A 288,358-nucleotide genomic window follows, 5' to 3' on the forward strand; every position below is an offset into this window, starting at 1 on the left:
AAGGAGCTATTTATACCAAAGTGGAACGTAATAAAATTGAATGGTGACCACAGCTGTCAAAACGGGGGAAAAATTCCTTGAATTTCAGCCTATTTGTCATAAAAGATATGGCTTTATTTTACATAGAAAGAATATGGTGCATATGTTGTATATGCTTTGTCTGTGTGTCTATCAGAACTCTCTTCAGGTTTTAATAACACAATCTGGTCTCTGTCCCGTCATATTAATTTGTGTCATTTGTCAATGTGGCATGAGCAGACGGCAGTTTGTCTGTTGAACACATGTGAGTATGATAAAAGGGCACTGCACAACTGTTATATATGCTATAGGACAACACATTTTTCAAGACCAATCCATTGACAACTTATTTCTTTTCCTCACTGAGCATAAAGCCATAACAGATGAAGTGTTCTTAATTGTCCCTTAATAAAAGTTAATACATTTTAATTCTCATTTTAGTTGACTTTTTACCAGTGATACCGGTGAAAGCGTGAATACAGATGGAAGGATTTGTGTTAAAACAAACCAATAACAAAGCAAATAAATCCACCTGGACATTTTAGTGTTTTGAGGGACATGTGCTTGTATGCGATTTAAAGTCTTTACAGTTTTGTGCCAATCTGTATCCCGTTAAGTGATGTTGGGGGTTAAAACGTCGCCGGATGTTTTTGGATGCTAAACGACGTGCAATTGCTATCTCACCGAAAGGACGGCAGCAGGGAGTGCTAACGCAAACATGTACGCACGCATGCCAAGCAAACTGCAAACATATTCCAGAAAAAGCAGCAGATAAAAGCATCTTGAGAGGAAGTGCGGTGAGAAGCACAGATGCACATGTTCCCTGACTAAACCATAATGAGCTACTGCGGGGCGTCGATTTCACTTACAGCACTCGAGATGTCAGGAATTAAAAATGCATGTCCTCTTAACGAGGAAACACTTCTAATTAAGTGAGTGTAATTCTGCGTTATTTCACTGAAATAGAGACATGAATACTTAATGATTGGCGTAGTGATGTTTAATACCTCATGGAAGCTGCCATGTGACTTACAGGTGGTGCCTTGTGTTCTCAGTGGAAGTCTTGTGTTAAAATACTCTATAAATAACAGCATCTGTAGTGGAGGGGAATTATACATCTTTAAGCTATACATTACTCTTGATGTATTTAGTCTGACTCTAGATAAACTGACATGTAAATACGTGACAGCCAAAGCATGTAAATAAACAAAAGTGAATATTTATTACTGTTATACAGAAGTGTTTACACATTGGCCTTTCCAGACTGAGTCATGGTCAAAGCTACTTGACGTGTAGCAAATTAACTGTCATCCATGTGAGGCCAAATATGAAAAACAATGTGATGTGCATTACAAACACAACAGTACCAATTTTCATGTGAAAGACCTTGTGTGACTTCAGAGTGGAAATATTATTTTCGGCAAACTTTTCTCATTTCCATATAAAGGAAGCTCATTATATACAGTTCTGATTCACAAACATCCGCAATTAATGTGATGCTATTACAGAAAAGCAGCTGGTAATTTAGTTTATTTAAAGAGGATTTAGTAATCACGACAGGGGTAATTAAAGCCAGGTCGATGGTGAGGTGTGAAACAGGTAACAAAGTTCTAATCCTGTGTTAAATACCTGCAGCTGCCACATGATTGACAACTACTTAGACCTTTTACAATCGGTCATAAAAGCTTAACTTAAAACCTGAGTTTTAAAGTGGAGGTTAAATAAAGCAATTAATGAATACATTTCACAATTGAAAATAAAGGTTCCTTTAAGGTTCCTTAGGCGGTATGGCTCCATACAGAACCATGAACATCCACAGAACTTTTCTGTTGCACAAAATTATCGTTGTTAGCAGACAAATGTTCAACAGGCTATAAAATGCATAAAAGGCATAAAATAAAAGGAGCTTCTAGATGCCATAAAAGAACCATTTTGTGTGGGATGGTTTCATAAATAACCATCTGAAAAACTCTATGGCATCGCTGTAAGTGAAATGGTTCTTCCAAGATGCTTTAAAGGGTTATAAATGGTTCTTCTATGGCAAGGGTGCCCAAACTCGGTCCTAAAGGGCCAGTGTCATGCAGTATTTAGTAATAGTATTGGAGCTAAACTAGGAAAATTTCAGTTGTCAGTACCGATGCCAGTAAAAATTATGGTTCTCTGTACCAAAAACATGTTAATTAAAGGACAAGTTCTGTATTTTACACTTAAAACCCTGTTTTCAGATTGTTTATGATGAAATAGAATGATTTTGAGTGAAATTTGGACATATGATGCTGGCCCGAGAATTTTTGGGTGTTTATTGTATCACCTCCCACCTCTATAATGGGTGTATAGGTGCACAGGAACAATCCTTCCTAAAATGCATTAAACTTTCGTTTACAAAGACGTGAAACTCACCAGGTCAGGGGTGTTCACTGATACGCTCACACAAAAATCGCCGCATAAGATGCACTCCAACAGGTTTTATCGTAGTTTTTGTCCAACTCCATTGACTTGTATTAGATGTGCTGTGAGGTACGGTATTACTCCACGCCGGGAACGTTGTTTCTATTCTTGCAATTGGCAAAGGCGGATTATCACCACCAATTGGGCTGGAGTGTCTATTATTCAAGCTCTCAACAGAAGAATACGGGTGTGAGGCGTTTGGAAAAATAGGTCCACAAGTTTACAATGAATGGTAAAACACATGTTGGAAAGCATCTTTTGTAGCGATGTTTGTGTGAGGGAATCAGTGAACACCCCTGACCACTCGGTGAGTTTCATATCTTAATGCTTAATGCATTCTAGGAAGGATTGTTCCTGTGCACCTATACAGCCATTATAGAGGTGGGAGGTGATACATTAAACAACCGAAAATTCTCGGGCCAGCATCATATGTCCAAATTTCAGTCAAAACCATTCCATTTCATCAGAAACAATCTTAAAACAGGGCTTTAAGTGTAAAATACCGAACTTGTCCTTTAAACACTATTTTATTAATAAAGTTAAAGGTCAATATAAAATAATAAAATAAAAGCATTACCATTCTGTATTTACTTGTCTGTGTTGTCTGTGTGTGTGTTTGCTGGGGTCCTTCATGCTGATGAACATAATTCTCTTCCTGAAGTTTTAGTGAAAACAAATACATTAAACTTCAGTAAGACAACTGGTTGAACATAGATGCATACACAGCATTAGATGACTGGCTCTAAATAATTGGTTTTAAATAGCAAAACTAAGCTATTATATAACATTTACAAAAAACTACATAGATGTAAATACCTGCATGCATATTAATAGTCGAACATTCATTACTTTCTAACACAATAATTGGTATATACAGTACTGTGCAAAAGTCTTAGGCCACCACCACCAGACTTGTTGTTTTAGAAGTTTTAATGTCCATTACAATTTTTTTTTCATTTTTTTTTAAGATACAAACAGAAAATACAGGAAATATGTCCCTTTTTTTAATAAAATTTTCGGGACTAAATGTCTTCTTTAGGCATTGTCTGTGTTTAGTGTGACCTTTCTTGGCACTAAACACATCTTGAGCGTTTTTGAGCAAAATGAAGTAAAGACTAATTTCTTTAAAATTAGAAATTAGGATTTAATTTTATTTAGGTTTAAGAGAGTTTCCTGCTATTGCTCAACTGGATGGGGAGTTTACCCTAAAAACTTGACACATCAGTTTACATTTTTATACAGTTTTTAATACTACACACACATTTCCTGTATTTTCTGGATGTGTTCATATGAAACAATTATATGTGATCATAACATTGCAAAAACAACTAATCTAATTCTGGCATGGTGGCCTAAGACTTTTGCACAGTACTGTACACGTCATCAAAAAGCCTCTGCTGTGTAAAATCTGTAAACCTTTATGTGTTTTCTCATTTTTACCCATGTTAAAGTTTTTAAAGCATTAAAGGGTTAATAAGAACACCTGACAGGATGAGTATTAACCCCGCCAATACTGCACTTACTATTACGTTTACCAACAGGGGTTATTTCAATCCAAAATTAAAATGATACAACATTCACAATGCAAATGCAATTAAAACTAAAGCTCACCTGCTTGAACTCTCAAGAATCCAGCCAAAGCTTTAATGTGTTTGTTCCTTTCATCCCGACACTTCACTCGTTACCTTGGTGATCCGCTTTAAATCTGAAGTATTTCTGTACGTAACACGACTGCACATCTTTAAATGACTTTGTAGATTCAGTGACCCTGCATTAGCACTCGTTGCAAATCATGTCTTCTTGTTGCCTAGAAAAGCAAATGGGTCACAGATTTAGTGTAAATGTGGTTATATTTTCACTTTTAACACCTTTTGATTGCATTTCTAGTGAGAAATTAGTCATTCAGTTTTCAAATATGGGATAAGTTATCACAAATGCAATCTGTGTTTATATTTCAAACAGAATTACATTACATTGCCTATGAAAGCTGTCCGAATGCGTTACCGAAGTCATTGCCTCATGAGGCAGCGAGCCAACAAGTCAGCTGCCTTTGGTTTTGGACGCAGCCTAAGCATACTAGAAACCTCCAGGTAGATGTGCCGAGGCACGTTGGAGCTAAATTCTGCAGGACATCGGCCCTCCAAGACCAACTTTGGTACCCCTGTTCTATGGCATCACTATGTAAAACTTTTAGCATCTTAATTTTTAATAGAGTTATTCTATAAATGAAACACTGTTTAACACACGCATGCAAACACACACACGCACATGTTCATGTGGCCTTCATTTATGCTTGCCTCGTTTGGATATTGCTATATAAAAATTGCAGATTGCGTCAACAGTCCAATTTCGTCTACATTTTTGCAGCATTATCACATTTGCATAATTCCTTTAGTGAATCGTATGCTAAAACAATGCACCAGCAAATAAATAACACTATCAGTCAGCTCAATTCATTATCAGTGAACCCACCCTCATACTCTAAGCATGTGCAAATCAATCTAAAAACACAGATGAGTTTACTAAAGAATGCATAGATTTATACTGCAAGAGCAAACACTGAGACTTTCTGCTTTGACAGCTATGCCACTATTTGATTTGTTTTTGCAATGATTAGGTAACTAACTACCACCCAGTGTAGGTTTATTTATAAACCAGTGCTTGGGTTGTCCATATTTTACCTAATCATGAGTTGAAACAACCCAACATTTTTAGAGCATAAGGTGAAGATGAGGTGAATGAGGGTTCAGAGACATGGTATAACATATTTGAGGTCTAAGCCACTTCTTTGCACGTAACATAAAACATGTGTTTGACTCTATTCCGAAATGATGCTAAATGAAAATAAGCTTTATCGTAAAATTAAAGGCTAGAGGCAAATATATTTAATATTACCAAGATGTGTCATATGAATGGGGAAGATGGCAACGGTCAGTATGGCTGCTCTAGTCCCGCCTTAAAGTAAAAAGAGCCAATGGTTAACCGTTAAAAAAAGATCTAAATGCATTACAAAAAAAAAGACTTTGCGAGAGGTTTGTGGGAGTTAATTAATTATATTTATAACACTTAACATCGTGCTAAAGACACATGTCAAACTTTGGCATTGTTTTTTTTATAGAAATAGATTCAGTTTTAACAAACAAAGTGACAAGTTAAAGATTAGATTAAGCGCTCATGTAGCAAATCTCATCACCATTAACTGCCAATTAGTTTCAGCAGCAAAGGGGTGGAAAGATGCACTTTGACATCGTATTCTTTGCTCTTGTTTATTACTGTCAACATTTTTTCATGTTTCTTTTATTTTTTAATTACTGGCCACTAGGAAGGTAAAAGCCATAATAATGGTAAAATAAATGTTTATTATTTGATTATTTATCAACAGTATATTTTATTATTAATATCCTTAGTTTATATTTGGCTCTTTTTATACCTTTTCACTTCAAGTGTTTTAGATGACGTATGTGGCTTCAACAACCAGATGCATTTACACTTGTCCAGTTTTGTCTGGAATGCGTCTCAGACCACCTCTTAAAGTGTTTTTAGCGATCAGACTTAAATCTGTCTCAAAAGCAGCTTAACAGATTTTAAGCATGCAAAATCACTTAAGATATACACTGCAAATCACTTTAGATAAGCACCACACCACGGCTTTGTCGTGTGCATATGAATGGAACACTAAGTCTAGTTTGATCACATATACATACATTTTTCTTCATGGACAGTAACAAACACGTCAATATCAGCCCACATATAAATCGGCTACTAAAAAGCATGCAGAAACAGAGAGAGAGAGAAATGCTGTGTAGGCCTGGCAGCAGAATTTGAAAGCATCTGTTTAGTCACTCTGACTGTGTAACTCTGGCAGTCGAGTCCATCTCAATGTGATGCATTTGAATGCAAAGAGAGCTACAGAATGGATCATCTCTGTGCTCAGTTATCATGTCTGTGTGAGACAGGTCATACACTCTCCATCATAATATGACATTCACATGGACATACTGCACGGGGAGGGTGAAAGAGCAGGGAAACAGATATATTACCACACATAGTACGGTCTGATGCTTGTCATAGACTTGTGATGTCGTGTGTTTAATATTGTATGACTACTGTTTCAGACACACATATACAGGGCTATTGATGGCACACTTTCACACAACTCCTCATTTGACTGTATAACAATAACGGCATGATCTCAGGTTCTCTGAAAACTCATAAAATGGAAACACCATGCTCTACTGAAGCCATTCATTTGTGATAAGCATATGTGACCCGATATTGAAACCAAGCTAATGTCACTGTTTTCTACATAAAATCATCTTACAAAATGCAAAGAACATTCTGTAAAAATAATCTTGATATATTTAATATAGTCTTAGTAAGGTCATGTCAAAGATTGAAATAATGTGAAATAATTTACTAAAATTAAGTTTACACTCCTCAGAACCGAAATGACTACATTATATAAGATATTACAGTTTTATAGTAATTATACGCTTTTTATTTACTTATTTATTTATTTAATAAATGTCAGTAATCTTGATGCTGGCATTCTGCACATTGAGTAAAAACAGATGCAAACAATGTGAGAAAACGGCAGTTTGGTTATAATGATGAGAGTGCGTTGGCCTTTCCTCACTCAGATGAGCACGCCGAGCTTACTGTTCCTCTCTGAAGGTCAGAAGTCAATTGCAGTAATGTGCAAGCAGCAGCCCATAAGCCTCCATTATCAGGACTAATGTGTGGCTGCATTATTCGCCCACACCCTGTATGGCTAAGGCTGTGCACCCTTCCCATAAACCTCGGTATACAGGACCCCACAGTCTCATTACAGAGAGCCACAGCTGTCAACAAAAGTGCTTATCTAAAAATATGTAACAGCATTCATTTTCTGAATTTCTTAACAGCTTTAGACCAAATGGTGTGTGCCTTATGTTTAGGGTGTTTTGTGTCAAATAAGGCATGCATAGATTAAATGGCACACTTTCGAGCTGTATGTACAAAAACAATATCACCAAAAGCTACAACACAGGCCCTGTCCCAAATGAATGCCTAACACTCCGGACTTATGGACTTCCTCAGAGTTCACACTTTGATGACATCATGTAGTGTAGGGTGCAAAGGAGGCGCTGATGAGCACACTTCATAGCGTAAAAATTAAAGATGGGAATCGCTACGGATTCGGAGACTAAGCGAGCACATGCAATTTAAAGGGACATTCCACTTTTTTTAAAATATGCTCATTTTCCAGCTCCACTAGAGTTAAACATTTCATTCTTACCATTTTGGAATCCATTCAGCCGATCTCCGGGTCTGGCACTAGCACTTTTAGCATAGCTTAGCACAATCCATTGAATATGATTAGTCCATTAGCATCATGCTAAAAATATTTTTCCTATTTAAAACTTGACTCTTTACCGTATTTTCCGGACTATAAGTCGCTCCGGAGTATAAGTCGCATCTGTCAAAAAATGCGTCTTGAAGAGGAAAAAACATATATAAGTCACACTGGACTATAAGTCGCATTTATTTAGAAAAGGATTTTTTTTTTTGGGGGGGGGGGGCATTTTGTTTGTTAAGTCTTTCTCCGTTGTCTTTAAGTTAATGTTTCAGTTAACAGTTTTTTTTTCAGGGGTAGGCTACAGGAGCAACATATACCGCCCTCTAATGGCTGTAGACGGTAATGTTCTTTTGGTACATGTTAGTCAGTATGAAATAATTTTAACATACACTCCCAACTATAAGTCGCAGGACCAGCCAAACTATGAAAAAAGTGTGACTTATAGTCCGGAAAATACGGTAGTTACATCAGGTGCTAAGACCGACGGAAAATTGAAAGTTGCGATTTTCTAGACAGATATGGTTAGGAACTATAATCTCATTCTGGCGTAATAATCAAGGACTTTGCTGCTGTAACATGACTGCAGGAGGTGCAATGATATTACGCACTGCCCGAAAAATAGTCCCCTGCCATTGAAAGTTACTAAGGGGACTATTTTCGTCTGCTGCGTAATATCATTGCGCCTCCTGCAGCCATGTTACAGCAGCCTTGGTAGCTTTTTGGTTATTTTTTATGTGCGATGCTAATGGTCTAATCAGATTCAATGGATTATGCTAAGCCAGTGCTTCTCAATTATTTTCTGTCACACCCCCCCTAGGAAGAGGTAAACATTTCGCGCCCCCCCCAACTCTCCGCCGCGACTGTAAATAGTATAATTTCTCTATAAAATTACACATCTGCAAAACATTGTATCCTTATTAACATTGAGAAAACACAAAAAGAAAACACAAAAAAAAAATATCGATCAACTTACAACAAAAAATAACTTTATTAACATTGTTTTTTAGTCTGTAACAGAAAAGACTTAAAATGCATCAATTTGCCTGAAATAAAAAAAATCACTCCTTATTTAAAGTATAATATTTTTTGACCATTTGATACTGAAAAATTTAATTAAATATAATCAATAAATAAAAATAAAAAACACAAGCGGCTTATCAGCGTGATTGGGGTGTAATGTCTTTAAGTGACGGTGCAAAAAAATCACTTCCTGAAAAAGTATTTTCCCCGGGGTCTCGCGTCCCCCCTAGGGGTCCCGCCCCACTATTTGAGAAGCACTGTGCTAAGCTATGCTAAAAGTGGTACCACCAGACCCAGAGATCAGCTGAATGGATTCCAAAATGTAAGAATCAAATGTTTAACTCTAGGGGAGCTGGAGGGTGAGCATGTTTTCAGAAAATGTGGAGTGTCCCTTTAAGGCCATGGGACCGAAAGTCAACATGAAGTGCGGCATTTGGAAGGGAACCTAAGTAATTAGTCTACATCAAAATAATGCCAAAATTCAAAGTAATAGGCATTTAACAAGAGCAAAAAGACTCTGTCTCAATGATAAACATAAAAAGACTCAAAAATCAATATAGCTGCACAGAGCAAACCTTGCTGTTCTCACAAAACTTCCAAGACTATGAAAGATTAGAGATGAATAACCCAAGCAAGTCAATAAAACTGAAAACAGGTCTTGAGTCTTGAGTCTTGCTATTCATGCTTCACCAAACAAGCGATTGCATGATTGATTTTGACAAGCCCTTGTAATGTGGTGTAAAAGAAATGGGATTTCACAAATCACTTCTAGCAAGTACTTTTAAGCGTTTAGCCGTCATTGTTGTAGAAGATCCGCTGTCTTCACTCGTAACAAATCAATTTTTTGTTCAGATAAGAAAATGACTTAGGCGGCTAATTTACTCATTTCTGGCAGGAGGTCAGCGTGAGTTTTCCCCACCCATAGTTTCAATTCACAGCATCATTATTCACACTGTTATGATTGGCACTTCTGAACAGTGAGGATAGCCTTGTGGTTCCTTTGAAACTGTTTTCCAACACCTATAGTTTTCAATTATGCTAAAGAGATCCCCACTTTCCTGAGCTGTAATTGAAACACATTTGAGATTGTGTTTTGGAACATATCTACACCACCAACAGAGTTCACATTTGAAGCCAAGAGAAGAGTTAACAAGCAATCTGGACTGATTTCCTACAGTATGTAATATTGAGATTCTGGACAAGAAATATAGAAAATATATTTTAAGTGCAATCCAAATAATGTGCTACAAGCAAACAAGTCTCACTCAAGATGAAAATTAGAAAGTTAAGTTATAAAGAATTATTTTGTCACAAAACAAAGATGCACAAGGACAAAAAAAGTCTAAATTTAGAGTGCTAAATATGTTCATGATGACACATTCAGTTTGGTTATCAACGCGAGTGACAGCTGCACCCTACAACTGAACTGATTTTCTTACATTTTCAGAACTCACACCTAAAAGTTTTTAAAAAAGTAAGTTGAGCAAACATCTGCTGTGTGAACGAAATCACCCTGGACAACTTGCTGTCTATCCCGTCACACAGTACGATAATCACTTTGCAGTGCAATTTAGTTTTAGCAATTATTTATGTGGTCTTTCAGAGACTGCATGGAATCCCAAGGTTTTAAATAAAGCTTATATAAGATTTAAAAGGTAGCCTTATTATCTGACTCATTTATAAAATAATTATAATAAGACTTTCTGGTCTTAAAGGCCACATATTATGCAAATTTTACACAATGTAATGTAAGTTGCAGGTGTGTCTAGAATGTGTCTATGAAGTTTCAGCTCAAAATCCTCCACAGATCATTTGTTATAGCATGTCCAAAATGCCCCTATTTGCATGGGAGCAAAAATGTGCTGTTTATATGTGTGTACCTTTAAATGCAAATGAGCTACAGCTCCTCACTCCCTTACCAATACAGCATCTTTAGCCACATTAGCGCTACAGTGTGCTAACACAGTGGTTCTCAAACTACATGTTAAAGGGACACTTCACCCATTTGCATTAAGCTTTATATAGTTTGAACACCAGTCATGTTTTTGAATGGTCATGCATAATTTCCTCAGTTTCCGCTGAGACAGGAGAAATACAGATTTCAGTGTTGCACTTCCTTCTTTCAATGATGTAAAAAATCATCATTTTGCATCACTGAAAGCAGGAAGCCCAATATCTTTGTAGAGGAGGTGAGACTACAAACACCCTTTTTCTCGGTCAAATATGCCCCAAATTCTAAATGCATGTTACATTTCAACTACAAATATGACGCACTTTCAATAAAGATTAATGTTTCTAAGGGTAAAATGCTCCTTTAAGTCAATGCAAAAACACGAATAGGCATCCTGCGGCGTGGTGCGCATGGCGCGTTCCACGCGAATTGAACGTTGCCGCAGGAATCGCGCGAGTTGAAAAATCTGAACTTTGGTGGTTATTCGCACCGCGTTAACCAATCAGGAGCTTGCTCTAGTAGTGACGTGATTACAGGTAGCGAGCGGAGTCGCAGAAGCCCCTCCCGTGACGTGAATTTCTGCCTGAATGTCTTGAATCGTACACGCGAATGAAGCGAGTAAACTCAAAATGCGAATAGCGCGTTTTTGTCACCTCTACCGTGGCTGGTGTGAATGCACAGTAAGGAAGTCATCATCTCGGTATATAATTTAATCACTATATTAAAAGCATTATTTGTGGTTATCATAAACATAAAATTAGGGCTGCAACAACGAATCGATCAAATCGATAAAAATCAAGTACTAAGAGATTTGGCAACGAATTTGCGCGTGACGCAGAGACGTTTATTTCACGTTATATTCAGTTAAGCGCGGAGTGGAGTGAACACACTCGCGCTGCGTCCCAAACCACCTATTTCCATACTATATAGTAGGCAAAAAGTACGAGAAGTAGTGCTTTTCGCCTACTATATAGTATGGAAGTTTAGTACGCTGCTGTTTGGGACGCAGCGTCGGTTTAGTACGCTGCTGTTTGGGACGCAGCGTCGGTCTCTCTCACGCACTGTTGCTTGCAGAGTTCGGCGCTTCATAGACAGAGCGGAGAAAAGATTAAAAAAACAGCGAAGGTAGAGGAAACCCACATGTCAGTGTTTTACTCCTCCTGGAAGTTAGCCGGCAAAGAGGTAAACAAACAAAGACAACACGCTTATGCTTTATGGAGCGACGACAGCGGGTAAAAAAGTTTCTAGAATGAATAAAAACTCAAATGACAAACTCCAATAATTTTAAACAAAGAAATAAAACCCTTGAGAGAGAGTTGTATGAACGCTTTTGCCCATCATGGACTTGTACGTAAAATCATTGCGCCATCACTCTCCTGCTGCTCTGTACTGCGCGCTCCAGCTCATGCCGAGCAAGGAGACGCATGTGCCTGGCCCAACATACAGTACAACATACAGTAAGTGCCGCCTTTCGTTGCATAAACATCGTCTTACATTTTTTAAGGCGAAGTAATGAATGGTGTATTTGCATTGTGCGCTGGAGTCAGGGGCGCCGTTAGGGGGGGTTCAGAGTATGCCAGGCATATGGGCCCATGAGTACACTAGGGGGCCCCACCTTCAGCACTTTTCCGTTTTTTTTATTGTACATGTTTAGTTATTAACACTGTAGTAAAATGTAATTAATGACTTTTAAAAAACAGCGTGCAAACATGACCTAGTAGATGCAATTACATATTTGGCGGTTCTGGTGTTTTTTAATTTGATTGTGCGGATATGGATTTGGGTGGGTAGTCAACATTTTGGTTTGGGATCAGTTTGGTGGATTTGCTATGCAAAGTTACCACAAATAGTCGACAGCCCTAAAGTTTGGCATTTCAAGGTAAGATCTCACCTGCCACTAAAAGCGTTCATGCTGATCCTTAAACTGTATGTTTTATGAAAAATGAAAAATATTTGTGTTAATACAAAAGTACAGCAAGGGCTTTATTTAAGGAAATATTAGCATAGCGACCGCTGACAACTATTGCATTTCTAAGACGGACAATAACTTAATAGGCGTAGTTAAAAATATTATTTTCTAAATAAACATGAAATAGGAGAATTGTCTAAGCCATACTTTAGTTAAATTTTAAATCACTAAGAGCTGGATTTAATGTGACAGCGCATCATTTTCAAAGTGAAAGTGATTTATTTTTATTCAGGTTTGCAACGGAGGTTTTGCCCAAAATAGTAAACTTAGTGCAGCTATTATAAACGCTATATCAGATAGTTTTTTTACATGTATCCTAATAGAGAATGTCTGTTTTATATTAATGTTTGAGTATTGTTGTGTTTAAATATTGTTGTAATGTTCTTAATTGTTTCAATTTAATTCGATTATTAAGACTGTAATTTTAAACGCCATATATTGTAATGGATTGAAGGCTAATATGACGGTACAAATGGAGTGAGTCATAAGACATAATTTTCGAGTTTAAATTAAGTTTTGTTTGCTTCAAATGTTTGCTTAAAATGAATTTCGTTTAATATAATTTGTCTCTTTATTTTAATCAATGTTTTGTTGATAAGTGTTGTTAATATTAAAGAAAAAAAAACATTTAAAAAAACACTGTGCATCTCATTACGTAACAAATATAAACAACACAGTGCAATATGCTACCAAATGCCAAAACATGCAGTATTATCTTTGTAAAGATATAGCTGTTGTTGGATGTGCAAAATCTTATTATGGAGTATATCACTTTAATCGCTTTTCAGAAAACAGCCTTCAGTGCACAGAAATTAAATTTGCATGTCCATGTCCGTCAGCAGCAAATTTGATTGCAGCATGCTTTTGACTTTTAAAAATCAACGTTATATTTAAAACTTTAGCCGATTGTGCTTTTGCAATTTCTGTGTCACTGGCGAAGGGCGTGTGTGGGAGAAGCGCACACTCTTAAAGATCAACGTAATATTATTTTTTTAATACTTTTGCCGGCCACTCTTTTTGTCATGAGCGGAGGACGGAACACATACCACACGCACAGAGAACAGCGACATAAAGATAGTGTTTTTCTGACGAATACAGTCAGTTCCTAAGAACATTTTTAAATGGACTATAAGATCATCAATATGAACCCTGAAGAATGAACTATTATAGGCTAAACCTAATTGTACACATTTCGCTTCTAAAACCGCGCAGAAAACTTGACTGCCGCGACTTTCAAAGCGCCTTCCATAGATTTCCATATTCAGAAATGCATCTCCATGCATTTTTATTCTTTTAGTGATCTATTTAAAATCAGTCACGTGAATGTTTTCTGCCTTTCCAGATTAACATGGTAGGCTATTCGTTTTTCGAATAAATGTATTTATTTATTGCTTCATGGATTTACTTTTAGTTGCAAATGCGACCTGTAAAATTAAATAAACGCACTCAACTGAGTAATTTTATATAGCTACACATTATGGTTTGAAGATCAAACAATCATCTAAGGGAAGGGGCCCAAAATTCTGTCTTGCATACCCCCCTTGAAACTGTTCATTGCGCCCCTGGCTGGAGTAATTTAGAAGACGCATTTTCCGTTTTCACAAGACGCATTTATGTGGCCAGATGTAACAGTTTTAACAAATGAGATCAGAGCTATCTGATCAGAGAAAACACATGAAGTCAAATATAAAGTTACAAAGCTGTCACTGGGGCAGTACCCTTTATAAAAGGCCCTAATATGTACCATTTAGGTACAAATATGTATCTTTGAACTGCCAATATGTACCTTTTGAAGTACTAATATGCACTCTTTGGGTACAAAGGTGTACCTTTTTGAAAAGGTACGGTCCCAGTGACAACTTTTTTACCTTTATTTCTGAGGGTGTACTCATATAGGCTACTATCTTTTTGATCCCATCCAAAAGAGGCTTCTTGATGGGAAATGCATCATAAAAAAGTCTATATATTTGGCAGATGTAAAGCATACATGTGTTTTTTTTGTGTTAGTCCATTTTTATTTTATTTTATTATTATTGTAACAGCTCAGGTATGTTCAAGGAGCAACATGTTTGTGCAATTTCTAAAGATTTTGGTTCTGTTTTGAATAAGGGGTTGGAAATTAATGCTTTTCTTGTTTTTTGTTTTTTATCCGATTCATTGATTAATTGAAAAAATAATCGATAAATTAATCGATTCTTAAGATAATCATTAGTTGCAGCCCTACATAAAATAAAGGGCTTGTCTTTAGTTATTTGTTTATACAGAGATTCAATTTACATTTGTAAAAGCCACACCTGTTAGGTGTTAGTATCCATAACACTGACTGTGTGTGAATGTAGACATGAGAAATCTGTCTTTTTCTCACCGACAAAATGCTGAAGAGGCAAAATGATTTAGTACTTGCCATTGTAAAAAAAAGCCCTAGCGAGAACTCGCTGTTAAAGGTCCGTTAATGAGCTTTTTGAGTCAGGTGGAATGCACTCTCTTTGTAAAGCAGATTTCTATAAGATGGAAAGCTCCCTTGATAATATGCACACTGTAAATTTCATACGGGTAGGACTATTATCTCATTTAGATTCCCATATAAAAGTGGTGAAGCGTGGGCCATTTACAGTAAAGCTTGGCTGGTATATATTTTAAGTTGACACTATTCGAAACACGGTTTGCTTTAAAAGATCTTCTTAAATCCTGAGTCACCACATAATGTCTATTAAAATGAATTCTGTAAATGGAGCTTAATAAAGAGTTATCGATTCATTCATGTGCAGTCTCGGGGTCTTTGTTGTGACATTAAAAAGGTGTAACATTGTCTCAACATTGTGTTTTATTCCCTATGAGGAGACACGTGAGAGTTCACTTTCACCTTAAATGGGGGGTCCATAGTATTTCATGCATTCTGACTTATTAGTTATAGAGTTGTTACCTCCTGTTTTGTTATTTCTCCCAGAAAACTCCCGTAATTTAAACGGCCATACCTCATTGCGCTGTTGATATCTGCACAGGCCTTTGCTGCTGGATTGTGGGTCAACGGCGCTGCCGTTGATGGCAACGTTTTGTTAATACGATAAAAACTGGAGGTTAATGCCTCCGTGGCTCTGTCGTTTGCAGTTTGGAGGTGTACAAACCTTCACACACCTCAAAACAAATCTTGGGGAATAACCTTTTACAATTAAGACTGAACAGTTGTTTCTGGTTGTGTTAGTTAGATCATTATAACATTGTTTTGAGCGTTGGCAACAGGAGGCAGCCTATTAATAGCTAGCAATATCGCTATTTAGCCATGAATGTTGATACTTAATGAGAATTACCAGTGTTTACATGTTTTTTTTTTATTTGTATAAAATTGTAATGCGTATTAGAGTCAGGCTATATTAAATTGTCAGTCTTACTGTAGTTCGCTGGTTTGGGTTTCCTAAAGTGAAACATTGAAGGCATTGGGAGGTTGCTGAAAATATAGAATGTTTTTTCCTGAAATCCTCAAATAATTAATCCTTATGTTTTTAATCTGTGATTTACATATGCTATATATACTTATTATAATGATATAATTATAGTTATGTTAAAACGAATGCAGACTGTCACTCTTTGCAACACTGCAAACCCCCGTTCAGAGATCTCCCAGATTTTGAAAACCAAATGTTGACAGGTAAGAGTTACAGGCATCACTTCACGTGACAGTTTTGTTTTATATCAAGACTCAACAATGGCATGAAAGTGTGTTTGGATGTAAGGAGAAGAAAGCCAACCTTATGGAAACAATGGATATAGTTTGTTTATCCGGGGTAGCAGCTGATTTTGCATGTGTGTTTGTTTAACGCAGGATTTCATTGAAAAGTCCCAACCGGGTCATGAGTTGCATGCCATAAGTAAGACTTCTGTGTTATGTTGAAAATAAACACGATAGTGCATATTATATATACGACACGAACATGTAGTGAATCATAAGTTATCCAGTCAGTGTTGTATAAAGTGTTGACCTGTGACTCTCTCCTCCCGCAGTTCGTAACTCCTCCCAAATTTTTTCTTGCTTTATCGGAAAGAATCTGTAAAGCTAATATGTCTTTTATAAATCTGATAAAACTAAAGACTCTTCGGAGATAGGAAGGATGTAATACTACTCTATAGGTACTCTAGATTAACATCAAATAGGCAGAAACAACATGTGTTAATGACGCTTTAAGGCACAATTTTAGGGACACAATTTTTGTCATAAGAGTGAAAGTACGCGCATCACTGATTTTTTTAATTTTTTTATTGTAGACGTAGGTCACGTATGCACCTACAGGAGAATGTAGTATGTAGCCCAGGAGATGCATTGTGTTTTGTCGCAATGTATGCGTCAAAACGTGGGTAGACAAACCAGTTAAATAAACTATACTTTGCAAGGCTGTGCATTCGACTCTGCGCGTACATTCGCATACACGTAAAAACAGATTATACTATGGGCTTTATAGTCATTAAAGTGGAAATCCGGTATTGTGGTTTTACCCAGAAAAATCTTTTATGTAGACATAAACAATCCCAATGATATATTACCTTTTAGTACAGCAGAGGACAAGTCACACTAACAAGTGTCAGTGATGAGATCCAGTATCACAGTATGGTTTAAAATGTGGTTAGGTTGCAGTAAACCAAGCCCAAAGCTCTATAAAGTTACAGTGTTCTTGGGTATTGTATTTCATTTGTTCTGGAACTTTGCTGCAATGGGCACTTTTTTGAGTTTGGCCTCTACTTTACATCCGATGGTGAGTATTATGTGGACTTGGTTTTTAGTGAAAACTTTGGCTGTTTTTAATAGACAACTCGTATTTCTATTTAGGCAGGTAAAGCTGTCAGACTTTGTCACTGCTCCTCAACACCTAGCAGAAATCCAAATTTGTACATTGTATTCTTTCATGAAAGGCAATTGAAAGACTACAAACAAATGGCATACATTGCATTCAAACGTATGCACCACTTGAAGGAAAACTGAATATTCACAGTTAATTACTCGAATACACAAATCTTCTTTTCAGTCACTAGTCTGGCCTTGAGAGAAAGCCCACTCACATCTTCATACTTTTTTATTATTTTGAATGTTTTAATAGTTGCTTGGCTGATTATTGCAATGCTCTGCGCCACAGGAAGAACATTCACAACTTTGCTTTATAGATTTCCTTATATAACAATGTTTTGAAATCAGCTCCAGTTGCCCACAATGAGACACATTCTCTTGCTGAAAGACGTTAGAGACTTTCAATAGTTTCTAAGCACTTTACTGTGGTTTTCAAGTGATTCTCTTTCATTGATCTTTCCAAAGTGACTGCACTTGTGGGAGGATCGGTTGCTATTCGGTTGCTCTGGGCATTTGTCGAGTTACTAGGGTTTATCGCTAACCATTTTTAAGGGGCTGCTTTGACCGACAGCGGCCATTAATGTTTATCAACTCTACGGTTTAAGAGCACAATGTAGTTTAAGCTACTTAAGACTGAATGTGCACTGATGACTACATCAGCTTCCTGCGCTATTGAAATTACATAGACTTCAGACTTCAAAGGGAGCACAATTATGTAACCTTTCTAAAGGGTAAGAATATAAGAGGAAATATTTGACTTTAAGAGTTGGAGAAATATTGCTGACCTTCAGAAAAGCCGAAGCTGAGTCTAAGGTCACCGTAAAATGACGCTTTCATTTGGAGACATTTCAGAGGCTAGAAGGGCTATGATTAAGCAGTTGAAGACAGATGGGATCTTTCTTTTGCCAATAAAACCTTCATCTCTTATCAGATGAAGAGAGAGGCATGTTATAAAGAGCTTCAAAAATCTATTTTTACAGTGACAGAGCATCATAAAAGTAAGAAGGAGAGAAAGAAAAGCAAGCTAAAATTAAATGAATATGGGGTTTGTGACAGTAAAAAGACATTGATTAAGAATATTAATTACAGTAACACATGTCTGCTTGCTCTATTTTACACTTGTTCAATGCTCACCATTCTCGCAATACCTCCTCTTCCTCCCCTATTGCTCTCTTATTACCCTTATAAGTCATTCATTCATTTTTTTTTCTTTCTACTATTCGCTTTTCTCTTCACTGACTTCAGATCACAGTTCCAACAAAGCTAAGGTCACAAGTTAGATTCTAAAGAAATGCACACACTTAAAAAAAGGTTAAGGCCTTAATGCACTTTAAGTTGCTTTGGAAAACATTTGCCAAATGAGTATGTAAATGTATTTACAGTCCAATGCCTCTTCTATATTTTGTTCCTGTTTTCACTCTTTCTCCAGGATCCTCACAGATGACGCCTTTAAAGGGACATTCCATTTTTTTTTAAATATGCTCATTTTCCATATCTCCTTGAGTTAAACATTTGATTCTTACCGTTTTGAAATCCATTCCGCTAATCTCCGGGTCTGGCGGTACCACTTTTAGCAGAGCTTAGCACAATCCATTGAATCTGATTAGACCATTAGCATCGCGCTAAAAATGACCAAAGAGTTTTGATATTTTTCCTATTTAAAACTTGACTCATTTGTAGTTACATCGTGTACTAAGACCTACAGAAAATTAAAAGCTGCAATTTTCTAGGCAGATATGGCTAGGAACTATACTCTCATTGCTGCTGTAACATGGCTGCAGCAGCCGTAGTGATATTACACACACTGCCTGAAAATAGTCCCCTTGGTTACTTTCAATGGCAGGGGACTATTTTCAGGCAGTGCGTAATATCTACGCCTGCTGCAGTCATATTACAGCTGCAAAGTCCTTGATTATTATGCCAGAATGAGAGTATAGTCCTAACCATATCTGCCTAGAAAATCGCAACTTTTAATTTTCCGTCGGTCTTAGTACACAATGTAACTACAGAAGAGTCAAGTTTTGAATAGGAAAATGATTGAAACTCTTTGGTTATTTTTTGCCCAATGCTAATGGTCTGATCAGATTAAATGAATTGTGCTAAGCTATGCTAAAAGTGGTAGCGCCGGTGTCATGAGCAATCCAGTCCCCCCGAGCAATTCGGTCTCCCCTAGGACCCCGATTGGTATCTACACTAATGCCTGCTCAAAAATGTGTCATTGCAATATCTCGTCTGCATACGCGGCTAGCAAGCTAATTATGTTGTACAAAATAGAAACATTACATTTTTTAAAAATAAAAGTTAACTAAAAAAACAATATAATAAACTAATATTCATGTTGCAGACACGTCAGTACTTTTGTGTCATCATTTGCTTTGAAAAAACAATACTTTTATTTTTTGTAAATTATTAACATACCTTACGGAATATATATTTTTAATAGTAAAAGTGTAGTAATCATGGCTTATAATTATAATTTAAATGTGTGATTCAACTATGTAGTAATCATGTTTTGTATAAGTAATTAATGAGTAAGTAATTGTATAAGTAGACAGTCAAAAGTGGAAATGGTACAGTATAATAATCTAAATAATAAAATGACACAAGAAATGTGTAGATCTCCCGCCTATAGCCTCATTTATATACTACTATATGAAACATATCATTTAAAAGACATCAATTGTAATTTTAACAACGTTCTAACTACATAAATCATAACGCGATTTTGTAGGAATTGTAATAAGGCGCTAAGAAAACTACCCATGAGGAGTTTTTTCAGCCAATGGAGTCGCGCGGGGTCCTAGGGGAGACCGAATTGCCCGGGGGGACCCAATTGCTCACGACACCGGACCCGGAGATAAGCTAAATGGATTCCAAAACAGTAAGAATCAAATGTTTAACTGTGAACACTGTCAGGAGAATGTCAAATATTTACCCCAGCTGTAACTGGGGCTAGAGCTGCACGATTCTGTATAAAATGAGAATCACAATTCTTTTGCTTAAAATAAAGATCACGATTCTAAAGAACTTTGTTAATTTTAAAGACGTACAACCCCTGAACATTAGTTTAACATTAGTTTTTACAGGTGTAAAGAATTATGCTTCTGAAAGTTTCAAATAAGTGTAGATAATTTTTAAATTCAGTTCATGTTAATTGTAGAGTGATTATGTATTCATTTTATTCAAAGAAAAAAAATTAAATATACATTTTAGGTAGCCTAAAAAAAAACGAATACGTTTTGGTGCAAATTGCTGCCACATGGATTGACATTACTTTATAGTAATGAGCTAAGACGCTATTTGGCAGCAAACAATCGAAAGGCGGAAACGTTCACTGGCAACCAAACGGAAGGCGGAAACCTCCGCTTGAGAGGATTCCAGAGAATGCATTTGAGCGTCAGAGTGTTTTTTGACGCTCTCGTTGGCGGCGTGAACGTCCATCGGGTGAATAAATCTATGTGCACGCTTAATCTTCACACCCACTAGAACACTCAGGCCAAATACAGGAAAAAGTAATGTAAGCAGGGCTCAACATAAAGGACTGCCCGGTTGCCCGGCGCAAGCGTGAGAGACGTTCGGGCCATTAAAAATTATTGTCACTTGCCCGATAGGGCCAGTGCTTCACCCTCAGTCACTAAAAAATATTTTCATCAATGTATATTATTTAAAATCTTGAAAGCAGACATTTACTTGTGTAATAGATGACATAAGAAACAATTCAATATTTTGCACAATTTGCTGTCAGTTTACAGGTAAAGCAGAAAAGTTGGGAGCCTTTTTTCGTTGAAACATGTCTGTTGTATACAATTATATTTGACTTTTGAATTATTATTTTTTTAAATTTCATTTGGGCCAGTGAAAATTTTGGCAGGGCAAGTGAAAACCTAAACCAGTGGCCCGACCGGGCCAGTATAAAAAATTATTTGCGTTGAGCCCTGGTAAGTAGTCAAGTGATCAAGTGCAAAGACAGCAAGTGTGGTTATTTGGACACAGCCAGTGTTTCCCCCTGTGCTAAAAACCCTTTTGGAAGGGATAAGATCCGGAATAAGATCCTCATTTTGGTACTAAAACAACGTCCAGGTTCTTGTAGGACGTACCTGCGCATTGCTCTGCCGCACTCATTTTCTTTAGTTTCTTTTTCTTTCTGTCTAAATGGTAAATGGACTGCATTTATATAGCACTTTCATAGACCAATGACCATCCAAAGCGCTTTACAATTTGCCTCACATTCACCCATTCACTCGCACATTCATACACCGACGGTCTAACTTCTCGACGAAGGCATCCGCTATACCAGTGGAGTGAACACAAGCACATCTGGCGTCATTGCGGCCGCTGTGATTGCATGTGGTTGAGAGAACTGACGAGACTGCGTCTTTCCTCCTTGAAAATATAATTACCTGAATCGTCGAAATGCTGGATTAAGGTCGTTTGGGGGGTTTAATCGAGATCACAGTCTTTTTAACGGTTAATTGTGCAGCTCTATCTGGGGCTGTACACTTTCAAAAAGGAATACTGGTTCCAAATCTATACAGATCTGTTCCTGTGTCAGTGTGTGTTATGTAAGGAATCACTGACGACAGGCTGTTGAATTATTCAGAAATAATGCACACCCAATGTGGTAATATGTTCAAATAATTCAAAGGACCGGAGTCAATTATTCCTCTTATACCACGGTTACCACAAGCATTGCTCTGGTGCCTATTTTAAGGACATTTAAAAGGTTAGGTGTGTGATTTACAGAAAATTCATCAACACCCATGGAACATTTCTCAGAAATTAAGCATTCAACAGGCCCGTGGTATAAGTTTCAAATAAATTACTGTATGCAAAAATAAATCATATGTTTAGAAGTGTCCTGATTGCGGTGTTGTTTTAAAAACACAGACCTTAGTTTGGAACAATACAACCCGAAGGAAAAGTGAAGAAAGTCAAAACAGTAACAAATATAAAGTACCCACTTCGCAACAGAAGCCAATCACATTGCTCAGTGTGGTGTAACATTTGGAGCTATCATTTAGAGATTGCTCCTCTCATGTTTTTGTTCAGCTCTTGCCCCCCCCCTCCAGTGTTCACTCTCATGTCATTAACACCAGCTCTGGGGCGGAGTAGGGCACATTTATTTCTTCATATGGTGTAATGTGTCATCCCTTTCCCCCCTCCTTTTTCAATTCACTGAAATTTAGATTTCCACATCAAGGGAGCTGTGGCAGTGATGGAATCAAAGGCTCGCCTGTGGCTTTGAACCCTCCTGATGAAGAGATGAAAAGGACCAGGTTGCTGGAGCTCCTAGTGCTCACCACTCCAGGTCCTGTCTGGCCAGGTTTGCCTGGATGAAAGCCACCTCTCTACCCATCGCTTTCACTATCTCTTTTTCTTTCTCTCTCTCTCTGTCTGATAATTGCCATCTCTGGGTCTCTCAAACAGAGCCTCAATAGCTACATTTCATCTCTCATGGTGTCCCCTTTGTCCTGGCTGTGGCATGTGTCTTCCTAGTGTTTGTTTTAGGCTTTTTTCTCTAGACGTGATGCTCCCTGTGCCCTCTTAACTGGATAATTTATTATCAACAAAGATAAATGAAGGAGTCCTGTTTAATGGTAAACTGCTTTATCTGCTTGAAAATGTAATCATTTTGATATTGTTAGAATCTGCCGTTTCTGCTTAGCTGCTTAAAGTCCCCATAAACAGGAAGTTGCGATAGACTTCGTATTGTGACTGATTTCAGAGTGAAACATAATATTAAAAAAGGGACATGTTTTGAACTGTGTTTTGATATAGAAAAGTAGGCGTTTCATTTAGAAATTAAACTCGCATGTGACTGATAGTTGGATGGGGGCGGGGTTAACGGATTCTCTGTCCAAGTCGTCAAGCTGACGTCATAAGAGAACAATTGCCACAAGAGGGCAGAAGTACATTTTCAATTTTTGATTAAACTTAAAAATGCTGACAAAACATCATTACACTGTAAAGAATATGCATATTTGATCTTGGGCCTGCTTAAGGGTGTGATGGATCACAAAACTCACGGTTCGGATCACATTACGGTTTTTGAGGCATGGATCGGATCATTTTTTTTTGGATGAGCAAAAAAGGGGTGGGAAAAATCTAATAACAAATAAATTATAAACATTTATAAAAAATAACAAAGTTGCACATTAAGTAACGTCTAAAATTAGCATTAGGTACAGAAATAGAATCAAATAAATAATTACACTGTCCTTATTTTATGAAATAAATATAATCATTAGTAGGGGTGCGACGAGATCTTGTGAGATTAAATGTGTCTCACGAGATTTCTTGTGGAGGTGCTGGCCGTTTAAACTGCATTTACTTGATAACTGTCTTATTAGAGATTATTAACAATTATAAAGTTTACTAATTATTTAGTAAATTGAAAATTGTTGTAATATGCTCACGACTTGCGAATGTAATGCTCAGTTAATGATCTGAAATAAACCTTGATGATGTATGCAGCCTGCTTCTGTTTGACCCTTTTACAGTGCATGCATTATATTTGTCTTTTACTGCATTTGTTTTTTTGTTTAGGTTTCCAATAATGTTCCTTTGGGAACTCGTGTGAAGTCTGAAATGCGTTGTGTTTGTCTGTTGATCAGTGTCAGATGTGAAGTCTCAGCAGATTAAACCCTCACACAGAGTTTACATGATTTAATGTCTGCATGTTCTTGCTCAAAAATGACAGGGGCTGTATCATTTCTAGTGTAAAGAAATTGACATATATTAAATATTAATATGGATTTAAACATTGTTTGACTAAAAATAAGCGTTTCTCTCCGTCTAAATTGAAAGTGAAAGTGAAGACAGCGTCCGCGAGACGAGTCCTTTATCGCCCCCTGCAGGCATTTGGTATAATACATACATAATGCTTTTTATTTATAGGCCACAAAATGTTGTTTAATGTAACTTGGTTTTAATACTTTATTTGAACCAATTATTATTGCATCTTGGTTATTATGTAATTTTAAATGCTACTGCTCACTTGGGTCTATTTTTATTACCCCAAAATAACAAATTACTTCATTATCAGTTAGAAAAATAATTGTTAGGGCCAGTCCTTGATTAGTTTAAACATTTAAAAATAATGTGATTTCAGTTTCTTATTCATTTATTTTATCATTGAGGGTTTCTTAAAAAGTGTAAAAATATCGTCTCGTCTCGTTCTCGTGAACACAATACCGTGTTTCGTCTCGTCTTGTGGATTAAGTGTCTCGTCACACCCCTATCATTATTTTTATAGCTACAGAAATTAATTTCTCTGTCTCGGGTTGTCTGATTAACATTAATGACACCGACCAAAGTAGGTTAATTGAGATTACTGTCTCTTTAAGATAAGCACAAAATGGTTTCTGACACTAATCTATACATACACTTAAGACATAAACAAATGCTTTAACTGGAAAAAAATAATGTGGAGATCTTTTTTGTATGTGCCCTGTCAAGAACAGAAAGATTTTATGTTTGCTAGCTTTTTGAAACACGTCTCTCCGTGTGTGCACTTTTGAGTGCACTTAAACACACATTCAAACACAGACTGAGGGTGAATTCCAAACAGCGCGCCATAAATGTTATTTTTCAGTGCTCAGTCTACAGGGAGTGTAGAATTATTAGGCAAGTTGTATTTTTGAGGGATTACTTTTGTTATTGTACAACTTCAGAGCTCTTGGTCAATTCAAAATGTTAACAAACCCTCAAACATGAACATTTAAGTAGTAAAAGTGAAATTTTGGCTTTCTTAAGAGAATATTTCTATGTACATCATTATTAGGCAACTATTAGTGTGCAGAATTATTAGGCAACTAAATGAAAAACAAAGATTTTACAATCTCACTTGTTTTTTTTTAGCTGTTAAAGAATAATAAACAAACTCTACATTTACAAAAAAAAATTAATGGAGCTGGAGCTGGACCGGACACATTCAACCAAATGTGCATCTGTGCATACAGAAAGCTGTTCACTTTAGTGCCTTTTTGCAGTTAAAATGTTTAAAATCACTTGAATGTTAACATTTCTAAGCCTTTAAAACACGTGCAAATTATAAACTGAACCGAAACGTGGGTCGTGATCAGTACAGATCATGGATCAACTGCGATCCGTCACAGCACTAAGCCTGCTACATGTTTCAGTTCAATGCTGGCAAGAGAAAACATGCTGTATGTGTAAATAAGATGATTACTGTAACTACTGCATTTAATGTTGCATGTTAGTAATATATGAGCAAATAAAACTACCAAAAAATAACATTCCATTTATATTTCCATAAAATGTGTTATTTCTCCATAAAACACGTCAACCATAAAAAGAACATCAATGTTGGTTGACCAACATTTGCTATTTTTGAAAAAACTGATTCTTGCTCACTCCCTCTTCTCTACATAATAAATGCTATGCACTGCAAAACACAGGGAACATTTTAGACACAACAAAACCACACACTAAAGTTAAATGATGCATGTCTGTGAATAAAATGACCTCTGATTGGCCAATAAAATGCAGCAGCCTATAAACAGAGTTGCATCATTCCTCCTTGCCATCCACAAGCTCGGAGAGTGAAGCCGTTTATTGGCAAGTGAGGCCAGCCACCTCTCTTCCACTGAAAATTGAATGGTAAGTTGCACTAACTGTGTATAAGCCTTTAGTAACTTCAACATATTGAGTGCTGGTAAAAAAATAACTTTGATGGAGAGATGGGTGCACTAGTGCCCTTAAACTAATGTGCAATTTCACTGTAAATGGTTTTTATACAAAGCACTAGCTAAATAGCAAATTTTTCTATTTAGACAGAGGAGCTCTTATTAAGATAATATGTCCTTACAGATGGTTTGCCACCTGTGTGCTCAAAGCATGCTTCACATTTGTAATCAGATTTCCTCCTGTTTTCCATTTTAGCCTTAATGATAACAGGAAACAAAACCGATTCCCAGTTAGTATTATGATTGTAATATTTCTCATAAAATTACACCCTGTCCTCAGTCAGCGCCAAGTTAACCAGCACTTTTATTAGGCTGAAAAGAAGCTTTTGGATCGTATGGTTGAATATTGATTTTTCTTACAAAGCTTTAATTTGCAATAGATTTCTGTAACACAATAGCAGGAAGAAGCTATTACAGTTATTGTACATATGAGCATAATAGCCAATCGATACAAGAAGAAAACATCAAATTAATAAATGTAATTGATGTTACTGGGAACATTATTGAATGTCTATTTAATGTCCCTAGTAATACATTTGCTTCTTTTTAACTGCAATTGTATGCCTTGTACACATGTGACCATGAGATTAGCAGCAAATCAAAGTTTCACTGATTTCATATTGATTTCAATACAGTAAATCCCCAAAAAATTATTTACACGGACTGAATCTACTCTATTTCTCTTGGTTGATTTTTTCCGTCTTTCTTTTCTCTGTGATATCCCTTGGAAGCATTCACAGTTCCCTGATGGACAGAAGTGAGGCACAAGCTGACCTACGCTCGATGCCTGGCAGCCGGGAACATTGGAAAGAATATAAAGATACTAATCCGCCGGCGCTTCAGGTGGTCAGGTCACGCTCAGAAAGTGGGCAGAGCTCAAATGCAGACACAGGATCACTTCCCAGTCTGCCATTCTAAGGTTCATGAAGTTCATGTATGTTTGCATGCCTGCGTGGGCAGGCTCTGTAACAGGTGAATGAGGTGGCGTGCTATCTGCTTAAACAATGTGTGGCGGTTCCATAACGAGAAGATCAATGCTCAGTTACAGCGCACGGGTCACTGTGAAAATCTCCAGAGAAAAGATTAATTCAATCTTGCACGAAACAAGCAAAGAAATCATGGCCTCGCAAGGTTAGGCAAAACCCATATCAAGCACAAAAGAGCTAAAAGCAAGAATCCAGTTCCACAGAGATGAAAGTCAACTAACAATCTTCGTGCTGTTTATAGCTGGTATTAAGATGTGTCGGATCACAGGTGGACAGGAGAGACACATTCGTGTTTACACCTGGTATTTTTTCCATCTCTTTTGACCGCTTCTGTCCTGATTACTTTGGGGGATGGTCTGTGGGATAGTTCCTCTGCTTTCATTTTAACAAAATTAAGGATTTAAATTGATGCGCACTAATATTAGGTCAAAATCTATGAAATCCGTTTTTATTTTTCAAATTCCATTTTATTTATTCTGTTTTCTGTTTTCATTTTTCTGAATTCTGCTTTAATTGGTTAAATGGCAAATTTTACTTTTCAGGCATCTATTAAATGTAAATATATTAGTTAGGAAAATTGTCTATACTGTATTGCATTGCAATAAATACAAATATAAAACTGCAAAGTCCTCACTGTATGAATTAAATGTACAGCTGCAAATGTTGTTCAGTTAATAGTGTGTGATATTCATTTTGTGTGTGTAATTAAAGGAATAGTCTACTCGTTTTCAATATTAAAATATGTTATTACCTTAACTAAGAATTGTTGATACATCCCTCTATCATCTGTGTGCGTGCACGTAAGCGCTGGAGCGCGCTGCGACGCTTCGATAGCATTTAGCTTAGCCCCATTCATTCAATGGTACCAATCAGAAATAAAGTTAGAAGTGATCAAACATATCAACGTTTTTCCTATTTAAGACGATTAGTTATACGAGCAAGTTTGGTGGTACAAAATAAAACGTAGCGCTTTTCTAAGCGGATTTAAAAGAGGAACTATATTGTATGGCGTAATAGCACTTTTGGGAGTACTTCGACTTTTCAGGCGAGTCGAAGTACTCCCAAAAGTGACAGAGGGATGTATCAACAATTTTTAGTTAAGGTAATAACATATTTTAATATTGAAAATGAGTAGACTATTCCTTTAACATTTCTGACACAGAAAGCAGCAGGCTACTGTTACTTTAAGACCCAAGACAGACTGTACTGTTTCAATATAGTGATAAACATCCAGCTGTTTATATTCACTTAAACAAGAAAGAAAACTTAGTTCAGTGATGTTCCTCATGTTGTCAAAGGAACATACTGTATACGAGCTATAAATGCTTTTAAATAGATGTGAAGAGCATCGCGTTCCTGGGGCCTCATTTATCAACATTGCGAAGAAAATGTTCTATATTTTGACCTACGAATTAAATGTAGTATGTGTGTAAGTACAAAAAAATCGGAATTTATCAAACGTGCGCATGTGGTTCGTACGCACATCAGTAATCCTTGATGATAATAAATCCCACTTGTTCTTAAGCACCATGCTCGTGCATGTTCATGGTCATTTGCATTCTGAAACACCTCCAATGAACCATATATGGTCACAACACCTCCCTTTATAAGTCACGTGGTTGTGCTTTTTCTCTCACCGCAATAATGGCAAAGAGAGCAAAAAAGAGGAACTTTACAGACACAGAAATTGAGTTACTGGTGGATGAGGTTGAATCCTAATAACACATCCTGTTTGGTTCACTTAGTGCGAGAGGAATGACTAACAACAGAAAAAATCTGCATGGGAACATGTTACCAGTGCGTTTAATTTCGCTAGACCACATGCGCATCTACACCACAAAAGCAATCCCCTCAAATGCGTTTTCGACTACCTCTGAGTGTGGTCAATAGTGGAAGAGCTCAAAATGTTTCACACTACGTTTGCACTTGTATTTTGCGTTGCCCACTTGTGATCCGATCGACCAATTAGTTTCAATTAGTTTCAACTTGTTTCAATATCCCTGCTCGCTACATTAGAGAAGACCCGACCCGAGACAGACCCGAGAAAATAAGACCCGAGTCCGACCCAAATCAATGCCATTTTTACCTGACTGGACCTGAATGTAAACGGCACCGATGCGTGTGCAATCTACAGCCCTGAATGCACCAATCAGACAGAACGAAACCCCAGTGGCCTCGCAACCCATTTGGCCCGTTCCTCTATTTATTTTCCTTTGTTATCTGACGACGACACCGCTAAAATAAACATTTAAAATTGATTGACAGGTGTGTCTCAATGAAAAAGAACCTACCGCCAGCAACACAATGTCAGAAGCGCTCTTAGCAATCAGAGGAAGGGTAGGAAAGAGATATTACCACACACGCAAAATAGTTTGGTACGTCTCGGGTCCAGTCGGCAAAAACACATTTATTTTAAATTACCCGATGCCACTATTATTATACTGGACCTGTGTCCGAGGCACACGTAAAACTTTAAAACCCGAACCTGCTCGGGTCGGACCTCGGGTTTTCGGATCTAAGTGGACCTGTGAAGACCTCTAGTGTGCGTTTTCGGATAAGTAGATGTATTGTTATTATATTACCTTATAACATGTCTTTTAAATGGATTGAAAATCAATACTGAAGGTGCTAGGTGGTGAATAGCTTTAACAAACAGTATAGGATGAGATAAGTGGTGCAGTGTTGGGGCAACAAGCAAACCATTAAATGGAGCCACACCCACAAGTAGTGACATCATACTAGAATCTTATGAGAAGTATAATCAATGAGTTCTTGTATATTGATGGTATAATCAATAAGTTATTCTATTTGGGTGGTATAATCAATAAGTTTTAATATACCGGTGGGATAATCAATGAGTATATCAGATATGTAATCAATACAGTAAGTTCTAATATACGAGGTAAACAATGTCCAGTGTTGTGGATTTAACATTAACAGTAAAAGAAATGTATGTTTTCAGAGAATGTATTATTTATTACCATATGTTTTCTATTTTAGACAAAGGAAATATACATGTTATAAATGTGATAAAATAGGACACACGTTTTTAGAGGACAACACACTTTGTAGCAATTCTGTGAGTTAAAATGCACAAACCAAAAGAAATAATACCTAACAAATTATTTTATTTAAAAAAAAAAAATTAATTTAAATTTTATGGTGCATATTTTGAAGAAGAAACTACGTTATTGATGGATGTTACAAATCTGAAAGCTGTCCTTCATAAAAAATGTTCGAAAATTAAAAGACCTCACATGGGTATTTAAGCCACCAAATATTGACATCTGAGATATTAGTATGGTTAAAACATTTAGTAAACCTTTTCATAGTGGTTTTTTCATAGACCGTTGACATTGCATGGAATTATCTACATAACCAGGTTAAACCTGAGCAGTGGTATTGTTTTGGGAAGTTTAGCGCTTATTTTATTATTATTTTAAATAATTTAAATCAACCTGATCTCACAAAATACGTGAAATAGTCACGCATTATTTTGCTCAGTTTTGCGTGACATTGTCACGTATTTCCACCATTACGTGCTCCTGCCACGACTTTCTTTTCCGTGACATTTTCACGTATTGGTTACTCAACTGTTTTTTCTGTTTTTAAAACAATTGTCGCTTCGGTTTGGGGTTAGATTTGCTGTTTGCGTTAGGAGGTCACTTAAAGTATTGGTTTATAAAAAAAATTGTATGCTTTTTAAACCATCGTCGCCTGACATTAGGATTAGAGTTGGGTTTGGGTAAGGATGTCATTTTATGTAACAGAAAGTTGTTCTAACCCCAAACCGAAGCGACAAATGTAAGAAAATAGGAAAAACAGTTGAGTAACCAATACGTAAAACTGTCACGGAAAAGAAAGTCATGGCAGGGGCATGTAATATGGTGGAAATATGTGACAATGTCACGCAAAACTGAGCAAAATAATGGGTGACTATTTCATGTATTTTGTGAGATCAGGCTGTTTAAATTGTTGTTAACATTACACCAACAGTCAACCAACACAGAAAATTAGACTGAGACATAAAAAAAGAGAAAGCAACTGCACAGGAAATATTCTGAAATGAAGCTCTGTCCTAAACAATGTCTCAACCCTGCTGATATACAGTCGTTCTGTCGTGACAATTAGTGTGTTTTGCTTTTTGTTGTGTGAGACACTGATAACTATGATTATTATTCTATGTAAATAACTCCAATAAAAAGTCGGTGTAAATGCACTTCCGCCTGCCCTAGGCAGATTCGTCCATAAAGTAATTGGCTAAAAACGTTGTGAAAGGCCCCCTCACAAAGTCAGTGCCCCCGCAAAACACCTCTTTCATCTTATAGTCACAACACAAAACACAAGCGTTGCATCTGAAAGTATATTTGTCTACACCGAAAAATGCAGATCACTGTCACAGGAAGTTAATAAATAAATAATTCAACAGAAGCATCAGAGAGATCTTAAAACAACCCTACATCAGTCACCTGTTCAGTCTCACATTTTATTTTAGTTTCTTCACTCACGCCTGAGTATGGAAAAGACAAACCTGTTGTTTGTCATTCTGACAGACTTCTCTTAGGTGGCGCAGGATGCAAAGAGAGATTGGACACTGCAGAATGGAAAGGCAAGGGAGTAGCCAAGCACCCAGGAGGGATCACTCACAGTGGGATTAGACATTCAGACACAGCTGGGTACCGCTGTCTGGATGGCTCTCTATTGTGAGTGTTGCACTAGTGGGAATTTGCTCTTAAGTATGAAGTGAGAAAGGTCCAAGGGACTGAGAGGACACATGCACAGAATGGTGAAGAGCCAAGGGGACTAAAAAGAGATAGTGGTTACTCGGAGGGCACTGCTTTAAAAATACATAAGCTGGGAATATGGAAGTGCCTGACAATTGATTATTAGTGCCTGAGCTGAGATCACATTTGTAAAAAAGTAAAATTAAATGTTTAACTGACTTTCAATATTTTAAACTTTATTTGCATTTTGACAATGTCACATTATTAATGAATCAGTTAAGACACAGAGTGGCCAAAATGGTATTTATCATTTAAAGCAACACTATGTAGTTTCCATGTAAAAATGAAATGACTTACAGCTCCCCCATGTGGTTGAAAAGCACAACAGTGCCTGGTATCAGACACTCTTCTGCAGGCAGGGGGAAGGGCGGGGCTGTGTGCTCTACCCTCCACCGCCACTTTCAGAGTGTGCTTGTAGCAGCTAGGAGACTGCTCAGGTTGCAGCAACAGTACAATTTGTCCAGTTAAAAGTTGTTCTATGACTGAAATAATTTTAGAGACATTATTTAAAGGCGGAGTCCATGATGTTTTAAAGCCAATGTTGATATTTGAAATCACCTAAACAAACACGCCCTTACCCCAATAGAATCTGGACCTTCTGTTGATAGACCTGCCCCACACATACGCAACCCGGCATTTGATTTGATTTGATTGGCTATAAGTGTGTTTTGGTAGTCGGCCCGTCTCCTTTTCCAACGCGTTTTTCAAACATCGTGGACTCCGCCTTTAAAGGTAAAAAACTACATAGTGTTAATTTAATTAATTAAACTTACAGAAGATACTTTGTTTTGTATAAGTTTGTGCTGTGAAAATACTTTGACGTTAGTTTTTATATTTTTACATTTAGCCCTAATCTCACTGGAAGCATCTTGAACGTGATGTCAAATGGCGCGTTTCCCTAAGGTCAGGGTTGATCAATCTGCCTCAACTCAGAACTTGGACATCTGACTTCACGTTCCAGATGTTTATTTCCAGTGGGAAATCTCTGATATCTGAGCCATATATATATTTAGACTAGATTCACCTGATCCCAATCTGATGCATTTCTACATGTGGCATGGAAATGGATGCATTCCCATGTTCAAAACAGCTTGAAAAAGTGGAGTAAAATACATTAAGTTCAAGACACATTTTTAAAAGTTAGTCTACCAGACATGCCATCTTAAACTATCTTCCTTATAATCAAAGCACTCTGAACATATTTGTCAATAATTATATAACATCTATTCATCTTTGAATCTATCCGCATGTACAGGTTTCTAAAGAAGTATTTAAACAGCCTCACTTACATAGAGAAGACGCATAACAAAATAGCAGCCTTAATCACAAGGCTGCAGAAAAGCATTTGAAAACAGCGGCACAACACGTAAGAGTTTGCCATCTCAAGATTGTGTGATTTCTCTCAGGTTTGCTATATCTCTGAGCTGTCTGTAACAATGAAGAATGGGTTTAGCAATAGATTTTTTTATCTTAGAATAAAACTATTCTAGCAAACTAGAGGAACTGTGACGTGATCAGACTGGAGGAAACTGGAGCCAATCAGACCGGGGGAACCAGTAAGCGATCAGACAGGGGGAACTGGGATGCGATTATGCTCCGGATGTTACATTTGTCTATGTTGCTGTACTATCATGCAATTAGTAATGCGGGACATGTTATCAAAACTTTGTGATTTTTCTTCCCCGATACCTCCAACTAAAGGGCTCATTATAGTTGTGCGTACGTCCTATGGCGTAGCCGCGACGGCGTAGGATATGCGTCAGTTTCATATATACTTCTGCATCGTCGTCCGCACGAACATGCAAACACACATGCAGACCGCTGGTAGGCAGTTTCCACGCGTGTTGTGTATGTATGGGAAGACCAGCAGTGATGGAAGTAAATAAACAGCGACTTTTGTTGCAGTTTTAGCTAAATCACTCCTCAACTTGGCCCATCTTTGTTCTCACCGTCACAAACAGAAATACCTATGAGACAGTTTTTTTTACCTGACAGGCGAGGGTTCTAGTAGACCAATCACAGCGCTTGCGGTCTGCGTAGAAGTGACGCGCTGTTAATATTTTGGGGAGGTGCACATCGGGCTACGCAGAGCTACGCACAGGTTATGGATAAAGGGCGATTTATAGTCGTGAGTAGGTTCTACCCTATCTGTAGCCTGTGCGTAGCCTGCCGCGCACCTAGCAAAATTTTTAACAGCGCGAGTGAACCAGGAATCAGACTGAGGGAACCAGGAAGCGAGCAGACGAGGGGGAACTGGGATGCGATCATGCTCCGGATGTTACATTTGTCTATGTTTTTGTACTATTGTGCAATTAGTAACGCAGGATATGTTAGCAAACTTTAGCGATTATTTGTGAACATTTCTTTTAATTACAGTACATGACCGTAAATATTAACACATGATTGAATGTTACATAAAACAAATTATTATTTGTAATTAAAAACTTTATTAATGTAAAAAAAAGATCTGAATCACACACTGAAAAAAAATATTCTGTGCCTTAGTAAATTTAACTTAAAAGAAATTATTAAATTATATTTTAAAAACGTAAAAAGTAAAAATAACACAAAAAATTTAAGTTAATTCTAAATTAACAAATTATTGAGTGAATTTCACTTAATTGTATCATGTAAAATACACCCAAATTTGTAAGAAGGAAATTTTGTGTTGAAACGACTTGAATTATGTAAGTAAATAACTAACTAACTAGGCAGTGGGCTTGTACTTCCCAGCATTTTTTTTTTTTTTTTAGTTTGGTGGTTATCACCATTCAGAAGAGTGGTGCTTGTGTATAGACAATAGGTGACACAATGAAAATCATGATGTTAGCAGTAACTGTGCTTATGCCAGTACTGAGACCTACTGAGTCTCTTCTTACTTGCTAAACATAATGTGGCAGTTAAATGTGGAAAGTTAAATAGAATAAGAGATTAAAAAAACGATTGGATTAAACCATTAAATTGATCTGGTTGCACATAATTCATTTTAGTGTACTGAACATAAAAAATTTAGTAAATTCTACTCAAAATAATTGTGAATATAATTAATCTGAAATTACTTATAATATATAAGTACACTCAATTGATAAATTATAAGTACACTCAACTTAAAAAATATATCTGGAGTTAAAGGCAGAGTCCATTATGTTTGAGAGCCAATGTTGATATTTGAAATCACCTAAACAAACACGCCCCTACCCCAATAGAATCTGGACCTTCTGTTGATAGACCCGCCCCACACATACGCAACCCGGCTTTTGATTTGATTGGCTATAAGTGTGTTTTGGTAGTCGGCCCGTCTCCTTTTCCAACCCGTTTTTCAAACATCGTGGACTCCGCCTTTAAATAAATTAATTGTGTGCATCTTCTTTTCATAATAAAATTAAGTAAATTCAACATAAAAAAAAATTTCAGTGTACTCACACGAGCAGCTATGTTGGAAAATTTCTTACCCGTTTGTTTGAAGTAAGTCCTGAAATTTTTTTTTTTCAGAGAATTGGGAATAGGGACATCTCTAGCCCTTCACATGAACGTGCTAAACGGAGGGGTAGGGTAAAGTGTAGGAACCAGATTTATTGTATAGTATCACACTTACTGTATCTCAACACAACTCCCAAGAAATTTTAGGACAAAGAAAATTCAATGAACTCAAAGTCTCCTGAGCAATAAAAGTTTCCTGAAAATTTTAAAACACTGCTAGATTTTCAGAGAAGAGAAACATATTGCTTGCTATGATTTTGGGGCAAAACAGCAATATTTCAGCAGAGAGTGTAGGGACTTTCATCTTCATACAAGTCACACCTATCTGACAACATCTGCGACAGAACAAAAAGTAATCTCAGTGGACTCACTGGGAAGCACGTGTATTGACAATAACAATGGAAAAGTGTAGAAACTCATTCAGACACCATCCATGTACACTGACTGCTATCCCTCTTTGAATGCTGAAACAGACTGTTGTTCTATCACTCAACTTCTACACAGGGTCATGCAGTACAAGCAAACTTACTTTCTTCTTTTGCCTTTTGATTGTTCAAAAAAATTCAGATTTTTAGCTGTTAATCCTTAAAACGTGACATAAACAAGAAACAATCAAATTTTCAAACCGCTTCTTTGGTCTAAAGGTGTTACATTCCAGAAGCGCCTAAAATTGGCTATTCACACAAAGAATCCATAAAATTGTACAAATGTCTGATAAATCTCAGATCTTGACCGGTGCTAGTCTGTGCGAGGGTGTGTGGATAAAGGTGAGACCAGCCAGCACGCATGGGATTTGCAGGCTGAGAGATCAGCCAAAGGAGAATTTGAGAGGCAGAGAGCAGTGAGCCATCGATTTCACACAGTCTCTCTCTTTCTGTTTCGCTCACCACACCACCACCAACAACCAGCATCACTGTTTCACCTCTGCTGCCATAGCAACAGCTCTGTTGACTCGCGTTGCTCATGGGAGGATAACCGGCCAGAGGACAGGGAAAAGCTTCGCACCCAAACTGATTTTTACAAAACACATCAAAGACACTCAATCGTTTACATGCTCTTTTTGTCCATACACTGTACTACAAAACACATACACTAAGCCCACATATTCCCCAAATCTCAGCTCCTCTGAATCACTGCTTGTATAAATAAATGTTGCTTGTTAACTGAATAGCAGATACTATTGGGGCATTCTCATTCAGAGAGCATCTGAATGCATCTGTGTAGTGCAGAATGAGTCATCCCAAAAAAGAAAGACTGTATAAAACTGCATTTTAATTGAATATATGTTAAAAGTACAATTGTGTCAATGTCTAGGAGCACACTAACATATAAACTGACTACACATTACATAAATCACTTAACAACACAAATATATTTGTGTATTCTCATTAATGTACATCAGCCTATGTATTATATATGAGTCACACATTATAGCTGGATATAGATATTTGCATGTAAGCACATTTCATTTCCTGTGTCCTATAGTGACCACTGCAGCATACCATGCAGTGTGGTTTGGTTTTATGTTGGAAGATGAAGTGCTTGTTTGGTTTTTATTTCAGATGAGATAACTTGGTGCAATCCATCTTTGCTGTAGGTTGGACGCAGAGTGTGTTTGGTCCCTACAGCGGAAAAGAGCGTGTATAATAACCTCTTAAAGGCCCATACACTCCCCCACATACTTTATGTGCAGAGAGTGATGGATACTAGCATTAAATCCATGCAGCGACTCTACCGTTCCCTCCCTCTCTCCCACACACGCACGCATTTCCCTTTCTCATTCATCTACATTCTGTGCACCCTCTATCTGACGCCTGCTGCTTTTGCCAATGTCATCAGTCACATTACAGTGGAACAGAATGCTGGGGTAAAAAAAAAATATATATATATATATATATATATATCTTTTTTTTACTGTAAGTACCACTGCTGCACCGGAACAAGCTCTTTGCCTAATTTAATATGGGGTTAGGGATGGGGGGTTGCTAGCAAATGAGCCATGGTTCATTACACAACACTTATTCGTCCACAAAGTATGAATGTGAATGTCTGTGCTGTTATTTAATCACATCTTTGGGACTCTTTAGAAAAGCAAATGGTAATATAAAACAAGGATGAAGCCTGCATACACTAGATGACAGCAAAACAAATCAATGTTCAGGAAATGATGCAAAATTCATTCATTTATCTGCTTCTGTATTTACATCTACAAAATTGAATAGAAAATCAGGATAGAAAAGTAATTCACTGCAATACATTTTTCTATTTATCATTTCGTAACTGAACGTTTTTTAGACATTTGGTTGGGTGTGATGAATGGAAATAAATGGTGCTCTGGGTGTTTTAAGGGTGGTGTTCAGAGAGAAGGGGTAGTACCTTTTTATCCTGTTCTCTTATTCCTCTGGAGTTCTGCAACACTTGCATCCACTGGTGTGTGTCTATCACTTCTGTGCACACTTCACTTTCAAACATCCATGCTGGCCCAACAAGGGCCACTGGCAATTTTCAACAAAAAGAGAAGTCCCTCTGTGAATGGTGTGCTCATACAGAACATTCAGTACAATACAAAACACAAATATAATACATACCAAAACTATCATTTTCCATCTAGTCTATTGATGTCTCTTACACAAGGCACTGTTGGGCATTATTACAACAACTATTGATTTAATTATATTTCTCAGTAAAAACGGTAACGTTAGCTCGCTATTAGGTCGCGGCATCGCGTTTCTTTTGGTCTGTGCATATCACGTAAACACGTTAAGGTGGGTGAAGTGTCGGTCACCTAATTTACATAATTACATAAATAACCATACGCGTTTATAATGCTAAATTGTCTTACCCTATGCTTAATTTTTTCAATTCTTTTTAATGAATCGGTCGAATCCGTTCTTGAATCAGACTGAATCATTTGGGCAGTTCACTCATTTGTTTAGTTGTTTGAACGATGGCCGCAGCCTCCGGAGGTCGCATTTGTAGGCTGCATGCTTTAAGAAGACGTCTTATTTCAGAATATTAACAATTATAAAGTTGACTATTGTTCTTGGTTAATAGTAAATTGTTGTAATATGCTTATGACTTGCGAATGTAATGCTCAGTTAACTGAAATAAGCCAGGCTTGATGACGTATGCGGCCTGCATGCGACCTCTGGAGGCTGCAGCTTTCGGATTGAGAAACGGACGGAATATCTAAACTCACTGAATAGAAACGACAATTCCTTACCTTTTACTGCAAAGCATAAATAAATAAATTGCAGAAGGCACATGGGACTCGGCAATGTTGATTCATTTGAGTCGATTCTTTTTTATGAATCGCTTCAACGTTGTAGCGAATTTTGACTGTCTGTCAGAATTTGACTGCCGTGTTTCTGATTGGCTGATATACTCTGACGCTGCTGCAACCAGCTAGGTCCTTTTTCCTAAATCCCACCTGCTTAGGAATGGATACAGCAACTATTGATACTTCGACCATTTTAAAGATTCTATTTCTATAGAAAGTGTCATTTCTATAATCAAGAACGGAGATAAAATCTCGAAAGAAACATTCTGGACAACACCGAGTCAAAAGATTTACCAATCTTAAAAAGGATGCCAGGTAAGTTTTGATCTTTTTGTGGCTCTATACTTCTGACAGAAGTCTCCCACCATCAGAAAACTCTTTGTATTTGTAATGTTTGGCAATACGTTTATAAAGTTACATTTATGCCTACAGATTACATTTATTCAACATGCCATAGTCATATATTTAATGTAATGTTCTTATATGTGCTGACTGGATGACTAGTAGCAAATATAAGAACGTTCTGTGTAGTTTTCTGGCAGTATGTTGTTGCTAAGGTGTTATTGGTTTTCAGAACATTGTCTTGATTTGTGGTTGATGTGGTTATACACTTGACTTGGACCATGTCCAGCTGAGTCTAGCTGCAGACTTGCATGATGATGTTGTACCTTTGGTGATGTAGGACGTAGTGGATGTTTCGAGTAAGGGTTGTAAATAGTGCAACAACGCTATGCATTTTATGTAACTGTTAAATTGTACATTTTAGCAGCTTCTCGCATATTATTACTGTGAGGAAAACGTACATTATTTTGATGGCCTTATTGGTGCATGTTTTTGGTATGTTTCATTTAAGTGCAATTGTAAACTGCAATCTCTGTGTTTCATGCCTTTTCTTTATAAATGCACAGGGATGGTTTGCAAAATATGAAAGCAAAGTGCAGAAAACAGTTTACAAATACAGAAATACATGAAACACAGAGATTGCAGTTTACAATTGCACTTAAATGAAACATACCAAAAACATGCACCAATAAGGCCATCAAAATAATGTACGTTCTCCTCACATATATATATATATATATATTTTTTTTTTTCAAATAGGCCTAATATATTTAATTAAACTTTAAATATATTTCAAAATATGTATGCAAAGTGCAGAAAACAGTTTACAAATACATTTTTAAGTTTACAACCCATACAGCAAAAAATATATTTTTTCTTGGTCAAAATATAAAGATTTGACAATTTTTTTCAAAATATCCCAAAAATTGCCAAAAGATATATTTTTGACCCTTTTTTTATATTTTGAAATATATTTAAAGTTTAATTAAATATATTAGGCCTATTTGAAAAAAAAAATATATATATATCTATATATATTAGGGGTGTCACGATTTCGATTTTAAATCGAAATCGATCGAAATTAAATCACAGCTTCGAACTTCGAATTAAAAAATGGGATCGTCGATGCTGCCACGCCCCCATTTCACGTCCGGTCGGCTTGCCAAGCGAGGAAAAAAACTCTCAGAGATGCCTTTAAAAACATCTGTCCAGCGGAACGCGATCATATTTTAAAGACGAGGGATGCTACAACTCCTTGAAATGCATATCATAAACAGGATTACCAGTGATCTGACTTTGGACAGAGCGCAGCTCTCTGCACGTGCGCGATAGCGAGGGAGGCGCAAAGATGCAGCGGGTTATATTAAACAAAAGGATAGTTTGCCTCAGCTTGCATGAAACGCATAAAACTGAACAAATACGTAAGGGTTACTACTTTAGTTTATGTTCAGACGTCGGACAGATGCGAGCACGTGCACGTGAGACAGAGAGAAGCGCAGCTGCTTATTATGCTGGAGTATTTCAGATGCTATGAGTCCAAGACACGCGCATTAAGTCCATGTTAGAGATGCGCGGATGGACTATTATTTCATAGCCTGCACTGGTGTCATCCTAATTTACCACGTTGGAAAACTTATTCCAGGCAACCCTTTCTCACATTCTATTTCCTTTGTTTTTAATTCTCATTTTTTGAGTTTGCCACGTACCTCCTTCGCCAGCGTTGATAAGAGCTGTGTCAAAATGCGTCCTCATTTCTCCGCGCTGTTAATGATAGAACGAATGGATCCTTAACAGCCGAGGATTTCCCAAACAATTAAAAGCTTTATTAAATAAAAGTGTGTATTTATTAGAAAACTTTTTCTTGTCACTGTTTTAGTATTATAAGTTATGTTTTGTGTTAATATTATTCTGTTTATGTTGCGTATATTTCTAGGTTGATTATTTGATATGCTGTTAAATAGATTAATCTACATCAATGTGTCATATGTTCTGAAATAAATTAATATTTTTCTGATTACATATTTATTTTAATAAGTCAGAAATGTCTCCGCTGTTTTCTGCTGACAGGCGCGGTGGGCGCTACTGGGGGCGTGTGCAGCAGGTGACGCAAATTTTGGGTCCACAGAAGGCTAGACCGTCTTATTTCAGTTCTCTTCTTGAACTTCTGAGGCTGCCACTATGAAAGACAGAGATGTCGCATGCTTAGAAGGACAGAGCTAATAACAAGCAGTCGATCCGGCACCCGCCCGAATTTAATTAAAATATTATTTTTCGTCACGTCATCCGCCCGATCCATTAAGCCAACCGCGCATAGTCATGTGCGTGCAAGAAGGAATCCTCTCTCTACAAGCTCTCGCGTTAAGTGAAGCCCACAAACCCCCATGCGAGTTTTGCAATGTGCATGTTAATGTTAAAGTATTATAATAATAATAATAACAATAATAAATAATGGCATATAATTTTTGTCTAAATTATATGCCATATAAAAAATATGTAAAAATCGAGAATCGGATCGAATCGTGACCTTAGAATCGAAAATGTAATCGAATCGAGGATTTGGAGAATCGTGACACCCCTAATATATATATATATATATATATATATATATATATATATATATATATATATATATATATATATATTGCTGTATTGGCTATTGGCATGCATCACAAATGGCGTGTGAAAACACAAATGGAGGACACTATTCCATTTTTAGTACACCATTGTCATGTAACATAATGCACTGTATAAAAAGGTTATTTTTGGGCTATCCGGTGTGTGGGGGGTGTTATCACATTTGTTTAGGTTTTTAATTAGTCACGTCATGGTCACCCTAATAAAAGTTCATATTTTGAGCAGCTTTCCTAACACTAACACTGTTATTAGTGTAACCAGTGATAGAAAGAGCAGAATAAATTAAATATTTTGCACATGCAGTAAGGGTATTAATATGATGTCATGACCTGCCTCCATGTGGCTAAATCACAATAGAGAGTCTCCACTGGAGATGCATTTTTAGTTTGGCATTTTGTGTGTGTGTACCGGTATGTGTGTTACAGCCATGAATGCATGTTGTCTAGAGTGGAAGGTGTGTGAAAGTCAGAGAGAGTGTAAAAATTAAACCGGTGCCATATGAATGGAATCTATCATGTTGTTTACAAGGATAATGGGCTGACAAGGCAGCACATATAAATCATACAGAATAAGGGCATGTGTCAAACAAACAGATTAAAGAGTGCCGGTCACCATTCTATGCCTTGCCCCTCTCACCACTGTTTACACCATTCTATTACCCAAGCTCAACATAACTAAAGCACTTTTCACATAACAATTAATGCTCATTTGCATACCGGATTGCACCTTTTTCATCCTGTCCTTTCAAACGTTCTCTGAAAGTCAGCGGTTACCATGGAGACTAACTCGACGTAAGGCACAGATCATCCGTTAATGTTTGTTTTGTTTGTGCAAATTCAATTATTTTATTGGCGTCAGACAGTTTGAATAGTTTCTTTTAAAATGCACCACAGATTATTTTTAAATGGATTGCAGATCAGATTGATCTAAATTCCTTGATCATTTTGCTCAAAAAGAAGAAACAAAAACACTGCATGTAACGTTAAATAAATATCTTATTTTTCTCACCTTACCTGCCAACATCACACTTTCATCAGTGTATTAGCGAGTACAAGAGAAAATGAATGTCACATTTTGACCTCATAGCTATAATTTACAGAGTGTCTACAAAAAAGGTCAAGGCCTTTCAAACACTTCTTAATTAGCCGTCGCCTTTTCCCATTAATACTGCTTACATGGGAAAACTTCTAATGGCTTTGTTAGATGAGAAAAGCCATATTTAAACCATTATGTAAGCTGTTATGTACACCCTTTGACATAACAAATACCCTGTCATAACAGGAAATGATCATAACATATCAAAAATTGATTACACCAACCACCTAGAGGGTCAGAGTAGATGTTTGATTTTTATGTAGCTTGCCAAAAAGGTACTCATATTATAAATGAGTAAAATCATATTTCATACTAACACATAAGGGTAAATAAGGAGCTCAGATGCAAAACCTGCTAAGTGCGTCTGACATGTTTATTTGTAAATGAGCATTTTTTTAATCAGACTCTTGATAGATTCTGATACAAAGTGGTAATTCTGGATTAAGCCGATTTAAGGCAAAAAGTATTATGTGCTAAGAGCATTTGGTTAATATCATTATCTAATTTTTGACGGAGGTGGCGTTTAGTGGCTTTTTGCATGTAAGCTCCTCAAATATTACACAGAAAATAGACCTAAATGGCTGTGCACAGACTAAATTGCTATTTGAATCTGTTCATTTGTTAAAACTGCCTGAACAATATGATTCAGCACAAAAATCAGTCAAATGATAGATATAGGAATATGAAGCATTAGAGATATTTTTCACTGGAATGAATTAGACTAGACTAATTAGATGAATAAGACACCTTTAGCAGTGACATTATGTCAGTTTAGTGACATTAAAACTTCAATGTAGTGTTTCTTTCATGCTGTATTGCTACTTGATAGTTCTGCACAATGACATTTTGTTTATATGCAATGGGCTTTGCGCTATGAGAAATACTGGATGATACTCTGCATATTCCGCGATATATGACTATTGCAGATGAGCATCCTCGATACTTGTTGAGAAAACTACAAAACATGCTAGCTATCTGAAAGCTTACGTCTGACCTCAGTGTACATTTCTGCCAAAGCTTCTGTTGTAAAGCAGGGTTATATCAATAAAGAAAGACAGTATTGTTTCATCATGTATCCCATTGGAAAAAAGGTGTTTTATTAAAGGTGTTGTAGAATGTAAAACTGTACACTGTAAGCCCAGACTAGTTGATTTAATTAAAATAAATCATAGGAAAACTCATTGCCCTAAAAAAATTTAAACAAACAAGTAATTTTAAGTTAAATCTAAATTGCTAAATAGGCAATTCAAATTTTTGGTTCACTGAACGTAAAAAAGTCTTGTTTCCTTGTTAGATTAACTAAACATTTCCTGTTCTACAAATGGTCAGTTAACAATATGATAAACTTTATTTCACACATCTTATTTTTCACATAGTTTTATAAAATGTGTAATGTTAAGAGAACTCTGCACTCTTTGCTCCTGAAAAAAGAGAGCACCTTGCAAAGTAAAGGTAACATCAAGTAAAGCAAATGTTTCGACTTCACACAGAGACCTCAACAACACACAAGTCTCAATAATGGTGACCGTAATCAAATCTCATGAAGTGAAAAAATGAGCTCTTGACTTCACCACAAAAAATAATAAGCAACAATGATAAGAAAAAACAACAGCAGTAGTATAAATCAAGACGACAAACTGCAAAACAACACTCATATAACAGTAGCAGTTAATTTATGCATGCTGCAATGCATGATGATTAAACTGTTCAATTCCAGAGACTTAAATAAGCTAAAACAAATTGATTCAACTCAAAAGTTATTGTTGAATAAGAGAAATCATGCAATTTGTGCATTAAACTTAAACACTTGCGTAATGAAGGACATTTTTCAGGGTTTAGGTTAAAGGCGGAGTCCACGATGTTTGAAAAACGCGTTGGAAAAGGAGACGGGCCGACTACCAAAACACACTTATAGCCAATCAAATCAAATCAAATGCCGGGTTGCGTATGTGTGGGGTGGGTCTAAGGTCCAGATTCTATTGGGGTAGGGGCGTGTTTGTTTGGGTGATTTCAAATATCAACATTGGCTTTCACACATCGTGGACTCCGCCTTTAAAGGAATTGTCCGTTTTCTTAAAAGAAAAATCCAGATAATTTACTCACCACCATGTCATCCAAAATGTTGATGTCTTTGTTCAGTCCAGAAGAAATTATGTTTTTTGAGGGATTTTTCTCATTTTAATGGACTTTAATAGACACCAACACTTAACACTTAACTCAACACATAACAGTTTTTTTCAACGGAGTTTCAAAGGATTATAAACGATCCCAAATGAGGCATAAGGGTCTTATCTAGCGAAACGATTGTCGTTTTTGACAAGAAAAATAAAAAATGCACTTTTAAACCGCAACTTTTCGTATAGGTCCGGTCCAGTGCGACCTAACGTAAATGCGTAGTGACGTAGGGAGGTCACGTGTTACATATATAAAACGCACATTTGTGGACCATTCTAAATAATAAACTGACACAAAGACATTAATTAGTATCATTCAACATACAACAACATCGGAACGGTCCTCTTTCAACACACTTGGGGCGGAGTTTCACGTTCGTCCTCTGTGACCTCTTGATGTATTGCGTAAGGTCACGCTGACGCTTTCAGGACTGGAGGAATATGAGAAGTTGTAGTTTAAAAGTGCATATTTTTAATTTTTCTTGTCAAAAATTACAATCGTTTTGCTAGATAAGACCCTTATGCCTCGTTTGGGATCGTTTAGAGTCCTTTGATACTCCGTTGAAAAAATTGTTACGTGTTGAGTTAAGTGTTAAGTGTTGGTGTCCATTAAAGTCCATTAAAATGAGAAAAATCCTGCAATGTTTTCCTCAAAAAACATCATTTCTTCTGGACTGAACAATGAAAGACATCAACATTTTGAATGACATAGTGGTGAGTAAATTATCTGGATTTTTCTTTTAAGAAAATGGACTATTCCTTTAAGTGTACTTATTTATTTGGGTTAAATCAGAATGAGGGTTAACAGTGTATTTTCCTAGGCATAGATGAATAATAAGAATTCTGTACATGGTAATGACATATTGTGATCCTCAAACACGATTGTTTTCTCCTTCGAATGTAAACCTTGTGCATGCAAAAGGCCGCTGGAAACAGGCCAATCTCAACATAACACCAACTGTGACATTGCAGTCTATGTACGCCCCCGACATTAATTTACACATTTAAGCATATATTTATATTCAGGTATTTTTGTTTAAAATGTTCATATACATGTATTTTAAAAAGACATGGTGGCATTAGGTCATAGGGATAAATAATAGCTCCTGTAAGTTGTTGCCTGAACATTTTACCTGATTTTCACCGTTTACAGGACCTGCGTACATGAAGGCCTAAAAGTCCAAACTCAGGAACTGGTTTGATATTTCATCACGATCTGTGTCCAATTATACAGAGGGAGTGATATTTGAGTGAGTGTATATAAATATCCCACTGTGGATGTACTGTATAATACGGCACATCATGCTCTGTTCTGTCACCTGTGCCACTGTCTCTCTCTCTCTCTCTCTCTCTCTCTCTCTCTCTCTCTCTCTCTCCCTGATTCAATTTCTAAAACAGTTGAGCAAAGGTCTTCTCTATTCATCTTAAAATCCTTCCACCTTCATGCTTTTCCATGTATTTATTCTCTATTTTTTCTATCCCTCGTGGCCTCACACTGTATATATCCTTTATCTATTCATCTTTCAGTTCACAGCTCTGTTTCGACTTTGGGTGGTTTTATCTAGCCCTCCTTTAGTTTCCGTTTACACATCCTTTTCTTTTTTCCCTTCATCTCTCCCTACAGTTTCTCCACGTTTCTTTCATCCCTAAGTTTCTCTGTTCTATATTAGTACTGGCCATCTCTAGACGCAAGATCAGTGATGTACCTAATGGCCTAATTAGGAGAATAAAACACCACTCTACCAATACAATGGAAATGTCAGACCGCAAGCTATAATTTGACTTCCGAGTCGCTGAAAGGGCGCAGTGAATTTACCCCGGCGACGGGCAGCGGCTCAGCTGGGCCTTTTTCACTCACCTTTATCTAAATGTCACTCAGGCATCAGTGAAGAGGAGGGTGGCAGTGCTGAGATGGAGGATACGGGTGGTTGGTTTCCACATTGACTTACTAAAGGGGTTTTGTTGATGAGCACTAAAAAAAAGACCCGTCCTCTAAGACGAACTCACATGGTGATTAAACACAGGTCACCATTCTCTCCAAAACTTTCTAGAGGATCGCTCAAGCAAGCCCAAGGTGCTTTTTGATCATTTGAGTGCTCTGTAACTCTGACCGCTCAAAGTCGCATGGGTTTGTGAATAACTGAATTAATAGATGCGTTCACGCCACGGTAGATGCATGACAGTTCTGACCTGTGCAGTGCCTGTGAAAATTACAACATTACCGTAGCCTTTGACTAGCTAAATGTCCAGGTCAGTGTTTGGCATCACGGATGAATAAATGTTGGAAAATGGCTAAAAAATTACCCTTGAAACACTGAGCACTTCCATGTACAGATTGATGTACACAACCGCATACCATCCTGCAGGCTTTGAAAACAGGGAGTCCTGCGCACATAAAGGAGATCGGATCAGATTGATTGATTCCCGATTGCAAAACCAACTCTTTGAAGCTATCAGAGCTTTACAAGCGAAAAATAAAGTGAAGACACAGAATATTGAAGAAAAGATTAAAAAGTCAATTTTAATGTGTAGAGGAAGGAATCTGGTGGAAATCGGATCGTACATTATATAACAATTCACAATCCGACAAACTGTATCTCTTATGAGGTAGCTGTCGATATGTGATGGTTGAATGGGCGGGAATGAAATTACTTACTGCAAGTTACAACAGCAGAAAATAACTCGTACAATGAATGAGCTATTGATGAACTACAAACACAAGATTCATTTCGTATTCTTTGGAGGATAGGTCAAACTTAAAGTGACAAACTGCTTCTTCTAATTTGCTGTGGTGTGTGAAAAACACAAACTTCTCTTATTGGTGTGCAAGCACTGATCACTGATCCATTTCACAGGATGCATGTCATTATCAGATCAATTTGTACATGGAAACCATCTTTTTTGGAAATGAAAACCCAATTAGTACACTGGAATTCCGTTGGAATTAATGAAAACCCAATCTTTTTTTTCTGAAAATGGGTATTCCAACGGGTATTCCCAGAAGGCATCACATATGTCAGTGCAAGCTGATTTCAGTTAGGATGGCTCAATCAAGCATTTTTGTCTTAGACTAGACTTAAGTCCTGTCCGGGAAGCCACCCTGTAGTGTTTAAAACGTTTTTGAAAACAGTCATGTTTTTATGCCTGGTAGTGACACAGAAATCACACACATCATTAGTAGGTTCTTCTGAGCAAACATATTAATAGTTAAAACCATCCCTCTCAGCTGGCTTTCCTACTGAAAAAACAGCATCCCAGCAAGACCAGCATATATTGTGTTTTGGTGCTGGTTTGCCAGTGAACACCAGTTAAACCAGCACCAAACCAGCATCAGCACCAGCTAAACCAGCACCAAACCAGCATTAGCACCAGGATACCAGCACCAAAAGACAACATACTGTATGCTGGTCTTGCTGGTGACCACTGGCTAAACCAGCATCAAACCAGCATAATTCCCATTAACTTCCGGTAAACTCCGCTTAGAATAAATAACAACAAAGTTCTTTAAACGTAGTTTATTTATATAACAAGCACAAAAAACAACACATAGATTACCTAGGAAACCAAAACATTTGTTATTTTCGGCGAGGCATTTGTTCAAGAGATAAGTTTAGCAACTAGTCAGACCATTAAAAAAATGAAACCGGAAGTAAGGTTCGGATCCAGACGTGTATCACGTGCGTCCGATGAAACCGTCTATATAGTTTTGGTAAAAAAAATTGTTTTTTTTTAGCAGGACGTAGAATAATGCCGTCCACAGATGGTTTCATCAGACGCACGCATGTTGTCACGGTTACACATCTGGATGGAACTTAACCTCCGGTCTCTGTTTGTTTAATGTTGTGGCTAGTGGCTAAACTGAACTCTATAACAAATACCTTGTCAAAAATAACAAATGTTTTGGTTTTCTAAAGACGAGGGAAGACTGCGATCATGGATCACTGCTATGTAAAGGGAGGTTTGTTTTGGTGCTGGTTTGCTAGTGAACACCAGTTAAACCAGCACCAAACCAGCATCAGCAGCAGCTAAACCAGCACCAAACCAGCATTAGCACCACCATCCTATGCTGGTCATACCAGCAAAACCAGCATATGTTGTGTTTTGGTGCTGTTTTGCTAGTGAACACCAGCTAAACCAGCACTAGCATAAGCACCAGTTAAACCATCACCAAACCAGCACCAGCTAAACCAGCACCAAACCAGCATTTGCATCAACATACCAGCACCAAAAAACAACATATGCTGGTCTTGCTGGTGACCACTGGCTAAACCAGCATCAAACCAGCATAATTCCCATGCTGGTTTGATGCTGTTTTTTTTTCAGCAGGGTTCCAACTGTACCTCAAGTTGAAGTGTCCAATTCAGCGTGTACGTAGGCTGGCCGGTATATTGAGTTTTGGTAAAAAATCAGTTTTTTTTAGAAGGACGTAGAATAATGCCGTCCACAGATGGTTTCATCAGACGCACGCATGTTGTCACGGTTACGCATCTGGATGGAACTTAACCTCCGGTCTCTGTTTGTTTAGTGATCTGGCTAGTGGCTAAACTGAACTCTTGAACAAATTCCTAGTCAAAAATAACTAATGTTTTTGTTTCCTTAAGACGAGGGGAGACTGCGATCATGGATCAATCAGCACTATGTGAAGGGAGGTTTGGCAGCAGATCTGTAGTTAACATTGTATACATTAATCAAACGTAAGCTTGTTGTATATGTTCAAACAGGGAGGAAAACCCTGTTTTGAATTTTATTTTCATTATATGCTCATTTCAACAAAGGTGATTGCGACATGAGGCTTTGATTTGCATGTAAACATTTATGCCACTTTGTAGAAGTCACTGAAATATGTAATAAAGTTTATTTAACTAAGTTTGGGAGGAGCATGGTTATGTAATCCATCAGCAAAAAAATATTATGGCCGTCACTTACTGTCTCGTGAAAGTTTTCCCTCCTCCACCCAATCGCCTCACTCTACGCTGGTATATCTATGCCATTTAAAGAGGGGGACTCATACTCTGGTTTCGGGCTATTATTCCTCCCCTTGGACAGCACACCAAATATGCTTTTTTGTATAACTATTCATCCCAAAATTACTAAGAATGGCTATGAATTTTGGTCAATATCACCCAGCCAGGGATTTATTGTAAACATATGTGTACTTTTGTGAAGACCTACAAGCGTGTGCCTTTTATATCAGGTCGGCCTTCTGTTGTCCATGCATTCATTTTTGTTTACAAATGTAATGTTAGTGTGTGTGCAATTGCCTGTGCGTGTGTTGAGGGAGATTAACATGCTGAATTATTCATCCTCTTGTTGGAGTTAATAACAGTGGCGTATCTGGGGGATCGGGTCTGATGGTTGTTTGTTCTATGATAAGCTGACGGAACTCTTATCTCATGGGCCAGCACTAAATTAGGCAGTTTTTTCCCGATTTAAATCTCAAATGTCTTCTCCTTACCTAAGAGTCAAAGCTCACTGTGAACCGGCATTTGACATTAGGCTTATGGTGCTTTTTCATTGCATTGTAGTACCCCACGGTTTGGTTTGGGTAGGGTCAGCTCACCTCACTTTGGCTTGGCTAGCTTTTCCATTGAGTTCAGTAACACTTTGCAGTGGGAGTGATTATAGGCGTGTCGTTATATTTGTGCTGCCTACTGCTGTGACATCATACAAGGGAGAGTGTCGTTGTACATTCCCATACATTTATTTATTTCTCAGTCTGCCACAAAATTAAAATCGACCACCACAATTAAATGCTTGCACATCGCGTTTATCACTGCCTCTGTCTCACATGACAGTTTCTGTATAAACACCCGTGGCATCAGTCGACGCCCTCCGCTGAACCTCATTTAAATTGCATTTAAGCACATATGCGGACATGCGCGTCGCGACTGCCGCCACAAACTGCAAGTCGGGAAAAAACAGTGTTATGGTATTCATAATTCTCAACCTGTGGATGTTTTTCATCACCAAAAGGGAGTTTGGGAACTTAAAGCAAAGCACAGATGACAACAGGTTTACTCGAGACAGCGCAAGCTAGCACGAAGGTAAAGCTAATCTTTTACATTATAGTGATGACGCTGGTAGTGACGATTCTCCCAGACCAATCAGTGATCTACAGTGATTTCGCGTCACGTTTTGGAATCAGCTCAGGTCGCTTGGAACCCCAACCGAGGTGGTACTAAAAATAGTATTGGGTACTGCACCCAGTGTTAAAAGCCCCCCCAAAAAAGCTGACCAAACCATGGGGTTTAATGCAATGGAAAAGCACCTTGTAATTGAAGTCAAAGGTCACTCACACAAAGGTGTGAGTGAGTGACCTGAGTAGTACAGTAGGAAGATGTGTAGCTTTAAAGAACAGAGCTTACAGTAGTGTGTTTATGCCTGCATCTGAGTTTTTGACAGTAAGCAGGTACCTGTCTCATTAGTACGGATTATTCCAAGCACTTCCTGCTGCCTGTGGCTTCATCCACAAGTATGTGTGTCTGTTTTACAGGAATATGAAGGTATATCTGTCAATTTGCTCCAGTTGTGTCTGTTTCTTCCTGTATTTGTTTGTCTTGTCCTGTCACTGTAAATATGACGTCTGTCATCAAGTGGCCGCACTGCCTCACACATATGCTGACTACAAGTCAAACCCACTAATTCCAAAATGCATTGTGCTCAAAGTGGTTTAATTAAGATGTGGTTTAATAACGAACTTTAAAACACCTGAAAGGCAAAAGGACACTGGGACTGGGACAGTAATCTCAAGCTTCCTCTAAAATTACTCATTCGCATTCCTGGTCTGAACAAGGAAATGTCCAGATTCATTGTGAAGCAATCTCATTGAATGACAAAGCACTCATTTTTATGCTATTAATGGTGGCAAATAATCCTCTCACTCCTGGTTAAACAGACGAGAGGAAACAATCCTACTTTTTAATGGAAAGGTGCGAGGCTTCCATTCTCTGAGCTCAGCTGTGCAGGTGAACTAATTTCAGAATTCTGTAATTCGACTGAGAAAATGAGGTAAATCAAACGCCAGTCTTTGAATTTGAATAATCTACATCTTGAGACAAAAGGACCGACCGGTGATTTGCAAATGAACAGTCTATCAGCTATAGCTCAACTCACTCTTAGTCGAGTCGCATTAAATGGCAGCTAAATCATACTGCATGGGCTCAGAGACTTTGCTAAAATTACAGGATGTTTAGAACCAATCTCATAGCATATTTTATGAGGTGGCGAATTTGTATGAATTTTTTTACGACTAAATTTGTATGTTTTTTGTATGATTTGTGATGTTGGGTTTAGGGGCAGGGTATGGGAGGGTATATTCATATGTTTCTGTACAATTCACTTACATATACAAATACAAACGAATTACCTAATTTGTACAAATTCCTGTGAGATCAGGTGTGAGATCAGGTTTTAGGCACACACTCATAATACCTGACCTTGCAATAATAAAAGTATGAATATAATCACTTTCATAATGTTCACAGTGTTGCATAAATGTTCCTGTAACTCAATTGAAACATTACGTTGGCAGCAAAAAGCAGTTTTGAACCCCAGGGTGCACACATACTGATAAAATGGATAGCTTGCATTCACTTTGGATAAAAGCGTCTATAAAATGCATAAATGTAAATAAGCTTCATATAACACAACTTTTTCCCTCTTCTCAGAAGAGTCTTGGTTGACTGGAATAAACTTTTACTATTCAACCTTCAGGTAAATACTTAAAATGGCCCTTGTATATAAATGCTATATTTAGATCAAGCAATTGCCACCCATAGAGCCCTGAGTGTACAAAATATCACATAAAGCTCTTAGTTTTGTAGGAAGTGACGGCTTGGAAGCCTTTCGCACTAATTGCTGACCTCAGTGTGGGTTGACAGAAAGTCCTGTATTGTAAAAAAATAAGCAAAATGTAAAAGTTTGTCTTTATATTTATTTAGCTGAATAAAATACAGGTGCTGTGCACTGGAGAACAGATCTGACTTTTATAGCTAAATGGATTTAGTGAATGATTAATTAGCTGATGTTTATTTATTTGTATGATCAAATATTGACTTTGTTTTAAACAGTTTTAAACATTTCAGTTTTGTATGTACCCTTTCAGCATCTGTATAATATAGTCCTACATGAATGATGAAACCAGATGGTAAAACTGCTACGCTGTTTGTGAAAGAACACAAAAATATAATGTAAGCATTGTTTAATTTATCTCTTGCACATGGTGTGTACATTGAGGTTTATTAGTTGAGTCCTCGGTAAGTATTATTCCTTTTGTAACCTCTAGATGCCGCTAAGAGCACAATGAAGATTTCCTGCTGCGCTCCTTTTACAGCGCCGCTTATGCACCCGATGTTTTTCTCTCCCTCCTACTTAGTGCACTCATGACAGCGTGATAAACTGCATAATATCATTTCACGTGGTGTGTTGATGCAGCTGATTTATTTTGAACAAAATCTAGAATGACTGAAAACCGCGTTGAGTCGAGACAATTTGCCATCAATTACTCAAAGCGTCCCTGGTGTCCTGTTTTTAGTTTGGGTTAGGACGAAAATAATATTTTAATGTTACGTTTACACTTGCAGTTGCATAACTGTAAATATGTTGTATCACACTGCAGAGCTTTTATTTGTTTGTATTGTATTGTATTTCTTTTTTTTTTTGGATAAGGGGTGCCTTAGAAGGATCGTGGGTTTCGTGCGCGATGTGACAAGGGTCAAGGGGGCGAGAATCGAAATCATAAGCTATTCTCGGGGTTTCGGAGGTGCATCCGAAAGTGGCTCTCCTTGGGACATGTCCCACTTGGTGTTGTGTGGGTAAATAAGATAGATTTTTTGTTGTGGATTACACAGCTCCGCCCACAACTATTCAAAATGATGTTCTCGTAGAGAGAGTTAGAGAGAGAGAGAGAGAGAGAGAGAGAGAGAGAGAGAATCGGTCGGAAATCACTCTCACATAGGCTAGCCACCGTGTACACGCGCAAGTAAGCTGCGACGAGAGCGCGAGCGAGCGTTCTTGGTAACTGTCACGAAACACTGAGAGGTGAACAGATGATGAGAGCACGCGCACTGGACATTACCGGACACAGCCTTGGAAGGTTTTCTCATTTTTTGACTTTCACCTGCTGATTGATAGAAGCCAATAAGTTTTGGAGGATGCTGTCTGTGTAAGCCGTGTGGAATTGGAGCTTTCGAGATGTTGTGATTCCGGTCCGGAGTAGCGTTGGTTCGGGGTTTCCTGCCGTGCGCAAAGAGAGGACACTTCTCTCAGATGCGCGTAACTACCATCAGCCAAGTTACGCGCTCTTGTTTTCTGACCCGAAAGACTTTTCGCTAACATTTAAGCGGACCCTCAATGTAAAAAGAGGAATTTTAAGACAGCTGACAGAGGGAAAGGGTGCTGTTTTATATCGATAGGATTGCGGTGGTGCTGAATTTTGGATACCAAAAGCGCTTGATTTGTGGAAAGGGGACGCGGCGGACGCTCCGGCTGCATCACTCAAGACTTGTACTAGGAGTATTAATCCTTCAAGGTATACTTTTTATATTTTTACTATTTTATACATGTTAACATTTTGTCTTATCCAAGTTTTTACAAGCTTTAATTTTATCATCACAATGAGGTTACAACAGGGAGTCGGCAATGTAATCTGTACATATAGGCTATAGAATATATAGGGTTCGATGCTTAAAGCGTATTTGCCGCACCGAATTATAATGAATCTTAACAAGATTACATGGATATGTTTTGAATCAACTATTACAATAATGTCTAGGCAAATAAGTGTTAAGTACCCAAGCCGCACATCTCCATAGCCTATCCCAGTTTTATCGGCATATGAAGCTAACATCTCCGCTCGTTCTCAGAGCTGATTAGTTCATATGTGACATGCTTCCCCTACACTGCTGCTATTGATTTATCTACAAGAAACCGAGCGCTTCTCCCATCTATACACTTGACGTTACATTTCCACGTATAGAAAATAACCTCTCGACCCCATGGATCTACGAATTTAATATCTTTGAAGTTCCGGTCAGTGAAGCTTCATGTGAGAGATTTTAATCGATAACTCGTTATAATGTGTAATATGCAACTTTATTACCATGCGCCCTTCAACCGTCTTTCTATCCCTGAAAAATCCTCAAATTTAAACACAAACGTGCTTGCATTAAACGTGCCCGATGCCTGTAAATGCAGTCATTCAATAACCTAAAAAACAGTGTTTAATTTGTTTGTTTTATTTATTTATTTTTAAAGGGGCATTCATAAGTAAAACTCTGAAGTTTATCTAATTCGCTTATTGCTTGTTCGCTCCCACAACACCTGTTGCTCTCATTACGCACGTATCGCATACTAACGTAACGCTACCTCAAAATTGTGTCCGAAATGTCTCCTGCATTTTTTCCTCGGAATGCCGACTGGTCAAAACCTCGTGAAACACACATTAGTAATGTTTGTTAAAACAATGCAGTGCAATTCCTGTCACAAGAGCGGAATCTGGTCTTTCTGGCCGCTCCCGTCACCGGCTTGCTTTGAAACCTGTTTTTCTGGTCCGAGTGAAAAACAGGTGTGAAAACACGCCAGAACTTTAGCGAAGTCAGTCGCACAGCTGTGAGCTGACATCTTTTGCTTTACGTCCGACGGTCTAACTTCATTTGTAGGCAAAGCGTATAGCCGGATGTAAAATTTTACAGAAGCCCGCAGTGGTTTGCAAATGACCCAGTCGCGTGAAGGTAAAAGTCATTTCCCTTCGTCCCTTACTGTCGCATCGGTACAGGCACACACCGGCTCTCCAGCACATTATAAACTTATCCTTTCATGTTTCTGCCTTCTGTCTTTGTTTCCGACGCTTATAGGTGAATGTAGCCAAACAGCAAAATCAGGCTTCTGATCGTGTAACAATGCATTACCATTATAAACAGCTTATGGGCGTAGATAGCTACTCATGATGAGTATGAAAAAGAAAATGCTCACACAAACAAACAAAACAAACCCGCTGAACTAAGTCACGTCTGTACGCGATAAAACCGACGTACATGGGCTATGAAATTGCCCCAAAATGGGATATTTTATCTCAGGCTGAAGTACACTTAAAGCGATGTTACATCACGAAGTAGCGCACTGTACGTGCTTAAATTTGCATCATGCTATGAATGAAAAATAGATTTAAACTCTTTTCCCAGTTTGCAATATAGGCTACACAATGTATTGTCCGTTCATGCATTTTGTTTCTCCTTCCCCTAGCTTATAAACTCAATGCTATCAAAAAAATGTATGTTTTGTTGTTCATTTTTCTCACAATCCCTAAAAATACATTTCCATTATGGAATTTTAGACATATTAGTTATGGGAATGCTTCACTGTGAAGAGAAAGCAAATTTTTCTTTTTTTATTTGTAAGATCGCATCTGGTGTTTGACATTTATAGCCAAATATATAATTTATATTGATTGTTTAAATAGAAACAAAATATTGTAATGGAATTTTGGTTTGTTACATCAGCCATCAAAATGACTAACAAACCATCATCACTGCCTATCAAGCTTTCCATATCTGTAAGATTTTTAATTATTTATTTTATATATATATATATATATATATATATATATATATATATATATATATATACATCATTACACAAATTTAGTGCTTGTGCATTAAATTATCTATTTTTCTTAAGTTTTTAATAGTCTCTCCATCTGTTAACCCAACTTATTAGCAGTGGTCTCCAATCTTTGTCTCCACCATTGCGATATGTGTTTGTGTATTTACCCATGTGTAACAGTGTGAGGATTTGTGTGCCAGCCTTGTGACCGGCCAGCTTTCTATGTGTAACAGGCTGGTAGACGGCAGCGGGGCAGCAGTTCATCTCGTCTGAAAGCGGGTGCAGACTAATCTGGCCCCACAATGGCTGAATGAAATAATTAAAGTAATCCTCTGTGTCTTGCACTTGGATAGGAAGGGGGCCTTGGACCACCAATCCTTAACGGGTCACCGAAAGTCGTATAGCTGGTGACCCACTGAGCCTGTATGGCTGCAGAATAGGCTGATTTTTGAAATACAAAACTTAGGTGAACTCGGAGGCTTTTTAAAGTCCTGGACCATATGGCAGAATCGCAGCTATTGAGTAATGACGCATATAGCATTGAGGGTGTGTTTGTCAGAGTATGTATGTTGTTGTACGTCACCCGCTGCTTTGCTTTATTTTAGGTATTAGTGTGATTTCAGTGGGTACCGTTGTGAACACGGTTGCCAAGAAGAACAATAGCGAAAGGTTTCGAGTTTGTGGCCGCTAAAGTCGGTTAGTATGAGTGTGTTGTATTCACATTAGGTATACTCGGTCTCAAAATCTATTTGTGCAGTTCATACTAATTAGTCAGCATTGAAATAGAGTCAATGCACGGAGTCCAACAGTTCACCTTGGGTAACAGTGAACAAACAGATCTGAGCCTTTTATGCCTTTATTTTACTGTTTCTGAAGGTGAGAGAGGTAAACGCTCGAGCTGCATACTAAATTGTCTGTTGAGTTTGAGTTAAACATTAACCTAGAACAAATCCTGCACTCTCACTTCCTTCTAAGTCAATCATTCTCCTGGCTTTAGACTCTGAACCCTCATAAATGTCAACGTTTAATTTAATTCTTTAATTATTGCCCTGAAACCAGGACGTTAAATGGAGATGGGTTAGAACAACCATTAACTGGACTCTGATGCCCGGTGTGTTACCATGACATACGATTCGTCCAGGAATCTGACTCCAATAGGGATATTCACGCAAATGCTTTAATGGCACCTAGAATCACCTTGCTCTTTCACATTGACAAGGTTGCCACCATAGGGGCAACTTGGCTGAGGTACACTATTCTCATTTTCCCATGCCATTTTTTTTTCTTTTAAGGAAGCTACGTGTAGTTGGCAAAGGAGGGTGAGCTATACTACAATGCCGAATTCCTTGTTACAGGTCTCTAAAGAGAAAAGAAGGCGAGCAAGTGAAAGAAAATCATACAGCAATTTTAAAGCATGTCAGCGGGGGAGGCTTTAGAATAGTAATTAGCCCTTTAAATCTGTTAACCTCCCCCTGCGCGACAACACAATGGTCTGCTCGACAGCATATATATGTGTCTTTCTGAGAGGGCACCGAAGGGCAAAGAAGATTGGTGTGCTCACATGAACGGTAAAGACGGGGAGAGAGCATTGTAAGAGGTGTTGTTACAAGAGACCAGGTGTGAAATGAACATAATGTGGTTTTTGTGGTGAGAGAAAGACAGGAAATGAGAGAAGAACCACGTTTCCAAATGCTTATGCAAAACTTCTGGCCAAATGTACTGTGAATAATCCGCAAAGAGCTGATGGTGAGACTCCGGAGAGGAACGCTGATCCACGCCTTCTTCTGCCCTCACGGCTATTGATTATATTAATGACATCCAGCTTATACACAGCAGTACAAGATGAATTAGGCTACACAGCCTGAGAGCCGAGCATAAATTCTCACTGGATTATGACAGTAGTCATAAATACAGCACTCTGGCGACGCCTGTCTCCCTCCGTTGAGATCTTCGTCGTGCCTCGATGATGTTGTTGTTGAAAACATTATTAAAGAGGTGGACAGCGCTTGTTGATTTAGGGTTTGTGCGTTGTGTCATCATAAATCTGATTTCTGACCATGTAATGGTGACAATCACAGCCTGGAGATGAAGAAAAGCCCTATGGATGGCCCATTGTCATTGTAATGGCTAGGTGTATTGTGTACCTGTGTGAAAGCCACGTGCTAACTCTCTGCAACTGAAAGCAAAGCTGTTTGCTACATACCAGTAGTCGATTTGACTCTGTTAAGGTCTCCTGTGTCTTGTAAATGTTGCCGGCGTTAAAGGCGTGCCACTCATATGCACTGACACATTTCCATTACAAAGGAAAGTTCTTAGCCAAAGAAACTGAGCTATTGCCATCGCTAGGTTTTATATACTGAGACAAGCTTTTCCAAAGGTTTTCCCAGAATGTCTGCGCACGCTGACATACCTTTTCTGCTGTTGTTTTTAGTAGTGTCACACACACCCACGGACAAACGCCGCATACATATATGTGCATGCAAACACATTTGCAGCTTGGCGAAAATGTTTCTCAGTCGGCAGAGTGTGGGAAAGGATGTGCGGGACTGTGAAGCCCCGTTTGGATACATCAGGGTTCCCAGTGTACAGTGACTCTTTATCACACACTCTCTCCACTGGACCCTTGAGACAGAAAGTCGTGAGAGCTCCTTAAACCCATTCATCACAACAAACAGATTCACATGCGTGTGCTTTTTATGTAACGGAGCTGCTTTGAGCTTTGTTGATTTTTCCAATGCATGGTGGAAAATTTGTTGCTTTGATTTGAAGTATATAAATAAATCATATCCTTTTTTGAGCAAATGCCAAAAGTCCTTGACCCATTTATTTTTTAATGCTGCTCATGACACTACAAAAACTTCTCCAGAGCAAACATCAGGAGAACTTCAGACAGATGTCTGTGAAATTCCAGCTGGTTTTTCATACCACAATGAGGGGTACACGGCTCTAAAGGTGTGGTATTTTTCACCTCCCAACCCTATTTGCGACCCACACTGTTTAATTAGCCACACGAAAGTATGCCAGAGTCGTCTGTCTCGACAGATTCAGAATTAGACTACGAAATTAGCGCGAAACAAGTCAGGATCCCATCCAATGTGTGATCGGGGTCACACATCCCTCCCTCCATTTCGACCTCATTAGGGTATTGCTCTCGTTGCAGTTTCGTTGGCATTGTTGTGTCGCTGTAGGTGTGAGCAAGTCTGCGCATTTCGACTGGTGTCTAATTTGTTTGTTTATTTTAAAATGCATTTGCCATGCAGATGTGAATGATCTGTCGTATGGAGAGGTGTGTGCATCTGTTACGGCATCATTAGTATTTTTTGTTGTTGTTGTTTTTGCTCTAACTAGCTGTTTTCTCTTTTAATGTATTCGTAAAAGGCTATGTAATGCATTGCTAATGGAAAAATATTGAATGGTACATGGACTGAACAACTAATCAATACTGATGAGTGTTGGGGAGAACCCACTTCCTATCACTCACAAATAGTGTCTCTGCTTTGTTTAAACGTCACAAAATAACTGCCAGCAATGTTCTATATATAATATAATATAATATAAACAAAGACTGTTCTGCTTTGCATTCTCAGGTTTTTTTATTCACATGCCAAATATATCTAACAGCGCTCTCGCATTTTCTATTAGTGCTGGGACTGGTTGAGGTGTCTGGGCAGTAATCTAGCAGCCCTGCCTCATTAGCCAAGTGCACCACGGTGGGATAACATTTCACATATGTTAGGCACTGTTTACACCTTTTATTAAGATGCGCTTTGGTCGAGCGGAACACAAGTGGATGATGCTAAATACAGGTGTAAATGGGACATGCAGAGGTATTCAAAAACGCATTTGACCAGATTGCTTTTGTGATGTAAACGCTAATGTGGTTAAATGCAATTGAGCAGCCACAAAAGTCCGCCTAACGTATAATGTACAAGCACATTGTTATTACATATGTCCTGTTTGGCGCTCTGTAGGCAATCATTGATAAAACTAAAGTGCATGCGGGGGAATCTTTCATTTTTGTTTCTTTTTTGCGTTAGCAAATTTCATCAATTGCTATGAAATATCTGGGTAAGCCCTAACATATACAGTACTGTGCAAAAGTCTTAGGCCACCATCACCAGCTTTGTTGTTTTAGCAAAGTTTTAATGTCCATCCATATTTATTTTTCACTCTTTTTTAAGATACAAACAGAAAATGTGTGCACAAAATTAAAAACAAAACAATTTTCAGAACTAAATGTCTTCTTCATGCATCAGTCAGTATTTAGTGTGACCTCTCTTGGCACGAAACACTGAAGTCCTGAAGTCATTCGATTAGAATTATAAATTAGGATTTAATTTCATTTAGGTTTAAGAGATCCTGCAGCTGCCTGCTATTGCTCAAGTGGAAGGGGAGTTTACCCTAAAAAATTTACACTTCAGCTTATACTTGTATACTGTTTTTAATACTACATACACATTTCCTGTATTTTCTGGTTGTTTTCTAATAAAGAGACTGAGAAATAATTATATATGATCACTGTAACATTGCAAAAACAGCAAATCTAATGGTAGCATAGTGGCCTAAGACTTTTGCACAGTACTGTATATCTATAAAACTAAGTGCAGCATGTTTACTAACAACACAAGCAACGTTACTCTGACGTTATATTAGTGCACATCAACTTACACCCGTCATTTCTCTCACTCATGTGAATGTGTCTCTCTTGTCCACTTGTGATTCGATCGACCAAAATGCATCTTAATACCAGGTACAGTATAAATAAACAAGCACTCTGCATTTACCACAGTGGGAAACTTTAAAGTAACCTGACCTTTAATGTGATGAATTAAACAGACGCTTGTTTATTTATTTGATTGTTCTTTTGTAGTCGCGCATGATAAGGTTGTTAATGTTTGGTAAAGTGGCATGACGGGACAGTCGTGAAGACACCCCTCGAAGCGCCATCTCTTTCCACTGTGTGACTGTGATGTTGCAGCAAATTGGGAACCATTTGCTGTGAATAGCTATCAGCTGAAGTGGCCATTGAAAGATTAGAAAAGAACCCTCCTGCGACCTCTTCAATAACTTGGAGAGTTAAACAGGAAACAGAAAGACTCTGCTAGCAGTGTCGTGGTTTTTGTGTAGTTTTTTTTTCTTTCAGGCTCCAGCCGTGTTTCTTTATATGGCCATTATTTGGTCTCTTTTCACATCCTATTTATTTAAAAATGTTAGAATAGCTTAGACAGAGTACCATCAATAATACAAAATGAATTAATAGACAACGGTGTAAAAGTAATAAGGAACGAAGGCTATAAATCTGTGTTTAGCACAAAAAGCAAATCTCAGCTTTTATCACAAATTTCCACCATGTTCATATTTTGAGTATAAGTTCAAAGAACGAACAAATCTTTAACAAAGAATAAAAGGAGATTCAAAGGAGAACAACCCCGGTTTTTCAATATTTTACTATGTTCTTACCTCAACTTAGACAAATTAATACATACCTATCTATCTTCCAATGTGCTCACTTAATCTTTGTACAGCGCCTCGTAAATGTGTTAGCATTTAGCCTAGCCCCATTCATTCCTATGGCTCCAAACAGGGATGAATTTAGAAGCCACCAAACACTTCCATGTTTTCCTTATTTAAAGACTGTTACATGAGTAGTTACACAAGTAAGTATGGTGGCACAAAATAAAACTTTTGTTTGTAGCAATAGGAATGAATGGGGCTAGGCTAAATGCTAACCCATTCAAAAAGCGCTGTACAAAGATTAAAAGTGCATGCATTGAAAAAGATAGGTATGTATTAATTCATCTAAGTTGAGGTAAGAACATAGTAAAAAATTAAAAACATTGTTTTTTTTCCTTAAAAAGTGCTAGTAAATATAAAAATAATGCCATGTGTCACCTTCATGAATTACACGTGACATGAAGTTTTTAATAACGATGAGCAAACACAAATAAATTACGTGGCTTCCTTCTTTTAACATGGTTCTTGGCACTGCTATACACTTTAAAGAATTTTATTGGATAAATGAATGTTTGTTTCATTTTATACAATTGTTAATTATAAATGTTTTTTTTTTTTTTTTGCAGCAACAGACTGATGATGTGCCACGGTGCGATGTGGTCACAGTGGAGTGCCATGCTGCTGTGGATTGTGCTTCTTCTCTGTTGCACTGCTAATCTGGTCAATGCCATCATCTACCATGTGATCGAGGAGCAGCCACCCAACACGCTAATTGGCAGCTTGGCATCTGACCAAGGCCTGCCAGACACTGGGCACCTTTACAAGCTTGAGGTGGGTGCTCCTTACCTCCGCGTGGATGGCAAAACGGGAGATATCTACACCACGGAGACCCCGATCGATCGGGAGACTCTTAAGGACTGCCGCAACCTTTTCGAGGGGGATCCTTGTTTCCTTGAATTTGAAGTATCTATTACAGACCTGATGAAAGGCACAGGGCCTCGGCTAATCGAAGGCCGCATCGAGATCATAGACGCAAACGACAACACTCCGCAGTTCGCCTCACCCGTGTTATCATTGTCGATCCCGGAGAACACACACGTGGGTGCGCTTTTCTTTATTCCAGTGGCCAGCGACAAGGATTCTGGAAGCAACGGCATCGCTGATTATGCGCTAACGACCGGTACTGAAGCCGTCAATCTTTTTAGCCTACAGGTGGCACAAGACTCAGATGAGAAAGTGCCACAGCTGATTGTATTGGGTAATCTGGACAGAGAGCAGCGAGATTCATATGACCTCAACATAAAGGTGGTCGATGGCGGGTCTCCACCACGCCAGAGCAGTGCCCTGCTCAGGATCACCATTACAGATGCCAATGACAATGTGCCCAAATTTGAAAGATCGCATTATGAGGGTGAGCTGCCCGAAAACAGCCCAGTGGGTCATTCTGTTCTACAAGTAAGTGATCTGTTTTATAGTTCCTTAGACAAAATGTGAAATGCTTTCGCATTTGAAGGTCACATCATGTCATGGATGAATAAATGTAAATGTGGTTCCTCTTCCTTGTAGAATGCCAAGCATTGTCAAAATGTTTTTTGCAGTACTTCCCCTCTCAACACTAAACAAATGTAAGAAACTTCCTTGACAAATAATCAGGAAAACCCTTATTTATAAAAGCATAATCCAAGTATCTCAGTGAACTGAAAGCAAGTGTATGTTATTCCAAACCTTCACAGTAAACATTAAGTAATAGAGATGATTTGACAGCTTGGCAATAGAAATGCACTCATGCCCCACGTACAAAACCTGACAAGCTTTTGTAAATGGAAGTCTCGGTTATCCAGATGGTCCTTAGCCTCTGTTCCCACACAACAGGGTTAACGCAGAAGGAATGGGAAAGCCAAATCATATTTTCACGGGCAATCGATTGATCCCTCATGGTTCCTTTAAACACAAGCTTTACAAAACAGGACTGAAGTATTGACCGGTGGTGAGAATTACATGTTGAATTGTTGTGGAAACGGAGCTGCTGCTAAGATTAGGACATCCGTGAAGGCTGGAAGCTTTCCAAGATCAATCCGAAGCAAGTGTCCAGGAAAAAAATTAAATGACTGTTGATCTGTCAGTGAACAATCCATGCAAGTTGTTTTCAGAGAGCAGGTCAAAGAGTTTTCCTCTCATAAGCATCATTTGAAGAAGAAGCAAATAAGCAGTTGTAGTATTAAAACCAGCTTAATCTTTTTATTTTAAATGATTGAAAGTGTTGATGGAGTTTGCAGCTTGTTCAGAGAAATTCTCTACTGATAAAAATGAAATGAATTTTCAGTTTGTATAGTGGATGGAGTGACTCATATTGGATAGTAATAACTTAAGAACCATGAATAATCTTATGACTGGCTCAGATTAAAGATGGGCTCTCTGATGCATGGTCTGAAACAGCATGTGTGTTATTCAAACACAACTATGGATAGAAAATTAGATGTTGTAGTTGTATAAAGTAGAATGAATTAAAGAGTCTTGATAGGTTCAATCAAGTTTTAGTGATATGTAGTGTAGTGTTGTTTCAAGGTTCATGTTAAGTTCATGATAGACTTGAAAGATTTTAAGAAATATGCGAGTAATGCTAGTAATTTCCTTAATCTGCCAAACAACAGCTAATTCTATAGCCTGGTCCAACCAGACTCTCGTACATTCATTTCATTTGTACAGAGAGTCTGGCCATGCTCCATTGCAAAGCGTTTCTTCCGTTAAGGAGGGTTCTCTGTTGAAGTTTAAAACTATTGGACCAATCGCTAACGTTTGGTCGTGACGTATATCATGCACCGAAACCGGTCGGAAACAACAAGTAAGAATAATCAGACAAACAAAACTTAGCAAACCTGGTTCTTGCTCCGGCTTTAACTTCTGTATATTCGGCAGTTTTGCAACAACGGACCGAATAGATTTTCTCACATCTTTCTCTGCTGCCATTACTGAACTACAACTCAAACTGACGCACGACCTCAACGTCATCGTTTTTAGCCGTCATCTGTTCGCTGATTGGTCCTGCAGATTTTTGCAGGAGACAATGAAACTCTACAGAGCAGTCCCAGACGTAGTACTAAAGCGAAATTAAAATTAAGCGGAAGCACGTAGGAGGGCGGAGCCAGGCTACTAATTCTAGTGTCCTGTTTACAAAATGCAACCTAAACAGATTTTTACTGCACTATTAAACCCCCGTAAATGCAGATGTCTTTTTATATGTACTAAATAATACTAGTAATTAATTATCATCCATTGTCGCTATTTATTATGTAGTTTCACAGTGTAGTGAAGGCACAAAGCAATCTTGGGAAGAAACAGAGGTGGGAGTGGAGTGGTGCTCCATATTAAGTTCTTGGAAGCACCTTTTTTATTAATTAACCTAATGCAGTTCTTGGATGAGCATCTGGTTCTTATTGCAGGTTTATGAAGCATATATTTGGCACGGATGCCAATTTTCCATCCATGATAATTCATTGGCCACTTAGACTGATCTTTGTCCTCTTCTAATAGTCCTGACTAAACACATGCATTTTAATAATGTGACAAACTGATAAACACCTGCCTCATTTAAGCAATAGATGTCAATCATGTAAGTGGCAAAAATCATTATTTTATAGTCAGACTCCCATTGATGAGTATGGATACACCAAAAAAGTTCTATCTTTGTATCTTTTTGGTTTATTTTTATGTACTGCTAAGAAGAGCCGTCTAACTTCTGATTTTGTAAAAAAGTGGTGTATAATGTATTTGTAAATGAATGTTTTAGCACATTGCTTAGATTTGTTTTGTGTTATTTTTACATAGGTGAAGGCCAATGACTCTGACATGGGCCCCAATGGAGAGGTGACCTACACCATTCACCAGGCACCACCTGCAGTCCAAAGGCTTCTTAGCATTGACCGTACCACAGGAATCATTTTCGTCAAAGGCTTGGTGGATCGTGAAGAAATCAGCATACTCAAGTTTTACGTCCAAGCTAAAGACAACGGTCCCCAGTCCAAGACCTCAAAAGCCCTTGTGACCATCACAGTGAAAGACCAGAATGACAACGCACCTTCAATCAAGATCCGGGGCATTGGCCTGGTGACGCATGAAGGTGGCATCGCTAACATATCAGAAGACATGCCAGTTGGTACAGCTGTAGCTCTGGTGGAGGTGTCTGATCGGGATGAGGGTGAGAATGCTGTTGTGACCTGCGTGGTTGCAGGGGACGTACCATTCCAGCTACGTTCAGCTAGCGAAACGGCTAATGACCGCAAGAGGAAGTACTTCCTTCAGACAACCACAGTTCTGGACTATGAACGGATCAAAGACTACAGGATTGAAATTGTAGCAGTGGACTCTGGCAACCCTGCACTGTCCAGCACAAACTCCCTGAAGGTGCAAGTTACCGACATGAATGATAACGCTCCGGTCTTCTCCCCCACTTTGTATGAGGTCAAATTTTTTGAAGAGAACCAGCCAGGTGACAATGTTCTGGATGTAACAGCCACAGATGCAGACAGTGGGACTAATGCAGAGTTGACATACAGTATAACTGGTGGATCGGTCCCTGATGGGCTTTTTGAAATTAACCCTAACACCGGAGAGGTGCGAGTCATGAGCCAGTTGGACCGTGAACAGTTAGATCACTATCAGTTTCTTGTTGCAGCAGCTGATAAAGGTTCACCAAGCTTGAGAGGAACAGCCACTGTAATTCTTAAGGTGCAAGACCGAAATGACAATGATCCGAAATTTATGCTAAACGGCTATAGCTTTTCAGTTCAAGAAAACATGCCACCCCTTAGTCCTGTTGGAATGGTAACAGTCAATGATTATGACGAAGGCGAGAATGCTCGCATTCAGCTCTCTGTGGAACCAGACAATGGCAAGTTTATGATTCAAAATGGAACAAACACGATCCTTTCAACTATTTCGTTTGACCGGGAGAAGGAAAGCACCTACAGTTTCAGACTTAAAGCTGTAGATGGAGGTGATCCACCACGTTCCTCTTACGTTGGCATTACCATTAATGTCCTTGATGAGAATGACAATGCTCCATATGTCACCAGGCCCTCTAACTCCTCATACAAGTTCTTGGATCCTCGAACCAGCCCGGAAACACACGTAGAAAACGTTGAGGCAGAGGACTTTGACATTGGTTCAAATTCTGAACTGGAGTTCAGTATCATCGGTGGCAACCCTCACGCATTGTTCCGCATTTCTCCAGAAGGTGAGATTACGTTGGCTAAGGAGTTCACATCCAAACACATAGGTCTGCACCGTTTGGTGGTAAAGGTTAAAGACAAAGGCACACCACCACGCCATACAACTGCACTGGTTCACATCTATGTGAATGAAACAATCGGCAATGTCTCACATGTTGAAGGACTTGTTGGCCACAGCCTTTATACACCCCTTGAGATGGACATTGCTGGCGATCCCGATTATTCTCGAGACCTGCATAATAACATGATCTTGGGCGCGGTCTTGGGCGCCTTTTCCGTCGTCATTCTAGTCATTGTTGTAGCAGTGGTTATCAGGCATGTAGTGTTGAAGGAGAATAAAAGTGGTTACCAGGCGGGTAAAAAAGAGACAAAAGACTTATATGCCCCTAAACCAGGACCTAAGAGCAACAAGAACAAAAAGGCAAAGAAAAATAAAGCTCCAAAGCCAACCAACCCAACTGAAGAGGATGAGGGAGGAACTCTTCAGAAAGGCTTAAAATTCAACCTCATGAATGAGAGCGTCACCGATAGCCCCAGGATTCATCTGCCACTCAACTACCCTCCAGGAAGCCCAGACCTGGGACGACACTATCGGTCAAATTCACCTCTGCCATCCATTCAGCTCCAACCTCAGTCACCTTCTGCCTCAAAGAAACACCAGGCAGTGCAGGACCTGCCAGCCACCAACACCTTTGTAGGAACCGGGGATAACAACTCGACGGGCTCAGACCAGTATTCGGATTACAGCTACAAGGCCAACCCTCCAAAATACAGCACCAAGCAGGTAGGAGACAACTTCCAAAGCATGGCAGGGTACTACAGCCCGGGGTATAACAGCCAAGGGTACCACAGCCCAGGGCGCCAAAGCCCAGGGTACTACAGCTCAGGGCGCCAAAGCCCAGGGTACCACAGCCCAGAGTACCACAGCACAGATTACCAGAGTGCAGATTATCACAGGAATATGGTGTGGACTAAGGGGATGTATTAGGGGCTGGAACTGAATGTCAAACCAAAGCTGCACTGATCACAAGCATGCACGCCACCTGATTGCACAGTTTTGTTTTATTTGTTTTGTTTTTATTTTCTGTTTTGCAAGTCTAGAGTTTATCAGTTATGCTCTGAAGGAACACATAATTTATTTTAATTAAACGTTTTAATGAAGGAGACAATACAATTCTACATTTTATAGAGCAACGTTTTTTGTCTTACAAAAGATAAATGCAACTAGTTTTAATATCCTTTGAACTCATTTGTGGTGTGCTAAACTTTAGGCCAGTGATATGTGCCTTATTTTTTTACGTTTGCTTTGAAAGATTTACATTACAGTATAACAGAATAGCTATCATTGTTTTATCGTCCTTTGTCGGACTAGCATAAGAAAGTTTTACACATTTTAATGTGGCTAAAGGTTTCTGTTAAGATGTATAAAGTTATTTTGATAAAGGGAAGAAAATAGAAATTATGTGGACACACTCAAGAAGGATGGTCAAGTAAGATGGAGGTATATTTAAATGTGATTATGGCACATTTCGAAAAAGTGAATTACTTGTACAGATACTTATACAGAAACATAATTCCCATCATTTACACACACTTTTCTGTTTGCACATATAGAGAGCTTTCTGTTTGTTATATATATATAAGTGAAGTCACATAATGCAGATTTCTAATCAGCTACAGATGTCAAAGTGTGCCATCGAACAATGTTAAAATATGATGTGCAGGGTTTTCTACCAAGCTGTGAACAATGTCACATGGACTGTCTATAAATAGAAAGCCACTTGACACCAAACCTAGACAACTTTTCTTAGTACTAAATGTGAAACCATTACTGATCACCAATTTCCTTGGATTTCAGAGCAAAGTTGTGGAGACAATCATTGGATGCTTAGGTTTTTTTGTTATGCAAGTTGTATATTTTGAATATTATCAGCTGTGTGCTGCTGTGGATGTGTTCATCCCCTTTGATGTGTTCATTTTGTTCAGCAATGAACAACCTAAATAGTTTTATTGTAGAACATATTAAGACATTCACCACAACACTTTTATAACAGATTTGTAAATATAAAACCAACCAGATGGACTTTGGTGACTGCTGCTTTGATAGCAGCACTTTCTGTTTTGTGAAATCAATGTCTGGTTGAAAGTGAGACATTTAATGATAAATAATCACCGTTCTTTATTGCGCTGGAATGATGCAATGTTAAAAGATGTACTGCAAAAGTCAATAGTCAACATGCAACAAACATGTGTACAAGTTGGACCCTTTGCGTTCTGTGCAGAACGCTCACCATACTGTGGAACTGTATTTGAAGCTGCAGACATCCCCACTTTTGTTTCATTAATATCATGTGTTATGTTTTTCGTTCTGTTATGTTTCTGTTAATTTGCAATATGTTGTATTTTGTATTTTTCACAAAAGTAAAGCAAGTTTGCTTTCAATAAAACTGTGAAGGTTTTGAAGTTGAAATCTGGTTGTTCCGTTTTGAATTGAAAGTTAACGGTGCATTGAATCCGGAAATTATTCATCATGAATACTTAAGGTACAGTATTTCATTATCATATTTAAATCTTATATCTTTGCCCTTCCTCTAACACACTTTACCTTTAAACTTTCACTAACCCGCACAATAAAAAAATAAATTTTTGTTTTAAATTCTCATGGTGTACGATGCGGTTGCAGTATTGCAGCTGTTAGTACAAGGTCCCGAAGTCAGCAGGTAAACATATCGATCGATCTTGTTTTAGCAAATTTACAGTTATACAGCATTCACAAAACATCAGTTGCACATTACTTCATGATCCATGTTTTGACACATTTAATGTGACACATTTACAACATTTCTCCTCTGAGATCAAGCCAAACAGTGAGTCATTTATAGCTTTACAAATTCATTCTTTTTTGTTTTGTTTTGTTTTGTGTGTGCGTTTTTATATTTTCCTCATTCATACTTAAACATCACAACAAGAAAAGCATGTTCCTAAAGGATTTGCGCAGTGTAGAGTTGGCGAATCCCAATGACCCTAGAGGGAAGTGAGGTGTTTTGTACAGGTCCTGTCATTCAAACCTCCTTCTGTTGCGCCTTGTCTTTAGATTTGAGGAATAGGATCAAGGGATGGTTGTCAGAGCCCAATACTTTTTTTAAATGCTATTCGATTGGCTTCTTGTATGCCGGCAGCTAATCTGAGCTTGAAACGACATGCAAATCATTGAGACACACACGCACAGCCACTGTGGACCATTTAAATTCTAGCAGCATCCATGCTTCTTTAAAAGCTGTCGATTTTGCCCTCAGCTTGCACCGTCACTATGGCAACGGACTGACCAGTGCGTGCTGTATGCTGACTCACAGACTGCTCTCGGTACAGGTGGGGGGAGACGCAGAGAGGTGGAGAGACCAGTAGAGACCCTTGATAAATAAAGAGAGATAGAGAGCAAAAGATAAAGACAAGATAACGGTGGGTAGTCAATTAGAGAAGAAAAACTTATGCAAATGGAAGAATCAGGCTATTCATTTGTTCATTCAGTCACATTCCCTCCTGTCATTGGCTGGCCCATTCATATAACTCTGTTCATTTACTATGCTATGTGCATGGTTACATCTCATGAAATTCCATTTGGAACGTAGTTATGTATTCAATTTTAGACTCTGCTGTACCTTAAGTTTGTCATGGTCCCGGTGGTGTGCTTTTGAAGACAAAAATTGAAGAAGAGGGGATGATGCAGCCTCAAAGCAGTTCCTGTATGTGTCTGTGGAAATGTCCTTTATATTGTTTGAAATCAAAATATATAATGGGTCTGAGTCTGAGCTCACACTAAATTCAAATCCAATATAAATCGTGTTTTGTACATTGAAGTGCGCAAGATGCTCAAATCACTGTAAGATGACACTGATCCACATGTTTTGCACAAACTTGTGGAGTCAAGGCCAGCTCAAGTGCATGTTAATATACTGTATAATATAAAATAATATAAGCATACCAAAAATACTTAGGAAAGTACTAAAAATAATGTTAGTTTACAAATTGTTATACACTCTAAAAAATGCTGGATTATTTTCAAACCAGCATTGGGTCAAAAAGGGGCGAGCCCAGCCATTGGGTTAAAATAACCCAGAACATGTTTATATTTGGCACAACAATGGGTTAAAACGACCCAGAATTTTGGGTTGAAACAACCCAGCATAGGTTAAATTACAACTGGGCTCATCCCTTTTAGACCCAATGCTGGAATAAGTAGCAGCTGAAGGGCGTTGTTTGTCTACTGCAATCCCTTTAGCCGTGACGTATTTACGATAAAGCACTTACCTAGGGTATTACAATTATAAAACTGTTACCACACAAATATTAAACAACATGATTTCACGGAAAGTCGTGTTATAGTCACAAAAAATGTGATTAATTTATTAGTGTCCATGGAACGAAATTCAGCTTTTTTGTGCCTTTTCGTGCCACTCAACATGAATTTCTATAAATGGTTTTTCGTGTCTATGGCACGAATTTCTTTTTCGTGTCATTTTATGTATTGTTTTCTCTTTTTTCCCTTATTTTTAAATCATTGACGCTTGGGGTTACATTTGGGGTTTGGGTTAGGATGTACTTTTAAGTATTGGTTCTACATGTTTTTCTTTCGCTTTTAAAACTATTCTCGCCTGGATTTGGGGTTAAAGTTGGGGTTTGGTTTAGGATATCTACAAATGTAACAGAAAGTGATTCTAACCCCAACCTCAAGCGACAATGGTAAGAAAATGGGGGGAAAAAACTGAGAAAACTCATAAATACATAAAATGCCACGAATGAGAAAGTTGTGGAAAACTATTTATGGAAATGTGTGCGATTGACACGAAAAAGACATTTAATCACAATTTTTGTGACTATGACACGACTTTTCAAAAGATCAGTCTGATATTAAAGCAGAAACAAATAAAAAACGTGTAAAAAATGTCTCAATGCAACTTGCATGAAGTAAAATCACTAAATGTCTTCCGCTGGAAAAAATAGTCCCTGACTGGTTGTGAAAAGCAGCAGAATGTTTCACATATGTTTACGTTGCTAAGGGTGCTGTGAAGCGATACACAAAACCGTTGATTGTGGCGGTCATAGCTATGTTTTATTGTAAAACACAGCTATTAACCAAACAGAATCAAGGACTGGAACTAACCGTTTTATAAGAACTGAACTGTGTCACACCATGATTATAAAGGCTTTACTTGTAAAATTACATTCATTCTAATCTTGAGAAATAGTGGATGTCATGTTGACTTTCTTTCATGTCACATATTTCAGTTGGACGAGAGAAAATGCCTTACTCGTGCTAGACCATCAGAAAATACAAAAAGACAAAACCATTTTGTCACTAGGACGGTACCTTTTAAAAAGGTCCTAATATGTACCATTTACACTCATTTTTTTTAACCCAACATTGGGCAAATATTGCACAATGATGGGTTAAAAGTTACACAATGCTGGATTGTTCTTACACAACCATGGGTTATTGGGTAATTTTTAACCCATCAGTGTGTTTTGTCCAATATTTTCTTAGACTGTAGGTACAGATACTTACCTTCAAGGTACTAAGGTACACAAAAGTGTACTTTAGTAAAGGTACCACCCCAGTGACAACTTTTGTACCTTCATGTACTTCTTTTCTGAAGGTGTGCTTTCTTTCTCTCTTGCTTCAAGTGGGTTTTGTGACTGTAACAAAACCAAAGCAGAATCTGTATTGTTAAGTGTGAAGTCGATTATGCAAAGCAGTCCTGTGGTCTGGGCTGTGGTCAGACTACAACAGCTGCAAGTCACCGTTTAGCAGTATGTGGCTTCAGTAGTATCTTGATCTCAGCGGTCTGTCCACCTTTATCTCCTTTAAATAAGCAATAGGTGCCCTAGCACTTAATCAAGCATTAAGACCAAAGTAACAACCGTGACTCATTGGGAGAGAATATAGCTGAAGGGAGAAAGAGGAAAAACAAAACCGTTTGAAAGAGACTCAGCTTCGTTTGCATTATGTATGTGTTGTCATCAACAATGCAAGGCTAATTAAAATAAAAAGCAAAGTTCTCATAATGGGCTTTTTACCCCTTTATCACCTTGACTGTTTTATTTGGCACAGATAGAATGGATAATCATTAGTTTCGCTTTGGCAAACACTTGCAAGAAGCCCCGATAGCATATTTTGTGCGCATTTTCGCAGAGGAAAATTGCAGCAATTGAAGTACAATGCTCTTAAATTGCATGCACGCCTTGCATACCAACTATTTGCATGTGCTTGTAGACACCACTGTCCGCTTTTTGTTTTTGTGCCATTGTCCTGGTGAAAGAAAGCAAGTGTTGATATCTCAGTGGATGCCCCGTTTCTAAGCTTATTCTTAACATTTGAGGTGTGAACTTAATGAGACACTAAGTGTCTCTTTTCGTTTGTGTTGGCCCTTGACACTCTGCTGTAGTTTTCTAATTAGTTGTCATGGGCCTTTCATAACATGTTTTTTACTTCTAAATTTTGAATCTGTTAATGCCATGGAGATTTTACATCTTTCCACAGTTAAAAAATGTCTATCCAAGGCTTCTTAATATCTCCACATTGCTAGTGCGTTTGTCGCTTCATTGTGTTTTCATTCCTGTGGGTTTAAATCTAGGACAACGGCAGCAGACAGGTAGATGGCCATCTTGACACACACACACACAAAGGAGTGTTTTTACCACTGTAATCAGTGAATTCCTAAGAGTACAAATCACTCAGCGAATGAAAATTACTCTAGACTTGCTTATGTGTGTGTGAAGGCACGTGTATAAAGCCCCATACAGGTCTCAGGGGGCAGATAAAGGGACGCTCATGCACACAGGTGAAGAGGAACACAAAGGTTCCTCTGTGTGGAACTCTGGCGTTCCTTGTCAGACTTCTCTCATTAAAGAGTCTGTCTGGGCTCACGCTACAAGCCGACATCAAGGTCGAACGCATTAGCTCTCATTTAGCTCCATTATCTAGATTATCTGAGCTGATCTAATGATAAGTATTAGTAAAGTTCGGCTTTGTGGTCAATGCTAAATAACTTGCAGACTGTCAATAACTGCTCGGCTGGCATTGAGGCCACATGCTCGCCCCATATGGCTTTCTTAAGGCATGTGTCTACCATTACTTTAATGGCTACTGATGAGTGATTAGCAGTTCCGTGTTTGGGCATGCTGTTAGGGAAGAATTTCCGGTTGGCCTTTAGGCTGCAAATGCAAAGGAGACCAGATTTCAACCGCAAATGCCGAGAAAGAAAAATGACAAATTAGACCACTGGTAAACCAAGATTTAATAGCACCATTAGTAGAGTCTGGCTGGTTGAGATGCACAGGTAGTATTTTATCTGTAAACAATATGGGTGGCATGATTCTCCAAATCCTCGATTCGATTACATTTTCGATTTGAAGGTCACAATTTGATTCTTGATTCTTACTTTTTTTTGAAAGCGCAAAAAAATGCTATGCCATTTTTAAACTAGACTTTTATGAAATATAATACAGTATCTGACCTTGAACCCGGAGATGCTCTGCCATGTTCAGTAGCGCCTCACTGCAGAACATGACATCCAGGGGACGGGGTTGGATCCAGATCCAGGGGGCGGGGTTGGATTCAGATCCAGGGGGCGGGGTTGGATCCAGATCCAGGGGTCGGGGCTGGATCCAGGTCCAGAGATCTCTTCCCACTGCATTTTGATTTTGATCGGCAGTTTTATTACAATACACGTCATATTGTTGTTGCGCTACCATTTCCGCATTGAGTCGTAACTAAATTAAGTTATTCTTTTGACGGAAAAACAATCTTTACTTATGACTACAGTAAAAGTAGTGCCTTGTGAAATGTATGTTGTTTTGCTATAATGTTTTGGAGTAAAACATTTTGTTGGTGACCACAGGCTGCAACAACCCAAATATACTGGTTCAAGCAAAGTATATAAAGTGGGAGGGGTTGTATCTAGATCTAACCTCGCCCCCTGGATGTCGTGTTCTGCAGTGAGGACCATCTTACCATGTTAGTCATTCTGCCAGTGGAAAAATATGGTACACGCATATACCTGATAAAATGAAACTTCCTGTCAGATAAACATTCCTGTCAATACTTTGCACCTTAAAACTCGCACTTTTGTTACTGTCAGACGAGATTATGAGACTATACCCCAATATGTCATGTTTAAATGCTGTTTTCATAACTCTTAAAGGGGCAATAAGTAGGATTTACCCCATCTAGTTGTGAAATTGTATTTTGCATTCAAACGAACAGTGCTCTCTAGCGCCTCGCCTTTCCAAATGCGTGTTGCAACTACAGTAGCCGTTATGTAATCACTGACCTCCTTGTCCGTTGATACTGGTTCACGTGTTCTGAATGAAAACGCGTTGTGGAAACGCGTTGGTAGGCTAGTGCTTTTTGTCCCTCTCTGCTATTATAGTTTATCAATATGGTGGAACGACACGGAAGCCTCCGTAAGTAAAGAGGAAAAATTCTAAGCTTACAAAGAAAAGTCAGATCACTGGCAGAAGTCATTTGACACCAACGAGGACATATTTATGAATAAAGACATTGATTTTGATTAATAAAACACTTAAAACCCTACTTACTGTCTCTTTAAGCAACCGACTTGCTGTTTTTTTTTTGTTTCTCAAGTAAAGAGCAGCTCGCATGGTGTCTCCTGCATCTGCCATGCTATCTTTTGGCTGTAGTTAACTAAGTTAGAGGAGGTTGACTCGCAGCACTCAACACATGTGTTAATCCCGCTTGGCAAGCCGACCGGACGTGACATGGGGGCATGGTAGCATTGACAATTCCATTGTTTTATTCAAAGTTCGAGCTTGTGACTTATTTTGATCGCTTTCAATCGAAATCGTGACACCCTTAGAAAACAACTACATGAAGTTTTTTATTTAATATGTGACATTTTAAACAAAGTTTTATATTTAGTTGAAATAGGTCTCCTTAACTCTTCACGTCCAACCTCTCATTAAAACATTCCTCCTGGATATTTCTCTAGTTTGCTAAAGGCACTACAGGCACACAAAATGCATTCGTGCTTTATCTCCTTATTTTGCTCCCCTGTCACTTTGCTCTCGTGGGCTGTCATTGTTTCTGGACGAGGTGTCGTCCTCAGTGTGGTGACTGCACGTTTTGTCTGCGCGACTGCCGAATCCGACTGCTACTCCACTTCTCTTTTTCCCAGAGGGCCCATCCACACACCCTGGCATTGTCAGGCAACATCTGCTGAAATTACGCCTGGCTGTCCCCCCCCACACACACACACACACAAACCTACTCGCTCACACACACTTACTCCCCAAACAGGCGCTGACAGCGTCCATCTTTATAGGCCCTGACAGCGGATGAATAAACTCGCTCAGACAAACACACACGCGCAGATGTGCTCGGCTACGTGGACGGAAATTAGCCTCATAATCGTAAAAACGAACATGAAATCCAATCAAACCCTTCATGTGCACAGTCAACAGAGTTTAATCCCTTTATTTATGCATTCGCTAGCTCTAAATTCCAAAAAATAGGCTTCGCTCTGCATAGCTATTAAGGAACATTTTAGTCCAGTGATGTTACCGAGATTTACACGGTGCTTGTTTATGGCGCATTTAGCGCTCGGCTCTTCTGCCTCATGAGGCACTTGCTGTTCTCTGCGTCTAGAGATCTGCTTTTAATTTCACAGAAAAGATGGAGAGATACGAGGAGAAGCAGCAATACAGGCCCTTGTGTGCCTAATTAGCGTGCCAAGACAAGATTGGGGAGAAGATGGGGAGTCCTGAATTAGGAAGTAGGCATGTGTGTGTGTGTGTTTACCTTTGTTTTTACCTTCCTTAGCTGTTTTGTGGTCACCCACTGAGAAAGGTCAGTCCGTGCTGTCATGTTTCTCAATTATATTTTCCTTTCTGGGCAAACATGAAGTCAATCACGCGGTAACACTAATGTGACAGACAGAGACAAGAGCACAACCGCTCGTAATAATAGACACATTCACTCACATGCGTATGCATGCGTATAAATGCTAACAAGCAAGAGTATATGTAGCCATTATAGTTGTTTACCTAAAGATTTAATAATTAGAGCAAATCAAGTGCTGCCACTCAGCACGACCATACGGAAGAGCAAAACTGGCCGTAGGTAACTTGGCTAGTATCGCTTGTAAACGGCAATGACAGAACAGGTGTTTCTTAACCTATTGGCACCCGCATACATACGACACAGAAAGACATAAACATCACAGATGGTCCAATAGCTTACTCTACGGTGAACGTCCATGTGCGTGATGTAAATTGCCTAGTTGCATTTTTTTGGCACAACATGGCCGACTGATGACCTTTGACCTGTGTGGTGGGCACAGTACATGTTGCAGGCATCTCTTGTGAGCGTGCCAGGCTGTTAGCAGGTGGCACGGATCTGCCAAAGTTTGTGTTCAGTGACCTGTTCCACAACCTCAGACACATGCCGTCTGTGTGGGGGTGTTTATGGATACTGATACATGAGGAATATTTTGCCATTCAGCGCACATTATAATTATTTGACATACCTGTTATCAGATGAAGGCATCTTCTGAATGATATTGGAAAAGAGACTTTGCCACTCTCTTAAGCATGTGGGTATATAATTTTTTGGGCATATGGCAACCTTGACCTTGGATATTTTTGTGCTCTGTTTGTTTTTGGAGTACTGTGCAAACGTCTTAGGCCACCACCAGTAGACTTGTTGTTTTTATGTCCATCCATATTTATTTTCAATCTATTTTATTAAGATACAAACAGGAAATATGTAAAAAAATAAACATAACTTTTCAGGACTAAATGTTTTCTTTAGGCATCGTCGGTGTTTAGTGTGACCTCTCTTGGCACTAAACACATCTTGAGCGTTTTTGCTAGTAACACTGTGCTTGATTAGGAATGTAGTGTTAAGTAATGTCCATGTTAAGAATGTAGTGAACATAGACACACACATGCAGGCACTTCCTTTCACATCCCAGTTAAGATGAAACCACAGCAAATCTCCGATTGTATGTCTAACATACACAAGTACACACTGACTCACTTCAACTTCATCTCAAATCTGCTTTAGTTTTGAGTGACAAGCAGCTGGACTAAGGCACCAGGGCATGCGGCACCAGCGTACCTTAGAGGAGCCATTAGTCATGTCTATATTTAACCTGGGCCGGCACTCGTACCCACCTTTCATGTACCAGCTCAAAGAGAATGAAGTAAAAAAGTTGAAGAATGAGAGATCACGCAGAGCATTCAGCAGCCGCCGCTGACTTCACCGACAGGGTGAGAATTGGTCTTGTGGTTGGTTGCCGTGAGAGTCGAGCATCGCTGCATACTGGTGTGTGATTGCAGTTGACGGGGGGTTGGATAGATGAACAGGAAATGGAGAGAGGTGGAATCTTGATCGACAAGTTCTTTTTGCACAGGAAATGCATTTGGTAGGTGAATGGATGAGGAAACAGTGATTTATGAAAGTGAGAACAGTGAGAATATTTAAACTAGCATCTTACGTTGTGAAAAATTGGGTTGGGTTTCAATGAACACTAGAGGAACCATCTCTCACTCATTCATTGATCTCACAATCTATCGGTCAAACTTTTACCAGTCCCGGTGGGGATCCATTGCAGCCCTGTGGCAACACTGATCGACAGTGAGAAAGTGAACCTTAAATCCATACTGCCCACATAAGCACATACATAATTTACAGAACCAGGGGACCGAGATGTCACCGTTGTTTAAATGTGTTTTAACGATTTCTGGTTCCAAGAGTATGTCATACAATTTCCCATTAAGCCACTTTTTTTGCATTTAGTGGGATAGTTCACCCAAAAAAGAAAATTCTGTCATCATTTTCTCATCCTCATGTTCTAAACCGGTATGAATTTATTTTTTTCTGATAAACAGAAAAAGTAGGAAAACAAATATGGAAGTATTGTGATAAACAAAGGGGCACGTGCCCCCTCTGTTTTTTGAGCCAAATGGATTTTGCATGCAACCTCAAAATCAAAGAAGCGTCCATTAATCTGTTACTTGTCTTTTAATCTGTGTAATATGCACAATATTATCAATTCTGTGCTGCATCCTTGTCACTTTTCAGAGATTTTTGCTGTTTTGATAGTGTTTTGATCATGTTACATTACTTTATTCTGGCGGCAGGCGCTGTATTCAGACGTCATCAACGTTATATAGTAGAGTTATATACAACCCCAAAACAGAAAAAGTTGGGACACAGTAAAAATTGTGAGTAAAAAAGGAATGGAATAATTTACAAATCTCATAAACTTATATTTTATTCACAGTAGAATATAGATAACATATCAAATGTTGAAAGTAAATTATTTTGAAATGTCATGCCAAATATTGGCTCATTTTGGATTTCATGAGATCTACACATTCCAAAAAAACCTGGGACAGGTAGCAATAAGAGGCCAGAAAAGTGAAATGTACATATAAGGACCAGCTGGAGGAGGACCAATGTTTAGGAATAGGAATGTTGTCCCATTCTTGTCTAATACAGACTTCTAGTTGCTCAACTGTCTTAGGTCTTCTTTGTTGCATCTTCCTCTTTATGATGCACCAAATGTTTTCTATGGGTGAAAGATCTGGACTGCAGGCTGGCCATTTCAGTTCTCAGATCCTTCTTCTACGCAGTCTTGATGTTGTAATTGATGCAGTATGTGGTCTGGCATTGTCATGTTGGAAAATGCAAGGTCTTCCCTTCCGACGTCTGAATGGGATCATATGTATCTAGAACTTGAATAAACCTTTCAGCATTGTTGATGCCTTTCCAGATGTATAAGCTGCCCATGACACACGCACTCATGCAACCCCAAAACATCAGAGATGCAGGCTTCTGAAAAGAACGCTAATAACAACTTGGGTTGTCATTGTCCTCTTTAGTCCGGATGAAATGGCTTCCCAGTTTTTCAAAAAGAACTTCAAATTTTGATTCGTTGGACCACATAACAGGTTTCCACTTTGCCACAGTCCATTTTAAATGAGCCTTGCCCAGAGAAAACGCTTGTGCTTCTGGATCATGTTTAGATATGGCTTCTTTTTTGACCTATAGAGTTTTAGCTGGCAACAACGAATGACATGGTGGATTGTGTTCACAGACAATATTTTCTGGAAGTATTCCAGAGCCCATGTTGTGATTTCCATTACAGTAGCATTCCTGTATGTGATGCAGTGCTGTCTTAGGGCCCGAAGATCACAGGCATCCGGTATGGTTTTCCGGTCTTGACCCTTACGCACAGAGATTGTTCCAGATTCTCTGAATCTTTGAATGGTATCATGCACTGTAGATGATAATAACTTCAATCTCATTGGAATTTTTTCTCTTAGAAACTCAGAAAACAATTTTTCGCTGCAGAGAATTGGTGATTCTCTGCCCATCTTGACCTCTGAGAGACACTGCCACTCAGAGAGGCTCTTTTTATACCCAATCATGTTGCCAATTGACCTAATAAGTTGCAAATTGGTCATTCAACTGTTCCTTATATGTATATTTAAATTTTCTGGCCTCTTATTGCTACCTGTCCCAACTTTTTTTGGAATGTGTAGCTCTCATGAAATCCAAAATGAGCCAATATTTGGCATGACATTTCAAAATATCTTACTTTCAACATTTGATATGTTATCTATATTCTACTGTGAATAAAATATACGTTTATGAGATTTGTAAATTATTCCATTCCTTTTTTACTCACAATTTCTACTGTGTCCCAACTTTTTCTGTTTTGGGGTTGTAGTAGAGATTTCTAGATTCATCTTCTTGGTACAATGCCAAAGTTCGCCAGAGTTCACGGGGTGTGAAATCACACATGCTCACATATGAGGTAAAATTTAATGCAAAAATCTGTTCCTCTAATAATTTTATCTAAACATATTTTTTAAAATCATTATTGAACATTAAAATCAATCATGTGTCTATAGCTTATGTCATTTTCGTTGTTTATATACTTTATGGGTTTAAAATTACATTATAGGATAATGCAGTTGTTGTGCAAAGGTATTAATGACACAATTAAACAAGTCATTAAACAAAACGTAAAAAATACATGCCGTTTCAGATGTAAATATGATGCCAATATGTAACTATTCCGACTGAATAGTATTTGATAGTTAGCCAACACTTTTCTTTTGGAGGTTTTTGCATAACCGCAGGGGCGCTCAAATTGTTAAAAATGTAAGTGCCATGGAAAAGACTAAAAAGCTCTATAATATTTCGTTTGATGTCTGTGTATGAACAAATTTCTGTGAACTGTGCACACTGTGCCCCTTAAAAAATAGGTGCATGACGCCCCTGTGTGTGCTTACCATCATTTATCAAAATATCTTCTTTTGTGGTCATCAAAAAAAAAAAAAAATGCATACAGGTTTAGAGCAACATGAGAATTAGAAAATGATGACAGAACATTTCATTTTCTCTTTAAATGTGTGTTTATATTGACTCCTTTTTTTGTTTCATATAACTTCAGAGACTGCACAGTACACCCTGATTTTTGACTTCCCACGCATAAAACTTTGCCTATACACACATTTATAAAAGTAGACAAGACTTTTTTTAGTTTTTTTGTGACTACAGCAGATTGTACGAGTGACTGACAGAGTCACCTCGGGGGAGAAAAACGCTTGGGTCATTTCTCTTTATCCCGGTCAGAGTACATGTGAGCGAAGCGTGGAATAGAGGGACAGCGGCATGGGTCCGCACGGGTCACGGTTAATCCTCTTCTTCTTCTGCTTGACCGGACGGCACACTCAGTGAGGTCACATCGCTTTCTCCATCTTTCGCTTTCTTCTCTAGGACTCAGTACTGGCCTGCCACTAAAAGTGACTCTACCAGCACATATCCTCAATTTGCTCTGTGTGGGCTCCATTGTGCCCCTCCATTTTGCCATTTCTGGCACTCTGCCAGCACTTTTCATGCACTTTGCCACAACTGAGACTGCAAATACAGCACATTTGACCAAATGTAGTTGACCATAGGAAAGGAGAAGAGATTTAGCCATATTAATTAGGGAACTATTGGTGAACATTTTGCAGAAAATTCCTATTCTATTTATAAAAAAAAATTTTATTCTCTCTTTTCCACATTTACACTTCTGCTTTAGCATTTGTGCTGCTTCCAGTACTGCAAGTTGCCTCGTGTATGATAAATTGCCATGATATTCCACTTATCGCTTCAATAAAGGCTTCTTTTAAACAACTAAATGTAAAAGTTTAAAACAAACTGGTCCATATCAGCGCAATGTGAAACTTCCCAAGAAATACCAATTTTTCTAAAGGTTTCCAAATCTCTTACCAAACCATAATAAATGGATAGGAGAAGTAAGGGGACAGCGGAGGAGAGTGGTTATAGCCTTGGGTAGCTCCGAGTAAAACTACAGTAGTTATGAATCATTTGCCAGTGACAGGTTAGCTTGAGGTTTTCGGCTGACAAGTGGGAGGTAATGGGTTCTGACTGTGTAAATAAAGCACGAGATGAATGTAGATATTTTCCCATTAGAAACACTCCACTCACCTTCATTAGTATTCCCCTTTATCAGTATAATGAGTAGGTGTATTTAATCTTGTGTTACCGTGTGTGTGTGTTTGTGAGTTGTGCATGCCCCAGGCTTCTGCAGATCATTTGAGCGTTCACCTCCCTACCAAAACGAAGAGATGAAGGAGACACTGTCCATCTGTTTATCCACAACAGATCCTCTCCTGCTAGCTCCTGCTGCTACCAGCCCTGTCTCTTGCTTTCCTGTGTATGCGTGTTTGTTGGGATATGCTCGTGTCAAATTCACTCACGGATATTAAAGATGGCTTCATTTGTGTGATTTTTCAGCAGACTGATTTGCATACCACACTAAATAATTCACTTACTAACCAGATGCAGCACAGTGGTGTACAGATCAAGTCAAGATCAAGAACCCCCTTCACACACACGGACGCATTTGTAATTGTGCAATAATCAATATACTTTAAAAGCTTAGTTTTGCATGGCTGCATTGTAAGAAGCAAGTTGTGAAACTGTAGCTCTAAAACCAAGCAGAGGCTTCAGCCAGCCGGTCGTATTGACAGTCTATTGAATTACCATACACTATATAAGCGGTAATGCTTATATGGCTAGCACCCACTTACCTGCTTTTCAGTTAATTAGTTACTACCACTGTGCAATCATTATATCAACTAATTAATATTCATGAGCCTGGCTGTGACTGATCCCCACACACATACATTTCAAACCATTCATTATTTGTGTGCGCATGCTGTTTCAGTTAATGTTTGTAAATCTGTAATAGTTGTATATGACTATATGCCAATTGTTTAAGACACTGTTGGAATAGAAATCCAATATGCAGAAGATACAAGGACCCTGAAACCGTTTAATGATCAGATCAAACAAGAGACTCATTAACAACTATTACAAAACATATACATAATTGTTGATCATCCACATCATACAGTATTAAGAATCAATAGTATGTATATGTTTGAACTGGGTTATTTTTTTGTAAATTAAGTTATTGTGCTGTTGGTGGAAAAAAATTGCATTTAAAATTTTAATAATCAACTTGATGTCGTCCTTTTAACTTGATTATTTTTATCTTGACTTACCATAACTTATAGACCGTTTCATCGGACGCACGTACGGTGACATCAGGCATGTCTGGTCCGAACTTTACTTCTGGTTTCTGTTTTTTTAATGTTCTGACTAGTTGCTGAAACTACTCGTAAACAAATACCTCGTCGAAAAAAAAAACAAATGTTTTGGTCTCCTAGACTGTAAAAAATTCCGTAGAAATTACAGTGTTATTGCAGCTGTGTTGCCGGTAACTTACTGTAGATTTAAATTTATGTTATTTACTGGCAACATTTTGTTCAAAGTTAAATGAACATTAAACATTTACAAGTCTTTGTCTTTACAGAGTAAAACTACAAAAACACTATCAAGCAAAGCATTCTGGGAAACAAAATCTGCACTGTAAAAAAATTCTGTAGAAATGACAGTATTACTGGGTATTACTGGCAACTAGCTGCCAGTAACTTACTGTAGATTTTACATTTATGTTATTTAATGGCAACATTTTGTTCAAAGTTAAATCAACATGAAACATTTTTAGACTTTATCTTCTACAGTAAGTTACTGGCAACCAGCTGCAAAATTACAGCAACTTTTTAACAGTGTGAAGCAAAAAACAGAAAAAGGTTGATGATGATTTCTGGTTCCCAGAATGCTTTGCATGAGGCAGTTATTGTATAGTTTTATTCTGTAAAGATAAAGACTTGTTAATATTTAAAATTTATTTAACTTTGAATAAACTTTTGCCAGTAAATAACATACATTTAAATCTACGGTAAGTTACCGGCAACCCAGCTGCAATAACATTGTAATTTCTACGGAATCTTTTACAGTGTATGTAATCTACTTGTTGTTTATTTTGCTTGTTATATAAATAAACTACTTTAAGCAGATTTTGTTGTTGTTTCGTCTTAGCTGAGTTTACAGGAAGTTACGTGTTTTCCACGAAAGCGCTTGTTTGTGCTGTTACTGCTGAAACGTCTATAATAATAATAATTTATTCTAACTTTTTACAGCAACGCGTCACTAGTCAAGATAAACAAATCAAAGTTGAAATTGTACAAAAGTTGATTATAATTAAAAATGTATGCAATGCATTTTTTACAGTATGTAAAGATTTGAAGCGTGTTTAGGGTAGTACTAAATTAAAAACAATTTGTATGAACCGTCTTATTTTGACTTAAATAATACACTCTAAAAACAAAGGGTTAATTACAACCCAGCGTTACGTTAAGGAACAGTGTTGGGGAAAGTTACTTTTAAAAGTAATGCATTACAATATTAAGTTACTCCCCAAAAAAGTAACTAATTGCGTCACTTAGTTACTTTTCATTGAAAGTAATGCTTACGTTACTTTTTAGTTACTTTTGCGTTACAGAATCTGACTCAAACTGTTCCCACACAGGCGTGTACGCATAGAGTGCATAATGTCACTACGTTTAGTTTAATTCAGTACATATAAATCAAATTAATTAAACTAAAAAAAGTAACTTGCATGAAAATGTAACTCAAATTTAAGTAATGCGTTACTTTACTCGTTACTTCAGATAAGTAATATTATTACGTAATGTACATTACTTGTAATGCGTTACCCCCAACACATGAAAGGAATAATTGACAATGGGCCGAATAATTCAAAGGACCTTTTATTCCGCATATTCCACGGTTACCACAAACAGTGCTCTGGTGCCTATTTTTAAGACATGTGACAAGTTACGTGTGCAGTTTACAGAAAAATAATCAACACCCATGGAACATTTTTCAGCCAATCAGAATAAAGCATTCAACAGCCCTGTGGTATAAAAAGGAACAGACCTAACCTGTTGGGTTGTAATTTGACTAATGCTAGGTTGTTTTAACCCATTGTAAGTCAAATACATTTTCTATAGGTTGATTTAACTTAATGTCTAGATTCGTCCTTTTTTGACCCAAGGCTGAGTTTAAAATAACCCAACATTTTTATAGAGTGTAACATTTTGCGGTAAGGGTGAAATCGTATTGCCTGAACTGTGTGTGTATATATATAAACAGCAGCCAACTTTAGTAGCAATTTAGTAACAGTATTTGAGTATTTGAGGGACACTGAGTGCTGTTGTGTTCCTTTTTCTTCAGAGCTGTGGTCAGTGCCCTCACCCCCCACACACCATCTATCTCTGCACACTTCACTTTATTTAATATTGCCTCTGCTCGTCTCACCTTGAGCTTTCTCCCCTCAGCTGCAAACTGTTTGCCTGAGATAACACAATCTTACAGGAGCAAAAAATAAATAAAGAAACAGGAGGAGAGAGAGAACTCGAGACTTTATTTAGAGAGGTTTCTCGCCTCACACATAATCAAAAATCATTATATACATTAGACTTTCTTTAGCAGGGCATGAAACATCTTCCTGTAAAGGTGCATCATTTTGACACTTCTGTTTCTCTCGCTCATTCTTCTCTCTTTCATCCTTCCTGTCCCGGGGGCAGCCGACTGCTTGCATATGCGTGGTGATATGTCAGTCAGCTGTTGGTGGGTAAGTGTAATCTATTCTGTGGATAAAGAAAGACCGATAGTGAGAGGTGTGTAGTGAGGAACGCAGGGTGTCTTCATGCTGTCTACCGATGGCGTTTCTCTCTTTGAGTAATCTGCACTTGCTGTCTCAAGGTCAGTGTGCTCTCCAAGTGGGATTTACCCGGGAAGATCCACTTCCTGTGTGTACGTGCCTTATCCAACAACCCACTGTATGTCGCTTTACACAAACAGTATATTTGGGTCGATTCTGCTGTCAGTCGGTTCACAGCTTATACTTTCTGTAACCCTCGGGGCTGTTGTGTTTGATGCATGAGCCACAAAATTAAAATTGAAGTGAAAAATAAAATGTCAAAATTCATTAGTTTTGGGGGTCAAAAAGGGAGTAATGTTTGATAGACAGGAAAGAAAACTTTCCGAAAAGCTGTTGTGAAGTGTTTTGCGATTTAAGTATAGTAAAATATAAATAAACTAAGAACTAAGAAGTTTTGTTTTACCAGCCAAAAAAAGCTTAAAGGAGACTGCAGTGAATATTAGAGACAAAACAATGAAAGACCTGCGGACGTAACAGGTGCATGTCTGCAGCTGCTATTAAGCAGATATTTTAGACCACAGGTAAAATAGCAGGTCATTTTAGTCTAATGGGTTTGTTTTTCATCTAACCGGCATATGACGCATTGCCAACTGTGTATATAAGAGTCATTTAAAGTCATATAAATCATCATCAGTTGGTTGCACTGTATGACTTTGAGAACACCTGTTTTGAAATAAAGAGCTCAGATGCAAAAGCCGCTAAATGCCACCTCTGCCAAAAATGAGATAATGATATTAACTGAATTCTTTGCTTCAAATCCACTTAATCCTGGCATCAAGTCATTTAAAAATAAAGATTTGTTGGCAGATTAAACGCATATTTTATCCATTAAACCTATTTTTTCTGCAAAGTCCTCTAAGTGCACGAAAAAAGAAATGAGTGAATGGCAGTGCATGTACACCACGAAGTCTATTTTTACCCCGTTAAAGGAGGATTACAGAATTTATTAGGATATTGACTGAATATTTTTAGCCTTTTGCCTTTATTCAGAAAGGACAGTGAAGAGGGAGAGACTTTTCTAGAAGTGGAGACTTAAAGGTGCAGTGTGTAAATTTTAGCATCATCTAGGGGTGAGGTTGCGAATAGCAACCAACGGCTCAGTCCACTGCTCACCCCTCAGTTTTGAAACGCATAGAGAAGCTACAGTAGCCGCCACCAGAAAAACATGTCATCGACAGAGACAACTAAGTAAAAAAAGTTTGTCCGTTAAAGGCTTCTGTAGAAACATGGTGGCACAAAATGGCGACTTCCATGTAAGGGGACCCTCGGTGTATGTAGATAAAAACGTTTCATTCTAAGGTAATAAAAACATAACGGTTCATTATAAAAAGGTCTTCATACACCGCTGATAATATATTATTTTGCATTTCTGTCAAGAGATGCTTTTAAAAATTACACACTGCACCTTTAAGAATTTCTTGAATACCAATGAAATGACTAACGTTAGATTTTTGTGAAATTTTAATTACTGACTAATTACCTTTTCAATGAAAGTACTGAACCTAAACATAAGAGTCTGATAAAAGAAATGCTAATGTACAAAAAACCTTGGGTGCGTTCAATACAGGATATTGCCCCCTCTGAAGTGCACTTCAAAAGGTGACTCCACATAAACAGTCGCTCCGGATACAGAGAAAATTATGTTTTTTTATTACTCAGCTCGCCAAGTGTATTTTAGTCAGTCACATATAGACACAACTGTGCAACTCCCTCTAGAGTTTATACATCTTCGAAGGGAAAAGGGCACAGGGACGATCACTTCCAATTGGAATTCGCCCCTTGTCAGACACACTTAGAGGGTTTTGCATCTGAGCTCTTCAAATATAAGATGTTAAAATGATACATAGGTTTTTCTTTCAACATGATACAGAATGTACTGGTGACAGCAGTGTGCTAACCCTTGTTTTCCATATGGGTAACCCACAGTCTCACTGACATACTATCGGAATGCATGCAGAAAGCAGGGCATTGAGGCGTTTCTCTCTCTTTTCAAACTCTTTGCTTTAATCTCTCAGCATTAGGCAGGGTTGAAGGCTAAATGTGGTCTTAATCACTGGTCTGTCTATTTCTTTCTGCCAGATATCTGCCAAAGGGCATAAACAAGAAAGGGAAAAACAGAGAAGCAGCAGAAGAAAGTTAAAAACGTACTAATGCCTGAGCTTAGCTGTTGACTTGTTGTACAAATTGTACCTTAGTGTATACAATCCAAAACTTCCTCCTGAAACAGGTTCTTATAAAAACAAACAGACAAACAATAAAACTGAATTATCCAAGAGTGTAAAACAGGTATCCAATATACAAAAAAAAAAAAAAAACGATTATAGTATCTGTTATGCTGAAACTGAGTTATAATTTGTCTACATAGTTGTGCCGGAATGGGCGGCAGCTGCTGCTTGCCGGCTTACAATCGGATATCAGGCCAAACCAGGTACTAAAGCCCTTATTTACAGCCTGATCGTCTTAGCCACCGGTACACACCCATCTCACAAATGGAGCTTAGCAGGAGATTAAAGCATACAAGATCCTCTTTTCGATATTTAGCCAGTCTAATCGTTGCATTAAAACAGAGATGGATATGTAGGAACATCAGTGTAGGCTTCTACTCGTGTCAGGTTTCATCTCTTTAACCGTTTGTATGAGGGGGGTCCTGTTGAAGGGGTGAGGGAGTAAGTACTGTACATGCGTGTGTGTGTGTGTGTGTGTGTGTGTGTATAGACAGTGCCTATAACAATGAACGGTCTCGATGTACGATATGTTTTGGGGGAGCGAGTGGACAGACACTGTTCCCCATAAGCTCTACGATGGGGTCCTAAGAGGCTTAATTAAGGCTGTCTTTAATGTAGTAACTCGGGAGATTAAACAAGACAGAGAGCTTATGGCTATTATCCCTGCTTCAGAAGACACATCGGAAGCATCCTTTAATTAAGAGAGTACCGCATTCCTCTCCTCGTCCATCTTTCTCCGACATCCCTTGCTCTTCTTGTCCGGGTTTCATAGAGAAGCGTGTCCACACAGCCGTGGGATTGGTGTGACAGATGAATGAGTTGCGGCTAAGCTAGCCGTTCTCTGTCCTCGCTTCCCAGCAGGCCGCTTCTGTTTTCCCTGAGATACTCGTAAACACTCATCAAAAACAAGAAGGCAGAAAAAAGGACAAGACGAGAAAAAAAAAGAGAGATGAGAGAATAAACGGCAAAGCACTAAAGGAAATAATCATAGCTCAAAGAAAATTAAACCAACAGACAGTTTAAATACCCCGACTACTACAAAGTGTGAGTCATGCAGACTCCATTTAACAGAAAATCTAATTTCCATGGAAAAATCCCGAGCTTTTACTTGCAAACTGTTTTTTTATATTTTGGCAGTGCAGAGGTCTTGAAATGAAAGTAGTGCCAGTCTGACCTCAGGAATAAATGACGAAATGAGATCTGTCCTTGTCAAGATGTGGCTGAGTGCACTCTTAAAAATAAAGGAGCTTCACAATGCCATAGAAGAACATTTTCTGAAACGGTTCTATAAAGAACACTTAAAGGGACACTCCACTTTTAACCGTTTGGAATCCATTCAGCCGATCTCCGGGTCTGGGGCTACAACATTTAGCATAGCTTAGCACAATCCATTGAATCTGATTAGACCATTAGCATCGCACTCAAAAATAACCAAAGAGTTTCAATATTTTTCCTATTTAAAAATTGGCTTTTCTGTAGTTACGCAATGATATTATGCAGCGCCTGAAAATAGTCTGGTTAGTAACTTTCAATAGTAGGGGATTATTGCGTAATATCATTGCGCTTCCTGCAGCCATGTTACGGCAGCAAAGTCTTTGATTATTACACCAGAATGAGAGTATAGTTCCTAGCCATATCTGCCTGGAAAATGGCAACTTTTAATCTTCTGTCGGTCTTAGTACACGATGTACTACAGAAGAGTCAAGTTTTAAATAGGAAAAATATCGATACTCTTTGGTTATTTTTGAGCGCGATGCTTAATGGTTTAATCAGATTCAATGGTTTATGCTAAGCTATGCTAAAAGTGGTAGCGCCAGACCCGGAGATCAGCTGAATGGATTCCAAAGTGGCAAGAATCAAATGTTTAACTCTAGAGGAACTGAACAATTTGCATATTTTCAAAAAAAGTGTCCCTTTAACATCCCAAGACACAAAAAGTTATTTTTGGAGAAAAAATGTTCTTCCGATTATAAAAAGGTAAGAAACAAATGGTTATTTAAATAACCTTTGATGGAATGGTTCTGTGAGGAACCAAAAAAGTTTCACTGGCTTGTAATCATATGGGAACAACTTTAGGTGCTATATAGCACCTATTTGCCCCTTTCCACCAGCAAGAACAAGTTGCTAGTTCAGAGCTAACGTATTTTCCGGACTATAAGCTGAACCATTGTATAACCGGCATCATTAAAAAATGCGTCGTTAAGATGAAATAACATATATAAGTTGCAGTGGACTATATACGTTGCGTTTATTTAGAAAATTATTTCACAAAATCCAAGCAGAAGAACAGACATTTAATCTGGAAAGGCAAGTTATTCAACTAAACAATAGCAGACAGAACAGCAGGCTGAATAGATGTCTGTACGTTAAAGTGATATTATCAGTTATTTAAACGATAAACCATAGCATACAGAACTTACCTGGAAGGTTGAATAGTCTAAATTAACCGAACAAGCCAACTTCCATGAAGTTCGCAGACTCATCGCAGATGAAGTTCGATCTCTTGCGACTGGAGACGGTAATGTTGTCTCGTCTCATAAATGTCAAAATTAATTCATACTGACTTACAAGGCGCACCTGACTATAAGACGCAGCACCAGCCAAGTTATAAAAAAATGCGGCTTATAGACCGAAAAATACGCTAGTCCTTTTGCTAGTTCAGAGTGGGTTTGACTGGTAAGCCTTCTAAAAAACGGTTTGCCTTCCCATGCGCTAGAGAGCCACCACAGAGCCAAGATTTACGTTATTGTATACATCTCATCTTTCTCAGCAAAGCTAGCGCCAGACACACCATCAACAATGTTGGATGTTACATTATTATTACTAGTCATGGTTTTGCGTACCTACATTGCGGCGAATCCAACATGTACGTGCAGGTTGATGTAATTTATATAAACACTATTAATGGCCATGACTTTGCATACCTACACTGGCATCGTATAGTCGTATCTTGGAATCCAACATGTACGTTCAGCTTGATGTAATTTATATAAACAGAGGTTGCAATCGAGAACAACAGTATCGAGAAAAACTCGATAGTAAATTGTAGGTTCAATTTTGATAGTTCACAGGACAAAAACTGTTGGCAAACATTTAAATGTTTTTCTTGTTGAAAGTGGACCCATGTTTAATCCAATGTTGTTTTCTACATAATTCGTCTAGTTTCTAATTAAGAACGAGAAAAATCGAACGTGAGGATCTTTGACTTTAATCAAATGCTTTGAACACTGTTTTGAATAACTATTTCCTATAATATCCTATCAAGTACATGGTTTCTTTTATATTTGTATCTGTCTGTCTACCGTGCTTTTTTTGTTGCTTTTCCTCTTTCTTGCTTTATCTTTATTGATCCCCATGTCTTCAATGACTAAAGGCTAATTAAATGTAGCCCCCATTTGTCATACGCCAAAAGTCAATATGTGAAATAGCCATCATGCCTTTATCTGCCGCATATAAATGAGAGAGCGAGAGTGGAAGTTGACAGGGAAGAAGAACAGGAACATCTTTCGTTGAAAAAGACAACGTATGATGTACTCGAAGGGTCAGCCTATTTGTATGAGTGACAGATCGACCTATTCCAGCTTTCATGAGCTAATAGTGGGCATAAGTTTGATTTATTAAGCAGGGATGGAAAATTTAAAAGAGTTCCAACCCTAAAAGGTTGCATCACATTTAAATTCAGTCCTCTTGCTATAAATATTGGACAGTTTTCTTTTTTTTTTGTTGAGATATGTTCATTTTTGGCCGCCGACCAAGGGAGTTAGTGTCCGTGTTTATTATTTGTCTCACGGTAGCTTCAAAATAAGCCTGGGATGTCAATACTCAGATCCGTCGGTACGGTATTGCCCCGTGAATATTTTCTTCTGCTACAAACATGTTTCTTTTCTTCCCCCCTTCATTGTTCTCGTGTTTATAAATAAGTTTGTCTGAAGCTTGTCGTCTCTGTTAGGGAAAAGCAGTCCATTATTCAAAGCGACTCTTTCAAGCCCCACAAAACTGCTGGAGTCAGAGTTATGCATGGCCAGCTTTTGTCCCCCAACCCTTTTTCTGTTCTTTTCCCACAAACAGCTATTGACTTCCCCTAACGTCTGGTGCTGTGTGAAAAGAATGGGTTTGGTGTGAAAGATATGTAGATTTTGACACTGATAAGATATGTGTGGTAGGGTAGATGCACACAAACACACGCACCCGGAGGTCTTTTTTGCTTTATCTAGTAAGATGCACCTTTGGAGCGGTCCGACCGTTCAATGAAATGCCGCTGCGTGTGACATTTATCTGCACTCTCGGTGAAGCACACCGCTTTTAATGTCTGTTAACTCTGAGCCCTCTGTTCTTTATACCGTCTCACAATGTGTGTGTGTGGCGAAAGGCTGTATGTAAATCTGGAGGATATTCTCTGTTGGTTGGCGAGGGAGATTTGTTCGTTTCGCTCCTAAATGATGATTTCCATGTCATTGGGCAAATTCTATTTCGCAGCGATAAGGGCAGACATTACACACATTATGAGATAAAGACAGGGTGGGTCACTCCTCTACTTCTGTCTTTTCTCTTCTAGTGTTTTCAGTTTAATTTCCTTCTCATCTTTTCTCGCACGTTCTCATCGCTTCTCTGTCTCCTTTGCGCCTCCATTTCCAATCCTTTGCTTGACCTCCTCTGATCCTCATTTCTCTCTGCCCTCTTTCTCTCCCCGCTCTCCGGCTCTGTCATTCTGTCTCACCCTCTCGCTGCCCTCCTCTCCACTGCGTTTGTAAATCCCATAAATTTGCTGTGGCCTGCGAACGGGAAAAAGACTTTGGGAAGTCATGCGTTGGTCTCAGCGGGCCGGTAGGAGGGGGCATGATGCTTGTCTTTTTTTTTTGCAGCACATTTGTGAAATATGAAGCTTACTCACTTTTAGTGTTTTGCTTTTCTGATGGAAAAAAATATTATATTTATTCCATTACTATTAACTTAGGGGTTATTTAGGGATAGTTCATCCAAAAATGAAAATTCTGTCATCATCCTATAATTTTTGTTGTTTGGTTAACAATGATCAAAAATCTGTTATTTAGCAAGCACATAAAATTATGTGTTCAAAACTGTCTTTTTACCTTATCTTATAATAATGATTTATAATTTGAACTGCATGGTACGATATCAAGTGTATGTCAGCTGGACCCTTATTTGTCGTCAACCCAATGTAAAGATAAGCACATAAAGTAACCTGCAAGTTTTATGTTTCAAACAGTGATGACTACATAGAGTGAAAGGTTACGACCGTCGGTACGGTATCGCCCCGTAAATATTTTCTTCTGCTACAAAACATGTTCATCCCCCCCTCCATTGTTCTTGTGTTTATAAATAAGTTTGTCTGAAGCTTATCGTCTCTGTTGGGGAAAAGCAGTCCGTTATTCAAAGCGACTCTTTCAAGCCCCACAAAACTGCTGGAGTCAGAGTTATTCATGGCCAGCTTGACCCCCAACCCTTGTTCTTGTTCTTTTCTCACAAGGGTCATTCTACGAAAATGTCCCTAGCCTTTACAGAAATATTACACTTGAAAAACACTTTAGGGTTAATTTTTTATTTTAAAATGACACAATATGTTATTTAAACAATTACACCTTCATGAGCCATTAATGTAGCAATATTTGATTTTTAATAATTAATTAAAATTTCAAGCACCACAGAAGTGCTCGTCCCCACAGTCATGTACAGAGCGGAAATGCTTTATTTTGAGATCAAAAACAGTGTTTTCTTTCATTTAAAATACAATAATGTGCCCATAACTATCAAATATATGATGTAAATTACATTAAAAACAAAATGCTAAATAAATATCATAAAATATATAATAAAAGTAGTGGTCCCCTGGAGTTGTCTCACTGGTGTTACCGTTTAACAAAAAAGCATTTATTTTTTAATTAAAATCACACTGATGACATCACTTGACTTTCTTCTTTTAATTTCTTGGAGATCTATAACGAAAAGCCCATGGTAAGCACTGTCTCTTTTCAGTTATCAGAAATCTTCTCAATTATCTCATGATTTCATATGAAGCTTTTAATTTAAGTCACTGGTATGACCTCCTTTATTGTTTGGGAATTGCGAAAAACTAGAATACAAATGGATTAAACTACTTAATTTAGTGAGTATACAATGATTGACAACATGTGGTTTGATACTTTGCAGCAGCAATTTTGTAAAATGCAGTTTTCATGAAAATTGTCACTGGTGTTACTGTCACTGGTGTTACCTTCCTTATGGGTAACACTAGTAAAGATCAGTAACAACAGTGACTGGTGATTTGATGATGATTAAATAAAATCTTTTACATGTGACATGATGATAATTTTAAATTCATTGAATTCTGCTACACACAAAAAAATTTTTCAAAAACACCTTTAATATTACTAAAGAAGTAAGGGAACACCAGTGACAAAAATATAGTTTATGCAGTCTTTAAGTACATGCACACAAAAAATACAAAATCATTAAGCTGTCATTTAAGTGTACTCATAAAGTCAAAGAGTAATCTAATAATGTGGTCTAAGTTTAAGTGTTAGAAAAAAAAATCATTTTAAGAAATCTTGCCAAACCAAAAGTAGACATTTCTGTAAAATTCCCCACAAACAGTTATTGACTTCCCCTAACGTCTGGTGCTGTGTGAAAGAGATGTAGATTTTGACACTGATAAGATATGTGTGTTAGGGTAGATGCACACAAACACACGCACCCGGAAGTCTTTTTTGGTTTATTTAGTGAGATGCACCTTCGGAGCGGTCCGACCGTTTAATGTAATGCCGCTGCGTGTGACATTTATCTGCACTCTCGGTGAAGCACAGAAAGTATCTGAATGACATGAATAATGGTAGTGAGATAACAGTGTATGAAAAAGCAGAATAACTTTGTTATAGTTAGAGACAACAAAGTGTGTTTTAGAATGTTAGTAACGGTCAGTGGTCACTTAAAGGGGACATATCATGAAAATCTGACTTTTTCCATGTTTAATTGCTATAATTGGGTCCTCGGTGCTTCTATCAACCTAGAAAATGTGAAAAAGATCAACCCAGTAACTTAGTTTTGGGAAAGTATTCTTTGCAAGCATGTGAAAAAATAGGTCATTGAAATTTGGCTCCTCTGTGATGTCAGAAGAGGATAATACCGCCCCTTAATCTGCACTATCCAACCACAGCACTGCCATTTAGTGCAGAGATCAACTCATTTGCATTTAAAAGGGACACACCCAAAAACTGCACATTTTTGCTAACGCTCACAAAGTGGCAATGTTAACATACTATAATAAATTATCTATATGATATTTTGAGCTAGAACTTCACATACCTAGTCTGGGGACACCAAAGATTTATTTGACGTCCTAAAGTCTTGTGAAATGTCCCGTTTAAGATAGGCAGAACCCATAGGTTGTCATATGTTTTACATTAAAATAATTGTATTATGTGAAGGAGGCTATGAAATGCTGAGATACATGAAGCTACCACACTGTAAAGAATGGTTGCCATGGACACAATTATATAATGTTTTAAATGGTAAGAAGTACGACATTGCTTACAATCTCATTCTGTGTTTCAGTAAATTAGGTCACGGGGCTTCAGCAGACAAGAAAGGTTGTTAACCCCTGCTGTAATTCCTAATGGTACAAGTGAAGGATTTGTAGAGACTTTCTGTACAGCGGCACAGTCTAAAAGCAATAAAATGAGTCGGGAACAGCTTTGTGACTGTCTGTACTTTTCTGACCAGCACATTTTCGTCTGAAATGACGAAAGATGAGCAGTGAGCCTCCTGGTTCTGACTCCACTAAATGCAAAGTAGGCTAAATCTGAGACACGATTATGACTCTCTCGCTCGCGTCCTACATCCCTTCCTCGCTCTCCGAGGGGAAGGAACAGCAGCATATGCAGTCTCCCGACTAAAAGTGATTTTTTTTATTTCTCATCAGATTCCAATTTAAAGAGATTACTGGGTGAGGCCATCATTAATGGAACCCAAATAAGCCTCTGAGAGCAGATTCAGAACAGCCCTATCTCAGCACAAATGTAGCATTAGTGGTGCCTGGGATGCACTCTCTCTTTCTCAAACACACACACACATGCACTTTTACCAAAACACATCAGCAGACTCTAATCCATGATCGCCAGAGAGAGTAAATGTGTGTCAGTCCCGGCTTTGACCACACATACACACACACCGGGTCATGAATGCAATGCCCTTTGCGTAGGAGTGTGTTTCTAATCCTTCCATTCCCCATCTGCATCTACTGTATAAAACCTGAGGGAGATAGAGAAAGAAAGAAAGACAGAAAAAGAGGTGAGAGTTGATTTGCACAGGAAATAAAGTAAAAAAAAACTAAAAACAGAAGAGTGGAAAGACCGGGCAGGGAGGAGGCACTTTCTCCTTAAAGTGCCAAATCGAACCTTGAAGTGATTTATACCAAAATCAACTGCAGTTCCACTCCCAAAGCAGGTGCCTAATTCACTCCCACTGCTGCAGATAAGCACGCGAGAGGGTGGACGCTTGTGTAAAAAATGATAACAGAAGCATTTGATCTTTGACCGTCCTCGTCTTTTTTTTAACGCAAAAGAACCGTGCCAGATTTTGTACTCTTTTGACTTAAACTCTAAAATGTTCATTCAAAATGTCAGTAGCTTGCAATTCAGAAAATAATGCATCTTCTTCTCCACAGTAGTTCATTCAACTCAAACCACTTCATTTACACACTGTATTTGAATGTTAAATGTTGTTTTGTAGATGATTCAGCCAAAAGTGTTCCAGATATTTTGCATTTTATAAGAATTAAATATTAAAACTTGAAAAAAAAAGAGTGCAGAGCTGTATTTGGTCTACTTTCTTACATCTCTCCTCTAATCCGTGCCTAAGCTCTAAATTCCTTGTTCTGCTGCTATAGTCTTGGCCAAATCTTGCCCCCGCGGTAAAACCAGTGGCACAGTCCATCTGAGCATGCACCTCATCCCAGTGGACTAATCTTAGGTATAGATTTAATACCACTGGACTGTCACTAAGATCCCACAATTCTGCACTGAAACTAAAAAAACATTAATGTATTTATTTTCAGTCGACATTATAAATGGCACTGTACGCTCAGCATGAAAAAAACAGTGATGGTAGTGCAGGATGAAAAGATGAAGTTTGGTAAACAGTAGTGGTTGGCGTCCAGTCACATTAATTCTCATGCTGTTGTGGTTTAGACTTTGAGTTTCTTTTCTCAGCAGTGAGGATATGTCAACCTCTGTCAGAAGAGTTTAGTTTTCTTAACAATATGATTCTCAATTCATTTTTCTTTGTTAGTACAGCATGACAGGATGACTCACTTTGCTCTTCTTCCGTAGCTTTTTCTCTCATGTTGAGATGGTCTGTAAGGACAGCGTTGCTTGTTTTATTTTTTCTTATTAGACGGCTTGTTGGAATGCTTGATTTTGATTGGTCAGTCACGGTTATTATTTGCAGGTTTGTTATTCCTAGCTAACAACGTTTAAAGCTAATAAAACATGGTAACCTGGATGCTGCTCATTATTTTGACAGGTACAGTTTAATATTACACAAAAAAGAAATATAAATATGTATTTTCCTAACTTATATTTCAAAACACATATATTTACAAATGATTAAACCAAATACTGTGTTCATGACATTTGATTTTGTCTTATCTTGAAAAACAGGTTTTTCTCACGGAAGGTCTGCATTCATAAAAATGAGCAAATAAAATATTTTAGATCAATATTTAATGTTCCTTACCTTACTTATGAGGTAAATAGCCATGTAATAAGCTTAGTAATGTATAGGCATAATGTATTTTTGCAATAACAACCGCCTGCCTATACATTATCTTTACATAATATAGTTGCTTTATGTATGCTTTATGAAGTGAGGTTACTTTTCTCAGTAATAACTTTCTCTATTTTTGTATCCTATTTGTAGCATAAAGAATCAAATAAGCATTGGTCTAAATCGGCCATTAAAGAGCACCTATTGTCCGATTCACGTTTTTACATTTGCTTTGGTGTGTAAGTGTGTATTAGTACATGTTAACGATATGCAAGAGGTACATACCCCAACGTAAATGATGGCGCGAGTTATCATCTCCAACGTAAGTCTCTTTCCTTGGACTATAACAAACACATGGGCTGCGTCCGAAACCGCATACTGTATAGTAGGTACTGAATTAGATGAAGTACCTACTTACTTGGCGTTAAAACAGTAGATACTGTATAGTATGAATCCTGGTAGTATGAATGAGATTCGGACATACTATATCCGCCATGTTGCTACATCACGTGACATACGTCGTCATCACGTCATGTCATTTCAGCGCAAAAACAGCCGCATGCCTCTTCTTCTTTGTTGGATAACTCCTCTCCCGGGGCATCATGGGATAGTGAAGCGTCCATCGTATGCACACTGCAAAATCTAACCGGAAGTAGTAGGTCATCCGGGTACTTTTCGCATACTGTTTTTCGAGTACTATGTATTCTGACATACTACTCGCCTCGCCTACGGCTTTTCGCGTACTATATAGTATGAAGTAGGCGGTTTCGGACGCAGCAACGGATTGTAGGCAACAGTTTACTTCCTGGGATTGGTGATGTAGACAAGACCGACATTATCATAATTCCTCCCATTAGACTCACAGCCTGTTAGTTAACTCCTGTTAGCATTGCATTGTGACCCGAATTTTTCAAACATGGTAAGGAGCATCACATTTCCAGCTGACGTCATTCCGGCCAATCACAACGTACAGATTAGCTGGCCAATCAGGGACACAAAGCTTTTCAAACCATGCATTTCAGGAAGAGCTACAAAAATGTACAGAAAATAATGTGTTTTTATCCATAAACAACGCAAACACATTGTATTATACCAAATACACAAAATAATGTTGTTTTTAGCAATAAAATAGGTGCACTTTAAAGTAATATATGTTTATGTTTGCTGATGTCTATTGACATGTTTGTGTTGTACTGCCCACTGTCCCTCAGGCAATGATACTGTTTTATTTATTTATTTATTTATTTGTCATTTGTCATGTGAGGAAGTCTACAACCAATTTTTATATTTAGCTTTTTATGAGAAGAACATTTATGTTTCGACCTCACCTGTTATGCATGGTTTTAATGTATATTTTATACCCTTTATCAAACTGCTGGAAGATGGGAACGTGTTTAAATGCAGACTAAAATTGTTTCACAATGCAGATGAGGAACAGTGCAAAAAAAAAAAAACAATTACATAAAGTTGGCATTGAACCGCAAGATGCTTTCTTGTAACTCTTAGGCAACATTATTAAGAATTTCACAACTGATCATGCTGACGTCGGAAGACAGTGGCCGCCGCATACCTGCTGTGTCAGGAAAAACTTGGTAATAGTTGTCTGCCCTGCAGGCCTGACAAAAAAGTGCTTTAACCAGAAATATCCTCGGCGAGGAGGGAAATCTAGTGGGGGAATGAGGACAGAACCGGTGATGGGATGAAGTGGAGACAAGGTGGACAGAAGGTCGTAGAGGAAGCTGTAAGTGAGCTGGCGAGTGGCTGAGTTTGGGCTCGTTTTGTGCAGAACATAAAACCGTGGCGGTGGCACCTGTCAAGACATGGGGAAAAGAGAGTAGTGAGGATGCACGAAGAAGCTGAGCACTGCATCTGACATTTAACTTCATGGAAAAGAGCTGCCAGTCTGTCATTACTTGAAGAGAGAGAGAGAGAAAGAGAAAGAGGGTGTGTGTGAAGTTGTTAAGTGCTTTTGTGGTGCAGCTCTGTCAGCCTCCCACTCTTCACTTCTTCTTTGTCTTTTTCATACCCCTCATTTAGCGTAAACCTCTGTCGATCATGCTAAAACACACACACAACCGTATACAGCGGCGGCGCTGCACAGTGACAATAGCAGGGTCCTGGAGAGATTTGGGGAGGGTAACTTCTCAACAACCGATTTGCTTTGTTTAAAAAATAGAAGTAGGGAGGTGCTGTCCGATGTGAAGTATGGACCCTGCGACAAAGGCTAAGGAGTGACAGAAGGGAGGGTATTTTGTTTGCATGTGTGATTGGTTGTGCTAGTCTAGTGGTACTGTTGTCAACCTTATAAAGGGTGTTTGTTAGGACTTGTTGAGCTATTGCTTAAATTAATAGGGACTGTGACTTTTTTATGGGTGGCCCCCTTTTCCTTCGGCCCAATGAGTGGGTTATACTCATTAAAGCAGGATCCTAAAACGGGACCGGGAGATAACATTCCTGTTGTCCCTCCCTGACAACGCCTCTCTTGTTCCCTTAGAAACCCACATACAACTCTTTTTTTATATTCACACACACCTATATTTTTGCATCTGGCTCATTAGCATCTGGCTTGTGTGGTCCCTGTTGCACATTCAGATGTGTATATCAATACTTGCATCTGTGTGTGTGAGTCAGATTAGTGGGAGGTCCAAATTAATGTCCTAATGGCCCTTGTACCTATTTGCAGAGCTGACGAGTAAACACACTCATCTTATCGGGTCAGACCCGGGTCACTGTTTACTGAGCAACGGCCCATCATCGAGAGAATGGATCCCCCCGACCCTGTTCATTTAAACCAGTTAACAGCTTCAGTGACCACCCGCTGACTTGTGTCCGCAGATAACAGCCATTTAGCGCGAGGCGGCGATCATGCATTAAATGCACCGAAAGGCGAGAAATTTATGTTGCGTCCATTTCCCTGGACAAAAACCTATTAACGTTGGTTTGTTTATGTGTTAGGCAAGGAGAAAATAGCTGTTATATTAGATGAAATCAGCTCTAAATGGGAGATTTAATTTAGCAAATCTTTATTGGTGATGTACACGTGCACAAACGGATTACTTTTTGTCATCCTTGATTGCTTGTAGAAACAACATCCTGTCTCCATCATTCTGACAGACTGTGAATCAATTCGGCAAACAGACTTTCCCCCTTCAATTAGGCTGAACACCCGTCAATATGGAGGCCTTCATATGATGCCTGGGCTTGTGGATCAGATTCACATAGCATATTGTGCTAACCTAGAGTCAGCCATCATACCGTGGCAATTTGCTAAACAGTTGCACTTGGTATTTTTAGCTACAAAATGTATCCGCTTACCCCCTGCAATTGTGGGTTAACCAGGCGGTAAATTTGCAGAAATAAAGTTTAATTTAAGTCGTTGTGGTTCGTTTCATAGAGAATTTGGTAAGATTATAATTGTGTTATTACCGGTGAAGATGGATAGAGCATTATAATGAATTTCCCTCTGTGGGTCTCTCCATGATGTGGCAATAGCCAAAAGTGCCCAGAAATAAATCTACAGTATAAGCACAAACCGTCCTCAAAGTCAGGTCAAGCCAAGTCTGTCAATCTATACGTCCCCTGCGATTGAAATCTTCTCAATGTTTTAGGTGAAAAACATAACACGGTATCATGCACATGAAAAATGCAGCGCTGGCCGTCATTCTCACCGGAGCCGTAGAGTCAGGGACACGGCACGTTCCAAAGCATAGCATCACAATACCGTCTCTCTCCTGAGTTATACCCATGAAATTAATTCCTGTCTCTGCTTTCTTCTTTCAACGGTCGTGCTTTCACACCTTTCTGGTATCCTTTTTTGTCTCATCTCTTTAACTCCACAGCACAGCGTTTGAATGGACCCCAGTGTCTGTAGCTAAGTGCACTTTTATGTACACACTTGACGATAACGTGTCTTAAAGGACACGGCATTGGCCTGTTTACTTTAGCTAACACAATGTTAATGGTCATGAAAGATGCATGAGTGACAAGGCACAACTTTTTTCACCCAAATTATTTCCTTTTTAATGAGATTCTATTTGCGTGCGTGTTTGTGTTGTGCGTGGTTGAATCCTAATGAGTTTGTATTTGCAGCGGTGTATGAGGTGCCACTGTAAATTGGTTGGTTAACGTGTGATCGTCCTGAGGCAGATTGGCTGTCTGTTTTTGGAAAGTGTGGCGTGGAATACATCAGCCGTAGCTCCGGAAAAACATGCGCGTGTGTGCGTGTTGGTTAAAGTCGTATGCAATCACATTCGATCACTCCAGATTACAGGCTGACAGCCCAGGAGCCGCCATGGGGCCCTGGATAAAACTTACAATGAAAGGGATGATCACAAAGAAAATAGGAAATCATAATGGAAACAACTATTTTTAGAAACAACTTTTATTTTTACAACTTTTATAGTAATAAAAAAAGATACATTTTTATTAAATTAACTTTTTTATGACATATTCATGCAATATTACAATATTTTAAAGATGCCATATTGTTTAATATCCTGACATCAATAGGTGGTCGAAGTATTAAAATATATATTGTACCTATTTATTGACCTAAACTTGTGGAATATGTCAAATGAAAATATAAAATGCGTAAATGCAATATGTGCAATTTATGTAAGGGATCATGTATAGGCAGCAGGTTGTTAATAATAATAAATAAGCCTAGATAGTGTGATCAGGACCCAAAGTGAAGTGTCTTGTATCACACTGAAGGGGAATATTTTGCAATTACATCCGGCTGCCTGTACATTATCATGCTTATTACATGGCTCTTTACCTCATAAATAAGGTAAGGATCATTAAATCCCAAGGCTGCGATTCTGTGTTTCATGCACAGCTTGTGCGTGTACTACGGCATTTGGTCAGTAAGTCCTTATCAATCTAAATCATTATGAGTCGTTTATAACGTGCATTTAAAAAAGCAACACTCGTTAAACAAAATCATTAAAAAATATTTTTTATTACCATGAAAATACCTGAAACAATTTGAAGAACAGTGATATAAATTTTCCTGTAGACATTTCCTGGAATGGCGTTTGTAATGCTACTTCTTCTGTGGCACAAAGGGTGTTTCTTCACGAGAGCGCCCCCTGGCTTTGGGATGTGCCGGGATTTCACCGTAATTCATTAAAATGAATTCATTGAGAAAACGTGCATTTGCACGATTAATCGTTACACCCCTATTATACCAACACTAAGAAGTTTTTGCTGTTTGCTCCCCCTACAGGTTAGAAGCGTAATTGTCTATTACCACTGTCGTAAATACTGCAGCATAGCTGGCTCTGATTGGATTGTAGGTCTACCGTAAAGCAAGTTTTTGTAGTTTTCACTCAAACTACAGGGCCGCGACCCGACGGTTGGAAACTTCTTTAGTGCGTTTTTGGCCGATAGAGGGCTGCAAAGCGAATGTGAAAGTGCTGTTCACCCTGTTTGGGGTGGATGAAACGTTATTTAAGGTAAAAAAAAACTTGCTTTAAATAGTGATTTAAAATATTTTATGAATGCAGAGACCTTCCGCTATGAAAACCCGTGTACTTTTGGTTTTAAGATAACACAAGATGTTTAAATGTAATGAACACACAATTTGGTTTAATCATTTGTAAATATAATGTCATATTATGTTATTAAAAGACTGTAAAACTGTTAAAATGATTAGCAGCATCCGGGTTACCTTTGTGTTATTAGTTTTGAGCGATTGTTATCTCAGAATAACAAAATACCTTGGAATGTCGCGACTGGCCAATCAGAATCAAGCATTTTACAGTGCTGTATAATAAAGTCCTATAAGACGTCATTAGAAGTTTGGTTTATATATATGTCATTGAATAATAAAAATGTATACAAAGTCCACCTCTGTGAAAAAACTTTCTGTGTTCACATTTAAAACACCCCAGACACACACACAGAGACAGACATTCACACAACAAATGGTTTGGCCGAGCAATTTGCTTTCAACCCTTTTACAACACCTTACTACAGCTCCTCCCCCTTTACGCATGCCCGCCTCCAGATACACCATTTGACCCTAACATTATGATTTCTAATAACCTCTTCCTCTGAGTCAGAGACTGCCAGTCACCAAGCTGCCAGTAACACGATACGTGTGGCCTGAATCACCTGTGTCAATTGTTGACTTCACCCCCTTGCCAAACAAATGGTCTCACTGCTATTTACCTTGAGCCTTGGGCAATATCCTCTACCTACTGTCTTTTAAAACACATTACTCGTTTGTCTCTGTCACACAGACAGCGTTAGTAGTGAACACAATCCTGAGGGAAGCTAGCGAGCTGTTAATGGGAAAGAGCTCGTACACCGATAGTCCATAACAGAGTCTTGTGCTTTTATAGTATGTACTAAATTGTATTAAGAACATACTTGTTGAGTATATGTGGATATGCATGCGTAGTATAAATACAATCTCAAACTACATCCAGATGTATTAAGCATTTTATTTAAAGCTTTTTTATTATTTGAATCCATAACTCATCTTACATACTGCGTCATACTATAGCAGGGAAGTACAGATGCAAGGCTTTATTTCCCTCCTTGTGTCTCTTACTTCGTTTTTTTCTAAAATCCACCCCCTTTGGTTTGTCTTTGTCTCCGTTTATGGTGGTTGAGCCGTTTTTATTGACCGTAGTTGTTGTGTAAAGTGGGAAAGACTGAATTGCGTAATCCTTCTCTCTAAGTGGTTCGACGGCCTCAGCTGACATCTTAAGTAATTATGCTCTTTGGACTTTTTTATTGAACCACTGGAAGTCACACACACACATAGACACACACACATAGACAAATACACACTACGAACTGGAACACTATAGTGAATATTGAATGGTGCAGCAGTGGACTGCTTGTCTTGTGTAAACTCAGTCGGCCTCATGGCTCATTACGCTCAATAACTCGAACAAACTCCCCAATCTCACAGATGAATATGAAATATGAGAATAAACCAGCCTCGGAAAAATATCCGAACGCAGTGATCGTCGTTTTGGCTGAGTCTTGTCTTGGTTAGCTGTAGCCATGATCAATCATTCTGTATCACTAGATTCACATTTTGACAAAGGCGGGGGTGCGTATCTGGCAAGTGAGTGCAAGTACTAACCATTTTTAAATTGATTTTACCTTCCCCTATGAATCCCATCACGCACATTTATTAAAGATGTCAACTTTAAACTCAGATCAAATGAACGGTTAGATCAAATGACTTTTCCCCTTATTAAAAAAGGACTTCCTTTAGAGAGCGATAGAAAGAGACTGAGATACAGAGACGGAAAGCTAGAGGTGAGTAATAAGCCATTTTCATTTACCCAGAGGTCTCCTCTTCTCTACCCTCTGTCTTTTTATTTGATCGACACGGTTGTCTGCGGCATAATTTGACTGCTAGGCAACTGGTGAGGACTTTCAAATCCAGATCCCAGTGTAATTGCATGGTGTAATGAGAAGGGTGATATTTAATGATATTTAATTCTCCCGTCCCTTCATCTATAAGAAGAGATGGTGCTGGATGAAAATATAACTTGACATTAGCAAGTCATTTTACTCCAAGGGCAGATATTTCAGCGAAAACTCTTTACCCATCTCTGACATTTAATGACATCACACGGATACAAAAACGTATTAGAGACGGAGATAATTTCAATCTGCGGAAAATATGATAATTTTAGCTTTGAAGCTCGTCTTTTCCGGTTTTATTCTATACGCATCTCTAAAGATGGCTGACAAATATACATGCACGTAGTCACTCGAGTCCATTGCTAAGCCAAACTAATTTCTCTGCCTTGGCTGCGCGAAGCTCATTGTTATGCTAACCGCATGGCCGGTTTCATTTCTAGCTAACTATTTGCCAAACTAATCATATCCAGACTAACCTTTAACTCATCTGCCCAGCCATCTGCCATGCTCCCGCGTTATATAGCGTCAAAGTGAGCTTTAGTTTTGACAAAAGAAATTGGGCCTAGTTGAAGGACTGATTTATTTCAAGTTAGTTACTTTATGTGGGCTTTAAAGTCCAGGAGTGTAAGGGCTTCATATTGGTGGATGACATCTGCCTCTGGTGTGATGTGACCATAGCTGTGGCTTGTGGTTTTGAGAGCCCAGCAGGTGCAGTAATTGAGTCCTGATAGAGTCTAGAGGGGTTTTGAGAAACTAGCTTTAGCGCCCATCTCTCTCTCGTTCTCTCGTCCTCTCTCTCAGTTTTGTGCATGACTGTCCACTGTGGTCACACTCCATTTGCTGTCATACATCACACTTTCTCTTTTTCAGTTCCCCCTCAAACACAATCTTGGTCTACTGGAAGCACAGGTGTCACCCCTGCTCTAGCAAAATACAGTCCAACTATTAAACCTGGGCTATTCGACCACACTCAATCTCCCTGCTGACCCGAAGAACATGTTTCTTCATTCTATATTTTCAAACACAGCATCTTACATTCAACCCATCTGTACAGGCTTAGGTGTTTCCTTTCAGGCAATCAGTGTAGAAAATTTTGATTGGGTTAAATCATGACCAAGAGTGCTTAGGTCTCCTACGCAGTGTGTAAAAAATAGTCTCCCGGCTGTAGTTTCCTTGTCTCTCCTACTTTCTTGTTGTGGTTGGACACAGCACCACTGGCCTTTTCCCCAGGGCCTCCCAGGAGTCTCTGCCCAGGGCCAAGACCGAAGGGCCCTCTAGGCTCTGGACGCCTTGACTGACAGATGAATCCCCAATTCAGAATTGCCAGAGTCCGGTTTATCGTACAATGCACAGGGCCCGCAGACGATCATTTTCTCTGATTAAGAAATGAATCAGTCAAGAGTACATAAAGTCACGTGATTTTCTTCATGGCTGTCAGAAGCCATGTATCACAAAAAGTTGAGATTATGACACACATTTTAGGCCGGTCTTTTCTTTCTAGCTGGGTGGTAATCTGTTTATTTTATTAACATTCCTATCAATTTTGATTGCCTCTTAAACTCATAAACATCAAGGAGGACACTTAGTGCCATCCTGAAAGCCACAGCTGGTACAGGAAGTGGGTCATGCCCTCAAGCCATAGAGTTAAGGGTCGATCATAGAGCTGTCAGAGGGTCAAGGAATCAATGACTCTATGTTTCCACTCTTAAGTGATGTCATACGTCAAAACGACAATGTCTGTCAGCTCTGACTGTCAACATATATAGATTTTTTTTCAAACTGTTCAGTTAGACTAATTTGTTGTTCTTATACTTGTAATCATTGTGAGTAGTGTTTTTATGACAAACAGGATGTAAATATAATGCTGCGGTACAAGTTTTGTATTATGACTAAGAATAAGACAATGGGAGTGGGTTAAAATTTAAAGTTAAAGCAACAATACAAAGATACCGGTTCTCAAACAGTCCTATTTTGGACTTCCCTTCACACCTCCCTGTATGAAACAATAGATAATGTGCCGCTCAGTTGTTTTAATGTATGATTGCTCTTCATTAAGTTTCCTTTAGCTTAGATCTGATCCAATCCATTTCCCAATAATCTCCTGCGTCTGTGCTTGTATTCTCCATCGATCTTTTTGTTCTTGCGCTGTAATTACTTTCTTTTGGCCGTAGCTGCGCGTGATCCGACAATGTTTATGGAGGAGAACACTTTGGGTAACACGCCAGACGTCCCTGCGCGCGATCAATGGCAGCACACGCAAAAATTATCAATCAGTGCCTGCTTGGGTTACAGAAACAAGTGTGTCTGTGAGTGGACACAGAAAGAGAGAGAGGTTCAGAGTACGGCACAGATTGGTGGGTTGGGTGATGCATAAATTTGGAAATAGATGTTAACTCTCTTCCAACAGCATTTCATGCATCATGTGCATGCTCTATAAATGCTAAAGCTATTCCAAAGGAAAGCAACAACCTTTTGCTGCCTGAAAAGAGATCTCATTTCGGCCAAATAATGACTAGCATTATGTCTCCAAGAATAGGGCAATCCCAGAATGCACTGTGATGCTCTTTAAGTTGTATAAATGATTGCTAATTATTTTTTTATCACTTTTTGTGTGTTATCTGTGTTTTTATGCTTATTAGATCATCACATTGTTTGTTTAGCAACATGTTAACATTAGACTGTACTCGGCTGGCATAACAGTTATGCATTTGATAGATGCTTGTATCCAAAGAGACTAACAGTGCATTACAAGCTATACATTTCATCAGTAGCATATGACCCATGAAGTTTTGTGCTGCCAGTGCAATGCAGAACTACAGTGCAGTACAGAAACACAACAGGCTTACTATGTACTGCCAGGGTTCCCACGGGTCCTTGAAAGTTTGTGAATCTGGGCGAAAAAAATTCAAGGCCCTGGGAAGTTTTTGAAAATATACATACATAGATACAGGTCATTGAAAGTGCTTGAATCCCTGTGTAGTGTAGGATAATATCATCAAAATTCTAGACTGTTTAAGCACACGTGCTAAACTGTCCGCTTCTGTATGCGAATGTTGATTCATACCAAAATGCTTTTTGCATAGTTGTGTTTGACAAATATTTGTTTGAAAACATCTCGGGTTACGTATGTAGCTGTTGTTTCCTGAGAATGGAACGAGGCGCTGCGTCTCCCTTGCCATACTCATGCGTCCCTGTAATGCCGTCTTTGGCAATATTTCAGATAGCGATATACTTTCTGGCTCCCGCATCACCCTGTCTTTGTCGTTAAGCCTCACCATTGATTGAATTTGATGTACACATTTAGACGCACTTACCCTTGGAGGCGTCCCCAAAGTGTCACCGCAGTGACGCAGCACGAGTTCCCTTGAAAGGGAACTGTAACAATGTATCTTTAAAGGTAACCTTGCTTTCACTTGAAATGTCTCCCCACATTTGTCCCTAAATTTGAGGGTATTGGACCTGGAAAGTCCTTGAAAGGTCTTTGAATTTAAAGTTAACTAAGGTGTGGGAACCCTGAGTTTTAATTTACTAAAGCAGGTCATTATTGGGTATTTTTGGGGATGGTGGTGACCTTTTGTTGTGTAACGCTAGTGTTGGGTAGTAAATGTATTTGCAGTGTTGTTGATGTGTGTGTTTGTACACATTTTGTGTGCAATGCTATTGGTATGCACACTCACATGCCTCAATACTCATGCACAGACACAAACACACAAACACACACAGACTTGCACCTGAGTGGCTATGTGTACAGAACCTGAGCATTGATCCTTCTCTGTGATATCCAGCTCTGTTCTTTTATAGCCGAGCCATGGCTCAGAATACAAAGGAACGGGATCTTTATCCAAACATTCCTCCTGTCATCTCCCCAGTCAGTTTGTCATTCTCATGCACATTTTGCTTCCCTCCTCGACCCCCAAACCCTCTGCCGCTCCTTTTATCAGATGTGTGCACACGAAAGAAAACAAAGAGTGTGGCGCCTTCATTTTTGCCTCATTATTTTGTAATTTCACAATCCAATAAGTTTGCCTTTCCCCAAAGAGAGATACACAGCTCTGCGCTTCATATGCCGGGCCTAGGAGGAACAGAAAGAAAGAGAGAGGGAATATCTGAAGGATGGAGGGAAGCGTGTATCGTGGCTGCAGGTCTGAGCGTTTGGGGAGAAAAAGAAACTTTTTTATGATGGCAGGGGAGGCAAATCACTACCGTCACGAAGGAAATGAGCGCTGCATACCGGGAGGCAGAACGAAAGTCGCATTTTGTGTCGCGCTGTGATGTACGTGCGATTTTTCTTTGGTTTGCAAGTGTGTTAGGGAGAGCGAGGTTTGTAAGTTATTTTGTATGCAGATGCTAGCGCTTAGTGTGTCAGGGTGTAGTATAGGAATAGTTCACCACAAAAAAATAAAAATGTACAAATGTACCGTAATGTTCTGTTCCAAGCCTGACTCGAAAATCTGTGTAGAATATTCTGGCGGTAGTGAAGAAAGGCTCCTAAGGTGCAATATTACAAAAATGTGTGATACAATTGGTCCATACAGTATGACTTGTAAGTCCTTTAAAAGCCATGTAATACTTTTGTAAATGTCAGATTACATTTTCAACCAACCTTTGGGTCAAAATTGTACAAACCCAACCCGCTGGGTTGTAAATTAACCTATGCTGGGTTGTTTTTCTTATCTTACAGCTTTGGAATGCAATTTCCATTCCCTGTATTGCAAATGACTGTGAGCATATCTTAAGTAGTATCTGTTTCCTCAATCTTTTTGCATACAAGCTAGCTCATGTTGTCCAGCGCCCCCTTGTAAACCTCAAAGGAAAAACTGGATACACACGTTTTCTGTAGAGACCTGGAATAGGTTTTTCAAGCCTTTCTTGTCTTTTACGCCAGGTATTTGTTTTGATTTTTATTTGTTTATTTATTTATTTACTTATTTGTGTGTCTCTGTGTGTATTGACTTATGTTTCGAGTTCCTCGGGGTAACCTTGAGGCTATCTGAGCCCTTCACAAACCACATGATGGTGCCCCATGCAGATTCCACCTGTACAGGCTTCTCCCAACGCAATATGATGTCAACCAACAAATCTACCCAGCATATCAATAAAACATGACAGACCTCTCTCCCACCTGAAATGAAAATAAATTTGACTCGCATACTGATTTAGATCCGAGGACGGTCCATGCACCAAAACTTCCAGTCAAGATGCTCCCCAGAGTTTCCCATGATTCATCTCTGATCTCTTTTGTAGTTTGCTCACACGTGCACTAAACCATTAGTCCAGTTTAAGAATCAGTATCACCCTTGACATGTACTTTCTATTCTCTTTCAGTGGTGAAATTGATTTAGTTTAGTGCCTTGAGGCTGATGTCTGAATTCGTAAATTCATAAATGAATGCAAATGAGCTCATTTGGGTGCTTGTGTAAACAGAGCGATGCCAACATTGGGCAAGTTTCAAAGCCGGAAACTGGCATCGCGGATGGGTTGAGAAGATATATACAGTATATGTGTGTAGTTGAACACACATGTGAGTAAGCACCTGTCCCGTTGGTGTATATGTTAAGGAAAATCGTATTTAATTTGAATAATATGAGGCACTTCCCTAAGCCAAACTGAACAGACTGTGGCACGGCTGTGCTACCAAGTGGAGTTTATTGAACCATGGCTGCCTGCCAAATCTCTGTCTTTCTCTTCATCTTTAACAAGCAAGAAAAAAAAAGAAGGGGGGGTGGCGTCTTCATTATCCCCTTTGTTTATATTAATATTATGATGATGATAATAATAGAATAACAGTAATAAAGATCGCAGCATTGGTTTTGTAGAAGCAGAGCGTTGCTTTGTGTTGTCATTCGTGTTATTTAATGATGGGCTTTATCGCACATGCTAACTGCTCTGATGAACCTAACTATCATCACATCTAAAGAGAAAGAGATTTACGTAAGCCCCTGTTCAATTTTCCATTTTATTTCTTTTAAATACGGTATCTGAAAATCGAATTTCTTTATGCGCTCAGTAAATATAAAAGATAATTTCTATGAAATGAACTATGTCACAGAGCATTGGGAGTAATTATACTGCTTGTTACTGTATTTGAAGTCCTTAACAGTTTTCTAAGATGGAAACACACACACACGCGCGCACACACACACACACATTAGTTTGTATTTCTATCATAGAAGGACATTTTGTGTTCCCATTAAGACACTATTTAGCCATCCTTATTAAGCTATTTTCTCTATGGGAACTGTTGTAGGTGATTACTGTTGGTTTAATGTATATTGTTGGGCAAAAAACATAAGAAAGACCTAATCCACACACACACACACACACACACACACACACACACACACACACACACTTAAGGCCAGAAATGTACTGTATGCAAATACAAACCAAATACATGGACAATCTATTGCAAATGTGCAGTCCTGTTTTACAAACTTAACCTTCATTCTTGTGGTATTGTGGCCGTACTAAACCTCAGTTCTCAAGGGGGATCGCATTTCTCAAGCCGTCATGACGATAGCCTTGAGAGGCTAAGAAAACTGACCAGGAGACAATATGCTCTTATGCCTGCTATAGCGCCCCTTGTGGCAGCATAGTGGCATGAATAGATTTCTGTGACATAACAAAGTAATGTTGCTAAGCATGCGCATGAATCCAAGCATTTGTATTCATGCACTTACATACAGGCTTGGGCCTTCCTGCATACAAAGTTATTCACAATTTATGGTTTAAAATGATTGATTTTAAATAAATTTAAGAGGAGATTGGATGAGGGAAGACTCCAATCTAAAGAGACTATCTGACTTGGACCAAAAATAGAGATGCCGATAGCAAAGACATTTACAGGCAGATGGGTTTATGCATATGTGTGTTTCTCTTTTGCATATCCAAATATGCATGTTTTAAAGGTTGAATGTTATAAATCTGTGACCTTTTATGTGTTCTGCAAATGAGTAATAACGACTTTACATCTTCACATCTACCAACAGGAAAATACATTGTGTACACACACACACACATTCGCACAAATATTTTATTGTTGTGCGATCAAGAGATTTTGTTTTTCTCAGGAAGTAGCTTATGGGCATGTGAATACCTTGGCATTGTGTGTGTTCACTGCTAATACTTACACATGTATTCATGCCTGTGAGACTTGACAAGCAGGTATTAGGTTTTGTTTTCTTAAAGGTACGGCAGTTATTATTGTTTCTATAAACAGACATCGGGAAGGTGTGTGAAGGAAACACAGGTGAACAAAAGAAGTGCTTTATATGCGTTAAAGGGGCAAGTAGAGCTGACAGTGACAAATGCGTAATCCTGAGTTTTTTCCCCAGCCATGACCATCTCTCTTTTTTAACACACACCAATTCACATGGCGATAACCTTATTCTGTGTGGAGGTCTTTAGGGTAATATCAAAGCTCAACCTGCACACATATCTAGGTTACAGTCACTGCCCCAGAGATAATGAGAGTTCCTCTAAGGTTCTTTAAGAGCAAGTGGAGCAACTTCAGCATCCACCAACCTTCTGTTAGACACATTCACGCTAACCCAGATCCACAAAATGTTTTTTTTTTATTGGATTACTATAAACTATGGTAGATGTTTCTTCTCAAAGTTCTTGGGAACAATGAACACAAATAAGATTATTGTTAAAGGACAAGTTCGGTATTTTACACTTAAAGCCCTGTTTTCAGATGAAATAGAACAGTTTTGACTGAAATTTGGACATATGATACTGGCCCGAGAATTTTCGGGTGTTGGTTGTATCAACCCCCACCTCTAGAAGGGCTGCATAGGTGCACTGGAACAATCCTTGCTAAAATGCATTAAACTTTCATTTACAAAGACGTGAAACTCACCGAGTGGTCAGGGGTGTTCACTGATATGCTCACCCAAAAATCGCTGCAAAATATGCTTTCCAACAGGTTTTATCCTAGTTTTTGTCCACCTCCATTGACTTGTATTAGATGTGCTGTGAGGTACGGTATTACTCCGCCGCCGGGAACGTTGTTTGTATTCTTGCAATTGGCAAAGGCGGATTATCGCCACCAACTGGGCTGGAGTGTCTATTATTCAAGCTCTCAACGGAAAAATGTACAGGTGTGCGGCATTTGGAAAAAAAGGTCCACAAGTTTACAACGAATGGTAAAACACCTGTTGGAAAGCATCTTTTGCAGCGATTTTTGTGTGAGCATATCAGTAAACACCCCTGACCACTTGGTGAGTTTTACATCTTTGTAAACGAAAGTTTAATGCATTTTAGAAAGGATTGTTTCAGTGCACAACAATTTTTTCCACAACGATTTTTTACTATGGTTGAGTCCACCAGACTCAAAATTGTCAAAATTTCACCGTCAACCATTCCTTTAAATGTTTATCACTCCTTTCACCTCTCCATCTGTCGCTCCCCCTCTCTCTCAAACTAGCTTGTAAACCTACGACATCGCTGTTTGTAGCAACAGACTTTGCGAATCGCTCTCACACTGGTGCTTTGAGGAGAATGGTGATTTATTGCGACCCCGTGCCTGATTGATTGATTAGGACTGACAGAGCCTTAGAGCGAACGTAAACAGCTTCTTTCCCCCTCCCACGTGCATCCCGTGGATATTGACAACCCTGGGTGGCCATCCATCCGACTATCCATCTTTTCGTCCTTCCATCAGTCTTCAGCCCCCGGTTTTCACTTCAGTGTCAGTTTAGCGAAGGCTACTTGGCGAGAGATAGACAGAGCCTTGTTTGAAGATCTCTATGATGTCGTCTGAAGGTTGGACTGTTGAATGTGTTGATTGTAGTGGAGGTGAAATGTATCAGGCCTGACCCCAAAGACACTCTGAAGTGGATACGCTAACACGTTGAGCTGTATAACCTGATCTGTGACATGGCTTGGTTTTCCCACCGGGCCCAGCAAGAGAGCTGATGACGCTAAATGTCAACATGGGTTTGCTTGTGTGAAATTCAGCTCAAGTATTGAGATACTTGAACTTTAAGACATGAGTGTGTCTTATCGTCTTTGCTAAACGTAATTGGTTTTGCCTGATTGTAATAATACCTTGTTGGGATCAAATAAATGGAATATTTCACCCTTAGGATTTGAGCTTGTGTGATTGTGTGTGTATGTGCACGTAGAGAAAGCTTGGATTGATGATTTCTTCACAGTGGTTAATTGACAGGAAATGGCCACCGGTGACCTTTGACCTCATCAGCCTTTATAACCCCCTACCATTAGCAGCACACTGAGTGTGTGTGTGTGTAAGCACTGTGCATGATTTACAAGAGATCTGGACTTTGTTCAGGAGCACACTGCCCATTTGTTAGAAAAACTCACTGTTCTCCATTGCAGGTGGTTTCACACAAGCAGGCACAGTTATATCTAATCCAGATTTAAATATTATTAAGCAAATGCTTCCACTTTGTATCAAATTGTTTAATATATAGCCTAAGTTTTTCTTGGCTGAATGAGGTGTCAATCATACCGCAGCCAATCACTCGAGACTGATTGCATGCAGGCAATAATGCTGTGGGCGGGCCCGGGACCCAATTGCCTTTGATTCCCACTTGTGTGATATTAATTACCTCAAGTCAAGTAAACAAGTTAAGAGGGTTGTTCCAGTGAAACAAGGGTTTCCCCACATTGCTTTGTCTTAATTATACAATTTTTCCTGATTAGATTGAAACTTGAACCCCATAAATGAATTCATTAGTCTGTAGAATCCCCAGAAACCGAGTGCGAAATACATAAGGAATGCAATCGTTTGTTTCTTGTCGAGTGTTTTTTTATTTCGTTTCGAAATGCTTCGAATCACCATCTTTGAAGATTTTCATTGATTAATATTTGATGCATTCGTTTTTGATGAAGCGTTTTTCGTGCACATTATCTCAAACCGTTTTGGACAACCAAAGGACGTTCTGAACAACTGACGCACATCACTGCATGAATGAAAAATGTTCGTTCTTAAGAATGTCCTTTCGTTGACCCATAGATAGATTCATTGATTCAAAACTGAAGTCATTAACTATTAACCCATGTATGGAGGCTTAATAGCGTGAAATATTTCTAAAATACACCTATATAGTGTTAAATGATGCAAGGTTGATGGAACACAAGGAATTAAAGGTCAAACTAAGGTTATAATGTCAGCAAAGGCCTTCAGCCATCAAGAAGCAAACCCTTCTGATTGGTTCAGGCACGAATGCTTCTATGAGGTGAGACTGTGCCGAACTGACACCTCTACCACCCGGGAGAAAAATATCACTCCATAAATCTGCATTCCCTCCATTTTTCACTCGTTCCTCTCCTTCTCTACCTCACCCCATCCCCCATGGCTCCTTGCTCTCTTCATGTTCCTGTAACCATCACTCAGCAGAACCGTCTTGCCCCTCAGCTGTAACGATCAATCTGTCCTCCGCTTTCCCTCATCTTGTCCTTTTTTATAACTTTTCGCTTTCTCATTTTCCAAGCATGTAAGAATGGTAAGGCTGTGTTTTCTTTAATTAATCGCTGAGCTGGCGTTTGCACACTCCTGATAGTCGCTGATACAACACGGGCAGTTGTTTAAGGTGGATCCCTGAGGGGGACGTGGGCATGTAGACAACGGATGTTCCTCTGCTGGGTTTACGAAGGACAGGATCGGTTGCTTTATTGAGAGAGTGTATGACAGGATGGATCTGTTCCTATCAGAGTGACTCGTGCTTGAGTTTAATTATTCTCTTGTTTCAGTAATGGACTTTTGGAGCATCAGAGCCCAAATGAGATGTGAGGCAAGAGACAATTAATTGCATTTTCTCCACACACATACACAGAGAGAGAGAGAGAGAGAGATATATAGAGAGAGAGAGAGAGAGAGAGAGAGAGAGAGAGAGAGAGAGAGAGAGAGATGCACAAGTTGTATGGGGAGGAGGTTTCTCTGTTTTTTTGAATTTATTAAAATTAATTTAAATTCATATGCTATTTGATTTCCATTTGTAAGACTTTTGGAAGACCGGTTAACTAATACTATAATATTTTTAAATGTTTATATTAAAATAATGTTTTAACTACATAACTTAACATATAACTAAATCATGTGACAGGCTCATGTTTTTTGGCTTTTAGTATAAATAATTTAGGCTTAGGGACATCTATGAACTTGTGTGCTTTGAAACAACATTCAGTTTAGAAGATATAAGGATTAAATGCTTACACTAAGTCCATTTCACCAATATGGATTCATGTTTTTATGACGACATCTCATCGGATTCCAAAATGTGAGGAAAATGAAATGCTATTGGCTAAAGAGGGAGGAGGCACTTATTATTATATTATGCCTCACCCTAACTTCCTGTTTCAGTAGAAATTTCCATAGATATCTACACTAGATGTCGCCTTGGCTACGGCAGTTCATTGGACCGAATGCGTCAAACAGAGCCGCCATCTTGAAACAGGGGAATCCAACATCAGCGTCATTGTAGGCAATGGTGTAACAGAAATAAAATCACCATAAATCGTCATGAACGCGATTTTCTTGGTTTTCTTTGGGTTCGTTTCAACAGTCAGACATGTATTTAGCATTTAGTACAGGAAAAAAATTTAAGTTTTGATTTTATGAAAATTTACTTTTTCTAACTGTAATGCATAGTGCTAGTAGCCCTTTCATCCATGCGCAGCACAAAAGTCCGACATCGTTCATGAATTCGAGGCGGAGATAGCAGCTTTACCTAGCTACTTCCTATGCCAAGACCCCTGTTCTAAGATGGTGGCGGTTTTGACGCATGCTCAGAGCCCCAAGGCGACATCTAGTGTACATATCTATGAGTCACAAAGCTGCGCATTTCAAAGCATTTCAGTGCACTCTCAGAAAAAAGTACAAAAGTTGTCACTGGGATGGTACCTTTTTTGGTACACGTATGTTCATTTGAGGTACCAAATTTTAGGTACAAAAGTGTACTTTTTGGTAAGGTACCGCCCCAGTGACAACTTTTGTACCTTCTTAAGGACAGTTTCATTGGACGCACGTGTGCTGACGTGATACTCGTTTTTTTAATGGTCTGACTAGTTGCTAAACTGATCTCTTGAACAAATGCCTCGTCGAAAATAACAAATGTTTTGGTTTCCTATGTAATCTATGTGTTGTTTTTTTGCTTGTTATATAAATAAACAACATTTAAAGAACTTTGTTGTTATTTATTCTTAGCAGAGTTTACCGGAAGTTATGTGTGGACCACGACCGACGCTCGTTTATGTTGTTACTGCTGAAACGTCTATACCTTTTTTCTGAGTGTGGGTAACTATGACAAATAACTATTCAAATCAGCCTTTCCGTGTTAAAGTCACAGAATATTTTTGTCATTTATCCGTGTCATTGTCACTGATCACCGTATTTTTCCGTGTCCGTACCCCGGACTTTCTTTCCTGTGTCAATTTTACGTATTACGTATCGTAATCTAACCCCAAACCCAAGTGACAATGGTTTAAAAATAGGAAAAAAATAAATGAGTAACCATTGACACGGAAAATAAAATTTGTGGTACAGACACGAAAAATTGCGGAGATCCGTGACAATGACACGGATAAATGAGCAAAATATTCCGTGACTATTTCACAGACATTTGAGAGATCAATACATTACCAAGAACAGTGGCTAGCATTTATTTGTTCAACTTTTATTAATAGTCGCCTTCATTTTATACTACTAGTAAACAAATCCTAAGTAAACATCACAGGTGTAGTGAAGGTCACAGATAGAGGGATTAAGCTGAAACTTATGACTGTTTCACACTGTATGCTGCAGACGCGAGTGTTTAGTTTATTGTCAATAGAAGACGTGGGGAAAACGGGGGCGGTTACAGAAGTGAAGCGGAGTCGGTCAGCACTTGCTTGTGCACCCAAAATCATTCCCCTTCCGCAGACACAGCTCTACACGGCAGGCGTTGTTAAAGATAAACATATTTGCACTAAATGCTGCACAAAACGCTTCCACTACACAAGAAAAACTGTAGCCAAGCGGGGATTTGACCGCTTGCCGCGTGAAACAACCACCACTCACAGATCCACATTTCAGATTCATTTCGAATGAACATAGATTTAAACTTAACCAAATGTTGAAGTCTAATTGAGTTATTTACTTAGTGCCCATCTTAACAAATTGATATTTATGTGATCCTTGGCTAACCAGACTGTCACCTTTCTAAAAAAGACCTCACATAAACACACAAATGTTTGCCGATTTAGAGAGAGAGAGATGAGGGCTTGCTTACTTCTCTGTATCTCTTAAAGGGCAAATAAAGGACCGAGTGAGAAAGAAAGAGTGCTCTGGTATTCAGTGTAGTTGGGACTGCACATGACTCCTTCCTCTCATCCATACTAATGTCTCACTGCAGTGTGGAATGGGGCTGGTTTGTGTGTGAGCGAGTGTGTGTACGCATATTCCTGTTTCCCCGCTATTTGCACTTAGACTCGGTTGTTTGCATACAGATGAAAGGGGCAACAAAAATTACACACACCTGCACCTAATCATTTGGACACATACAGGCACGCACAACACCTTCACACAGAAAAACATACAATCTAAATGACAAGCTACGCGAACAGGACATCTGTAATTCCAAGTAAAGAGGACTTTTAAGGAGTTGAACAGGTTTTTCCTAGTTAATACAGTGGGCTCTTATACTATGGATATTTGTTTAAAGGGTTTGTCTGCTCTTTGATTGAAGAGCCCCAACACGCACACACACAGTCCACTTCAAAAGGTCGGACAATTGTGGATGGCTTGATTTGCTTCTGAAAGGCCCCTGAAATAGAGATCAGGGGCCAGGTAAACACACCCACCCCCCTTCTTCCCTCTTTCTGAACCTCCTCGCCTGCCTCCCTCCCTCGCACACTCTTTATTTTTCATCCTCCATTCGATCTACCGTCATCTTGCTCTCTCTCTCTCCAGCCCGCTCCTCAAGTGCCCGTCATCTGCATCTCATTATCTATTATGCTGGAAGATAAAAGAGTGTGAGAAAAACAAAGGAAAGGAAGCCATGTTGATCTGTTTGCCCATCTTTATTTATCCATATTTGATTTCTCAAATCCAATAAATGGACATTTGGATGAGTAAACTTATGTGGCATGCTTTTACACTCAGTGTGCGTGCGTAGTTTTCTGGATTCAGCTCTAATGAGGCATTTATCTGACGGGACTGAACTGCATATTTAGAGGGTGATGGATGAGATTCTTGCCGTTTCTTTGCGTGTGTGTTAAGATTCATGCAAATGTGTTTGTGTGCATGTGAATTGGCATGTGTGTGTGGGTGTGTGCATCAATGCTTTTATGCATTTTTAATTATCTCTCTCTTTCTCTCTCTCTCTTGCACAGCTTACATTTTTTCTGTCTTACCTATCAATTGAAAAGTCATGCAAAACATTATTTACAGGGAGGTCGCAAAGGGAGTCCACATAAGATGAAATAGGCTACATACCAAACCAAGTTGCATGACATACAATGCAGTTATTTCTCATCACCTTTCTTTACCCTTTTTGCAGTTACGTTGGTCTCATGGTTAGCCTAGTTGTTTATCACATTAATTATGGACAGGTTGCATAATTTATTATTGCCAGAAAAGTGTCAAAATAGGCCTCAGCCTAAACAGATCTTCTTTTGTTTCTATCGACATTCAGGTTTTTATAGCCTGTATGATATGAAGATCCTTGAGTAAATCTATTTTAAAATCGATCTATCGGATCTATCTGAAATAGTAATTTGAAATGAATAGTTTTCTAGGTATATGACCGGATATGAGCTTCCTGAGACTGTCGGTTTTCATACTCTGCCACAGCAGGAAGTTATCTATTATTTGTGGTGGTAACATTCCATCCGATATTCCTCCACCTTTGTCATTTCACAGCTATATTTAGGCCTGCTTATTGATCTGCTGAACCCTGAAGCAAACACCCATGTTGAGGCCATATAAACCGATCAGGTCATGTGACCACACTATAATAAACCCTTTAAACATGATCACTGAATTAGTTAGCTGATATGTACTATGTTGTGATGTACTAATCCATCTAAAACTATTTTAGCAATTTGCTGATTCATTTATAGTGAAAGTGAACTACAGAGCATAAGAATATAGTTGTTATGCTTTAAATGTTATGACCTTTTATTAAAGGTGCAGTGTGTACATTTTTGCAGCATCTAGTGGTGAGGTTGCGCGTTGCAACCAACAGCTCAGTCCACTGCTCAACCCTCGCTTTTGAAATGCATGCCACCGGACAAACATGTCATTGTCGGAGACAATTTAGTAAAAAAAAGTTTGTCCGTTAAGGGCTTCTATAGAAACATAGTGGCACAAAATGGCGACTTCCATGTAAGGGGAGCCTCGGTGTATGTAGATAAACACATCTCATTCTAAGGTAATAAAAACATAACAGTGCATTATGAAAGGTCTTTATACACCCCTGATCATACAGTTTTGTGTATTATTTTGCATTTATGTCAAGAGATCCTTCTAAAAGTTACACACTGCACCTTTAATAAGTAATTAATAAATAAAAGTTATTCTAAAAATTCATTTATTACACTGCAAAACTAGTTAAAGCAAGGAATTCACTAAAAATAATGAAAAACTTTATTTATAAATTACTTTGTGATCCAAAGCTAAATCATAACTAACCATTTGTATTAAAGCTCCCTTTCTTTCTGTGTTTTTGAAGCTTTGATTGTGTTTACAGTGCGCAATATAACATGTGTTCATGTGTAAAAAAACGTGGTATTTTTCACATAATTTACTTATAGCGCTGTTTCTGTCCTCAAAACGGGCTGATATCTTCCTTGTTCTATGAAGTCCCTCCTTCAGAAATACTTCGAGTTCTGATTGTGTAGTTTGTTTAGTGTGCTGTGATTCGACAGCAGCTTAGCTTGCCGTTCGCTTAGCTGGCGACTGATGTATTCCTATGGGCGGAGTTTAGTCAAAAACTGTTCATTAAAGCAGGAAGTAGAGGGCTGTAGTCCAAACTACGTTCGCTGTTGGCTTTGAAAGGCGAATTCTGTTAAAGAAAATATATCGCCTGGCAGTGAACTTTGAGCTTTATCATTTTACAGGTATTATTTATGCTATTATAGCAACATTACACACTAACTAGGGTTTAAAAAATTGGATCAGAAAGAACGTGACCTTTAAATACGTATTAACCAGAAATTCCATAAACATGTTGCATCACTTACTCATTTACATATTTCATATCTCATTTTGTTATGTTTACATATTTGATTTCGAGCAGATGCCGTGTGACCTTGTTTAAATCAGTCTGTTTCCCAGCAAAGTTGCTAACAAGGGTTTTGACACGTCGTTGCACGCGTCTCCCACAGACAAAAACTGTTCTTTTGTCAGGGCTGACTTGTTTCAATATTCCAGTCTGTTGAAATGTTAATGCTATTCAGATTCCGGTAGACGTCGGAAAGGCTTTTAAGATTTAAAGCCCAGACATGCAGGGGACCTCGTCTGCCGAATCAGCTGTTGATAGCGAACAATATCTCTGCTTAGAATGATAAAGGCCTTACTCCAGACCACTGCTTGTATGTGCGCGGAGAAGATTGAGGCGGCTTTGTGTCTTAAGAGAGCCTGTCTCAGCAGGAAGCCCGGTTGAATGCGAATGCTTTCTGTGGGGGACTCGCGGCTCCACCAGTGGGCTGTGAACTACAAACCGCCCCCTGTTGTTCTTCTGAAGAACCAAACTAGCTTTTGGTCTGACTTAATGGCTGCCATTTAAAAACAGCAAGGACAAACAATAAGAGGCCAGGCGGCTGGGACAGTACCGCGCTGACTGTATCGGCGGCAGCCGCAGTGTCTTTGATGGTCTGATATGGTTTAAGGTAATTCTATTCATTGCATTCATTCTAAACAAACAAAAACCGTAGCAGGAGATAAATGGGCTTGCTTTTAGTAAAGCCACAGAAAGGCTTTGAGATTTATGGTACAGGAGAAGATGAAAGCTAGGCCCAGCCTATCTCTGCCTGTTGGGAATGATGCGACTACTGTATGTACAACCTGTGGGAATTGTTGTATCTTGCTCCATAGTTCCAACCTTTTTTCCTCTTTCTATCTCACCCTCCCTTGAGATCCCGTGGTTACTGCTGGGCATGTTGACAGGAAAAGGTGTTACCTCTGGGTACTCCCCCTAAACGTAACCTAATTAAATTAATTCTACTTTATTGCACTGGTGACAAAAATATTGTGCTAGCATCGGCTTTAAAATCATCACAGTTTACAGCAGTGCTCTAAAAATTAGACAAAATAAAACAAACAACAGTAATATATACAGTAAATGTACCCAATTACGAGAGCATGGCAGCAATAGATTAAAGTAATACAGTTTTTAATTCACTATAAATAACATTGGGTAAAAGCATATGCCAAATGTACACAGCCTAATGTGGTTACCAGTTTATCTGTTTTGCTGGTTTTAGAGGGAGCAGATATAAACTGGTCAGGCTGAAGATCACCTAAACCAGTCTGAGCCAGCTGCTTGTAACCTGGCCTAAGCTTTGTTTTTCCCAGCGCCGGAGTATTCTACTATTATCATAATTGATATGTATTTGATTAATATTTAAAACCCTCTCATCATGCCCAAGCTAATGACCTTTGCGTATTCAAACCCATGAAGTGGTCGCAGCTGCTTGTGCTTAGCTTAGCTCCATTCATTAGCCCTTGTGTTGATGTTATGCCTAAATATACATTTAAATCACTTTGGGATGTTTTGGGTCACGACAAGGTTACCGCTGGAATCGAGTGATGGATATTCCCCGTCTCTCCAACACAGCGGCAGTCTTGTCCGTGCATTGTGTTCCCCTCTTCACCCTCGACCTTGTGACATTCCACCTAAGGGGATTAAACTTCACGGCTAGTGGCCAACAAAAGCATGTCTGTGTCTGGCAAAGACCAGCATACTGTTTCGGACAAAGTGTAAAGGCTGACATATATTGCTCGTCTAAGACATGATATGGTTTTGTACATGGTATAAAAGTCTTGTAATTAAGAATTTAAATCAATAACATAAATATCCCTAAAGCAGATTATTGCACAGCTCGGCTAATGGCAGATCACTGGAGATATGCCTTAGGGGGACATATCAAAGGGCCTGCTCTTTGTTTTAAAATAACCAATAGGCTTTAATTACAGACATGAACCATTATGTGCTATTGCAAGGCAGGTATTATGGGGGGGGGGGGGGTTGTATATTGAACGTATTTCTTATTGTTTTGGTGATTCTGGTTGTACATACCGTATATATGTAATAGTTTGCTAGCATATGGTCGTATTTGTTAATGCTAGACACTACATGTGGGTTTATACCAGACGTGAGTTAAACGATTTGCGCGAGTAGATTACATACAAAATCAATGCAAAGACGCGATCAAACGTGTCCTCGCGTGGGGCGATCTGAATGACGCGATATGAACAGCGCGTTTGCCATGAAAAAACGCGCTATTCGCCTCAAGCGTGTCTTCACCCAAGTTAAAAATATTCAACTCAAGCGAAAAATTCACATTACACGAAGTTAAATCACGCGAGTAATCTAGAGCGAGTAACGCGATGCCCCGCGTTTGGTGTGTACGTAGCATAAGAAGCCATCAAGCGTGTTTGTGTAGGTCTGACATTTGAATTCAGGTACAGTGAGGTAACATGGTTTTCTTGTGAGTGTATATAGAACATATCTTCCTTCCTGAAAAAATTGCATACACAAACACGACTACACACGTGCTCACACCCCCCCCCCCCCCTTCTGCCTGAATTGTTGCTCACACACGCCCTGAGTAATTAATTTTCATCCTGGCTGTCTACGTGTGGAGCTCGTGTAAGGAGTTTGCTGCCTGTCTGCTTACTTGCCCGCCTGTCTCCTCGCCTGCGTCAATACTCATTTCTCCGGGAGGAAAACAAATGTATTTAATCCCGGCTTGTCTTGTCCGCTGTTTGTATCCCATTCCTTCCTGTTCATATCCCCCCCAATTGTGAGCTTCAGAATTTAGCGCAGCTGCCTTGGCCATTGGAGCCGTGATATGCCAGGGCGATATACCGAAGCCCCTGCGGCTCTCTTTGGTCCGAATGAATGGAACTTTGTCACTGATTAATGACGAGGTTGGGAAGCCAGCTCGTGCGTTTGCTGTACTTTGCGAGAGTGTTTTTTTGGGGGAAGTTTCGGTGATGTAAAAATTCACACAGTGTATGCGCACAAGTCAAATACATTGCAGAATAAATAGTGACAGAGCAGAGGGTGGGAAAGAAGCACGGAGAGAGCGTTTATGCCATCAATAGGGACCCTGTGATGTCAAGCAATTTATTTTCCTGCATTGTTCTGGTGTTTTTTATGTTAGCGGAGGGTAAGTCCCTGAGGTGCCACGAAGAAGGTTAGGGAAACCTTCCTCCGCAAGCTTGAAAACCTTTAAGCGAACGCTTAGCTGTCAGAATGCGCATGAAATCTCAGCACAGCACGCGGCTTTTGTGCTCTGTTTTCATTTACAAAGAGTCAAAAGGGGTGTAAACTGTTGCTCATATTCAGTTTTTTTACTTGCATTCTGCATGTGGCTGACTGCCTCTGCTTCTTATTTCCTTTCCTTTCTTTTTCTCTTTTTTACCATGTACATTGCATTCTTATTGCTACTGTATAGGTCCAAAACAACACTGCTACACCTTAAAGGTACAATTTTCTCTGTCTTTCTCTCTTTTGATTTTTGCATGCTCGGACCTGAGACTTGAGACCTCTCAAGTAGGTGAACAAGGAACAGAATGCCTGTGTTTTTCTGGTTTAGGTCGGGGCAGAACAATGTTTTACTCCCTTTAGTGCTTCAACAGTAGAAATGCTGTTATAACAGCTAACAGAAAAGGCAAAACAGCAAGTTTCCTTACAGAAAAACAGCTTAAACCTGCCTATAGCTTTTGATGGTCCCCCAGCTAGTCCAAGCTGGTCTTAAGCTGGCCTAGCTAATGTCCCAAAGCCTTTAAAACAATCCAAATGGACCAGTTTAACAATGTTGTGAGTAAGGATGGTTAACTCTTTCCTTGCCATTGACGAATTAACTCGTTAATTAAGAGAAAAAGCTTCCTTGCCAATGACGAGTTTTTCAGTCAATCCGTATTTCCGCTATTATCTACCAAGTGGCGCTCTTAACCAACTTATAAAACCCCGGAAGTAACCCCCGGGCAAGCAGTAAGAACTCTGTGTATGTTTTCATCATCGCTCTGAATCTGATCAAAGTCCTTCACAGAAATGCAATGATCTCAGCTTTTTGCTCAAAATTTGGTATTTTTGAAGAAACCTACTCATATTTGAGTGGTGAATGAACAAATGAAGGTAGGATGAAACTCTTTCTTTTTGTTCGAAAACAGATGATCTGTTCTTTCATTTGATTTATTGTATGTTTATATATTTAGAGAAGAAAAATTTTAAAGTATTAAACTTTTATGAACAACATAAAAAATGCTGGCGCTGGCTGGCAACTTTAAAAAAAATGCTAGGGGGGAAAGAGTTAAAGGCCAAAGTGTCGCCCATTTTTCACACGGATGCGAGGGTCACCTACAATGTGTGTGACGCAATTTTTTAACATCAAAAGAGTGTGTGTGTACTGTATGCGCACCATCAAGTTTTTGGAACCCTGCACATAGGTTGCGCATGGCCTACAGGACAATGTAGTATGTAGCCCAGGAGATGCGTTGCATTTTGTCGCAATGCACATACGAGTCAAATAAACTATGCTTTTAAAGGCTGTTCATTCGACCGTGCATGTACGTACGGTAACATGCAAAAACAGACTATACTAAGTGTACACTGTTAGAAATAAAGGTCAACCCAGCTGTCACTGGGGCAGTACCCTTGAATAAAGGTCCTAGTATGTACCATTAGATACAGATATTTGGTACCAACTTGAGGTACCTCAAATGTACTAATAGGTGCAAATATGTACCTTTTGAAAGAATACAGCCCCGGTGACATCTGGGGTACATGTTTTGTCTAGCAGGAATTTATATTCACTGCATTTCTTTCTTTCTTTTCATTTGTATAATTACTTTAAAGAAAAACACCACCGTTTTTCAATATTTTACTATGTTCTTACCTCAACTTAGACGAATTAATACATACCTATCTTTTTTCAATGAGTGCACTTTTAATCTTTGTACAAGCGCTTTTTGAATGTGTTAGCATTTAGCCTAGCCCCATTCATTCCTATGGCTCCAAACAAAAGTTTTATTTTGTGCCACCATACTTTAAATAGGGAAAACATGGAAGTGTTTGGTGGCTTCGAAATTCATCCCTGTTTTAATCCTAAGGAATGAATGGGACTAGGCTAAATGCCAACCCATTCACGAGGCGCTCTACAAAGATGCACGCATTGAAAAAAGATGTATTGATGTATTCATTTGTCTAAGTTGAGGTAAGAAAAAAGTAAAATATTGAAAAATGGTGCTATTTTCCTTTAAACTGCAGTGATTGAACTGTGAGATCCTAGTGAGTATGTGTCACGAGGGTTCACAGGGTTATACAGTATGTAAATCTAAGCAGTTAGCACATGTGACAGGCTAATAAATTAGCCATGTGGTGATCCTTTTAGGAAACCTTTCATGCCAAACCATAAACACAGCCTTGAAATTAGACATTTCTCAGTGCATTAGATACAGAAAGTAAATAAGATCGTAAAAAAAACTAAAAAAGGAACCATGTACACGACCAAATAAACAGACGTAAGAGTAGCAAGCACCACTCTGAATAAAGAACGAGGTGAAGCTGTTAAATCACGCTGGCAGTAAAGGCCGGAAGAAAACAGACCAGAGCGACGCGTAACTGCAGTAATATGTGTGCGTGTGCACGCCATCACCTTTAGCAATCTCTCCTCGTGTGCATCTCATCATAGTAACTGCCTCCAAATGAAGCCGCTTTGGACCGTGATTAGGAAATCGGTGGCCTATGAAAAGGCAATTTATTGTTAGCATTGAGGTATTGATTGGACAGTTCAGCAGTCAGCGGTTGAGTCTCTGATCTTTTGCTCTGAACAGGCCAAGGTAGAGGGCCATTTGAGATTCAGTCCTCCAGCAGGATGCTTATAGTGTTGTGTTCCCTGGAGAAAAGCTGTCACAGTGCAGCGGTTTTAATATATAATACAGGCCTTGCTTTACAGCACCTTTCTTATTGGCAGGAGAGGGCGAGAAAGAGTAACCAAGTGGGAGGCCACTTCTTACTCCGGTTGTCATAGTGACATGCTTTTCATTTCAACTACAACCTGATTGAAAGCTGGTGGAATGTTTTGGCAAAGAATAGTGAGGAATTGTTGACATTTCTCAATAGATATTGTCAATTCTTGCAGAAGGTCCTGGAAATTCCAGGAGCTCAACTGGTAAAGCATACCGCAAGGTCATGAGATGTAGCCCTGTTATACTAAAATTGTCTTTCTTACTCGAGAACATTAACATAAAAAGACGGTGACAAATTAAGGTGGCTGTTTGCTTGATGTGTTTCAAATTAAACAGGCTTGTTAAACTGCAGTCTTTCTTTTGTCGTCTTCTAGTTATGAAGCTTTCAGGAAGCCTTTACAGTTCACATAAAACATCATATCCATTCGCAGCAGGATTCGCTGACTCTGGGTATTTTATAACGGCCTGCGATATGAGGTGCCCTACATTCAAAATAAACCAGCAAGCAGTGTTCACCGCTTCTTTTTTTCTCTCAGAGCTACTTATAGCACCACAGCAAACTGCACTGTCTATATGGACCCTGCTTTGTTATAATCACAGCTTTTTTCCCTTGTGTTTTTTATGCATTAAAATCAATGCATTCATATCTCATCTCAGAGCAGCTGCAGTGTGTTGTATATGAAGAGACTTCATATCTCCTGCTGAGACCCGGCTCAAAATCCCATCCCTCTCTGTGAGGCCCAAGGGATGCTGAGGTCCATTCAGCCCAAAATGTTCTCTCTTACCTTACACACAAGTGAACACAGATAATTTAGTAACACACACACACACAGACACATATTCGGCTAAAAGCTTTGGAAATGCACACCTGTACTCGCAAATGCATTTGTGCACATACCCAATGTTCGTCTGGTTCCAGCTACGCTCACTTTTCCGAGCTTTCATCGGTTCATTTTTTAGAATAAATGAGAAAGAAAATCACACACACGTACACTGGTCCTTGAGGGACCTGGATGGATTTGTGCACTCACAGCTTTCATAACACTTGGAGGAGTTTTTGTAGCTGCAAGTCCCTCAGGCTAGACATGAAGATTATCCTACCATGCCGGAGCGCATGTGAGAGTGCCACCTTCCTTGTGTTTGTACGGCTAAAAATGTTTGCTAAAATGACAGTAAAGTGTGCTATTTCTCTGAAGAAATAATTTTTCATTATCTTTCTGTTTGTGTTTAGCTTATTATAGGGCTGTTGTTAGGATGGAAATGATTATGTTTATCAGACAGCTGGCAAGTAATTTTCCATCATGTAATCTTCTGTCTTGATGCATGTTGAGGATTTATTTCTAACACTCCACACAACTGTTATCAATGGTCTTGTAGTACAGAGCGCGAATAGGGACCATTCCCCTTCTCATTTACGCTTATCCAAAATGACTTTAAATGCATAACAAGGTTTACATTTTATTACTATGTTTGTTCCCATTATCTTAGCGCAAAGCTCTACAACGCAAAACTCTACAATTAAGCTACAGGAACTGCCCTTACTCTGTAATCTTTTTCACTCCCCAACAATTTATTATTTCATGCTGTTGTGTAAGTGAGGCCTGTAAAGAGTCAATTACACACAGCCAGTACACAGCCAATTACACACAGCCAGTTTCAGTGACCAGTCACCTCATAAAAACTTTATACAGGACAGACGGCTGCTTCAGCCATTATTCATGGGATGTCCCTGATGCCTACCTGTGATTGACACAAGCCATGATACTGTAGCTACAAGCCTCTCGAGTCAATGAAACTCCTGTGTGCATTTGTCTCAAGACTCTGGCCACTTGTCCGGTTTAAACCTCCGATTTATCGACCCTGTTTGCTGGCATCCCTGAAACCATCTGCCGGGTATGTCATCATCACATGCCAAAAAATATATTGTAAAAACGATCAGAGAAAATAGGTTAAAAATTAAAAGATGGAAATTAGCCAAAGTCGACAGACTTTCATTTGAGAATAAATTCTTGGATTTCCCATCAGAGCCCAGGCTCAAAAATGAATGTAAATGCCCGTAGGACGTGAACACACCATTTCCATTTTGTAACCTTCCCGCAAATATGCCCACACGCTCTGGATTTGTGTCTCTGAGTTATTTAAAGTTTGGTAACTGAATCTGTGGGGAAGTATCTTGTGGAAGTGTCTACTATCCTTTCCTGTAAGGTGACTCTTTTGCCTCTGTCCTATTTTTTCAACAGCAAATGTTGAGTCATCCAATTCTATTCTTGAGATATATTCCTTTCGGGCCTGTGTGTGTATGTGTATGTATGTGTGTATTTGCTTGAGAAGAAGCAACCAGAGCATACCAAATATGACTCTGCTAGCCAAGAGCACATCCGTAGGCACTGTGAAATTGTGTGTGTGTGTGTGTGTGTGTGTGTCCGTCTCGGGTCTGTGTGAAAACTTACACTGATGAAACACAAGTGTGTTGTGCTTTGTGTGACGTCACCACAGGAAATGAGGTTGCGGTCTCATTACTGAGGTCTGGCTTGTAAGCCAAGGAGCACGGTGCCGCTCTAATTAGGCCATCGGTGTTCAGCCCACTACCTGAAACAAAGACCCCCTGTTTTGTACCCAGCTGTACAATATCACACTGGACCGGACAAACGCTGTGTTTTTTATTTGGCCGTCTCTCACTTTTCTGTCTCGGGTAAACACACACTTGCATATGCAAACACTCTCAATAATATCAGGTGGATATATGGCTAGTTGGGAAGTGTTTTCACTTGGGATCTATTCAGAAACTATGAGACAGATGCTGTCAGGCAGTTTTCCATAGGGGAACATCTTAAGATTTGTATGGCAGAGGCAACACAATCTCATGGCAATTCGAATAGATTTTACTATATGAATTCCTATACGACTAACTTCATACGCTTTTTGTACTATCTGCATTCACCCCTGTGACATTGGACTTAAGGGTGGGGTATAATTCTTGTTTCTATATTCTAATAAGTGTACATTTTGTATGATTAACTTTGTACGAATGAGCTAACTCGTAAAATATGTAGAAATTCCTGTGGGATCAGATTGGTAGATCTTATCTAGACATATATCTCCTACGAGGTTTTGACTAGTCTTCTGCTTTGGAGTATCATGATTCACAATCAAAACAGACTTGAAACAGTATGGTTTATGCTTTAGACTAGCGAGAAGATTAACTGAGCCGCCAAAAGTCTCAGAACATACTGATCAGAACAACAGTGTGCTGATAATACAATCCAAAAGGCTTTGATTTATGATGGAGCACATTTGTTTTTTGTGGAGATCTAAGAATTTAGGAGGCTCTTGGCAACACGTAGGCCTAAGAGTAGTAAATTATACGTAGATTTTACCATTTATAGTATGAAAGAGAAGAAAGGGAGGCATAATGAATAGTAGAAAACTATTCAGAGCTAGTTCTTTTGGAGGTTCCAGCATTCGTGCATGTGTCACAGAAAAGAACCAGGTTTTATGGAAAAATGGGTGGCTGTTTAGTTAATGATAAAACACTGGAGTTTACCTCAGTGTGAAATGTGTGAATCATTACAGGCCAATTCATTGCTAAAACAACAGCTTAAACAAACATACGCTTATATGATGATCTAGGCAGGTTGGTTTGTTGACTGGTCTAGATACTTTTCAGCTGGTCATGCAGAGACTAACTGGCAACACACAGGTGCTGGTCATATAATTGGAATATGATAAAGACGTTGATTTGTTTTACTGGTTCCATTGAAAAGGTGAAACTTGTATATTGTATTCACTCATTATACAAAGGCTGATATATTTTGAATGTTTATTTCTTACATTTTGATGATTATATCTGACAACTAAAGAAAATCCCAAATTCAGTATCTCAGAAAATTAGAATATTGTGAAAAAGTTCAATATTGAATACAATGAGTTTTATAGGCTACATAGTCTCAGCCTCAAACGTCACGTCCACAGACTGTTGGCTGAACGTCTGATGTTTTTCGTACACTTTTCTGGAAACCCTGTGAGAATGTCGAAGTCGTTTTGATTGGTTGAAATAAACCGGATTTCCACGAGACGCGAGTGTCGTGATTAGTTTCGATTCCTGGAAAACAAAGCTCTGACATTCCATTGAGGAAGAGAATCAGTCGTGTTCATGTGGATAATAATGACCAGTTATCAGGATCAGCCTGACATTGGATTCTCAAAAATATGCAAAGTTCGCGGCATAGACTCTCAAAAGACGTCCAAGAGTTTTACTTGAGGCAGTTAGTGGAGTTTGGTTCTCCTGAATTGACAGGACCGTCTCATTGGTGTGGCTGTTGATGAAGTGCACAACGTTGTTCTATGGTGAGTAATGTTGTTTATTTAGATGCTATTCGGTTGCGGCTGGTTATTTCAATAACTGACTTGTTGCCAGCCGGCTCGTTATTGTGGGAAGTCCGAAACATGACGCTAGATGAAACAAACTGTTTTTGGTTGTTTGACATGTCGGTCAAACAGCTCGTGGGCGGGCTTTGTCCAGAAAAAGCAGCGAAAACACCAGACCTTCAGTATTGAAGGTCTGGCTACGCAAGACTATAGGCTACACAATCATGGGTAAGACTGCTGACTTGAGAGTCGTCCAATATACGACCATTGACACCTTGTACAAGGAGGGCAAGACACAAAAGGTCATTGCAAAAGAGGCTGGCTGTTCACATAGCTCTGTGTCCAAGCACATTAATAGAGAGGCGAAGGGAAGGAAAAGATGTGGTAGAAAAAAGATATGACCAGCACCTGTACAGTATTTTTAATTGTAAGTCATATTAATTTTAGCATCTACTACTACATTTTATTAAATCAAAGTGAAAACTGTTAACATTAGTCAATGCATTATGAACTTACATGAATAACTGTACTGAGATAAACAAAAATGCTGAAAACTACATTGTTCATTGTTTGTTATATTAGACAATGCATTTACGAATGTGAACAAATACAACTTTATTGTAAAGTGTTATAGAAATTTGTATTTCATATTATTCAGTACACATAAACAAAAAATCCAGGGTTTGTTCTGTTCACAGCTTACAGTCACAGCTCTTATACAGTATGAATAAATTTGAACCCTGAACGAGCAACTGTCAAATTCGCACAAGATGTCTGTACCCATAGTGACAGATGTAACTTTAATGACTGTACCTTTATCAACAAAGTATTAGTTTACAATGGAGGCAGCGAGGTGTCTTAAAACCAACGCAACAAGCACTCATATATTACACATGAACATTCACTGTTGCATGTTGACATCTATAAACACTTGTAAATTATGTAAAATATCACATATTAATGTAGGGCAGCTATTGTAAAGGAAATATGAAGCAGTTTGCCGACTTTTCCATTGAGTCTACATTAACACAGTAACAGAGAGTGAGTACCTGACAGACAACTAGTTGTCCTGCAGGATTCCGTTTACAAAAGGCTTCGCCTAAATGCGGTGAATGCGGTTATCCCTTACTGTGATTTAATGTGAACTGGGACTTTACTTACCGTATTTGATGTTTCTTGCGTCTTTGCAATTTCTGTCAAGGCAAACAAACCAACGCGCCTTTACTTTTGCTTAGTGATGGGCAAGGGTGGCCAAATACGTGTATCAAAACTAGCGCAATACACATTTAAAACTAGCCCAAAAATATCCAATTAACTATTTTCAGCCCAAATATCAATAACTAATAAACAAAATCCTTTCATCTTTAACCCACAGAAAGAATCAACTTGCTGAAACAGTTTAAATGTCCCCAAAATCTAAAGTCTGCAAAATAGCTGAGTAAAAACATAACCCGCCTAACTGGTTAGTGATTTGACATCGTTACCACCGTTACTGTAATAGCTGGACATGATTTTCAGACCCACACCCACTCCCATTTTTTGGATCTAAACGAATCACAAGTTGGATCTAGACGAATCACAAGAATGACCTATTTTTGATCCTAATCGCAAATTTCGCCAAATGGTGACAAGTTTGCACCCCTGTGTTTATTTGATGTTCCCTTCCCGAAGTGCATTTCAAGGGTGCAAAAACACTGTTTGGAATTCGCCCTATCTTCTCTCTCCCATCATTTTATTTTTCATGAGCTTACAAAAGGGCTCTCACTGATGAATAATATTGATAAAACAGGTTAAAAAAAACACACTGCCAACTCAAATAGTTGGAAATATTGATTCTGGAATGCGTCACAGTCTTGGACAGGATTCTTTGCCCATGAATCAAAGATAAAACACTGTGTCCAAGTAAATAGAGATACTTTAATGCATAGAGAGATGCTTTAAAGACATGCTTGATAAAAGCTGTTTACTTTCAAAAGTACTACTTTATTCCATATTTACAAACCGTAGACAGATTTGAAAAGATATTCGTCCTGTTATAATCACACAAAAGTGATTTTTTATCATACGTATGGCAGGAATACGTGCACTACACATTGTCAAAAGCTCAGCAATGAAATAAGGTGATTTTGTGTAGCAATAAAACGCTGCCTCCTTTCCTCCACCCCCCAAGTTAATATCCTTGCCTGCTAAACCTAGTGCTTAACTTCCTGTAATCTCAACCAAACACACATCTACTTAAAGTAAGGGTCATTACATACACACACACACACTCCACCTGCTGGCTGTTGGTGTGGTCTTTTGCTGTAAAGAGCGCCTTTTGTTACAAAATTTAATTTAATTGATTTACAGATTGGAAACTTTAATTAAGGAGAATTCTTTGCCTCTTTGTATTTTCCTGCTCCATCTTTGTTCCTCGTATAAAAGAGCTGGCAGCCCGTGAGCGTGCATGTTACTGTGAATTTCCCCCCCAAAAAAGATTCCCTTTGTGTCTCTATAAGAATGGGTGTGAGGGTTAGTATCTGAGTATCTGTTTACGTTGGCAATCATCAACCAAACTACATTCCAGCTTAGTAATGATTTAGTTCACAGCTATGTGAAGCTAATTCAAGCTCGACTTGTATTACTGGACCATGTAGATGTGTCACCCACACAGTAATCGAGGAGCTCAGATACAAAAGCCTTTAAACGCCACCTTCTGAGATAATGATATTAACACAATGCTCTAGGCACATATTATACGTTCATTAAATATTGTCACTTAAAATCTGCATAATCCTGGCCTCGTGCCATTCAGAAATACCGCTTTGTTGGTAGAATCCATTTAGAATTTGATAATAAATGCAAATGTACAAGAAAACATGTCAAGCGCACTTAGAGGGTTTTGCATCTGAGCTACAGGTGAATGCATGTTTTGGTCTCCTATTGCTATCATGTTCTTTTTATTTTTGGCATATATATGTTTTTTAAAGTTGGCCAGGGCTTGCCGTCATGTATGTTTAATGCTGACATTTTATTAGCGTATTTTATCTGCCTCGTTTCAATTCCAGCAGCACACAGCAGGATGAAAGAGAGAGAGAGAGAGAGAAAGAGAGACATAGGCCAACACATTTCTGCTCTGAATAATGATCTCGACCCGCTACTGATGATTCTAACACCAGAATGCTAAAGACACACGTCCTGAAGTGTCATCTCTTAAGAGAGAGAGAGAGAAAGAAAGAGAGAGAGAGAGAATGAAGGAGAGAGGACGAAATATAACGACTCCTGTTTTAGATTCTGAGCCACTCTGCGCAGTCTTGTGTCTAAATCTAGGGAGTAAATGGGAGTAATCTAGAGGAGGCAATGTAGTATAATTAAAAGTGTTTTTGATGAATAGGAATGAAAAATTCCCCAGTGTCTCTGTCCCTCAGTCCTCTTCTCTCTCTTCTTTCACGATCTCCTCTTCATGGATGAGAGCAGGAATGGGAGCACGCTCTCTCTCTCTTCTCTCCTGTGCAAAGCCCAGTCACATTAATCAGAGCACCGAGCTGTCAATCACTGATGTAGACACACACACACACACACACACACACACACACACACACACACACACACACACACACACACACACACACACACACACACACACACACACACACATATACAGTATATAGATTCGCAGTTTCACTTGCTTTAGCATAGCTGGAGGATGGGCTGAACATTGTATATGTAAAAGATAATGCATCACCCTCATTTCAACCTAAAGGGTAAAATGTGACATTTTTTGATTCACCCATCATCAGTTTATTTAAGGATTACTAGTAATGCAATGTTAGAAGATTATTCAAAACAATGTGATGTCATATGTTTATTCAATATCATGGCTGCTTGCCTTTATAGCTGCTGAGCGTCCAGGTGTATTTACTGTAAATAGCAATGTTGTTTATAAAACTCGTATGTGGCTTGTCGCTGACAGCGTGGCGTACATATTATCCATAGACATACATTTTTAAACAACTTGGAATGTTCTTTTTTAAATGATGAAAGGCAACAAAAACTAAGAGAGAAAAATCTTTACTGTCTAATATTATTATATATGTGAAAGGTCTCCACCCTTTTTCTTCTGGATTTACTGGCGATGTTGATCTGAGAGAGTTTAACTGAACAGTAGGAATCTATTTCTCTTTAAACGTGTTTCCTTTCATCTTGTTCAGTTCAAATAAGAACAGTAATGCCGCAAATGATCTCAAAGATGCTCTGGGCAGCTCCTACTGATTGACAGAGAGGAAAAATATATGAGTTCAAGGTGTGATACCGTTCCACTAATGAGACATCATCTGGAAAGTAAAAAAGCTTGTTAGCACCTTATTGGAGTCATTGGTGTTTGAGATTAGATCTACTTATAGTACTTCAGCAAAGTCGAACTGAAAGAAAAATGGATAGAAGGTCATCATTTCTGTAACTGTGACGGTGGTTAGTTTTCATCCTGTATGTTATGTATTGGTGCTTAATAGGAAATGCAGGTTCAAATTCGATCAACACTGAGTCCTGATGATTCTCCCTCTCTGTTTTAAATAACTATAAAAGGTCATCTTCAAATGATATCTGATTCAACTCTCTGGAATGCGATGTAAATGTGTCTGGCTTAAGGAATCAAGCAGAATCCTTCCCAAAACAACAGCGAGATCAAAGAATGTGGAATCGAGCTCTACTATCTCTCTTTCACACGCTGTCATCAATAACACACACAGATTGCAGATTGATCCGCTGTCACCAGACGCCAAGGTAACCATCTCCGTCAGCAACGGTCTTTGTCGGCTGCTGTGTTTTTCTACCATGCTATGGATCTGGGAACAAAGAATTGCGGATGTGGGTCTGTCTTCACTACAGACGCCTGAAGGAGTACAATGAGTGTCCTACTGTATGTGTGTGTGTGTTGTATCTATATATGACATAGTCCCTGCTGACAGCAAAAAACCCCAACGGATCTTTTAAAGCTCACATAACACACACAGTTTCTGCTTATATCATATTAATCTTGAGTTCCTATTGAGTAGTATTATATCCTTTATATATCCAAACAGTCTTTGGTTTGATCAAATTTATAAAAGACATTTGAATAAACTCCACCCCCTTGAGGCGTCCTGCAGACGAAGCAAAACATTATCTCACTATCTATGGAGAACTTATGATTCACTACACATATGTGTCGTTTGCATTATACGCACTGATTGCCAACAAAACAGACATTTGATGCAGTTTCACTTACCGCCTGTGACTCATGACCCGGTAAGGACCGCATACTCCACTGCTACTCTGGATAAACAAACCATATTCATTGTTTAAATAATGCTGGGTTTTTTGTAGTTATGTGCGGGTCAATGTATAAACAACCCACACCCGACCGATGTTTTCAACTAACCCGCCTGCAACTCGCACCGCAAAAAAATATATATATATTGTACCTGACCTGCTTCCTGGCCCGCATTTTTTAAAAAGTAGTAATTGTTTAAAATAGTTAATTGGCATCTTTAGTTCAAATGACCCTGCAACCGCGGCCCCAATATCATTAAAAATATTTTGGGATGACTCGTAACCGCCAACCTGATTTCACGAATTTCCGTGGTATAGTCACAGAATATTTTGGTAATTTTTTGTCTTGGATCTCCGCATTTTTCCGACTTTCTTTTCTGTGTCATTGTCACAAATTAGTTACTCAACTGTTTTGTCCTATTTTCTTACCATTGTCGCTTTGGTTTAGGGTTAGATTTACATAAAATGACATCCTTATTCAAACGCAACTCTTACCCTAACGGCAGGCGACAAGGTTTAAAAAAATAAATAAATAAAAGAATAAATCGGAAAAAAATAGTATAAACCAATACTTAAAGTGACATCCTAACGCAAACACCAAATCTAACCCTAAAGCGTCAATGGTTTGAAAATAGGAAAAAGCAGTTGAGTAACTAATCCGTGAAAATGACATGGAAAAGAAAGTCCATGGTACGTCCACGGAAAAATGCGGAGGTCCCTGACAATGCCATGGAAAAATTTGCAAAATATTCCGTGACTATACCACGGGACTTTGTGAGATCATGTTGGTAACCACGGGTCACCCGCGCATCACTGGTTCTTCGGGAAGCTGAACAAGCTTACATTTTCCTTACTTATTTGGTGATGTTGATTTCGTGTCAGCTCTTGGTTGGTGTGTTTGTGCGCTATTTCAGGTAAAGTGCCCATATAAGGACTTCCACTGTACTTACTGCACTGCAATTGCCCATAAAAGAAATAAAAAAATAAAGCAAGATTGTTACAGATAAATCTTTCATTTTCTAAAAACTTAACAAAACTTATACAAACCCCGGTGAAGTGCATTCGGCACAGAAATACTCCATCACACGTCCAACTGCTTTTTTAACACTTTGTTGTCTATGTTTAGTATGATGAATCCAACTCTTTAACAGTTTTAATAAGTCAGAAAGCATAGCATTACCCCTTCTTATAAAAAGGTCTATTATATTATACCAGTGTTTTACCAGTATCCAATGCTTTAAAAGCATAAAATTGACTCTTTTCTCAATCTATGCTATATGCTTTGTTGTCACAATTTAGGACAGTCGCTAGATTTTTGATTTGTGAGTCTGAGCTACCGCATGTGTGTGTGTTTTGCGGTAAAAGACAGATCCCTCTGTAAACACTGTGCATGTGTGTGTACATGGAAAGTGTTGGAGGTGAATAAACAGTGTTCACCGGACCTCAACCTGATCTATCTTCACTATGTGTTTGTGAACGTGTGTGCATGCGTGTGTCTGTTTGTGTGTGACTGATAGAACAGCTCTGTCAACTCTACTGCCCTCTGTCCAGCTCATGATGAACGAGATGATGTCTGCAATGCATCCTCTCTCCCTGACCACTGTGCACTGGTGCCTGACAGAGCGTGTGTATGAGAGAGGGAGAAAATCAAGGAGACAAATATAAAAGCCTCAAACTGAATTTAATCTAACTATGACAAATGCGAAAGTGCCCCAGGCATGGTTTAATCAAACTCAGATCCTTATTATCATGACAATGCCGGTTGCTTTGTACTGCTTTACAAATAGTGCGCACGTGCTGTCAAAACGCAATAGCTCTGTTCCCATACTACCTACGTAGGCAGCTGCATTATAACTGTAATGTAACCTCTGAGGGCAGCTCGCAGGGCATTCAATGTATTTTCGCTCTCTTTCTCCTCCACCCATCCCAACCTCTCCATTCTCATCCGATTCAAGCTATCAGAGCAGGCAGCGGGCGAGCTTAATGAAATATCCTCGACATTACGACCTCGATCGAACGCATATTTACATTTCCACCCGCGAACCCCCCCTCGTCTTATTTTATACTTTACCTGATCGTTTTACGAAGCCTGAAATGAAGGTAATTGGAGATAACACTTCTCAGCGTCCAAAAACATTACCGTGTCTCTGTTAATAACGTATTAGCCACGTAATTATGCCTAAATTGTCACGCCATATTTAGGAGACGCGTCGAGATTGAACGGACAATTTAGCGAAGGCCGAACTTCAACTGGAAAATATTCAGGCTGACAGGGGAATTGTTTTCTCCGCCACGGCTCTCAAGAGTCTGTTTTCTTTATGTAAACGCGTTTGATATGCAAACCGAATAATAATGACAAGGTAAACGATTGATCAAAAGGGATGTTTTTTGTTTTTCCTTCGATATGAAAAATACAGAGTGCATTGTCAACTGAATGTGCCAACACGGCCACAGCGGAATTATCAGTGTTGGCAAATTTGCATTAAATAAAGCAAAATCCTTCTTAACATCACTTATCCTGCTCAGACAGAAAATCAGTCTAGAGAAAGGAATATGGGGGGAGAGATGTGTGGTTGAATAGACTTTTAAATTGGTTCTTTGATATGGAAGAGCCCCTGGGTATCATAACACAGTGGTAGTAGAAGTTTGCCAATGCATCTGTTGGATTGTGCCAACGCATTGTGACTCCACCCTGTATAAATAAATCTGAAACCAATAATTGAGTTCAGGTCAAAGGTCAAATCCTCCACTTTTGTGGATTTCCTGATCTGGGATTATTTTGCATGGCTGTGTTTAAATCAAGGCTTTGAACCGGTTCATGGAACGAAAACGAAAACCAGAAACGTTTGATGTTTTGCAAGGAACAGAAACGAAACCAGAAACTTTAAAAAAATATACGTCCCGGAACAGAATTGTTTATTTAAAATAATGGTAACTGGTTAATACCATTATTTTTTGTTCTTTGACAAGATTTCTGTGCAATATGACAAGTAGCCTACTCAAGCCCAAGTCTCAATCATAAATGTAGGCTACCAAGTATCTCAAGATGTTTTTTAAAAAAAAACTAATTAGGCGTGTAATGGATTGCAGTTGATCCATGTCTGTACAGATCACGACCCACGGTTCGGCTCGCATGCGATTCACGGATTAATATGCACATTTAATTACGGTGAAAATTGATCATTTGCACTTGTTTCAAAGGCTTGCAAATGTTAACACTTAAGTGATTTTAAACAATTTATCCACAAAAATGCGCTAAAGTGAGCAATTTTCTGTACGCACAGACACACATGCTGTTAAATGTGTCCGGTCCAACTCAAACATGATTATCCCTAAGAATACATTTCCCTTAAAATACTTTTGGCGAATAAAGCACTGAAAAACAACATATTTTTCACTTTATGTGGAGCGACTGTTTATGCTGCATGTTCTTCCCGAAGCGCCGTTTGGAATTCGTTCTCCGTCTGTGTGTGTGCGCGCGCGTGTTTAAAAGCGCACACACAAAGCATTATATGATTTTTAGCAGTCATAAAACTGTAATCTAGTTGTTAGTTACCTGAATCGGGCGGCGCCGATTTAGGATATTTACTGACCTTCAAAATCTTCCCTTTATCCGCTTGGGTGAAATTGTCCAAAACAAATTGTTCATAAATCCCCAAAAGTCCAAGGAAATGAAATATCCAAGCCTTTTAATCCAAAACTATTTGTTCATCTCACAATCTTGACGTTTCTGACCGAATTACGATATAAATAGTGTATACAATTAGTTCACTAACGGACATTCGTTCGAATCTCACTTTTCATTCACGATTTATAATGAATATTTTCGCATGTCACGTTTGTTGTGCAACGTCTGAGGAACAAATACGCCCCCTTGTGGAATTTCAGCCGTTCCAAAAGAGGCTACGTGCACTCAAAGTACATACACGGAGAGACGCGTTTCAAAAAGCAAGCGAACAATCTTTTTGTTTTTGGCTGGACACATACAAACAAAATGATATCGAAATACCACAGTATTCTTTTAAAAAAACAACAACAACATTTGTTTAAGTTGTTTGCCAATAAACAACATGGCAGAAATTGTCCTTGTCTTAATTAATGTATAATGCTGACAAATGTAGGCATGTGAGAATTACAGTTGTGCTTCTTACATAATGTAGCCTTTTTTAATGTTTGATGACAAGATAGAGACTTATGGGAAATTATGTAGACTAATAATTGAAGTTTAATGTCCTAATGATCAGCCTACTTATTTGAACATTGAACGTTATTAACCGGTTCGGGAACTTTATTTTTTTGTTCTAACCGTTTCAGGAACGTCAATTTTAGGGTTGAATCGAAACGTTAAAATACTATTTCTGTTCGGTACGAACCAATTGGGAAAAAATCTGGTTCAAAGCCCTCGTTTAAATTCACTAGGGTACCATATATAATATGATGTAAAAGTTTATTAAAGATGCCCGAATACTCTATGAAATCCACTTCATGGCACACTGTAAGTCAACTGAAACATATCCAGTGTGTTTGTGACCCTGGGTCCACCCCTCTTTATTCTTGCTCCATGTTCAGTGAGGTCACAAATGGAGCACAAAAGGCTCTTCGGCGGGGTGCTTGTTAGCAGGCAGGAGTGAAGTGAACTCTGTCTCTTTAACAGTGGCAAGTGAGCACTTCATTTGGGTCATTTGTTTGGAGTTCCTAGTGTTTTGGTGTCCCTGCCCTTGCTGTTGTTTACACACAAACAAAAGGCAAAGCTTACTTTTGCCAACACACTTCTCTCCCTCAAGGGTAACCGAAGTCTCGCAGCAGACAAGCGACACTCACCCCCCCCCCCCTCTCTCTCTGTCTCTCTCTGTCTTTTTTGGTTTAAGCTGTTTGTTTGTACAGTTGATTTGAGTGACATTTTTAAGGAACGGTGGGACGTTAGAAACCGGTGAAACACACACACACACACATTCACACCCACACGCTGTTAAGCCCATTAACCCAATGTTTTCTTTCAGCCCATTAACTTTCACAAGCCACAAAAGACACGACAACCTGTGTTGACAACACCATTCTTCCCCAACACTACACAAACCGACTTCGCGCATGTTCAAACACGCCCGCCACAGGGGTCACCCAGAGCCCGCGCCGCAGGAACCAGACGTGAGGTATCGGTGCTGGCACAGGTCCAGCGCTTGAATCATCCCTTGTTCGACTTCACTCACAGCATGTGTCGTTAAAGAGCGACTGGGTGAACCTGTCTCGTGGAAGGCACGGCTGTTATTGTACTTGTAAAGTGTAAATTTGTGGCTCTCCATCACAACCTGCTCCCCTCCGGGGCATCTTGCTGCAAATGGCAGCCGATGTGCACATAGCGTCTTTATCATCCCATATCTCATTTTTGCTCTTTAATTCCAGAAGCTGTATCAGGCTGATAAATGCTGCCCTGGAGTTGTTTTGTGATTGTAAAGAAATGCAGATGGTCTAGAGAGAGAAAAGCCAAGATGCCCATGCCAGTTCTGCTCACTTTCCATTGCCTGCCTCCTGTTTGTCTGTCTTTAGTTATGTTATTATTTTCGGTCCATTTTTCCACCCTGCTCCAGCATGATAATGGGCTTTCACTGCTGTAAACTCTCCAATTTTTCTTGCTTCATCCCTCTTATATTTTAAACTCCTCTGGCCTTCGTTCCAGGAACATGACGCTTGCTCGGAGAGATAGCAGCATGGGGCTCCGATTTGATTGGCGGACATCCTTCACTTTCTCTCTTTTGGATGAGTTTTGTTTATACGGCAGCAGAACCCTCGGCCCCTAGACTCCAGCCCGCACTGCATGCCATGTGACATGACCATTAACATTGCCGTTTTAGAGGCCTATTCCAAATAAACAGTCTCTTATAGGATGATAGTGGATCACTACTATCTTAGTTGTTTATCCTTATTGTCTCATTAAAAGTATTGATTAAGGAAGAATGTATTAATAAATGACCTTTCCGGTGATCTTTTGTGTACCCTGATCGAGATAAAAGAGCCAAAATAAAGACTTCTCCATCTGGGATGACCACAGAGAACTAGGCCAAACGATGAGCCCAGGAGGGCGTTTCGGGTACCACACCATATGTGCTGTTGGACTTGGCCAAATACAACTACAGCCACTTGACCACTTTAGCATTTATTGATAGTTACAGCGACTTCATTTACATATAAAATGCACCATTAGTTGCCGCAGTCCCTTTTGCTCGGTTGAAAATGTGTGCTAATGCGGATGTACGATATGGCAAAGCATGGCTTTGAAGTTCACTACAATGCGGTGTTTCTATATCTTCAGTCAACCAGAGCTACACAGGCCCGTTAGACGTCACACCTTCTCTCAACTTCTTATCGTGAACACCATACATGCAAGTACACGCATAGCACACATGCAGGCGCACAAAGGCATTTACAAAAACACGTTTGCCTCTTCCCCCCAGAATGCAGTGCAGAACTCATTCATTGTAAGTGGGGGTCAGTTCCTGGTTTTCCGTTTGTTTTCATTCCCTAGCGCACGTTTACGAGTAGCACCATTGTCTGTCTAATGACGTCATCCGCAAACAATTGAAAGTGACGTATGTTTGTAATAAAAAAGAGTCCCATGTGATTGGTAGGTTTGCATAGATACACTCTGCATTTGCATGGAGGAACTTTGACTTTGCTTTGCATGCTGGAGCTAGTCAAGCGTAGGAAAACAAGCCGCTCTGTTTTGTGTTTGCATGCTTGTCTATGTGATGGCTAATATATATATATATATATATATATGCTAGGCGGCATATATATGTGTTCAGCCTGACATGCAGTGTTCTTAGTATGACCCGCGGTTCCCAGCCATTTCCATTTAACAGCCTTCCCGGACGACAGAAAACAGAGTCAGACAGTAATGCATGAAAATGACAGAGAGACTTAGCCATTTGTTTAAGTCGGAGAGCTTGCCTCACCACCACTCTTGAATCCTAATAAGTAAGGCCAGTATGAAAGAGCCTGCTGTTCAAAGAAAAAAACTATGGGAGGGTGGGAAGGAGGAATGGAGAGAAAGAGTATTGATCTATACCTCAGAGCTTTCGTTTGCATAGTCCAGATCAAACATCTCTGCTATTGATAAAATTGGTTGCAATTTTTGACTACAGGGTAATCTAAAGATTATGGTTCTGGCATACATTCTGTACTTAATACAGGGCTTGAAATTGAGACTGTTTTCGACTGAAATTTAATCTGTGCGACCTTAAAATATATTTGGGAGCATTTTTACGACTGCCTATTTTTTTGTGGTGTGACTTGATTTAGATTGTGTATGCTGTGTGCTGTTCCAGGTTCAGCGTTCTCTCCAACATTACATAACCAATCAAATTTCACCATTAAGTTCTTGCGTTTAATGAAGACCGCAGATTGGCTAATATGAATGTCAATCATTCATTGTTGCCGTGCTATGTTGGTACGCAAAGCGCGAAAATGTGAAAAAACGAACCGCGAGCATGAAGAGAATGAGCCGGCTACAGCCAATGTTACTACTGTATTAATTCATAACAACGGTCCAGATTTAAATGCAACTTCACCACCAGAAAATAAGGCTTAACGTTAAACCTTTCGGAGAGAGTGGCTTAAAGATCACGAGTGGCTCCGCTATGAAAATGGCTCGATGTTACTGTGTTAACTGTAAATCCGGTGAAACAAAGGTTGCAAGTAAAACGGCGTTCGTGGCGGAATCCACGCATTTTAAATGCGAGACCTTGCTTAAACATGGCGAAAGTGGCAAAAACACAAGACGTGTCGTGACAAATGTGTTCATTATTGATGGAGACACCGACCTGTCTATCATAGTGTTTGATGATGTATGTGCGCATCCTGCTTGAGGGACATCCGACAAACATCCTTGTATTCCATGTAAAGGTGGAACACGACAATGCTGAGGGTATGTTTTTAAAACATTGCCTTTTTAGTAGTAATAGCATCCTGGTAATGCAGTTATCCAATACCAATTAGCCTTCTATATTAGGGTCACTTTTGTAATGTCACAATTAATCAGTGTTTTACGCGTTTGCTAGATTTTCTATTGTAATCATAATTATGTTACCTGTAATTGTTAAATTATTATTGCTGCTATATTATTTAAACAGCATTTGGGTATTATTTTAGAAATCTATGCAGCAAAAAGGACAAAATTTCAAATCCTGCCCATAGGATGTGTAAAGCCCAGTTGTGGTGTTTAATTTTTAATCAAATAAATCTATTAACTTATACATTGTAGTTGTGGTGCTTCGTAATTTTTGGATGAGTGCGCCTAAATTTTTGCTGGTGCTCCTAACACTTTAAAGTTGGGAGCACCAGTGCTACCAAATAAAAAAGTTAATTTTGAGCCCTGCAATAATGCAAAGACAGATGATTATTCGTGATTCATGTGATTCACATCAATTATATTTATGTGGTGACCCAATATAGCTCATTGTGTTAGCAGTGCAGAAGGTCTAAAACATTTTAATAATATTGTTTTAATTGCATAAGTTCCTCATTTGCACTTATAAAAAATATATTCTATTGTATTCTTGCATTTCATATTTCATTATTTTGAACTTACTTCCCAGAAAAAAAGTCATTAGTGTCTTCACATTGTGTGGGTTTGACTCTTAAAAAACTTAAACTAAACCAGCAGGACTGCAAATGGAGATGTACAGGACTGAAAACAAGAAGTAAAGTGAACTAAACAAACAAAGAAATAAATAAACAGTAAAAGATTGTCACATTATTATAAAATAGCAGTTGAATGAGATCAGAAGTCATCTTCACAGACTTAAGTCTGAAGGAACTCTACGACCCCAGTACAGTGTATACACACAAATGTTTGCTTAAATGCTTGTCATCCCCAAAAGCTAATTTCAAGGGTGCTTTCCCAATAAACTGATTCCTATCGCTTATTAAGATATCTATAAGAAGATTGCGACATTGTTCGTGCCAGGAAAGGGAAGTTTGCATTCATATGCTTCTCCTGTTTAGTCAGAATGATTTATAAAACAGTGCCACTGAAAATCTGATTAGACAATGGATGATGTCCTGGACAGCTGTGGCTATTGTTCTGACCACCTTTCCTTACAGCTAATATGATGAAGGAAAAAATAAAAAACAGAATGCTAAAGGGAATAACTTTTTTAGATAACACATATAAAAAGCACATTTTATATTTACAAATATGTGTATTAAAACTGTTAGCTAAAAAACAGTTAATATGTATATGAATGTGTGGAGGTGAACACGGCTTGTTTAATGGTTATAGTGGTTGTCAGTGCATTAAATGTAATAATCGCATAAAAGGTTTTAGGTTGCAGAAGCTAAAATACTCCTTTTAGTTTCATCAGAGCACTTTACTAGCAAAAAAGGCTGCTTCCTGAATTCCCAAAACTATTAAGTCATATATAATATACCAAGATTATATCTGATAATATTTATTACCGTATTTTCTCCACCTATGCCAATTATGCATGACACTTACTAAGTGCTGCAAACAGTGTGTCACAGATGATTGCTATAATAGTGCATAGATGATTGCTATATTAGTACGTGCTGCAGTTTGTCTTTCCATCAATCTGTGTGTTCAAAATAACCCTTCTCTGCAATGATGTGACCCTGCAACTTTTTGAAGTTCGGCTTGCTTGATTCCAGGAGGAACTTTAAGTCTTGGCAAGTGGATTTACCATCTGTACTTCAAATGATGGCATCTTGTTTCCTCCTCCTCAAAGTAATCTCTAAATGAACAGGACTGATTTCCGTAATTTCTCTTTAGAGGATGAGAACCCCTTCCAAGTACGAAACCAATAATATTACTTCCAGTAAAGCCACTGGAGACTTCGGAGACACAAGCCAATAAATCACAGAGCTCATAATTTGCACATAAACACGACTGCCGATGTACTGTAATAATGCTAGTGTAAGTGAAGACTCGAGTATGTGAGGGCTGTTGGGATCCGCTTTATAATTGTGCTAATTATCTTTGAGGTTCCGCTGGTCACTTGTTTACTCATTAATTTAAAGCATTTCGGGAAATGAGCACATACGCCTAATCCGGATGTAGACGTTAGTGAGTACACATCCAAATGCACACACACATTTGATTACAGCGAGTCAATCACTTTTGATTGCTAGGTTTGCAAAAATAGCATTTTTCTTTGCTTACCCATGGCATAATCTCAGAATCTCTCTATCACTTTTCCTTTCTTTTGAACAGCATTTTAGTAGCAGAAATTCATCTGATCCTGCTTTTATATACACACAAATAAACAGCCCTGTCCACATGCCATTCAGTGGCGGCTCGTGACTGCTCATCTAAAGGATGCAAATTCTAAATAAGTGTTCGGCGTGTCATGTGTGTTGCTTATGTTTTCAAAATATGTGTTTGTTGCATCATGTGAACCATGTGCATCACGTGTTTTATCAAAATAAGTGCCTGCTGCACATGCGTCAAAACCGTTTATGATAAAAGAGACGCTCACGTTCACAAAATACACGCAAGAGACTCCCTTAACAGTAAACTTTGATTACACATGAGATTATGCAAGAATCTGGCAACGCGAGCGTCTGCAGCAGGCACTTATTTTGACAAAACACGTGATGCACATAAGGTAACTCGAAAACATATTTGAAATTACGAACCACACACGACGGGCTACATACATGTTGTGACGAACTTCGCATTGAGCGCCCCCAAAAAAGAAATCACCAGCCGCCACTGATCCCATTATATAGCTTGTAATGGTCTTCAATTTTTAATTCTGCTGATGTAAAACCAAAGCAGAAAACAATGCCTACTCTTACACACCGAATACACGGGTGGACATCAGCATCTAATACCTATGAGCTAACGTTGGAAAATAGCAGTTAAAATAAACAAAAGGTGTACAAAGTGTGCGAAGAAGGCTTTGTGTGCACATGGAAGAGGCCGCTGCATTGTTCGAGGTGCATAAAAGAATGCTTTGTATTCTGGGAAGAGGTCTTGAACCATGAGTTCAAATCAGATGCTTGTCTGAGAACACAAAGAAGTCTCTCTCTTCTTTTCTCTTTCTCTCTCTCCCTTTTATTTATTATTTCTTCACCGCCTCATAGATCTACTTTTACCTTTGCTCTATTGCCATAAAGGTGACATCTAGAAGAGGATGAAATGCTAAAGCAAACAAACTTTATTCGGTATCTATTACCAGATCGGTTTGTCATATGATAGACTGTAGACTGGAAACACAAATACAGATAATTCCCCAAATTGACATTCCTCTTACATGCACCGTTAAAGTTGCGTGTCTCATGTTTTGTAGCAACACGTTCATGGATGCCTAAAGTTTACGGGTGTGTTTCAGCCATGCATCATGAGGCATAAAGTTTCAATTCTATTGTATTCTAAACCGTTTTGAGACTTCAGAGCGTTATCACTTTTACATTTATCGACATAATGTCGAACATTAAGCTCCTGAAACTGTAGCAATCTAGATTTTGATCTGAGATTGCAGTCAAAGTTGACTGGAAGGGAATATCAAACACTTTGTTGTGTATGTCTTTCTGTGCATGCAGCGAGGAGTAAGATAAGACATAACAGAAGCCCTCAGTGAAGTAAAATGATAATGCCACTACTGATTTGTTTTGAATGATGGCGGCAGCATTTTGAACATTTTGTCTGATTTCCATGAGGATGTTTATTTTTGTGTAGTACTGTAGTTAGCATATGTGTGGAGTTATCTACACACAGTATCTGCCCTGGTAAACAAACACAGTACATAGATGAGTCATAGAAATAAACAACTGTTTCTATTGTGTTCACCTGTTTGTTCGTCCGTAGATAAGACATCGTCTCAAAGTTCTGCTGAATTCTCTAGCATCTCTTACAGTTGGTTCACACCAGCAGCGTTTGAGGCATCAAATTCGCATCTACCGCGCCTAGTTTGCCGCTTGAACAGTTTGAGTTTACTCGCTTCATTCGTGCGTGAAATTCTAGTCATCGAGACATTCACACAGAATTTCCCGTCATGGGAGGGGCTTCTTCAACTCTGCTCGCTTCCTGTAATCACGTCACTACTAGAGCAAGCTCCTGATTGGTTAACGCGGCTCGTTTTTCCACCAAACTTCACATTTTTCAACTTGTGCGTTTGCCGCGGCAATGCTCATTTCGCATCATTTGCGCGGAATCACGTCTACAGCGCTAAACTCCTCATTCGCGCCGTGAGACCTCCAGACCCACATCAACGCATCTTTACATTGACTTAACATTGAAATCACTTGCGCTTGACGCCTCTACCGCGGCTGGTCCTAACACAGCATTAGGGGGCTTGCACACCAAAGCTTTTACGCCCGCAGCCGGTGCATGTTTTCAATTGTTTCCAATGGAAGCTTGGCATTTTTCAAACTAGCCAGCAGCTAGCGGTTTTCTTCCGCTCTGAAAACCGGCGCTCTGCATTTTTCTGCGCTCAAAGTTGAGCGCCGGGAGTTTTAAAATATTAAACTTTGGGTGAAAAGCTCCACTCGTCAGTGTCAGTTCTCACACGGCCATCCAATCACAGTGAAGGAGGGGCGGGATATTACCACAGCAACCAACCGGCTCACAGCTGAAGTCTCAGATCTACCAAAGCGCTCAGCTGAAGAAAGCTGGCACTCAGCTGAAAAAACAGCTGACATTCGGCATCCTCCAGGTGTTTTCAGCTGCGTTTAAAAGTTTTGGTGTGCACATCCCCCTTAGTCAACTGTCTTTACTGCATTTTACTTTGCCGTGTCCAATAGATATTCGTGCCCTGTGGCTGTCCGGCACGGACCAAAGTTCAGGCATTCCACACATTATTCAGAATATAAGGAATTTTTCAAGGACTTAGTTTGTTTTTGTACCTATTCCTTGTGGTATCAGTGTTTTATATACTGTCTTCACCCAGACAGCCTCCTTTCCCATCCCTTTTATTTTCCACTGTGTGGCACTGACTTTTTTGTCACAGTCACATTGTCATATTTTTATCCCTTTCAATGTCGTTCTCTCTCTCTTTCTCTCTCCTGTCCAAACCCTTGACTTGTTGTGACAGGTACAGTATTTTACAAACGAAACTATTATGTAACATTCTTCTAGGCCGTTAAGCAAACTTTTCCCACCTGCCCCTCACCTATTTTATGTTTCACTATAAGCATGTCAAGCTAAAAACACAACGGATTGTATTGTGAAAGTGTTTTCACCAAAAAATGCAATTTGTGTTTGTTGCTTCTGTGACACTATAGTTTGCATAATAATACCAAGTGATGTCTGATGCATTATAAACATGAAAGAAACAAGATGTCAGCAATAAATGGCCATGACATCACTATCTCTCTTATTTGGTTATCCAGTACAATGTAGTGCTCTATTCATATATCCATCGGAGGAACAGCGAGTGGATGGCTGTAATGGTGCTGGGCTGCATCCGCCTTCCTATTGGCGTCCGTAACCTCTCCTCTGAGCGTAGAGCACCATCTGTTCTCCACACTCACTGACACCGGCACCATGTGTACAGATTCATCATTCTGCATGCAAGTGCACTGAAAAAGACGGAGAGAGAGAGAATGACTTAATGTCTCGAACGTACTACACATCAGATATGTATGCAGAGTAACTGGGTTGGTCTTTGAGATGAAATATTCTCAGGCCTGGACTGCTGAGTTTTGCAAACAGAATTAGAGATTTTGCATTTGTAAGAGCAAAATGAGAGAGCTGGCCAACAGAGGAAAAGATTAAGCACTTTTCCCCCCTGGCAATGAAAAGGAAAATTGGCTGGTATAAGGTGTAATAACCCTCAGTTCTGTCTGATGACCTACAGATAAGCACTCTCCTCTCTTATATCCAGCTCTTTTCGGGGTTTAATCTAAAAAACGAGATGTCAAGCTTATAGCTTTCACAGTGAATCTAAAGTTGGTTTTGAGAAGAGACTGCGAGAAAAGAACCAAGCAACTGCCATGAGATGAACAGATTGTTTTTGTCCAGGACCAAACATACAAGCGCACACTCTTTCACGGACGCCCGCTGTTTCCGTCCGTCCTCTGCGTGCGGACACACATGTACGCACATGATCCGAGTGGGCTATATTTAGCTTGCACTGTGTGATAAAGACCAGCGCTGCAGGCAGCGGAGTCGCCCGTCATCCTTCCTGCCGAGGCCACAAAGAAAGGCAACGAGTGGGAAAAAAATGAGGCGCCGGCAAGAAAATGACAAAGAAAAAAAGCACCTTTAAAAAGATGCAGAAAGCATAAAATAATGAAAAGTGAAGCGGGAACGCGTTATCCATCCCTCTCCTTGTTTTTCTACCTTTTCTTCATGCGTACACACATCGCCTGATCTGCATTTAATTTCCTTCTGGCTTCAGACACCTTTATCTTGTTTGATTTGGAAGATTTTTTAAAAAATGGCAAGGGATGATGGGTATGCGGTGGATTCTTCTGATAAATTGAAATTACGGCATTTTATCAGACAAATATCTTTTTTGCTTGCTATTTTTTATGCTTTGAAATTTTACGACAATCTTACAGTTTCCCAGTGATGGCAGGGTTCCCATAACAATTGGAGGCTGAAGACCTGGCAGTGTGTTTTGCGATGCGAAGTTGTTCAACTGATTTACAAGCATCAGCGACATAACACACACAGCTCTCCCCAGAAATGCCTGTGACCTATTGCCTCATTGCCAGTGGAGGCCACAGGAGCCATTATAGATGTTCACCGGTTTCTGGTCAGCTATCCTGTATTGCATTTTTTGGCATCAGTGGTCTCTGTTGAGTATATTACATCCACAACACCCTGGAACTGCCTACTTACCCTTGAACCCTACCTAGTGTAAAATTGTTCAGGTTAAACCTATAAAATAATATTTGGTAACACTTTAATTGAAGGGGTGTTCATAAGACTGACAGGGCACCTTCATAATCATGACATGACACCTGTCATGAACATGAATGAGATTTTATGCACATTTATGACAACTGTCATTAAGTGTCATTTGTTCAATTATGCCATTTTTAATGCAAAGATGACATTGTTTGAGATGTCTTTGTTATGACAACTTGACATTAACCAAAACCTTATAACTTCTCATGACAACTTGACATTACCAAGTCAACATAACTAAACACTTTTTACCAGTGATACAAATTAATTTGTCATTAAAATGTAATTAATTATTAATTCTCTGTCATATAGTTTTATAACAGTGTCATTAATATTTTTCTTGACCTCAACTACATTGATACAAATTAATTTGTCATCAAAATGTCATAATTGTTAATTCTCTGTCTTATAGTTTTATAACAATATCATGAATATTTTTCTTGACCTCAACTACAGTGGTACAAATATAATTTGTCATTAAAATGTCATTAATTGTTAATACTTTGTCATATAGTTTTATAACAGTGTCATGAATATTTTTCTTGACCTCAACTACAGTGGTACAAATATAATTTGTCATTAAAATGTCATTAATTGTTAATTCTCTGTCATATAGTTTTATAACAGTGTCATGAATATTTTTCTTGACCTCAACTACAGTGGTACAAATATAATTTGTCATTAAAATCATAAAGTGCTAATACTCTGTCAAATAGTTTTTAATAGCTTCATGAATATTTTTCTTGACCTCAACTACAGTGGTACAAATATAATTTGTCATTAAAATGTCATTAAGTGTTAATACTCTGTCTTATAACGGCGTCATGAATATTCATGAATATTCTTAAAATTGATAAAATTATATTTTATTGTATCTGGAGACCAATTCACCTAAAAATAAATGACAACAGTACAATAATGGGTTAAGCCATGGAGCTTTGGGTTCATATCGCTGCAAAAATGGTAATTACATGAAATTACATAAACTTATTTTTGTTTTTTTCTTCTATGTCAGGAAATTTCAGAACCCTGTTAGTTGTCAGTTTTTTATGTATTGTTCACATGCATAAAGTTAAATATAATCTTTTGATGTGTTTGATGTTAAGGTATTTAAAATTATTTGACAGAGAATTAACACTTAATGACATTTAAATGACAGTTTAATGTGATGATAACCCATAAAGCTAGATCGTTTTTTAAGTTTGATAATTATTCTGCTATGTCATGTTTATGACAGATTTATGAAGTATTGGTTTCTGTCAAGTTGTCATAACAAAGACATCTCAAATAATGTCATCTTTGCATTAAAAATAATTCAACAAATGATACTAAAATGCATAAAATCTCCTTCATGTTCATGACACGTGTCATGTCATAATTATGAAGGTGTCATGGCAGTCTTATGAACACTCCCTCAAGTAAATTGTTACCGAATATTTTGTTAGCATTGATGACATCACTGTTCGCATCATCTAAACATCAGAATAGGCTGTTTCTTTAGGCCTTTAAATAATCAAAAAACTAGCTTTTGGGTTTGTTTGTCAAGCATATAAAATCAAATTTGAGGAAACCTATTTTAGACAAAACTTGCTTTTGCTTAGCTATAAATGAATGTAACCTGAACTGAACCGTTCATTCTCACAGTAGCATTGACTAACATATTAGTATGTGAAACGATTAACCTTGCTTTTTCTGCACCCCATTGCAGATTCCTAATAAGTATCGGCTAATATTAGTCTTACAAAGCAAAAAGCTCACGTAATTAACATTTCAGCATTTCCCACGTTCCACATTTTGTTCTCTTTCTCACACAGATAACACACACACAGCATTCCTTCAGGTATGTGAACACACCTGCATTTAAAGATTAACTGAGAATGCGGATCTTCATCATTACACTGAACCTGCCTTTCCATCATCTATCGGGCTGTATATCAAACCTCTGTCATTTAGATCCTCGGATATCACACTGTGTGCTTGTGTGTAAGCATGTGTGTGTGTGGGAGAGTTAATCTGGTCTTATCTGTGTATTGCCAGTAGCTATCTGATAGCAGGATGTCTAGCTAATGGAGAGCACCACTCAGCTCTTTTACAAACACAAACCAATACACACACACCGAACACACACACACACAAGTCTGAAATGACCTCCTGAATTTCATCAGAGGGATACGAGGTTAAAGCTTTGTTTGTGAGTACAGAGAAACTAAAAGTGAGAAGGTAGAAATAGAGAGAGATACTCGGAGTCTCCGGCTGATTAATGTCCTACTTGGAGAGTGAGAGGGAAAAATGGACATGGAAAGGGAATATGGGATCATGAAGGACCATGGGGAGAGGAAGACATGGGCACCAGAGGAGAAGTGACCTGCCTCCCAGGTCTTTGGTGTGTTCTGTGAAAGTCACACACATTAACACACCAATGTCCAATGTGAAGGTGAAGCCACACAGTGTAACCATTTAAAAATGCATACTAGTCCCTTATGAGGTCATCGAGGGAGAACAAAGCGTTTAAACACTAATGGAGAATTTACAGCTATTATTCATCATTTACTAACCCTTACAAAGACCAGAGTAACCATATGCATAGTTACTATGGTACGTTTTGTAAGGTTTAATAAAAAAGCTGCCCATTCCATACGAATCATCACTTTCATTTCTTTTGATCAATTTTCATTTTAAAGGTGCAGTGTGTAATTTTTAGAAGAATATCTTGACATAAATGCAAAATATTATACGAAACTATATGATCAGGGGTGTAAAGACCTTTCATAATGCACTGTTATGTTTTTATTACCTGTGAGAATGAGATGTGTTTATCTACATACACTGAGGGTCCCCTTACATGGAAGTCGCCATTTTGTGCCGCCATGTTCCTACAGAAGCCCTTAACGACAAACTTTTTTTACTAAATTTTCTCGGACAATGACATGTTTGTCTGGTGGCGACTGACGTAGCTTTTCTATGCGCTTCAAAAGCAAGGGGTGAGCAGTGGGTTGAGACGTTGGTTGCAATGCGCAACCTCACCACTAGATGCTGCAAAAAATTACACGCTGCACCTTTAATTGATTGCAATGTTTAATCTATGAAAAAACACAAACATGCTGAATTGTTATTTTTTTCCCCAGCGCTGCTTCAGAAAGGGACAAACCCAACCGTAGGATTAAATTTGACCAGTAACAGCTTACATTTTACCCAACAATGGGTTAAAACAAACCATCATTTTGTATTGTACCAACCCAGCATACATTCATCCCTTTTTGTCCCAACGTTGGGTTAAAAATAACCCAGCATTGTTAAAGATGTACAGATACAGACATTTTGCTTACTCAGAAACCTTGTCAGATGATCGAGTATTTTTATTTTCACTTTCATTATTTTACCCACATCTCTGATGTCCTTCCATGAAAACCTCTTCCAGAGATAGAAATCATTTACACATGAAAACACATGAACATACCCACGCCACCCCATCTATTCTATACCGAGGGCCGTATATACCATCGGGAATAAATGACTCAATCGATGTCCTTCAAAGTGACACAGTAACTGACTGCTGCTCATCACTTTATCTATGTCTTTTTTACTCTTCTTTCATCTTTATTTTCCTCCCTCTTCATCAGAAAATGGGAAGAACTTGAGAAATGACATAGATTTGAGAATCACTGCACGTTAAGTGTACGCACCGGGCATGTTTTGAATGGCCCACACACAGATTTGACACGTTTTTAAGATATCAGCCCATAAATTTCCTATTTACAGATGTTTCTTCATATAAAGATGGGGTAGGAGGAAATATTTAACGTGTGAAAAATTACACGCTTCAGGTTTAGTGCACAATATTCCTATGGTTGACTAGGTGACATGTACACATAAATGTAGATCACCAGATGGCATTGTTACCGTGTCACTTATCACAGAAAGATGTCAAACAAATATGTATGTGTCATTTGAATGTTTATTTTACAGCCACAGATAAATGATTGTCATACGAAGCCGCAATTGCTCAATAGGTTGAAACATAAAGAAGAGAGATTAACCATTAAACCAGTATTATGTGGTGTAGTTTATAGGTGTCAGGTTTTCTGTGTGAGTTTGCTAGAGTTTTGCCTGAGGGCAGTGCTTCAACTGAGGAAAAACATACGGCTTAAGTACTCGAATGCATGTCTTTAAAAGATCCAATTGAACTTAATTTATGTGAAACGGATGATTTTGTTAGTCAATGTGAAGTGCTTGTGTTTCTATCAACCCACAACTGATTTCCAATACTTTCTTCCGGACCTGCATTAGTTTTTTTTTTCAGATTTCTTAGAGCGGAGTGGTTCAACTGGTTTTGTTTCAGGGTTCATACCAAACACAGTACCAAATGTGTTTATTGTAAACAAAGATGTGCAAAGCAATGGCCAAATATAATATTCGTGTAAGCTTTTTTCAAGTGAAAGGTGAATTTGACTGACCACACAGCTTTTGACATCAACACAAAAATACCAGAAGAACTTTCTTTTTTTTAAATGATAAAAACATGTTTACGGTATTTTGCTTTTGGGCTAATCACACCAACCGCGCTTAAAACGCTTGGAAACACACCAATTTTTTTTAAAAGGCAGTGTGTCACTCCTTTTTATATTGCTAAGCAACCACGAGTCAGCTGTCTTGTCAATCAAATATTGAAGCGTGAGCGCTCTTTTGTTGTTAACTGTCATATTAGCTGAAACTTTAAAAAGAGGACGCTTGCTTTGACCTTGTTTGAGGGTGAGAGGTGCACAAACACGCAGTAGAGAGTGAGCGAGTGAAGTCTGGTTCTTCAAAGCAACTGTAAATTTCCCTCACCACAACGTAAGGCCCGCCTCTCCCCTCATTCGATTGGACAATGGAAAGACGCAAAAGCACTTGCTTCGGCTGGCGGCAAAAAACGCATTTCTCAACTTTTCAAGCGGCAACGCGTGCGTCAGCCAATCAGATCGCCTTATGCAAATAACCTAGGCAGAGCTAGCCAGTTACGTTTATGGAAGACCGGAGCATGTGTAGCGGCCAATGTGATCACACGCTTACGCCCCGTGTGAATGCGCCGTAAGTCTGCACAGGTAGGCCTACCTTAAATTGCGACCCATTACTTTACTAAGTACTAGTTTACTAGATACTGCTTAATTTCTTTATAAAATTCTTATTATCACTGAATATGTGTAGTTATGACTGTATCTTTATATAATTACACTAGTCAACATTTGAAGTGCATCAAAAACATTCGTCAAAGTTGTCCTAAGACAAGAACGGGTAATGAGTATTGGTTTTAAGACAAGTTTTAGTAAAGGTTTTGATCCACTTCAAATGTTGACTAGTATATATTGACCAGATATAGATTTACACAGAATTTAAAATTTAGATTTTTTGTTAGAAATTTTAGGAGAGCGCATGTGTTTCAAAGGTGCAGTGTGTAATTTTTAGAAGGATCTCTTGACAGAAATGCAATATAATATACAAAACTATATTATCAAAGATGTATTAAGACCTTTCGTAATGAGCCGTTATGTGTTTATTACCTTAGAATGGGATGTTTTTATCTACATACACAGAGGGTCCCCTTACATGGAAGTCGCCATTTTGGGCCGCCATGTTTCTACAGAAGCCCTTAACGGACAATTTTTTTTACAAAGTTGTCTCTGATGATGACCTGTTTGTCCATTTGTGGCTACAGTAGCTTCTCTATGTGTTTCAAAAGCCAGGGGTGAGCAGTGGACTGAGCCGTTGGTTGCAATTCGCAACCTGACAACTAGATGGGGCTAAAATTTACACACTGCACCTTTAATTAGTGCTGGGCAAAGATTAATCGTGATTAATCGCATACAAAATAGAAGTTCATTCATGTATGTATTTAAGAAACATTTACATGTGTATATATATATAATATATATATAAATTAAAAAATCAGAAGTAAATATATGTATATGTGTGTGGTTAAATATACATAATAATTATACACAACTCATATATTATGCCAAAAATCACTTTTATTTTGTATGCGATTAATCGCGATTAATCTTTGCCCAGCACTAGTTTTAATACCAGTTCTCAGTTGGCCCCTGGATGGTTACGTGTGTGTGTACTTGCTGATGGGAAATACCCTTGACACTGTAACTTCCAGAGTAATCTAAACTGGACCGATAAGTGTGTGACTGGCATTCTGCTGTTGTGCGTCTGTAATATCTGAGCTTTGAGAGCCGATACGTTTGGTGCACTGAGGCAGTAAATTGAAAATATATTCACAGAGACTCTTGATGTTTTTAAAGTTGATTTGTTGTGTTGAAACGAGATTTGTGTATGTGTGCGAGTGTCACTCTACCTCAGTCAGTGTGTTAGCGTATCTGTCAAAGACCTCTGTTGCCATGGCAAACCGTCAGACCTGTCACTCTGCGTTGCTTTTAGCTGCTCCTCAAGTCATGTGAAAGGAATTCAGATGATACTACTGAATGTTTGCCATTGTGTTCGTGTTTAACCATATAAGCGAAACAAAACATTGTTTGATATTTGAGCGTGTGTGTGTGTTTTTATATAGAATTCCTTGATATTTATTCTTAGTCATCTATTTTTCTCCTCTGGTCTGACCACTCATTTCCATCTGAGTTATGTTTAGTAGGTCACAGTTCATTTCCATTAGAATTTACATAATGCCCATTTATTTTGCAAGGCAAACCGACTCCATCCGTGACAGTGACTAAACCGTGTATCTAAAGGCTTGTTAAAATAAGGTTCTGTGCATTTTTTCAAGCTTTGAAATCAAAGTTAACATGAAAAGCTGCAAAACAAAACCAAACCACAAGCAATCTGGCAGCGTCTCTATCGCTAAGACTCCAGCACCGTCTGAAATGTGCTTCGACTCTGATCCAGAGTGTTTGCCGAGCGTGTCTGTTTGAGTGCCTGTTAGAGGTTGTTAGTCTTAAGTCAGGTGATTGGGCAGCTGCTGTCTGCTTACATCTTATCTCTTTAATCCAGAGGCGGAGTATAAACCTGGGTTTCTGGCTTCTAGCCGAATAAGACACACACGCTAATGTAGCATTAAGAGGCAGTGTCGGAGAGGCCGTGGAGAGGAAGTGTGCGTGGAGAGGGAGGGTGCGATCGAGGGTGTAGTGTTGTATTCCTGGTCCTCGGGGGAGGATGTATCTGCTGAAAGCATCCAAGAGTGCAAATCAGTCTCCACTCAGTTAGAAATGATGAAGGGATAAATATCTGGGAGTTTTGACAAAGTGATTCTGCCTATATGAGGAGAAACCATATTGGCGGGAGCAGCAAAGACTTTTACCGTGAGGTGTTTTTCTTCAGTACATACTGTATAGGTTGATATATACACAGTACTTTACTAAAATCTTAAAGGGACACTCCACTTTTTTGAAAATATGTTAATTTTCCAGCTCCCCTAGAGTTAAACATTTGATTTTTGCTGGCGGCATCTCGCAACAAATGAGAGTGACGTATTCGGCGGCAAAAGTTTCATCCCCGCCAGCGGGACGCACCTATAGCCGACAGCTTGGGGCTGGCGGCATATAGAAGCCATGCAGATATTTTTTGCTATCTGGGAGGGATGCTACAACTTCTTGAAATGCATATCATAAACAGGATTACCAGTGATCTGACTTTGGACAGAGTGCAGCTCTCTGTACGTGCGCGATAGTGAGGGAGGCGCAACGATGCAGCGGGTTTAACTTATATTTTAAACAAAAGGATAGTTTGCATCAGCTTGCATGATTCATGAAACGCATAAAACTGAACAAATACATAAGGATTACTACTTTAGTTTATGTTCAGACTTCGGACAGATGCGAGCACGTGCACGTGAGACAGAGAGAAGCGCAGCTGCTTATTATACTGGATTTATTTCAGATGCTATGAGTCCAAGACATGCGCATTAAGTCCATGTGCATTAAGTCCATGTTAGAGATGCGCGGATGGACTATTATTTCATCCGCAACCGCATAACAAAACTCATCATCCGTCCACCATCCATGCGCACCACCGTTTCTGACCAGTTTTCAAAACTGCACCCGCCCGCCATCCGCTGACTGGGCGATGCAAGGCGCTGCTGATGACAGCCGCGAGACTAGAAACCTCTTGAATATCAGCAGTGAACTCCGTCTTCGATCGGCGCAAAGGGACAAAAATAAATAAATAAATAAATAGCCTAAATTAAACGCACGAATTACATAGCCTGCACTGGTGTCATCCTGATTTACCACGTTGTAAAACTTATTCCAGGCAACCCTTTCTGACATTCTATTTCCTTTGTTTTTAATTCTCATTTTTTGAGTTTGCCACGTTCCTCCTTGGCCAGCGTTGATAAGAGCTGTCAAAATGCGTCCTCATTTCTCCGCGCTGTTAATGATAGAACGAATGTATCCTTAACAGCCGAGGCTATCCCAAACAATTAAAAGCCTTAAATAAATAAAAGTGTGTATTTATTAGAAAACTTTTTCTTGTCACTGTTTTAGTATTATAAGTTATGTTTTGTGTTAATATTATTCTGTTTATGTTGCGTATATTTCTAGGTTGATTATTTGATATGCTGTTGAATAGATTAATCTACATCAATGTGTCATATGTTCTAAAATAAATTAATATTTTTCTGCTTACACATTTATTTTAATAAGTCAGAAATGTCTCCGCTGTTTTCTGCTGACAGGCGCGGTGGGCGCTACTGGGGGCGTGTGCAGCAGGTGATGCAAATTTTGGGTCCTCAGAAGGCTAGACCGTCTCATTTCAGTTCTCTTCTTGAACTTCTGAGGCTGCCAGTATGAAAGACAGAGATGTCGCATGCTTAGAAGGACAGAGCTAATAACTAGCAGTCGATCCGGCACCCGCCCGAATTTAATTAAAATATTATTTTTCATCACGTCATCCGCCCGATCCATGTAACTGCCAACCGCGCATAGTCCATGTGCGTGCAAGAAGAAATCCTCTCTAGACAAGCTCTCGCTTTAAGTGAAGCCCACAAACCCCTATGCGAGTTGTGCAATGTGCATGTTAATGTTAAAGTATTATAATGATAATAATAAATAATGGCATATAATTTTTGTCTAAATTATATGCCATATAAAAAATATGTAAAAATCGAGAATCGGATCGAATCGTGACCTTAGAATCGAAAATATAATCGAATCGAGGATTTGGAGAATCGTGACACCCCTACTAATATCTGTATCGGCATCGGCCCGAAAAAACGCATATCGGTCGGGCTCTACTTAGTACACGATGTAACTACAGAAAAGTCAGGTTTTAAATATGAAAAATATTGAAAGTCTTTGGCTATTTTTTAGCGTGATGCTAATGGTCTAATCCGATTTAATGGATTGTGCTAAGCTATGCTAAAAGTGGTACAGCCAGACCCGGAGATCATCTGTATGGTCTCCAAAACGGTAAAAATTAGATGTTTAACTCTAGGGGAGCTGGAAAATGAGCATATTTTCAAAAAAAGTGGAGTGCCCCTTTAAGAAATCATGCCACCATTAGATTTGTTTTTTCAATGGTAAAATGACTATATATAATTATTTAGAGGCACATAAAAATACTGATTTTTTCCCCCCTGTATTTTCTGTTTGTATCAAAGAGACTGAAAAATAAATATGGATGATCATTAAAACTTTGCTAAAAGCTGATGGTGGCCTTTGCACAGTACTGTATACATGTGTACATAAATTATATACTGTACATATATGGATGCATTTATTTATTGTTTTAGGCATAGTTAATTATTATGTGTGCTTGTTTTTTACACACCACACTTGCTTGATGTCCTGTAGACCCTACCCAATTTTCCACACAAACACAATGAGGGAAACAACTAGGAATTGCCTAATATAATTAAAAATAACATATAATTGTGAATCGCACAAAGGGACATCTATTAAGAAAAGTGAACCTGGTCGACTTTTATTGCACGTTTTATTGACTTTAAAAATCAGTCAAGCGCCACCACGACCCCATGAATCTCACTCTCCAGACATTATGCTTTAACTTATCTGCTAATCGCACTCCACTCCCTCCCGTTCGGCTCACCGGCACCTCCATCCCTCATAGTCACAAAAACCCCTCCTACTTTCCTCTACCTGCTCTCTCTCGTCTCTTGATGTACATCTCACTGATGCTCTTAACAGGTATCAAAGCTTTCCTGCAGTCTGAGGGCCAAAGCTGGTACTTGAATCCCACAGGTGCATTTTCCCAGCTAACCAATCCCGTCCTCAGGCATACCTGTCATTCCTTACATAACTCAACCCTGGCACCTGCCCTCTAGCTTGAAACGGATGGAGGGAGAGGGAACAGCAGCACATAGGAGGTAGGCAGGTTAGTAGTGGGATCTGGTTTTGTTTGCAACTGAGTGCCGTCTTAGCTGGGGGCTAAAATAGCTGAAGTACACCAAGAGAAGGAACAAAGGAGCTTTGACAGAAACTATAGCGAAAGAACTCACTCTCTCCCTCACACACACTTGAAACCTCGTCTGTATTCTGTTCAAGACCCCCCCCCCTTACTTGCTTCTGTTTGAGAATGAGAAACAGGTCTCATCATAGCGGCACATCCACTGTATCATCTCTGCATGCGGTGAACGTGTTTTTGTGTGAGAGTATGGATTATAGTCTTACATAGTAGCCATTCACTGTCTTATCATCCTCGCAGAGAGAGAGAGAGAAAACTAATGAGGAACAGAACACAATGAAACACAAACACAGATACAGATACACACTTCCAATAAGCTCAGGGCTGCTCATCTGGTATTATTCACCTCCGCTCTTTATTGAACCGAGAGGACAATGGGGTAGTGTGTGTGCATCCATCCACATGCACTCGCCAGAGTCCCTGTGCTCTCCTACACTCTGCTGTTTATCAACCTAAGGGGATGGCCAGTGTTAGCAGTAGATACGGCATGAAGCTAAAACTATTCCTCCCCCTGAATAGAAGTGTTGTGCTTTACACAAACGGGCACTGTGTGGTTTATCTTCATCTTATCTGCAGCAAAGAAGTAGAGCCACGTGTTAAAGGTGCTCCTGATGTTTGGCTAAAATGTAGCTCTGTTCCAAAACTTAAGCCCTTTTCACACCGAGATTACCGAAAATGTATTGTATTGTTTGATTTCTGGTTGATTTACACTATTAATGATTTTCCGGAATCTGTGCGTGCATTTACACACATACCCAGTTTGCTAATTATCCTTGATTTCAGTGCGGATAGTGACAAGCTCCCTGATCTCTGCTTCAGTCCAGTTTGGCGACATTTTTTCGCCTTGAATGTTGATCTGCGTTTAAATCTCTGTGTCGAAGAACCATAATTTCTTGTTTTGATGACATGCACATCCTTACTGCGGGACTGTTTCTACATCTTGTTCACACAGAATGCTTTCCGTGAATGGTAATGTTACTAGGTCCGCTTTACCGGAGCGATCCCAGAACATTTACCAACATCTGCCAATTTTATGGAAATGTTCTGGGACCAAAGTGCTGTTGGAATAAGGTATTAGAGAGCTGCCTACACATCATTTTTGCCACACACTCCCCCTACTGAATAATCCAGCTAAGACCAGCATAAGTTGGTGAGCTGGTTTTAGCTGGTCTCCCAGCTTGGTTTTAGCTGGTATTGCTGGTGTAGCAAGCTGATCTAGCTGTGTTTTGGTCACTTTTTAAACTGGTCTGTGTTTTGGTCACTTTTTAAGCTGGACTTAGTTGGTCATGCTGAAAGACCAGCTGACCCACCAGCTTGACCAGCTTTGCCAGGCTGGGAGGACCAGCTTAGACCAGCTACTGCCACCTTAACTGTCCCACAGGCATTACATATTTAAAACAATAATTTCGTAGTCTAAACCTACACCAATCTTGACAAACTGTTGGAAATCTCTAAGAATGTAGTTTTTATATTTCAACACCATTTTGAAAAAAAAAATGATGTAGTATGAGTTATTTTCTAAAATGTCGCAGGCAAACAGGTGGGCCCAAGGTGTTATTAAAGAGTAACTAAACCCTAAACCAACTTTTTTTAGTTAATGATCTGTAAAAATGATGCTTTATTAGTGCTGTTCATTTATTTTAGTAAGTTTTTTGACATTTGTAGTATTGAAACACTTTATATCCAATATATGGTATAAAAACGTCTGAGTGCTGCCCTCCTCAGGTTGAACGGTGGCTATTGCAGTTGAATTTTCCTATTGGATGTTGGGTCCAAAAAATAAGTTGTGACGTACGCAGTTTCAAGCTCACCACGCCCTTGTTACGATCTTACCACACAATTGGTACAAGCTTAGTTAGTCCCCTCTCTCATGTGGGATCTGCCCACTTTTCTTGCATTTTTCAAATATTGCCAGTGGGTGGAGTCAGGTTCTGACCAGGGGTTTAGTTACACTTTAAATATTTATTTGTAAATATCCTAGTAACCTGAAATAACCTTGACAAACTATATATTGTTGGAAAGCTCTGGGAACGTAGTTTTCATATTTCAAGTCAATTTGATGATAAAATCTGTATAGTGACAGTCATTTTGTTAAATGTCACTCACCCCATAGGAATATATAGGAATGATTATATATTTATAACACTAATACCATATAAACTTAAAACAATCTTGACAAACTATATATTGCTGGAAATCTCTAGGAATGTAGTTTTCATATTTATAGGCCATTTGATGATAGAAATTTTGTAGCGACAGTCATTTTGTTAATTGTCACTGACCCCGTAGGAGTACATATGAATTCGTATATATTCATAATTCTTATATTCTTCAAAATGAATCTTTAAATTTTTAAAAATCTTGACAAACTATATATTGTTGGAAAGCTCTAAGAATGTAGTTTTCATATTTCAAAACCTTTTTGCATTAAAAACAATGCAGAGACAGTAATTTATTAACTTGTGACAAGATAAGGCAACTAACCGTTGACACCTAGTGGCCTTGGTTGGTAAAACCACTTAAAGCGTGACAGAAACTTCATTTTTCGTTATTTTAACTTGATATTTGGTTCAGAACTAGTTGAGACCTGTATCAGCTACCCGCTTATGCTTGTCTTTGCTGATTTTTTCAATAGGGCCTGTAGCTCAACAGGCATGGTGCTACTGTAGCAATGCCAAGGTCATGGGTTCGGTTTTCAAAGAATGCATATACTAATGAAAAGTATATCTTGAAGTGTTTGCCAAATGCCTCAATGTAATGTAAAAGTATAGGATAGAGCAAAAGTGTTAGACAGTTAAGGCTTTCTGCCTCCTTTGAGACTTTCAGTGGAAACTCCACTAAGAGCCATTCACTATTACATCAGATGCACTTAAGGATGTGCTAATTACTTTCAGCTTTCTCTTTCCATTCATTAAATGTCAACCTGCAACATGCATGCAATAAAGGCGATGCATTCCCATTAATGGCCTTTAAAACATAATTTCTTTCAGTTTGCGGAGTGGAAATTTCCATTCGCCCATCCTAAATCTTGCATGCCATGTTACAGCATAGATGTAGTTGAGATAGTTGAGAAAAATCTCAATTAAGCTCTGTGTTGTTGTTTGATTAAAGCAATAGACTACTTAAACCATCACTTTTTGGTTGTGAAGTGAATTTAACTCGTTCAAATTTCCTGTGAAACCAGAATAAACGGTGTGAGGTAATAAAGTGAAAATTTGATGTGATGTGGAAACACACGTGAGTATCACCTATTTTAACAACTTTAAAAGTAGCTCAGTCAGTACTCCCAGAGACATCTGTTTAACAAAAAAATCACCTTATTTGCTTTACAGCATGGTCATTATTAGCATTACAAATTATTTTTGCAGTAGCATAAATTTTGTGACCTGACCTAAACATTTCATTTAACAAACGTGAAAGCGTTGCAGTCAGAGCAGAACAGTTATTATCTGAACAAGGTTTATTACTGTAGATCTGAAAGGAAGGAGTTAATCAGTAAAGATGCTTGTGTGCTGATATCAAGGTCATCTTGGCCATTTTTTATAACACATTCTTCTAAAGTCCTTTGCTGTCGCCCACCAGATAGGCTGGGAATGAGACAAACGCTCTCTGTTATTTCTTCTCGAGTTTGTTCGCTCGCCCTGTGATGCGACTTATGCAGGTGCGAGCAGCTTTTGGTGTTCAGAGGCCGGTGTTGCTCAAGAAGATGTTTATCTTATAAAAATAAACAAAACCAACACTGCCGTTTAGCACTCAAACTCTTTGTGGAGGTGAAATGGATGAAAGAGAGAAATGAAGTGGTTTTGTTTCTCTCTGTTAAATCGAAAGCATAACACGATGGAGAGATATTGAAAGTCAGAAAATGAAAAGAGAAATGTGCTAGACGAACATCTCTGTATTATTGATAACGGTGAGTAGAGTTGTACTTGTTTTTCATTCCCCCTCCGCCTTCCCCCTTCTATCTCTCTCTCTCGTTCCGTTTCTCTGAAGGTTTGTGGTTTGTGATTGGTATGTCGAGAGGTAGATGTGCCTTGGAGAGCTGGGTGGCTGTCAGTGGTCTCTGACTGGCTCCAAATGCCAATTTGCGAGCTGTCTCATTCCATCTTGACGAAATGTCCCATTCTCTCCTCTGCGCTTCTGGGGGACGGGGTGGGGTGTGAAGTGAGGTTCTCCTGTGGGAGAGCTGTGGCTTCTATCATCCTTATCAAACCTGGCTTCTGCAGTCACACTGGATTTAGCTAACACTTGCTTAATACACTCTTCACTGAGCCTTAGGTGTGTGCGCGAGTGTGTATTTAGGTCTGGATGTGTGTATTACTCTGGGATGCACTGAGAGTCTGTGCCAAGGGATTTAGTCTTGCGAGGGGATGCATATATATGCAGACGTAGGGGAAATAACGTATGCGTAATTGGGCGGTTGTGGATCTTCATAATGATGAACTTGAGAGCTACTGAGAACCCAGTTTTCCTATATTGCAATTATTTTGTTGATCAACACAGTTACCCTCACGATTGGCCTAGATTTTTACATGAGATGCTTATCTAGTGCTGTTTTGGGAGTTTTTAGTGTTTAAGTTGCTTATGTGGTTGCTAAGGTGATTGGTGATTGCTTGCTAGCCCAAGTTGAAAGAGCCCAAGTTTCTATTATACACAACTAAGCACAAATATGTGAGCTATAAACTGATGTTTTATGACTTTAGGTTAGTTCGTACTGTGATCTTACATCTATGCACTCTTTTTGTCCAATCACAGCTCCCGCATCGTCGAGTGACCTTCTCCACAGCCAATCAGGCACAAGATCTGCAGGATCCCTCTCAACACAGCTACTACGACAGTGGTCTTGAAGAGTCAGAGACTCCCAGCAGTAAGAGTTCTTCAGGGCCTCGTATCGGGCCCCTCGCCCTACCCGAAGACCACTACGAACGCACCACCCCAGATGGCAGCATCGGAGAGATGGAGCATCCCGAGAATGGTAAGAAGAGGTGGCGTGTCACCCTCCCTTTTCTACTATCACTCCATTCTTTTCACTTTCAAAACTCATCCAGTTTGAATACAGTCTCTAAGATTTGAGACTTTCTACATCTTTAAGACATTCTTTTAAACTTGCGATTGCTTTACTGACCTGTACTGAGCTATTGATAGATGACATCAAGATATCAAGGTTCACAGAATGTTCTGTACATTATACATTCCACACACACACACAATGAACATTAAGCTAATTTTGATTTTCCATGTGACCTAAATGTCAGAACTAAACCAAAGTAACTGCTAATTTAAATATGTTTTCAATAAAAAAATGTGGTGGGATTTATAAAATGTATTTATTCTTGCCAAAATGCTGCAACAATGACCCAGTGATTAGTACACACACACATTCCAGGAAGACCAGATGTAATCCACCTCCACTGTACTGTAGCTATAGCTGTAGGGAGATGCTGTATCTCCTGAAGTGAGGAGCGCCCGCCTCGCCTTGCTACCCGGACGGCGGTGCTCCTGAGCGGGCCAAGAATCCTCTACGCAGAGGGAGAGAGAAAGCGAGAGGGGGTGGAAGTCATAGCCAAAAGGCAGGCTGGCGTTGGAAGCTTTTAGAATTTCAATTACTAAATTCAGAAGTGCTGTGTGTGTGTAAGCACACAAACACTCTTAAGGAGGTCAGGAGGCATGGAAAGAGAGGCATACAGAAAGAGTTATCAAGAATAGCTGGAGTATTAGCCAAAGGAAGGACCGTGAGGGGGAGAGAGAACGAGAGAGATGAAGTATGACTAAGAGACTGAGGTGGACTGAGGCCTAAATGTCACGCCTGTCATTCCACATCACTGGTTTAACTGGAGCCGTTGGACTTTGTGTGCATGTCTGTAGGGGGGTCACCAAGGCAGGTCTCACTTATGGCATCTGTACACACACAGCTGCACACAGAACCCCATGGCAGGTGCCATCAAGCACGCTGGGCAGAAGTGTGCAGTGGGGGTAATTTAAGGGTGCAGTGGGGGTTATTTAACTGATATATTTAACTGAAATTCCTGTAGGTATTTCCTTGGGATGTGTATACTATATGAATGGGTTGTGTGTGCGTGCAGACAGACTCAACTTGAACCTGTTGACCCAGGAGGTGCTGCTGTACCTTTATGGATTGCGGCCAACTTCCTGGGGTCGCCATTTTCTGCTGGAGGAAGCGTTACTGTACGACACACACACACATGCGTGCATAGCCCTAATGTACAATAGAGCTAATAAAAGAGGGATCTTAAAATAAATACTGCTCTCTTTCCCATTCCTGCATTTTTAGATGACTTTAGTAGTCGTGCCACATATTCAGCAGCGCTAGTCTATAAATAAAGCCTTGCTCTTTGGATGAGCTTCGCTTCATATAGCCACTATGGATAATGAATGGCTGTAATGTGTGCACAAGGGTAGAGTGGGTGTGAGGCAAGAAGGTGAGAGGACATACAAGGCAAGCAGCATTTCGGCTTGTGCGCCTTTTAAAGAACATTCTGTCAAAACAAGAGATGAAGCGATGTGCCAGACAAGGTCTAACGTCTGTAAGACATTTACGGCCCTGGGAATAAAGTCTTCCTTTTCTGTTCATTCCTTATTTCGACTTCCTTAAATGTACTGCATTAAAAACTCACAGACGTGGCTGTTGACATAAAATGTCAAGCAGCGCCGGTAATGTTCGCCTGTCAGACGTGCTAAACTTCATCTGAAACGTTTCGCCTTAAAATATATAAATGTTAAACTTATATATGACATTTTCAGCTGCAATGTTTTGAAAGCGCCACAAAGTCACAGCGTTTACATTCATTGGGGAAATCACGGTATGAGTAGCTTAATTATGGTTGTCTATGCACATTAAACCGGTATGGATTTTTTAAAACATTTTAAAAATACATCACATTTAATTAGCTTCAACGTGTCACTTCGCAATGAGGCGAACATGCATAATTTTAAGGTGATGTGTGTAATTTCTTGCTGTAAAAATACACTCTCCTATGCAAGTTTGAAGGGCCGTTCACATTATAACGATAACTATAATGTTTACTATAATGATAACTATATTAGCGTCCACATTATAACGATAACGTTATGCTAATTCGCTCACGCGCGGAGCACTCGTGCAAATACTTGCCTTTAATGACATTATACTTTTATATTTCTTGTAATAAAAACTTTTGCAATTGTTTACATGTTACTGAATATGTAAATATGCTGTTCTTGTTGAATTTACACAGCGAGTAACATTAACCACCAGATGTCCTAAACACACTTGGTTTCACGTAAATGTCTCATTATAGTTGTGCGTAAGTCCTACGGTGTAGCCGCGACGGCGTAGGTTCCATGTCAGTTTTCATTTATTCCTTTGCGTCGTCGTCCGTGTCGATGTGCAAACACACAGCTGGTAGGCAGTAACCACGCGTGTAACCACAGTAGCAGCACAAACATCAAAGAAGAAGAAGCTTAGCAAGTTAACCCACAAACGAAGAAGAAACAGCAACTTGTTGTGTATAATTTCAGAAGACCATCAATGATGGAAGTAAATAAACAGCGACTTTTGTTGCAGTTTGAGTTAAATTACTCCTTAAATTGGCTTATCTTTGTTTTCACCATCGCAAACGGAAATACCTATGACACAGTTTTTTTACCTTACTGGAGGGGTTCTGGTGGACCAATCACAGCGCTTGCAGTCCGCGTAGATCTGATGCGCTGTTAAAATTTTTGCGAGGTGCGCGTCAGGCTACGCAGAGCTTTGCACATGCTACTGATAGCCGAACCTACGCACGACTATAAATCGGGCTTAAGTCTAAACAGTGAATCTAGTTTGTATAATCTAAAAACTTAATACCTTTTGGCGTAGTCAGTGTGGTGGGAAAAAAGCATTATGTAGTACAGAAACTGCATCAGGGCTGGATACCTGAGGTAATTTTATGTTATAGATCTCCGCATTAAGCTTTCCCACTGTTATTTGAAGTGTGCTTGCACTTGAAGTGCAAATAGATTCGATTGGCTGGTTTATCGTTCATCAGGTGGGAAAATAATCGCTCAGAAAGTGATGCCAACAATATAGTTTGTTGCATTTTTATCGTTATAGTTGTGGTGTGAACTCTGCTTTTGTCTTTAATATAAAATGATTTTCAAAACTATATTTTTTATAGTTATAGTTAGCATTATATTGTAAACGGCCCTTAATGTGCAGAGACAATTTTAAATAAGCCATTGGTTGTGTTTCTGTGGTGCTAGTAAGCCTTGGGCTGGTCAAAACTAAGACAACTTGAAAAATGTCTTGCTAGCAATAAAGAGACACCGTGTTTACACAACCTACGTTAGGCTATTTAAAATTGTAAATAATTCATTATAAAAACAGGCAGATTATAACCATAGTGCATTGTGGAAACACTCTTGGCAGGAGATGCAGGATATCTTTTATGTTAGGAGAGTATTTTGCCAGACCAGTTTCAAAAATCCACCTGCATTATATATCTGATGTTCCTCTAATCTAAAGAAGCATTTGGAGGTTGGGGAAAAGAAAGAATCCAGAGATTTCTCAAAGACATTTAGAAAAGCTGTACCCAGAACAGTGATCTCTTTGTCCACTTAATGTTGTACCTCAGAATGTGGTCGAAAGTGGATGAGCTCAACATTTTTACACCCCATTTTGTATTTTGCGTCGTCCGCTTGTGATCCGATCGACAAAATGCATCCTAATACCAGGTGTTAACAGCCTCCTAGAGACCCTTGTCTAAGAAAGACCAAGCCATGTCTCACTTTCAATCTCTTTCATGCTTTGGTTCTATCTCTAATCTCAAAAGAATGAATGCAAGGAACAGCAAAGTATATCCAGAGGGGGATGACTTAGCAAAACTGTCTAAAAATATTCAATCTCTTCTCTAGACCAGGTTGACTTTGCTAGAGGGAGATGAGCTTTACTCCTCAGCAAAACATATACTTTCACTACCTAGAGGTCACATTTCATAAAGAAAATAACTATATTGTCTTAAAAAAAATCCTGCTGAGGTTTCAACTAATGCTGGGACTTTGTTAGACCATTAAGAAACCAGCTATCATGTTCCAAAACCATCTTTAGCTGGATGTTCAAACAAGGAGAAGTACAATACTAGACTGCATTTTAATGCGGTTTAGCCAATTTTATGGTAAAATTGCCTGATTTTCCCGTATGTTTGTACCACTGCATTATCCTTGTAATGCAAACCACAACATCAACACGAGAAAGCAGTATTTTATAAATCACTGAAACTGTTGCCAAAGGCGAGACGTCTATTAGTCTACCTGATGTTTCACATAGAGGATTTGTTTAGAGCATACCACATCACATTGTTATGCCGTTGATCTCGGCAGGGCCTCAGAAGTTTGGCCCTGGAGGAATGGCCTGATAGCCAACACGGTAGCTGTTGTTAGGCTAAGATTAGCTTAGATGAAGCAAAATGGACTGAACTCCAGCTGCACCCTCTCTCCATTCCTCTTTCTCCATCTCTCGGCTCTAGCTCGCTCCTCTCCCGCTAAATGGAATCATCGCCGTCTGATAATGGAGTGTAATTCCATTACCCCAGCTCGGCGTCCCAAAGGGGGGCATTTCCGCCCGACACCCCCATCTCTTCCTTAATGCGCTCATTTCCCCTGCCTAATAGAAATGGATGGGTCTGTGGGTCTTCTGTAGGGAAAGTGGGCGAGAGAGAGCGAGAAACAATGGATAAAGAGATACGGAGAAAGAACCGACGAGCAGGGAGGGATGAGGAGTCAAGAGCAGGTGAAATGTTTTGTAGAATAATTCGACAAAATGAGCAGGGATGGAAAGATGAGACGAGGTAAAGAAAAAGCGATTTTGTAGAAACGATAGACGTGCGGTTTGATGTCTTTTGTGCGAGCGCGATGGAGTATTTATGAGCGGTTATGAATATATTTGAATTTCTCGCTCTCATGTTTCCTCTAAAGAGAGACGTAGGGTTCGTATCGGCTAGTAATGGCTTCCTAAACAGACAAACAAAGAAATGAACAAACAAACGAACGGTCCACGAGTCAAAACAGAAAAAAGGCCTCTTGAACATCTGCGCAGTTGTCAGGGTTCATTTCTCAAGAGCCTCTCCAAGCAAGCGCGGGGGGCTTCACCGTTGCACAAAGCGCCCATTACGCCCTCGTTTAGGAGAGCAAATAGACTGCCATGCTAGCGCTATCACACCCATATCAGGGGAAATGAAGGCAATCATTCGTCTCAAATGAGCAAACAAGCCATCTCCATAACAGCAACATTCAATCTGTCCCGTACCATCCAATCAGGCCACTTCTTTAAGCTGAAAAACAGGAAAATTGTTTTGACATTCGGATGCACTGAAGCGCATGTGCACCGACACATACAAATAGATTTGAGTTGTTGTTAATGCTTTTAACTAACTGCAAACAGCATTTCACTGTTGGCAAGTCTCCTATGAAGATTTTGTAATGGTAAACATAAATTGCACAGAATGCAACAATTTTAAATGATTCAAGAGACAGGGAAATCAGTCTCCAGCCCACATTTAACCAACAGTCTTTAAAAAGAAATGTGCTATAATGTGTACAGCATTTATATTAAACATAAATCCTTATATATAGACTTGGGTAACACATTTATGATTATGGCTTCTTTGCACATCCTTTCATTACGGACTTGATGTGGTTTTCTTTTAATGATCGCGCAGACACCAAACATTCTGAATCATTCACTCCTCCCTCGGCCCACAATTGCATACATATTTATTGAATCTAAAATATCCAACCATAAAAGAGAAACATTACTAAACACTGAAAAAATTGAATAAACGCCATTAATTGATCCGATGTCTTTGTCTTGCAAGAAACACGCAACAAGGCACCTTCACGTTTCTTGTAAGTCATTAGAGCAGATTTGTTTGGGTGCTGAGGGCGCCTTGGCAACCTCAATTAAAAGGCACGCGCTTAAATTTAGGGAGCGGTTGGATAGGATATAGACAAATGGGATGAGTATTCATGGTTTGGTCTGGAAGGATGCTTGACTGTTTCTACAACTGTCTCATTTCTCAAATCATGTACAGAAAATCTCTCGGGAGGTTTTACCCACTGACCGCCTCTTAGCCTTCTGGTCGCTTTAGAAGTCATGGATGCATGAGAGAAAACAGTAAAAGAAAACAAGAGAGGCATCGGGTGTGTCCAAACAAATCAAAAACAGATGCGCTTGGATGTGCTGAAAGTGTTTTCCCACACTCTCACTTCCTATTCCAACATTTTCCTACGAATGTCCTTCCTAGATAGGAAGTGACATGAAGACTGTGTCTAAAACTCTCTACTCTATGTTCTCTTTGTTTCTCTCTCTCACTCACTCACTCACTCACTTTTCCCCTTGGTAGTGATGAGCGTATCAGTCATGTCTCCACTGTGACAGGAGCTTGTGGTGCAGCTTGGGGTCTTCACAAAAATGAGCAACCACAATGGATCCAGGCAATAGATCATCTCGTCCGGCTTAACCTCAACAGAGAACACGGATTCGTGCACTCTTACATTCCCACACACACAGTTTAACACAGCAACGCACACATACACGCACAACTTAATTGGAATTGTGGGAAACGCGTGAAAGCCCAGTGGACTATGGAAGTAGATCTAATGCCTCCGCAAATTATATAATAAAGTGAGCAGCAGTGGACCACAGCTGAGGCTCTACACACACATACACACGGCTTGCTATCCTTGGATTTTTGAAGTAATGCTAAGCATTTTGCTTCCATGCTGAATTCATCCTGTCGACCCCTTGAGGACAGAAAAGTAGGGAGTGATGCACACATGTGTGTGTGTGTGTGTGTGTGCAAGTATCTGTTTTGGACATTCCTTAGTTTTTAATTAGCTGTGCTGTTTTGCTATAGCGTCTAGATGAAAGGCTTGTGCGGTGGGAAAGTGGGTGATCTTCCCCACAGAGCCCTGCTCTCTTTCTCTACTCATAGCCACTATTAGTCCCCGCTTCAAGAGCTGACAATGGCTGCCAACAAGATTGTTAGCACAATCTCTAGACATACTTTCAAACAATAAAGAAGCCTTTTAAGATGGCAAGGGCAGGATATTATTAAATATGAGCAGTAAATCGCTTTGTGTGAAGTGCAGTCCATTATCTAAAAGTTCTCAAATGTTCAGAAAAGTTTCAGAAAAAGTAAAGTGTGTCTGAACTAAGGTCACTAAATGGAATTACGATGAAGACTTTTCCTGAAATTTCCACAGGCATTTTCCTTTTCTTCCTTTGGAGAAACAGAACTGGCACAATCTATTGTTGATATGTCAAGCAATGTTTTTATAGCTCCATCAAGTCTTATTATTTGGAACGAAAGTAAAAAAGTGGTTCTTGCACGTTAAACCTTAAGGAGAAGGTATTTGAAATGTCACTTTTAAATGGTAACGTGAAAAAATGTGAATAGTTTCATCTTGCAACATAATTTGTTTGTTTCAACCAATGTTGTGCCTACCCATTTGTCCAACCAATGGCAGATGGAAGTGAACTTTTTGAGAAAAATAACAGTCATTGTCACAATTCCATTTGGAGGCACTAGTGCAGAAATTACACACTTCACCTATAATGTTAGTTGAAACGTATTGCCGAGTGCAACTTCGGAGCTATGCGCTTATAGAAAAGAGCATGGAAGAGTGACAGGAGGAGACAGGGAGGGAGGGAGAAAGCAAGGTAAGACTCATGGTGGGGTTTATTTCAGGAGTGCAGGCTGCCTTTTGACGATGCCCTGCTGTTCTACAGTAGCAAACGAGAAAGAGAGAGAGGACAGAAAGGTGTGGTTGCTTTCTAGCTTCGCCCACTGCGGTGCATTGTGGGATCCTGTTGTAAATTGGAGCAAACCTGGCAGACAGGAGCTCCACTACTGCATCATAACAGTGACTGGAGTGCTGAGCCCTGCAGTTTTCCTGCAACGAGAGGGAGAGAGAGAGATGTGGCACTGAAGGAAAATGGGGCCGTGCATGTGAAAGTATAAAAGTTGCAAGAGTATGCACCGACTAAGTATGTGTATGTGTGACATCTGTGTTGGGGTGTGTGCGTGGCCACCCCTGCCTCTTCATCATCTAAGGATCCCTGGGTCGTCCCTTGCCAGGCTGTCTGACAGGTGCACTAGAGTGAACGCAGTGTCACGCTGTAATTGTACATCCCCGTTATGTCAGCGTGTAATTGAGCACACAGCCTGTAAAGGGCCTGCCAAACACACACGCACACACACACACACACGCACACACACGCACACTTCTGAGTCAGTGACTTCACTAACATCCCATGCTATGCCTCTATCAACACTGGAAAAACTGCAAGGCTATACACAATACATAATCTCTGATAACTAGATAGGGGTTTTGTTAATAGCAAAGGATTCTGGGAATACTGCCATTGTGGTTAATGGCTATAGACATTAAGTGCACCGAATGTAACTCATCTAATTAGTGAATGTGATGTGAAGTCATGTCAGTCTTTCTTTTTTCTTTCCTTCTTAGGACAAAGTAAACAAAACAGTGCAAATCAACAGCAATAACTGGCCAAACAATGTGCATAATGTAAGAAAATGACAATGTACAGTATACATATACTTGACGGGTTAGATAAAAATAATAATGACAATATAATAAAACAAAAGCAATACTGTAAAATCTAACTTTCTCTCTCTTGTTTTGCAACTATATATTCACTTTCTCTCTTCCGAACCTCTTTAACCACACTCAGCTCTTTTCCACCTCGCTTCCGTACTGCTATGTCATTCCGGTTTATGAGCCGATGGCTGATTCCCCTCAGAAGAGCACCACAGAGAGTATAACCACCTTAATCGTATTTGATCAGGAAAATCTTAGTATCGCATATCTGCGGCTAGCTTAAATAACCAGAAGCACAGTGGCTCCAATATATCCAATATATGGGACTGGACTTTTAAAAGGCTCTCTAGGTTTTAAGTTCCAGCAGTCTGAATGAAGGAATTTGAGATGAATATGTGAAGGTCTCTGGATGTAACAGTATATAGAGTACGTATATGGATTATGATGGTGTGGCAAACGTTATCGTCCTCTTTCTCGCATATGAACAAATATATTAAATGTTCCTCTTCTCTGGTTTGCATTGGGAAGGAGAAGTTCTTTATCTAATTTGTTTGATTAACCAAATATGAGTTATGAATAATTTATTCGCTTCGCAGGATCTGAGAGATTTTCAGAGTGAACGAGTGCGTTGAACCCTCCTCCCTTTTCGCAGGTGCTCGATGTATCGGAATCAAATTCTGAGTAGTATTCACTTTTCGCAGAATTGGATAGGGGTTTAGCAAGCTCTCCATGTATGCAGCTGTAATCTGATGGAGTCTGTGTTTGTACCACTTTACCCCTCAGGAGCCATTTTCCTACTTTATATTTGTCTTACCAAGCGCCTAAGGACCGCGCACCTGCCGCTTTTGCCATATTTACACCTAGCTTAGGGATTTAACATCCACTGTCCCTTTCCCCTTGGTCCGGTCCACAGAGTCAGATGGCGTTGAGGTTGCCAGGTCTGTGACCAGCACAGGGATTTATCCACCACGACCATTGTGGGGCTTAGAGAGTTAGCCACAACTGTATGTGCCCTGTTGCCAGGTTTTCTGTTACTCAAGAGAATGGCTGCTAGTAATGCAATGGATATTTTTGTTGCTGTCCATCAGCCTCAGAGAATAAAGCCCGTCTGCTGGATCTCTAAGGACCAGCATGATGTGCACAAGCACACTTATACACACTCGAATACATAGACACACACAGAACTGCTTCCCTGCGGTAGTATATGGCTTGTTGTTTATCTCCTGTCCTGCTGGGGCTCTCAGCCAGTGTTGTCATGGAAACGGGGCCCGGTTGGGTGGTGCCGAGCTGCAGGGGTGTGCCTGAATCTCATTTGCCCACTTACCTAATCAAGTGTCACACACACACCAATAATGATAGGTGTACTTGTAGCCCCATGCTGTCTATACTTAATGCCATGGTGTCTCAGTAGGCACTAAGCCGTTTCCAGATATGAAGAGCTCTTGCGTTTGAACCCAGCTTTACCCAGTCACTATAGATTTTGGATCAATACTCACTCTTGGTATAAAGCCTAACTCTCTCTCAAACACACACATACATGCACACACACACACACACACACACACGCGCTCGTTTTACTTTGTGTGAAAAGTGAAGTTCAATTCCACTACCGTCTGTATGTTTTCCTTCTGTTTCTAGTATTAAATTGGGCTTGATTGAGCAGGTAATTGAATATTGCTTTAAGTCTCCAGCAGAAAGATTTAACATGTACAGAGAGTGTTTTCCTTAATCATATTACCCTTTCACTTCATTTCCAAGCTGACTCAAGGTGTTTCCCATCCTCTCGAAGTCTTGAAAAGCTTTGCCCTTTCATTTACATTGCAGTTAATGCGAAACTGAGTTAATCAAAGGAATTAGTAGTTCAATTATGCAGCTTGAGCTCTTTTAGACTCATGCTGTCCATATTGTAGGATCGGAATTGAACCAGGCAGTTGATTAAATGTAGGATGGTGTTTGTAAGTCTCTAAACAGGAGATTAATTCTGAATGCTAATTGTTATCGAAGAAGCAAGAGTAGTGATGAAAACATTGGCAAAATGAGTGGACCCTGCAGGGAAAAGCCTGTGTTTTAACATTGTTGCTAGTTTTTAGCTAGTCCAAGCTGGTAGACCAGCTAGAAACCATTGACCATGTTATGGCGCTTTTCCATTGCATAGTACCCCATGGTTTGGTTTGGGTCAGCTTAATTTTAATCAGCTTTTCCACTGGGTGCAATACGTAGTACCTAGTACTACTTCGGTTAGTACCAAAACGTGATGCAAAAACACTGTAGATCACTGATTGGTCTGAGAGAATCGTCACTACCAGCGCCATTACTATAATGTAAAAGACTAGCTTTACCTTCACCCATTTAGTGATGAAAAACATCCACAGGTTGAGAATCAGGAACACCACACCAGTTTTTTCCAGACTTGCAGTTTGTGGTGGCACATTCGCTTAAATGCAACTTAAATGAGATTCAGCGAAGTGCGCCGAATGACGCCACCTGTGTTTGTACAGAAAAGTCATGTGAGGCGATGTGTAAACATCTATTTGTGGTGGCCAGTTTTATTTTGTGGCGAACTGAGAAATAACGTTAAATGAATGTATGGAAATGTATTCCAACAACGCTCTCATTTGTATGATGTCACAGCAGTAGGCAACGCAAATTTAACGACACAACGACGCAAATTTATCCCTCCACTCCGCAAGCCAAAGTGAGGTGAGGTGAGGTGAGCTGACCCAACCTGACCCAAACCATGGGGTACTATGCAATGGTGCCAAAAAAAGCGCCATTACAAAGCACACCTAGCAGCTTAAAAGGATAGCTCCCCTAAAACAAAAAATTATGACAGCATTTTTTTTTGGTGGAACTATCTCTTTACGCTCACCCTCATATTGTTTGAATCCTTTATGATGGTCTAAATGATGGTAAGCACACAGTTAACAGTATACCGGTTTACTTCCATAGTAGGAATAACAAATACTATGGGTACCATCAACTGTGTGCATGCCATCAATTATTAGAATATCTTTCTGTTAAACAGAATAAAGAAACTGATACAGGTTTTCCTCATGATGATGGTGTGGAAAGTTTGGGATGCATTTTTCCGCCTATGCAATCTTTGCATGTTGCACGGAATTTTTTGCTTGCACAGAAGTGTTTTTAGCAATGGCAGTCTTGCATGCCATATATTTTAGAGGCCTATCAGACAGACAGGGTTGGAAACGGGGCCTGTTGTCATCGTTCACTTAAATTCAGGCATTTGTCAAGTAAAATTACCTGTGAACTGACGAGTGATGACACATCTAATTGAAGAACATGTTTGCCTAATGCCTGGTAACTCATACTATGTTTTCATGTGTTTTCGTGCATGTACATCTGTATCTACATGTGTCTGTATGTGCTTGCCTTCGAGCGTTGTATTCAAAAGTGCATATTTGCCCTAAGCAACCCTCAATCTTCATCATGTTGGAAATGTCACCTACTATTGTCACGTGCTATAGAGATTTGGTTTTCTCATGTCCAAAGGTTGAGGGTTTGACCACTGCACCTATTACTGCCAAAATACACAGAGAGGCAAGCGCACACTTCTCACGCAAAGTCCCGGTGACTACACAGGCCAAATTTAATTTCCTGTGTAGATCTCAGAATGTGTTCTAGTGCTTCACCCTTTGTTTTCTTTTCCTTTTCTCAACTTTCAGTCAACATGAAAACCTATGGATAGTTTTTTACATGGATATTATTCCTGTCTTGGCTCATCGCAGATAATGGTGAATCATTGTCAACTTTCTCTCTCTCTTGACTATCACGCCTATTTATTTTGCCTAAAGAGTGTGTGGGACAAATGCGACCTTTCTACTTACTGGTTTACCTGCATAATTTGTTTAGTGAATCAGATGTTAAAACAACGAAGACAGTCATCCAAATAAACAAGATGTGATTTATTCTTAATGTCTTGACACTTCAGCAGTAAGACTTTAATGTGTATAATTCTTCAAGCTACTCATAATCCATCTGTTTAACGGGTTAAGAGTAACAACCCCTTCCACCTGTGACCCTCTCCTCTGGCATAGAATTGATCTTTAGCATCAGAGGGAGGACTTTGCTGGAGTAGTTGTTCATCTGAAGCTAGTGTTTAGTGGTGTATTGAGAGGCTGGTAATCAGCAGGGGAGGAACACATTGATTTAGCATTGATTTAACGTTGATTTACAGTCTGCATTGGAGTGGTGGCATTATTAGCCTGCTCAGCTTGCCTTCGTGCTGTTTTCCTCTTTTTTCCTCTTTTGGGCATTGATTATAAGATTACAGAGTTGGTGTGTAAGCATGTGTATAAACAGGTAACTGTACGTGGAGAGCGAGCAAGGTTGCATTTGACGGTAAACTGTTCTTGCACTTTCAGATACGAGGACTGTTGAAAAGACAGTTTTGTCTGCTAGTGTAGGCGTCTGGCAGACGAAACAGGTTAGAAAATGGCATCAAGAAAAAAGGCTAGTAAAGCGAATAAGCCAAATACGGATTTGAGTTGCAGTGCTTTTGATGAAACAGATTTAAAAGGATAGATTGATGGATAGATATGTGGAAGCCATTTTAATAGCTGCAAAATTATAATGGATATACTGTAATGCTTTTTTCTCCTTAGAATGGTTGAACGTATTTTGAAACGTAACCACATACAGTAATTGGCTCAGTTGTATAGTTATTGATGCATGGACAGACCTTTTCACAGCTGAGCGGCTTTCTCATATCTAGCACACTGCACTGCGTGTGTACTTTAATAATTATGCCTCAGATTGTATTCATTATTTACTCTGAATGTAGCAGTCTCTAAAAGAGAGCCCAGAAATATCACAGCAGGCTTTGATGTAATGGTCAGGCATTTAAAAAATATATAGACCAAAATTGAGTTGCGTCAGCATGGAAAATAGCATGTACTGTATATGGTACGCTGCTTTAGAAGAGCGCTTACTTTTTTTTTTTAAAGAAACTTAACATATCTGGAGTGGCAGTAGTAGACATTACGTGTACGCACAGATGGATGAATATATGCAGTACTACTGTAAAAGGCTCAAATCATCATGGGAACAATGTTCCTAACAACGTGTGAAACTGAAGGACAAAGAGAGAGATGAAGTGATGGGTGGGTGTATGACAGGACACATTGGACCAACTGTCTGTCAAAGAGTGTGGAGTTGGTTGTGCATAATCGTTGTGTATATGCATGGAGCTACAATTTCAGGTTGCTATTATTCACACTTTGATCTGTAGCATGCTGTGTATTAAAGGGATAGTTCAGCCAAAAATTATATTAAACCCACGATTTACTCACCCCCAAGCTGTCCGAAATGCATATGTACATCATTTTTCAGACATTTTAGAAAATGTTTTAGATCTTTCAGTTAATCAAATGTAAAGTTACAGGGTCCACTCCTTCAAGTCCAAAAAGTGTGCATCCATCCATCACAAAAGAAATCCAAATGGCTCTACGATGATAAACAAAAGTCTTCTGGGGGTAATCCGCACTGTGTTGTTGTAAAATATCCATATTTAAAACTTTATAAATGAAAATAACTAGCTTCCGGTAACGGCGCCATCTTAGTCGCATCCGCATTCAAGATAAGAGCGTACGCAGTTTATGAAGGGTTCTGTGCTGATGCTCTGTGCCCCTCCCTCCGAATTGGTCATACATGGCTAAGAAAAGTGCGTACACAACGCTGATACTCTCTCCTGAATACAGAGAAGTCTAAGATGGCGGCGTTACCAGAAGCTAGTTATTTTCGTTTATAAAGCTTTAAATATGGATATTTCTACAACAAAACGGTGCGGATTACCCTCAGAAGGCCTTTGTTTTTCATCGTGGAGTCGTTTGGATTTCTTTTGTGATGGATGGATGCAAATTTTTTGGACTTGAAAGAGTGGATCCTGTAACTTTACATTCGATTAACTAAAATATCTAAGATATTTTGTAAAATAACTGAAAATGTGTTTGTTTGAGAAATGATGGACATGCATCTCAGACAGCTTGAGGGTGAGTAAATCATAGGTTAAATATCATTTTTGGCCGAAATATCCCTTTACAGTAAGTCATATATGCCCAGTATACTGTACATCACTCCTGTGATCTTCATCTTGTCGACGAAAAAAATATTTTTCTCCTTTAACATAACATTTCCCCTTCACAGTCCATCATATCTCTTAAAGCTCTCCTTCTCTTGTATCGTACCATTCCAGTTTACATCTATAATGCATGTATGGGCGCTGCTTTACCTGCTGTAAAGCACTTGAGAATCAGAAGCTTCTTGTGTAAGTCTAGATCTCAGTCAAAACAATCAGAACCCAGTCTCTCGGGTTAGGAACACCCATCTGGGATCAGTCCATCTTGCTGCAAACTCCAAGCAAAGGATGGGTAAGCAAATGTATACGTGAGGAAATTTTAACAACACCAAAGCCAAGTTTTGTTAAGGGCTTGTAGTATCAGGTCTACCTGCGGAGGTCAGCAGTGGGTTGTTGAGCCATGTTGCGCTGATGGGATTAGGACAGACGTGACCCGAAACGGTAATCCCAGCATGCAACAGTCAGGGAGAGAAGGATAGAGCTCATTAAAATACGCTCGACAGTACAAGCAGCTTATATGCACACAGGAGCTTTTATTGAGCAACTGTGCCGGCTGAGCAGAAAAAGTTCCTGGAATATCTCCCAGCTCTTATTCCCCGAGACAGACACACACCCACGCTACACACTGTCTTTTCTGCTGAGTTTTTAGCATTTTTTTTCTGGGAAAGTTGATTTGCAGGTTGTGGGATTTTTTGTGTCACTGACTTACAGTAGCAGAAGTTCAAGATTTATATGGGCTTAGCTAGAGGTAACAGATTTTAAATTGCTAAATTAGATGTCATGTCCCAGTAATATGTGTGTATGTGGGAGCTGCTATTAGGTGCCTGCTGTTTTCAGTGCATTAATTAGATGTTAGAGGAATGAGACAGACAAAATAATATCTTTTAGGAGCTCTCGATGAAACGCAAATCAGCTGATGTCCGTTTGTGAAACTTTATTCTACTTTAATTCAGTTTACTTTGAATGGGACATTTTACAAGACTTTTTTAAGATGTAAAATAAACCTTTGTTGTCCCCAGAGTACAGTTTTAGCTCAAAATACCATATAGATAATTTATAATATCATTTTAAAATCGTCAACTAAGTGTCTTTTTAAATGCAAATGAGTTGATCCCTGCACTAAATGGGAGTGACGTGGTTGCATAGTGCAGATTAAGGGGTGGTATTATCCCCTTCTGACATCACAAGGGGAGCCACATTTCAATGACCCATTTTTTCACATGCTTGCAGAGAATGGTTTACTAAAACTAAGTTACTGGGTTGTACATTTTCACATTTTCTAGGTTGATAGAAGCACTGGGGACCCAATTATAAACATGGAAAAAGTCAGATTTTCATGATATGTCCCCTTTAAGTAAAAATTTTAATTCGACTATAAACATGAGTTTCAGTATTTGGCATTTGCTTTAATGACAGCATGCAATTAAGCTGGCATCAACTCCAAAAGATGATGATCCATGTTATCCCAGCATGACTTGAACACATTCCAAAAAGCATCTTGGGTAAATCCGTGACACCAAGGAACTCACAAGAGCTGTCATGTATTTTCAGATTGGATATGTAACATAAAATAGTGCCTAATCCTACATTTTACATTAAAAATGTTTCTGTTTTGCCTTGACTGTTAACCTTTGACCTTTTTCATGTAAATACCTGCTCTTCACCAAACTAGTGAAACTAGTTTAGCAATTGTCTGACATTCCAAGAACATTGTGTAAAAGTTGCCTAAAAGCATGAAAGTGTGCGTTTGTATATGATGTTTTTGTTTCCTGGCCTTACCCTCTTCTCCTCTGTCTGGGCTCTGTAGCTCAGGGCATTTTAAGGTTGAGAGGGAACGGCTGAGACAGAATCTTAAGAAGTGAGATATTTGATTCTAATGTAAGACCATCTGTGGCTATTGATTTCTGTTTCTTTCCTCGGGATGAGTGGCATTTTTTAAGTCATTTTTCACCTCGGGCGATTAAGCTCACTGTGTCCTTTATTCTGAATGCTGTATGTTTTTATGGAAGTGTCAATGTGTGTGCGAGCGAGAGAAAGACAAAGAGTGTGTGGGGTTTTTGCTGTGCCTAGGAAATATAAAATATTTTTAAATGGTTAAATATTTTAGAGTGCTAACACGTACGCAAGCACAAGCAAAAAATTCACGGCCCTAACCAATACTGTGCTTGAGTTATTGTGTTTTAAAAGCGCTGATATCTCCTCCCAAACCATTATAACAGATGTCGTCCAATTCCTATCTAGATTTAACATTATTAACGCTTTTGTACTCGGTATGTGGTAACAGTGAGTTTCTATTTTAAATGAAAGAGTCTCAACAGGAAAATTGAGGTGGCTCTAAAAAGCTTGCAAGTTGCCAAACTCGTTCACAAAAAATACACTTGTGTATATATAAAAAAAGCTTGTATACACAAGCAGAATCACAAGCAAAACTTACCGCATACTGAGTAAAATGTCCTTTAGTCCTACATGCGGTTAGGCTTACATGCTGCAATTCGTGCATTATATTCAAACTTCTTTAGATGTGGGCCAGGATACTTCAGCCTTTGTCAGGCAGTGATTATGTTTTGGCACACCTTTATGGATTTAGGTTAGAAATAAACAGGTTAAAGAATAAACAAACCGATTAATGCTCCTTTTGATGCTCCTAGCTATTGGCAAAGACAAAAAGCTCTTACATGTGTCTGTACGACTCTATCTGGAAGTCTGTCTGTCTAGCGGGATGAAGTCACATATAAAACACAATGTTTAGAGGGTCGTTTCGACCTGTGGCAAGTCACCATCATTCTGCTTTATAGATGGAAGGCGTGCGGAGAAAAAAGCACAACGGTGCGATGGCCGCCCATCAAATCCACTTAGAGAATGAGCGGATAAGGGGACTAACTGGGCTCAGCTTTTGTTTGCCCGTTCCTGTGTGTCTGGATCCCGCTGCGAGCCCTACGTAATCCCATCAAAGGCAGAGCATAGCCATCCCTGTATCTACCAGAAGGACCACTGATTATTGAATGGAAGATTAGGATTATGCAGGCAACAGATTGGAACAGATTGAAAGACTCCAATCCCTTCCGAACAAATAAATAAGTAATCGAAGAGATGAATAGGAATAAGAAAATAAATAAGGTGCATCGAGATAGGAAAGGGAAACTGAAAGCCATACGTTTAGAGACCAATTCTCCTGTTAAAATTTTACAGGATGTTTTATGACTACTTACTGATTTTTTTTGTAGATGATTGATTTCCACCAGCTAACTTGCTAGTTCAGAAGGTCTTAGTCTAGCTGCTAAGATTCATTGAACTCGCCTGCATGCAGGGGGCTTAGGGTCCAACCAGCTTCAAATCCTGAGGATGAACAAAATATAATGAAAGATAGATCAAAAGGTAGAAGTCTAGTCGCACAATGTTGTTTATTTTTTAGCGTCATATATAGAGAGTTGTTTTTCATGTGTTTCCTGTTTGAAAATAAAAAATGTGAAAAATCTAAGCAAAATTATTATTTTTCACACATTTTTAAAGGAAGTTATTGGTGACATTGAACGCTTTTCCTGAATGGGTGTTCATAAGACTGACATTACACCGCCATAATCATAAACATGAAGGAGATTTTATGACAGCTGCCATTAAGTGTCATTTGTTCAATTATATCATTTTTAATGCAAATATGACATTGTTTGAATTGTCTTTGTTATGCCAACTTGACATAAACCAATACATCATAACTTGTCATAAATCTGTCATAAACATGACATAGCAGAATAATGATCAAACTTAAGAAACTATCTAGCTTTATGGGTTAACATTACATTAAACTGCCATTAAGTGTCATTAAGTCTTAATACTCTGTCAAATCATTTAAAAAAATGCAAAAGACACATCAAAATATTATATTATACTTAACTTTAAATTTTCTGACATAGAAGAAAAAAAATAAAACATTTAATTATTTTAATTTAATGTAATTAAATGTTTACCAACGATATGGACCCAACGCTGAATGGCTTAACCTATTATTGTACTGTTTTCATTTAATTTTAGGTGATTTGGTCTCCAAATGCAATAAAATATAATTGTATCAATTTCAATTAATATAATTATTATTGAATGATTGATTTTATTTGTTAAACACCTAAAGGAAACTAAAAAAAAAAACTTTATGAACTGAAGAATATTCATGATGTTGTTATAAAAGTATTTGACAGAGTATTAACACTTGACATTTTATAAAAAAATCAATTTGTACCACTGTAGTTGAGGTCAAGAAAAATATTTATTACGCTGATATAAAGCTACATGACAGAGTATTAACACTTAATGACATTTTAATGACAAAATTATATTTGTACCACTGTAGTTGAGGTCAAGAAAAATATTCATGACATTGTTATAAACTATATGACAGAGTATTAACACTTAATGACATTTTAATGACAAATTTTATTTGTACCACTGTAGTTGAGGTCAAGAAAAATATTTATTACGCTGATGTAAAGCTACATGACAGAGTATTAACACTTAATGACATTTTAATGACAAAATTATATTTGTACCACTGTAGTTGAGGTCAAGAAAAATATTCATGACATTGTTATAAAACTATATGACAGAGTATTAACACTTAATGGCATTTTAATGACAAATTAAATTTGTATCACTGGTAAAAAGTGGTCAATTATATGTTGTCTTGGTAATGTCAAGTTGTCATGATAAGTTATAATGTAATGGTTATTGTCAAGTTTCCATAACAAAGCCATCTTAAACAATGTCATAATTGACATAATTGTACAAATGACACTTAATGACAGTTGTCACAAACGTGCATAAATCTCCTTTATGTTAATAGCACGTGTCATGTCATGATTATGAATGTGTCATGTCAGTCTTATGAACACCCCTTCAAGTAAAGTGCTACAGAAAACTTTTTAACAGTTAGTAATGTTAAATACATATGCATGTTTATGTATTAGTGCCATGAATTTAATGGCCAGACTGTTTCCATGTTTGGTTCAATCAATGTACTTGTATTTTGTAATAATACCATATATTCTATATATTTCATGCAAGTATTTCACAAGGATTTTTGTGAGAGTTTGTAATATAAGAGCTTAGTCTGAGCTAAAAATCTGTGTTTTTTTAAACAGCCTGTGTTAGGAAGGCCCTCATGCATTTGTATGTTACACGACCAGTACATCACGCCCTACAGACATTCTCTCTTGAGTGCTGCATGTTGTACATTCACTCATGCTGTCAATCAAAGCTGTCACCAAAGGCCATTTGTGAGGTCACACCGGAAGGCTTCATGCATCACCATTACTGCACTGCCTGTGGTTGGGTGATACAGACAGGTCAGAATAGGCGAAGCTTGCAGTGTCTACCGTCCTTTCCAATGAGTCGAACAAAATCTACAATTCTACAGCTACATAAAATATGAAAACTATGCTGCAAAACCCAACGCTTGTCTTATTCTCTCCTTTCCTATTCTCTTTCTCTCAATTCATTGCAATTATTACACCCGTTTACACTGAAAATGACCGGAATGACAAAAATAGATTGCTTTCATTTTAATCAATGATGCCTTTGCAAGCAGATGGTGACACTGCGTTAGCCTTTTTGCTCCTTCTTCATTCTCACAGGATTTTTGGCGGTCTGTTTTCTGTCCTCTTCTTTCTGCTGTTCTGTCACTTCTGTCTAGTGCCAGAAATGTAGTGGTCTTACATGTTTGTTCCTAATTGGTGCTAATCAAGACTAGAAGAGACTGAAAAAGAGCAACTTTCTATTACAAAGAAAAATAATATTTGATCAACTTCCATGCATTCACCTTTTCCTGTCAATTTTTTGGGGGACAACATGCATCTGTGATCACACTTTATATATAAACGGATCTGGTTGGCAGCATGACAGGTTAGGATTGATATGTGGTTATGCCCCGAGACCAAGTGTTCAATATTAGAATGTAGCTTTGAAGTTCGTGATCCACAGGGAGGCAAAATTAACTCCCCTTAAACGTCTTTTCAACAAGACCGAGGGACCGAACCCCCCCTTGCCCATAAACCATTATGTTGGCTACTTCTCGGTGGTCAGCAGTGGTCATGCTGGGTGGCGTCTGGCTACCTGCCGTATCTCTCACTGGCATGCCAGGCCCGTCTCACATAATTCTCTCTACAGTACATTTCCCTCTCTCTTTCTCTCTCTTGGACACAGTCTGAATTTTGCACAGTTTAATGCAACACAGTATATCTAATAAATAGCCAAAGGCCTCTTTTTAGGAGGCCATGAGAAAGATCAATTATATCCTTGCATCTTTATTTGTTTCCCTGATAATGATTATATTGTGGTGATCCAATACAAATCTACATATATTAGGCTTTCTCTACAAAATTTCTAGGAAGCGGTTGGCAATGAGGGTCTATACAAAGGATGAGTGAGTAACATTTATTAGCAAGCTCACAGCAGAAATTAAAACAGAGGGGTGTCTGGCTCATGTGTCTCTCTGTTTTTCTCTGTCTTTATTGCGCGCACACACACCCACACACACACACACACACACACACACACACACACACACACACACTCCCTCTCAGAGGAACCGTGGGGTCTGATCTTGCCATGGGCACAGGGAATCGTGCTCATACTGTGGAAAGAGCCTGTGATTGTGGAGAGGTCCCATAATGCTCAGAGGCTGAGCAGTGTATGCGCGCATGTGCGTATAGCCATACTAACACTCCTTAGGGGTAGAAAATACACATCACGGGTCAGTTACTGGCACTGGAGCCGACCACTCATCTGGAGGAATTGAGAGCTAGTGCTAATCCAGGGAGATACTCAGCAAAAGTAAAAACCATAGTTTATGTCTGCATGACTCGACTTTTTTGTAAAAAAATAAGAAATAGACCAACCTATCCTTCGCACTTACAATCCCATTACACATCATTTAACCAATCCACTAGGCCTAACCATAGGAAATGAAAAATAAATAAATAAGTTAGATCAAAGCTTTCAAGATCTAACTGAGGTTTAACCAGGTGTGTACTCTGTGTCTAGCAGCGGTCTTCACTGTAAACATTTGTTTTAACAAGAGGCAACAGGACGCACAGCTGTTACCGGAGCATGTCAGTTTAATGACCGATGTTAGCTCATGTGAAAGACGTCGATTTTATCTCCGTCAACAAGCAATTAGTTGCATTTCGCTCTCTCTCTCTCTCTCTCTCTCTCTATCTGTCTCTCTCTCTCTCCTTCTTTCATGATCAAAGAGTGTTTTTAAACTCTGAGATCTGACGAGTAGAAATCAGTCACAGGAAGAAAACAGTCAGGCATCCACCTGCAGATTTCTGCTATCACCAAAACAAAACAGGGGGTTTGGGCTGATATGCATTGATGCTTTAAGGCGATAAAGGCTTGTAATATTGGTAATCAATATGAGTGTCTGAATGGGGATTCATGTTTTCAGTATACGTATAGGGAGATATCCACCACTACTCTCATGAATTATTAACGTCTAGGTACAGTAGTAGTTTTAAAAAAGTTTTGATTTGGTTGTTTTCCAATAGATAGCCTACACACATATGGGTGTTTCTCACGAAATCCAGATTTAGAAGGTGTCCAGCATCAGAATTGTTAAAAGCCCTTGAAGCCATATATAAGAATAAGGTCTGAACTTACTATAACCATTATTTTTAGAGGATTTAAAAAATATTCCTATATAATTATTTAAATTTTTTAGATTATCATTATAAAAAATATAATTACCGCAACATGATATTACATTAAATATATGCATTTACAAACTCATGTTTCGGTAATGAGAACTAAAAAGTTGTCTAGGTACTATGACAAACAAAATTTCTACTTTTATCTGGAGAGAAAAAATAAGAACTGCTTACCTGGTAGCCATCTTGAGTGTCACAGTCAATTATGTCCCTTCCAACAAATTTTTTTTTTTGAAAATTTTAGTTCCTCGAGGGCTTAAACAATGATTGAAAATTGTTGCGGAGGATGAGGAAATTGATCTTGGACACATTTATATTCCTTATTGTCTCTACATTTACCAATGATCACCAAATACCACATGTTTATTTACTGTAAATGTTTATAGTATAGCATGCACTGAAGCTTTTTATTTATTTTTTAATTATAAATATTTCCATATCAGAGAACCCAAATCCAGTCATGGACACGTTGTGGTAATGAAAATTTTCCCCTTAAATGTAGAAAAAACAACAAAATTGTTTTGTATGATGTCATTTGAAATCATTTACAAAAAGTACATGAAGAGATGCTTGTAACTGTATGCTTCTTATTTTGATATTCTTACTTTGCATTAACTTTTTTTAATCAAAATGTTTCACGACACTTAATAAGTCTAATTTCGCGAGAATCACCCATATCCATTTATCCATTTGCCAGAGGCTTTTATCAAAAGAGACTTAGGGGTATCGTTTTATGGGGGTACAATCAGTATGTGTTCCCTTGGTTTGAACCTATGACCTTTTGCGGGGCTAATGTAATGCACTACCACTGTGCTGTACCGTAATCCAGTTGCTTTCTTAAATTATAAAATGAATAGTCCATGCTTCATTTTATCTGGATCTAAACTACTTAAAAAATGAATTGTACATTTAATATAAATAATGTAAATATTTTAAGTTCTAAAAATTAAGTATTTCAGTGACTTTTAGTGTAAAGTACTGTATGCTCGCTACTGATACCCTGAATTTGGCATGACATCAGATTTAAACAGCTCTCGTCCATCAACGCTTAATCCATAGAGATGGAAATAAAAGCATGCCGAGAAAATGAGAGGGAGTTGCTGAGAAAAACACGGGCGATGAAGAGCGCTAGCTAAGAGGATTAATAGTCATACGTTGGCATGGAGACTAAGTTGGCCACACTATTAGACAACCTTGCCTTTATTGTGTCTGATGAGTGAAGTGTCGTCTGAAATATCCAAAGAAGGAAGTGCAGAAAGAATAAGATAGAAAAATCCGTGAACCACTCCAGCGGTCTGTGAAGTCTAAGAAGTCAGACACGTCTTTTTTAGATCCGACGCTTCGACAGTTACAGATTTTTTCTCCTCCCTTTGTCTGCCGTCTGGAACTTTAAACAGTCACTCACTGTGCTTTTGTCTGTTTGCCGGATGGATCCTCTGACATCATGACTGTTACAGCCGAGCGGTCTTCGATGGAGTACTGGTGGGCAATCTCAAACAGGCCCAAGCAGCACCCTGCATCTCATATTGAACACTTTATGAATCTGCAATAGTCATTAAAAAGAGTATTTCTGCAACCGTGGGAGGTTTTTTACCCTGAGGACTTTTTGAAAATATAATGTTAGCATGATTTCTTTCACCACATCATCCAATTATGTTGTGTTTGATAGCATTCTGTTGTGGAAGGAAAAAAAGCATTTTTTTATATAAATTGGCAGACGTGTCTTGTTAAGGCTAATTTCATTTCTAGCATTTTATGCATCGTAAACTTTTACACAATTAAATAAAAATTTTTCACATTTTTTTTAACATTTTTTTTAACAAACAACCTGATTGAGAATGCTTTAAAAAACCGTACAAGGTTCGTTGGCATCTGTATGAACACCTACTGTATTTTGAAAAAAAAAACACCCATTAGTGCCACAATATAAAAAAATCTACCTCGCATGCTGAGTTTGACCAAAGAGAAAAAGTTAAACCTGACTGACAGACAGGTCGTCACAACAGCTGCTGTGCCCTGTGTGGTGCCAAGGGTGACTCCCCTCTCTCGGGCACCCTCCCTAGGTTCTGGCAGACAAACCCAGCCTTACACGTATTAATACTGACACACACACGTACGCTGTTACGCTCTATCCCACTGATACCTGGTACCCTTACTGTGCCTAAATGACCCATGCTGGGTGTATGGGACATGCACACACACCACGTCCAACCATGCTGAGTTGTCTTACTGTGTGGAGATAATAACAAGCCCTGCCCGTGCAGATGACCCTCAAACTTCACAGGACAACTCTTTCGAGTGTTTTTGCTAAGCTGTGCAGGATTATCTTGCACGCACATTCAGTTGTATAAGAAATAACTTGTAATGGTGTCAAACCAGAGTTAACAAACCATCACGGTTCATTTTTCAGACAGTAGATTGTCTATAGGCTCAGACTATATAAATCAGTCGCCGTCTTATAAATTTGCCGTTGCCATGACACTTCTGTCACCATAAATCACGGTTAGTCATCCAGCCGTTGACACCAAGCGGAGGATATGGAGATGTTTGCGAGAGCGGCACTTTGTTGTCACATACTCAGACCGAGACAGTTTTATTTACAGCTGTCTGATGATGAGCGCCTCAGTTATGATTGCTGGACGACGTGAATAACGGCCATAAGAAAATAGACGAATGGTGAAATAGATAAATAAAGACATAACAATAAGGCGTCAGCCTAAATACGATCACATTTGTCGGGCAGACGGCAATGAAGCATTTATCCTCTTTCTGAAATGAGAATGAAAGTCGACCCCGCGTGCCAAATTGTCATTATTGCAATTTTTGACTGACAGCTTAGTCGCGTTACTAGGGTTCAGACGGACTTATTGGTTTGCCAACAAAAGCGGATGCAAAAACGTTAATAAATAAACAGAGGAGGAATTTATCTTATTTATTTTCTTTGCTTTATATTCTAGTATGCTCAACAGATAATACGCAAATCATACTGCCATCTCGCTCTCTCTCTCTCTCTCGCTTGCTCACTCACTCACTCGCTCTTTCTCCCCCTCTCAATTTATACCCCATCTCTCTCTTTTCACGCTGCTTGGTGTGGGATTAGAGCTCTTGAGCTATGTTTAAATGGTGTTTATGCAAATAATCACTAGCCTCAGCACAATTATTTAAAGTGCTAACAAAAGAGAAATGCATCTCGCTCAGCCTGACAGAAGTCACACTCCCACTCACTGTGGCCATCTGGCTGCGATGCAACACACTTTTACTTTGCTGGTTTAATGTTTGATATTTTTGAACGAATGATCTGTTGATTATCTCCATGTGTCACCATTGTTAATCAAAATGTTGTCAAAAGGTTTGTAATCTTTCTGGAGCAGTTGGTGAATTTTTTTTTGGTTTTATTATTTTTTTGTTTTAGAACATATCATTTATTAAGATGTCTAATTTAATAGACAAGCCCTGGCTGACCTTGTATAGAGATTGCTGTAACTAGGGCTAAACTAAAGTGTGTAATGTTGCCAGTGTCTAAAATTAACACCTGCTAAGTGCCAAATGCAAGTAAAATTTGATTTTGGCAAGTAAATCTAACTCGGAGGTTGGTAAATTTATTAGAGGCTCTATCATTTTAGCTGTCATTTCATATAATCCTAGTTTTTCTGATAAGAAAACAACAAGCTAAAAGAATATACAAAAGAATTTTTTTTAGATGTGCATCAAACCCCATACAAGACAATTGTACATTTGAAACATAATATATAATAAAAATCGTAAATGATTAGTAATCATGTTATATATGTAGAAACTTAACTCTTTCAGCGCCATTTACAAGTTATTTTGTCAATTATGTTTCTGAATAATTTTTATGTTAATCTGTAATACCGCTATTAGCCACTAGATGGATAATCTGGCACTTACCCTATTTATGAAAAAAACTGAAGCCAAAATGTTATTTACAAATTTTAAACTGTTTTAATAATCATTCTGAATCTGATCTCTAACAAAATTCCTTTACAAAAATGCAAAAATTTCAGCTTTTTGCCAAAAATTGTTTTTCATCATTTAATGAAAAATACCCTTATTTAAAAGTTTATAAGCAGAGAGAAAAATATTGATAGGATGAAACTTGTTTTTTTTCTGTTTTGTTTGATTGAAAGCAGATGGTTTGTTTCTTCATTTGATATATTTGTATGTTTATATATTTTTAGGAGAACATTTTTTCTGGAAGGCATTTGTGAAACGTTTGTGAAAATCACAAAAAATGCTGGCGGGCAACTTCTCAAAAAACGGCTGGCGGGGAATGAGTTAAATACGTTCCTAAATAATAGTCATATATCTGATTTAATTTAAAAATGCTGATTTTTTTGGCATATCATGTTAAACTGTAATGTCATTATTATTATTACACGGCTCGTTTGATTGCTTGATTCTGATTGGCCGGTCGCGACATTTGCAGGTTTGTTATTCCCAGATAACAACCGTTCAAAACTAATAGTGCACTGAAACCCAGATGCTGCAAATAATTTTAAAAGGTACAGTTTAATATTACACAAAAATTAAATATTAATATCGAAAACTACATCATCAATTTTTTTGAAAAAAAGTTGTAGAGCACAAAGTTTTCCATTAAATTAGACCATTTGTATTAATTTACTTCAAAGTATGTGGATAAATAACTATTTTAAACCATACAGCGTGTTAATGACATTTGAACGTCCTGTCTTATTATATTAAAACCAAAAAAAAAAAATGGGTTTTCCTCGCGGAAGGTCCACATTGCTTAAAAATGAGCTCATAAAATATTTCAAATCAATATTTAATGTTCCTTACACTCTAAATAAATTGTTGCTAAATAGCACTAAAAGCTCGTAATCATAGGGCAACCATTTCTAGTGATATACAGCATCTATAAAAACCTATAAAGAACTATCCAGGGGTGATATAGCACCACTATAGCACTACATATGGTTCTACACAGGTGCTACACAGATACAACATAGGTCCTTTATGGCACTTAAAATGGTTTCCCTATGATAACAAGCCAGTGAACCACTTTTAGTTCTACTTAGCACCATTTGTTTTTAGAGTGTACCTTACTTATTAAGTAAATAGCCATGTAGGAAGCAGAATAATGTATAAGCAGTCGAGTGTTATAAAACATGTATATATCGTTATTTATGCAATACTCACTCTCTCATTATAGCATTTTATTTTCTATATGACTTATTGATCCTAACCAAATAAAAGAATTAGCATTGGAAAATCACATTAGCACTATATAACTTTTCTGATAGTCTCCCAGTAAAGTTTGGAGTCTAAACCCTACGCTGCTAAGGTGACTCTTGAGTCTTCCATTTGCAGGCTCGAACCTCATTCTAGAGGTGCGAGTCACTGGAAGGAAGTGTAGAGGAAGGTGGTAAGGGGTTGGAGGAGGCGGAGGGCTCCTGTGGAACAAACAACAACAGCACATCACGTCAGGAGGTAACCTCTGACGCAGGTGCTCGTGGGAAGGTGCTAAACGGGTGCAGTGGCAGGCTGAGCCTCATTAGTCCCAGATGCTGCCCGACACACTCACGGGCCTGCACACACACACCCCGACAGATGTCGAGGTGGCAGAGGTGAGGACCGGGATTGGGGAGGGGCCCTTGTCTCAGTGATTAGATCTGAGAAAACAGCTTGAGCAAGGCCACTAAAAGCCAGTGTGGATGCACCCGAAGTCCTAAACTAGTGAATGTGTGTATGCATTAGCACATTTGCCCATAAAACACAACTTGTTTTCATTATAATGGAATTATGGTCTTTATAATTCAATTGCTGTCTTCAGGTATCTGTGCATTACCACACAGTGTTTTATAATGTGCTTCCTGGTCATGGTTTTGATTTAGTAGTTAGACCCGATAAGCTGCCGTGTCTACATTGTGTCCAGAAGCGCTTGCCTTCCCTTTTTTTTCATTGCTGTCATCGCTCCAATTTCTCTTTTAATAAATTGGCACCCCTGCCCAAAATAAAATAACCCAGCAAGCAATTTTGCATTTAAAATCATCTAATAGCTGTCTAAACACAGCCTAGATGTCTAGTGCATCTATGTGAGCTGTCAATGAAAATGTTAATGACAGCCCTAAACAGATAGTCTAACAACAGCCCTAAAATAGATCTAGTAAATAAATAAATAAGTGAAACCAAACACATTGTAATCACTGTTGACTTTGCTTACATGATGTAATAAGTTATTTTGGCAAAAAATGACGTTGCCAAATTCAAGTTTATTTTGGCAAGAACTGTGTTACTCATAGCCAGACTATATTGGGTCTATAGTTAAAGGATTAGTCCATTTTCTTAAAAGAAAAATCCAGATAATCTACTCACCACCATGTCATCCAAAATGCCGATGTCCCTCCCCGTTCAGTCGAGAAGAAAACATTGCAGGATTTTTCTAATTTTAATGGACTTTAATAGAACCCAACATTTAATACTTAACTCAACACTTAACAGTTTTTTTCAACGGAGTTTCAAAGGACTATAAACAATCCCAAACGAGGCATAAGGGTCTTATCTAGCAAAACGATTGTCATTTTTGACAATAAAAAACAAAACAAATATACACTTTTAAAGCACAACTTCTCGTCGTGTAGATCCGGTCGTGATGCGCCAGCTGACCCCACTACGTCACCGCAATACGTCAGGACATCAAGAGGTCACAGAGGACGAACGCGAAACTCCGCCCCAGTGTTTACAAGCGTCTTGAAAGAGGACCGTTCCTACGTTGTTGTATGTCAACTGATAATAATTAAGGTCTTTGTGGCAGTTTGTCCGCAATGGTCCGCAAATGTGCGTTTTATATATGTAACACGTGACCTCCATACGTCACTACGCATTTACATTAGGTCGCGCTGGACCGGACCCGGACAAAAAGTTGTGGTTTAAAAGTATATATTTTTTATTTTTCTTGTCAAAAATGACAATCGTTTCGCTAGATAAGACCATTATGCCTCGTTTGGGATTGTTTATAGTCCTTTGAAACTCCGTTGAAAAAAATGTTAAGTGTTAAAGTCAATTAAAATTAGAAAAATTCTGCAATGCAGAAAGACATCAACATTTTGGATGACATGGTGGTGAGTAAACTATCTGGATTTTTCTTTTAAGAAAATGGAATATTCCTTTAAGCTAGATGGTGAAATGACGGCTGTCAAAATATGTGTTTGTTTAAGCTGCTCAACACAGTCAACACAGTTTGGGTATAAAGCAGAACTACTCCTAGTGGTTGTTGCAATTCCATGTGGTGCCACTAGGGGCACAAACATAACACAGTTTACTTTAATATAAAAGCCTAAAAACATCTCACACAATCTATAAAAGTGACATACGCATAATTTCCAAACCTAACACCTGCGCATCTGAAACGATGGCTCAGCAAACAAGCAGGCCTGAATACAAAGCCAACGCATTGCATTTAATGCAGTGATAAAAAGTATGTGTCTGTATTAGTGACACAGGGAATCCGTAAGGCGAGCACTGGTCTCTGGACAGATTGCAGCAGCTGGTGTTTGTGTCAGTGGGTACAGTGAGGCAGTGGCTGAAACTGTTACCGTGCAGTGCCTCATTGCCTACTGATGAGATGAAATGTCAGTTGCATTTCTCCTGCTGATCTGCACCCGGTAGGCAAGCTGTGCCTACTGTGTGCGGAGTCTGTGTCCTAACATTGTAAGAGACCTCTGGATCAGCCGTCGGCTATAAAAGCAGCGTGGACCAGCATGAATGGTAGTGGAAAAATATTGTAGTTGTTCTTGCTCTATTTGTGTAACAACAGGTGTATCGCAACAAGATGAAACAGCACTATCCTGGCAATGGTATTTTGGACAACATGGAAACATTTTGGAGACTTTTTCATTTTTTTTCCCTGGACACATTTGGGCTATGGTGCTGTTGATTACAATGGACAACAGCACAAAAGCAACCAACAACATAGCCATCTGTGCAGCACTGTATAAGTGTGGTCTAAGGGGAGCAGGTTTGTTCACATCATTTCTAAATTAACTTTGCAGTAACACTGTTTACTTTTGAAAGTTTTGAACATACTGTGTGTGCATAATCTGAAAGAGATGTATTGTTTTAAAACTGAAAAAATACTGAGCAAAATAATGAACTAAAAATAAAGCTCTAATCCTAAATTGTGAAAGGATAGAGCAGGTTTTTGGTCTTGCCCCCTTGCTCTTATGTTGTTTACTCATATTCGTTCAAAGATATGTTTTAAAGGAAAAGTTCACCCAAAAAATGGCAATTCTGTCATTATGTGTTGACTCTCATGTCATGCTGAACCCATATGACTTTTTCGTCCAAGGATCACAAAAGAAGAGATTTTAAAGAATTGTGCTGGTCGCTCTTTTCCATGCAATTACAGTAAATGTGAGTAATGATTTCTCGAAGCTATGGAAAGACGTGGATTATAGTATATGGACCACTTTATTTATGCTTGAAGCCTTTCTATTCACTGTAATTTGTATAGAAAAAATGCAACCAGTACAATTTTTTCGAAATGTTTCTGTTTGTGTTCCATGAAAGAAAGAGACTCATATGGCTTTGGATGCGATGAGCGTGAGTGAAGTTTTGGGTCAACTAATCCTTTAATTGCACTATGATTCCTTATTTACTTTATCAAAGAGATATTTTGCATGGAATGTATTGCGTTCCAGTACGTGAGTAGTAAGTCGTATCTATCCTCTTGTAGGTGCAGTAACGGGCGTTGACCGAGAGAAGGGGGCCGGCCAAAAAAGACTGCCTTAAACTTCTTTTTCCAAAACGTTTTTCTCCTAAGCGTACTTTTTTGCTTTTTGCTCTGCTGAAGTAGGACAGAGCTTGCCTCTTGTCAAAGATTGCGATAACACATATCTCCTCATCTCTGAAATATATATAAAACTTCCTTTTTTTTGTCGCACATAAGCAATGAGAAAACCAAATGGACAAACTCGGGAGCGGAAAAGCAGACTGAAAATTGTGGACGTGGGCGTCTTTTCGCTGATGTTTGTCAACCCAACCTGCCGTTTTTATTTTTCCTTAGCTTTTTGGGAGTGGATGTCTCTCATCTGTGGATCTACTCTAACTAATGGATTTAGGATATCTTCGCTTTCGCTTCTACTCAACTGTGCATTTCTTCCCTTTGCTCTGAACACTTTTGTATGGACTAGTACCTTTCCATCTCCTCCTATCCCTTTTGAACTCAGTCGGAGTCTTACTAACATTGTAATCATCCCGGTTTGGTAGGTATGTCTTTTCTGTCTGCCTCTTTTAATTTTCTCTACTTTCCTGTCCACCCTCTCCTTTATATTTCTTTTTCTTTTTGTCTCCCTCTCTGTACCACAACCTGACCCATTCACTTCTCTAAAAAAAGAAAAATCACCAGAGTACTTAATAGCTCCTCTTTAAAGGGCACATATTATGCCCATTTTTACAAGATGTAATATAAGTCTCAGGCAAGCCTAGAATGTGTCTGTTAAGTTTCAGCTCAAAATACCCCCATATTATTTGTTATAGCATGTCTAAAATGTCCCTATTTGGGTGGGAGAAAATTATGCTGTTTTCATGTGTACCTTTAAAGGGACATTCCACTTTTTTGAGAGTGTGCTGGTTTTCCAGCTCCCCTGGAGTGAAGCGTTTGGTTTTTGCCGTTTTGGAATCCGTTCAGCTGGTCTCCGGGTCTGGCGCTACCACTTTTTGCGTGGCTTGGCGCAATCCATGGAATCTTATTGGACCATTGGCATTGCGTCCAGAAGTAGCCAAAGAGTTTCGATGTGTTTCCTCTTTGAAACTTGACTCTTGTAGTTACATCGTGTACTAAGGCCAACAGAAAATTAAAAGTTGCGCTTTTCTAGGCAGATATGGCTAGGAACTATACCCTTATTTTGGGGTAATAATCAAGGACTTTGCTGCTGTAAAATGGCTGCAGCAGTCGTAGTGATATTACGCACTGCCCGAAAATAGTCCCCTTAGTATCTTTCAATAGCAGGGGACTATTTTCAGGCAGTGCGTGGTGTCATTGCACCTGCTGCGGCCATGTTGCAGCTGCGGGGTCCGTGGTTGTTGCGCCGGTTTGAGAGTGTGGTTCCTGGCCATATCTGCCTGGAAAATCACAGCTTTTGATTTTCTGTTGGTCTTAGTACACAATGTAACTACAGAAGAGTCAAGTTTTAAATAGGTAAAATATCGAAACTCTTTGGTTATTTTTGGACGCAATGCTAATGGTCTGGTCAGATTCCTTGGATTGTGCTAAGCTATGCTAAAAGTGCTAGCGGCAGAGCTAGAAATCAGCCGAATGGATTCCAGGAAGGTAAGAATCAAATGTTTAACTGTAGGGGAGCTGGAAAATGAGCATATTTTCCCAAGGAGTGGAATGTCCCTTTAAATGCAAATAAGCTACTGCCCTCACTCCCTAACCAACAGGCAGTAAGCACTTTCGGTTAACAATAGACCTGATTCCTGTGAACACAGTCTGAGACTATAGTATATTTAGCCGTATTAGTGCTACATCATGCTAAGAAACACATTTAAAAAGCTTTTTGGTTAAAATTAACCAGTCAGTCAGTGACCATGGGCGGGAATTTATCAGTGTGATGTCACATTAACAAAATAATCAAAACAGCATGTCTTACATTGATTTAATGGGGATTAAAAAAGGAGTGGGTGGATTTTTTCATTGTAAGGTTGTTGTTGTGTTCACACACTGCCAACACTAATTTATGTCCAATCTCCTTGTAAAAGTGGATTTTACACCATATGTGCTCTTTAATGCACTTTGACCTCTTAACAAACACAGTGGCAGTATTTGTCTACCATAACTTCTATGAGTCATACTCATATCACTCAATTTAAAGAAGGGTATATTAAATATAAAATTATATATATATAAAAATTAGATAAGACTGCATTGCAGCCTGTATCAAATCAACACTTTGCACTTTTTTCATTCTTGTATCCCCTCCAAAAGACTCTAAGTGAAAAGAGGCAAGATGAAAATTATCCTTAAATGAGAACATTATCTCATATTTTGGCGTCTGCAGATGCGCGAGCTCACGGACCCAAATGAAGCTCAGTGCCATAGAGTTTCAGTCGGTTCTTAATTAGATTGGTTGACTAACAGACTCCATTTCCTGCCTCTCTCTCTCTCTTTCTTTGTAAAAGCATTGACCTCTTCGCCTCACGCCAGTCAATGACTGTGCCACAGTGTAACGCACAGACCAAATACACATTTGCTTTTGAACCGAGGAGGTGTTGATGTGAATATTGTAGTCATTGATGTTCCCGCATCTGTACGTGAGGAGCACGTGTATATATGTAAGTAGCTGATATCAAATGATGTTTATCGAATATAAATATATGGCACATTTACCTGACAGTATGTCTGTAATGTGAAGACATATCTTATGATCAAATATGGAATTTTTCTTCTCTGTGTGTCTGAGACAGTGATTACAATAACAATAGAGGGGAGGCTAGATTAATGTCATGGGTCATTTACTTACATTAAGCCAGTGATAGAGATTCTGTCAGCTAGGCAGACAGTCTAGCAGAAAGTGCTGTTCATGTGAATGTACTTTGTAATCAGCCATTTTTAGTACAATAAATTGACTTATCAACACCCGGTTGCTGTGTCTGTAGTTTCACTGCATGATTGCAGCTGCTTTTGAATCAACACTGAGCCCTTAAATAAAAGTACTGATGACATATGGTAAAATATAGGATAATGTTTTATAATCCTAATTTTGAGATTAGGAACATCTTTTTTTCTTGTTTTTAGTTTTTGTCATAGTCTGTGAGTACTTAAAATTTCAAGGTTATATTTTCACAAAATGTTTATTATGATTTGGTTGAAAACAGTAAATCATAAAAAATTTCTTTTCACAGGTAGGATCACATACTCTATATTTTTCTTCCTTTCTTATTTTGAGTCATAGCAGCGATCAACAATATCTTATTTCGTTCTCACAGACAATTCCAACAGAGGAACAACACTGCAAACATTTGCATGTCCGTACCCAAGGTGGTCAAGATTGTGACATTTATATTCTGCAGGATAATCGGCAGTGCTATTATTACCGTTAGCCTTTTCTCTTCGGGCTCAAAACAATATTGAGTGAATCATTTGGAGAAGTAGGGAATAAGGGTGTTTGCCTGTGTGTGTGTGTGTCAGGTTTCGCCTATTGTGATATCCTAAACCAAATGTCCCTTTAAGGTGGATAGTAATCCGCCAACAGCCTTTGTGAGGAAAATAGCTTAAAGGGACACTCCACTTTTTTGAAAATATGCCTATTTTCCAGCTCCCCCAGAGTCAAACATTTCATTCTTACCGTTTTGGAGTCTATTCAGCCGATCTCCGGGTCTGAGGTTACCACTTTTAGCATAGCTTAGCACAATCCATTGAATCTGATTAGACCATTAGCATCACGCTCAAAAATAACCAAAGAGTTTCGATATTTTTCCTATTTCAAACTTGACTCTTCTGTAGTTAGATTGTGTACTAAGACCGACGGAAAATTAAAAGTTGCCATTTTCTAGGCCGATATGACTAGGAGCTATACTCTCATTCTGGCGTAATAATCAAGGACTTTGCTGCTGTAACATGGCTGCAGGAGGCGCAATGATATTACACAGTGCGCAAAAATAGTCCCCTGCTATTGAAAGATACTAAGGGGACTATTTTCGGCTGCTGCGTAATATCATTGCGCCACCTGCAGCCATGTTACAGCAATAGGAAAAATATCGAAACTCTTTAATTATTTCTGAGTGTGATGCTAACGGTCTAATCAGATTCTATGGATTGTGCTAAGCTATGCTAAAAGTGGTAGCGCCAGACCCGGAGATCAGCTAAATGGATTCCAAAACGGTAATAAAATCAAACTTTTAACTGTAGTGGAGCTAAAAATGAGAACATATTTAAAAAAAAGTGGAGTTTCCATTTAACAAACATTCTAAACGATATCTTAATGAAAATCTAAAGATGCAGATCGATTTGTCTTGTGATAATGTTTAAGGATAGGGAACTAAAAATAGCATTGTCTAATTATAAAAATAGTCAATAAAACATCCCCACCATAGTAGAAAAGTAAACGTGTTTGTGTTGAGTGGCAGTACTAGTGGCAGTAGTCACAAAACACATCCTAGAGAATGTGCAACTCTATTTTCACGTTCTAATTCGGGCCCTCGCTGGAAGAGCTTGATGATGGGATGAAAGAAATGTGTTTTTGTTTTTCTACTCACACCTCAGACACACACTTACTGTATGTGTCACTGAATGAATGTGTGTGTTTGTGTGTGTTTGTGTGTGTGTGCTATAAGAGACAGCAATGATGTCAGATAGTTAGTTTAGAGAGCGACTGAAGACATTTTACATTGAAGGCACCACTGAATTTAATTAAATCCTAACTTGCAGGCCTAATTAACACCATGATAAATAACACTGTCCACAAGAGGTACAGCTCATCCAAAGACAATGCTAAAATGGATCCAGTCCAAGCCTCTCATTCGGTTTCCCTCAGAAGAAAGTGTATCATGCATTTGTCATCTTAACAAGAAAACAATGACATTCCCTGATGCCCCGCAGCCCTAATCAGTTTTAACTGTACCAAAAGGTGTGTGCGTGTGTGTTCTGTACTGAATGATGTCAAAGGAATAGATCATATGTTCTAGATAGATGTTCAATCAGCCCACACTGTAAGCAAACAAACAGGGCAGTAGAGCTTGACTTATGCCTCCGAATTCCCGTTTGACATGCCAGCTGCTGCCCTGTGGCAAGAGACATGCATACACAGCCAGTGAGCACACATTTTGTCGGAATAAGCAGGCTTGACTGAACATTAAAGTTGTGTCCCTAATGATGTGGCATGCAATATGCATACTACAGTATGAACAGCAAGATGACGTCCCAAATGGAACTCATAATGTTTTTTTTATTATAAAACGAGGCATTCGCCATTTTTTTCAGTTTGCGCTTAAAATGCATGAGATGTATTGCAGTGCTAGACAATGCACGTGTGTATGCGCATGTCTCCATTCGTATGTTTGTCTTAAGGGCTATATCTAAATGAACAGACTGTGCATGCGCTTGGACAGATGGTGTGAGGTAGTGTTTGGCTAAACAGGGCATTTACTTGATACCATACAATCAATCAGCACGCACAAACACACACGCAGCGCATTTATAACACCTCCAGCACAGATGTGTTCTAGTTTCAGCTACTGTACACGGACATGGACATGCTATTCTCAGGCCTATACATGCCCGCGGGGTCCTTATGCAACCGTATCACATTGAACTGCTCGAGCTTGCTGAGGACGCGTGCCTCCGTATAGAGAATCCCATTAGTGAGGTCTTTAGTGTTTTGCGGGCCGGTTTTGGCTTGACCGTTCGCACTGGCACAATGCTGGCCCAGCGCTGGGCAAACAGAGGGCGCATATTATAGTGCCGCGTTTCTGTGCCAACCTAGCCAAGCCTGACAGCGCCAGTTCACAACATAATCCAATCTCTTTACCTCCACCTTTACTGTTTTCCAAATTACTTTCTGTTGCTCTCCTCCTCTCTAGTTTCTGTCATGTATGCAAACTTGACTTAAAATTAACTATGGTCAAATTATATCTGAATTCAATGTATTGGCATATATTCAATGAAACTTTATTTAAATCTAGAGGAAAAAATAGACTGTGAGCTCAATATGGTACCACATAACTTAAGACAGAAACTTATACGAGATGTCACAGACTTGTAATAATCTTCAGAAACGCTACCATTTCTTTGTTCATGCATCTTAAAACCTTATTTTCCACCATCGCCTCAGTCCTCTGATTTTACAGCGCTGGGTAAAAGAGCGGCTGATGGGGTACGGGATGAGGGTAGATAAACAGATATCTTATCTAGAGGAAATGTGCTCCTGTGGTGAGGACGCTCGTTAGCGTTAGCATTGGCTAATCCTCTCTTATTAATGGGCTCCGTTGCAGTGCTGTTGTGTACGGAGAGGATTAGCTGTTGTTTGTCTCTCGTCTGTGTTATGTTGTTCTAGCCTCATGTGGGTCAGAGGAGAGACTATTACTGAGCTGCCCTGTTATAGCACTCAGACATCGGGAGCGGCGGCTCACGCTGGTGCTGGAAGTGTTGTTGTACAGCCGAGTTTAAAGCTTAGGAAGTTTTTACTCAAAAATGTGTATCTAGACCGGAGGTCAGGTTTGGTTGGTTAGCATGGGCCAATTTGCTCTTAATTTGATTTGCATGAATTCATTTGACAAATACTTTTATCCAAAGCAACAGTGCATTCATACATTTTTTGTATATGCATTCTTTGGGAATTAAACCCATGACCTATGCATTGCTTGTGCACTGCTCTATAAATGAAGCTATAGGAACACAAAAAAATGCCAAAAAGTGTTTCTCAGGGGATGTTTACACTTGGTATTAAAATGTGTTTTCATCGATCGGATCACAAGTGGACGAGAGAGACACATTACGTTTACACCTGGTATTTAAATCCGTCTCTTTTGTCCACTTTCGACCACTTCTGTGCTGAATACTGTGAGGGGGTGGTCTGTGAGACGGTGGGCGAGTCTCTCTGCTGTCATTCAAACCTGAGTGGGAGTAATGATGAGTTTATATGGACGCAAGCTAATATTATGTCGGAGTCCACTGCTTGTTTAGCAAGTAAACATGCCGCACAGAGTTTTGTACGTGTGTATGTAAGAGCATTCTCTGAATTTTCGGCGCAATTGATGAAATCGGATCGCGCAACTTTCACACGCTTTCAAAATGAAACTGCGGAGATCAGCCGCTTAGTTTTATCAATGAAAGGCTAAAAATAGTGCTGTTCACCGTATGTTCATGACAGAAGTCAAAAAAGACATAAAACTTGTGTTTAATACCTCAGATTAGATAAATGGGCGGAGAGAAGGCGGTCGCGTGTGGCTGTTCCAACGCATTCAACCACATGTGCGTTCCGCAACTCCAAAGCGATCCGTTCGAAAGTGGTTTCGACTACCTCTGGATGTGGTTGAAAGTGGTCGTGGATCCACTTGTGATCCGATTGATGAAAACGCATGTTAATGCCAAGTGTAAACAGCCTCTTAAATAAAATTTTTTTATGCATTCATCATTTTAGCTGAATGGGACCGCTACCACTTTTTTTTCAGGTAATATATGTGTATTTGTCATATAAACACACACTCACAACCACATTATTTTTTACACCCCTAGTTGTTTTTGGATGAGTGTGGAGGATTTTGTGTGCTTTCTGTGTAGGCGTGTTATCTTTGGACGACGTTTCTGGTGAGCCACAGGGCAAATGTGTTTCTGCCCCAGTTAGGCCGCCTTGCTCTGGCATGGCCTTAGCTGGCATGAGAGTGCCACTGAAACCCTGGCCCTTTATTATTTTTGAGCACAGGGGATGTGGGCACACCAAAAAGCCTGCACAGACCAGTCACTAGACATCTTTAAATTTTGGTCTCAGCGTCTGTATACACCAAAGTCTCATTTCAAAATGTCACAGTACAAATTCAATTTCAGCTGAAAATAGTTCTGCTTTCTGCCTAAATGTGTTGATAAAAGGCCTGTATTCTTCTCTTTTCTGTCAAAAACAGTATATAATTCATAGAGGTCACAAATAGAAATCGGTACCTTATAAAAACATTGAAATTGGGCGGACAAATGCAATATTCAGTCAGAAGAGCGTGCCCTTTCATGAATAGCCATGGGTCTTTAGTTTTAAACATATCACTAAATCATGCATAATTACAAAAGTTGCATATGGAAACAGTCATGCACTTCATATTTTTGCTTATTTGTATTGAAGCAGGACTACTTTAAGTTTTAGTGTGTTTTAAATTTAAAGTTTAATCTATCATATTGACGGCCCCACTGCTAGAAGACAAGAACTTATTTGTTTGTTGTTTGTGTATTCATAAATTTAGTTTGACTTTTTAAAGAATAAAATAACTGATGACTCCACATTTTTAAGCTTTCACTTTTTGATTGTTACCATTCGAAGTGAGTGCAGTGTGTGTACAGTATGTGTGTGTGTGTGCTATCAGGGGACACTTTGCTCCTCTGTGGTGGATGTCTCTGTGGGTGAACTCTCACAGCGTGTGTGTGTGTGTGCGTGTATGTGTGCAGTATGCGTGTGTAAAGTATGCGTGTGTGTGTGTGCTATCAGGGGACACTTTGCTCCTCTGTGGTAGATGTCTCTGTGGGCGAGTGTGTGTTTGTGTGCATGTGTGTGTTGTGTGTAAAGATGTGTATCGTGGAGATAAATCCCAGTGTGTGTTCTGAAGAAGTATTGTCCTAGTTAATTAGCAGCACAGCGGTCAGATCCACACACTGGCCTTCAAAGTTTTCACACTCAACAACACTCTCTGCATACAGACGCAGACAATAATGAGTACACACACACACATATGCACTTACTGTACCCAGATGTCATACTGACATGTCCTTCACAAAGCAAATCTGTAGTTTGTGATTCATGTCTATTGTCTTTCCATCACTGCAATCTTTTCTTTTACCGTCAAGAGCGACCGGGGCTAGTTGTCACATAGGACATTTGTCACAAGTGCTCAGTTTCACGCTTGACTTCTCTTGCAATGTTTTCATATGTTGGTTTCAAATGCCTAGTTTGAAACCATGTTAGGGTCACTATGTTTTGACCCTAAAAGCCATGTCAAGTTGCCATATTTTTGCATACATTATATATTAGGCACATATGCGCATATTAAATACAGTTTATAGATTTCAGTATCTGAATATATACTACACTGAAATATATTCTGATGTTATAATAGCCTGTTCCTTTTGTGACCCATGTTTACTGTACCTGACTTTTAAATGAGATTGACCTCTCTTTCCATTGGTTACACTCTTTGGCTTTGTAAAATAACATTAGTTCAACACTGTCAGGGCTGAATGCTGCTTACCGCACACCCCCTTTAAGGTCTTATAAAATGTATACTTATGCTCAATCCTGGCCTTTATCAGCAGGCTAGTGAGCCACTGTATTTGATTTCCAGGGCTTCCTTCCAGAGGAGAAACAGAATTGATTTACATTTAAAATCAAAGCTCTATCCTTTTGGTTCCTAAAGCAGAGGACGGCAAGCTAAGAAATAGCATTTATTTTTGTTTGTTTTTTTCCTGCTGTGCAACTGGCTGGTGAAGTCTCACTTGGCCAGGTGCGCTGTTGCAAATAGTGTCTGAGAGTTGTATGTGTGCTCCATTTGCTTGTTAGCAACTCTCCATGGCTTTGTCAGTGGTATCAGAGTTTTGTTTTTTCCCAGAAGCACTCTGCAAGTCCAGAGTAGAAGTTGTTAAATCACATTCACTTCTTTTTTCATGCATCCCTCTTACCTTTTTTAGCCCTATTTGGAAAAATCTGAAAGCCAAGCTGAGGGAATCCTGCATAATAATGTCGTGCCCTCAGTATAGTGTGAGGGGTAGCCAGCGAACATCATGCTATGGTACCTTCAACATGTTAATGGATAGTCTTCCAAATATCTTTGACAAAACTTATTAAATGACAAAAAAATTAAGTGATAAAAGGCTGGAAAAGAGTGTATTCTCAAAGTTCAGAAGTCAGGCAATAATCAAATCAAATCCATTTCCAGTAAGCTAGCTGTGAAATTTTGTTTAAAATCGAAGCAAAATGTTTAATTCTTCATTGAAAGAGCGTTTGAAAGAAATGATGAGTTAATGAAGCATATGAGGTGTGGTCAGACAAAACAAATTAAATAAACAACAGTGAGGGACCACAGTAAGAAGTGGTACAAGGGTAGAGCAGAAACAGATGGCGTATCTTCTGTTGAAGTGGAAGCAGTTTATTAGCAAAGCAAAAGAGAAAGAACAGGGCGAGTTGTGTCGAGTTTCATTAGTCGAAAGAAACTTGAACATTTAATCGACTTAATGTTAGCATTTGAACTCGCCAAAGCTAAAATAACATTTATCACAGGGGATACCCTCAAGATACACAGCCCAGTCACACAAAACTACGTACCTATAGTTACAAAATTTTTGATTCTAAATTTTTGTTTATGTGTCATTGTCACGTATTGGTTACTCAACTGTTTGTCCTATTTTCTTACCATTGTCTCTTTGGTTTAGGGTTAGATTTACATAAAATTCCATCCTCACCCAAACCCAACTCTAACCCTAAAAGAAATCAGAAAAAATTGTATAAACCAATACGTAGCATCTCATGGAACGGCTGAAATTCCACAAGGGGGCGTATTTGTTCCTCAGACATTGCACAATAAACGTGACATCCAAATATATCATTATAAATCGTGAATGAAAAGTGAGATTCGAACGAATGTCCTGTAGTGAACTAATTGTATACAGTATTTATATCGTAATTCGGAAACGTCAAGATTGTGAGGTGAACAAATTGTTTTGGATTTAAAGGGTTGAATATTCCATTTCCTTGGACTTTTGGGGATTTATGAACAATTTGTTTTGGACAATTTCACCGAAGCGGATAAAGGGAAGATCTTGAAGGTAAGAAAATATCCTAAATTGGCGCCACCCGGTTCAGGTAACTAACAACTAGATTACAGTTTTATGACTGCCCTTAATGGAATCCTGAGAGTCTAAGCTTTCAAACGATGTGCCGCATGACCGTATATTTTAAAGATTTAATGCTTCAAAGTTACAATGACGTTTATGCAGCCTCATGTGCAAGGGAGGGGGTTTGCCGTGTACGGCACAGTGATCCTCATCAGGTTAAAGTGACATCCTAACGCAAACACAAAATCTAACCCTAAAACAAAGCGAAAATAGGACAAAACAGTTGGGGAACCAATACGTGACAATGACGCATAAACAGAAATTTGTGATACGATCACCAAATAAGGGGAAATTTGTAACCAGTATCACAAAAAAGAATCAAAAAATTATGTGACTATAGGTACATAATTTTGTGAGGCTGGGTAGAGATACAATAAAATACAAAACTTCATTACATGGAAACCTTCACAAAAATGCATTTTAATGAAAATAATGGTGAGCTGAGAACTTAAACAGAAGTTCTTCCATCCACAACAGTACTGTAGCTCCTCACTTACTGTCAAGAGACAGGAACTAGTTGAAGTACAAAAAAAGAAAGTATTAATGGCATTGTGCCCTCTCTTTCATTTTGTCTCTCGTTCAGTTTTTCATCTTCTAATCTGCATTGCAAGAGAATTAAAGCTCGGAGCTTTGCCCACTATCAGTAGCAGAGAAAAAAATGGTTTGCTTTTAATAATGAATCAAACAAGCTTGGCAGCACTCACATATTTCCTATATTTTACCTTAAATATTGAAAGCCCCCGATTCCTGCTTTTTCTTGTTGAAGGAGAATAAAGGAATAGAGATACAATGCATATGAGGCTTCTTTGGGCCAGTGTCTTGACTCTTTCCTTTGAAGATAACATCAGTTATCCCCTTATAAGGTGGGCGTCCGATATCTATACGGGGGTCCTGGGATGTTTTAGATTCCTAAGCAAGTCATGTTGCATGTATATTGTAAACTGTAGAGGTTAAAGAAAGTAATAAGTACAAGCTGGTGTTTATTTAAGCTTTAATAATGCTGGTCTTAATTAAGATTTCATCAAGCCCGCTATCTCAAACTCTGTACTGGAGCAACCTAGGGTTCAAGCCAGAACAATAACATACTGACACAAATCTATATTTTCCCTGACCAACCTTGCAATAGCTCAATCCAGTCCCCAGAGCACGAAGAAAGAGAGAACATAGAGAGCTATATTGTAACTCGAACATTGATTTATAACTTATGTGCCCCTATGAGAAAGGTTTCAAGAGAAAGCAGTATTTATTGAAAAACAATAAATCAGGCATTTGAGATAATCTTTAGTTTCATTTCACTTCAATTTTCACTCGGTTTAACTTTTTACTCTCCCTAAAAGACATGCATTATGATGTCCTTTGGAAATATTTGACTATTTTTCTATTATCTTATTTTAGCATGTGACAAGAACACAAAAATACTTGCCCAAGGCGTTATTAGATTTAGCTGATATTAACTCTGTTAAATGCAGCAAGTCATTTTACTACGTGAACAATATGTGAAATGACGGTAGATCTAAGTTATCTCCTACTCCTGAAGTTTTTATCTTCACAAGCTAATAATCGCCACACAGATCAAATGCAGAACTCAGTTGTGTTCAGTCTGGAGAGAAAAAGTCCTAAATGAAAGCGACGCTGCTTTTTGGTCTTTACATTTTCTCAGATAATGATGGCGAATTTGGAGCATGAAATGATGTTACAGTGGAGGGAGAGAGAGAAAGAGAACAAGAACAGAAAAACAACACAGACATCACAAAATAATGCAGCAAACAAAACAATATTCCAGTTCTGAAAATGAATGTATCCCAATGAGAAGAAGAAACAATCAAAAAGGTCACAACCTATCCGCATGAATGCACTTATAGGCAGAAATACTAGGATGGGTTTGAAAACATTACCCTTAACAACAACAGCACAATGAAACTCAGCCCAGCTTTATGCTGAAATGAATAAGGCAACAGCTCGCTCTTCACAATTGTTTTTTTTCTGTGTTGGATGTGGATGAAGTCAAAACATCATTTTAATTTTTGATTTAGTTGCCAAGGCCTTTCAGAGATCAAGGGACATCATCTTGTGATGTTGCCACATTTTCAGTAGATGTGAATCTAAATTTTTGTCTCATCATTTTTTTCTGTTATTTCTATTTTTTATCTAATCAATGATCAATATTACACTCAGTCATTTAGTTTAGTCTGTAATATATATTTTAAAGGCCTAATGCTTTTCTTATGCAAAATTTTCCCTCTTTTTCCTCACCAGCATAGCCTGGCTAACACCAGACCAGTCTCATATAGAATGAGACGTGGTCTGGGAACCACATGTTCATTTTTTTATATTTGAGGTGTGGTTTATGAATGCCCAGAGCCATTTATTGGGCGCTACGAATGTCTATCAAATGCGTCTGTACGTAGCTCATAGCCATTCGGTGTGTCGCATAGACATCGTCATCGTCTTGCTGCCCCCTCCCCGTTCTGTGATTGGTTCCCTATGTCGTTTATTGGGTGCTACGAATGTCTATCAAATGCGTCTGTACGTAGCTCATAGTCAATTGGTGTGTCGCATAAATGTCGTCATCGTCTTGCTGCCCCCTCCCCGTTCTATGATTGGTTCCCTATTTCAGGCGAAAAGTTAATTGAAGGGTAACAGTTTACTTGAAGGGGTGTTCATAAGACTGACATGCCACCTTCATAATCATGACATGACAAGCGTTATAAACATAAAGGAGATTTTATGCACATGTATTTCAACTGTCATTAAGTATCATTTGTTCAGTTATGTCATTTTGAATGCAAAGATGACATTGTTTGTATTGTATTTGTTATGACAACCTGAAATAAACCAATACATCATAACTTGTCATAAATCTGTCATAAACATGACATAGCAGAATAACTATCAAACTTAAGAAAATGCCTAGCTTTATGGGTTAACATTACATTTAACTGTCATTTAAGTGTCATTAATTGTTAATACTATATCAAATCAGTTTAAATACCTTAACAAATGCAACAGACACGTCAAAAGATTATACTTCACTTTTTGTATGTGCACAATACATAAAAACTGACAACTAAGAACTTGTTCTTCCTAACACAGAGGGTTCTAAAATTTTCTGACATACAAGAAAAAAACTAACAAAACATTTAATTAAATAAATTAATTAATTTAATGTAACAAAATGTTTTTCCAGCGATATGGACCCACTGCATGCCTTAACTCATTATTGTACTGTTTTTATTTAATTTAGGTGAATCGTTCTCCAATTGCAATAAAATATAATTGTATACATTTTAATTATTATTAATATTAATATTGAATGATTGATTTTATTTATTAAACACATGGAGAAAACAAAAAATAACATTATTAAATTAAACATTAAAAATTAAAATTATATTTGTACCACTGTAGTTGAGGTCAAGAAAAATATTCATTACGCTGTTATAAAACTATATGACAGAGTATTAACACTTGATGATATTTTAATGCCAATTCAATTTGTATCAATGGTAAAAAGTGGTCAGTTATGTTGTCTTGGTAATGTCAAGTTATCATGACAAGTTATAATGTATTGGTTAATGTCATAAAAGTTGTCATAACAAAGACATCTCAAACAATGTCATCTTTGCATTAAAAATGACATAATTGAATGTTATGACAGTTGTCATAAAGTCTCCTTCATGTTCATGTGTCATATCATGATTATAAAAGTGTCATGTCAGTCTTATGAACACCCCTTCAAGTAAAGTGTTACCTATTGCATTTGTTTTGTAAGTGGCTTTGTGCTGATGACATCATTTTTATAGCAACTGATGTATTGAATACACTGAACAAATGGATCAGATTATGTTGCGTGCACTATGACAGTGTGGACAGTTAATCTAAAATCAGATTTTAGAACCAAATTGCATTTGTGTGGATTGAATAAATCCTGGCCTGCTATACTTCAGTGGCTATTAAATATCAGCAAAGCTATAGTTACCTAGGTTATTTTTGGTAAAGGTTCCTGTTTAAAAATACTTTTGAGGCAGGAGGATGCTGGGTTGGTTGGCAAATCAATAAAAGGTGAATGTTTGGGATATATCCAAAGCCTGTGGATCCCTGACCTAGTCAGATAAGAGTAGCTTACTCTCTGTGAAGGAGGAATAGATGTCTGCTCCCAGATACAGCAGAATAGTAATCCTGTAAGTGTGTGTGTGTGTCTATGAGAGTACATAAATGTGTGTTGTGCTGCAGAAAAGGCATCACATCCAAAACTAGCATATGGTCTCTATCAAAACAACATGTCCGACAGCCATATGTTTTGCATGCAGGTTACACACATGCACCATCATAAACACGTCACCCTTCTGGTGATCTAATCACAAATTCACACACCAACACCCTTTGTAAGTGCGCCCAGGGCTGCCCATGGTTTTACAAACACACACATATTTACAGTGTTTGGTGTGGGCACTATAATTTAATGTCTTGACATTTTGTCATTCTGAATGACCTCAGCTTTGACCTCACAGATGACCTTTATCTTTTGAGGCTCCTGGCCGACACGAGGTAAAACAGCATCCCTAAAATGCACTTAGCGATATGATACTGACCACAAACCACCAGTATCCACACTTCCTGTGTGTATGTGTGTGTGTGTATGTGGCCAGAGGGAAGCAACCACTGTGTGTTTGCATTCTCAAATGCAATCATGATTGTATTAATTAAAACTATATTTTTATGCTAGATGCAGTGCAACTTGAAAGCCCCCCTAACCTAAAAAATGCACTTTTAGATGTGTTTCTATGAGAAAATGAGTTGCCAGTGTGTGTGCAGAAACATCCTGTTATTATACAAATCCATCTATTCTTCTTTGTGTAATCTTCCTTTAACCACAACAGTCACACAAAACAGGCTGTTGGGGAACCCCTATCAATGTGATGTCACATTGATTACGCCCCAACCATAACCGCTCACAGACTCCGCCTTATAAGTGCCTAGTTTAACCTTCTGCCGGAGACACATATTTTGATGTAGTCCAAAGCACACGTGTAAGCGCTCTACCCCCTAATTTGCATACGGGGAGGATAACAGAAGCTTTCTTTGCATTTAAAGAGACACACACAAACACCTAATTTTTCATTGCAGCCACAAATGGCTATGTTCAACATCATATAATGAAAGATCTGTGGTGTATTTTGAGCTGAAACTTTCCAGACACATTCTGGGGACATATGAGACTATTTTTACAGTATATTGCTGAAAACACCCAGGTTAGGGGCCCTTTAAGAGCAAGCATACAATTGCATCAGCAACATATAAACAGTAATGCTAGCACCATAGACTGTAAAAAAAGATGGACGACGCGACATCGCCTCCCTCCATTGTAATGAATTTAAGCCAAAAAATGGCTAACCATGGTCGCCGTCATGTTACGTAAAAACAGTCGTTTGTTTCGTTTCGTCAGCGTGGAGCCAAGGCATGCGCAGAAGGAATCGTCCGTGGAGCAAGAGGCGGAGCCACGGAATCAAACTTCCGCTCAAACGCTCGCGCGACCAATTCAACCACGCCAATCATAACGACTCGCCCCGTTAGCATCAAATTACTAGCTAAAATGAAACGTATCACAAAAAATGAACACTTGAACATATATCAGCGTGATGATAACTACTTAAAAGGACCAAAACCATATTTCAGAAACTTTTATTGGAAGTGTAAATAATTTAATTCGTTTGAATTGAGAGGGCGGGGTTTATGACTTGTACTGCAGCCAGCCACCAGGGGGCGATCAAAGAGCCAGGTGCTTCACTTTTCAAGACTTATGAGGCACACCCGGCTAGCACCCACCAATAAGCTATATTGACATTGCACTGTCACATATAATAATGAGTCAAGATAATACATATTTTGAGTCACGCACACTTTTCACATTCATTAATTCCTCAATTTCTGGGTGCTAATAAAAATTAGCATCATACATTCATTGGTTCTTGCCTTCCAGCCCTTTCTCTCTGCTTCTCCTATCTGTCATTGTGAGTAAGACTCACACTTTGTCAGTGAGAAATCTCTGTGCATTGTCAGGGAAATGATCCCAAGCTGTCACTTTTAAAAAGATCCTAATAGGTTTCATTAAGTACGTATATTTATACCTTGTGTACCAATATGTGCTTTTGAGGTACTTATATATGCACTCCTTGGTACCAATATGTACGTCTGGGGTACAATTATTAACTCATTAGGTGCAAAGCTGTCATTTTTGAAAGGGTACTGCCCCAGTGACAGCTAGGGAATATTTTTGACATTTTTCTGACAGTGTGATGCAGAAAATGTAACAGAAACACATGTCCAGTATCTACTGTTTACAACCATTAAAAGCATCTACATCAACTCCTTTTTCCTTTGCATGTGTAAACCATAGACTGTAAAAAATAGATGGACGACGCCCGTTCACTATCTTCCATTGGTGAAAAGTGAAGCCGCCAGTGTCCCGATACGGCGCTGACATCCTGTCTGCCATTATTGGACAAACTGATTCATCCAGGTGTGTCTGGTTATTGTTGTTGTGACTACTGAGGTCAGGCACACCTGGATTAATCAGTTTGTTTGTGACTACTGAGGTCAGGCACACCTGGATTAATCAGTTTGTCCAATAATGGCAGACAGGAAACAAGGAGCTGGCTGAAGTTCAGGAAGTAGTGCAGCAGGGCATAAAGCCTATTGTTTAGTTGGTCTAAAGTACCAATGAATAACATGGGGGAGGCGGGGTTTATGACCTATACTGAGACCAGTCACTGGGGGGCGATCAAGACATTTTGGCCTCACTTTTCAGGGCTTGTGCGGCACGCTTGGTTTAAACAGAGCCACGTGAACATTCAGTTAGGCTTTCAATTAAAAAAAGTTTGTCTTATTATTTGCTGGCTATTCTGGATGTATGGTTGAACTCGCTCACTTATTTTACACGTTGTTTTGTTCGGTTGGAAGATAACAGTTGAATGTGGGGATATATGCCAAATATCAATATTCCGCTCACCTCTCCATGTTATAATGCAGATCATCCCAAACTATCACTGTGCTTATCACAGACAAATCAACAATGATGACAGAAAAGAGAAAATATTGTATCTCTTCCCGACACAAAGATGCGTGCAGGCTTGCTTCCACAAAATTAAAGTCGGCTGCAAAAATTCAGCTCGTCTCAGTTATGCGGTTCTCTCTCGACTGTGGTCCTAAAAGCTTATTGAGAAAGAGAGAAAGAGAGAGTGGCGGCCCGAGGGCAGCTTGCTCCAGCCATACATTTATTCACTTTTGTAGCATGATTGAAGTTTCCCTCTACTGATTTCTGGGGGGAGAGATGAGAGAGAGCGAGGGAAAAGAAATCTCTCTTATTCTTTCTTTTCCTCTTTTTTTTCTGTGTCTCTCAGTTCTTCATCATTAATAATGAAAATGATTTTGTGCACCATGGCATTTGCCCGCAAGTCTGTTTCTTTTAAGTTTTGATGTTTGCGGGGGAGATTTTTCATCTTTTTAGTCCGCTTAAGGATATTACTGTGGCTCGTCACCTTTATATTTGCGCTTCACTGAGGAGTGCAATTCTTTCATTTTGTATATACTGTAAAACAGCGTATTTCTGCATACATTAGTCTAAGCTACTGTAGAAAGAAAAAAAATGTAAATGAGGGCAGGGAAAAGACAATACATGGGTGGCTTTGCTAATGGCAGACATTTATATTTAGAGCTGTGTTCCACTTCCCCTCTGTCAGAAGTCATTTAGACATAAGCTATCATTACAGATAGACTCATTTTCTATGGCACAATGAATACTTCCAGGAGAGCATGGTTCAATGAAACATTCATGTTACGAAAATCAACTCAGACCAATCTTACGATCCATATCACACCTTCAAAATTTGTACTGAAGTCTGGTTGTGGTTGTCAGTGGGCTGGGTAATTTCATTAGACTTGTCCAAAACGACATTGAATTCAGTGAGCTGGGTTCCTGCAGTGATTAAGTCTTATTCTCTCTCAAAACAAGATTTAGAAGTGAAATCACCACTCGCGGGGAAGAATGGACTTCCAATTTATCCAATTTATTCGTAAAAAGTCAAAAGTGATGTAAGTTCAGCACAATTTTATAAAGTTTGTTTTTACAATATACATTGATCAGTTGAGCTTGCTTCTTTTCATCCGGCCCATTTGTCTGGTTTGCGTCTACAGAAGGGCTTTTGTACTCGCTTTTCTACTTCACAGACGGTTGTTTAGGCCTTCAGCACAATCAAACGTTACAGCCTCGCCTCATCTTCAATGATTCAGCTCATGCACTGATGAACTCAACTTTAAAACATTCATGAGTGGAAGATGTTATGCAGCTTACCCTAGTTGATTTAGCCGTGGGCTACAGCCTTTCTCTGTGTGCTTATCTTCCTAAGCCAGAAGGAGATTCTATACAGCTGATGCATACTGAGCTTGCCAGTGAGCGGAGGTTTGCGAAACAACTTGCACACCCCCTTCCCTTGGCTGGCAGAATGGGGGGAGCGAATATGGTCAGCGGGCGAGGACATTGATTTTTGCGGATCAGATAAGTTTCATGTTTAACAGATGTAGGCCAATGGGACACGGTCCAGATGATAGCAGTCTCTGTCTTTAGAACTCATTTAGCTTGTAAGTGAAGCTTTGGCAATGCGTTGCATGCGTGGTTCTGCCGGAAAACATCGTGGAACGCACTCACGCAGAATACCGGAGCGATTTGAACGGCTCCTCGGTGCGGAGAATAGAACAGACGTAAATGTAAATAGGACCGTATGAAAGAGCATAATTAAATGTTTGAAAACACACAGTCCACCTGCAGTCAAATGATAAGCGTAATTCATTTAGATTTCCAAGTATGAGCTCTGCAACTTGATGTGCTTTCTTAAGATGTGTTTTGCCACATTATTTAAGGCCTACTGTACCTAGAATTTTCCAGTTTAAGCATCCGTAAGGTTTTATTGACATACCATTTACACAAGATTTAATAGATAGGCTCAAAAACAGACACCGGTAATGCTGTGATGTACAGTGTATATTGAAAAAGAGAGATTTTAAATTAAAGTGTTGTCGGTTTTGCTCAAATCTAATTGGCACCCAATCACTGTAATGGCAACTTAAAGTCTACCTTAATTTGACAATAAAGTATAGTGTGTTTAATTCACCAGTGCTGTCTGTGAATTTCTGACTCAAAAGTCAGACAGCCATGATTTCCATCTGTCATTGACTCGCCACCAAAAGCAATCTGTAGATGTTAAAAATATGAATAATTCAGATACTCTGACTGTGTGGCATGTAGTGTATTGAAAGTAAACTAAATATAAACCTTCATCAAAACATTAATGTCAAAAGCAAAATAAAAATATATAAATTTGGAGCAGATAAAGTCAATATGTACTGTATTACATCAGTCTTCCTTTGAGTTAAGTGTTAGATTCTAGTGTAAATAAGTAAAGCAGTATGGCTAATAATTTCAAAAATAGTTTCATTGAATCTCAGTTTGGTTGGGGAGTTTTTAAAATAGCTTTAAAATACTGACTATGATAAAGCACATAGCGTCTACAGCCATGATTTATTGGATAAAGGCACCTGGGTATGAAAGTTGCATTTATTAATATAACGATCTCAGCCACATGTTTAAATAACCAAATTAAACGTACAATTTCAAATGAAAAGAGCATTTTAATCTAAAATATATATAGGAAGCTCATGTGACATCTTGCTGTAGGCCTACGCAAGACAACACTGAGAAAGTGTGTGTGTGTGCATCTCAGTTGTCTTAAACTCTCTTGGTAACTGCCTATACTTTATAGTTTTATGCTGCTGGGTATCTTTCCAGCTTGCTGTCATTAGATGGTACAATGTGTCTTGCTCCTACCCCTACTGTGTCCCTCATAATGTTATTCTGAGCTGCTGTTTGACCAGCCTGCAGTAACAGCAATGCTTATAGACATTTATATTAAGTTATATTTTTTATTACTTTTGCACATTTATTGCATGTTACATTGGTATATCTATCAGTTTTGTAAGGAATAATTGACGACGGGCCATTGATTTATAAGAAAATAATGCACACCCAAGGTGGTAATGGTTACACCGCGGGTGTGCATTATTTTTAAAAAATTCAAAGGACCGAAGTCAATTATTCCTCTTATACCACGGTTACCACAAACATTGTTCTGGTAACTATTTTTAAGACATTTGACAGGTCAGGTATGCGTTTATTGAAAAATAATCAACACCCATGGAACATTTCTCAGCCAATCAGAATAAAGCATATAGCAGACCCGTGGTATAATATTATTTATACCACAGCTCTGTTGAATGCTGTATTCTGATTGGTTAAGAAATATTCCACGGGTATGCATTATTTTTTGATAACCACACATCTAACCTTTTAAATGTCTTAAAAATAGGCATCAGAGCAATGTCTGTGGTAACCGTGGTATAAGAAGAATAATTGACTACAGGCCTTTGAATTATTTAAAAATAATGCACACCCGCGATGTAACCATTACCACCTTGGGTGTGCATTATTTTCTTATAAATCAATGGCCCGTCGTCAATTATTCCTTACAAAACTGATAGATATACCAATGTAACATGCAATAAATGTGCAAAAGTATTAAAAAAAATCCCACATAATATAAATGTCTATAAGCATTGCATTGCTCCGGTTCGCATCGTGACGCATTACCACCTTTGGTGTGCATTATTTTCTTATAATTCAATGGCCCGTTGTCAATTATTCCTTACATAAATTATACTTAGTAGTACTTATAGATATAATCTTGTAAGAATATGCTATACTTACTGTATATCATCCTATATGAAGAAGTTTATTTTAAGCCAAAACCCCATTAAAATATGTAAGGTAATTTTATTTCATGTTGTCTTCTCTTTCTTTCCTTTAAGATTTTGTTTTGCATTCCTCCATACAGTATATAAGATCTAATTTACCTCTTTTCCTTTTTAAGCACTCACTCCATGTTTTACTTCCAAAATGATTTCCTTTACCCCTTTTCTATCCTCCTAAAAGCAAATTGTCGATTAATTAATAGCTGGCTAATTTAATTTTCCTTGGAGTAATAACTTGTTTAAGCACGAATACAAAGTGTCAAGACAAAGTTTTAATCTGGCCAAAGTTTAATTAGTCTCGAAGAGGTTTGCGTACGTGCAGATGGGGGTCAGAAGGAGAGGACGGTGGATCGAATGACAACAGAACGCAAGGTTAGAAAAGGTAGCAGGGAGGGGAGACGGGGGACTTCCATCAACTCTGCCTGTCTGCTTCAATCCGTGCCCAAGATCAGCCTGCACTCACACACAAGGGATTGTGGGATATGTTGGAGTGTTGGTGTTAACTGTCAAATAACGGTGGCTTTTCCCACTGCTGTCCTCCACACCTGTCACCCAGGGCAACCTGTGTGTAGTGGCCGAGCTATAGGCTCCCCTGAGCGGCTTTAAGGCATACCCACAGCTGGAAATCAATTGGCTGAGACAATTATGGAACGAAGTAAAGAGGCTGCATATATTAGGGATTTACTTAAAGGACTTGAGGATAAACAGCAATGAGGTTTTATCATAACCCTGCGTTTTTTGGATTGAAATAAACGCATAAAAGTAATAAAAATAATAAATTATTAAAAAACTATAATTATTGCTACTCATTAGACTTTGTAGACATTTAAAGGATTAGTCCATTTTCTTAAAAAAAAAAAAATCCTGATAATTTATTCACCACCATGTCATCCAAAATGTTGATGTCTTTGTTTGTTCAGTCGAGAAGAAATTATGTTTTTTGAGGCAAACATTTCAGGATTTTTCTCATTTTAATAGACTTTAATGGACCCCAACATGTAACAGTTTTAATGCACTTTCAAATCACAGTTTCAAAGGAGTTTTTAAAGGACTCTAAATGATCCCAAACAAGGCATAAGGGTCTTATCTAGCGAAACGATTGTCATTTTTGACAAGAAAAAATGCACTTTTAAACCACAACTTCTCTTCTATCTCCGGTCATGTGACGCGCCAGTGTTTACAAGTGTGGAGAAAGAGGACCGTTTCGACGTTGTTGTATGTCGAATGATACTATTTAATGTCTTTGTGTCCGTTTATTGTTTAAAATGGTCCGCAAATGTGCGTTTCATATATGTAACACGTGACCTTTCCACCGCATTACGCAATTACGTGAGGTCACGATGGTGCATCATAGGACTGAAGATAGACGAGAAGTTGTGGTTTAAAAGTGCATATATCAATCGTTTGGCTAGATAAGACCCTTATGCCTCTTTTGGGTTTGTTTAGAGTCCTTTGAAACTCTGTTGAAACGGCAATTTTGAACTGCATTAAAACGGTTATGTGTTGGTGTCCATTAAAGTCCATTAAAATGAGAAAAATCCTGGAATGTTTTCCTCAAAAAAACATAATTTCTACTCGACTGAACAAAGAAAGACATCAACATTTTGGATGACATGGTGGTGAGTAAATTATCTAGATTTTTTTTTTCAGAAAATTTACTAATACTTTAAATCAATTCATAAGCAGGTGTCTGTTTGAACATAAATGAGAGACAATTACCTCTGAATGAAGACATCTTCTGAAGGCAACTCTAAATAAAAATGCTTTTCTTTCCCCCTTTCTCCCTCATTTTTTTCACAGATAACATTTGTTGAACTGCAACGTAGTATTGTACTATTTTCCTCACTGTTGTAGGTCGCTTTGGATGTGTCTGCTAAATGCCTAATATAAATATAGGCTACAGTAAGGCACAGGCTTAGGGAGGTAGGATACTGAATTATAGTTATAGTATTTTATAGTATTGCCATCCCCTAATACACATACAAAGCCTAATCTCATTCATTACTGCCATTGTGATCAAATGATTATGACTCTTTCATATGAAAATCATCCCCCTGCATGTCAAACAGGCGTTCTTACCTTCAAAGAAACAGTGAAATGGACATTTTGACAGCTACACAATTGGCCGTGGAATTCATTGGAAAACAGCTTGAACCCTGCATGTGTATTTCCATCCATATCACACCCCAAGGGCACTACAGTAGAATGAGAATGTTGTAAAGTAAATCCAGCCCTCCATCACCGAAAGAGTAGAGCAAGAGAGAGAGAGGAACCAGCTTTAACACATCCTCCCTCTTTACTTTAGACGACAGCACCAAATGTCAGATACTCATCTGGAAATAATTTCCATTCTATTATGGTGACAAGGGACCGGCAGAATCTAATTAGCAGGAAAAATCCTGGAGAGCCAGATTGGTGGTGATTGTTGATAGGGGCAGTGGTGCAGGGCAAACTCTCCAGCCTTCAGGCTCAGCGGGTGACACTCATGAGGTTAACTGGAACTTGAAGAAGGTAGATAAGAATAGGAGAGGGGCTTAGGTGCGGTGTGCCAGAGAGGAAGGTCTCTATTAGTCTGTACGAACCTAAACTTTGAATATTCTTCCCTGAGTGGTAGCAAAAGAGAGAGATGTAAAACATATATCTTTAGTCAGAGGTTTTATTATTTTTAATAATAAAATAATAATGCTTAGAGATAATAGTGCTTGTGCTAAGATCGCAGATTTACTATTTATCAGATTTTTTTGTATAAAGTCCTTTAAAGTCTGATATTAAAGTCTGAGAAAATGTGATATTAACCACCCAGACAATTTTGAATGATTAAAAAAACACAAAGAAAATAAATCTTGGTGAAGATCTCTATCTACTTTCAAATACCGTTACTGCCTGAATGGATGTACGTGATAGTTTTAGGGGCGGGGCCATGCTTGGTGGCTCCAGTGCATCACCGAGCCATGGTTTTAGCCGAGCCCAAATAATCTTGAACAACTCCACAATTAAGTACTACATAGCTCACAGTCTTTGTAACGTGTTTTAGTAATACATTTTTAACATTCCTAATGTGTTTAGAAACAAATCTCTGAAATGATTTTACACAGATTTAAAAGTTTAGACTTACATTTACATTTACATTTATGCATTAGGCTTTAATCCAAAGTGACTCCGCATTACAGAGGAGCACTCTTAAAGGGATAGTTAACCAAAAATTAAAATTCTGTCATTATTTACTCACTGTCATGTTGTTACAAACCCGTATAAATTTATTTGTTCTGATGAACACAAAGAGAGATATTTTAATGAATGTTTGTAACCAAACCGTTTGTGGACCCCATTTACTTCAATAGTAGGAAAAAAGAATACTATAGACGTAAATTACTATAGAATTATTATAGAAGTAAATAGGTTTCACGAATGGCACCACAGATTTCAAAATAATGTCAGTGTCATGTGTGATGCTTGTGTTTTCAAAATATGTGTTTGTTGCATCATGTGAATCATGTGCATCACGTGTTTTGTCAAAATAAGTGCCTCCTGCACACGCGTCAAAACCATTTATGATAAAGGAGACACTCACGTTCACAAAATACACGCAAGACACTCCCTTAACAGTAAACTCTGATTACGCATGAAATTATGCGAGTATCTGGCAAACGCGAGTTTATCACAAACCCTTTAGACACGTCTGCAGCAGGCACTTATTTTGACAAGACACATGATGCACATAGGTTCACTCAACGCGCACATATTTTGAAATTACGAACCACACACATAACCGGCTACATACACATGTTGTGACGAACTTCAGATCAAGCACCCTCGAAAAAGTCACCGGCCGCCACTGGTTTGGCTACAAACATTTCTTCAAATATCTTCATTTGTGTTCATCAGAACAAAGACATTTATATAGGTAACATAGTGAGAGTTAGTAAATGAACATCCTTTTAAAGTTACTCTTAAATTAAATGAAAAATATTTATGTATCTGTATCTGCATATGACATCTTTGTATGTTTATATATTTTAAACGTGTAGCACCGTGGACCTGCAATGTACAATTTTGTTACTTTTGTAAGTCATATAGCAGAATGACCACAAAGCCAACTTGAATTTAAAGTGGTGGTTTCCAGGACAGTGCATATCCTAGTCCCATACTAAAATGCATGTTTGAGCTGCCTTGATTTAAAAACATCTTCCACTGACATATCTCAAGATGCACACCAGTAGTTTTGTTGCTAAAACTACTTAAATTTCCTAATATAACTTAAATAAGGCCTAGTCCTCGATTAATCTAAAGCATGTCATGTGAATTAACTTTAGTATTATATGATGTATACATCAAACAGTGGTATAAAAAGTGCAGAAATTGTCAAAGACAAATAAAATGATTTCTTAAAGGGTTTTCGTAAAGATCCATTTTTCAAAAACCAGAAACAAAATCAACAAACATCAGATGCTTCAAATCAAAAGCCTTTCAAAGAGCTTAGACATTTAGGGAAATAAATGTTTTCCCCTGAGAACTTGCCATTCTGCCTGTCCCGCTTTCACATCCACACTATCAAACTAATCTAATGCCACGTTCAGAGGAAAGGTTAGGTTCAGCGTTCGCATTTATATTTTCCAGGCAGAGAGTTTGACCTTTGCAGATCAAGTTGTTATTTTCTCCTCTTGTGATCCCATCCAGCTTTACCAACCTCTAAAGTCAAGATTAGCATTCATTACACTGATTGGTTAAAGTGAAGAAGGCAGATAGGAATCGGTGGTGCTGTTTACACATCTTTAATTGACTGAACCTTATACATACAGTACCTATCAGACAAATTTTAATGTGATATTCTGTCTGTTGTTGAGTGGATGAAAAATTTGCACCTGTAAGTGGACTGGCGTCTATTAAATTCTACTTTGGCTCATTTTTTCTTTTGGGTGGTTTAAAGTGTTCTGTGATTCAAGTTCAGTCAATACATTTTCCATTTAGTCCTGATGCAATGAACAGTACTCACAAAGTGAAAGTGCCTTGTAAGAGGAAAGAAACATTCTGTCTCAATTTAAAACAAATACTGATATTAATTTATTTTCATCCTCTTTCTTTTTATCCAGATCTGAGACCTCTACCTGACGTCGCCATGACGGGAAAATGTACGCGCGAGTGTACGGAATACGGCCACTCGGATTCCTGCTGGATGCCTGGACAACCTTCACCCAACCGTACCAAGAGTCACAAGAGTGGGCCGAAACTCTCCACCTTTGTGCCTTACCAGGAGAGGGAGGGTCAAGAGCGTTTGATGGCCGACAGCAGCTCCAAGCCTCTGGGAGAAGAGCGAAGTGGAGGTGGGGGGAACAAAGTGGCCAGCATTCGCTTTTTGCCACCCTACACTAGTGCCTATTCCGCAGGTGGCGATGGTGGTAAGGACTGCCCCCTGGAGGAGATACCCCTGAGTCAGACAGCCGATTACGCCCCTGCTACTACACCGTCTAGCCAAGGTTCAAAAAGAGAAATCTACCTGTGACGCGCCGGTTTTCCGTCTGGATTCGGTTCCACATTTGATCCAGTTTATTTGTGATCAGCAATGCCTGTGAGAGGATAAAAGGCCTCATTGTCAAAATCTACCGCAAAACCAGACCTTAATTTACACAAATCATCTGGACATGCATCTCCAGTATTTTCAGATATGAGCCTAATGGCTGACACAACACAGCTAGAGTCCTGCTTCAAAACCCTTTGGGTGTTTATATATCTCTGCACATTGTTAGAGGCTCTGGAAGCCAAATAGAAAGATATGAAGAGAATTATCTGAGAAAAAAAAGACAAAACAATTTTGTGAATATGAATGAAGAACACCCCACATAAACTTCTAATGAAAGAATGTAAGAACAATTTTGAAGTGAACTTTGTGATAATTTAATGTTAAGGGTATACTCCTATTTTATCCGGATTTTTTTGTTGATTTTTTTAATATATATATAATATAATACTTCTGATTGGACTGTAGTTATGCTTACCTAAAACATATACGCCAATGTAAACATACAAATAGTTTCTTTTTTGTTTTTCTATACGTGTATAAACGTGTGTTTGTGTACCCCTACTGAATATTTTGAGCAGGGTACTTCAAAAGAACCGGCAAAGCAAAGCTGGGGAAATACATTTTCAACACACATACAGTACTTTACAGAATAGATCCATCTTCATTATATTTTAAGCACTGAAGGGTAAATGTTTCTTACTTTCATCATTTTTTTCATAGAAAGCTCTTTTCTTAATGTACAGTGATGTAAATACAACACACATCTAGAGGAAGAATTTTAGTTCCCCTCCCGACTATTTAGCTGTACAGAACTTGAAAGTAGAAAGGACAATGCTCAGAGGATTTGTTTCCCTACCAGGAAAAAAAGGAGAACAGTTTTGGACCACAGAATGCTAAAGATAATCCACAATAGGAGCCTCAACTGTCTATCAACACGGGACACAAAATTTGGGGCAAAATGCATGGGGAAAAATGGATTACAACAGATTTGTATGACGTGAATTGTTGCCCAATCCTTCATCAGTTCCCAAGGGATGCCTTGTAAGAGCAGGATAGAGATCTGGGTAACTGGCTTCCCCGGTGACTTTCTCCTGTGTTTGATCAGAGGACTCTAGGAGCCAATGCTTTCGGTTGAGTTGCCCTCCAGGCTACGATTCTGCGGGAGCTTCGTTTAACCCATCCCATCCTCACGAAGGATCAACAACTTTTCACTATGTTCACAAAAAACACAGAATTGTCCATGTACTGTGCAATAGCCTTCTCGTATTGAGACATGTAAACTCTGTCGTGGTTGTGTCAGATTTCTTACTCTGCTCTGTGTCGGGTTTGACCCTGTCAAAATGAAAGCTTAAAAGAGGTAGATGCTATCAAAAATAGTGACAGCAGAACATTTCTTTCCGAAAATATTTGTTTGATACCATTAAAGTTGTGTTCCACAAATCCAGTATACTGTAGGATCTTTGAAATTCTCTTTTAAGTGTGCTTTGAGTCGATGACATTACAAGACTCCTGCAGTGAACTTAGAGTTTAGATTGCATACATTTTGCTACGGTAGCAAAGTCAAACTGGCACTTGACTAACCAGGGTGCTTTCGTTAAATGCCAAATATGAAAGCGGGGCCTTTCAGAAAGAGTTTACAAGAGATCATTTATGGCGGTTAATAATATCAGATGATGCCAGTGTGGATTGACTCTACAAGCTACAATGAATGCACTATAATTTACAACATGTCACAAGTTCAAACCGACTTTTCAACTCTAGTAAAGCGAAGTTGGATTTTACTGTTAAATCTGTAGGTGTCGATGCATCACTTCCAGTTTAACAGCGCACAGGGATGCACTGAGCTGTGTGCTAAAGGTGCAATATTTGATAAGAACCTTTTTTTAAAGCATCTCATTAGTAAAGCATAAAGTTACCCAACACTAAAGGCTGGTGTCTCAGGTGGGGGCTATGTTTGATGTGACTCATTTGTGTGAATTCATTAAGTTCAGCTTTGACCACTACATTGACTATAAATCACCAAAAGGTCTTGCTTAAGTAAACAAAGCATATTTCTTGGTGACCAGGGGCCTTATTTATAAAATGCTGTGTAAATGCCATCCTAAATTTGATCTTACGATCATTTCTCAAAAATGCATACGTATGATTCATAGAACGAACGTATGCACAGAAAATGCACGTATGCCTTACTTTCATCTATAAATCTATATATCACAATCTTTAAATCTATAAATCACAAATGGTCTTGAATTTGTGGGGAGCTAAACAGTTTTAAGCAATGCCTAATTCATGTTTAAATCCATTAAAGGGTCATTCCACTTTTTTGAAAATATGCTCATTTTCCAGCTCCCTTAGAGTTAAACATTTGATTTTTGCTGTTTTGGAATCTATTCAGCTGATCTCCGGGCCTGGCGCTGGCGCTTTTGGCGTGGCTTGGCACGGTCCATTGAATCTGATTGGACCATTGGCATCGCGCTAAAAAATAACATGACTGCAGCAGGCGTAGTGATATTAAGCACCGCCCGAAAATATTCCCCTTAGTAACTTTCAATGCCAGGGGACTATTTTCAGGCAGTGCGTAATATCACTACGCCTGCTGCCGCCATGTTACATCAGCAAAGTCTTTGATAACTACATCAGTTTGAGAGTATAGTTCCTAGCCATATCTGACTAGAAAATTGCAACTTTTAATTTTCCGTCTGTCTTAGTACACGATGTAACAAAAGAGTCAAGTTTTAGAAAATATCAAAACTCTTTGGTTATTTTTTAGCGCAATGCTAAATGGTCTGGTCGGATTCGGTGGATTGTGCTGGGCTGTGCTAAAAGTGCTAGCGCCGGACACGGAGATCAGCTGAATGGATTCCAAAACGGTAAAAATCTAATATTTAACTCTAGGGAGCTGAAAAATGAGCATATTTTCAAAAAAAGTGGAATGTCCCTTTAAAGGCGGGGTGCATGATCTCTGAAAGCTAATGTTGATATTTGAACCTACCCCAATAGAATCTGGACCTTCTTTTGAAATACGCAACCCAGGTAATGATGTCGGTTTGTAGACATGCTCCTTACTGCTGATTGACTACAAGTGTGTTTTGGTACTCGGTCCGATTCCCTTTTCCAAAAAGTTTTTCAAAAATCATGCACCCGCCTTTAAGTGCCACAAGAATGGCTTATATTTCCGAAAGCCAGCAGCATTTGGACAAGCAAAAGTGCATGCGTCTACTCAGACCCTGACATGGCTCTAAGCATTTTTCCGCGTCAAAGACCATTTTAAAAGATTTTTACGCACATTCTATGATCAGAAGTGTCCGTATGCACATTTTATAAATTAGGCCCAAGGTATTTGGTAATCACATCCCCTGTCGTCAAGTAGTACGTACAGTATAATTGAGTGGAGGTTGAGTGGTAGAGATACCAAACATACTTGGTTGGTCCATCCTGCTGATAAAAAACAAATGTGCCGGTATGAACACATCATTGCTCACTCACTGCTGTTGCTGTGGTCTTCGAATGTTAGGATTGTTAACTTCATTGTACATGTGGGTGGTCCTCTTCCCATTCTTTCAATACTTCCAACTACTACCGAACTTATAGCAGCTGTCTTCTGTGACAAACCAGATATTTGAGCTACATAAGACCAAGCTCCACGCGACAGTTAGACAGTCTCTTTCTCCCACTGGGAAAACCTGGAGTTTATCCCTGGAGAGCAACTGTCATAGACACTGCTAGGTCAAATTGTTCTAAGTTTGTGTGTGTGTATGTATGTGTGTGTGTCATTGCACACCTGAGTCGATGCATGAAAAGTATCATTCGCTGCCTTTAAAGCAAGAAATTGTCACGCGTGACATGTTTTCAGTGCCCAAATTGTGTCATGGCATCTCAATGAAGGAACTGGCTCTTGCTGTGTGAAACATTTGGACAGTGGTGCAGAAAATTTGATGGAAAATAAAATGACAAATAACTTTTCTTTTACACTCGACATAAAAAATAAAATCTTTGGTAGGGCTATAAAAAAGAAAGCATGAGAAAAATTGGTCTAAGGAAAGAGATAGTCTTTTATTAATCTTACTGAATTCGTAGCTCATGGTCTGTTAGTTGACACCAGTAAGTAATGTTTTTAAAAGGATGAGACCAATTAGTTTACAAATGTTTTATGAATCAGTTATAGTTATAATTCAGTATCAAGTTATTTCATATCAATCAGCTGCCTTTAAATGATCTTTTTTAAGTTTTACATGCATTTCAGTAATCGACAATAAAAAATATCCTGCTGTCTCTCCTATATTAACAGTCTATGAGCAAAATGTACAATGACTATTAGTTCATTACATATACACATTTATTGATTGTTTTTTAATGGGGTCCAACAGCAGCACTGTCATAAGCACACAGTGTGAACAATCACATTTTCTTATTTATTTATTTTGGGGTTTTATGGGTATATTTAGGATAATTTGCTTTTTTAAGCCGTCCACTTTGTCCACCTTATGATTTGCGTCCACTTTGTCCACCTTTTGAATCTGCAGAATTAAGTGCTGTGCAGTTTATTATGGTTAAATGTGTTAAATACTCAAAATACAACCAATGTTTAATGGTTCTGCCAGCCTTGTTTTTAATAGGGGTGTATCAGATATATCGAAACATCCGCAGAGTTCTTTGTTCATACAGTAGATTACATGTGGACCCAATCTTGAGTAATGTCTAATGTAAGATCTATTTCGTTTGTGCAGAATCGTGTATTTGATTACACATCTGTGACTTGTATTCATTTCTTGATACATTGAATGTGGGTTTGTCACCTGGTGAATTTGTACAGATATTAAGAGTTTTAGTACAAATGAGTCACAGTGTTGCATTGTCACCTGATGCTCACATCTGAGCTTAACTAAAGTGAAGTAAAAAATGAACAGCATCATTCTATCCTTGAATAGAAAATAAATCAGCTGTTTATTTTTTTAAAGCGGCAGCTGAATGGCTTTATTACAACAACTTTGGCTCTGAAATAAACTGAGAAGACTTTGGCAATATGTGGGCGTCTGCCTTCATATGATTTTAATCTAAAAAAAATATTACGCTAGGTAACTGAGGAACGCCACTGTTTAAATAGATCATTACAGGAAGTACAAGTCTGTAGCCTACTGTAAGTATTGGTTATATTTATATTGAAATGCTTGTGATGCCTTGTTTCTTTGTACAGTTTTATGTACATGCTAATAATGTGGCTTTTCTTAATATAAATACAGAAAAGATGTTGAAAGACAAATCTAAATTGTAAAATATTTTTCATAGTAGAGTACATTAGTATGGGAGTGTTCGGGGTGTTGGGTACACAGAATTTACGTGCCCATGTCAAAACTGTCATCGGTAGACTAACCATTCACTGGCTTCTAGTCTTTTTTAAAGTATTACTGTCTTCTTTACTGAGTCTTTTATCACACTGAGTTTTGTGTTATTTGCAAAATAGTGGCTTTGAATAGTTTTAGCCCTACACGTTCCATTATGTTCTTATCAATAACCGCATGTTAAACACGAGAAAGAGGAAAAAAAAAGGACAAAAAACCTTGTTGTCTTTTATTTTTGCTGAGCAAATCAAAGAAATACTATCTTGTAAGTACTCCTTCCTTATAGCTTTACAATAAAATACATTGTGTAAAAAGCAGTTTCCTTCATGAATTGACATTGGTCCTATATACTTTTGACTAAACACAGTTCTTTTTATTTAAAGGGGAAGTGCTTTGAAAACATCTTTCTTTCAAGTTCACTCTTTAGGGAGCACATATGTGCCACATTGTAGGATCTACCTGATTCAACATGTCAGTGCTGCTACAGTAGGAAACTACTGAAGCAGCTTTTCACTGTATTGAGTTTAAACTTACCGTACATTTCAAAAAACTTTTTTTTTTAGTTGGTGTGGCATTTATTCCTCAGAGAATAACGTGGCAATGATACTTCCAAACACAGATTTCTTCGATCAGCATACACAAAACAGTACAACGATTCTTTTTATATGGTCATATGGTTCCCCCACACTGTAACAAAAAGATTTCTTTACTTAAAAAAGTAAGTTTCCTAGTTGCCTTAGTTGACATAAAATTTTTTGAGTTAACTATAATATTTTTTAAGTTGAATTAACTAAAAAATGTAAGGCTTTTTAAGTTCAACCAACACATTTTATACAGTGCACAATGCAAATTGTGTATCTTCCTTATTTAAAGGGATAGTTTACCCAAAAGTGAAAATTCTGTTATTACTGCAGTACTCACCCTCAATTTTTTCCAAATCTGTGTAAATGTCTTTGTTTTGCTGAACACACATGTCAGAACACACAGACAAAACTCAGTAAACATGCTCCTGACATCTTGCTTTAAGGGGGCGTGCACACCAAAGCTTTTACTCCAGCGGCCAGTGTATGTTTCTAATGGAAACGCAAGCGTTTTTCAAAAAAATGTCCATGCTGAAAGTCGGTGTTCGCCGGTTTTTCCACACTCAGCACTGAGCGTCGAGAGTTTAAAAATATTTAACTTTGTGTAAAAATCTCAGCTCGTCAATGTCAGTTCTCATACGGCCATTCAATCACAGTGGAGGAGAGGCGGGACATATATCACAACAACCAACCGTCGCATCGTAAAATGACTGATAAACAAAGAAGTATCACAACAACCAAAGCGTTCAGCTGAAGAAAGCTGGCAGTCGACAGAAAAAAAGCTGGCAGTCAGCGTCCGCCCAGCGTTTTTAGCCGCGTTTAAAAGCTTTGGTGTGCACACCCCCTTAGAGGTGGGTGACTAGTGTTTGGGAAGACAATCGTGATACAGTAGTTTTGAAAGGTTCAGAATGACCAAAACAACACTCAGATGCAATGCAACGAGATCAGGCTGCTGGTTAGTCCAGTTATGCTGTCTCTCCAGAAAAGGCAAAGTCACACTTTTTTAAAGCGCACAGAGAAATTTATTTGGTAAATTTTGTTTCCATTTTTTGTGTGCATAGAAATGTATGCGACTTGAGCACATGCACAAAAAGAATGTGTTATTTTTAACACATTGTTTGTGATATGCTAGTTAACCCATTATGTGTCATTCTGTTACATTATGTGTCATTTTGTGTTGATTTTGCATTCAAATAAATAATAGGGACAACACAATATAACAATAACACAATTTGTGTTGTTTTGAACACAACTGTTTTTAGAGCATAACTTTATCATGCACATTTTGATGTATCCGTCCAGCACTTTTATACTATATGTTAAAATGCACATATATTGTAAAAATAGGTGGATGGAAAAATGGCTATTGACTTTTGTGATATTTTTCCTACTAAGGAAGTCAATAGCCATTTTTCCATCCACCTATTTTTACAATATATGTGCATTTTAACATATATGCTCCAAAACCATTTGGTTACAAACATTCATTAAAATTTCCTCCTTTAGGGTGACCATACATGCCATTTCTCCTAACGTTTGACGTTTCCTAGGCAGGATTTTGGGTGTGTGCTCCGGAAGTCACACTTGTCGGCCGCATACGTCATCAAGGTACTCACATTTTAGATTAAAACATGCTAAAATTAAGATATGATCATTGTAATACATTTAACCTTGAAATGTAATCGTTCCTTTTCTAAAATAAAACCTAATTAAATATTAAACCTTGATGACGTATGCGGTCGACCAATGCAACTTCGAAACACGAAAATCCTGCAAAGGACGAATCGGGGGAAAATGGCACGTATGGTCACCCTGTATCTGACTTCAGGTTGAGCAGATCAAAGAAACGTATACAGGTTTGAAATAACTTCAGGGTTAGTAAATGATGGCAGCATTTTAATTTAACACACCTGATTCAAATTATCAGCTCTTTTACAATCAATTAAATTAAACTGGTTGTGTCTTATATCAAATGTGTAGTGGTTAGTTTATTTCCAGATGTTTAGGGGGTCTTGAATGATAAATCGAAGCAGCTTTACAATGAAGATAAAGAAAACAGAAATCAAGAAAAATAGTAAATATCTATAGAATATGCCTATGTAAGCTACTATCAGTGCAAATTTGATAGTCTTCATAAACAGATTGTAATCTACTTAAAAGGTATGTGGTTTTCCTGATACCACACGACGTTTAGTCAAGGCATATGATTGATGACAGGTGTATTAAACCAGACACGCGTTTCCAGCTTACATGGAAATGAGGCTTAAGAGAAAAGGAGAAGAAAATTGTAACATTTTTAATAATAGCATGAACAGGGATGTAAAATGCATAGTGACATTGCAGTAGTACAAAAAATATATTTAACATTGCATACTGATGGTGAAGTATTTAATAATGTAGTTGAACTATATTTTAATAAAAGAATTTACAAAACCACAAGCTCATAAGACAAGATGTCATAAGGAAAAGCTAAGTGTAGCAAATCTACAATCATATTATAAAAAATATATATTTCAGCTGAAATGAATAGCGCACTAAATAAATGAAAGCTGAGTCAGCAGTGAATCAGCAAATTTTAAATACATTCAGTACATTTTCACAGCAGTTTACCTGTATGGCTGAACTTTTTATTCGAGGTTGTTTATTCAGCACCTTTCTTTTTTCCTTCCATCACTGCTGTTGGCATGAGGAGGATTTACTGAGCTTCTTACTGCTTGACTGAGGGTCAGTATTATCAGCCACTTGCCCGATAGAGCAGAGGTTTTACTCCACCCTCACCAACTGTAAATATTGGTTTGGCCGGGCAGGCAAATGAAGTGTCTAATGATGGGGTTTTGAAATAAACCTTCACCTGCTGGCAGCCAGACAATCAGGCAGTCTAAGGACAGCTGAATATGGAATATAGAGAAAAGCTGAGATAGCATGAAAAGAGAGGAGAGAAATGTTAAAAAACAACAAATTGCTATGACAGTGTGTGCCACTGGTTGTTATATTGAAAAAAAGTGGAACATTTGTAAATTTAACAAGCACAGGTTAAATTAATTAATTTGATAATATGGATGTTATTCCAGCAAGACATAGCAATGGGAAAAAAATCCAACATCCCAACACCTATTTAGCAAATTTATAGATGTTCTTCCGCCACCCTTTTTATTTTTGAAGAATTATCTAATTAATTCAGCTTTTCTAATGACAATGTGAATCTAATGAAAATATTAGATTTTGGTTCTAAGGATAAGGTAGACAAATGACGCCTAAATCTAGTCCCTTTTTACTTAAAAATCTATCATAAATGTGTCACAAGCCAAGGGCGGGCCGCTAATGTTCAGCCACGCCCCTTCTAAACTTCCACCTCGAGGAGGTCCCCAAAACCAACCCAATGACCAGACAACAACGAGGAACAGGTAAGTATAAAAATATTCTTTATTTAGTTAAATATTTAAAAAGTACTGGGGAATGGGGAAAAAGGGAAATTAAAATTAAAGTCCAGCTCTGCCCTCCAGGGGGGGGGCCACGAGCAAGTATGTGACAGGGGGATGGGGGTTGCGTCGGGGAACGGGCTCCCGCCTCTGGTTCCCTCTGCCCGTGGCGCGCTCCTCTTCCTTCCTGGAGGCAGAATAATCAAAGTCAGTGGTTGTATGAGCTTGTTCTTATTCCGTGTACCTGTGGCCCACTCGAGGCAGTTCACCGCCTATCTCGCACAGCTCCTCGCTGATCGACTCACTCTCCTTCCCTGCTCTCTCCTTCTCCACAGATGATTGCTGGGACACCAAGACACAGTGACTCGGCCTCCAATGGTTTCTCTCCACTCGTCTCTGACTACAGCTTTGGGTAGGTATGGCTCTTTCCACAGTTCGTTATCTCAACATTCACGCAGTCTCTCTCTCTCTCCACAGATGACTGCTGGGACACAAGGGCACAGTGAATCGGTTCCCAATGGTTTCTCTCACCTCGTCGCTGACTACAGCTTTGGGTAGGTATGGCTCTCTCCACAGTTCGTTATCTCAACATTCACGCTGTCTCTCTCTCTCCACAGATGACTGCTGGGACACAAGGGCACAGTGAATCGGTTTCCAATGGTTTCTCTCACCTCGTCGCTGACTACAGCTTTGGGTAGGTATGGCTCTCTCCACAGTCCGGTATCTCGACATTCACGCTGTCTCTCTCTCTCCACAGATGACTGCTGGGACACAAGGGCACAGTGAATCGGTTTCCAATGGTTTCTCTCACCTCGTCGCTGACTACAGCTTTGGGTAGGAATGGCTCTCTCCACAGTCCGTTATCTCGACATTCACGCTGTCTCTCTCTCTCCACAGATGACTGCTGGGACACAAGGGCACAGTGAATCGGTTTCCAATGGTTCCTCTCACCTCGTCGCTGACTACAGCTTTGGGTAGGTATGGCTCTCTCCACAGTTTGTTATCTCGACTTTCACGCTGTCTCTCTCTCTCCACAGATGACTGCTGGGACACAAGGGCACAGTGAATCGGTTTCCAATGGTTTCTCTCACCTCGTCGCTGACTACAGCTTTGGGTAGGTATGGCTCTCTCCACAGTTCGTTATCTCGACTTTCACGCTGTCTCTCTCTCTCCACAGATGACTGCTGGGACACAAGGGCACAGTGAATCGGTTTCCAATGGTTTCTCTCACCTCGTCGCTGACTACAGCTTTGGGTAGGTATGGCTCTCTCCACAGTTCGTTATCTCGACTTTCACGCTGTCTCTCTCTCTCCACAGATGTTCACGACACACTCCTCTTTCCTGTCGATTTGGCAGATTTAACAGGTTATATTGCACTTAACAGGGGGCGGACTTACGGTGGCTGGCTATGCGGTGCGTCAACTGGGCGGTGGTTTTCCTAGGTGGCGTCGGGGGCCAAAACCCTCTCGGCGCGCTCGTTGGTCTATAGAGGGGCGAGAACCGTCACGCCGGCTCACCGGGTCGAGCGCTGCCCTTTCCTCGAGACCCGTTGGTCGATCGAACACTGGACCGGGGCGCCCTTTTGTCGAGACCTCGGGCCGGCGGATCTCCTTCGCCTCAAGCTCTATGTTGATCAAAAAGACACAGGTAAGGGAACAATATCACGAATGATACTCCCGCACCGTCAGTAGCACAGTTCTTCACCGCCACTCCTAAGCTCGAGTCCGCCGAGCGTTTAGCTGGGAAAATACTTTGAGACACACTCCGTGTTTTGAAGACTGAAACACTCTCACAGCATAATTATGTACAGGTCTTACTCTAGGACCGCTCTTGCCTCTTCGTCGTCTCAAGAGCGAGTGACTGGAGGCGGGGGTACGTCAGACAAGACAACAGCAATCCCACTGCAATACACAGCATTACACAGCACCACTTCAAGTGAAAATTTCTATATCCAAAACTCACCCACCACTCAGTGCACACATTAGACGCCCGTCTTCCTTAACTTTGCTCTGGACGAGAATGTAGCGATGGTGACACGGCCTAGTGTTGGTTTTTCGTCGCTGGAGTTGGTTTCCTCACACAGACCCTTCGGCTCACCCACCACACTAGCTCAGGGGTAGGGCCTTTCACTCTCTTTCGGAAACACTCAGAGAAGCATACAGGTCACATATATATACAACACTCCCATAAGAAGGTTCCCGTTACTCACAACTGCTGTAATTTCTCCGTCTTAGATTGCCTTCACACTGCAACAATTCCAGATACATAGACAGGGCATTTTCCAGCCACCATCAACACTTTCCCGCAGACGTATACTCACAACGGTGCGTCTTGCCTTCGTTTCTTTCCTCCAAGACCAGCATTCGTTTAATCCTTTCACCTATAAGGTCTTTGGTATCTTCCTCAATGTAGGTCTAGTATCCAGATGAGAGAGAGAGAGCAATACAACAATCCAGAACAGCGTACCCGGTGAGCTTAACTCAGCGCTCCATACACACCAACAGCGGGGATACTAAGCACACAAACTGTGGTTCAAACTGCTCTAAAATACTCTCCTGAATGTCGTCCTCATCCAATCACCCGGCGCTCCTGTCAATAACTCCCAGCTGTATGTAATTCGGCTGATTACAGCGTTCGCGGCGCTACCGGATGTCCGGTGTCTTCTCTTACCGGCCCGGGCGGAAACATCCGGGCGGAACCAAACTTGCCCAACTTTTGGTTCCGCCTAAAAGATCGTCACTCCTGTGACATCCTCCCCCGCCAATGCATTCTAGTCCCTGGAATGCCTCGGCGTCGTCCACTCACCGTACCGGGCAGGGGGGCGTCCTCGGCTCTCCCGTTGGGAGCGTCTCACGGGTGACTCGGGTTCGACTGGCTTGGGTACTACCTCTGGTTGCATCTGGGCCGCCGGGGGTTCAACCGGCTCAGGTACCAACTCAGGCGGTATCTGGGCCACTGGGGGTTCAGCTGGCTCGGGTGCTATTTCTGGCTGCCTCTGGGCGGCCGGGGGTATCGCCACCTCAGGTCGACCTGGTACCACAGCCCATCCCTCCATCCAGGGGGCCGCCGGTACTGGCTCTGTGGGCCCCTCTATCACAGCCTCGGGGTAATTCGGACAGGGGCGGAGCATGTTCCGATGTACTACGCGTTCGGGGCCAGATTTTCCTTCGGGCCGAATGGTGTACACCGGCTGTCCCGGTCTCTGCTGCTTGCACACCACATACGGGATAGCCTCCCAGCGGTCGCTTAGCTTTCCCTTTCCTTGCCGCCGGTTATCCCTCGCCAGAACCCTCTCACCTGGTAACAGGGGGGCATCTCGAGCGGTCCGATCATACAAGCGTTTGTTCCTCTCTCCTGCCATCCGTATCTTCCTAGAAACTTGTTCGTACGCAAAGTGTAAGCGCTGGTGATGGCGCCCCACCCACTCCGTCACACTCACTTCTTCCCGGTCTGCTGCGACTCCCAGGACCAGGTCAGTGGGCATCCGTACGTGCCTGCCGAACATCAGGTAAGTAGGGGCATACCCCGTCGTGCTATGAACACTGTTATTATATGCTTGCAAAAGGTTTGGTAAAGCACTCACCCAATCACTCTGCTGCCGTTGATCTAAAGTCCCCAGTAGCCCCAATAGGGTCTGATTGAACCTCTCACAGCTTCCGTTCCCCTGGGGATGATACGACGTGGTGTGGGTTTTGGTACATCCATACAACTGGCATAACTCACGGATGACCTTGGATTCGAAGTTTGCCCCCTGGTCGGAGTGCAGGAACTCGGGACACCCAAATGTCTGGAACACATTTCGCCATAGAGCTGTGGCGGTGGTGTTGGCTGTCTGATCGAGCGTCGGGACTGCCCAGGCGTATTTAGTGAATAGGTCAGTGATTACCAGAATATTTTGATATCGATCTTGAGGGCGGCCCAGCGTCAGGAAGTCCATTGCCATTATGTGGAGGGGGGCTTTCGCGTGAATGGGTACCATCGGTGCTCGGGCCTCCCGTCTGGATTTAAACAGCATGCACCGGGGGCAAGCTTGAATCAAGTCGTGCACAGACGCCTCCAATCCCGGCCAATAGAAGAATCTACGCAGTAGGGATACGGTCCTCTCCTGTCCCTGGTGTCCCAACTGGTCATGATAGACGGAGACCAGTGCGTTTACCTGGTTGGCAGGCACCACGATCTGGCACACTTCTTCGCCCACTTTCGGATCGCGGGTCTTCCTACAGAGCACTCCCTCCTGTAGCTCCAGCTTCTCCCACTGTCCCAACAACTTCTTCCCAGTCTCTGTCTGGGCCAGCCTCTCCGCTGGCGTGGGCCGTCGGCCCTGCTCTACCCACGTCCTCACCTGACACACGTCCCGGTCCTGGGCCTGCCTCTCTATCCAACGGCGGGGGTCCCATCCCCAGTTCCCTGGTGCAACTTCCTGCTGGCCTCCTGGCGCCTCCACGGCCCCTATCATGTAGCCCTCCTCACGGCTATTCTCCCTTCGATACCCCTGATGCCTGGGGCTCTTTCCCTCTGGTAGTCTGGAAAGGACGTCCGCGTTCGTGTGCTCCCGTCCAGGCCGATACTGCAGCTTGTAATCGAAGTTGGCCAGCTGAGCCACCCATCGTTGCTCCACGGCCCCCAGCTTCGCTGTCTGTAAATGTACTAGAGGGTTGTTATCGGTGATGACTGTTACCTTAGCTCCCCAAAGGTAGTCCCTGAACTTTTCGCTCAAGGCCCACTTCAGGGCCAGCAGTTCCAGCTTGAAGGAGCTATAGTTCGCGTCGTTCCTCTCTGCCGGGTGGAGACTCCGGCTCGCATAAGCGATCACCCGCTCCGTTCCTCCTTGCCGTTGGGCCAATACTGCCCCCAGTCCCAGGTTGCTCGCGTCTGTATATAAGACAAAGGGTTCAGAAAAGTCAGCGTACGCCAAGATAGGAGTCTGTAACAACTCTTGCTTCAGCCTCCGAAAAGCCATCTCACAGTCATTGTCCCAGTGAATAGAGGGCGATCCACGGCCCCGGCTTCGGCCCGTGCCAACCAGCAACTGGTTAAGGGGCTTGGCAACCTTCGAGAAATCCTTAATAAATCTCCTATAGTATCCCACGAACCCCAGAAAGGATCGTACTTGCCTCACAGTCTTAGGTGCGTCCCAATCCCTCACTGCAGAGACTTTCTCGGGGTCCACGGCCACCCCCGCTGCGCTGACCACATGGCCCAGGAACTTCACTTCCCGCCGTAGCAAGTGGCATTTGTCCGGCTGCAGCTTCAGCCCGTACCTTTCCATGGCGCGGAAGACTTCCTCTAGGTGCCGGAGGTGGGAATCGAAATCTGGGGAATACACAATCACATCATCCAAATATACCAACACTGACTCCATCAACTGACCTCCAAGGCAGCGTTGCATCAAGCGTTGGAAGGTGGCCGGAGCGTTGCAGAGCCCGAAAGGCATCCGGTCCCATTCAAATAGTCCGAACGGGGTCGTGAAGGCGGTCTTCTCCCGGTCTGCCTCGGCTACTTGCACCTGCCAATATCCACTGGCCAGATCTAAGGTGGAATACCAGGCCGACTGCGTAAGGCTAGCGAGGGAGTCTTCGATTCTTGGTAAGGGGAAGGCGTCTTTCTTAGTTACCAGGTTCAGCTTGCGATAGTCCACACAGAACCTCCACGCTCCTGTCTTCTTTTGTACGAGCACGATGGGGGCCGCCCAGGGACTACTACTTTCTCGGACAATGCCCCGGCTCAACATGCCCTGCAGGAGTGTACGTACTTCCGCATACAAGGTAGGTGGGATCGGTCGGTATCTCTCCCTACTTGGCCCTGCATCCCCAGTGGGGATGTGATGTTCCACCACCCTGGTGCACCCATAGTCCTCGTCGTGCCTCGCAAACACATGTTGCCACTTCCGAAGGAGTGCCTGCAGTTTCTGTGCCTGTACCTGTCCCAGGTCGTCCCCTTGCAGCGACTCACCTGCTAGGTGCTTTGGCACACCTCTCCCTTGGTTACTCACTGGGGCATCCATTTGGGTCAGGGCCACCTCGATCACAGTGGGGCACACCTGACGAAAACTGATGTCCCTCTCTTCCCTCACCTGGTGAGGTGTGACCATCGTCAGCCGAGCCAGTCGTTGATGCCGGTATCACTGTACTGCATAGGGGTGCTCGTTTCGTACTCTTACCGGGATTCTCCCCCGGTGGACCGCTGCTAGTCCCCGTGCTACCTCCACTTGTGGACAATCTGTATGTGGCTCTACCAACACCCACTCCTCTGGGTTCACTTCCCGAAGGGGCACTCTTGCCCATACGATGGCCTCACTCCTAGGGGGAATAGACAAAGCAAAACGACACATTACTCTTCACACTTCCTCCCGATCTCTACGAACCTGGTTCAGTTGGACCCGTCGGCAGTCGGCCATTACACGCTCCCACTTGGGTCTCTCGGTAGGTGAGATCCTCGGACCAGGCCTAGCCTGGAATATCTCCTCCCAGCATTCGGAGAGGACATTCATGCCCAATAAGGCTCGGTGGGCGCCCAAACACTTATCTTCGACAATGATCACACCTTTTTGGGGGACGACTACCCCATGCACCTCAAGATCCGTCAGGCGATAGCCAATGTAGGGGATTTCTAGGCCATTAGCGCCCTTCAACGTCAGCCAGGGGGCCTCCGCTCCTTTTGTTCCTCCCTGTCCGAATATCTCCTTGGAGAGGCTTTCTGCGAACATCGTTACCTGCGAGCCCGTGTCTACCAGGCACTGAATCCATTTGCCACACACTTTTACTTCTGCCACCGGGCTATGCCCGACCATCTGTTGCCTAGAGCTGTCCCTTCTTCCCGGGTCTTCTCGAGGGGTCCCGGCCACACGACCCACTGTGGCCGGTCGTCCTAAAAACCCCCCTCTGATGCCCTGCGGGGCCCACACTGACGGCCATAATGTCCTGGCTCACCACACCGGTTGCAGATCGGCCGTCCCTGCTCATCCCACTCAAAACGGGGCCGAACGTAGCGGTTTGGGCGTCCAGGTGGCTCCCGGCTGCGTCCAGGTGGCTCTCGGCTCCTCTCCGAGTATGCTCGCTCTCGGGGTGCCGGCCTTGGTTCCTCCCGCGCCTTACCTTGGCGCAGCTCTCCCAACAGAGCACTAGATAATTCTGACATCTGTTCCCTGACATCCTTCAAGAGTTCTGCTTTCAGAGCCTGCTTCCAATCCGCCCGTTCTGGCTGTGTTGGCACGCTCTCATTTACAGCCGCGCATACTGGGGTCTCACTCACCTCTACCTCATCGCCCTCCAGAGCTAGCGCCTCCTTCCTTAGATCTTCAAATGTGAGGCCGGGGTCCCTCCGAAACTGGACCCTCAGGCTCTGTCTCACGGGGCCCTCTTTCATCCCCAGAAGGAACTGGTCGCGCAACAAAGTTTCTCCGTCGCCCAGCCCATGATCGCGGCGGGTCTGTAGCCGGGTGAACTGTTCACGCAGTCTTAGGGCAAACGCTCTAATGGGTTGTCGGGGGCCTTGTTTAATATTAAAAAATTGGGAACGGAGGACGGCTACAGGGGTGTGGTCACCATATTGCTCGGTGAGAAACTGGAATATAGTTTGGGCACTGGCTCGGACAGCTTCAGGGGCGGCCTGTACTTCTCGCCGCGCTTCTCCCTCTAGGGAGTTCAGCACGAACTGTAGCCGCTGGGCTACACTAAGGCCTTGTAGGTCGGCTAAATACTCTAACTGAGCCTTCCATTCCGTTAGCCGTACTCCCGACTCTGTCCCTCCGTACTTCTGGATCCAAGGGCTGCCCATAAAAACAGGCACCGCACGGGGTTGGGCTGCGGGCCCCGCGTTGTCGGTCATTGGGCTAGTCTGGTTACTCAACTCGAGGTGGAATCCTGCCGACTACGCCAAAATCTGTCACAAGCCAAGGGCGGGCCGCTAATGTTCAGCCACGCCCCTTCTAAACTTCCACCTCGAGGAGGTCCCCAAAACCAACCCAATGACCAGACAACAACGAGGAACAGGTAAGTATAAAAATATTCTTTATTTAGTTAAATATTTAAAAAGTACTGGGGAATGGGGAAAAAGGGAAATTAAAATTAAAGTCCAGCTCTGCCCTCCAGGGGGGGGGCCACGAGCAAGTATGTGACAGGGGGATGGGGGTTGCGTCGGGGAACGGGCTCCCGCCTCTGGTTCCCTCTGCCCGTGGCGCGCTCCTCTTCCTTCCTGGAGGCAGAATAATCAAAGTCAGTGGTTGTATGAGCTTGTTCTTATTCCGTGTACCTGTGGCCCACTCGAGGCAGTTCACCGCCTATCTCGCACAGCTCCTCGCTGATCGACTCACTCTCCTTCCCTGCTCTCTCCTTCTCCACAGATGATTGCTGGGACACCAAGACACAGTGACTCGGCCTCCAATGGTTTCTCTCCACTCGTCGCTGACTACAGCTTTGGGGAGGTATGGCTCTTTCCACAGTTCGTTATCTCAACATTCACGCCGTCTCTCTCTCTCTCCACAGATGACTGCTGGGACACAAGGGCACAGTGAATCGGTTCCCAATGGTTTCTCTCACCTCGTCGCTGACTACAGCTTTGGGTAGGTATGGCTCTCTCCACAGTTCGTTATCTCAACATTCACGCTGTCTCTCTCTCTCCACAGATGACTGCTAGGACACAAGGGCACCGTGAATCGGTTTCCAATGGTTTCTCTCACCTCGTCGCTGACTACAGCTTTGGGTAGGTATGGCTCTCTCCACAGTCCGGTATCTCGACATTCACGCTGTCTCTCTCTCTCCACAGATGACTGCTGGGACACAAGGGCACAGTGAATCGGTTTCCAATGGTTTCTCTCACCTCGTCGCTGACTACAGCTTTGGGTAGGTATGGCTCTCTCCACAGTCCGTTATCTCGACATTCACGCTGTCTCTCTCTCTCCACAGATAACTGCTGGGACACAAGGGCACAGTGAATCGGTTTCCAATGGTTCCTCTCACCTCGTCGCTGACTACAGCTTTGGGTAGGTATGGCTCTCTCCACAGTTTGTTATCTCGACTTTCACGCTGTCTCTCTCTCTCCACAGATGACTGCTGGGACACAAGGGCACAGTGAATCGGTTTCCAATGGTTTCTCTCACCTCGTCGCTGACTACAGCTTTGGGTAGGTATGGCTCTCTCCACAGTTCGTTATCTCGACTTTCACGCTGTCTCTCTCTCTCCACAGATGACTGCTGGGACACAAGGGCACAGTGAATCGGTTTCCAATGGTTTCTCTCACCTCGTCGCTGACTACAGCTTTGGGTAGGTATGGCTCTCTCCACAGTTCGTTATCTCGACTTTCACGCTGTCTCTCTCTCTCCACAGATGTTCACGACACACTCCTCTTTCCTGTCGATTTGGCAGATTTAACAGGTTATATTGCACTTAACAGGGGGGCGGACTTACGGTGGCTGGCTATGCGGTGCGTCAACTGGGCGGTGGTTTTCCTAGGTGGCGTCGGGGGCCAAAACCCTCTCGGCGAGCTCGTTGGTCTATAGAGGGGCGAGAACCGTCACGCCGGCTCACCGGGTCGAGCGCTGCCCTTTCCTCGAGACCCGTTGGTCGATCGAACACTGGACCGGGGCGCCCTTTTGTCGAGACCTCGGGCCGGCGGATCTCCTTCGCCTCAAGCTCTATGTTGATCAAAAAGACACAGGTAAGGGAACAATATCACGAATGATACTCACGCACCGTCAGTAGCACAGTTCTTCACCGCCACTCCTAAGCTCGAGTCCGCCGAGCGTTTAGCTGGGAAAATACTTTGAGACACACTCCGTGATTTGAAGACTGAAACACTCTCACAGCATAATTATGTACAGGTCTTACTCTAGGACCGCTCTTGCCTCTTCGTCGTCTCAAGAGCGAGTGACTGGAGGCGGGGGTACGTCAGACAAGACAACAGCAATCCCACTGCAATACACAGCATTACACAGCACCACTTCAAGTGAAAATTTCTATATCCAAAACTCACCCACCACTCAGTGCACACATTAGACGCCCGTCTTCCTTAACTTTGCTCTGGACGAGAATGTAGCGATGGTGACACGGCCTAGTGTTGGTTTTTCGTCGCTGGAGTTGGTTTCCTCACACAGACCCTTCGGCTCACCCACCACACTAGCTCAGGGGTAGGGCCTTTCACTCTCTTTCGGAAACACTCAGAGAAGCATACAGGTCACATATATATACAACACTCCCATAAGAAGGTTCCCGTTACTCACAACTGCTGTAATTTCTCCGTCTTAGATTGCCTTCACACTGCAACAATTCCAGATACATAGACAGGGCATTTTCCAGCCACCATCAACACTTTCCCGCAGACGTATACTCACAACGGTGCGTCTTGCCTTCGTTTCTTTCCTCCAAGACCAGCATTCGTTTAATCCTTTCACCTATAAGGTCTTTGGTATCTTCCTCAATGTAGGTCTGGTATCCAGATGAGAGAGAGAGAGCAATACAACAATCCAGAACAGCGTACCCGGTGAGCTTAACTCAGCGCTCCATACACACCAACAGCGGGGATACTAAGCACACAAACTGTGGTTCAAACTGCTCTAAAATACTCTCCTGAATGTCGTCCTCATCCAATCACCCGGCGCTCCTGTCAATAACTCCCAGCTGTATGTAATTCGGCTGATTACAGCGTTCGCGGCGCTACCGGATGTCCGGTGTCTTCTCTTACCGGCCCGGGCGGAAACATCCGGGCGGAACCAAACTTGCCCAACTTTTGGTTCCGCCTAAAAGATCGTCACTCCTGTGACAAATGGGTAATAATCTTACCTCGGTAGTAAGGGCCAATAATTAATTTTGCATTTACATTTGAATATTCAAATTAAACACTTCAATGAATAAACCAACACATTTTATCTTGGTTTTTAGTGTGACATACCTCATTGACTTGATGGCACGTGTTCCTCTTATGAAAATGTCACATCTAGTAATGTACTTTTAAAGGACAGTCATCTCAGGCATCACTGTGTTCCTCAGCATGTGGTCATAATGACTGTGATAGAAGGGTAGCTGCTGACTTGAGTGGCAAAATGTATGTGCATAAATGTTAATGGTAATCACTCAAAGCTTGTCTACATTAGAGAACCCAACCATCTATTTATCCTCCCCCCCACCCACCATTTCACTATCTCTCTGTTAAGGCTGACTGCACCTCTCTTTTACTTGCAGTTTGCAGCACGAGGAAGGCACATAACTGCGGGCGCTGTATGTAATGTTAAACTAAGATTAGCTTACTGGTGCACATCTCTGTATGATGATAAGCAACAGTGCTTGCATTAAAATCTTCAGCTATCCCAGCATTCCCTTTGCTGGTCTAAGGAGTCCCGCACATAATAGAAGAACATGAGAATGTATGTGGGGTTTTTCCATGCAGGTGATATGTTTGAAAGCTTGATATCCTACACTGTTAAAAATAAAGATACAGGGGGTGGTTAGCACCAATGCTGCCTCAGCAAAAACGTCCCTGGTTTAAGCCCTGGCTGGGTCAGGAGGGTTCTCTGTGTGGGTTTACTCCAGTTTCCTTACACAGTCCAAAAACATGCAGGTTATGGAAATTGGAGATGTCACATTGCATTTAACTTGTTTGGGTTACCTTACTGGTTCTCGCCATGAATAAAGCCATAGATGTTGAAATGCCATAGATAAATAAATAAAAGTGAAGATGCTACATTATGTCACAGAAGAATCATTTTTTGCTACCTTAAAGAACATCAGAAGAACCAAATAGTTCTCTGTACTATTAAGATGTACTATATATATATATATATGTATATATGTATATGTATATATATATATATATATATATATATGTATATATATATATATATATATGTATATATGTATATGTATATATATATATATATATATATATGTATATATATATATATATATATATATATATATATATATATATATATATATATATATATATATATATATATATATATATGTATATATGTATATATATATATATATATGTATATATATATATATATATATATATATATATATATATATATATATATATATATATATATATATATATATATATATATATATGTGTATATATATATATATATATGTATATATATACATATACATATATATATATATATATATATATATATGTATATATATATATATATAAGAACCTTTGACTGAATTAAAAAACAAAAATCATGTGAAGAGCTATTTAGGAACTTTTAAAAAGTGTAGCCAGTTATTAACTTGGACTGGAAGAAACCGGAATGGAATTCTGCCTGTGTTGAATAAAAATATAGAAAATGTTGGCAGTTTTTGTGAATCAATTTGATTTCCTGTGCGTTGTCCATTTAGTGAGTGTACTCGCTCAAGAAGGCTACTGTCCGTTTCAATCAAATCACAATATGAAATGCAACCAATTCCAAACTCCTGTTTCTGATGCACATCCTATTATATATAGTGCCTATTTTGCTTGTTTTTAAAACTTCAAATTTAATTCGTTTTAAAACTTTAAAAAGTATTATTTTTCATGTAATATGTGAAGAGTTCAGATGCAAAACCCTTTAATGTTTTTTGTAAATTAACATTTTTATCAAGTAATTTCACTTTAATGTCAAAATTTATATTAGTCAGTTATTGAAATGGCTTATTTTCACAAATGTCACTTTATGTCTTTCACTGCAAAACCCTCAAAGTGCATCCAAGCTTTTGTGGCAAAAACGTCATAGTAAACAGTTACAAAATCACTAAAGATGTAACTAGAACTAGAAACATTGCAAATGATGAAAGTCAAAGTTTAAAGATGAAGAAACTGAACCAAACATTAGGTGGCGCTTTGGTCCATGTGATTGCCACAATACAACATTCAGGTCCAAGTACTGACAAGGGACCAGGGCGCACTCACACTATCCAAACCGTGCCCGGGTTCATTTGAGTAGTGTGATCAATCTGTACCGCGACTCGAGCGCGGTTCATTTGGGTTCAGGCGCGGAACGCACAATGTGATCGCAAATCACGCAAGAGCGCGATCCAAAAGGAGAAACGTCAATTGCGCAACCACTCACCTTTATCTGCCTTCGTAAAAACCTTCTGATGCGTACATCAGGGTTACGTGAATGTCGGAGCTGTGTCATCATGCACCAAACGATTCTGAATAAAGACACAGCCTTAAAGGCGGAGTGTGGAGTTTAAAGCCCTGTTTACACGTACATGGTTATTTAAAAAAAAACTTCGGTTGCACGGTAACATGTAAACTGAAACAAAAGGATGTTTAGGCAGCCACCTAATCCATCTTTCGTTCGAGAGGCGTGGTGTTTAGCAGATTCTGATATGAATCAGTTATGATTTTTGTGGATTTAGAGGTCGGGGTGCTTGTCAGGCATGTACAGGCATCAGAATTAACAGCCCATTTCAGAGCTCCACCACTTCAAAAATCCCATAACCCATTGTTATAGGCAATTTGAGGCATATTCCTTAAGATTGTGTTCGAGAAAAACACTATAATGATGGTAAATCATACTGCTGATGACAATAATAATAGTGATTTGTCAGAGAATCCATCCACCTCTCACTTCCACCTCGTAATTACAACCAGTCGTTCCGTAAATCCCTGGATGATATGAAAGATGGACAGATGAGTAGACGGTGAGACGAAATGATGAGGTGAGAAGAAAGCCTGCTGTGATGGAGGGTGGAGGGAGGTCTATCCTCAGGGGCCGCGTTGTAATGCCCTACCATCATCCCCCTGCTTTCAGCACCAACCCATCCTCTCCATCACTGTCGGCCGGAGGGGGCAGCTCGACCGACTGCAGAGGGGAAACGTTGCATGTCGTGTGGGTGAGGGCAGGGGGAGTCGCCCCTGTGGAGCTTCTGGAGTTCTTTTCATATCAATCACACCACGGGCAGAGAGCTACAGACAGACACACTGCCTGCCATCTTCCACTCATTTCAGGAGCATTAAAGAAACTCCTACCATTCAAACATCTATGTCCGATCCCTTCCCAAACGCGATCGCTTCAACTCCATCGTGACCCTCTGTTGGCTGTCATTCTTTGGCTTTTGCCAGACCCCTGCAAATCGACTTCTATTACCCTCAACCTGACAGTGGGAGTCTCTGGCAAAGCAGTGTGAGTAATGCGATTTGTCTCTCTGTTGTTGTGCACGGGGAAATAAACTGTCAAGGTGTTTTCAGATGTGAGATCAGAAACACTGGGAGAAAAGAGCGAGAGATTTGACAAGAGTGGTAGTTAAAGAAATAGTTCAAGCAAAAATGCAAATGTATTCATTAAAATCATAAAATTTACCCACCACTTTTATATACAACGGAAAATTGATAGTGATTTAAATATTAAATATAAGATGTAGATAAAAAGAGTGTTTATTCCACCGCACACAGTGGTTTCATTTGATCTCTCATTTTGAGTCTCCCTCATCTCTTCTCTAGCTTCTCCCAAGGGTTTATATTTTTCTCTATGGAAATTCAGTCATATTACCAGTTGGTTGTAAACTTGCTCAGACTTGCCACTTCAAACCACAGGTTCATTAACAGGAAACAATTAGCGAGCAAGCCTACACGCAGTACAACATAAAATTACAGCATGTGGCAGCATACCTAACTGGTTATTTTCTTTCTAAAAAATACAATATTCACATTCATTATTATAAGATAGCCCCCTTTTATATTAAAAAGAAATACAGTGGCTGATTGCGGTCAGGGTCAGGCGAAAATGTCTGGTGGAGATGTAATATCGCACCTACCATGGTTAATTGGGTAATGTGATGATTTTACCATGAAGCCAATTCGGAGGTCAACCGCAATCATTTTATTCCTCATTGGGCTAAGAAGTCACAGGTGCCAAAGACCAAGTACATCTTATTTTACCAGGATGAGCAGACCTCTGTTATTCTTCTTTTTCCCTATTAAATGAATCATTCTGGCACTGAAATACTGAGATCCAAATATCACCTCTTTATTTGATCTTTAAAGGAGTGCGGTGTGACCCTGGCCCATATCAAATCAAAGTGCTACCTAGGCTTATTAGCAGAACAACCCTGGATTTCTTTCTCTCCCTTTTTCCTCTCCTATCTGTTTTCTACTTGCGATCACAGGGTCTTATCTTCTGTGATGTGCTGCTTGACCTTCCCTTTAGTAGAGTCAGTAGTGAGGAGATGCTTCGTTGGAGTAGAGGATGCTGGAATAGATATTCATTAGTTATGAGATAGCCCTCTGCATTCACATGATGACCTCCGATGCTGTGGGATAAAAGACAGCCAACAATGAGGAAGTGATTTAAAACCTACACTGCTTTTTATGGGGTGACCTTCCCATACAACCCTGGACTAGCTTTCATACTCATCTACCTTTATTCAGACATCATCTGACAAAACAGACTCTAGGAAGTACATAACGGATGTTACTATAAAAAACCATATTGCCTGTGAAATGTATTAGTCAAACTTAGTCAGCTAAATGTTGATTTTTACAGGCAAAACTCCCAATGTCAGTTGCACGCATGTTGGGAAAAGATTACAAGAAGAATTTCAGAAAACTTATTTTCTTTATGACTCACTGCCGAGTTTAAACTGTTAGCGTGGCCTTTCCCTTAGGGTGAGTCTTGTTTATCTATATTGTGTTCTAAGGGGAAGCTGAAATTGGATATGTGGAGGTAATTACAGGTTAGGTTACTTCACAAAGCGATTGATGTTCCATTATCATGTACTGTAATAATGAACTTGTGTCCTCATTACCGTCGCATAGGTTGATGTCGTAGTAAGTACACCGGCTATTCCATTTAAAAGTCAAATAATCCCCGAGTCCATCGCTTCATTGCCAATCAATCATACTGCACTCGCAATCATTCATCGAAAGCTGTAGAGGTGAATGACAGATTTACACGAGAGATTGGACCTGTTGTTAATTAGGTCCTTTTGTATGAGTGATCTGCAGGCTCAATATATTCCGAATATTAGCTGCTGACAATTCATTAAAATGCCTGTATAACTTTGGCGCCGGCTGGTGCAATGGGAGGGAGCTTTGACTAAGTGAAATAATGAAGCAGGGATATGGCTGTGCAGTAGTGTGACACTAACAATATGCAGATTGCCAGAACATTTTTGGCAGCAGCTAAGATGTTCAAAAAAATTCAGGGATTTATTACAGGATTTCAAGAGGACTCTGCAAAAACGTTCCTTGTTGTCAGACCACAAAATGGACACTGCAATATTTTTGTCATGGGTGAAAGAGAGATAATTAGGTATTAATCCTTCTTTCTATTTCAGTCTAATGTGTCAGTCATTGAGGACACTGGATGGTGGCTTGTAATTTACTGTGAAGTTTGCTTAGATATATCCGCATTATGAGTTAATGCTTTTAAATGAGCCAATTAAGTGCAATTAAAGTATAAAAGCCATGCACATATAGATTAGCTGAGAATTTAAACTCGCATTGGCAAAACATCTCTAGAGGGTATGCATTGACGTCACTTTTCCACGTGACCACGCAGGAGCACGCCCTGTTGAGTGGCAAACGTTCAACAAAATGGCTGGTTTTCATAGCGGCTGCGGCGAAAATGCCAGTAAAAAGACTATTATCAGCTTAAATTGAATTTAGTTGGACTTGATAGCAGATGTGGACAATACTTACATTAGTTACATTTTCCAAGCATCTGTGCTTTATTAGGATGTTTGTCTTGGGAACATTTTTACTTCAATACATTCTAAAGCATAGAGCTGTGTATTCTTTAATATTGCATATTAAACTTTATTTAATACCTTATTACATTAAAATTGTGTACTTTTACTTGAGTAGAAGTACGGTAATGTACTTTAATATTAAATGTAAAGCAAACACTTGTATTAATATGAAATGTAATAGAGTAAAACAATTATATTATGCTTTGGAATGTATGTTTTCCAACGAAAAACACTGATAAAATGCAAATACTTGAAAAAATACTTTTAAAGTGACACTTTGTAGTTTTTCAACCTTCATAATATATTTTCAAGACCCATGTGATAGTACATTGACTTAAAGCAACACCAAAGAGTTTTTTTTACCTTAAAATAACGCTTCCAAAACAGTTTCAGTCGTTCATCCACTGTAAACAGGGTGAACAGCACTTTCACATTCGCTTTGCAGCCCTCTATTGGCCAAAACCGCACTAAAGAAGTTTCCAACCGTCGGGTAGCGGTCCTGTAGTCCGAGTGAATACTACAAAAACTTGTTTTACGGCAGACCTACAATCCAATCAGAGCCAGCTATGCCTCAGTATTTATGACAGTGGGTAATGGACAATTACGCTTCTAACCTGTAGGGGGAGCAAAGAGCCAAAACTCTTTGGTGTTGCTTTAAAATAGGTTAAATGACATTGCCTGACGGGGTCTGTATCGCTTTTACTCTTACTTTTAAACTTGGGGTTTCGGGTAGTAACCCGAGCACAAAACAAAAAACTACAAAAATCTGCTTTACAGCATACATCACTTCCTCCACTTCCTCAAATTTGGACGTGAGAGCACAACTATTTATTTTCCTGATGTTTTTGTCATGGCCGAAGCAGCAACTAAGAAAAAGAAACCCAAGGTTTTGTCGGAGGATACCAGAAAGCGAAAACTGGAGAGTGACAGAAAAAAAAGAAGGACGAGGATCAATTATATTGGGCCAGCGTTTGCTCGCTGGTGTGAACTAAAGAAGGAGGAGGGGTTTCTGACCGATGCTGACTTGGCCCACATGCTTTTGTAATAGTAAGTAATGTTATATTGCTTGCATATAAAAGTCCTGTCTGGCACCGAACACTATTTTTTTACGTGAATTTTACTGGAGGCTACTTGGAGAGTTTAGAGAGAGACTTATGTCACGTGACATTGTGGTGCTGTGTGGCGTCATGGACCTAGGACACGGGCGATCTGAGTTCGATTCCCCTTTAAGGTAATATTTTTTTAATATAAACTTTAACCAAGCGACCACCGTTACAACTGGCATGAAAACGTGAGCTACGCGATCTTTTGGCGTTTGTAATAAAATAAAACCCATGAAATTATATTCATATGACATGCTGGAAGGCACACTTTGTGACCTAAAGAAATGTCTTCTTTTCCTTTGAGACAGTGCTGCGGCGCTTGTGGCCTCTAGGGGTGCTAGACGTAAAAATACAGACCCTAGCAACTTATCAACCCACCTGTGGTCTGTGGACGTTGGCATGGACTATCAATTTACTTCTCTTTTCTGTGTTTCTTGGCAGTCTGTAAAACAATAGCTCAGAATTCTTGTAAAATCTGTTAGTACAGTCTATCGCATAACAGCTGTTTCTCATTTAGACGCGTTTTTCCCATATTTTCGGTGATTTCACACTGTACACAAATGCTGCCGCTCTGTCTTTTGCTAATCAGTGGGCGTAACCACATTCACTTTCGCCGAAGGTGACGCCATGTGCATACCCTCTATAGGTGTTTATTTGTACCCCCCCCCACAAAAAGTGAATGGCTTTCATGTCTATTAAACCACTTTTCCGTGTACAGTCAATTATTTACGTGTGAAAAGGCCGATTCCAAATCTTTAATAAAATGTATTTTAATAAAACATGCTGCTGGATAGCTTATTGGTATAGCATTGTGTTAGCAGCAAAAAAGGTCATGGGTTTGTAACCAGGGAACACACATTTTCATGTACTGTAAGTCAATGTATTTGTGAACGTAAAATGTGACAAATGAAATAGGGTTTAATATAAAGCACAGTTAATTAATGATTAATGGAGGAGTATGTAATTAGGAAAGTACTACTGCATTCTCTATAGTACAGATGTATACAGTATATCTCCCTGATGTGCTTTCAGACAGATCTTTAAATCAGTCTATCCCTTGTACCATCAAATGACTGATGTTTTTATTTATTTGGACTGCCGACTAGGCACCATTATCCTAATTGTCAAGGAAATTAGTATAAAATGGCACCAGATTGAATGAAGTGGAAGTTATGGAAGATTACACAAAATAGGCTGATCTTTTAAAAATGGTAAGGCTATAGAGATTTCATGAGATACTTCAAAACAAACAGGACAGCTGAAGCATAATGAAACAAACCATACCTGCAAACTTTCTGTAGCTTAGTCGGTAGAGCATAATGCTAGTCATACCAAAGTCATGGGTTTGATTTCCAGGGTTACAAACTGATTACTGCCTGATTACATAATAAATATACAGATGCATTAGCCTCATGCATGCTGTTTCTAATGTACAGTATAAATGAAATGAAAAAAAAAATTGAGTTTCCTATGAGCGTTGCCTTAAAGTTAGGCTGGAAAGGACAGTTTTATGAGGGTCATTTTCAACAGATCGGTGGAAATTATGACTTTGATTTCTATCAGGACTGCTGGGTCAGGTTATGGCCAGGATTTTATATGAATCATAGTTCACGCTCATTATGTTCACCTATGCTGTAATAAGAACCGATTTATCGCGCAGCTGCTGTTGGCACACAACATATCACACAGATCCTAAAGTTTGAAATGGTTTATTTTAATTACAGTACAAACGCTGTAGACTGATAGATCTGAATAGTCTGAAAAAAAGTTACCCTATTTTACGGGAAGTCTTGTTATTGTCACAAAATTTTTGATTAATTTATAATTTTTTTGTGACACTCAACACAAATTTCTGTAAACAGTTTTTCATGTGTCTGACGCACGACTTTCTTTATCGTGCCATTTTTATACTTTTTTCTCATTGTTTTTCCTATTCTTAAATCATTTTTGCTTGGGCTTAGGGTTAGATTCGGGGTTTGCGTTAGGATATAATTTTATGCATTGGATTCTACATGTTTTTCTCCGCTTTTAAAACTATTCTCGTCTGAAGTTGCGGTAAGTACACATAAAAACTTAAATTTTTAACTTAAAACATTTTTCAATTAAACATATATGTTGCCAAAACATATTTTTAGGTGTTACCAATTGAAGTAATTTCAATTAAGGTGATCCAACTTTTCACTTTTTACAGTTTGTGAGCGAGTGTGCATTGACTACGTTGGACCTGCATGTCCACAACAGCTTTTCATCTAATCATTTTATTGTCTTTATGTTTAAAAATCTAAACTTTAAATGTGCAATATTTGGTGTTGACTGTTGAAGGTATTCACAATTCAAAGTTGGATGAATAAACGATTATATGAGATAAGGGTATAAAAAGAATACATAGGCACTAATTATTATTTAATGCACATTGTGCTTTTTAAAATATGTAGTTTTGCCCCCTCGGACATTTACTCAGGTAAATGTGAAAATTGATTTCTACAAAGTGATTTGAAATAATCTCGTTTTATATAAGACTAAGTTCACCACTTTAACAAGTCACATAAATAGTGCTATGTGTGCAGTCAAGAGGTTAAAACCGTAGTATAAATTCACCTCTGTCTGAAAGGTTCAGCTATTGGTGAGTCAGTATTTGTGGCACACAGCATAAAAAAGTACACTCCAGCAAATCTGCAAAGAAGTAATTGAAAAGCACAAGGCAGAGGATGAAAATAAGCTTTCCAAGTCATTAAATATCCTTTGGAGTATAGTTAAATCAATAATTATGCAGGTGTATGGCACAATATGTGTATTGCACAACTGTAAATCTACCTACAGTAGAGCAGTTCGTCTTCAAAAGCTAAGTGACAACATACTGTAAGAAGGAAATTGCCTAGGGAGGCCACCAAGAGACCAATGACAACTGTGAAAAGGTTAAGAGCTTCATTGGCTAAAACTGCGCATATAACAACGGTTACCCAAGTGCTTCACCAGTCACAGAGATATGGGAAAATGGCAAATAGATGGCCACTAGTGTAAAAATGTCATACGACGTATTGGCTACAGTTTGTCAGAAAGCCTGTGGGAGATTCTGAAGAGAACTGGAAGAAAGTTGGTTTGATGAGACTAAAACTAGACTTTGGGCATCAACTAAAAATATGTTTAAAAGCTGGCCCTAAAAGCTCAAAATGAATCCAGCAAAATCAACCTGGTCTCACAGGAATTTATAAACACATTATGAGGTGGCTACATCGTATGATTTTGTAAATTATAAAAACAAAACTGCAATAATGAAGCGCTACCTCTAAAGGCAACATCACTGGGGTGAAAGATCATACAAAACCATTTAACCCTCATTAGCCCCTATTTTCCTTGGGGGTAAAAATGACCCCAGAAATTAAAAGAGTGATTACAAAAAAATATATACATTTTTAATGATACAAATAATATATAATTTTTTTTGTTTACTTCCCATCTATACATGAATGCTGTGTTTTGGGAGATATCAAGTATTTTTGTACCTGTTTACCATTCAATTCCTCAACTACAACATTAGCTAGCCTGAAAAATATCAAATTTTTCTGAAAAATTTACATAAATTATGATCTAAATTTGATCTAAATTGTTTTCAGATAGTTATCTAGATGTTATGTGTTGAATTCAGCCATTTGGTATTTAGAAAAAAAAACATAAAAGAATTACAGTTTAGGAAATAAATCATTTCGACCAGCAGATACCCATAAAGACCCATATATTTTACTGGATGTGGCCAACTGCTCAACATCACTACTTTTGTGATACATTTTGTGAATTAATGTATATATAAACATTAGAAAGGACATTAAAAATAAATATTATTTCAAACAGTAAATTATTTTGTTGTTTTTGATGCATTTTGAAATTTTTACGAAATGCCACAGAAATTTGACTAAATGTAAGTGTGTGTGTGTGTGTCCGTGTGTTTGTGACTTTGTCTTACTCTGTGTTTCTGTGTCTCTATGTGCATGTAAGTTTTACTGTGTCTTGTGTGTCTCTGTTTGTGTTTGTGTGTAATTTAGCAGGTCTTTTCTATATTGCATTTGTGCTGTGGTCCCAGGCCTACAGTACCTTTCTGTGTTCAAATTTTCAGATTTATTCTTTATGCATTGATTTTTTGACAAATAAAAGGGATTTTTTTTTTTTTTTTTGCATTTCCCATTCATTTCAATATTGGGGTCATTTTTACCTCCAAAGGGCCTCTTTTGGAGATTTTTTACACCTTTTTAGAAAGACCGAATCAAGCCCAGTTTTTTATATGAATCTTGACAGATAAAATACAAAATCTTATTCCACTGAGATGAAGGGAACCATGTTTTTTAACTAAAGAACAGTGGCCTGGGGGTAAAATTGACCCCAAGGGACTTATTAGGGTTAAATGAGATATGAATTAAAATAGTTACAAATTACTATGAGATTGTGTTTGCAAGAAATAATACAACAAAAAGTTGTTTTTTTAGCAAGACAATGCCTACAAGCAGTCATTTAAAGCTAAACTTGAAGGCTTTAAAATTTTATTGTCCAAAAAATTTATAAAATGACTTAAAGACTTTCTAGTCACAATCTCCATATAATCTGACTCATTGTGAGCACGTCTGCAGTGAACAATGGGAAAAAACTTCATTTTTTATGTGTAGAAATACTTCACTATGTAAAAATATCAGCTTGAGAAAAGACTAAACAAACCCTTTTGCATGCAGGTAGTCATAAAAACATTAGGAGCTTGTGCTAAACTTTTTCTTCATTAGAAACTTTTCTTCACAGCATCTGTAGCAACATTCATGCCATGGCGTCGGCCACTTACGGACACCTGTCTTTGCCATATGGGAGACATTTTGAAATTGTGCTTTTTCCTCTCAAATGTGCAGGTGAGCAATTTGCCGTCAGCAGATTCTATTACATTGGACAGGTTGCCTGCAAAGTAAGGGAGGGGCCTTGGGGTAGGGCAGCGAAACGCCAGTCTCTCCTTCTCACTTGATATTTGCCAGAGCGTGGCTGCACCTGTTCGACGCTGGTGAATAATCATACACAGAGGGGAATTTGACGGCCAACATGCGGCAGCATATTGCCTGGAGATCGCAGCGTATATCAGTTTGCAGCTTCGTGTGGCGAAGGACAGAGAAACGTTCAGACGTAATGCCATTTGTGATGGAGCTGTGCTATTAGCTAAATGAGTAGTGTATTTACTCCACTGCCAGTGGCAGAAAACAAAATTACGTTTACTGTATTGCTTTCAACCTTCTGAGAACTGGCACAAAAAAAGATGGGCTTTGAGAATTCTGTCTCGTCTCAGATGTAAGAGTATCTGGGGATATAACACTCTCTTTAATTTTGTGGTTTGACTAAAGCTGGCATGGTGACAGACTTAATGTGCTTTGCAGGGTCCACGGCGTCTCAGGTTTGGAGCTCTGGGGGCAATGAAATCAGACTCTGTGGTTTCCGTGTGTGTGTGGGCCGAAAATGACTGAAGAGTTTCGGCAGTATCGAGAGAGCAATTCCTTTGTGCCTTTTTGAAATTTCATCTGCAGATGATCATGTGAACGTTTGTCATAGTAAACAGGAGTTCACACTTTAATGTGGCCAAAGATATCCTGAAGCATTTGTAGGATAATCTGCATATTCAAATCACACTATTAATTACATGTATAATAAGACATTTACTATACATTTAAAACTCGCTAATTATTTTTAAAACAGTAATGTTGAGGTCATGTGACAATAAAGCATGCTATTTAAAATGTTTGTAATAATAATGCACTTACTATTTTAAAACAGTAGGAAGTACACAATGTGCTGCACAGTACTATACAGTAAGCTTCAAAAGAGTATTGCATTTAGAAAATGAAGAATTTATTTATTCAAAGTAAGAAAAATAGTTTGCCAAGGCACATGTGCAGCTCATATAAGTATTTACTCTGTGGTGTGGGTCTTGTGTTGACCCCTGTTGGTCAGTGTGTGAACTGCAGTATTTGTTCCACTCAATTCAGACAAGAATATAATCATCTTTATAATATAATACATTCTAGTCTTTCCCTAATTAAAAAAAATGAATTGGTAAATATTGTGATTCATTTAGTATTAAGATTCATATACGGCCCTCTTTATTTTATTTTGCTGATGCATGACACCTGAGTTATATAACCATGTTAAAGATCAGCATGTCGAACTTTAGTATTATGAATGTTTAGGAGATTAAAACCGTATTATTAGCCTGTTTCAGCCCACATTCCTCATGGGTCATTTTAAATAAATATTTTTTCCTTTAGAGCATCAGCAACACTGTAATATCAGTTTCATTAAGAGAAAACTTTCTGAGGATACTTCTCTAACAATGTTTCTGGAGTTAGCTGCAAGTTGTGTTGTTCATCTCAGCCAGACTGAGTCTGAGGCTGGAACCAGAGTTCCTCGGGGTTGAAATAAGCTCTGGAAACTGCAGCGCACACCAGGCTTTTATTGTCTCATATTGGGGAAGCAGAGAGAAGTAATATATCGCTTCCTCCCAGGATTCTGCTGAAGTGTGCCTCTCTTCTGTTTAATCTCACTGAACCTGGAAGCAAAGAGTGTGTGTGTGCTTTATCGTCTGTTTGAGCTTTATTACGAAGGCATGGACGGCCTTTCAACCTAATAAAATGACTGTTTTTCGTGATTAACTATTGATGAAAATGAATGTAAGGATGTGCATTTTAATCCATTTTGTTCAAGCTCAGATGGAGCAGCGCGAAGTCTCACATATTCTGTGTTTCATTTTTTAATTATCATTTATAATAATGTCAAAAGTTGCAAGTAAGTGATACTATTTTCATTACATTAATGTGCTCAATACCAGTCTGTAATAACCAGTTAAATGATCAAACGAGACACATTAAATGAGTCAATGAGACTCAGCAGACACATACTTTTGAAATTAATACTCAGAAATAAAAAGTGAATCAAACAACATTCTCCATAAGTGGAAAAACTTTTATATAACTCCTACACAAATACTGAACCTTGCATGTCGTTTTCAGTAAAAATGAACTTAATGTGACAAAAATTAAGTGTAAATTTATTGCTTTTATCATAAGAATGACATGCTTCTTGAACTGCTTGCACTTGTCGCAGGTAATAGCACTCATGTCTTCATTTCTGAATATATGCCAAGAGAGCAAGCAGTCAAACTGTACTTTGTCAAGACTGCTTTTAACTTTTTTTTGATAGTACAATAAAAACTGTTCACACAGGGAGAAGATCTTATACTGACAGCAGTAACAATAGCTGACTGAAGAACAGAGGCAAAGTAAATTGTTTCTCAGGGAAGAAATTGACCTATTGACTATTGCTATAAAAAGAGAAGGGTAGGTATCTGTTTGCAAGTTCACTTAAACAAAACAAAGAACGATAAACGAAGCAGAATAAATAGCTAAAATCTCTCACCATCTATTTATAGCAGTAATGACAGAGAGAGAGAGAGAGAGAGAGAGAAAGAGAGAGAGAGAGATTTATGATATAGTGACATAATATTTTCACATCAAGAATATGAAAATTCTTGATATGGGCAAATTTTTCATTTAACACTTGATGGATCATTGACTTACCCAGCGGGTGAAAATGTTGGTGTCTGACATCCCTAAACCATGATCAGACTGTGTAAAATCAATAGCAAGAATCTATCAGAAAATGCAGCATGCACTTGGCACCCTACTAAATATAACATGCTTTAAATTTAAAATATGGCTTTCTGGTTGTGATAGTGAGACCAAAGTTATAACTCACTTTTGGTTCCTCAAGGTTGCCCCGAATGCTCTTAATCACTACTAATATGGCTGCTGGCTAAAAAGTAGGGCTCACGGCGGATGAAAAGACAACGCTTTGATAAAGGGGAAAGATGTCGTATAAAACCGAATTTAATGGGTGATCTGATGAGGATTATAATAATAGAGCAAGAAGCTATAAAGTCGTGGTGCTCAAGCACTGTGAAAGTAAAAGTTGGATCAACTTAAAAAAAATACTTCAATTGGTAACTTTAAGTAAAACAGTTATGTTTAAACATTTTGTAATATTTTAGGTGTTACCAATTGAAGAATTAAAAATATATATCACCTAAAGTTTTTACCTTAGGGGAAAGTGGGTAAGTTGTGCCAGTTTTTACTCAAACTGACTTTAAACAACCCATTCTCGCTCCCCAAGGCGTCAAAGTCTGGGGCATGTTCGGGCGCCTTCGGCGTCAGTGTGGGGGCGCGAGGGGTGCCCCTATGCGTCGCTATATCGACGAAATGCTAATCCCTCAGCGTCGGATATAGACAAAAGGGAATCCCGGAAGGTGATGCCATCACGTTATGTTACGATCGGCAGGATCATGCCGCTTCTGGACGGTAACTACTCCATTTTTGTTCCAAATTTTTTACCATTGTCGCTTGGGGTTGGGGTTAGAACGACTTTCTGTTACATAAAATTACTGTACATCCTAACCCAAACCCAACTCTAACCCTAACCCCAAGCGACAATGGTTTAAAAATCAGAAGACAAAAAGTATAAACCAATACAGACATCCTAACCCAAACCCGAACTCTAACCCCAAGCAACAGTGGCTTAAAAACCAGAAGACAAAAAGTATAAACAAACTGACATCCAAACCCCAAGTCTAACCCCAACCCCAAGCGACAATGGTTTAAAAATTAGAAAAAAAATGGAGTAGTTACCGTCCAGAAGCGGCATGATCCTACCGATCGTTGCATAACGTGACGGCATCACCTTCCGGGATTCCCTTTCGTCTATATCCGACGCTGAGGGATTAGCATGCAAGCAACGGAGTTCCCATTTTGTCGATATAGTGAGGCATAGGGGCACCCTTTGCGTCTTCATACTGATGCTGAAGGCGTTTGAACATGCTTCAGATTTTGACGCCTTGGGAAGTGAGAATGTGTTGCTTTAAGGTGAGGCAATGACAGTAATGCCTTCAACTTAAGGATGTACATATATTTCAGGATGTGGTGCATCCCTGAGAACAATAACTTTGGATCTGAAATAAATTGTTTCAGAAATATAGCTTTTGGGAAAAAAAAGTGGTTTTGTTGCACAACTTGCCCCTGGTGCGGGGTAAGTTGTGCCTTTAGGGACAATAAGTTGGGGTAAATTGTGCCGGTGATTTCTGAAGAAAAACAGAACATTTTAATGTTATGAACTATATTAAAGCAAGACAAATTCAATACACAATTACTCATTTAAGGTTTATTTAGGTATTGTCACTCTATTAACTGTTGGAATAAGTCATATTTTTTTGTTTTTGGAAAAACACAACTTATACACAATATATGATATTTCTGAATAGTTTCAGGCAAAGTGGCTTTGGCAATAGATGCCTGTTGACATACACGGAACGCTGTCTGTCAATTATGTAATATATAAGAATAAAGTGACTAGACTAATTTCTAAACATCCTATTGTGACTTGGCCACTTAAAAACTTAATAAAACGTATCTTTAATAACATAGTGCAAACTCAAAACTGAAATCAATGTTAGCTAAATGAAACAAATGGCAGGTAGGCTTAAGTCAAACACTGATGAGGCATGTCCATCTCCTCACTTCTCCAGATTATCTGTGAAACGTGTGTGAAATATTTTCAATCCTATCTTGTTTAGACACTACAATCCAATAACCTTAATTATAGAAATTTTACTTTGAAAGGAAAAAAAAAAACAGTTTTTGGAGCTAAAATGTGCTTACCTCCCATACCATGTGTCTCTCTTTTTTTTGAGGATAAGTCAAATTGATTGCTTTTCAAAATTATGTGGTCACTTGACCAATTTATTCTATGGTTTTCCCCGGCACAAATCACCCCACTCTCCCCTAAAGTAAAAAAAAATAAGATTATAAAACTTAATTTGTTTAGGTGTTACTTATTGAAGTAAGTTTTTTTTAAGTATAGCAGCTTTCACATTTTACAGTGTGATGATCACATCAGAAAAACTTATTTTTGGAGAAAAAAATAACTGTTCCTTTTCTAAAATACAAAGTGTCAACATTTCCATAACATATCACCATGAGCTGTTGACTGGCTGTCCGTGTACCATATTCAAAAACCTATATATAGTGCAGTGGTTGACATAGAAGACAGTACAAAAAAAGCAGGAGACAACACTCAACAAAAAATTCAATAGCAGACAGTTATTCAAAACATTTGAAGCAGTTTTTCTAAACTTTAAACCTTAAAACTTTACTCAAATTCCCTGTGTAGTGAAACAACCAGTGGCAGCCGGTGACTTTTTTTTTTTGAGGACGCTCAATGCGGAGTTCGTCACATCTTGTATGTAGCCCGTCATGTGTGTGGTTCGTAATTTCAAAATATGTGTTCTGCGCGTCGAGTGATCCTATGCATCATGTGTCTTGTCAAAATAAGTGCCTGCTGCAGACGCGTCTAAAGGCAGGGCCGGATTATCCATAGACGGGATTGGGCGAGTGCCCTGGGGCACCAGGCAATAAGGGGGCACCGAGGGCTCCAGACTGTGGCCAAAATGTTTTTTTTACAAGTACTCGCGCTTGTGCGGGTATCCGTGACAAAACTACGGAATGCGCGATCGGGTTTTAATCACTTATTTGCATGACGTGTATATCGTTTTATGTCACCATGCGCTCAGTTGATTTTACAGATGGGTCTACGCAGCACGGGTAAAGAAAAAGAGAGCGAGAGAACTTTTAGCCTACATTAACACCAACAACATTATAGATAGAATTAAGGTCTACATCAGTGCCCAGTTAAGTAAAACTGGATAAAAGGTGATGAGGGGTGATGATTCTTTGGTTTATAACTTCCTATTCTGAAAGTTTCATCAATTGTGCATATGACATGTGCAGCAACTACATAGAGTTAAGTCTATTTAGTTTTTTTCAGTAATGCAGTTATTTTGGCAAAATTTTAAAATGGCATTGCAGGCTGATTTAAGGTGTGCCCTAAATTTTCTGCAGGCACTCCTAAAATTTTCAGTCAGGGGCTACAGAGTTCCTAATAATATTATAATAAAATTGTTGTTTTTTTTTTTTTTTTTGGGGGGGGGGCACTTGAAATTTGGTCACCCTGGGGCACTTCACTGTATTAATCCGGGGCTGTCTAAAGGGTATATGATAAAAGAGATGTCACGTTTGCCAGATACTCGCATAATCTCATGCATAATCAGAGTTTACTGTTAAGGGAGTGTCTTGCGTGTATTTTGTGAACGTGAGCGTCTTTTTATCTATTTTGACAAAACATGTGATGCACTTGGTTCACATGAAGCAACAAACACATATTTTGAAAACACGAGCAACACACATGACACTCTGAACACTTATTTTGAATTTGCAGGCATTGGATGAGCAGTCACGAGCCATCACTGGAAACAACTACAAACTTTAGTAAACTCAAAACAATCCAGGCCATGTTCTTTTAAATTTTGAGCAAAATAACAATTAATATAAAAGCATATTGCTTTCAATATGAGGTAAAAAATGAACACAAATCAAATAAATTAGCTGTTTTATAACCAAAAATGTACTGCATGCTATTTAAATGAATGAACCCACAAATGGTTAGTTGAAGGCAGTGTTTTCACTTGACCCGATCTTCTCTGACACAAAAACCATCTAAGGATTGCGCTGTGACAAAATTTTAACAGTTGTCTTGCATTACCTCATTTCAATAGAGCAAATAAATCAAGCGGCAAAAATCAATTTTCTGTTTGAATGACAAAAAGAAAGGAAAAGAACTGGGTAACACAAGCTGGATTTACATATAATGGCATGGTGTGTCTGAGCATGTGAGCGTGAACAACCTCACACATGACCTTGTCAGTGCTGAAGTTAACCTGCCTGAGACAGAACACTGCACATTATATTACTGAACAAAGGGTAGTACATTATGCCTAACACTTAGCACACTATAACTATAACAATAACAACACACATTATACCACATTATAATGACAAGGAGTAGGCACTATAAAAAGTGCTTTAGAAACATGCTGCTCTGCTCATCAACCTCACCCCATGCGATTTATTGGACATATGCAGAATCCAGAACCGCTTTAATGCTTTCGTTTCTCATATGCATTATTTGCAAAATCGCAGTATAACAGTCCACTAAACAAGTTCATTAAAACATAAACAAGTGATTATGCTGAGCCAACGTGAAGCAGCAAAAATAAATAAAAAACTAAATGCAAAATGGCATCTTTTTCAGCTTGTAAACAGATTCGAACAATACGTGAGTGCTCATCAAAAACCAGTGAAAGGTGGAGCTACATAGTGATTAAAAGCATACTCATATGCACACTCTCTCTCTCTCTCTCTCTCTCTCTCTCTCTCTCTCTAAAAGGAAATATTCACTCTGCTGTGTGCTGACTGTGAGTGTTTGCCCCTCAGTGCGCTCACGGTAAGGCATTAGATTTTCATAAAGTGTAAAAGTCTCTAAAAGCTGCGTTTTATATCCGAGGACAGTGTGTCTGTTACAGATGCACGGTGCAAATCGGATGAGCTAATTGCTGCATTTTTGCAGCTCCCTTTATTATTCATCGTGACAAAATGGAGGTTCAAAGCTGAGAAAGCATGAGCACGCGTATACATTATTGCTGCAAATGTCATATTTAAGACCGTTTAATGCACGCAGCCGTGCATCCGAGTATGCATTTATTCGTGTGTTTATCATTGTGCATGTGTTTGTTTATAGGTGAATAACACACTCTCTTCAAACCTTCTGCCCTGCAGGCATCGCCTGCAGCATTAGCTCCCAGAAGCTTCTTTTACTCTCAATGTTTTTCCTCCACTTCCTCTCTATCTCACTCCTGAAAACACGTCCTTATTTATGCCTGGACATTTCTGGATCTGCCCCCGGCCCACCCTCAATATGCAAGACATTATTGGTAAGAAAGGATGCCAGACGTGTATTCTGCCACTACAACTGAATGCTGGCAGTTTGTTACCAAAGCATGCCCAGTTGTATCTCACAAATACATTTACATTTACTGTAGGGTCCAAAATTAACATTTATTACTGTAAGTGCCAAATGCAAATAAGAATTACTTTTGGGAAGTTAAAAATGGCACTTGGTCAGTAGCTATAGTAGAAATCGCCACATAATACACGGTAAAAATGTGACCCTGCTAAAGCTAAAGTCAATATCTAATTATGCAATTAAGAGCATTAAGTCAACATTAAATATCAAGGTTACATTTTCACAGAATGCTCTTTACATTATCAAAACTATGTACCGTAATGCATGACATTTATACATTTGTAACTGTGCTCTTACATACTGACATTTGACATCATAATAAATGTTTAAACTATTAATCTAAATGATCTACTTTTGTCACTTGAGATCAACTAATCATTAAATTGAGTCACAAACACACTTGTAGTAAAAATTAAAGCTGGTCAATTAAAACTGATAAATGATAAATGTGTCTGAGTCATTGTGGCTGGGTTCATTACTGATGTCACAGCCTCCTAAGAGCAGGGTTTAAGTATGAATGATTCATGTGTTCTTGCATAAGTAGGGCCTTTGTGCCAGACACATGAGGTAAACTTCCTCTTCAAGGCTAAAAGAGATATCGGCCTGGATAGAAGGGCTGGTAATCCTGAAGTAAGCGCTGCATGTTTTCTACATTATACCATTTTAGTTGGCTTCTGGCTGAAATGTATTAAATTGTGAAGATGTCATATTCAGGTCCCTCTTAAAATCCAACACACTGACCAGCACTACACCTAAAAACACATATTTTCCATACTAGGTGAAAACTGTATGTGAATAGTACCTCAGAATTGATAGCATTCAAAAAACAGTAGGCGGATGACCTACTACTGCATTTCCGGATAGAGTATTAAGTGTGCATTTGATGAACACTTTACTATCCCATGAGGCCACATGAGCTAAGGATGGGCCAAAAGGTGAATATAATAAAAATCCCATAAATCTACGTACCTGTCGGCTCTTTAAATGATGCCAAGAAATGTATTCCTTGTGATATAATTGTACTTGTTAAACAATGCAGATGTAAATTATGGTCACAGTTGCTCTGATTTCACAAACACTCTAAAAATGGTGCTAAATAGCACTAAAAGCTCATAATTATAGGGGCACCATTTTTAGTGCTATAAAGCACCTATAAAGCACCGATGAAGAACCATATGGGGGTGATATAGCACCACTATAGTACCAGATATGGTTCTATAGCACAATAGGGTTCTACACAGGTGCTATACAGGTGCTATGTGGCACTTAAAATGGTTCCCCTGTGATTACGAGCCAGTGAACCACTTTTAATGCTATGGGTCACATGCATGACTATAAAAATATTATGCAGTATATCAGTACTGCTTTAACAATAAAGAAGGAAAGAATCCTGTAATCATAACAATCCCTAGAATTATTATTGCTATTACTACCATTATTGTACATACTATTATTACATAATATACATATTATTATTATTATTATTATTATTATTATTATTATTATTATTATTATTATTATTAGACAAATACAGGTATGTATTATTATCTGTTTAATTTATTATTATTATTATTATTTAGTTTTTATTATTATTATTTATATTAATATTATTATTATTATTATTGTTTTGCTTATTATCATTGCTTCAGAACAATACATTGCAACTGTTGTTTTGTTTTTGTTGTCTGTTTTGTTTTGTTGTTTAGTGTTCTGCTTAACTATCTGTTGTATGTTTTGCACAAAAAATAAATAAATAAATAAGCAGGGCAGGTTTACATTAACATAATTTTCTGCAGATTTTCTACAGATAATCTTGCTAAGCATACGGCTTATAAGCATTATTACTGCTCTTTTCTGTCGTTTGACCATGAAATCACTTATTTAATATTAAAGACATCCTAATAACAACTGTAAAGACCTGAAATACCCAAGTGGTGACATTGATACACTGAATCAGACTGGACTAAACACAAAAAGACACAGAAGCCACTCGCCTACATTAACCAACAAGTCTCGTCTCATACATTTATATTATTGTTTTCAACAAATCTAATTCTAAACAATACACAGTATTTTGAACATACTACCAGTACCATTGTTAGAATTTAAACTGTCTTATCTAAGGGCGCACTCACATTATCCAAACCAAACCAAACCATGCCCCAGCGCGATTGTCACCCCTCCCTACTCCCCCAGGTGCACGCACTCACACTGTACTTTTTATCGATCCGAGTCCGGGCGCGCTTTCGTCATTAAAATGCGATTGTTTTGAAAAAAGCAGGAAGTAAAGCTCTCTCTTAACACTGGAACCCACCGTAATGATAAGTCTGTGTTTTTTATTCGGAGTTGTTTGGTGCGCGATTACAGACAGCCTTCTCACATGTCATCATATTGCTTAGTTGATCTGTCACGTGCGCAGCTCGGACATTCACGTAACCCCGCTGCGCGCATCAAAAGGTTTTTACGGTGGCAGATGAAGGTGAGTGGTCGCGCAGCTGACGTCTTCATCTTTTGAATCGCGCTCAGGCGCGAATGCGCTCACACCACAGACTTCCTATCATAAGCCCAAGTGAACCTCGCTCCGGCCATCCTCTGCAACCCTGCCTTGGCGCTATTAACCAATCCGCGCCCGGGCGCGGAACAGAGTGATCACACTTGTCAAACAAACCAGGCTTTGGGGGTCAAACGCGCCCGAGCGCGGTTTGGTTTGGATAGTGTGAGTGCGCCCTTAACTCTTTCCCCGCCATTGACGAGTTATCTCGTCAATTAAGAAAAACATTTGCATAAAAAACGTGTTTCTGATAATTTTTTATGTTAATCTGCAATACCACGAGTATCCACTTACCCAATTTATAAAAAAAAACTGAAGCCAAAACGTTATTTACTAATTTTAAACTATGTTTTGATAATTATTCTGAATGTGATGTTTAACAAAATTCCTTCACAAAAATTCAATTATTTCATTTTTTTGCTAAAATTCTTTGTATTTTTTTTAAAATACCCATATTTATACAGAGCTCCTAAGGTGACATTGGAAGTAAAAAAATCTAAAATTTAGTTTCATGTGCTCACGTGAAACTTTCATGTGCATATTTTTTTAAGTTTAGTTTTGCGTGCTCACTTTCAACTTACGTGCGGACACATGAAACTAAATGGTAGTTTAACTAAATGCGAAAGTTTCACATGTCCATGCAAAACTAAACATTATTTAATTTTTGCTCCATGTCCCCTTAGGGGCTCCGTATATTTAAGAGTTTATAAGCAGAGAAAAAAATATAGTTTTTCCCGTTTTGTTTGTTTGTTTATTGTTTGTTTGTAAGCAGATGGTCTGTTCTTTCATATGTCATATTTGTATGTTTATATATTTTAAAAGAAAATTTTCCTGAAAGGCATTTTGTGAAACTTTTGTGAAAATCACAAAAAAATGCTGGCGGGCAACTTTTCAAAAAATTTCTGGCGTGGAATGAGTTAAATCTATTGTTTATGTCAAAACAGCATACATTTGTTTTTTGCTGTCGGCTTGTGAATAAATATGATTTAATAAAAAATACATGGATTAAAGTCTTGTAGCACAAGCCAAATGCAATTTTGAAAGATCTCTGGTTAATATAAATGCCTTCAAGATCACGGATGATCATTAGTAAAACGATTGCATGTCATTTTACTAAATTTGATTGATTCATACACATTTGGTTTGTCAATAACACAAAATAAACGAGAGAATAGTCATTAGATTGTGAAGGATGAAGTCTGGTAAAAGCCAACATGTTTGAGCAATAGCACTCAAACAGAAGTCAGTTATCTCATTCTATAGCATCTGAGCAGCACATTTCTGATATTGTCACAATATTGCACTCCTACAGGCACTTTCTGAAACCAAACCCTGAAATGTTCTGAGAGAAGACTTTAGGGATAGACATTTAACACGGGAGGTTATTGCATCTGAGCTTACTGGATCTGGGCGAACTCAGAAATGCCAGGAAGTGAACATGACCTTTTCAGCCTCTGCTAATCCTCAGCACACATGGAGCACCTGCAGAGGAACGGCTCCTGTATTGCACGCTGTGCACTGTATTGAATGAAAGCGTCTATATAAAGATATGCAGCATGTATAATGTATTAATTCTTGTTAATGTTAGTAAATGTCAAGTTATTCATGTTAGGTCATGGTGCATAAATTATTGTTAACAGTTACAAGGTTGGTTAATATAGATGTGCTGAAATTAACATAAACAAAGATTAATAAATGGTGTATGAGTATTGTTCATTGTTCAACCTTTTTGTAAAGTGTTACCAAGATATATTTTCTTAGATTAAAAGATATTTTGAAAAGCAAACTTGATATGTTTTTAAACCCATATGAGTCCCCCGTTCAAAAACCGAAGAGCTTTGGGCAACACACGGCACTCGGATCGTTCTGCTTCGAGCTAGCGCAGTCGATTCCTGGTCACCCGGCGGCTGTGTAATGAATACACAGCGGACAGGACTGTCACCAATCCCATCATGCCACAGAAGAGTACCAGTTTTGTAATGAGGTTTACAGACAGCTCTGGCCACCAGAGAGAGGAAACACTCAAACACGTACTTACAAGGTTAATTAAAAATGTTGTACCATACCAACACCAGCTAAGATAAAAGGTGAAAGTTAAGAAAAGGAGAGCGAAATTATAATGAAAATAGTCCCTCCACCCCTTCACTTTATTCCCTTAATCACTGATTACTCTCAACTTGTTAATTGAAGATAATTATAGGTTTTTAATTTTCGAATGTAGGTTAGTGGATAAAGTGAGAGAAATCATTACAAATGTCAAGGGGTTTTAGAGTGACGCAAATAAAGATCTCGCCGTGTGGTGGATATATTAGTTAAATCTCTGAATCGTAAAAGGCAAAAGGCCAGCTCAATGGTAATCTTAAATTAGTGTTATAGCAATCCTGCCAGCACTCAAAGGTTATATAGTTGAATCATAGCATTTATAGGCTGCCTTTTAAAGAAGAAATACCAGAATTATATTATTATCTTTGCCTGTTTTGCCAATACTAACTGTACCAATCAGCTACCAGATATTGGGTATGGCAAGAAAGAAGTAAAAATATTTGAAGGCTTTGGTTCCAAAACGCGATAAACGCCATTTTTGAAAAAAATGAGTTACTGCCAAAATCAGTATTATATCAGGTCAGTAGTTAAAAGTAAATTCTTAATTTTACGCAAAATCCAATATCCGCCGTGTTATTCTGTCATCTTTTCTCCCATTTTTCCCAAAATGCGATAAACGCCACTCCTTCTTTTTTACAGAACGCAATAAATCCATTCCTGAAATTACAGCCCACCAGTCACGCAATGTAAACAAACAATGGCGGCGCGCTGAGTACACGGAGTCCTAGTTTTCCTCATCTACTTTGTACTTCGTGATCAACAAACAACAAAATAATACTTTAATAGCATTGATAAACCTGTGATGGTTTTCTGTGACGGGAAAGAAACGTAAGCCATCAACATCTAATAATTTCCGCGAGAGGCACTCGGGTGCTTGTTCTCCAGACAGCATCAAGCTTCTCATGCTAACACATTGACCCCAGAGGATCTTATGAAAAACTTTACTTTATTTTACTCAAAGTCAACGAAAATCGAGCAGGACCAAAACATTTTACAGCTGATCGCTGTGAAAAATGTAAAGAGACGACGTCAAGTATAACCACAGCAATGACAGTGTTCTCAAAGTAAGTGTTTTGGTTAATGCCATTAATGTTTATTTTTTAATCATTGTATACCACTAGTCAACTAAATAAATATAAAATGGTAAAGATGAATGCACATTTATACATTGATTTAATAGATTTATAGCATTTTGAAATAAAAACTGTCATGGATTTATTGCATTTTGTGGAAAAAAGAAAACTCTTTAGAGAGTAAAACCCCAAAAAACAGCATCAAGCAAAACATTCTGGGAAACAAAATCTTGAGCAAAAAAACAGAAAAAGGTTGATGATGATTTCTGGTTCCCAGAATGCTTTGCATGAGGCTGTTATTGTATAGTTTTATTCTGTAAAGATAAAGACTTGTTAATATTTAAAATGTATTTAACTTTGAACAAAATCTTGCCAGTAAATAACATAAATTCATGAACATTGTAATTTCTACGCAATTTAATATAGCTTATCGTTTACCTCCCATCCTTTATGAAAAAAAAACTTTGTAGTTTTGCATTTAATGCTTTGGGTGTTTTTAATTCCTTGATTCCATGCTGTACATATTTTATAAGATTTAATGGTGGTTTAAAATTAATATATAAACAGCCAGGTACAAAGGGAGATGAAAATCATATTTCTTATATAAAACAGACCAGATATATACATTTATATAAAGCAGGAATCAGAATCGGTCCCACATTAAAGTATAATTATGTAACTATATTAAAGCATACTAATAAATGGATACTAATGTATTTACATGCAATTACTTGGAGCAGCTTATGATTGTAAGTGTTGCTATTATGAATGCTAATGCTTTTGTAAATGAATTGTGTTAATATGTGACATGCACACTGCCATGTAAAGTTTAGTCTTATAATCATATACAGTCCTGCCATTTTGCCATGGGTTTAAAATACCAAGCAAAACAAACAATTAAAAAAACTGTTAGGGCAAAGATCTAGTCATCAAGCAGATGACCCGATTTAATATTAATACACAAACATGTATCATGTGGAAGCACATGCTTGTATACACTCACACAAGCACATAATAAGAAATATAATTTGAATGATTTTAATTTCTATGAATAATGGGAAAATACATATTTACATATTTATATTAGGGCTCAATCTGTTTTCAGAAATTCAATACAGATTACTGTAGATGACTCCTATGTCATCTTAAAGGGATAGTTCACCCAAAAATGAAAGTTATGTCATCATTTTTCTTATCTTATGTTGTTCTAAACCTGTATGCATTAATTTTTTTCTAATGAACACAAAATAAGATATTTTGATATATGCACACAGCTGATTGTAACCTGACATCCATAGTAGGAAAAACAAGTACAATGGAATTCAATGGGAACTTTCAACTTACCATCATTTATCAAAATATCATTTTCATCATTTATCACAATACTTTCAAAATATTTGTTTTCCTACTATGGAAATAAATGGTTACAATCAGCTTGTGTGCTGTGAAGAGTGGCAGCCGATGACTTCTTTTTCGAGGGTGCACGGTGCAAAGCTTGTCAAAACATGTATTTAGCCATCATGTGTGTGGCTCATCATGTCAAAATATGTGTTTGGCACGTCATGTTAACCTATGTGCACACAACATGTCAAAATACGAGCCTGCTGCAGACAAAGTTTATGACAAAAGAGAGACTCATGTTTATCAGATACTCGCTTAGTCTCGTGTTTAATCATAGTTTAGTGTTAAGTTAGTGTCTTGCGAGTATTTTGTTAATGTGAAAGTCTCTTTTATCATAAACCCTTTCAACACGTGTGCAGCAGGCAGGTATTTTGACATGATGCACATAATTCGTTACATTTATATAGCGCTTTTCTGCAGACCTCAAAGCGCTTTACATATGAATGGGGGAATCTTCTCAACCACCACCAATGTGCAGCATCCACCTGAATGATGCGACGGCAGCCATATTGCGCCAGTACGCCCACCACACATCAGCTTATTAGTGGAGGGGAGACAGAGTGATATAGCCAAATAGTGTATATGGGGATGATTAGTAGGCCAATGGGCAAGTTTGGCCAGGATGCATATAGGTTCATATGGTGCAAAAACACGTATTTTGACATGACAAGCAACACACATGGCAACCTGAACACATATTTTGAATTTGCACCCCTCGGAAGAGAAGTCACCGGCCGCCACTGATCTCCAAAGATCAAACCTGAACAAGTTTTATTACTCTTCAACATTGTTGGTACACTTCTGATCCCATCAGATTACAAGGCCAGAAATAACTGCTGAAACTCAAATTTATATTTCCTAAAGAATAATTTCTCGACTTCATAAAAGATGCTTACCCATTATAATTGTCAAAGGATGCAGGGCTATTCTTATAATGTTAACACTTACACATGGACATAATCAAGGCCCTTTTCAAGGTTGGCTGTCCAATTTAAAGAGAATTTGAAATTCAAATTTTCAACATATATATATATATATATATATATATAATGGTTCTTTAAAGCACCTTTACCATCTGAAGCACCTTTCTATTCACAAAAGGCTATTTAATGTGAAAAAGGTTCTTCAGATTATAAAAATGTATAAAATAAATGTTTTTTAACCCTTATGTGTTGTTGGGGCCATTTTTGTTTTTTTGTCTCAATTTGGCCACAACTTTCTCTGTGTTTCAGCAAATGGAATGATTTTTGGTGACAAATCTTATATGTACACATATTTTAAGAAAATGCTTTGAAATTTTTCAAAAACTCAATAATATACTGTGGGCACATTTACTACCCTTTCATGTTGTTAGTGGACAAAACGGCCATTATATTAAACTGCTGTAAAAATGTATCAGATTAAAACTACCAAATGTTTACAAAAAAATCCATGATTTTAACTCTTTAATTGCCAAGTTTATAGGTGGTTTCACTAATTTAGGAAAAAAAACACAAAATGATGATTTTCAATATAAAAAGTGATTGTGGACTGGATTTTTTTTTCTTACCATTTACACGTGGGCATGTCAAAGATTAGTTAAAACATTGGGTTTGATGCATTTTTAGTTTTTGTGCAGCATCAGATTTAATTTTTAACAACACGACAACACGAAAGGGTAGTGAATTTGAACAATGCACAAGGGTTAAAAACCTTTTTACTAAATGGTTCTTTGAGGATCATCCAAAAGTGGTTCTGCTATGGCATCGCTGTGCAGAACTTTTTAAGCACCTTTATTTTTAAAAGTGTATGCAAATGTCCATTTCTAATCGAATTATGAAATCTCTGTAAATCTTTAAAAAAGAAAACAGAACATTCAAACAATCAGGAATCAGACCCATCTGACAATATGTAACATTTCTGTGTACATACATGTCTTTCTGCATGTTTTCTATGTGTCTCAACATTATGAACAGGTCACAACTGAAAAGTGTATTATGTCAGAACGTTACACTGTACTGCATTCTAATTTGCCAATGGAAGCTGCACTGCATGATGGGTAAACTTTGAAAAGAGGCCAGAGCTTATTTTACCATGCTGCAACACCATTAAAGTCACATTCTGAGAACTATGCCGAAGGCTCTCTCTGTCTCTCTCTCCCTTGCTGCTCTCTCTCCCCCATGTTTCTGTCTCTCTTGCCCTGAAAGCACGGCTGTAATTCCGCTGAATAGGCATATCATGAATTTAACTAGGGGAAAAAAGCTGGGTTGCAAGCCAGGCTTTTCTATGCAATGCTTTATCAAAGTCAACCAAGTGTATTAAATAGATCTAGTAGGCTGCTATATGAAAGTGCTGTTTGCCACTGCAATCACATGCTCATAGCATTAAGAAACAAAGGCAGGTCCCCTGTAAAGAGATTACTGTATGGTGTCACTAAGACCACCCAGGTATAAAGTTGGGCTTCATATTAACCCTTGTGCATTGTTCAAATTCACTACTCTTTCGTGTTGTTAGTGGACAAAAAGGCCACTAAATTAAATGGCTGAAAATGTATCAGATTATTTTTTTTTTTTTTTTTTTGCCCAAATCTTTTAATCAACCTCAGTACTGATCAAAACTCCCAAATGTTTACAAAAATTCCATGATTTTGTGAATCATCTTGTACATGTTATATGGAGTGTAACCGCATATTTTTTACAGCAGTTTAATTTAGTGGTGCTTTTGGTCCACTAACAGCATGAGAGTAGTGAATTTTCCACATTTTATTGTTGAGTTTTTGGAAAATGTCAAAGCAATTTCTTAAAATATGGCTCTCACAAAATTAGACTTATGAGGTGCCATGAAACATTTTGATAAAAAAGTAAATGCAAAGTAAGAGTATCAAAATAAGAAGCATACAGTTACAAACATCTCCTCATGTTCTATTTTACATGATTTCAAATGACATCAAACAAACCAATTTTGTTGTTTTTTCCACATTTAAGAGGGAAAATTTTCATTACCACAATGTGTCCATGACTGGATTTTGGTTCTTTGACATGGAAAAATGTATAATTAAAAAATCTAAAAAATAAAAAGCTTCAGTGTGTGTTATACTATAAACATTTACAGTGAAAGAAACATGTGGTATTTGGTGATCACTGGTAAATGTAGAGAGAATAATAAGGAATATAAGTGTGTCCAAGAAAAATGTTCTCATCCTCCGCAACAATTTTCAATCATTGTTTAAGCCCTCAAGGAAGTAACATTTCAACAAAAAACAAAAAAAAATAGTTGGAAGGGACATAATTGACTGTGACACTCAAGATGGCTACCAGGTAAGCATTTTTTTCTCTCCAGATAAAAGCTGAAATTTTGTTTGTCATAGTACCTAGACAACCTTTTAGTTCTCATTACCGAAACATGAGTTTGTAAATGCATATATTTAATGTAATATCATGTTGCTGTAATGATAATTTTTTTATAATTATAATTTTATAGGAGATACTTTTTAAATCCTCAAAAAAGAATGGTTATAGTAAGTTCAGACCTTAATCTTATATGTGCAAAAAAATTGGCTTCAATGGCTTTTAAAAAAAAACTGATGCTGGCCACATTTTAAGTCTGGATTTCGTGAGAATCACCCATATGTGTAATTTTAAGATTTGTCACCAAAAATCATTCAATTTGCAGAAACAGAAAAAGTTGTGGCCAAATTAAGACTCAAAAAAACCCAGGCATAAGTGTCAGTCTAAAATATGATTTCTTCATAGTTCTGAGCTGCATGTCTTATTATTGATAAGCATTTTTATGACATATTTAAACATTGTATGACATTTTATGAAAAGTTTGAACCTGCAATTAATCATGAGACATTAACACCCAGCATTTGTAATTTATTTATTTCATTTTATTGCATGAAACAGCAATTACAATGCATGTAACTGTGATATACATATTTTTAAGTATATTTACATACGCATATTTAGTAGTTTATAATGTACAAGTAAGATTTTATTTTATTCATGGCATTTATTTTTCTTATATTTACCTTTATGGATTTGGCTGAAGCTTTTATCCAAAGTGACATTAGGGGTCTTCATTGGGAATCGAACCCATGACATTTTGAGCTGCTAATGTAATGCGCTTCCTGTTGAGCTTCATAGGTTTTTTTGGTGAGGTAGGGTATCATTGGTTAAAATTATTTTTTCCTGTTAGCAGAAAAGTCACTGCATTGAATCAGAAATTACATTTGTAAAAAAAGTATGTTTTTCTAAGACCGTTGTGCATTGATGATTCAAACACCAAAGAAATGTATTAGCAGTGAAATCCAGTAAGATCCTACAAATGATCAATTGTGATTTCATGGTGTTTAAACTATCTTTATTTAGCTTCACTGGTGTTTGCCGAAGCAGTATATACACAAAAGAAACATGAATTAACAATGATTTGGGCAGTTAGCAGTAAGGCCATCATTTACTTTGATTTGCACTGCGGCGCGGCAGAATACTAGACCGCCAGGGTGGCATTAGCTAACAGTCCCCAATAGAAAACAACCTAAATCCTTCGGCCTCTGCCACAATTACCTTGTCTAAACTCATATATTCTGTTTCTCGCACACTCAACCTCCCCCCACCGCCCAAACTTTCCCGTGACATGGTTGCTTGACACCATTTAATTGGAAACTCTATTAAAACATGTTCTGTCCTGTACTTCAGGCTTTTTGTCTAATTGCCAGTAGTGGAAGTCGTAATTGAAGCTGTATGGTATACAATGTGGTAGAGAGACTGAGAAAGTGAATTATAAAAAGCAAGCAAGCAAGCAAGAGAGAGACAGGCCTATTCAATAGGATGCAGTTCGGAAAAAAAACCTTATAATTACAGTATCTAAACTATAATTTGTTATACATTGATTGAACCGAGCTCATGTCAGTGTCAGAGCTCTAAAACCAACCCCTCTGAGATAGCGTGTGAGGAAATCTAAATAAAAGCCTGGTTCTGCATCGTACGGCTTAATTACTAAGGTGCCATCAATAACTATTCCAATAGACCTTTTACAAGATGTCTGTGTCGGAGAAGGGTCAGTTGCACGCATTGATTTTCATAAACTACACGCGGATTCGGATCAACAGGAATGAAACATTGTAAATTAGCATTCAGGATGTTTATGCTGGAAAGGAGAGAAGGTGTGGGGTAACTAACATCCTTCAGCGCAGGGCCACCTGTGGTGCAGTCATGCATAACTTCTTTTCACAGATCATACATAACGCTCATGAAACATAAACACAGTGGTGACAAGGTTTAAAAACACCAAAGACGATAGAAGATTAGATGTGAAGACATGTTTGTGCCGGGGCCTGCTGTCATACAGTCCATCTTTTGACTATTTAAGGAACAGTTCAAACAAAAATGTAAATCTGATAAACTTAAACTAAATACAAGTTAAACATGACAGAATTTTTATTCAGCTATTTCAGTCATACAAGACCAATCCTATCTACCTAAATGGAGGAAGGCTGATATCTTTAAATTCACTTGGGTCACAATTAAACAACATATTTCCAACCAACATTAAACCTGACATCATGTTTGTTTGTTTTTTATTTTGTTTCTTATTGCACTAAAACGCTTCATCCAGGTTGTTTTATAAATGCATATGCGCAAATGTTGGCAAGTTTTTCCAAAACATTTTGTACGAAGCCCCTCCTCCAGAGAATCATTGGTCTTTAAAGACAGACGATTGGTTGTTTTTATTGAAAGGCGGGACTTTGATTGCCAGAGTGCCCACTTTTCCTATTTCTAGTAATAGGACTGCGGAGTCTTGTTAATATCTGTAGCCTTTGATGCAGCTCATCCTCTTTTGACAGAGAATATGTCAGGCACTCCCTATTGCACTGACACACCAGCATGGCAGCTAATTAAAATGAAATCTGTGGAGAACAGACAGTTAAAGAAGGAAAGCGGCACAATTAACAGGTTGACAGAGGTATCGCTGAGAGAGAAATCAAACATATGTACATTGGAAGTCACATGAGGCTGTTGAATAGCCACGTTGTTGCACACAAGCCAGATGCCAATTTTGCAAAAATGTGCAAGGTCAGAATTTTTTTATCTGAAAGCAGTTCTTGGTTTCTAAATTCGAATAACAAACCTGGGACTTTTGTGAAATGTATGGCCAAGCAAATATTCGCCGTGTTTTTATGCGAATTTTGAAGTATTGCATAAGAAACGAGTTATGGAAACGGCAAAAAAGCACCACTTGAAATGATTTTTGATTTATGCAAAAAATAGTAAATGCAAAAAATGGGAGATGGAAACGCATTTGATGTAGCAAACATTAAACTCAGGAGACTGACCGTCTAGCTGTTCCACTGATGTTGCCTTTACCATACTGTATGGGGTCGTCGCAATGCCCTTGCTGCTAGTGCCTGCTTAAAAAATGCTGCATTCCTTCTTCATTAAGTTTGGCAATTACAAGCTGCACTGCTAGTAAATAAACTCTTTCCCCGCCATTATTTAGTCAATTAAGAGAAAACATTTGCATTAAAAAAATGTGTTCCTGATGAATTATTATGTTAATTTGCAATACCGTGATTATTCACTAGATGGCGCACTTACCTAATTTATGAATTTCAGTTTTTTTTTCTATTTTTTATTTTAAAGAAAAATATTCAGGGGGCGTTTTCACATTGGCACTTTTGGTGCGCACCCGGGTTCAATTGACATCAGAGTTCGGTACATTTGGATGATGTGAACGCTGTCTTCCGAACTCGGGTGCGCACCCGCGAAATGTACTCGAGTCCGCTTAAAAAGGGTGGTCTGGGGTCAGGTTCATGTGAACTCCAGATCGGTTCGCTGCTAATGTGAGCGCAATCGTACCAAATCGCGGAAGTGAACCGTTGTTAATTACGTATTATATGTAATGTCCCACCAAAACAGACGTGAGTGTTTGTGTGCGTGCACTTACCTTGACAACAAAATGCATAGAATGCTTGCTTGACTTTTGTTCTTATTTTTTTAAACCTTTGGTTTTGTTTTCAAAGAAAAATACAGAAACGCACTTGCGTCTGTCTGCCCCAAACATACTAAAGTCTTTTCTATGACAACGGGCTGTCCGCCGATGTCAATTTTTGCGGAGGCATTCAGAAATCATCTCTCTGCTTGCAGTTCGTCAATCACGCTTGTCGTCTTCTCGTTTACAGCGGTTGCCAAGCAACATGAGAACGCGCCAGCTGCATCTTGATGATGCAAGCGTACCGCAGTTCGGATGCAAAAATAATATGTGATGGGGGGCATGGGGAGGGGGGAGCAATCGAACTCGGGTTCGGACAAGGCAATCGCACCAAATGTGAAACCGCCCTAAGAGTTTATAAGCAGTTTGTTTTTTTATATTTGTTTGAAAGCAGAGGGTCTGTTCTTTCATTTGATATATTTGTATGTTTATATATTTTTTTAGAAGAAAAATTTCCTGCAAGGCATTTTGTGAAACTTTTGGGGAAATCACAGAAAATCCTGGAGGGCAACTTTTCAAAAAATGGCTGGCAGAGAATGAGTTAATAACTTCGTGACTGCATGCAATCCTGTCTTCATTGTTCAAGTGTGCCTTGTTTTGTTTTACCGTTGGTTACAAGTTTACCAATACTACCGTCATTCGCTCAAAAGACTTGATGGAAATGCACCTAATTCACTTTTTTTTGCAAATTTTGAAAAGATTCACTTCTAGTTTGGATGGAAACCCAGTTATTGTTTGAATAAAACATCTGATTAGTTACATTTAAAAACCAAAAACTGTATTCATTTAAGCTGCCAGTGCTGATCAATGCCTATATAAGTGCACCACACCATTAAATGTTGTGGCTCTATACGGGGTCATGGTCAAAGTCCCACCTCTCCTTTGCTTTTATAAGGCCTTTCTCAAATCGTTCGCCTTTCGCAGGGGCACAGCTGCTGTGCGTCCCTCCTTCTCCAGGGAGCGAAATGAAGAAGAAAGAGGTGAAAGAACCGAGTGACAATTGAAGATAAAAGAAAAAAGATAAGTGTGTGTGTGTGTGTGTGTGTAGTGCCTGCTTTACCATCCTTGGATGGTCAGGTTTCTAGTCGGATCACCAGTCACACAGATAGCCCTTCCAGACTGGTGAAGAAGCATTCACCTGCCTTGACCCAAAACTCTTCTCTCATTGCACACGGCACAAGCCGCCCAGTTGAGAAAAAAAAGAGAGAGAAAGGGAGAGAGAGAGAGAGAGAGAGAGAAACTGCAAAAGAGACATTAAACAATGTGCCTTCCATCAAGTGTAAGTAACAAGCCATTCAATTGAATTAAAGACACTGACATCAAGTTCCCTCGCTTCATCGCAAATCCTATTTTCCATTTGTTTAGTTTCTCTAGTGCTCGGGATGTTGCTCATGCTTACAGGCTGTCCTACTTACACGTGTGTGGTGACACAGCCTGGTACTGCTGTGTGCATCCAGGTGAAAGTTTTCAGCTGAACCCTTTTCGTCATCTACCGCGTGCGTATGTGCGTAAAAGCAAGCCTGTGTGTCTCTTTGCAAGTTTGGAGGAGGCCACAGCTGCATCAGTGAACCGTTCAGTGCAAGCTTCCTCTCAGGCTCATTTGACACTCGATTAGCTCACACCTGAGCAAGACCCCTGCCCATACATCAGCCCACACCCCGACAGCACACACACCTGCGCACTACAACAAGCACACTCAGCAACACACGGACACGGGCTCACTTTGGTTAAAAACTGGTAGATGCTAAAAATGTCGTTTCCAAAATTGCTAAAGCTTTTTCAGACTTTGTTTACTAAGTCATAATGTCTTTTATTGAAATATTAACTTTAGGTACCCAGTAAATTTTAGTGCCTGCCCAAACAAACAACTCCAGGGTTGGAAAAATATATCTTGCCGCATTTCAGCTTTGATGATCTAGTTAGAGCTAGGATATGAAGATTGAGGTTTCTCATTAAATGTAGCTCAGAAGTTCTACAGTAACACACTACTTCTTTTAAACATGTCTATACAAAATCAGGTTAAATCACCTTCAGTGCCAATCAAATTCACAGCATTTCTTCACCAAATGAGATCTGGACAGTTTTGTATGGTATGAGTAAGCTGCTATGTGTAAGCTGGTTCTCAAAGTGCAGTATTACAGTAATTTACTACAATTGTTGAGCTAATTTCTCTTTTCTTATTCCATTTCATTGTCATGTTTAAAAGCATTTACACTCTTAACTCATTCCCCGCCAGCCATTTTTTGAAAAGTCATTCACAAAAATGCAATTATCTCTGCTTTTTGCTCAAATTTGGTATTTTTGTAGAAACCTACCCATATTTGAGAGGTGATACAAAATGATTTTTTTTTGAAAGCATAGGGTCTGTTCTTTCATTTGATATATTGTATATTTATATATTTAAAGAAGAACATTTTCTGGAAGGCATTAAACTTTTGTGAAAATCATAAAAAACGCTGGTGGGGAAAGAGTTACAGGGGTCCTTAAGTATGATTTCACTTTTTTTAGCCTCAGTTATTTTGTAAAGTTGCTGTTTGAGCATCAACATCTGCAAAGTTACAACACTCAGTTTCCCAGACAGGGTTTAAATTATCCAGGACTAACGCCCTATGCGGACGGGATTAGTTTTACAGGGGGACCTCTGAGAAAATCGTGCTTCTCAGAGGTCCTCTGTGTTTTTAATCCCGTCCGAATCGTCCATGTCTGTGTTTTTCTCTGACGACCTCCGTAAGAATTCCAGAGCAATTTACCTACTGTTTTTCGCCGAACTCAGAGGTCCTCTGAGAAATGCAATCCCGTCCGAATGCAAATGTCTGTGTTTGCCAGCAATATCTTTTGAAAACGCGGTTCATTTCGTGTTTTGGCCAACGTGATCTGCCGTAAGGTCTTACTAATGCGCGTATATTGTATTTCCTGAGTCCCATTCATTCAGATATGAATTTTTTTTTTGCATTCGGCAAAATAAAATAATTAAATCAATACGAGCTGAATATCAAACACTCTTAAGACTGGCCACTGTAATATCATTAACGTTATAAGAAACTCCGTTCAAAGTTGTTCAACTCCGGAATGGTAATGTTAATAGTAGGGTAGGAAGGGAGAGTTCACCTGCACCCGAAAGGTATATTTTTTCAACCTAGTTTTTTGTAATCCTTAAGGTGTCTAGAAAAGGAATTTTGATGTTCCCCATGCAAATTATTGTCCCATGTGTGATTTTTTGTATCATCTTTTGTGTCCGTGCTTGATTTTCGGCTGTGAAAAAGGAAAACTTTAAATCAACATAGAATCTGTACAATACATTCTACAGACACAATCCACCCCATTTTCTCTTCGTCTTTGCACGAGGAATTGATAGATATGAGGATTGTCATGATTAGATGATGTATAATGCATAAAAACTCAAATAAACACAAAAAACGTAAATAAAATTGTGACATTGGATCACTGGAACTCCTCCCCTATGGACCCTATTAATATATGTCTCCTAACTTTTGTATTTTTACAGTCTGTAAGATGTCTAATAAACAAACGTTGATGATCCACACCTGAAATATTGTCACGTGTATGTCTTCTCTGGCTATATTGGTTGCCTCCCTTGATTTCCAAAAAAAGCAAAAAAGAACATTTACATAATGTCTTTTTCAAACTGTTATATTTGTAATGCTTCAGGTGTCTGATAAACATATTCCACATTCAAATATTGTGCCAAGTTTTTTATTTAGATTGGAATCAATTTGAAACTTAGAGCAATAAGTGTGGTCGAAAGTTAATAACTCTGAAGGCCTTCAGAAAGTCCAGACTTAGCAAGCCCAAAATACAAAAAAAGCTGTTTGGAGTAATCCAGTGCCACACTGTATCAGTGCCGGCCCATCTCTCCAGCTTCTCTTTTTTTGCAATTGATGCATGCTAATCATCCTCAAAAAAGAGAAGAGTGATATCGATGGTGAGTCTGAAAAATATACTCCTCTACCAAGTCTGAAGCTGCCTTGAAGACATTAAGGAAAAATAAAGTCAACACTGTTATACTATAATAGCTAATTGGCTAGTTGGTGATCATTGCTAATCATGCCCAAGTCAAAGAAACACAAGGAAGAAAATGATAGTGAGTCTGAAGAGTTTAATCCTGCTACAAAGAAATCCAAGAGAGATGATGGTGTCAAATAATAATAATAATAATAATAATTTGTTACATTTATATAGCGCTTTCCGGCAGCACTCAAAGCGATTTACATATGAAAGGGGGATTCTCCTCAACCACCACCAATGTGCAGCATCTACCTGGATGATGCGACGGCAGCCATATTGCGCCAGAACACCCATCACACACCAGCTTATTATTGGAGAGGAGATAGAGTGATATAGCCAATTAGTATGGGGGGATGATTAGTAGGCCAACGGGCAAGTTTGGCAAGGATGCCGGGGCACACCCCTACTCTTTTTCGAAAGACATCCTGGGATTTTTACTGACCACAGAGAGTCAGGACCTTGGTTTAACGTCTCATCCGAAGGACCACACTGATGGCCATGTGAGAAGGACTATGTGAAATACCTCAGTTGGATTCAACCAGAGGTGGAAAAAGTACTAAAATATTGTACTCAAGTAAAAGTAAAGTTACTTTAATAATATTTTACTTAAGTAAAAGTAAAGTTACTGGTCTAAAAATCTACTCAAGTAAAAGTAAAAAGTAAATCATTTTAACTTTACTCAGAGTAAAAGTTACTTTTTTTTTTACAGCGGGGAGAGGTGGAGGATTTTAGTATAGTTCAAAAACAACAAGGGAATATAAATCTCAAACTAGTTGTTTTTAATTGTAGGAACATCTTTACAATTAAAGTGCAATAACAAAAAATTAATAAAATAAAAAGCTTTTTTAAACTAAGAAACATTTATGGAATTATTTAATGATTTTACATGTGAGTTATGCACTTTTGAAGGTGGTCAGCAGCTTGTAAATACAATCACTATAGAAAGGTTGTAATTGATGTATTGCTGGTAACATACATTATTTTATTAAACTATATATCTAGTTTAAATGAGCATATAATGAGATGAGTGCCATGTCATACTTTTGACATGTTTCTTGTCTTCTAGCTTCCCTGATCTGAGTACCTGATGTCAGACCTTTATTCTCTCTCGCTCTCTCTCTCTCTCTGCAATGTCTAATGACCTGCGCATTCTCGAGGACGTTCATAAGTTGTGTTTGACTTGACGCGAAGCTGCTAGACTGCGGAGGATAATGGGCATTGTATTAAAAACGCGTCGTGCAAATGAGCGGTAAAACCCGGTCTGCATTTTCGTACTTAAGAGCACGAATCCTACCTTTCATAGGAATGAAACACTCGCTTCCCGTCAGTGGAAAGTGGTCGCTTAAATATGACCAGGGGTTTCTTTCATAATATTTGAACAGAGGCGGGTCTGCATTAGCGCGCGCCTGTCTCGTCCGTCTCCATGGTTCTTTTTGCGTGTTCCCCCGCGGCCCCGCCCATCGATCATCCGTTGCGCGTCTTTATCACCTGGCTTTTTTAAAATATTTTTTTACTCACTAACGGATATGATTTAAAATGTAGCGAAGTACAATACTTTAAACAAAACATACTTAAGTAAAAGTAAAAGTACAAATTTTAAAAACTACTCAAAAAAGTAAAAGTACACAAAAAAACTACTCAATTACAGTAACGTGAGTAAATGTAATTCGTTACTTTCCACCTCTGGATTCAACCCAGGAAGAGACTGACAACCGGGTTGTTCTGTACTTGATGTATGCCGCTCAACTAGGGTACAGGGTGGCTGTGGTGAGGACTGCAGACACAGACATTTTCTTCATCCTCCTACACCACGCCCAATCCGTCCCGCTGACCATCTACGTCGACATTGGGATCGGAAAGCACAGGCAGATCCTAAATGTCACTCCACAATACTCGGCCTCTACATCTTCACAGGGAAAGCTTTACAAGTACCTTTAGAAGCAAAGGGAAGGTTGGGTCTCTGAAAAAGTGCAGAGTAATCCAAGTACCATGTAGCCTTCAAGTGAGTTTTTTCAAGGCAGATATTCTGTAGCGTGTAATGGCAATTACAGTTTTTTACAGATGCTAGGACACATTTCTCAATACATGGGTCGCTTTTGCAGGACTCTTCAAACAGTTCTCCTAACCAACTTTCAGCTTGGCAAAGCAGTTCATTTCACATTCAAAATGCACTGCAACTACCAAAACACTTTATTCAGGTCTCAAATCAACACATTCTTCCAGAACACTAGCAAATGTTGACAGCCAACAAACACACTTTGTCACCCACAAAACAATGACCTAAAAAACACTAACAACATGTAGCATAATACATTGTTTTCATGTGTAAAACAAGGACACATCTGTTTATAATTCACTGGAATATATGTTACTGGAATGAATCAGACATGATGCAGAATTCTTCAATATTTTATGTAGTGTATTTTTTATTTTTTGCACTGAGTAATTTCAGAATACAAGAATTTGTATACACACCATCCACTGATACAGATACAATAGTAATGCTAATCTACTCGGTCTTCCATATTTGGCCAATTGTTTTTATAGCATTTAATTTTAAGATTAAAAATATATATCATTAAAATATTACTGTAGAAATGTCTTATTCAGTTTTGTAATATGTTATTGTTTTGAACAGAAGTTTAACAGTTTTTAAAAACAGTATGTAAGCATGTGCAAATTGGCCTGTATGTATAAAGAGTTTTGGCAGTTGTTGTGTCTGAGTGAGAAAAGAATTCATGAAATTTGAGAGATGTAGTCATTGAATGCATTTTGTGCCAAAGCAATGATAATTGATCAGCAGTTTAGCCCACATACACTTCTGTTGTGCTCACTGTGTGAAGAGTTTTGCAAAAGTGACCCAAGTATTGAGAAATGTGTCCTAGCGTCTGTAAAAAACTGTAATGCTGAACATAGGTATTGATACATTGTGACTTTGTAATACTATAATTATTTATGTCCTCAGAAAACTTGGTGATCAATGGTCTGTGGAGCCAGATGTGGTGGAGGACATCGAGACATTAGATGTGTAATGTATGGCCAGGCTCGCGAAAAATCTGTGAACAACGTGCGCAGCATCATGCTGAAAAGAATGATTGGAGAGGATGAGACGCTTACCACCAGATCCAAGGTGGATCTGTCCGGGCTCCCGCCCTGCAGAGACAACCTGGTCCCACACATCAACTGTGTCAACCACCGTCTGGCCATCTACAAGAGAGCAGCCACACCGATATTCTGGTGTCCCAAGCCCCATGATCCTGGCCAAGGCTGGGAAAAGACTGAAGAGGGTACTCTGGAACCAGTGTGGTCTTGTGGACCTATCCTCCCCACTTCACTCACTGGCTTGCTGGAGGAAACAGTCGAGGAGATGGATGGAGATGGTGAAGATGACGAGGAGCAAGAGATCGATTATGAAGACCTGGGCTGTTTCTCAATTCCAAGAACGCAAAGAACGGACTTGCGTCCTTGTGGAGATTGAACTTGCCAGGCAACCTCGGAAGAACGAACTCAGAAGGTCGCGAGAACACAGAACGCACTTATGAGAATTGAGATTTGTGCGATCTTCCTGTTGGTCACCTGACCTCCGCCATTGTTTTACCTCAATGACTTCTGGGGCGTAAAGCGATTTCAGCGCGCAAGTCTGCACGCGATGCATCCTCGATATCAAAAACATATCCGGGTATTTTCATGCGTCCTCTGTACTTGCGTTCTTGCGAATTGGAATGAACTTCGACTGTTAATGATGACGTAGAGCGAGGACACGAGAACGCAAGATCGCTGAAGAACGCATATT

At 39.0% G+C, this 288,358-nt stretch overlaps 1 protein-coding gene across 6 annotated transcripts; it reads left to right on the forward strand.

Annotated features, from left to right (window-relative positions):
- Positions 1 to 38,975: 38,975 nt before the first annotated feature.
- Positions 38,976 to 227,784, forward strand: pcdh1b (protocadherin 1b). Of its 6 annotated transcripts, XR_012357973.1 has the most exons (6): positions 53,974 to 54,590; positions 62,743 to 63,571; positions 65,942 to 68,128; positions 167,761 to 167,980; positions 199,112 to 199,640; positions 225,913 to 226,039. XR_012357973.1 is itself a non-coding variant. In XM_073854338.1 (5 exons), exons 2-5 carry the CDS (start codon positions 62,753 to 62,755, stop codon positions 226,320 to 226,322), a joined length of 3,636 nt encoding a protein of 1,211 aa, XP_073710439.1. In that variant the 5' UTR covers positions 38,976 to 39,131; positions 62,743 to 62,752; the 3' UTR covers positions 226,323 to 227,784. The 6 variants fall into 6 exon arrangements, 5 of the variants coding, with proteins under 5 accessions (XP_073710439.1, XP_073710438.1, XP_055034419.2 ...); XM_073854338.1 differs by lacking the exons at positions 53,974 to 54,590; positions 199,112 to 199,640 and adding an exon at positions 38,976 to 39,131 and having other exon boundaries at positions 225,913 to 227,784; XM_073854337.1 differs by lacking the exon at positions 199,112 to 199,640 and having other exon boundaries at positions 53,973 to 54,590; positions 225,913 to 227,784.
- Positions 227,785 to 288,358: the final 60,574 nt, after the last annotated feature.

Source organism: Misgurnus anguillicaudatus, chromosome 16 (assembly GCF_027580225.2).
Source record: "Misgurnus anguillicaudatus chromosome 16, ASM2758022v2, whole genome shotgun sequence".
Classification (NCBI taxonomy): domain Eukaryota; kingdom Metazoa; phylum Chordata; class Actinopteri; order Cypriniformes; family Cobitidae; genus Misgurnus; species Misgurnus anguillicaudatus.

Excerpts from the sequence above, each read along its gene's own strand:
- pcdh1b (XM_073854338.1), top strand. The coding sequence starts at position 62,753 with ATGATGTGCCACGGTGCGATGTGGTCACAGTGGAGTGCCATGCTGCTG. Across the intron at positions 63,572-65,941 it reads TGGGTCATTCTGTTCTACAA|GTGAAGGCCAATGACTCTGA; the intron begins GTAAGTGATCTG and ends ATTTTTACATAG. Across the intron at positions 68,129-167,760 it reads CAAAATACAGCACCAAGCAG|CTCCCGCATCGTCGAGTGAC; the intron begins GTAGGAGACAAC and ends GTCCAATCACAG.